This window comes from Mya arenaria, chromosome 3 (genome assembly GCF_026914265.1).
Source record: "Mya arenaria isolate MELC-2E11 chromosome 3, ASM2691426v1".
Classification (NCBI taxonomy): domain Eukaryota; kingdom Metazoa; phylum Mollusca; class Bivalvia; order Myida; family Myidae; genus Mya; species Mya arenaria.
In genome coordinates this window covers 11622557-11863716 of record NC_069124.1, presented here as the reverse complement: position 1 = coordinate 11863716, position 241160 = coordinate 11622557, and the positions used below count along the sequence as shown (strand labels likewise).

Genomic DNA, 241160 nt, shown 5'->3' with positions numbered 1-241160 from the left:
GAAACATACCCCCGCTCGGAAATTGTCAAAGTATAATCATTTGCATACTAGAGAAATATGGTGTATGATTACCACGTAGCTTCGATCGAAACTACTACTTGCGTCCATTTTATACATTCTGGAAGCTGCATATTCGCTTTCAGATGCCATGTTTGCAACAGGGAATGCGCCTAATCCCTATCAAGACCAATTGCAGAGGTTGGTGTGTGTAAAGTTGCAGGAAGGTTGTGTTCAACCGTAAGACAAATATGAAAGTGATTTTCATCTTTTGATCCTGCTGGAACATAAATTTGGTCGAGCTTGAATAATCAATAAAATAAAAGCCATTGTCATTTACAAGTGATATGACGTTTAATCGAATCGTATGGTGGCATATAACTGCCGTAAGATAAGCTGTTAACCAATTTTCGCTATAATTATCGAGCTATCTAGTCAATATTCGCGTTACCTTTTTGGTAAGATTTATATCATTAGACTAAAAACAGGCTTGAAAGTGCTCAGAACTGGTTAACATAGTAAGATTCGTGTTACCACTTACTAAGTGAAATTCGCAAATCAAAAGGTAGATAACCAGTAATAATACCATTATATGCAACCATAGAATCGATCATCATAATTACTATTATTATTTAATAAAATAATGTAATCTATTAAAGTAAAGATGCATTTGACTCTCCATGGTTAGCGTGTGACAAGTACGTCTCTCCATTTGTATAACAGTTATACATATGTATATCAATACAATATGTCAGTTTGATACAAAATCCATTCCATTGCCTCATTTTGGTACCGTCGATCACAAATAAGACCGGCTTAAGTCACACATAACCATAACACGTGACACGCTCAATGACACCATGACCATCTGGGTCCGTATGCCACCGGTACATGTTCATACTACAACATCTTTATTTTTAGCACGAACATAGCTACAGTTCTAAACGAGTGTTATGCTATTATGCACCAGTCAATTGTAACCACGACCCCCCCCCCCCCCGATCCGGGGGAATACCGAAGATAGCCGGAGAAATGGGCCGTCTTGCAACCTTCCAGGTGGCGCCGCTGTACCGGGTGATTGTCGTGGCTTTGTCAGCGGGAAATGGGATTATCTAGGGTGTCTGGGGTGCGGGGGCATTTGGCGGGGATTTTACCATCAGTTCGTAGCCGCAGGGCGGGGATTTTATCCGGGCTTGGCTGGACCGAAAGTCAAAGTCCCCGCTATTCCCTGGACATTGGGGGCTGTGGTTACAACTGATTGGTGCATTTATTAATTAAAGTATGCCTTTAAGTTATTTGTACAATATTGCAATACAGATATCATCGTTGACGTTAAATGTAATACTATATATAAAATAATAGTGTCCGGTTAGCGCAGTGATTAGCGCACGAGCTTCTCAACTAGGCGACCCGGTTCGTTTCCCGGCTTGGGCGCATGTGAGTTTGGTATGTGGTCACCAAGCCGGACAAGTGTTTTTTTTTCCGGGTTCTCCGGTTTCCCCCACAACACACGACCACACTGTCGCGTAAATTCGTGCCAACGAGAGTGATTGATATAATGTTGTAATAACTTGTTTCACAATCGTTGTGAAATATGTTTAAACTTACAATATAGTTTTCGTTACAGCTAAATGTACCCAGAGTTGCGGCATTATCATTTTATATTCCGGTAGACGACAAGCAAGATAAGGTTAAGTTAAGAAAATGTAAACTAAGATAAGAAACGATCAGTGAATATGACTTTTATTATCTATCATGAGTCATGTTAAATGACATGTGAATCATACTATTGCAATACAATTTGACCGAGCGATACTTCCTAAACCTGTTGAGTGCTGCACAAGTAAGATTTAATATTTAATTTTTTTTAGCTAAAATCACATTAACATAGACTATAATGGATATAAAGCTTAACAGTGATAGTTCAAACACAGTAACATAACCATAGTGTGTCAACTTCATTGATTAAAACATGTTTCCCATAAAAATAGTTTCATAGAAAAACTAGAGCATTACTACATTACTATATCTGACTGATAATTTTGTTTTATGTCACTTTAAAGCTACACTCTCACAGATTGAACTTTTTTAAATTTTTTGCCTTGGAACGAGCCAATTTTTGCGACAATCCATGGAAACTAGTTATATAAGACTGCTGACAAAAAATATTACAGATTTTTATATTTAAGTTCGAAAAATGATGTCTTATGCATTTTTCTTATCCCGTTATGCACCAGTCAATTGTAACCACGGACCCCCAGGTCCGGGGAATAGCGGGGACTTTGACTTTCGGTCCAGCCAACCCCGGGTAAAATCCCAGCCCTGCGGGGACGAACTGATGGTAAAACCCCGGCCAAATGCCCCCGCACCCCAGAGACTCTATATAAGGCCCAATCTCCGCTAAATTTGGCGCTAAGACAAAAAACCCGCAGTCACCCGGTCCTGCGGGGCCACCTGGAAAGTTAAAACACGGCCCATTTCCCTAGCTATCCCCGGTATACCCCCGGACCTGGGGGGCGTGGTTACAATTGACTGGTGCATTAGTAACGGTTGAAGCCATAAAACATTAATTTTCGAACGGAAATATGAAAATCTACGATCTTATTTATTGTCAACAATGTCAAATATCATTGGTTTTCAGATGTTTATGCAAAAAATGGTCAATCTGTGAGAGTGTAGCTTTAACATCGATATCAAATAAATGTAATGTACTTTAAGTATTCAAAAGTATTACAATTCAACGCATAATTTAGTTTTTAATGGGAATCATGAATAAATCGACCCTAAATCATAGTTATTTTTTTCACAAAAGCATTTTTTATTATAAAATAATCATATCAATCATCCACTGATAATTAAACAACCATATCCACTTATCCAGATCTATAATTTTCTCGTATATTCAACTACTTATTTATCAACCTATCCCGTATTGATATACTAGTATGTCACTAAAGCACATTGTCAAGTATCATACATTGTATTATGTTGAATTCATGGACAATTTCATTATTTACAGAAACTGTTTGAACGGTATTCAAATCTTATTCAAAGTCCTGCATGCAATATAATGAAAATGTGTACCAGTTTACATGTATAATGAACGTATTAACAGTAATCACAAAACGAATAAGACATAGCAAGCACAAGCCATTGAAAGGGTTTAGAATTGCATATTAGCATCATGACGTTTTTCTACATGTTTAACTTGAGTAAAACAAAAATGTCAACAGAAATGTTTCGCAATTAGTTTGCAAAAGTACTATGAAGATTTCGACCATGGTTTAGTATAAATCAATTAGTATGATTATTGTAAGTGATTTGGCAATCTTAACATGGTGAAAAGCTTGACAGTGTTATTTTACATGCATGATTTTCAATATTTGAGCACGTCCTGATATTCCGTCGGCTGAGGCAGTTGAGGGATGGGGGGTCATCCGTTTACACGGCTGTTTGTACGGACCAATGCAAGCAGAGTATGCCATCACGTGTGCGATATAGTTCTGCTCCTGAAGTACATAGAAGCGATTGTAAGTAATATTCAGTGGTGGATACGTGATCAAGTGGTAACACACTTGACTGTCAATCCAAACGTCGCAGGTTCGATTCCCCGCCGCTCCACTAAAAATACTATCCGGGAGTGACGTTAATTGGGTGTCCCGTGTGACAGCCAGTAACAGTGCTATACTCTCGTTCACGTTAAAGGATCAGGAAAGCTATAACCAGGATTGAATTAATAAGTTAATGTTATGGCGTTCAAAGCAACATAATGATCGTACCTGTACACCGTGGAATAGGTGTGACATAGGCCCTTGGGCGTAGATGGCTACATCTTCACCCCCATGGGATTCCCATGGCATTGGTACACCGCTCGGAAACGCGAAGTTATTGTCGTCTGAACAGGAAATAATTTTATTCAGATCATTAAAATCTCGAATTATGTGACGGTACACTAATAACAAGATATGTTAATACTATGAAAGGTATCATTCGTTCATTTCATAAAATAAATTGTTTTCTTGGCCTACAAATCAGAGATCGCGTATTAGAGAATGACTCAGAAAATAACATACATGTATTACCTTTAAAGGGCTAGTTTAAGGAATGTTTGGCATGACAATCCCCTACTGTGCATCTGCTAATTGCACTGGTGTCACAGTAGGGGCCAATTTCCCGTGTATTCGTTTATTGGCTCAGGGCCATTTAGGGTCCATTTCTACAATAAAACTTCTAAAACTGCACAGCGGGATACTCTGATCGGAGATTAAGCCAAGTAGATTAAGATCAATACACAGAGGTTGTGTACTATACACAGTGTTTTGGGGGTCACTTATAGAAGACTTAAACTAAGCCTTTAACTAACAAAAAGTTCAACATGACTTTACATATTTCCCAATACTCTCGCTAGAATCAACCTCCACTTACGCATGTCCTCCTTTGAAAGGTTAACACGGGGCTCCTTGTAGCTGGGTCCGTTAGCGTAGTAGAGTACGCTGTATGGCTTCCCGTCAGTCGTGTCCTCAGTGGGGTCAACAGGGGACACGAGCCCGAAAATATCCGTGCCCCTGTACTGGTACCCCGTGATGTCGAACGGGTGGGAGTGGTCTGCCGTGACGACAATCATTGTATCTTTCTGATTGGTCAATTCGAGCGCCACCTGGACTGCTTTCTCCATTTCGACTGTTTCATATAGCGCTTTCTTTGCAAGGTTGTCATGGTGGCCGTGGTCAATGCGAGCACCTGAGACAAAAGCATGTACTGCTCATAGTTTTAAAACAATATTTCATGTTAAGTATTTGTTGTTCGAATAGTTAGTCTTAGTCTAAGACTTGTTACATACATGCATCTTATGTGTTACAAATGTTACAAAGATGGCCATAGCTGTAGTTGCCAGCCCCAGGTGTTTGTGTATTCACTCATTTTTACTTATATAAATACACTTACCTTCAACGAGCAGGAAGTATCCGTCCGACCCCTTTTGTAGCACCTGTAGCGCCTTTCTCGTCATTTCCGCTAGGGATGGTTCCCCGGTGTCGTTCTTGTTCCGCTCCAATTCATACTGCATGTGATTCGGCTCAAACAGACCTGTATCAGGGAAATGGTGGGTTTAATTGGTTACCGTTCAAGTTTGAATGTTATGTCTATAAAATATACATGGGAAATGTTAACCGGAATATCCAACGAAATATTCTCTCCCGATCTTGCCGGAGATGGCCGAGTAGTTACGAGTGGGGCCGTGGTTGTGGTGGTGACAAAACTGGGCTGTAGTTGTTGCTGTATTTTTAGAAATAATGAGTGATTAGTAACGTATATGACTTGTTTAATACACGTACTATCATCAATCGAGTGTTTGGCAACTGAACTAGCTGGATGTATCTTTTAAGACTTTAGTTCAAAGAATAATGAGATGATAACTTTGACTTGGCGTGCCTCACCCATGATGGAATCGAGCTTGGAGGCGTCAAGGTTCTCAAACTGTTTCTTGTTCCACACGAATTCCGCCCGCTTCCCGTCTGCCAGTCGCCCCTTCTTCCAATCCTAACAATAGTACAATAATCATAGCATAATTTACTGGCAATATTTATAAAAGCTGCTTATTTTAGGAGAAAGTTCGGTACGGTTTAACGTTCGGTGTTGTTCACCATACAATGGATTGCGGAGTTCATGATATTGCGCTGATTGTTCAGAACTTTGTTAGAGTTTACAACATTGTAACGGACCTAGTCATATAAACAGTTGCATCCTCCTTGCGCCAAGCCCTTGAACTGTCTATTTACCATATATAAATATTGCTAAATTGCCGACCTCAATCAGGTTTCTGCCGTCCAGGCGGTGGTTTTTGTCGATGTTGCTGTATTCCGGATCCAACGTTGTGTTTGGTAGGAAGTAGCGACGTCCACCGCCAAATAGCACCTGCAACGTCAACGCTTAATTTAGTGTCAAATGAAGGCCTCGGAAAAATCATGAGCTTTACATAGTTGCCAGGATTAAGCAAAAAGACTAAGAGGAGACAATATTTTACTCGCCTGAAATATTTCATCCGATAAGTTGCTCATTACAAAACCAAGACCTGGATTGATTATGTAATACAACCTGCATTTGCAGCCAATGAAATTGCAGATAGGCAATCATTAATTACTAGATTGCTTATTCATTAAGAACGTCATCTTTCGCGGTCCGTCTACTGCCACTCAACCGAAACACACATCCTGCGTCAGATACTGCGTTGATAATTTGTTCACAAAGCTCACTCCGCCCATTCTTAATCATTAAATTGTTACCTCATGTCATCTAACTTTTACCAAAAGCGATGCAAGAGCCTTACGTATATCTAATGGAGCATTTTCGAAATGGAAAGTATGTATTTAACAATTTAAAATGCCAATATTTTTTGCCCTCTTAAGAAGAAAACATTAAATATAGCCTACAATTTCGACCAGTGCCTTTGAATCACGCTTGATATATACGACTTGCAGCTTTACAACTTTTATATAGGTTTGGTTCCCAAATTACTAAAAACACAAAAAATCAAAGGCAATTAGAACATATGACGTAAAATCTTAATGACTAAGAAAGGTCTCGCTCACTCTGCCCTTCTTATTCAATTTATATTGCATGTTACATTTTACTAAACATCTTTCAGTTTACATCAATAAACCCGTTATCGTCGACGAGCTGCTGGGCTATGTCGCGACATCCGCCAGTGATGTCCTGTGTGTCGACATCGCCTTCCCAGTAGCGGTCTGCGGAGTGGGCGTAGGCGGCCGCTGGGGTCGCGTGCGTGATGCGCGCCGTCGTTACAACACCGGTCTTCTTACCTAAGGTCATAAGGTGCACATCGGATGGTCAAAATAGTTACGTGCGTTCTGATATAATCATTAAATGCTAGCGTATATGAGTGTTTTCTTTATTCTTATATCAAAATAACTAGTAAGGCGGAGCAAGTTTTCATGCAATAAGTAGAATGTGGATAAATTACAATATGCGGATGCTATGTAAGTTTGGCTTAACAACATGCCACGACACAGTTACTACTACAACTATACATAACTATAGTGCTTTGCCCCATTGGCATTGTGAAAACGTTCCCGATTTCGGATAGTGAACGCAGTAGCTACATGACGTCATAATCGAGTCTTAGCCTCATAGACACACCATGCAACTGTTTTCATTCACCTACATGTATTTGTCCACATGGGCCATGGCCTTCTGGATGTTATGCCAATAAAACTTTGAAACTTTTTGAACTTTTTTTGTAAACCTTCATGAATAATAAATACGAATGCTCATTAAGGGCGCGATACAATAATATATTATAGGATCGTATTAACGCAACATATTGCCAATCTATAATATTTATTTGTATGCTGAAATTCTCGCTTCTTTTCAGTTCATACTAACCAGCATCATGAGCCCAGTCCAGGATGGTTTCGAGCTCGCGACCATGCTGACTTTCGCAGTCGAGGGCGGTGGTGCGGGGATCCAGACCAACCAGGAAGTAGTTCGTCTTCACTCCAGTTAGAATCGCCGTCGCTGTTCCAGCAGAGTCCGGGGTCTGACGGTCAACGTTGTATGTCTGTAAATGAGATTGGGCATACCATGAAAAGATCGTCATCGCATAATATACAACCACTGGTTTAGGGACAAGAAATGGCATGCGATCATTGTGTACATAAAACGGAGTAGTTATTTCTTTTGTTTGGAATTGTATCCTAGTCTGGATAACCTGAGGGCAACATCAATAACGGCTTATCTACCTTTGGCAGGGCAACATTAGTAACGGCATATCTACCTTTGACAGGACAGCATCAGTAACGGCTTATCTACCTTTGACAGGACAGCATCAGTAACGGCATATCTACCTTCGACAGGGCAGCATCAGTAACGGATTATCTACCTTTCACAGGGCAACATCGGAAACGGCTTATTTATAGCATCAGTAGCGGCGAATGTACATTTGACAGGGCAACATCAGTAACGGCTTATATGACTTGGACAGGGCAACATCAGTAACGGCTTATCTACCTTTGACAGGGCAACATCAGCAACGGCTTATCTACCTTTGACAGGGCAATATCAGTAACGCCTCATCTACCTTTGACAGGGCAACATCAGTAACGGCTTATCTACAGCATCAGTAGAGGCGAATCTACCTCTGACAGGGCAACATCAGTTACGGCTTGTCTACAATTAACAGGGCAGCATCAGTGACGGCTTATCTACATTTGACAGAGCAAAATCAGTAACGGCAAATCTACCTCTGACAGGGCAACACCAGTAACGGCTTATCTACCTTTGACTGGGCAGCATCAGTAACTGCTTATCTACCTTTAACAGGGCAACATCAGTAGCGGTGAATCTACTTTTGACATGGCAACATCAGTTACGGCTTGTCTACATTTGACAGGGCAGCATCAGTAACGGCTTATCTACATTTGACAGGGCAAATCAGTAACGGCTTATCTACCTTTGACAGGCCAGAATTAGTAACGGCTTATCTACCTTTGACAGGACAGCATCAGGAACGGCTTATCTACCTTTGACAAGACAGCATCAGTAACGGCTTATCTACCCTTGACAGGGCAACATCAGTAACGGCTTATCTAACTTTGACAGGCCAGCATCAGTAACGGCGTATCTACCTTTGACAGGACAGCACCAGTAACGGCTCATCTACCTTTGACAGGCCAGGCAGCATTAGTAACGGCGCATCTACCTATGACAGGGCAATATCAGTTACGGCTTATCTAACTTTGACAAGGCAATTTCAGTAACGGCTTATCTACCTTTGACAGAGCAATATCAGTTACGACTTATCTACCTTTCACAGGGCGATATCAGTTACGGCTTATCTACCATTGACAGGACAATACCAGTTATGATTTACCTACCCTTGACAGGGCAATATCACTAACGACGTATCTACCTTTGACATGGCAATATCAGCTACGGCTTATCTACCTTTGACAGGCCAGCATCAGTAACGATTTACCGACCTTTGACAGGGCAACATTGGGGAATTTCTCAAAGTTAAAGACGCTCTCCTCTCCCGGCTGGCCAGCCAGTTGACCCTTGAGAATGCGTGCAGCCGTGACTGTGGTCGGTCCCATCCCGTCTCCTGAATACGACACATGAAGTTCTGATGAGTATTTATTTTGTAAACTGACAGTGTGTAAAAACTAAAAAGTAATGTAAAGGTTTTGCTAATCAATATCCATAACGTCGATCAAAGATTCATCTTTTTGTTACAAACTTGCTCACCAGCATTATAATTCAGTAATAGTTGCCCGTAATGGTTTTATACATAGGACGTGTTTAATGGCGTGTAACGACGCAAAGGACGTACCGATGATAACGTAAAATAAACCGTTCGTTTGAAAAGCTGTTATGCAACAGTCAGTTGTAACCACGGCCCCCAGGTCCGGGGTATACCGGGGATAGCCGTGGAAATGGGCCGTGTTTTTACCTTCCATGTGGCCCCATTGCCTGGTGAATGCGGTGGTTTTGTATTCGCGCCAAAAAAGCGGGGCCGTGGTTACAACTGACTGGTGCATTACATTGAGGCCAATGTATAGGAGTTTGGTTACCAATAAATAATATGATATTCTTGGCTTTGTTGTGGTTCTCCTTCTGTTTCAGGCGTTGTTCTATCTTGTTCTGCGCTGCCCGGCGCCAGAACTCGGGGTCTGAAACAGCAAGGGTGCGTTAACGTATGCTTCAATCAGTGTACAATAGTTTACGCTAACGGAACTTATGTTGAATCTGGGAGTGAGAATGATGCCTTATTTGTCCCGGGTTGTATGTTTTCTTGAGTGACGTCACAACATGAGTTCGAATCAAATACACAACTATTCATTATTACAAATCACATCAATTCATCCAAGGCATGTATGGTACTAAACAATTTCTGTTGTATCACACTGAAGCCACAGCCGGACGCCAAATTTCATGTGTATTCTTTTTTTGGCTAATTGCAAATTAGGGCTGTGTTCATAGACAGGGGCTACACCGGCTATGCTTTGACTAATCAATATTCCGATTGATCTGAGATCTGGTCGATGAGATCAGACACCGGACGGTTATAATGATCAGGACCAGTAATCAACCGTGTGTAACGGGAGCCGGGCAAAACATCCCATGGACAAAACATCCCATGGACAAAACATCCCATGGACAAAACATCCCATACCATTTTTGACATGGTGGGCAAATTATCCCACATTATTTGGACAGGGTGGACAAAACACCCCACATCATTTTGATGTAGCTATTTCTAGTAATTGAAAACCCAATTTATAAATGTTAATACTTTTACCTGTACGCAAAGCATGTGTTTTTTGTTTGTTTTGATCATTCAAGCTTTATGAGTTTACCATTATAATGCATAAAACATTACGTTTATATCTTGCATCTACGAAGTGTAAAACCATGTAGCCCCCCCCCCCCCCTTAATGTATGTTTCATTAGAGGTTGAAAGAGCAAAAATGAATGGTTAGAAGACGTGGAGGCAATAACTTTGTATTTGTTTGCAATAAAAAAGCAATTAACATTTTTTGAGTGTAAAAACTTTAAGTGGAACGATTACCACAAGCTGAAACTACGAATTTGTTACCGAGTTAAGAGCCGTAACTCTGCTGATACTAGTCGGGGAAAAAACCTTGATGCCGTTTAACTTTAAATACATGTTGATAAAAATTCATGTAAAGTTTGGCTTCTGTATGTTTATATTATTAAAAGACCTTTAAAAACAACAGAAGAATTTTGTTTTTGTTTTGTTGTTAATTTGCTGTAGGTGAATGTATTGATATAACACAGTCAATCAGGCGCGTAGCTGCCTATACGCCAGTACGCGGCTGAATCCGCATGATTCTGACAAATAAATCAATCGATTCAGCCAAAGTTACAGTATGCGTACTTAACTATACATGCTGTTACAGACATGTGGACATTGACATTAAACATGTATTTTACATTTCAATTGCAAAAAGGATAGAAAATAACACTTCTGTTAGGAAATCAGAGTGTTATAAAGTTAACATAATCGGGACTAATTCGTTTGCTATTTGAGAAAGAAAAAGGCCGAATAAAGGGTTTATTTCTTGATATAGTATTCTTAAACTGTCAATTTCCCAGTACTTAATAAAGGCACCTCAAAACGCACAGAATGTACCAGATTGAGGCATTGTTTTCAAAAGTTGGGGGGGGGGGCATACCACCAGACCCCAACACAATTATGAATCAACGTGATTTAAGGGCACGCTACGCCCCTGACAATTTGAGACATTGTATAAGTACACCTTTGCGCAATTAATAGGTGGCTTTATCTTCCCAGACGCCAAGTAGAAAGAGGGTATTTCGTACGATTCTTCAAAACAAGCCAATTTAGACTTAATACCCGAATTTTTATACATCATTATTCGAGAGCGGATATTTCCGGAACATACACGCCCGTCTCTCTCCTCTCTCCTCTCTCAGGCGTGCAGAGCGAATGAACTTAAAACCTCCGTCAATGTAGAAAAAGGGGGCTTTTTATATATTTTGAAATACCTGTAATTGTTTAAAGGTCGTACGCATATGAAACGCCAAATCTACATTAACTCAAATACTTGAACAGCCATTCAAATAATTAGAGACTCGGCCTTCAAATAATTAGAGATCTCTTAAAGAGCTTTTCGGATACATTGAAGACCCCTTTAATTGACTGAAGAGGTCTCTGACTATTTGTTGCTATCATAATAGAACTGTTGCTAACAACAATTCATTTGTTGTCATCTCTATTTGATAGAGATAGCCCTTCGAAACAATTGACGATAGCTCAATTTAGTTTATGAAGTCAACAAACGACGTGTAGATAGCTCCAATTCTAACAAATCCGTGCTTGCCCATAGTTAACTTGAACATAGCTCTTATAGTATTTCTGACCTCTTAAATGCAGTTGTTAAGAGCATTAATTCGGCTTAATTTAAAACAACACAATATATAATAATGATTTTGAGATATCTCCATTTGAATTTGCGAGGTCTCTAGTTGAATTGGAATTATCTCTAATTCAATTGCAGAGCTCTTCCGAATTCAATTGATTTGGCGATATATCTAATTCATTTGATGCTATCATTAATTCGATTGGAGCTTTTTTTATTTGTATTAAGAGATCTATAATTAGTTGAAGAGCTCGTCAAATAGTTTATACACATCTATATAAGTTTATATAGATTCGGCGTTCCATGTACGTGAATAACTAAAAGTTCTTATTTTGCTTTTCAAAATTGTGCAGGATAGCGAGTATACCTCACTGGCTCCATCCACTCCTTATATTTAATATATCAAACTCAGGGGCGGTTCGAGAGTTTGATGTTAGAAGGGGCAATACTTAATGGCGTGACCTTTTGAAGTGCGCCCCTCCCAAAATAACCTAAATTCATGTAAAAATGAAAAAAAATGTTGACAGGGGTTTGGTGGTATTCCCCGAAGACATTTTTAACGTTTCCTAATCCGAAATGGTACATTAAGGGCTTATTTTATTCCTTGTTTCTTTCTATATTTAACTAAAGATTAAGCCTAGACGTTTGTAGGGGGCGCGCGCCGGGGGCGTGTGCCGGGGGCGGCCACCCCACCCCTCCGCTAGTGAAACTGGCAATTATACTGACAACGTAACCAGTGTCGTCTCTTATATCCGTGATAAGTTGTAGATTCTAGCTCGGGCCCGGCATTATGTGTACACAAAGGTAGCCAGTAGTTATTTCCAAAGATTCATCCATGTATTTCTCTTTTACGGACAGTCATTCACACCAAATAAAAAAAATGAATTTTTACACTAATCAATTTGAAATTTTAATGCTGATTGTTGTCTGGTTCAATTGTCAACTGGGTCAAACTATATGTTATGCCGGCTGAAACTGGTATCCTCATACAGTCCTAGCCTTTAATACAATCATTATTAAAGGCGGCAATAAATAATGGCTTTTACATTTCAATGAAAATTGACTTAATCTATATTTTTATAAACTTTATTTTGATAGTCCATATATTTCTCAAATAAAAATGACATTCACTGTAAAATTATTTGACTATGTTGAATAACGTAGTCGGAGTTCACAGTCCATGAGGGACTGTCAAATTTCTAAAGAATTTAGAATTTCTAATGATTTGCCATATCCAACGTTGTGATTATTTTTGCCTAATCTAGCGTCGTGATTACTTGCCACAATTAAATTCGTGATTATTTGCCACATAGAACGTCGTGATGATTTCCCATATCTAGCGTCGTGATGTTTTGCCTTATCTAGCTCAAAGAGTATTTGCCACATGTGTTTTTGCCATATCTAACGTCGTGATAATTTGCCACGTCTTACGTCGTGATTTTTGCTACATCTTACGTCGTGAAAATTTGGCACTTTGAACGATGTTATTATTAGCCACATCTCAATGCATGATTATTTGCCACATCTTACGTCGTCATTATTTGCCACATCTAACGTCGTCATTATTTGCCACATCTAACGTTGTGAATATTTGCCACATCTCACGTTGTGATTATTTGCCACAATCTAGCGTTGTGAATATTTGCCACATCGTACGTTGTGATTATTTGCCACATCTAACGTTGTGAATATTTGCCACATCTCACGTTGTGATTATTTTTCACATCTAACGTTGTGAATATTTGCCACATCGTACGTTGTGATAATTTCTCACATCTTACGTCGTGAATACTTGCTATATTTAACGCTGTGATTTATTTTCATCTAACGTCGTCTAGAACTTACTGAGTTCCTGTTTGGGAATGTTTTGCCCGTTGACCGCCAAACTGACTAAAATGACCATTGTGCAGGCAGCCAACAGCAGGCCACGCCCCTTCTGTCCAACCATCACGGAACCTATACGGGATGAAACATACTAGTGATGAAGCAATTATCGAGTACAATTAATAATTCGTTGCAGACAATATTATGTCGGCGACGTTGTCCAAAATCGATTTCGCTAATGTTATTTATGTTAATTACGCATTTTTGTAATGCGGTTACTTACATGTACTTGGTGCGGTGTGCATCATTTTGCAACTGATGTTCAATTTATGTTTTGATGAACATTATGTTATTTATTTAAGCTATTAAAGAAGTACAAGTTTATGGAAATTTACTCACTCTTTCGAAAAGTATGACATTATAGTATCACACTTACTGATTCCAGGTTAAACCATTTAAATATCATGAGGATACAATGTATTCACAATGTATTCCCAAATGAGATTATGAACTTTCGATTATTGTCCGATAGTAAATCGAATAACTTTGGTCCAAATCGATTCGATTATCGATAGCTAAATGAGTCCGATTTTGAAACACTAATGCAAACATTCTTGTTCAGCGCCACTTGTTCCCTTTAATATATCAAGATATCCGAAGTACAATAATGTGATTTCGGGATGCTTTGTAACCACATATTATTTTGGTATCATGTGGGATGAGCTCATGAGAAGAAAAAGTATTTGTTAAACATTATCCGACAAATATATTTAAAAATATCCATTTTTTGGAATTGAGAAATTGCAAATGGTCGTTTCACGTCTTTCTTCATTTGAACTCAAGAACAAAACTATAAAATATACAAAATAAATTGTAATGGTTACTCCTCAACTCAATTGTACGCTGTTAGCATGCATCAAAATTTACCTTTGAAGTCAATAGCATGCTTATTTGTTCATAAGATACCTTAACATAGACGTTCAAGATTTTAGTATTAACGTACATGTATATGATGGGCTCTGTCGCACTGATAGAGCGGCAATTATACCGATTGCAATGATAAAGGAATATAACAACGGTCGCACTACTTAAAGGGGAATAACTGCGGTCGCACTACTAAAAGGGTCATTACTCCAGCTGCACTACTAAAAGGGTCATAACTCCAGTTGCACTACTAAAAGGGCCATTACTCCAGTTGCACTACTAAAAGGGTCATTACTCCAGTTGCAATACTAAAAGGGTCATTACTCCACTTGCACTTCTAAAAGGATCATTACTCCACTTGCACTACTTAGAGGGGCATAACTCCGGCTGCACTACTAAAAGGGTCATTACTCCAGTTGCACTACTAAAAGGGTCATTACTTCAGTTGCACTACTAAAAGGGTCATTACTCCAGTTGCACAACTAAAAGGGTCATTACTCCACTTGCACTACTAAAAGGGCCATTACTCCACTTGCACTACTAAAAGGGTCATTACTCTAGTTGCACTACTAAAAGGGTCTTACTCCACTTGCACTACTAAAAGGGCCATTACTACAGTTGCACTACTAAAAGGGTCATTACTCCAGTTGCACTACTAAAAGGGTCATTACTCCAGTTGCACTACTAAAAGGGCCATTACTCCAGTTGCACTACTAAAAGGTTCATAACCTTAGTTGCACTACTAAAATGGTTATTACTCAAATTGCACTACTAAAATGGCCATAACTCCAGTTGCACTACTAAAAGGGCCATTACTCCAGTTGCACAACTAAAAGGGTCATTACTCCACTTGCACTACTAAAAGGGCCATTACTCCACTTGCACTACTAAAACGGCCATTACTCCACTTGCACTACTAAAAGGGTCATTATTCTAGTTGCACTACTAAAAGGGTCATTACTCTAGTTGCACTACTAAAAGGGTCATTACTACAGTTGCACTACTAAAAGGGCCATTACTCCACTTGCACTACTAAAAGGGTCATTACTACAGTTGCACTACTAAAAGGGTCATAACTCTAGTTGCACTACTAAAAGGAACAATACTACAGTTGCACTACTAAAAGGGTAATTACCCCAGTTGCATTACTAAAAGGGTCATTACTCCAGTTGCACTACTAAAAGGGTCATTACTCCAGTTGCACTACTAAAAGGGTCATAACCTTAGTTGGACTACTAAAATTGTTATTACTCCAGTTGCACTACTAAAAGGGCCATTACTCCACTTGCACTACTAAAAGGGCCATTACTCCACTTGCACTACTAAAAGGGTCATTACTCTAGTTGCACTACTAAAAGGGTCATTACTAGAGTTGCACTACTAAAAGGGTCATTACTCCAGTTGCACTACTAAAAGGGTCATAACCTTAGTTGCACTACTAAAAGGGTCATTACTCCAGTTGCACTACTAAAAGGGTCATTACTTCAGTTGCACTACTAAAAGGGTCATTACTCCAGTTGCACAACTAAAAGGGTCATTACTCCACTTGCACTACTAAAAGGGTCATTACTCTAGTTGCACTACTAAAAGGGTCATTACTCTAGTTGCACTACTAAAAGGGTCATTACTACAGTTGCACTACTAAAAGGGTCATTACTCCAGTTGCACTACTAAAAGGTTCATAACCTTAGTTGCATTACTAAAAGGGTCATTACTCCAGTTGCACTACTAAAAGGGTCATTACTCCAGTTGCACTACTAAAAGGGTCATTACTCCAGTTGCACTACTAAAAGGGTCATTACTCCACTTGCACTACTAAAAGGGCCATTACTCCACTTGCACTACTAAAAGGGTCATTACTCTAGTTGCACTACTAAAAGGGTCATTACTACAGTTGCACTACTAAAAGGGTCATTACTCCAGTTGCACTACTAAAAGGGTCATTACTCCAGTTGCACTACTAAAAGGGCCATTACTCCACTTGCACTACTAAAAGGGTCATTACTCTAGTTGCACTACTAAAAGGGCCATTACTCCACTTGCACTACTAAAACGGCCATTACTCCAGTTGCACTACTAAAAGGGTCATTACTTCAGTTGCACTACTAAAAGGGTCATTACTCCAGTTGCACTACTAAAAGGGTCATTACTCCAGTTGCACTACTAAAAGGGTTATTACTCCAGTTGCACTACTAAAAGGGTCATTACTCCAGTTGCACTACTAAAAGGGTCATAACCTTAGTTGCACTACTAATATGGTTATTACTCAAATTGCACTACTAACAAGGCCATTACTCCAGTTGAACTACTAAAAGGGCCATTACTCCAGTTGCATTACTAAAAGGGTCATTACTCCAGTTGCACTACTAAAAGGGTTATTACTCCGGCTGCACTACTAAAAGGGTCATTACTCCAGTTGCACTACTAAAAGGGTCATTACCCCAGTTGCACTACTAAAAGGGTCATTACTCTAGTTGCACTACAAAAAGGGTCATTACTCTAGTTGCACTACTAAAAGGGTCATTACCCCAGTTGCACTACTAAAAGTTTCATTACTCTAGTTGCACTACTAAAAGGGTCATTACTCCAGTTGCACTACTAAAAGAGTCATTACCCCAGTTGCACTACTAAAAGGGTAATTACTCTAGTTGCACTACTAAAAGGGTCATTACTCCAGTTGCAATACTAAAAGGGTCATTACTCTAGTTGCACTACTAAAAGGGTCATTACTACAGTTGCACTACTAAAAGGGTCATTACTACAGTTGCACTACTAAAAGGGTCATTACTACAGTTGCACTACTAAAAGGGTTATTACTCTAGTTGCACTACTAAAAGGGTCATTACTACAGTTGCACTACTAAAAGGGTCATTACTCTAGTTGAACTACTAAAAGGGTCATTACTCCACTTGCAACTAAAAGGGTCATTACTCTAGTTGTACTACTAAAAGGGTCTTACTCCACTTGCACTACTAAAAGGGCCATTACTACAGTTGCACTACTAAAAGGGTCATTACTCCAGTTGCACTACTAAAAGGGTCATTACTCCAGTTGCACTACTAAAAGGGCCATTACTCCAGTTGCACTACTAAAAGGTTCATAACCTTAGTTGCACTACTAAAATGGTTATTACTCAAATTGCACTACTAAAATGGCCATAACTCCAGTTGCACTACTAAAAGGGCCATTACTCCAGTTGCACAACTAAAAGGGTCATTACTCCACTTGCACTACTAAAAGGGCCATTACTCCACTTGCACTACTAAAACGGCCATTACTCCACTTGCACTACTAAAAGGGTCATTATTCTAGTTGCACTACTAAAAGGGTCATTACTCTAGTTGCACTATTAAAAGGGTCATTACTACAGTTGCACTACTAAAAGGGCCATTACTCCACTTGCACTACTAAAAGGGTCATTATTCTAGTTGCACTACTAAAAGGGTCATTACTCTAGTTGCACTACTAAAAAGAACAATACTACAGTTGCACTACTAAAAGGGTAATTACCCCAGTTGCATTACTAAAAGGGTCATTACTCCAGTTGCACTACTAAAAGGGTCATTACTCCAGTTGCACTACTAAAAGGGTCATAACCTTAGTTGGACTACTAAAATTGTTATTACTCCAGTTGCACTACTAAAAGGGCCATTACTCCTCTTGCACTACTAAAAGGGCCATTACTCCAGTTGCACTACTAAAAGGGTCATTACTCTAGTTGCACTACTAAAAGGGTCATTACTAGAGTTGCACTACTAAAAGGGTCATTACTCCAGTTGCACTACTAAAAGGGTCATAACCTTAGTTGCACTACTAAAAGGGTCATTACTGCAGTTGCACTACTAAAAGGGTCATTACTTCAGTTGCACTACTAAAAGGGTCATTACTCCAGTTGCACAACTAAAAGGGTCATTACTCCACTTGCACTACTAAAAGGGTCATTACTCTAGTTGCACTACTAAAAGGGTCATTACTCTAGTTGCACTACTAAAAGGGTCATTACTACAGTTGCACTACTAAAAGGGTCATTACTCCAGTTGCACTACTAAAAGGTTCATAACCTTAGTTGCACTACTAAAAGGGTCATTACTCCAGTTGCACTACTAAAAGGGTCATTATTTCAGTTGCACTACTAAAAGGGTCATTACTCCAGTTGCACAACTAAAAGGGTCATTACTCCACTTGCACTACTAAAAGGGCCATTACTCCACTTGCACTACTAAAAGGGTCATTACTCTAGTTGCACTACTAAAAGGGTCATTACTACAGTTGCACTACTAAAAGGGTCATTACTCCAGTTGCACTACTAAAAGGGCCATTACTCCAGTTGCACTACTAAAAGGGCCATTACTCCACTTGCACTACTAAAAGGGTCATTACTCTAGTTGCACTACTAAAAGGGCCATTACTCCACTTGCACTACTAAAACGGCCATTACTCCAGTTGCACTACTAAAAGGGTCATTACTACAGTTGCACTACTAAAAGGGTCATTACTCTAGTTGCACTACTAAAAGGGTCATTACTCCAGTTGCACTACTAAAAGGGTCATTACTCCAGTTGCACTACTAAAAGGGTCATTACTCCAGTTGCACTACTAAAAGGGTCATAACCTTAGTTGCACTACTAATATGGTTATTACTCAAATTGCACTACTAAAATGGCCATTACTCCAGTTGCACTACTAAAAGGGCCATTACTCCAGTTGCATTACTAAAAGGGTCATTACTCCAGTTGCACTACTAAAAGGGTTATTACTCCGGCTGCACTACTAAAAGGGTCATTACTCCAGTTGCACTACTAAAAGGGTCATTACTCTAGTTGCACTACTAAAAGGGTCATTACTCTAGTTGCACTACAAAAAGGGTCATTACTCTAGTTGCACTACTAAAAGGGTCATTACCCCAGTTGCACTACTAAAAGTTTCATTACTCTAGTTGCACTACTATAAGGTTCATTACTCTAGTTGCACTACTAAAAGGGTCATTACCCCAGTTGCACTACTAAAAGGGTAATTACTCTAGTTGCACTACTAAAAGGGTCATTACTCCAGTTGCAATACTAAAAGGGTTATTACTCTAGTTGCACTACTAAAAGGGTCATTACTACAGTTGCACTACTAAAAGGGTCATTACTACAGTTGCACTACTAAAAGGGTCATTACTACAGTTGCACTACTAAAAGGGTTATTACTCTAGTTGCACTACTAAAAGGGTCATTACTACAGTTGCACTACTAAAAGGGTCATTACTCTAGTTGAACTACTAAAAGGGTCATTACTCCACTTGCAACTAAAAGGGTCATTACTCTAGTTGCACTACTAAAAGGGTCATTACTCTAGTTGCACTACTAAAAGGGTTATTACTCTAGTTGCACTACTAAAATGGTCATTACTCCATTTGCACTACTTAAAGGGGCATAACTCTGGCTGCACTACTAAAAGGGTCATTACTCTAGTTGCACTACTAAAAGGGTCATTACTCCACTTGCACTACTAAAAAAGTCATTACTACAGTTGCACTACTAAAAGGGTCATTACTCTAGTTGCACTACTAAAAGGGTCATTACTCTAGTTGCACTACTAAATGGGTCATTACTCCACTTGCACTACTAAAAGGGTCATTACTCCACTTGCACTACTAAAAGAGCCATTACTCCACTTGCACTACTAAAAGGGTCATCACTCCACTTGCACTACTAAAAGGGTCATTACTCTAGTTGCACTACTAAAAGGGTCATTACGCTAGTTGCACTACTAAAAGGGTTATTACTCCAGTTGCACTACTAAAAGGGTCATTACTACAGTTGCACTACAAAAAGGGTCATTACTCTAGTTGCACTACTAAAATGGTCATTACTCCAGTTGCACTACTAAAAGGGTCATTACTACAGTTGCACTACTAAAAGGGTCATCACTCCAGTTGCACTACTAAAAGGGCCATTTCTCCAGTTGCTCTACTAAAAGGGTCATTACTCTAGTTGCACTACTAAAAGGGTCATTACTCCACTTGCACTACTAAAAGGGTCATTACTCTAGTTGCACTACTAAAAGGGTCATTACTCCAGTTGCACTACTAAAAGGGTCATCACTCCACTTGCACTACTAAAAGGGTCATTACTCTAGTTGCACAACTAAAAGGGTCATTACTCTAGTTGCACTACTAAAAGGGTCATTACTCCACTTGCACTACTAAAAGGGTCATTACTCCACTTGCACTACTAAAAGGGTCATTACTCTAGTTGCACTACTAAAAGGGTCATTACTCCACTTGCACTACTAAAAGGGTCATTACTCTAGTTGCACTACTAAAAGGGTCATTACTCTAGTTGCACTACTAAAAGGGTCATTACTCCACTTGCACTACTAAAAGGGTCATTACTCCACTTGCACAATTAAAAGGGTCATTACTCTAGTTGCACTACTAAAAGGGTCATTACTCCACTTACACTACTAAAAGGGTCATTACTCCACTTGCACTACTAAAAGGGTCATTACTCTAGTTGCACTACTAAAAGGGCCATTACTCCACTTGCACTACTAAAAGGGTCATCACTCCACTTGCACTACTAAAAGGGTCATTACTCCAGTTGCACTACTAAAAGGGTCATTACTACAGTTGCACTACTAAAAGGGTCATTACTCCAGTTGCACTACTAAAAGGGTCATCACTCCACTTGCACTACTAAAAGGGCCATTACTCCACTTGCACTACTAAAAGGGCCATCACTCCACTTGCACTACTAAAAGGGTCATTACTCTAGTTGCACTACTAAAAGGGTCATTACGCTAGTTGCACTACTAAAAGGGCTATTACTCCAGTTGCACTACTAAAAGGGTCATTACTACAGTTGCACTACTAAAAGGGTCATTACTCTAGTTGCACTACTAAAATGGTCATTACTCCAGTTGCACTACTAAAAGGGTCATTACTCCAGTTGCACTACTAAAAGGGTCATCACTCCAGTTGCACTACTAAAAGGGCCATTTCTCCAGTTGCACTACTAAAAGGGTCATTACTCCAGTTGCACTACTAAAAGGGTCATAACCTTAGTTGCACTACTAAAAGGGTCATTACTCCTGTTGCACAACTAAAAGGGTCTTTACTCCACTTGCACTACTAAAAGGGCCATTACTCCACTTGGACTACCTAAAGGGTCATTACTCTAGTTGCACTACTAAAAGAGTCTTTACTACAGTTGCACTACTAAAAGGGTTATTACTCTAGTTGCATTACTAAAAGGGCCATTACTCCAGTTGCACTACTAAAAGGTTAATTACTCTAGTTTCACTACTAAAAGGGCCATTTCTCCAGTTGCACTACTAAAACGGCCATTACTCCACTTGCACTACTAAAAGGGTCATTACTACAGTTGCACTACTAAAAGGGCCATTACTCCACTTGTACTACTAAAAGGGTCATTACTACAGTTGCACTACTAAAAGGTTAATTACTCTAGTTTCACTACTAAAAGGGCCATTTCTCCAGTTGCACTACTAAAAGGGCCATTACTCCACTTGCACTACTAAAAGGGTCATTACTACAGTTGCACTACTAAAAGGGCCATTACTCCACTTGTACTACTAAAAGGGTCATTACTACAGTTGCACTACTAAAAGGTTAATTACTCTAGTTTCACTACTAAAAGGGCCATTTCTCCAGTTGCACTACTAAAAGGGCCATTACTCCACTTGTACTACTAAAAGGGTCATTACTCCAGTTGCACTACTAAAAGGGCCATTACTCCACTTGTACTACTAAAAGGGCCATTTCTCCAGTTGCACTACTAAAAGGGCCATTACTCCACTTGTACTACTAAAAAGGTCATTACTACAGTTGCACAACTAAAAGGGCCATTACTCTAGTTGCACTACTAAAAGGGTCATCACTCCAGTTGCACTACTAAAAGGGCCATTACTCCACTTGCACTACTAAAAGGGTCATTACTCCACTTGCACTACTAAAAGGGTCATTACTCTAGTTGCACTACTAAAAGGGTCATTACTACAGTTGCACTACTAAAAGGGTCATTACTCCACTTGCACTACTAAAAGGGTCATTACTCCACTTGCACTACTAAAAGGGTCATTACTCCACTTGCACTACTAAAAGGGCCATTACTCCACTTGCACTACTAAAAGGGTCATTACTCTAGTTGCACTACTAAAAGGGTCATTACTCCAGTTGCACTACTAAAAGGGTCATTACTCCAGTTGCACTACTAAAAGGGTCATTACTCTAGTTGCACTACTAAAAGGGTCATTACTCTAGTTGCACTACTAAAAGGGTCATTACTACAGTTGCACTACTAAAAGGGTCATTACTCCAGTTGCACTACTAAAAGGGCCATTACTCCAGTTGCACTACTAAAAGGGTAATTACTCTAGTTGCACTACTAAAAGGGCCATTTCTCCAGTTGCACTACTAAAAGGGCCATTACTCCACTTGCACTACTAAAAGGGTAATTACTCTAGTTGCACTACTAAAAGGGTCATTACTCCACTTGCACTACTAAAAGGGTCATTACTCCAGTTGCACTACTAAAAGGGCCATTACTCCACTTGTACTACTAAAAGGGTCATAACTCCAGTTGCACAACTAAAAGGGTTATTACTCCAGTTGCACTACTAAAAGGGTCATTACTCCACTTGCACTACTAAAAGGGTCATTACTCCACTTGCACTACTAAAAGGGTCATTACTCCACTTGCACTACTAAAAGGGTCATTACTCTAGTTGCACTACTAAAAGGGTCATTACTACAGTTGCACTACTAAAAGGGTCATTACTCCAGTTGCACTACTAAAAGGGCCATTACTCCAGTTGCACTACTAAAAGGGTAATTACTCTAGTTGCACTACTAAAAGGGCCATTTCTCCAGTTGCACTACTAAAAGGGCCATTACTCCACTTGCACTACTAAAAGGGTAATTACTCTAGTTGCACTACTAAAAGGGTCATTACTCCACTTGCACTACTAAAAGGGTCATTACTCCAGTTGCACTACTAAAAGGGCCATTACTCCACTTGTACCACTAAAAGGGTCATAACTCCAGTTGCACAACTAAAAGGGTCATTACTCCACTTGCACTACTAAAAGGGTCATTACTCCACTTGCACTACTAAAAGAGTCATTACTCCACTTGCACTACTAAAAGGGTCATCACTCCACTTGCACTACTAAAGGGTCATTACTCCACTTGCACTACTAAAAGAGTCATTACTCCACTTGCACTACTAAAAGAGTCATCACTCCACTTGCACTACTAAAAGGGTCATTACTCTAGTTGCACTACTAAAAGGGTCATTACTCCACTTGCACTACTAAAAGGGTCATCACTCCACTTGCACTACTAAAAGGGTCATTACTTCACTTGTACTACTAAAAGGGTCATAACTGCAGTTGCACTACTAAAAGGGTTATTACTCCAGTTGCACTACTAAAAGGGTTATTACTCCAGTTGCACTACTAAAAGGGTTATTACTCCAGTTGCACTACTTGATTTAAAGGGCTTTAACTTATTTGTTTCACTTTAATCAAAACTAGTGGTGACAAGGATATACTCGAGATGCTGCCCATAATTAAGCCATAGAATAACAAATGACCTTGTAGGCCTCAATATAATCTTAAACTGCTTTTTCTAGCTTCATATACCCCTAATTCTGAAACACAATTTCATATAAAATGTTCTTATTTATATAGATGTTTGTATAAACTAAACAAAATGGAAGACTTCGAAAAAAAAATTATAAAATTTTGTAACGTTCTCGACTGCGAAAACATATTAAATTCCGCTGCGTAAAGTTTTATTTATGACGTTCCTTGATTCAAATGCATTACAGCCTTTCCATATTTTCTTTTATTAAACACGTTCAAATATGCAAGCGATACAAAGAGGGTAATTATAATGCGTTTTGATCCAGGAGATCATATTAAATTTCATTCTAGAAAAATCAAATCTTCCACCTTAAAGTATGTGCCGTCATTTCGCCCACCAAATCTAGCATTGCAGAAAGAAATGAATATAACTTTTCATTTCGTCCTCCTTATTGCAAACAAATGAACAAAAAAAGGCGACGAGAATCTTATGCACCAGTCAATTGTAACCACGCCTCTCACCCCAGGCCCCAATATCACGAAAATACTTAAGTCAAATCTCAAACTTAGTATCAACACATTTTATCACATAGCATTGAAATTTATAAAAAAAAATCATTATTTTTTTACAGTTTTATAAGCGCATTCTATCATAGAAAATGCTGATAAAAGCCTTTGGTGGAATTCCAAGGTAAATATATTCTACAGCCAAAAATGTATTTGAGTACAATTCTGTATTCTTTATAAAATACTCAAGTATATATTTTGCTCTATAATTAGTTTTCTTTGAAATATTAACAAAATCAACCCATTCTGAGAAAAGACGTTTTCAAAAAGTATAAAAAGATGCAAGATTTTGAAGAATATTATACTTTTATAATTATGGTGAAATGAGTTGAGACTGAGTTTGAGATTTAAATTAAGTATTTTCGTGATATTGACGCCAGGTCCGGGGAATAGCGGGAACTTTGACTTTCCGTCCAGCCAAGCCCGGGTAAAATCCCCGACCTGCGGGACGAACTTGGTAAAATCTCCGCCAAATGCCCCCGCTCCCCAGAGACCCTAGGTAAGACCCATCCCCCGCTATTTTGGGCGCGAAGACAAAAGGCCCAATCTCCGCTAAATTTGGTGCTAAGACAAAAAACCCGCATTCACCCGGCACTGCGAGGCCACCTGGAAGGCAAAAACACGGCCCATTTCCCCGGCTATCCCCGGTATACCCCCGGACCTGGGGGACCGTGGTTACAATTGACTGGTGCATTAATCATGTAGTTCGTTGTCATTTGATATAAAAGAAATGATAATATGAAACTCGTTATAGAAAGGATTATGCTCGCCATTGGCGTTCAAAAATTGGTTTTATATCATGATGAATTATTAGCTTCATGGGTGTTGGTTTAACACAAGAAAATGTAAAAATGGTGAATACATACCGTAATGAATTGCTGTTTAAAACAAACAAATCGCAAGAATATAGTTTATGAACCACGTTGTCCAGTGGTTAGTTATAAAAAGGATCTTGTTCATGTAGTTCATTGCTATTTGATAACTATAAAAAAATATGAAACTCGTTATAAAAAGGTATTATGCTCGCAATTGGCGTTCCCATTCAACTCGTTTTATAAAAAGTTGTATTAAATGGCAATTCATGTACGATCTTATATATCTACAAGTTCATGCACCGTGACACAGAATATATGATGAATTATTAACTTTGTGACAGTTATTTAAAACAAGTTAATGCAAAAATGGTGAAAACATACCTTGATGAATTGCTGCTTAACACATAAAATTGCAAGTATATAGTTCATGTACCACGTTGTCTAGTGGTCTTATTTATTGTAAACAGATGTATGTGCCTCCTCTCACAATGCATCAATCATAGCTTGAGATATGAAGCGAATCACCAATTACAGTTGCTTAGACCAAGCCTAAACAGCGTACATAAAGCAAACAGATACCTCTTTCGAAAGAATAAGTATCATTCAAAAGAAAATGAAAATGTGGTGGTTGTTTTTTTTATTTTCAGTTAAATCAGGCAAGATGAATGTTTCAGACGAGTGGGGGTCATAAGTACAGTTTTGTGTTTCATTTTTACAAATTGTCATAGGTATAGGTTGATTATTGTTTATTAGGAAGTCTGTATGCAAATTTATCGCTCATGCCGTCTCGTCAGTGTCCATGACCTTGCAAATACTACTGCTACTGCTGCTGCTGCTGCTGCTGCTGCTACTGCTGCTACTGCTGCTGCTGCTGCTGCTGCTTCTGCTACTACTACTACTACTACAACTACTACTACTACTACTACTACTACTACTACTACTACTACTACTACTACTACTACTACTACTACTACTACTACTACTACTACTACTACTACTACTACTACTACTACTACTACTACTACTACTACTACTACTATTAATAATAATAATAATAATAATAATAATAATAATAATAATAATTATAATAATAATAATAATAATAATAATAATAATAATAATAATAATAATAATAATAATAAATAAATTAAACAAACAACAGCCTTGCAACGTCAAGCTCCTCAAAGTGGCCTTCGGTCGTAGTAAAAGCGATAGCAGTTACATTTCTATCGTTGAGCTTTCACATATTAACACTAACTATCAGGATTCTAGAATCAACGAAGAGGCTGTATATCATGGGATAGGTGGCACAGACAAAAAGACCATAACTCCGGTCGCATTGGTGAAAGGGTCATAACTCCGGTCGCATTGGTAAAAGGGTCATAATTCCGGTTGCATTGGTAAAAGGGTCATAATTCCGGTGGCAATGATAAACGGATCATTATTCCGGTTGCATTGATAAAAGGGTCATAATTCCGGTCGCATTGGTAAAAGGGTCATAATTCCGGTTGCATTGGTAAAAGGGTCATAATTTCGGTCGCATTGGTAAAAGGGTCATACTCCGGTCGCATTGGTAAAAGGGTCATATTCCGGTCGCATTGGTAAAAGGGTCATAATTCCGGTGGCAATGATAAACGGGTCATAATTCCGGTCGCATTGGTAAAAGGGTCATAATTCCGGTGGCAATGATAAACGGGCCATAATTCCGGTCGCATTGGTAAAAGGGTCATACTCCAGCCGCATTGGTAAAAGGGTCATACTCCGGTCGCATTGGTAAAAGGGTCATAATTCCGGTGGCAATAATAAACTGGCCATACTTTCGGTCGCATTGGTAAAAGGGTCATACTCCGGTCGCATTGGTAAAAGGGTCATACTCCTGTCGCATTTGTAAAAGGGTCATACTCCGGTCGCATTGGTAAAAGGTCATAATTCCGGTGGCAATGATAAACGGGTCATAATTCCGGTTGCATTGGTAAAAGGGTCATAATTCCAATGGCAATGATAAACGGACCATAATTCCGGTCGCATTGGTGAAAAAGTCCTAATTCCGGTCGCATTGGTAAAAGGGTCATAATTCCGGTCGCAGTGATGAACGGGCCATAACTACGGTCGCATTGGTAAAAGGGACGTTATGCCGGTCGCAATGATGAACTGGCCATAATACGGTCGCATTGGTAAAAGGGACGTAATGCCGGTCGCAATGACGTACGGGCCATAACTCCGGTCGCATTGATAAAACGGTCTATGACTAATTTGTGATGATGACAAGAGCTCAATCCAGATGGCTTACAAAGACATACGATGATCATGAATATTCAGAATCAGAAGGCCTTGGAGTGTCTAAAATGAACTTGAACATGGTTGCATAACACTCATTTTGACTGACTATGCCATATAAAATGTTCCAATGACTGACCTTTAATCAATGCTATTTATATAAACAAATCTTAACTTTAAGAATTGTCCCCAATTACTCCATCTGTATAAAGTTTGAAGACAATATCTCAAAGGCGAGATGCTCCGGACAAAATTGCGTGGGACATTCGCACACACATGCATGCACACTATAGTTCGCTGAATGAATGTCACGTGGAAGACTTCAAAAGTGTTGATAAAAACTAGATACGACGCGTACTCAACCATGACCCAACAAGCAAGGCTAAATGGGTCCCATATGGGCTGAATCTGGGCAAAAAGCCCATATGGGGCCCATATAGGACCCATATGGTTGAGAAAGCCCAGATGGGACCCATATAGCTGCTCATCTGTATCAATTGGATACACAAAGGGAAACGAAGATCATTGTTATATGAAAATATGTAAACATCGATACTATGTGAAAAAAGTTCATTATTTCATGAATCGGCTTCGCATCTTTTGCCATGATATGCCTCAGATAGGTCCCATATGGGTCCCATATACTCGGCATTATCATTATAGTAGGGCAGTGTTAGATGGTAAGGTACGATGTTGTGGCGATGATACATAAATACACAAGGAACAGATATTTTTCCGTATTTTCATTTTTTTATTACTTCTTAAATATAAACCTTTTACAATTGTGTTTTAGTAGCACTTTAGGCACAAATAAAAAAATATGCAGAAAAAATTGTCACGTGACATTTTATCAACGCGCGGATGATGAACGTGATTGAGTAAAAAAAAACAATGGTTAAATTCACCTTTAAAGAAAAGGTAAAGGTTCTTATTTAACTTTTAAAGCAACTTGTAACTTATATTTATAGTAATTTGATTTTAAACAAGTGAATTACTGATTACTTTCGTGTAGAAGTATTGTTTGTGCTACGATTTTTTATTTTGTCATATAATTTCGCGATAATATATAAATTATAAAGTAAAGGCATTCGGGATGGCAGATGCCAAAACAAAACTAAAAAACAACGGCAAATTAATGGTTCATGTAGCTGTGAGGAACCTATTTACATATAGACCTCCAAAGAGATTTTAACATATTCTTTTCTCTTGAATGGATTCTGACAATCATTCATCTTTTATCCAATTTAAAAGTGCACCAAGGATCGAGGCTGTACGAGGATATGAGCGAGGGTGCCACTGCTGCTAATGGTGATGATTAGGATGATGGCCCTGTTACAGCCAAAACCAACACCTCCCAACATTCCAGCTACCCGTTCATTATTCGATGCTCGGCAGAGCAGAATCCAAGAAGGTAAATAGAAAATTTTAATGGAATGTCAAATGGTTTTCATAATTGAACCTTGCATCTTTTTATTATTATAAACATTAACAAACAGCCATCAATCACATTATTGGTTTAATGGTTCACTGTATATTACCTGAAGTGTCTTGTTTAAATTTTTATTTTTGACAGAATGTTATTTGTTCCAGATCGGGACACCTTGATCTTTGTGATTTTGGAAAACCAGCAGGAGCAATTGCGACAGCATACGCAGCTCCTGCGTCTCATCCTGGCGAGAGGTTCAGCACAAGATGCAGTTCCGAATGAGTTGCCAGAGGGGAAATCTTTACCCCTCAAAACTGTGGTGGATTTGGCAGCCTTCAAAGAGCGAAAGTCACAAGCGAATGCTGCAACATCCGTTGTAAGTTTCCCAAACATAGTTGACTGATTTTTTATGAGGTGTCTTTGAATTTAAAAATGCATAATTTGAGCTTTAAAATTATATTTTGAAGTGACATTATTCATTTAAGTTTGTTTTTGAAACGTGATCTGATGTTATCAATATAAGGGCAGACACACAAACTGAGCCAGTATAGGGGGCGCTGACAGTGCTTCAAATTTTAATATTTAATTGTGCCACATTGAGTGTGATATCATGGTTCTGCTTGAGGGTTTTTGTTGTTTTGCATTTATATGTGGATTTACAGGCATTTTCATACACAACTTTTTGTTCAAAGTAAAATACTTGGCAGAATATGGTGGGAGTGACACAGTGGACACGGTTTCCCGGATTATGAAGACGGTGTTGACAACAAATCTGCCCCCCCCCAATACAACTTAAAGGGAACCAAACAAAAAAGAAACTGGACAGACTCCACTTGATAAACATCTTTTTCAGTAGGTGGTTTTGTTGTTGTATATATTAAGGTGTGCTAAATGGTACCTATGCTGTGCATAAACATCAATGGATTTAAAAAAAATATATAACTGAGTATTAGTGTTAAAAAATGACAAACTTTTTAAGATACCTAAATTTATCTGTCTAGCTAAAATTACCATATATAGTTGACCATAAAATGCTGCTTATTTATTACTTAACATTTGATAATCACTTTGATGAAATAACTGTCTCAGATATTCATCTATCCACTAACACTATTTACAGGATGTCTACAATTGAACCCAGCAACACACTTTAGAACCGCAAGGAAATGGGATGGCCATATAGAAGTGGCTTTCCGAGTCTCGAGGTCGTGAGGTTAGCCGCAAAGACCGAGCAAGGGTCACCCTGATGCTTCCTGAGTAGAATGTTGACTTATTTACTTACCATAAAAATTCGGATTTACGACTCAAAAACTGTCAGAATATTTTTCAAATTGATTATGTACAATATGTATGCTTCTATTGTTTTATCATTAACCCATCAATGTCGTGTGACATGTTATGTAATTTATATGCAAAATGTATCACAATAATGTAATAATGAGATATCTCCAACTTTTTCCCTAAATTTTCATATCGTTATGGGTTTCAAGAAGAGCATTTCTTATCCAATTCATAGGCAAATCCATGTTGCTTTTACTGTTTTGTATAAACATAAAACAAACTGTCCATGACAAATAAGAGACCCATCAACAAGACAAATATGTTTAGATCACATTTGGATGATTGTTCTAAAGAAGACTCTTAATAAGCGAAACCTGTTGACATTGAATAATAATCATAATATCTCGGAATTATGTCGGTTTTTGTTTTACTATAATATTTTCTTATCCTGGGTACACCATTTTAAACTTTGATACACACATAATAAACTTATTTTAAGATGAGGTAAGAAATTTGACTGAATGAAATAAGCTACTTAAGGGTGTTACGATTAAGAACTTTCGAGAAATTGGGGCCAGATGACTTGAATTATATTAACCCCATTTATTTCCTTGGCGATAAAGGTGATCCTTGATTTGTACATGGTAGATACATATTTTAAAACTTTTTTTTACCTCCTTGACATACAACGACAGCGGTCGAAATTAGCACAAGCCCGCAAGCCCTGGTAAAATGTCTTCCGGGCTTGCTCAAATTCTGAATATTATTTAGCAGGGCTTGTTTAAAAATATGATTTCTTGCAATAGTATAAGAATTCTGGCTTGTTCATTTCAAAAGTCTAATTTTTATGCCTGCAACAATGAATCAGCTCTAAATGATATAATTTTATTATGTAAATATTTATTATAACTTATATGCTGTTTCTCTACTTTTGTTTCATATGTATTTTGTAATGTAACTCAACATACATGGAGGAAATAAGGACATATATATATGTTTTAACATTCAGTCATGTCAGTTCACTAGTCAGTAGTACAAGGTGCCTTAATTGTGTTAGTCAATAGCTCTGGTTTGTGTTTAATTTTTTCTCCTTTTAAATTCTTTTTTATTTTACATGTATGATTTTTGTGATGGAATCCAACGTGCCAATTAACTTGAAACTGTTATTTTATTTCTGGTTTGAAACGCTGCTTTATGTCTAAGCAATATTGTTATACTTGAATGTGTAAGTGTCCATGCTCTGTTTATTAGAATTGTGCGTCTTTCGATTAGTGTATTTTTTTAAACACATTCGTTAAAGCATTAGGACCTCCTCGGCCATTTTTATCGAAAACAACCTCAGAAGTATGCCGGTACATCAGTTGAAGTAGTTTGTAAATTTCTTAATTATATCATTTATTAAATGTAGGGTTTTAGAATTGTATTTATTGATCGAAGTTTAAATTGACTGCCTGTGAAGTGTATTATTGCAAACATAATTAAGATTCCCAAGAGTTAAGTCATGAAGTTTAACTGCTAAATAAAATTACCATGCGATCTACTTGCAGCGGACTTAAAGGTACCGCTTTTTGAGTATGTAAACCGTCCAAATACATCAGAGGTTGTTTTTGATAAAATGGCCGAGGAGCTCCGAATGTCGTTAAAACCTTTAAAAAGTGTGTTTTGTTACATGTAATTTTTGACACGCTTTTTCAGTTTGACAGCATTAACTGACAGATACAATCAATAAAACAAAGTCTTCAATTATTATTAAGTTATTAATCAAATTACCATATAATTGTACTAGATCTTTTTAGCTTGGTATTGTCAAACCAACCTGAAAAAATGTGTCATAATTTCAGTCACATTTTTCTTGTGTGCCACTTTTATATTGCCAGTATTACGCAAAATCTTAACATTGCCAGTATGTATTTTTTGTTGACTTTTTTAGTGTACATCTTGTTTTACATTCCTAATGTTTTCACGTTAATAAACTTAATAAGATTATTGCTATCTTTGTTGTGTAATGAAATATTATGTTGACATTATGTCATTTGTACTTCTCAACATAGCTGTTTGTCTAGATAACCATATGGGTCCCATAAGTTTTGCTGGCTGGGGAAGGCATATAAATTCCGTTAATCAGTTTTGACTGGCACATCCGAACAATCGAAGAATTTTATTATCAGTAAGTTTACTGTGATAAAAAATATTAAGCTTCAGTAGTGCATATTTAATACAAGAAAATATAAAATTGTTGATTACGTACCTTAATAATTGTCTGTTATCTTATCTCAAATATACAGTTTATGAACCTTTTAGTCCAACAAATACACCTTTAGTGATCTTCTTAATTGTAAACTGTGTATATTACTTCAATCATAAAGCAAGAGATGTGAAGCGAAACACTTAACTTAAACCCAGCCTACACCAAGTACAGAATGCATGCAGATGTTTCTTTTGAAAATGCCAGGGTCATTGCATCAGCTAGACTTTGATTTGAGAAATTTGGTAGCGATTCTACTTCCAGTTTTATCAAGCTATTGAATACTTCAAACGCATGCAGACAATAGAAGATCGATTTACTTCCAAGTATGACTAATTTCGTAACTCGGTTTAAGAGATAAATGTACACTAGCATGAACCTCCCCCTCTTAAATGTACCATATTATACTGATATTGACCAATGTGTTTTGTGTGGTACAACAACAAGTTTCGGGTATGTATTATTGTTATTGAATATTTGCATTATTTATCTTTTCGACCGCTACCAGGTGAAAATACATCCTTGAAACAACGGAATTCCTTTCCACGCCGCCATTTTATTCGGCTTCACACAATTTCCCTCACTTAAAATTCGGCGAACACATTTCACGTTGGACCCCCTGGGAGTGGGGCAATTCAAGGCTGCCGTCCATCATACTTTACACGGAGAACCCACGTGACTCATTAATCAACTTAACGACAAAAAATGAAAATAATAGGTCTCTATTTTTGTCACATAAAAACGATAAGCTACGCTTAAAACCCTGAAAAAGTTGAAATTTTCGGCAAAAAACACGGCTCCTGACAAATATATTACTAAAATTGGGGTTATGCGTAAATATAGCATACGATAATCATATGTTCAGAAAGTGTTATTCATTGGCAACTTTGGAGCTTATCAGGGTAACGACGGTCTCTATCGATTTCTCCTCTCAGTGCAATAGTAGCGTTAAGATACGCTAGTCTAGCACTTATTCATCTACTCGACACAGTGTAAGATTTAGGCAGATAAGAAAACAAAATTTATGAGGGTCATAAAGTTGATCCGTCCTTTTATTATAAGTTGCGATAGAAAATTTCAGTTTTGGACGATTTAAGATTTAGCCATAATTAGGTAGAGCTGTTCTATAGGGGAAACGTTAGTTGATGAAGAACTGAAATATCAAATCATCTCTGATAAACTTACTTCTTTTGCATATTATATTTCGTGATCATTTATCAAGACATTTAATCGGGGCCATTTCCACACCTTTATTTTAACAGTTTGGTATTTTTTCTAATAGCAGTGTGACACAAAATTGGGTGTGAAATTTCGGAAAGGAACAGCTAAAATGAAATATTATCTGCAGTTGTCATAATTTAGTACCGGTCTTTAACGATACAAGTTAAAATGTCTTTAAATTTGTATTGACAATAAGACAGGTATACCCTTTTCTTTCATAACAACACGTTGATATAATGGTATTTTGACACGTTATGAACACCTAGTGCACTCGTTACCAAAACTACGATGACAAAATTCCCTTTAGCACATTTCTTGCCTATACAAAATAATTAAATTTACGCTAAATTTATAAACATATTTGGTTGAGTGCAGAATGGTAGACCAAATGTTAACCATTAAGAATTAGAACTTAAGCATTACTAATGAACATGTTGACTCGATGTAGATATGTAAATTATTATCTTTGAATACCCTTATTTATTATGTTTTATAGCCATGTATTTCAAAAGTTGCCAATGAACCTTAAAACATTACTATTTTATAAGAAAAGTGTTACGTTTTAACTGTAATAGTGATTGCGATTAAAAATGGGAATATTTTTTGCTAAATATATTACTTTCTAACACAAAAACAATATATGACATTTCTTAACTACTGATGTAAATGAATAATCGAGTATCATATATAATTTCAATTATATAATAATGATAAAAGGGAAAAAATCCGAAATAGTCATGGAAAAATTTTATTGCTATAAATGACAAACTTCGTTGCATATGTCATACCCAGTGTCATAACCTTGTTAAAGGATTGTTTCTATCCTGCTGTGAATACGCCGCGGGGAGGGCCATAAAACCATTATCGTACAGTTGAATCCACAATTTCTGGGCATCGATTTTCTACAAATTTTACATAAATGTTCAAAAAGGACCAAGAGATATTTAAAAAAAAATATTTCGAAAAGTGCATTTGAAAGAGAAAATAATTCTGCATCGTAATCCGCTGGAAGCTAAGCGATCGGATGTCTATAATAACATTAAATAGCAAAACAAATATTAGCTCCTTCTTATTTCAATGTAACTTTTAATGACCAACAAAACCCTTAAAAAGGACCAAAATATAAAACACATACAATTAATACAAAACCATCATCTTCAAGGGCAAGAATTATTCTAACATATATGTAGGAAGTAAGATGATCTGTTGAAAGACTAATTCGTGAGAACTGTTTAGCCATATTTTCCCTATATAACTCTATAGGCACTTTCGCTTCAGCGGATTTCTCCAAAGTTGGCAATGCATTTTGTATGATTCAGAAGGTATGGTTTTATTTCCAATAGTTTATTTTTTTCAAAGGGACAAATGAGAAAGAACAAAACAGGTAAAGTACACGGACATTTTAGATTTGATCAAGTACATGTAGACGAACGTTTTCAAACCTTCAGTGAATATCATTGTTTAACTGACGGGTGCTAAAATGCGTTATTATAAATATTTACCTATTCTGTAAAACTTATTATTGGACGCTGGTCCCTGTTTGGAGCACATGCATTGTAATGGAGTCGCAATGAAAGAATGAACTCGTTTTAAATTACATTCAGATCGACGGAGTCTAGGAAACTGATGAAACTATATATTCGGCGACTTCTCCGTGCTTGGCTCGACTTCGTAGGAGGTGTTGGTACGACACATTATGTTACCAGTCACGTGGGTTCTCCACCGTGGTACTTCCTTGTGTTGCATGCATTAACTACGTGATAGTCCTGTCCTACAGGTCCACATAACAATAAAAAAAAAATTAAATCCATTAAAATGTTCCAAGACGGTCATGTTATTATGTTTTTATTTCACATATGTACGATTTTAGGAGACAAAAGGAGATATCGCCATAGACCAAAGACACAACCCTTCTCAAAGAGTGTGTAAAATGCGTGTTAAATGAGCATTATTCTGCATTAAACGCAGCGGCAATGGCACTGTTTTTACGCGTATTTTTCTAACCGAAGGAATTGAAAACTAAAAATGCACACTTTTTTGTGACTGAAGTGCATTTATTCTGCACTAAAACTGTATTTCGGACTTAAAGCGCATCAATGCACTTTTTAAAAGCGCATTTTAGATGTGTTTATAGTGCGTTTTGAGCTGCGTTGAAAACACATTTTTTCTGCATTTTACGCGCATTTTTTTCTGAATATAAAGCGCATTTTGGTAAAAAGCGTTTTTTTTGTCAGAATGGAAGTGCCTTACATGCACGAGGTTTCAGCTTTACACATGTATAAACAACGTTGCATTACAACGCCATCGAGTCTGTACACGTTTTTGCCCTATGTGGCACTCAAGAAATGGTTCAGACACGGGTTGACATCATATTGTCAAAAGTGACCTTGAAAGATAACCTTTAAACCCACATCAATAATAATGGACTTATTCAGAGTTAGGTCATATTGGGTCAATATGGGTAGGGATACTTTATGGCCTCCTGGCTTCTACCCAGGACTCGAGTGATTGATCTAGCGGTATAGGTGTCAGCCTCTTATCGAAAAGGATGTGAGTGGGGTTACTTTCTGGCCTCCTGGTTTCTACCCAGGACTCGAGTGATTGATCTAGCGGTATATGTGTCAGCCTCTTATCCAAGAGGTTGTAGGTAGGGATACTTTCTGGCCTCCGGGTTTCTACTCGAGTGATTGATCTAGCGGTATATGTGTCAGCCTCTTATCCAAGAGGTTGTGGGTAGGGATACTATTGGCCTCCCGGTTTCTACCCAGGACTCGAGTGATTGATTTAGTTGTATAGGTGTCAGCCTCTTATCCAAGAGGTTGTAGGTAGGGATACTTTCTGGCCTCCTGGCTTCTACCCAGGACTCGAGTGATTGATCTAGTGGTATAGGTGTCAGCCTCTTATCCAAGAGGTTGTAGGTAGGGATACTTTCTGGCCTCCTGGCTTCTACCCAGGACTCGATAGTGATTCGTATCAGATGTCTTCACAATTGAGCATGATAAATAATATACAATAACAGCCTTCTTCAATCCATAAAGGGTGAAAGCGACAGCAATAATATTTTTATATTTGACCTTATGATTACAAAATAAACATAGGCCTCCTACAGTTCCAAACAGTCATTTTATAATAATACTTTATGAAGTTGTCAATAAAATCTACATGCATTAAGGACATTCCTTTCAAGAAGTAATAGTCAGAAAAGATTGTGTTTAAAACTCTAAATAGTGGATGTCGTCATCCACAACAATGCCTACCATGTCTAAACATTGCTACCGCCTGACCCTTAAGCAAACTACAAAGCCATAAGCTCCCCTTCGAAGGGGACACATGACCTCGAAGGGGACACATGACCTCAAAGGGGACAGATGACCTCAAATCACCAAGTTGGTCAAAAGTAACAATATGACAAGAATGACCTATGAAATACAGTTTCAGCTGTATATCAATAGCTTAGGCTTCAATTATAAATAAAATACAACAGCTATAAAATACAGCTGCAGCTATACTGTGGGCACTTAAAGTACTACAGCTAAATAATTTACAACAAACTGTAATTGTATGGCTGCTGTTGTATTTATTTTAGAGCTACATATATGTATAAAAGTATTATAGCTGTAAATGGCAGCTTCATGTACAATGTATAGGCAAAATGCACAGCTGTAGCCTGAAGCTATGGATTGTGTCAAACTGTTGTTGATAAAACACCTTTTTTGCACCAATTGATAGCCATAATTTCTTTCACTAGTATTACCTGAAGTCATTACAGAAAATGATACCTCTGTGCACCTGAACCATTAGGTGCATGCATTTATTGCCTCAAGTGTATGCAAATATTTTGAAGGTTGAATTTCTCAAGGTGGCATACAGCGGGAATGTTATATTTACTGATTACTGATAATGTCAAAGCTCTTATAAAGTTCTAGCGCAACCTTTTAAGAATATATCCTAGCTTTAATTCAGTTACAGATTATTAGATTTGTCATGTCCATGGCAAAGAGTTATCATGTTCTTAGTTTGTAGATGGAAGAATTAAACACTAAACACAATAACTTTATAAAATTGTAGTATATTCAAATGGTATACAAATAATATCTCTTCTTACAATACTTGTAAATATGATATAACCTCTTTAGAATGTCAACATAAATTAATGTAAGGCTACAGAAATCAACAGAAGTACATGTATAAACACACAGATTTTTTACTGACAGAAACACAAGTGGCCAATATACAGTGAGATTTCAGAAAAACATTAGAAACAATTGATTTAGTCACAGACTATTATATATATATATCGCATATCAAAAGCACACAAAACAATAAAAGTGATGAACCTTTTTAAACGAGCTTAACAATACAAAATATATCAATGCTGTTAATCTAGGGCAATGCTTAATTACCTTTAACATTTTTAAGTTCTGAAAGAAACAGTTGTTGCAGTGTACAATTTTTAGCTGAATTATTTATCTATATAACTGATTTTCTTTTTCATTGGCTTCTGTAAAAAGTGCCCAAAATATCAAAGGTCACAGCAGCATTTCATACGAAAAAACAAGAACAAGACATTCATATTAAATGAATGAACGGATATATCTGCTTTATATGTTTTGATTATAAAAAGGGTACAAAACGATTTCAAAATAACAAATGCATTTACACACAGTTTATATTTTGTATTTGAAAAGACTCAAAGTTCATTCAACCTTTTGAACGTTTGAAACCAGTTGATAGTTCTGGGTTTAAAATATGCATGGGTTTATGATAATTGTATTATGTCGAATACAAATCTCTGTTAAATATACGGATATAAACGCATGATTTGTAATAAGATAACTCAATCTGCACATATCAACAAAAACAGAAGTAGCTGCTTTATGAAAAAAACATGAATGGAAATCAAAACTGTTTTAAAACCTTAAATACAATGTTTATAATGTATAATACAGATCTGAAATCAATGACAAGAATGTACAAGTGAACAGAATGTTGGAATGTGTTGGCACATGATGCAACGTTGCTGTATACAGAGTAATCAACTGGCCCCCATTCATAAAACATCTCAAGTCATTTTCCTAACTTAAATTACCCTACTAATCATACCATATAATAACTTAATAATATCAAAAATACTTTTTTTATTAATTTTATTATGTATATAATTCATTGAATATAAATACTTTTCATTATTTTTTTAAATACCTTTCATTAAATTTATTGAATATGCATACATTTATACTGACCACAATTTTTTTGATTTGACTACATGTGGCAAACCTAGGAAATCAACGTAAGTTAAGAAAATGACTTCAGATGTTTATGAAAACCAGCCCTGACATCTTTATGAAATGATTCTAGAGAGTTGAACAACAAGGAATGATTCTGACTCTATCTAAAACCTAAGAAATATCTAATCTTCTGTTTACATAATTCATAACAAATTAGGTTATACTTTCAAACTAACTAAGTCTTCAGAAGGATAATACCAATGGAATTCACAATGTAACAACAGCTTATCATAACAATATTGAAACTACACCTGTATAATAAGTCTAATCATTTCTGCTCTAAAGTTTTAAGACTTTTAAGAAGGGTGCTGAGTAATGAGGCGAGATTAGTCGCCTGTCTCATGAGATATTTCATGTGCGAGTCGGACAAAGGCTTCCCCACAGCGGCGTGGGCTGCATTCAGTGTGCTCTTGTACGCATTTGTCACCCGGATCACCTCGGAGCCCAAGTGCTGTGCCTGATGAACGGCTTCCATCATGAACATTGTCGCCTGGCCGTGAAGGAAAATCTTAGCTAGGGAGTGTATACTGGCATCCATATTACCTGCCAGTCTCTCTTTCGTCTGTGTTGCATTACAAACAAGAAGTTTAACGTCAGTGACAAACTGCCGCACCTGAGTCTGAAGCTCTTCTTTGCACATATTAAACTGAGCTGGCTGTTTGTCTATCCTTGAATATTTCAAAGACTCCATAGTGTTTTTAGGCTCATTATGCAATCGGTCGAAATCACCAGTGGTCTGAACGAAGTATTCAGACGTGTAAACAGTTTCAAGAACCTGTTTCACAATGTTGGTTTGACTTTTTCTTTCAAAAATGCAAAGCTCTTTTCTGACACTGATCCTTTTCCAGTTAGTACCTTACTACGCTTGGTTGACTTAGATGACCCTGAATCCGCAATAACCATTTATCCATGACCATTGATTTTAATGTCTTCTACCTGATCTTTTGGGCTTTCTGTTAATGGTAATTTTTCTGAATGCATGTCTCTTAGCACATCAAAGTTATTGTAAGTTTGATAATGTTCTTCCTCTTTGTCATCGGATGCACTTGTTGTCATGGACATCGGTCTCCACATCTTGCCTATTGTTGAACAAGGACTGGTTTTAACATTGACTTTTGTTGCTGACGACAACTCTATAGAGGAATCGTCTTTAATTTTTTGTTCATTAAGAGGTGACTTTGACCTTTCACTATTGACTGGCAGGTTGGAATGCTTTTTTCTTGGTGACGCAGTGGGTATTGACAGTGGCTTAGAGAGTGTCACAGATTTTGACCCATGTAATGTCACTGATGATGTCACTGATGACATCACAGACGATGCAAAGGCTTTGGAGCCTGCTGATTGACTGGAGGAGATGGCAGAGGCAGAAGATGTATTCAGTTCTACAGATGGGGCCCTAGGGGCCATACGTTTAGGGGATTTTTCCCGTTTGGATGCAGCAGGGACAATAATGGCATTGGGGTCACCCTTCGGCTTGTCAAACACGCTAGAGAGTGCCTTCAGTGGTCATGTCTTCTGTCTACGACTCTGAAAAGAGCGATTTAAAGGTTTGTTTACTTGAAGGGAAAAAATGTAGTGCATGTAGTTATTTTCTCTTTAAATTAAAAAGTTGAAGTGAGTTTTGAAATCTAAAAACTAATAGTTGTTTAAGGTGTGTTCAAACACTTAACTCAAATCACTTTAAAGTAGAAGAGTATACACAAATAGTTACTGAATATTTAAATATTCTTATGCAAACTAACATTGACCTAGTTATATTATGGCTAACAGCGTGTTTTTATGCATTTTTTATCTTAAATTTCCTACAATATTTCCTTCATGATTATGTTCAGTGTCTACTTTTTCATGCATTACGGTAAACAAAGTGTCTCCATGCGAAAACCATTTTAGTACATCTACTCTCGATATTTTTTCATCATAACCTAACTATAGTTATAATCAATCAAAGGTGTACTAGACATTTCATAAACATGCGCTTTTGTGATTCATAACAAAAATAATCTTGAAAGTGTCATTGAGAAATAGAAAATAGCATGACAGTGGTGGTTAAGGTTCACTTCAAACCAGTTTAAGCTAGAAAATAAAACCAAATCAAAGACATACTGTAGATTTATAATTTATTCAGATCACATCTTATTTTGAAAGCTATCTTTTACTTGGAACGAAAATAGTGAAAGTTTGCAATAAATTGTGACCTCAAATTTACATAAATGGTAAATTAGATGTGAAATGACTCTACAAAACAAACCTCAACGCAGAACTCAAATATCGTCTTTTAATGCATTTAAAACGAGCAAAAAATCATTCATGCACGCCTTACGTACCTCAACGGCAAATTACGCTAAAAATTATATTGAGATGTTGATAAATTATGTTAGAAGTTATGTTAGATGAGTCTTTACATTCACATTTCGTACTGTAAAGAGCATCATCAAAAATGATGAGATGGGTTCAGTCAACTCAATTTGACAACTACAGCTTAATGTCAGAGCAGGTGCATTATTGTATGCAAATATGTCATAGTTCTTGTACATGTTGAAATCTGTTTCCTTTGTTTTTGTACAAATATTTGAGGTTCTACTATCAGAATGGTAGGTAACAAGCCAAAAGAGCTCTAAACCGTGCCATAAGTGGCATGTAGATAAATAACAACAGTTACAAGCCGGCAGAGCTGTTAACCATTCAATAAGTGGCATGTTGATGGTTGAAGTATACATCACTCGCGCTAAAAATAGTTTTAACATATTTTAATTTTGAGAAAAATGTACAAAGTATGCAAGGTCATATATACACAATATCAAAATAAAGGATTGGACTAAAAGATGGTAAACAACTAATGAAAGCACTTTTTACTCGTGCATCATGCTTGTTGTGTATAATTTCAATAGCTTGTGGAGCGGAAACATTAACTTTCATTTGTTTTACAAATCAAACTAGAGCTATCACTGAAGGTGATAAATATCCCCGAAAATATCCCCGAAATATCCCCGAACGCCGCCATGATATGAAATTGCAGTCAACTATTTGGAAAGCCAACCTATTAATGCATCTTTATTTTATGTACTATCGTCATTGTAATTTGCTAAAATAGTGTAATGATTCATGTACACTGAACTCCTTCACATTGTGCTGTTCCATTGTATAAAGGTTTATTACATTCCATCCGGTAGATTTCAAGTAATGCTCTGGACAAGAAAAATGTAACAAAGGGCAATAACTCTGTAATTGGCTGAATTATAATTGTGGTTCCTGTACACTGCACTTCCTCTCAGTATGATCTATCACTGTATGAAGTTTTATTAAATTTTATACAATAGTTTTCAAGTTATGCTCGGGACAAGAAAAAAGTATTAAAGGTCATAACTATGTTTTTATTTAAAATATCAAAATTATTTAACTTCAACAAAACTCTTTTATTCTGTTATCGCTTATATATATATATATTGGTAAACTTGACATAGACAACTTCGTTTTAGAGCCAAACAAACAATTTTCGTAAATTGTATTTCAAACAAAGAAATTCTCAAAATCATGAAACTTATGATACTCCAAAAGAATATTGTTCGAAAGGCCCCTGCTTAGTAACACATCATACATGTATGTGTATTCCAACATTAGTTATATGCATGTGAATATATCTTAACCAGTTATTTTGCTCAGTAATGACCCAAGGTTAAAACATTTGTATGATGTGGTCACTAATGGCTATGATATTAAGCGAGTTTAAACTTAAGCATGGAATCATAGCATTTTTAGCTGTCTTTCTATAAAGAATATTAAGGAAACTTTTTGCCAAATAAAAAAGCATTGAGGAGTAGAGTTTACAACATCAGATCAGCACACAGTATTGATATCACTCGTGCAATTGAAAAACCACGTGAAACTCGTGCGTATGAAGCAGCAGCCACACGTAATTACCTCCCCTGTCTCCGGGGCTACCCAGAGAGTGGTTGCCGGGGGCAACGGGGGCTTGTAGCCCAGCTTCGTCTGAAATAACTCCTAGCGAGTACCAGAATGGTCGATGAATAATTGTAAATAAGAATAGAAACAATAATTGAGAATATAATTCATAAATGAAGCAATATCACCAATTTTGCTAAAACAGTAAATAAGAGAGAATATGGTGTAAAAACATTGAGTGAAATAAACGATATAAATATTTAAGAACTTCCAAAAGGTTCCCTATACCTGTAAATGAATTAAGAAACAAACTTACATCCATATTTAATTTAATATCCTTTAGTTTGTAGCCATAAATTATCTATACAAATATTCCACATTTATTATAGTATTGTAGGCAATAAAATGATATAAATCAAATGTACTAGTTCATGATATATGCCATAACGATTATTTTAAACAATGAAAACATCACTTCAAAGCGTGCATGTTCACCCAGTCATACATACAATATCGCCACAGGTATTACTTTATCAAACCAAATTAGAAGTTCGTTATGGAAGGAATATGTAAAACACTGAAAAGAACACGTTATAAGACAATTCAAAACAGACATCCTGTTAAAACCAACGTAACGTGAACATAGAGCCATGTGGGCCAAAGCTTGTCGTTTATTTTATTTCAGGTGAACAAGGAACACAGCTTGACAATTATAAAAGCCAGATATATGGAACTTGCTATATAAGTATGGATTAATGTCCCTGACAACAAGCTTACACAGGTTTGATATGAAAATAACAGGTTTTTAATTATGGCCAAGGTTTTTTTCCACAATGATGCGGATGCCTGACTAAAAACAAAACAAAAGCTTTTATATCATACCTGGACTTTATTTATTAAAAAAACTAGTTCTTCAAAAGACAGACAATTTGATTTCTTTCAAGAAACATGCCAAAGACTGTTAAATAATTCATTACTTAAGGTATTTAAAATGTACTGCACTTGACACCTTAAGGATAAGTGACAGCAAAGATCCTGAAACTGTCCACTGTTCCATTTTGAATTTCCCAAAATGTACTACACAATTAACATGTTGGGTTATACACTAATTTTGAGTGGAGAAGTTACATCATCTACAATCTCCATTATTAAATAATTTACCAGATATGTCAGCAATTGATCATTCCCATATTAAGGTTTTCTAAATCTGTTGTGTTCAAAGTCTAAAATCTATGGCCCCACTGCAATGACCACTTTTTAGACAAAAACACACAAATAAAAATAAAACATAAATGACCTTTTTAGCTAGTTTCCAACATTATTTATAACTAGTTTATACCATTATCAAGGCTCGGAAACAATTTGTGTGCATATCATCAACTTGCATTTGTGAATAACATGTTTCCCCTAAACCTAAGGGAAGTAATTCAAGCAGGGATGTAAAATTTAATGTTGACAATATATAACAATACCTTTACATACTCATTATTTTTCTAAATTTAACCAAATTTTAGGGCTTTCATATAAAAATACTTTGCATGGAAATTCCAAAACTGAAGTAACAATTTTTCCCAATTTCAAGTATGGTCCTTTTGCAACTTAGCTTGAAAATCCCTGCAATTTCTTTATACAGTTACATATTTTTATGATACTCAAGTTACTAGAAATTACTACATCTATTCATAGTCATTTTATTTTGAATTCCGCAAATCTTGAACATGTATCTGATACAAAGATAGAAATAGACAACAAACCAACCACAAATGCCTATACAGTACAAAGAGTTAAACGACAATGCATATAATGATACAGGTAACAATTAACAAGCAAAATAAGACGAAATGCATTTTCGTATGAATTCTGATAGAAAATCACAGGATGACAAAACATTGCTTAATAAGAATTATTGACGACGTAAAACATTAACTATAAATGTTGGTCAGTTCCCTGCCTTTTAAATGCAAAATAAAAACTACAATACGTGCATTTCTACTTCACGGGTTTTGCAAGACAACAAAATAAAAAATATTTCCCGTAACCATAAATAGGAAATATAATGATATACCTTTTTCTATATTTGCAAAAAAACATAAAGCAAACATATTACAATTACATTGCAAGCATTTACCTTATAATAAGTGTATTTTGTTAATTATATTTGTATGCCCTAATTTGTTCACATACCATGCAAGTACGTGAAATGTTTCAAGCGTGTACTAATGCCACACCCAACCATGTGTTACAAAAAGCCGTATAATAGAAAGATCCAAAGGACTTTGTACAATTTTACCCGAATAGTTCATTACAATCAAATCATGAATCAAACTATTCGGGCAATTGAACGTCTTCGTTTGTATTGTTTATGGTCGAAAACGGGGTAAAAACATTAACTGCAAAATGACCTACACGTATCTAAGCAAATCATCCGTTGGACCTTTCAAATGAGGCATGACTTATAAAGTGTATGTAAAACCTACCAACTGGTCGTCAATGGCAACATAGAAATCATCCTGCAGCAATACCAGGCAGTGATTATCATGTGACAAGCAGCTATGTATTCATGTACCTTCTTTCCTTTCTACTTTTAAATATATATCAAGACCAAACACAGCCTCAATGTCATCAATTTACTGGTAATACTAATTAGAGTATACGTGTCTAGTATGTATGTGTTCTTCTGAAGTTATAATGAAACATTTACTGACATATTTTGAGCGTAACTAAAAATGTGACTTGGACGATTTAGATCAGTTGCATGTAAATATAGCCAGCAATCACTGACATAAAAGCAAGCCTTAGTTATGACTGCAAATGACTACAAATACAACAATTAAATTTTGAAAATATACAATTATTGTGAATATCTAAATATAAATATATCGAGCTTTCAAAGTGATAGTGCTGTAAAATATGATAAACAAAACTATCTAAGAAATAAGTAAAAGGTACTAAATAATTAACATCTTTACATGCCTCCATAATACACACCTGTGATTGGTTGGTCCAAGTGTTTGGTCGAAAGTTTTGGCGCGGAGTTGTCAGCGTGTTAAAGTATTTCTTGTCCTTCACAGCAGCCTTCCCCTCCTCATTTGTCATCTCTTGAGATTCTTCCCGCGTTGCTGAAGAAGAACGAGCCTTAACTTCTTTCCCTGACGATCTGCCCAGAGATCTTCGAATCAGAGATGAAAATGAGTTTGATCTTGTGAGAGAACTTCTTCGTTGCATTATATCTCCATCCAATGAGGATCTGTCACCTTAGTTGTCTTCTGAAGTACTGTGTTCGGCAAGTTTTTTCTTGCGTCTTAAACTCCTGTTGAGTAAATTGTCTCTATATGACTGCAGCTTTGCCTTCAGAGAAGCAAAACTTTCACTTACTGATGCATCACTATCACTTCTGTCACTAAGTGATTTATCCTCTTTTTCTGTCGGCAACACATCAACAGACTGAGCACTTCGGATACTCGAGGCAGGTTTGGCATGGTTGGCCTGTTTTTCTGAACCACTTGCTTCCCCATTAGTCATCCTGTCAAGAGAGTTTGTTTTCAATGGCAATGCAACATGACCACTACCTGACTGGAATGGACGCTCGATGCTTAGTTTTGGCCGCACTTTAGTCTTTACTCTCACAGACCCAACAACAAGGTCGCTATTCTTTTCCTTCACCTCTGGCTTCCTCGGCTCATTAAGAAAGTCTAACGAGACACACCGGCCAAGTCGTAGTGAAGAAGTACGACGAAAATGTCCCATCGCCTCTTCTTCCTCCAGACTGTACGACGACAGAGAGTTCAACAACGCATTTAACTTTTCCAAAAGCGAAGCAGGAGAAGTATCGTTCTGAACATCTCCGTTCACATTTTCATTCTTATCTTTACCAGCATCTGTCTAACTGTTCTGTTTTGGCACTACATTATCTTTGTCCGAATCACTACCCTCCTCAGAAGACTTTAATGCTGGCCCCTTAATACCTTTCTTTCCAAAGTTTTTTTTAAATACACCTCTGAATCCCGTTTCTGGAACGTCTTTCTCTTTTCTTGCACACAATCAACAGGAGCAGGCACAATATCAATGTCCTGTAAACTAAATGACTCATCCGGTGGAGGTGGGATTACAAGACTACTGTATTCCTCATCCATTCCTAGTGACCCTTAGTCTATAGTTTTACTGAGCTGCTTATTTTCAAATTCAAACCCATCTCCCCCATTTGCCTGAACTGAACCATTCCAACTGTTTCCTAGTGCATCTTCACCATTTAGTTCGTGATCTTGCCCATTGCTACTGGGAGGGGGTTGCAAAGTCAGGTGCTCTATAATTGCATCTATGTCGTGATCTAGAAAATCGGGACAGTAACCAACACTAGCTGATTTCTGCACAGCTGGCCTCATATGACCCTGAAAGTAAAACAAACTCTTTGAAACTCATTTACTCCAATCAAAACCATCTTGGCAAAAAGTAAAATCAAACGAAACAGTGATCATAATATCAAAGTCAGACTGAAAGCGTCTCCTTTGTATTTATGTGATCTAAAGGGAGTATCATTAATCTAAATTAAAGGTTTCAGGTATACAGGGAATTGAAAGCAAAAGTTTCATGATTACTAATACAAGATTAAATATCAAAGACGTAGCACAAAGGATAGCCTTTTGCCGTTTATTTTTCATGTTTTTGACATTAATTTGCACAAAGAAGCTTTGAGATCAGCAATAATTATAGGTAAACCTCCTTTAAAAGCATTTATAGTAAAAGTAATCTAAGCAATATTTCCCAGAAGGGTAAATAGCATTTCTTGGAAATAAAAATGCCCATGTGACTAATCAATTCTTATTTCCATTAAGAATAATAAAACAAATATTTCCAGGCATCTTTTCTCTCAATTCAGAATTTAGACACACACGCTTTTGTTTCTAGTTTTCTTTTTCTTTACAATAATATCCTAGCGGCCATCTTACAAAAGCATGTATCATACAATACCTTTTCTAACCAGTATATCTGAGTAGATATATCTATTCCAAATTAAGAGCTTATTAAACAGTTTAGGCAAGGTTTATTAGATTTTTCAAGTAAAACTTTCAATTCAATATGTTATCCTCATTTAGCATTAATCTGATTGTATTATACTAGTAACAATATTTTGTTGATAAATTTGTTAACTGACATGCTGGCCTCAAAACGTATACAAAGAAGACTGTGTAATATACAATATATCTTGGTCATCCACGTACACATTTAGTTAAGTGTAACCTTAGTTTAGCTGGAATCATATCGAAGAAAACATTATTTCATATCGAAGAAAACATTAAAGAAGTACAAGATGATATTATTTTCTATTTTTGGAGCCGTACCATATCAGAGGGAGATGATTGGACAGTTGTCTGTTTCATCAGAGCAGGATGGGTCTGGGACTTGGAGCGTGTTGGTTTTGGGATCATCTGCTGTGGGTGTGTTGATGCCAGGGTCGTTTGTTCTCTCATTTCCTCCTCTGTTGGCGGGAATGGCGGTAGTAACGTCAAGTCTGAAAATACCACACATTGTTATGAAAACAGCACTTATTAGCACTTTGAACTAAAAGTGCGCTGTAAACAAAATGGCGACTAACATAACTCATTAACGTTAAGAAAACTAAGGTGCAGTTATTAAAATCTAAGTCGAGTTAGTTTAAGCATGATTTCTTTCATAAAAATACATTGAGACAACACATATATTGTACATATATCATGGTGAAGGTTGAGAAGAGAGCTAGAAGCTGATATATTTACATCTCTCTTAAGGGACTCGGGTTGAGTAAATAATTTTATTTAAGTAAAAGAAATGTTGAGGAACTTGAAGAATCCTGGCCCCTTAGTGGGTAGCTGTATGGGTCAATGAGGGCACCTAGGGGTGGAAGAACAAGGAAAAAATATATGATAGGAAACTGAATTTATTTATTTAATGAATATTTCGAGGGGAGAAAGTGAAAAAATTGAACCCATACTAATAATGAAAACAATTTTTATATGAATTCTTTTAACAATTGATTTGAAGATACACTCAAGCTCTGTGGTAAAATATATCTTATAAACATGTAAAAGTAATTAACTTCAAGGACATCTATTGTTGAACGATTTAATTTTTTCACATATACATAGTTGTTATTGCTTTTTCATAATCATTTAATTAGCTGATGACTGAATGAAAACGAAAATCTTGCGATTCACTAAGAGAACAACATCAATCATCAACAACAACAGCAACTAAAGTAGCAACTACAGTAAAGATACTGATAATACAGATACACGGTATATTAACTAATAGTTTCTATTATAACATGTTGATCAATATTGTGAACATCTTTTAGGGAACACCACTGATTTTTTTGTTTGTCAGATTTTTGCTGAGAAGAATTGGAGTGATCGAGCGAACAAAATTAAAAATACAATTTCATTTAAAAACTAGAGCCATTGAAACCATTTTTTTCTCTAAATTATTTATATTTAGAATGATAACATATCCTGAACACTTTAATCTCCCTTGAAAGTGTAACCACGGATATTTATTTCAAATATTTTTTTCTTGTTTTACTATCTGTACGGGAAACACATAACGGTATAGATACTTCTATTGGTTGTATATTTTTCTTTACAAGTGTAGCATGAGAGACATAATTCTAATGAGTCTGTTAGAAAGAGGTGCTACAGACAAATCAAGAGTGTGTTTGAGAACTAGAGCTACATGTGCACACACAACAGCTGTAATACCTGTTTTTACATTCATCACATTGCCCTCTGAACGGTAAATAGGAATTACAGTAACAAAATAAATCATAGACATTCATCAAATCCCTCCAATTTAAAACACAAAAGGCTTAATGAACCCTTCAATTAGAAGCACCGCAGAGCAAACTCTTTTCTGATCTCTGTTTTTTTTTTCCAGTTGAACAGTTACCCAATGATCATTAGTTTAGGCCCGGTACATGTTCATACTTCAACATCTTTATTTTTAGCACGAACATAGCTACAGTTCGTTTATGAATTAAAGTTTGCCTTTAAATTATTTGTACAATATTTGCAATACAGAAATCACTGTTGACGTTAAGTGTAATACTGTATGTAACAATATAGTTCTTGTTACAGCTAAATGTACCCAGAGATGCGGCGTTATCATTTTATATTCCGTTAGACGCGAACATGCATGATGAGGTCAAGTCAAGACAGTGTAAACTAAGATAAGAAACGACCAGTGAATATGAATTTTATTATTTATCATGGGTCATGTTAAATGACATGTGAATCATAATTTTGCAATACAATTTGACCGAGCGACGTTTCCTAAAATTGCTGAGTGCTGCACAAGTAAGATTAAATATTTAGAAAAAAGCTAAAATCACAGAAGCATAGACTGTTATGGATACAAAGGTTAACTTGATTGTTCAAACACACGTTACATAAACATAGTGTGTCAACTTCATTAAACATGTTTCCCATAAAAAATAGTTTCATAGAAACACTAGAGTATTACTACTTTTATCTTGATGTTTTTATTATTGTTTTGTCTTGAAACAAGCCAATTTTTGCGACAATCCATGGAAACTAGTTATAGAAGACTGCTGACAAAAATATATCGCAGATTTTTATATCTAAGTTCGAAAAATGATGTTTTATGCATTTTTCTAATCCCGTTACTATCGATTGAAGCCATAAAACATTAATTTTCAAACGGAAATATGAAAATCTACGATCTGATTTAATGTCAACAATCTTATATCATTGGTTTTCAGATATTTATCAAAAAAAAGGTTGTAAAAATGGTCAATCTGTGAGAGTGTAGCTTTAACATTGATATCATATAAATATAATGTACTTTAAGCATTTAAAAGTATTACAATTCAACGCATAATTTAGTTTTTAATGGGAATCATGAATAAATCGACCCTAAATCATAGTTATTTTATTTCCACAAAAGCATTTTTATTATGAAATAATCATATCAATCATCCACTGACAAACAAAAAAACATATCCACTTAACCAGATCTACAATTGCCTCATAAATTCAACTACTTATGCACCAGTCAATAGTAACCACGCCCCCCTCCCCCCCCCCCAAGGTCCGGGGGTATACCGGGAATAGCCGTGGAAATGGGCAGTGTTTTAACCTTTTAGGTGGCTCGCAGTGCCGGGTGAATGCGGCGGTTTTGTCTTCGCGCAAAATATAGCGGGGAATTTGCCTTACCTAGCCTCACTGGGGTGCGGGGGCATTTGGCAGGGATTTGACCATCAGTTCGTCCCCGCAGGGCGGATATTTTACCCAGGGTTGGCTGGACCGAAAGTCAATGTCCCCGCTATTCCCCGGACCTTCGAGAGCCGTGGTTACAATTGACTGGAACATTATTTATCAACCTATTCCGTATTGATATACTAGTATGTCACTAAAGCACATTGTCAAGTATCATACATTGTATTATGTTGAATTCATGGACAATTTCATTATTTACAGAAACTGTTTGAACGGTATTCAAATCTTATGTAAAGTCCTGCATGCAATATAATGAAAATGTGTAACAGTTTACATGTATAATGAACGTATTAACATTAATCACAAAACGAATAAGGCATAGCAAGCACAAGCCATTGAAAGGGTTTAGAATTGCCACATTAGCATCATGACGTTTTTCTACATGTTTAACTTTAGTAAAATTTAGAAAAATATCAACAGAAATGTTTCGCAATTAGTTTGCAAAAGTACTATAAAGATTTCGACCATGGTTTAGAATAAATCAATTAGAATCATTATTTTAAGTGATTGGGCAATCAGAACAAGGTAAAAAGCTTGACAGTGTTATTTTACATGCATGATTTACTACAGGAAAACTTCAAATACGTGCTGTTTCAAAAATAGAATAATCAAGTTCTATCGAACAATAACATTGATAATAAAATTAGTTATTAGCAACGAGGCTGTCAATATATCAGCACGTCCTGATATTCCGTCGGCTGAGGCAGTTGAGGGATAGGGGCTCATCCGTTCACACGGCTGTTTGTACGGACCAATGCAAGCAGAGTATGCCATCACGTGTGCGATATAGTTCTGCTCCTGAAGTACATAGAAGCGATTGTAAGTAATATTCAGTGGTGGATACGTGATCAAGTGGTAACACACTTGACTGTCAATCCAAACGTCGCAGGTTCGATTCCCCGCCGCTCCACTAAAAATACTATCCGGGAGTGCCGTTAATTGGATGTCCCGTGTGACAGCCAGTAACAGTGCTATACTCTGGGTCACGTTAAAGGATCAGGAAAGCTCTAACCAGGATTGCATTCTGTCTGTGCACTATGCTCCAAAAACCAAGAATGACTAACAATCTTATAGAAGCACTCGCCGAAGGGCCAAGGCCCGAGTGCGAGTATAAAAAAGCTTTCAAAACACCAAGTCATGTTCAAGATACAGTTACAGTTTTAGAAATAAAACTCCATAGTTTCAGAAAATATGGACAGGGATTCCGACCCACGTATAAGCAGGGTCGGATCCAGGATTCGACGTTAGAGGGGGCGTTACTTAGGGGCGTTTCGTGTTATATTGCGCGAAATATAGTGACAACTAAAATGTCTTTATAACTTCACAATCGTTGTGAATTAATAAGTTAATGCTATGGCGTTCAAAGCAACATAATGATCGTACCTGTACACCGTGGAATAGGTGTGACATAGGCCCTTGGGCGTAGATGGCTACATCTTCACCCCCATGGGATTCCCATGGCATTGGTATACCGCTCGGGAACGCGAAGTTATTGTCGTCTGAACAGGAAATAATTTTATTCAGATCATTAAAATCTCGAATTATGTGACGGTACACTAATATTAAGATATGTTAATACTATGAAAGGTATCATTCGTTCATTTCATAAAACAAATTGTTTTCTTGGCTTACAAATCAGAGATCGCATATTAGAGAATGACCCAGAAAATAACATACATGTATTACCTTTAAAGGGCTAGTTTAAGGAATGTTTGGCATGACAATCCCCTACTGTGCATCTCCTGCTAATTGCACTGGTGTCACAGTAGGGGCCAATTTCCAGTGTATTCGTTTATTGGCTCAGGGCCATTTAGGGTCCATTTCTACAATAAAACTTCTAAAACTGCACAACGGGATACTCTGATCAGAGATCAAGGCAAGTTGATTAAGATCAATACACAGAGGTTGTGTACTATACAAAGTGTTTTTGGGGGTCACTTATAGAAGGCTTAAACTAGGCCTTTAACTAACAAAAAGTTCAACATGACTTTACATATTTCCCAATACTCTCGCTAGAATCAACCTCCACTTACGCATGTCCTCCTTTGAAAGGTCAACACGCGGCTCCTTGTAGCTGGGTCCGTTAGCGTAGTAGAGTACGCTGTATTTCTTCCCGTCAGTCGTGTCCTCAGTGGGGTCAACAGGGGACACGAGCCCGAAAATATCCGTGCCCCTGTACTGGTACCCCGTGATGTCGAACGGGTGGGAGTGGTCTGCCGTGACGACAATCATTGTATCTTCCTGATTGGTCAATTCGAGCGCCACCTGGACTGCTTTCTCCATTTCGACCGTTTCATATAGCGCTTTCTTTGCAAGGTTGTCATGGTGGCCGTGGTCAATGCGAGCACCTGAGACAAAAGCATGTACTGCTCATAATTTTAGAACAATATTTCATGTTAAGTATTTGTTGTTCGAATAGTTAGTCTTAGTCTAAGACTTGTAATATACATGTATCTTATGTGTTACAAATGTAACAAAGATGGCCATAGCTGTACTTGCCAGCCCAAGGTGTTTGTATATTCACTCATTTTTACTTATATAAATACACTTACCTTCAACGAGCAGGAAGTATCCGTCGCACCTGTAGCGCCTTTCTCGTCATTTCCGCTAGGGATGGTTCCCCGGTGTCGTTCTTGTTCCGCTCCAATTCATACTGCATGTGATTCGGCTCAAACAGACCTGTAACAGGGAAATGGTGGGTTTAATTGGTTACCGTTCAAGTTTGAATGTTAATCTATAGAATGGACATGGGAAGTGTGTTAACCGGAATATCCAACGAAATATTCTCTCCCGATCTTGCCGGAGATGGCCGAGTAGTTACGAGTGGGGCCGTGGTTGTGGTAGTGACAAAACTGGGCTGTAGTTGTTGCTGTATTTTTAGAAATAATGAGTGATTAGTAACGTACATGACTTGTTTAATACACGTACTATCAATCGAGTGTTTGGCAACTGAACTAGCTGGATGTATCTTTTAAGACTTTAGTTCAAAGAATAATGAAATGATAACATGACTTGGCGAGCCTCACCCATGATGGAATCGAGCTTGGAGGCGTCAAGGTTCTCAAACTGTTTCTTGTTCCACACGAATTCCGCCCGCTTCACGTCTCCCAGTCGCCCCTTCTTCCAATCCTAACAGTTGTACAATAATCATACCATAATTTACTAGCATTTTTATAAAAGCTGCTTATTTTAAATAAGAAGAAAGTTCGGTACGGTTTAACGTTCGGTGTTGTTCACCATACAATGGATTGCGGAGTTCATGATATTGCGCTGATTGTTCAGAACTCTGTTAAAGTTAACAACATTGTAACGGACCTAGTCATATAAACAGTTGCACCCTTCTTGCGCCAAGCCCTTGAACTGTCTATTTACCATATATAAATATTGCTAAATTGCCGACCTCAATCAGGTTTCTGCCGTCCAGGTGGTGGTTTTTGTTGATGTTGCTGTATTCCGGATCCAACGTCGTGTTTGGTAGGAAGTAGCGACGTCCACCGCCAAATAGCACCTGCAACGTCAACGCTTAATTTAGTGTCAAATGAAGGCCTCGGACAAATCATGAGTTTTACAATGTTGCCAGGATTAAGCAAAAAGACTAAGAGGAGACAATATTTTACTCGCCTGAAATATTTCATCCGATAAGTTGCTCATTACAAAACCAAGACCTGGATTGATTATGTAATACAACCTGCATTTGCAGCCAATGAAATTGCAGATAGGCAATCATTAATTACTAGATTGCTTATTCATTAAGAACGTCATCTTTCGCGGTCCGCCTACTGCCACTCAACCGAAACACACATCCTGCGTCAGATACTGCGTTGATAATTTGTTCACAAAGCTCACTCCGCCCATTCTTAATCATTAAATTGTTACCTCATGTCATCGAACTTTTACCAAAAGCGATGCAAGAGCCTTACGTATATCTAATGGAGCATTTTCGAAATGGAAAGTATGTATTTAACAATTAACAATGCCAATATTTTTTGCCCTCTTAAGCAGAAAACAATAAATATAGCCTACAATTTCGACTAGTGCCTATGAATCACGCTTGATATATACGACTTGCAGCTTTACAACTTTTATATAGGTTTGGTTCCCAGATTATTAAAAACACAGAAAATCAAAGACAATTAGAACGATGTAAATTCTTAATGACTAAGAAAGGTCTCGCTCACTCTGCCCTTCTTATTCAATTTATATTGCATGTTACATTTTACTAAACATCTTTCAGTTTACATCAATAAACCCGTTATCGTCGACGAGCTGCTGGGCTATGTCGCGACATCCGCCAGTGATGTCCTGTGTGTCGACATCGCCTTCCCAGTAGCGGTCTGCGGAGTGGGCGTAGGCGGCCGCTGGGGTCGCGTGCGTTATCCGCGCCGTCGTAACAACACCGGTCTTCTTACCTAAGGTCATAAGGTGCACATCGGATGGTCAAAATAGTCACGTGCGTTCTGATATAATCATTAAATGCTAGCGTATATGAGTGTTTTCTTTATTCTGATATCAGAATGGTAACTAGTAAGCGGAGCAAGTTTTCATGCAATAAGTAGAATGTGGATAAACTACAATATACGGATGCTACCTATTGCAAGTTTGGCTTAACAACATGCAACGACACAGTTACTACTACAACTATACATAACTATAGTGCTTTGCCCCCATTGGCATAGTGAAAACGTTCCCGATTTCGGATAGTGATCGCAGTAGCTACATGATGTCATAATCGAGTCTTAGCCTCATAGACACACCATGCAATTGTTTTCATTCACCTACATGTATTTGTCCACATGGGCCATGGCCTTCTGGATGTTATGCCAATAAAACTTTGAAACTTTTTGAACTTTTTTTGTAAACCTTCATGAATAATAAACACGAATGCTCATTAAGGGCGCGATACAATAATATATTATAGGATCGTATTAACGCAACATATTGCCAATCTATAATATTAATTTGTATGCTGAAATTTTCGCTTCTTTTTAGTTCATACTAACCAGCATCATGAGTCCAGTCCAGGATGGTTTCGAGCTCACGACCATGCTGACTTTCGCAGTCGAGGGCGGTGGTGCGGGGATCCAGACCAACCAGGAAGTAGTTCGTCTTCACTCCAGTTAGAATCGCCGTCGCTGTTCCAGCAGAGTCCGGGGTCTGACAGTCAACGTTGTATGTCTGTAAATGAGATTGGGCATACCATGAAAAGATCGTCATCGCATAATATACAACCACTGGTTTAGGGACAAGAAATGGCATGCGATCATTGTGTACATAAAACGTAGTTATTTCTTTTATTTGGAATTGTATCCTAGTCTGGATAACCTGAGGGCAACATCAATAACGGCTTATCTACCTTTTACAGGACAGCATCAGTAACGGCTTATCTTCCTCTGACAGGGCAACATCAATAACGGCTTATCTACCTCTGACAGGGCAACATCATTAGCGGCTTATCTACCTCTGACAGGGCAACATCAGTAGCGGCTTATCTACCTTTGACATGGCAACATCAGTAGCGGTTTATCTACCTCTGACAGGGCAACATCAGTAGCGGCTTATCTACCTCTGACAGGGCAACATCAGTAGCGGCTTATCTACCTTTGACAGGGCAACATCAGTAACGGCTTATTTACAGCACCAGTAGCTGAGAATCTACTTTTGACATGGCAACCTCAGTAACGGCTAGTCTATCTTTAACATGGCAGCATCAGTAACGGCTTATCTACATTTGACAGGGCAAATCAGTAACGGCTTATCTACCTTTGACAGGCCAGAATTAGTAACGGCTTATCTATCCTTGACAGGGCAACATCAGTAACGGCGTATCTACCTTTGACAGGACAGCACCAGTAACGGCTCATCAACCTTTGACAGGCCAGGCAGCATTAGTAACGGCACATCTACCTATGACAGGGCAATATCAGTTACGGCTTATTTAACTTTGACAAGGCAATATCAGTAACGGCTTATCTACCTTTGACAGAGCAATATCAGTTACGACTTATCTACCTTTGACAGGGCGATATCAGTTACGGCTTATCTACCATTGACTGGACAATACCAGATATGATTTACCTACCCTTGACATGGGCAATATCTGTAACGACGTATCTACCTTTGACAGGGCAATATCAGTTACGGCTTATCTACCCTTGACAGGTAAATATCAGTATCGGCTTATCTACCTTTGACAGGGCAATATTAGTTACGGCTTATCTACCTTTGACAGGCCAGCATCATTAACGATTTACCGACTTTTGACAGGGCAACATTGGGGAATTTCTCAAAGTTAAAGACGCTCTCCTCTCCCGGCTGGCCAGCCAGTTACCCTTGAGAATGCGTGCAGCCGTGACTGTGGTCGGTCCCATCCCGTCTCATGAATACGACACATGAAGTTCTGATGAGTATTTATTTTGTAAACTGACAGTGTGTAAAAACTAAAAATTAAAGTTTTGCTAATCAATATCTATAACGTCGATCATAGATCCATCTTTTTGTTACAAATTTACTCACCAGCGTTATGATGCAGTAATAGTTGCCCGTAATGGTTTTATGCATAGGACGTGTTTAATGGCGTGTAACGATGCAAAGGACGTACCGATGATAACGTAAAATAAACCGTTCGCTTGAAAAGCTGTTATGCACCAGTCAGTTGTAACCACGGCCCCCAGGTCCGGGGTATACCGGGGATAGCCGGGGAAATGGGCCGTGTTTTTACCTTCCATGTGGCCCCATTGCCTGGTGAATGCGGTGGTTTTGTCTTCGCGCCAAATAAAATCGGGGCCGTGGTTACAACTGACTGGTGCATTACATTGAGGCCAATGTATAGGAGTTTGGTTACCAATAAATAATATGACATTCTTGGCTTTGTTGTGGTTCTCCTTCTGTTTCAGGCGTTGTTCTATCTTGTTCTGCGCTGCCCGGCGCCAGAACTCGGGATCTGAAACAGCAAGGGCGCGTTAACGTATGCTTCAATCAGTGTACAATAGTTTACGCTAACGGAACTTATGTTGAATCTGGGAGTGAGAATGATGCCTTATTTGTCCCGGGTTGTATGTTTTCTTGAGTGACGTCACAACTTGAGTTCGAATCAAATACACAACTATTCATTATTACAAATCACATCAAATCATCCAAGGCATGTATGGTACTAAACAATTCCTGTTGTATCACACTGAAGCCACAGCCGGACGCCAAATTTCATGTGTATTCTTTTTTTGCTAATTGCAAATTAGGGCTGTGTTCATAGACAGGGGCTACACCGGCTATGCTTTGACTAATCAATATTCCGATTGATCTGAGATCGGGTCTATGAGATCAGACACCGGACGGTTATAATGATCAGGACCAGTAATCAACCGTGTGTAACGGGAGCCGGGCAAAACATCCCATGGACAAAACATCCCATACCATTTTTGACATGGTGGGCAAATTATCCAACATTATTTGGACAGGGTGGACAAAACACCCCACATCATTTTGATGTAGCTATTTCTAGTAATTGAAAACCCAATTTATAAATGTTAATACTTTTACCTGTACGCAAAGCATGTGTTTTTTGTTTGTTTTGATCATTCAAGCTTTTTTTGAGTTTACCATTATAATGCATTAAAAAAATACGTTTATATCTTGCATCTACCAAGTGTAAAACCATGTAGTCCCCCCCCCCCATAATAATTACATGTATATTTCATTAGAGAGTGAAAGAGCAAAAATAAATGGTTAGAAGACGTGGAGGCAATAACTTTGTATTTGTTTGCAATAAAAAAGAGCAATTAACATGTTTTGAGTGTAAAAACTTTAAGTGGAACGATTACCACTAGCTGAAACTACGAATTTGTTACCGAGTCAAGAGCCATAACTCTGCTGATACTAGTCGGGGAAAAAACCTTGATGCCGTTTAACTTTAAATATATGTTGATAAAAATTCATGTTAAGTTTGGCTTCTGTATGTTTATATTGTTAAAAGACCTTTAAAAACAACAGAAGAGTTTTGTTATTGTTTTGTTGTTAATTTGCTGTAGGTAAATGTATTGATATAACACAGTCAATCAGGCGCGTAGCTGCCTATACGCCAGTACGCGGCTGAATCCACATGATTCTGACAAATAAATCAATCGATTCAGCCAAAGTTACAGTATGTGTACTTAACTATACATGCTGTTACAGACATGTGGACATTGACATTAAAAATGTATTTTACATTTCAATTGCAAAAAGGATAGAAAATAACACTTCTGTTAGGGAATCAGAGTGTTATAAAGTTAACATAATCGGGACTAATTCGTTTGCTATTTGAGAAAGAAAAAGGCCGAATAAAGGGTTAATTGTTGATATAGTATTCTTAAACTGTCAATTTCCCAGTACTTAATAAAGGCACCTCAAAACGCACAGAATGCACCAGATTGAGGCATTGTTTTCAAAAGTTGGGGGGGGGGGGCATACTACCAGACCCCAACACAATTATGAATCAACGTGATTTAAGGGCACGCTACGCCCCTGACAATTTCAGACATTGTATAAGTACACCTTTGCGCAATTAATAGGTGGCTTTATCTTCCCAGACGCAAAGCAGAAAGAGGGTATTTCGTACGATTCTTCAAAACAAGCCAATTTAGACTTAATGCCCCACTTTTTATACATCATTATTCGAGAGCGGATATTTCCGGAACATACACGCGCGTCTCTCTCCTCTCTCCTCTCTCAGGCGTGCAGAGCGAATGAACTCAAAACTTCCGTCAATGTAGAAAAAGGGGGCTTTTTATATATTTTGAAATACCTGTAATTGTTTAGAGGTCGTACGCATATGAAACGCCAAATCTACACTAACTCAAATACTTGAACAGCCATTCAAATAGTTAGAGACTCGGCCTTCAAATAATTCTAGACCTCTTAAAGAGCTTTTCGGATACATTGAAGACCCCTTTAATTGACTGAAGAGGTCTCTGACTATTTGTTGCTATCTTAATAGAACTGTTGCTAACAACAATTCACTTGTTGTCATCTCTATTTGATAGAGATAGCCCTTCGAAACAATTGACGATAGCTCAATTTAGTTTATGAAGTCAACAAACGACGTGTAGATAGCTCCAATTCTAACAAATCCGTACTTGCCCATAGTTAACTTGAACATAGCTCTTATAGTATTTCTGACCTCTTAAATGCAGTTGTTAAGAACATTAATTCGGCTTAATTTAAAACAACACAATATATAATAATGATTTTGAGATATCTCCATTTGAATTTGCGAGGTCTCTAGTTGAATTGGAATTATCTCTAATTCAATTGCAGAGCTCTTCCGAATTCAATTGATTTGGAGATATATCTAATTCAATTGATGCTATCATTAATTCGATTGGAGCTTTCTTTACTTGTGTTAAGAGATCTATAATTAGTTGAAGAGCTCGTCAAATAGTTTATACACATCTATATAAGTTTATATAGATTCGGCGTTCCATGTACGTGAATAACTAAAAGTTCTTATTTTGCTTTCAAAATTGTGCAGGATAACGAGTATACCTCACTGGCTCCACTCCTTATATCTAATATATCAAACTCAGGGACGGTTCGAGAGTTTGATGTTAGAGGCGGCATTACTTAATGGCGTGACCTTTTGAAGTGCGCCCCTCCCTAACTAACCTAAATTCATGTAAAAATGAAAAAAAATGTTGACAGGGGATTTGGTGGCATTCCCCGAAGACATTTTAACGTTTCCTAATCCGAAATGGTACATTAAGGGCGTATTTTATTCCTTGTTTATTTCTATATATAACTAAAGATTAAGACTAGACGTTTTTAGGGGGCGCGCGCCGGGGGTGTGTACCGGGGGCGGCCACCCCACCCCACCCCTCCGCTAGTGAAACTGGCAATTATACTGACAAAGTAACCAGTGACGTCTCTTATATCCGTGATAAGAATCGTATAGGAAGTAGTAGTTCGAGCTCGGACCCGGCATTACGTGTACACAAAGGTAGCCAGTAGTTATTTCCAAAGATTCATCCATGTATTTCTCTTTTACGGACAGTCATTCACACCAAATAAAAAATATGAATTTTTACATTAATCATTTGGAAATTTTAATGCTGATTTTTGTCTGGTTCAATTGTCAACTGGGTCAAACTGTATGTTATGCCGGCTGAAATTGGTATCCGCATACAGTCCTAGCCTTTAACACAATCATTATTAAATTTCAATGGAAATTGACTAAATCTATATTTTTATAAACTTTATTTTGATAGTGCATATATTTCTCAAATAAAAATGACATTCACTGTAAAATTATTTGATTATGTTGAATAACGTAGTCGGAGTTCACGGTCCATGAGGGACTGTCAAATTTCTAAAGAATTTAGAATTTCTAATGATTTGCCATATCCAACGTTGTGATTATTTTTGCCTAATCTAGCGTCGTGATTATTTGCCACAATTAAATTCGTGATTATTTGCCACATAGAACGTCGTGATTATTTCCCATATGTAGCGTCGTGATGTTTTGCCTTATCTAGCTCAAAGAGTATTTGCCACATGTGTTTTTGCCATATCTAACGTCGTGATAATTTGCCACGTCTTTCGTCATGATTTTTGCTACATCTTACGTCGTGAAAATTTGGCACTTTGAACGATGTTATTATTAGCCACATCTCAATGCATGATTATTTTCCACATCTTACGTCGTCATTATTTTCCACATCTAACGTCGTCATTATTTGCCACATCTAACGTTGTGAATATTTGCCAAATCTCACGTTGTGATTATTTGCCACATCTAACGTTGTGAATATTTGCCACATCGTGCTTTATGATAATTTCTCACATCTTACGTCGTAAATACTTGCTATATTCAACGCTGTGATTCATGTTCATCTAACGTCGTCTAGTACTTACTGAGTTCCTGATCGGGAATCTTTTGCCCGTTGACCGCCAAACTGACTAAAATGACCATTGTGCAGACAGCCAACAGCAGGCCACGCCCCTTCTGTCCAGCCATCACGGAACCTATACGGGATGAAACATACTAGTGATGAAGCGATTATCGAGTACAATTAATAAATCGTTGCAGACAATGTTATGTCGGCGACGTTGTCCAAAATCGATTTCGCTAATGTTATTTACGTTAATTACGCATTTTTGTAATGCGGTTACTTACATGTACTCGGTGCGGTGTGCATCATTTTGCAACTGATGTTCAATTTATGTTTTGATGAACAATATGTTATTTATTTAAGCTATTAAAGAAGTACAAGTTTATGGAGATTTACTCACTCTTTCGAAAAGTATGCCATTATAGTATCACACTTACTGATTCCAGGTTAAACCATTTAAATAAAATGAGGATACAATGTATTCAGAATGTATTCCCAAATGAGATTATGAACTTTCGATTATTGTCCGATAGTAAATCGAATAACTTTGGTCCGAATCGATTCGATAATCGATAGCTAAATGAGTCCGATTTTCAAACACTAATACAAACATTCCTGTTCAGCAACACTTGTTCCCTTTAATATATCAAGATATCCGGTGTACAATAATGTGATTTTTGGATGTTTTGTAACCACATATTATTTTGGTATCATGTGGAATGAGCTCATGAGAATAAAAAGTATTTGTTAAACATTATCCGACAAATATATTTAAAAATATCCCTTTTTTTGGAATTGAGAAATTGCAAATGGTCGTTTCACGTCTTTCTTCATTTGAACTCAAGAACAAAACTATAAAATATACAAAATAAATTGTAATGGTTACTCCTCAACTCTTTAGAATGCATACTAATTGTACCGTGTTAGCATGCATCAAAATGTACCTTTGAAGTCAATAGCATGCTTATTTGTTCATAAGATACCTTAACATAGACGTTCAAGATTTTAGTATTAACGTACATATGTATATGATGGGCTCTGTCGCACTGATAGAAAGGCCATTACACCGATTGCAATGATAAAGGAATATAACAATGGTCGCACTACTTAAAGGGGCATAACTCCAATTGCACTTCTAAAAGGATCATTACTCCACTTGCACTACTTAAAGGGGCATAACTCCGGCGGCACTACTAAAAGGGTAATTACTCCAGTTGCACTACTAAAAGGGTCATTACTCCAGTTGCACTACTAAAAGGGCCATTACTCCACTTGCACTACTAAAAGGGTCATTACTCCAGTTGAACTACTAAAAGGGCCATTACTCCACTTGCACTACTTAAAGGGTCATTACTCCACTTGCATTTCTAAAAGGATCATTACTCCAGTTGCACTACTTAAAGAGGCATAACTCTGGCTGCACTACTAAAAGGGTCATTACTCCAGTTAAACTACTAAAAGGGTCATTACTCCACTTGCACTACTAAAAGGGTTATTACTCCAGTTGCACTACTAAAAGGGTCATTACTCCAGTTGCACAACTAAAAGGGCCATTACTCCACTTGCGCTACTGAAAGGGTTATAACTCCACTTGCATTTCTAAAAGGATCATTACTCCAGTTGCACTACTTAAAGAGGCATATCTCCGGCTGCACTACTAAAAGGGTCATTACCCCAGTTGCACTACTAAAAGAGTCATTACTCCACTTGCACTACTAAAAGGGTTATTACTCCAGTTGCACTACTAAAAGGGTCATTACTCCAGTTGCACAACTAAAAGGGCCATTACTCCACTTGCACTACTAAAAGGGTCATTGCTCCACTTGCACTACTAAAAGGGTCATTACTCCAATTGCACTACTAAAAGGGTCATTACTACAGTTGCACTACTAAAAGAGTCATTACTCCACTTGCACTACTAAAAGGGTTATTACTCCAGTTGCACTACTAAAAGGGTCATTACTCCAGTTGCACAACTAAAAGGGCCATTACTCCACTTGCACAACTAAAAGGGCCATTACTCCACTTGCACTACTAAAAGGGTCATTACTCCACTTGCACTACTAAAAGGGTTATTACTCCAGTTGCACTACTAAAAGGGTCATTACTCCAGTTGCACAACTAAAAGGGTCATTACTCCACTTGCACTACTAAAAGGGCCATTACTCCACTTGCACTACTAAAAGGGTCATTACTACAGTTGCACTACTAAAAGGGTTATTACTCTAGTTGCACTACTTGATTAAAGGGCTTTAACTTATTTGTTTCACTTTAATCAAAACTAGTGGTGACAAGGATATACTCGAGATGCTGCTCATAATCAAGCCATAGAATAACAAATAACCTTGTAGGCCTCAATATAATCTTAAACGGCTTTTTCAGGCTTCATATACCTTTAATTCTGAAACACAATTTCATATAAAATGTTCTTATTTATATAGATGTTTGTATAAACTAAACAAAATGGAAGACTTTTTTTGTAAAGGTTTGTAACGTTCTCGACTGTGAAAACATATTAAAATTCCGCTGCGTTAAGTTTTATTTAGGACGTTCCTTGATTCAAATGCATTACAGCCTTTCCATATTTTCTTTTATTAAACACTTTCAAATCTGCAAGCGATACAAAGGGGGTAATTATAATGCGTTTTGATCCGGGAGATCATATTAAATTTCAATCTAGAAAAATCAAATATTCCACCTTAAAGTATGTGCCGTCATTTCGCCCACCAAATCTAGCATTGCAGAAAGAAATGAATATCACTTGTCATTTCGTCCTCCTTATTGCAAACAAATGAACAAAAAATGGGGACGAGAATCTTATGCACCAGTCAATTGTAACCACTCCTCTCACCCCAGACCCCAATATCACGAAAATACTTAAGTCAAATCTCAAACTCGGTATCAACACATTTTATCACATAGCATTAAAATTTATTAAAAAATCATTATTTTTTTACAGTTTTATAAGCGCATTCTATCATAGAATATGCTGATAAAGGCCTTTGGTGGAATTCCAAGGTAACTATATTCTACAGCCAAGAATGTATTTGAGTACAATTCTGTATTCTTTATAAAATATTCAAGTATATATTTTGCTCTAGAATTAGTTTTCATGTGCGGATCAGACAATGACTTCCCCACAGCGGCATGGGCTGCATTCAGTGTGCTCTTGTACGCGTTTGCCACCCGGGTCACTTCGGAGCCCAAGTGCTGTGCCTGATGAACGGCTTCCATCATGAACATTGTCGCCTGTCCGTGAAGGAAATTCTTAGCTAGGGAGTGTATACTGGCATCCATATTACCATCTCTCTTTTGTCTGTGTTGCATTACTCACAAGAAGTTTAGCGTCAGTGACAAACTGTCGCACCTGAGTCTGAAGCTCTTCTTTGCACGTATTAAACTGAGCTGGCTGTTTGTCTATCCTTGAAGAATTTAAAGACTCCATAGTGTTTTTCAGCTCAGTAAGCAATCGGTCGACATCACCAGTAGCCTGAACGAAGTCTTCAGACGTGTAAACAGTTTCAAGAACCTGTTTCACAGTGTTGGTTTGACTGGAGCTAACCTTTTCTTTCAAAAATGCAAAGCTCTTTTCTGACACTGATCCTTTTCCAGTTAGTACCTTACTACGCTTGGTTGACTTAGATGACCCTGAATCCGCAATAACCATTTGTCCATGACCATTGATTTTAATGTCTTCTACCTGATCTTTTGGGCTTGCTGTTAATGGTAATTTTTCTGAATGCATGTCTCTTAGCACATCAAAGTTATTGTAAGTTTGATAATGTTCTTCCTCTTTGTCATCAAATGCACTTGTTGTCATGGACATCGGTCTCCACATCTTGCCTATAGTTGAAAATGGAATGGTTTTAACATTGAATTTTGTTGATGAAGACATCTCTATAGAGGAATCATCTTTATTTTTTTGTTGAGTAAGAGGTGACTTGGACCTTTCACTATTGACTGGCAGGTTGGCATGCTTTTTTCTTGGTGACGCAGTGGGTATTGACAGTGGCTTAGAGAGTGTCACAGATTTTGACCTATGTGATGTCACTGATGATGTCACTGATAACATCACAGATGATGCAAAGCCTTTGGAGCCTGCTGAATGACTGGAGGAGATGGCAGAGGCAGAAGATGTCTTCAGTTCTACAGATGGGGCCCTAGGGGCCATATGTTTAGGGGATCTTTCCCGTTTGGAAGCAGCAGGGACAACAAGGACATTGGGGTCACCATTCGGCTGGTCAAACACGCTAGAGAGAGCCTTCAGTGGTCCTGTCTTCTGTCTACGACTCTGAAACGAGCGATTTAAAGGTTTGTTTACTTGAAGGGAAACAATGAAGTGCATTTAGTTATTTTCTCTTTAAAATTAGAAGTTGAAGTGAGTTTTGAAATCTAAAAACTAATGGTTGTTTAAGGTGTGTTCAAACACTTAACTCAAATCACTTTAAAGTAGAAGAGTATACACAAATAGTGACTGAATATTTAAATATTATTATGCAAACTAACATTGACCTAGTTATATAATGGCTAACAGCTTGTTTTATGCGTTTTTATCTTAAATTTCCTACATTATTTCCTTCATAATTATGTTTAGTGTCTACTTTTTCATGCATTATGGTAAACAAAGTGTCTCCATGCGAAAACCATTTTAGTACATCCACTCGACATTTTTTCATCATAACCTATCAACTATAGTTATAATCAATCAAAGGTGTACTAGACATTTCATAAACATGCGCTTTTGTGATTTATAACAAAAATAATCTTAAAAGTGTCATTGAGAAATAGAAAAAAGCATGACAGTGGTGGTTAAGATTCACTTCAAACCAGTTTAAATATAAGCCTGCAAATAAGGACATATGGGCGACAACAAGTACAATAAGCTAGAAAATAAAACCAAATCAAAAACATACTGTAACTTTATAATTTATTCAGATCACATCTTATTTTGAAAGCTATCTTGAACTTGGAACCGAAACTACAAAGTTTTGAACAAATTGTGACTTCAAATTTGCATAAATGGTCAATTAGATGTGAAATGACTCGACAAAACAAACCTCAACGCAGAACTTAAATATCGTCTTTTAATGCATTTAAAAAACGAGCAAAAAATATTCATGCAAACCTTACGTACCTCAACGGCAAATTACGATTATTGGATACCTTTCAATTATATTGAGATGTTGATAAATTATATTAGAAGTTATGTTAGATGAGTCTTTACATTCACATTCGTACTGTAAAGAGCATCATCAAAAATGATGAGATGTGTTTAGTCAAATCCATTTGACAACTACAGCTTAATGTCAGAGCAGGTGCATTATTGTATGCAAATATGTCATAGTTCTTGAAATCTGCTTCCTTTGTTTTTATACATATATTTGAGATTCTTATATCAGAATGGTAGGTAACAAGCCAGAAGAGCTCTTTACCGTGCCATAAGTGGCATGTGGATAAATAACAACAGTTACAAGCCGGCAGAGCTGTTAACCATTCAATAAGTGGCATGTTGATAAATTACAACGATAGTTCAATGTATGCATGCTACTTATTTTATGATAAGCTCGACAATGGCCTGAGTGTAAAGAACTTTATATAGGTTTACAACATGATTAACGACCTCGTTGTTAACTTTAATAAATAATAATAAAACAAGCATCCCAAATATGACAGCGGACCATTACTCCACCAAACCCCAATGGTTGAAGCATACATCACTCGCGCTAAAAATAGGTTTAACCTATTTTGATTTTGAAAAAAATAACTTTTAAATGTATTACAAATCAAACAAGAAACGCCGCAATGCAACGAAATCAGGTTTTTAATGCTTGACAGAAGAACTTCAGCCTGTGTATGTTTTTTCTATTTTAAGTAGCAGTGACCTTGACCCTAGGGACCCCAAATGCAATCCATTGAAAGGTATCGATAAACTCTTCCTTTATACAAAGTTGTGTCAGGATATGTCAATCCTAACTTAAGTTATTCGGTTTCAACCATTTTTCTATTTTTAGTAACAGTGACCTTGACCTTGAATATAGGGACCCTAACGCAATCCCATGAAAGGTATCCTTAAACTCTTCTTTTATACCTGGATTGGTCAAGATATGTAGACCCTGTCTAAAATTATTCAGTTTCAACTGTTTTTTCTATAATAAGTAACAGTGACCTTGACCTTAAATCTAGGGACCCCAAAACGCAATCCCATGAAAATATCCAAAAACTCTTACTATTGACCAAGTTTGGTCAAGATATGTCAACCCTAACTAAAGATATTCAGTTTGAACCATTTTTCTATTTTTAGTTACAGTGACCTTGACTCTAGGGACGCCAAATGCAATCCCTTGAAAGGTATCCATAAACTCTCCGTATAGACCAAGTTTGAGCAAAATATGTCAACTAACTAAAGTAATTCAGTTTCAACTGTTTTTCTATTTTTAGTAACAGTGACCTTGGCCTTGAACCTAGGGACCCCAATCGCAATCCCATAAAAGGTGCCCATAAACTCTTTCTATAGACCAAGTTTGGTCAAGATATGTCAACCCTTACTAAAGTAATTCAGTTTCAACTGTTTTTCTGTTTTTAGTAATAGTTACCTTGACCTTGACCCTAGGGACCCAAAACGCAATCCCATGAATGGTCTCCATAAACTCTTCCTGTAGACTAAGCTTAGTCAAGATATGTCATCCCTCACTAAAGGTATTCAGTTTCAACCATTGTTTCTACATACAGTAACAGTGACCTTGACCTTGACCCTAGGGACCCCAAACGCAACCACATGAAAGGTCTCCATAAACTCTTCCTATAGACCAAGTTTAGTCAAGATATGTCAACCCCTATTAAAGTTATTCAGTTTCAACCGTTTTTCTATTTTTAGTAACAGTGACCTTCACCTTGATCCTAGGGACCCCAAACGCAATCCATTGAAAGGTCTCCATAAACTCCTCCTATTGACCAAGTTAAGTCAAGATATGTCATCCCTATCTGAAGTTATTCAGTTTCTACCGTTTTTTCTATTTTTAGTAACAGTGACTTTGACCTTGACCCTAGGGACCCTAAACGCAACCCCTTGAAAGGTCTCCATAAACTCTTCCTACAGACCAAGTTTAGTCAAGATATGTCATCCTTAACTAGAGTTATTCAGTTTCAACCGTTTTTCTATTTTTAGTAACAGTGACCTTGATCTTGACCCTAGGGACCCAAAACGCAATCCCATGAAAGGTACCCATAAACTCTTTCTATAGACCAAGTTTGGTCAAGATATGTCAACCCTTACTAAAATTATTCAGTTTCATAGGTGAGTTTGACGCCGCCCGCCCGCCCGCCCGCCCGCCCGAACAACGACGCTCGCTATTCTAATAACCAGGTTTTGCTATGTGATAACCTGTTTAATAAATCGGTAAGGTATCGGAGTAGCTTCATATAATGCACTTGCTCTATATGATTCTTTTCAGCTCTAAATAACTAACACACAGTGGCCTCAAACTGGCAGATATGGATCGTCTAAAAGAGAAATTAAAGACACAGTCAAGTCAGCAAAGCACAGCTTGTCACAATATCATGCGCTGCAAATGTTCACTGAATACATACGTTTTCTGTGTAATATAGTATCAACACGTCAAATGCTTACAATGTATGCAAATACTCTACTCCTCATCAAAATATGTAGGATTATAAAAATAATATCAAAATTAATCCATTATCACTTAAATAAAAACCCTAAAAATGAGCTATGGCCGTAAATATATCATCAATGTTAAATTAAGGTTCCCTCATTGTCTAAATGACCTTAATTTAACTTTACAAAAGAAGGCTATACAAACAAAATTATTTAACTTCAACAAAACTCTTTTATTCTGTTATTGGTTATACATATTGGTAAACTTGACATGGACAACTTCGTTTTAAAGCCAAACAAACAATTTTCATAAATTGTATTTCAAACAAAGAAGTTCTCAAAATCATGAAACTTATGAATGTTTTCAAATGACTTAGGGGCATTACTCCAAAATGATATTGTTCGAAAGGCCCCTGCTACACATCATACATGTATGTGTATTCCGACATTAGTTATATGCATGTGAATATATCTTAACCAGTTATTTTGCTCAGTAATGACCCAAGGTTAAAACACTTGCATGATGTGGTCTCGAAAGCTATGATATTAAGGGAGTTTAAACTTAAGCATGGAATCATAGCATTTTTAGCTGTCTTTCTATAAAGAATATTAAGGAAACTTTTTGCCAAATAAAAAAACAAAGCATTGATAAGTAGAGTTTACAACATCAGATCAGCACACAGTATTGCCCCATCACTCGTGCAATTAAAAAACATGTGAAACTCGTGCGTATGAAGCAGCAGCCACACGTAATTACCTCCCCTGTCTCCAGGGCTACCAAGGGAGTGGTTGCCGGGGGCAACGGGGGCTTGTAGCCCAGCTTCGTCTGAAATAACTCCTAGCGAGAACCAGAATGGTCGATGAATAATTCCGGTTACTCATGCCGAGTAACCGAGGTTATCAACAAATGAAATGTTAGTTGGTATTAACCGAAGGTCCAAGTAGGGTCAATTTGCATGAGTTGTTTATCGCTCTTCTAAATTTCTATTGGTCAAGTAAATTCTCGCTTTACAAGTATTAATCCTTGTGGTAAAGCTTTCTTTCGAATCAAGCCATCGTCAATACAAGGTGTGTTAAAAGTTATGGAATTGATTGCATCGTCATTTAAAAAAACACCATACCCTCCTGCATATTTAAGGCAGCCGAGCTGTACGCTTTATACACAAACATTAGCATGAAACGCATTATATTATCATTTTTCGATGTAAATAGTTGCTCTCTTCTGTTGTGTTGTTCGAATATTTCAGTTATGCCATTACCATCGCTCTATTGAATGACGTAAAACCGGGGAAGCTGGCGACCCAGTGCAGAAAGTTCAATGTGCGCAACGGCCATTAGAAGTCGCCAGACGAATACCCCGAAGAATCCAAGTCCGGCGAGGCTCCCATATACTATAGGAAAAAATGTATTTTTGTGTCTCCTAAGCAGAATGTGTAAATTATCATGATACCTTGCTTTTGTTCAAAGGGTTTTGTACGTTGACCACCGCGTCAATGCCCGTTGTACTAAATACGCCAAACATCTATTGGTTAGCGCCCGGCAGCACCTTTTTATCCAAATTTTAAGCAAATTTATCATTATCCATTTTAAAGTGCTTTCCGAACACCGCTTTTCCGTGACGGAATTCACTTACATTTGCTTAAGAATGAATACTTGTAATTGATATTTGATACTGATTTGCATATTTGCTGAGCTGAACTAAACTGTATTGTTTAACTGCTGCAATAAGTGATTGCAGTGCAATAATTGATTGCTTATTTTCAACCCCGAGGCTTTGGGGTAGGTCGCCATGGAAGACGCCAAAGTTTGGCAGGTGACCAGTTGGCCTTTTATCGGGTCAACATTTTCGGACCATTTCTTTTCAATTCAAATTCATTTTGGGTCAAGTGGGCCCAAAATTATTTTTTGCGTTATGGCCATTTCAGCCTAAATAATTTGTTCTGTGGTCAATTTGGCCCAGATATTTATATATGTGAAAGGGGAGTCTCACCAAACATTCCAAACCTTTTAAATGTAAATGAACAAAAATTGTTTTTCTTCGTTGAAGAAATTTAATGTGTAATATGGAAATAAAGTTAAGAAACCATCGCCTTATTCAGGTTTAGGAAGAATATGGTGTCAAGATTAAATTGGTTTTGGTCAACTTTGTTGATAATTGTGAATATGAATGGAAACAACAACAACGGAAATCATCCCTTAAATGATAATTAACAGAGTAGCAACTAAATTTTGGTAAAGATAATATAGTGTTCAACAGTAAAAACATTAAGTGAAATAAAAGATAAAAGTATTTTGAAACTTCCAAAAACTTCCCAATACCTGTAAATAAATTAAGGAACAAACTTACATCCATATTTCATTTAATATCCTTTAGTTTGTAGCCATAAATTATCTATACAAATATTCAACATTTATTTAAGTATTGTTGGCAATAAAATGATATAAATCAAATGTACTATTTCACGATGTATGCCATAATGATTATTTTAAACAATGAAAACATCACTTCAAAACGTGCATGTTCAGCCAGTCATACGTACAATATCGCCACAGGTATTACTTTATAAAACCAAATTAGAAGTTCATTATGGAAGGAATATGTAATACACTGAAAAGAACACGTTATAAGACAATTCAAAACAGACATCATCCTGTTAAAACCAACATACTGTGAACAGAGAAGCATGTAGTGAACATGTACATATCTCATTTAAAAATAAAGAGAGCTTGAGCATTAGTAATACTTATAAAGAAAATATACAATTCAAACCTTGACTATATATTTTGCTGCATCGTATGTCCTAATAGGAATCTGTTTTGGAAAAAAAGTAGTGTCTAGTAGTTATGCACCGTCGTTCCCATTTAGAAAATCGAAAGAGAACATCTACGGAAAGTTTTGTGATAAAGCGAATTAAACTCATCTTTTAATGTTATATTTTTCAGCTTCATGATTTGGGCTTATGTGCGTGTTCCTGTATGGCTGACATTATAATACTCCAAAAGAAAAACGTGTTTGTGTGGATTGTTCAGGCAATGAAAATGACTCTGTTTTTTAAATTAAATATCATGCATTATGTATATGTAAAAGTATAATACTATACGAACAAATATGTACGACTTCTATTCTCCTTAAAACACAAAGCACTTTTGACAACACAAGGTATAGTATATTTTAAACAATAATAGTTAAAGGGAGGTAATCATTTTTATTAAATATATGATATGCTTGTATTGATATATGTCCGTTCATGAATTGTTTGATGTATTTGGGCTGTATAGTCCGGCAGGGGAAGTCGAGTACCTTGCAACAGAGTTTATAGAGTTTATAGAAAATGTTTAAATTAGTTCAAACCCTCTGGTTAAGGAATTCGTATGATGGCCGCGAGCCACTCTTTGGGAAATCGAGACATTCAACATGGCTTCCAAGATGGCCGCCTAATTTTACCCAAATCAGCAAGTGACTTGTAATTTTGCTTTAATACTTTAGATCATGTGCACAAATAAACCATAATGTATCTTAATTGCAAATCAATAAATTCAAAAAAAAATCATACCATATTTAGGCCATCATGGCGTTAAAAATTGCCGCCTAAATAAAAATAATTGCCAATTGAGTTAGTTAGGTTTTGTTGCAAATATCATAAGTTTTGTACATCATCATCTCGTTTTAACATAACAATTCATTATGCAATATAGGTATCACAAATAACATTTATTTTTATAAAGTCACATATCACTCAAGATGGCGTCCACAAAAGCCGCAAAATAAAAATTACTTAACACAGACGAAATAAAACGGGCACATTTGTTTATATTCTAGCATGTATGAAACCAACGGATTCAAATTATTTGCGGTGTAATATTCATTGTTATGGCATGTTTTAAATGGTTTCAACCGTTTCAACATCAGGTCTAACATAAATAGAGCAGATGCTCATTCAAAGATATGTTTTAACTGTGTTTGCTCATCGTAGCAATTTTCTGATTTTTGACATGTACAGCATATTGAACGCGACATCCGCGCATTGCTGCAAGGGCACCGGAAGGTGTTTACTCAAAGGAACATTTTAAAAGTTTATGCACATTATCTGGGGCCACTACTACATTATTTGATTGATAACATTATTGGGACTGAAGACGCGTGTCCTTCTTTTCTTAATCATATTCAAACAAGTCCACGTTTACTGCACACTTCCAAACACACGTTTGAACATGTGGTCGCTTGATATTTTCATTAATGCCTCTGTTGTTGGGGGAAGATAAACGCACACTTTCTGTCGAACCTGTGACATATCGTCGTCAACAACTGACATGCTTCTACATTGCGAAATGAAGCGAGTTGATGTTGGGTTGAATGGTGAGATGTCAGGTGTTTCATCTCAAACACTACTTGCTTAGATTTCAGCACCTTTTGTTGCTGACATCTCAAATTGCATTCACATTTTCAGCACGGATTTGAATATTGCAAGTCTCATTTAAAACATCCATGTTGGAACATGAAACAATATACCATCGGTCAGCAATCTTTCACATAAAGTAATGTGCACTCACTTGAAGGGTGGTCACTCTAGAGAATAAAATGAGCTTAAGACGCAGACTCAGAAAAACAATATTTTGATTTTTTGTGGACATGCTATAACATGAGTAAACATGGTCAAAAATGTTGTACATGTTACCAAAAATCGGTTCTACAATCAGGCCTAGATGTTTCGTTTAAATTAGTCATTTCATAAATGTTTTGATTTGTTTTAAGTAAATACAACCCCTAACCTTGCGAATTATTTGCCATTGTTATTTTCAAATTCCTTCATTTGATAGATTCCAATCAACAGCTTAATCAACATTTACAGTTTCTTGTGTTATCCGAACTGTAACTACGTTGATAGTTTCATCAGAGGTTGATTCGACGGATCCAATACAATCATTATCGCTTTCCTTAGTCGTCTACCATCATTGCAGTCACTAAATATCCTTGCATTATTCATTTGCTTTTTCGGGTTTAACGTAAGATGGCTTAACTTGTACACTATTTGCAAGACTTGAGATTTCTTCCTTCAGCCTTTTACAAATGTGTAGACCAAGCGACATCTTGAGTGTATCGGGTTTCATTGTATTATCAATAATTGAGTGTTTTCCATACCCGTATCTCAAAAATGTTGTGTCAATTTCCGAAATATTTCCCTTCATGAATCGGACAATGACTCCATAGATCTTAAGTAGGCTAAACAATCTTAAGAGGCAAAATATCTAGCGTAGTGCACATGTCCTGCTGCAAATAAGTAGAGAAACATACATTTAATAGCTACCAAATGTACCCCAGTCAGTTTCTGTATCAGCTATGATGTAAAGCATCATGATCAGCACTGGTCTTATAACACAGTTTATCCATGGCTGCATGTTTTACTTTTAGTTGACAATAATGCAAGGTCATTTCATTCCGACCATTAAGGACAAGCATGGTGTCTCACAGAAGTTCTTTAAAAGTAAATTTGAATAAAGAAAAAACGCCATTGTAAACGGTTGCGTTCGTTTTATTTAGTCTGTGTTAATTAATGCTTATTTTGGCGGCCATATGTACGCCATCTTGGTTGTTTTGTGGCCATGGATGCCTAAATGTAGTTTGCAATAAAAATGCATTATGGTATAGTTTTTCACAGAAATTAAATCATTAAAACAAACATAAAAGTAAATTGTTGTTTTAGGTAAAATGCTGCATGAGGCCACCAAACGAATTCCTTAACTAGAGGGTCCAAACTTCTTGAAAGGCTAAAAATAAAACAAAAACTGTACACTCCGATGCAAGATTCAGCCAGAATATTCCATTTATATCGTCATACCGCGTGACAAGTTTTCCTTATAATCACTCATATGACACATTTTCATTTCTTGAGGTCAAATAAACATGGATAACTATAAATACGTGTACTATTTCAAAAAGAAGAGACCCGTGCATTAATACTTATATGGACAAGGATAATCATAATTGCATTAATGTGTGCTCAAACAAAATCAAAACCAATCGTGAATGCAAAATAAGTCACATGCACACGGATAAGCATTACATATATTTGTGCTATTTTGAAAACAAATCCTCGTGCATATAGAATTAATTAAATTATGACCCCAACTATTAAGTACACTCCTTTTTATTTACAAACTATCGGAGGTCTTCCACCACTCCCATCGGTGGTCATTATCTGATACCATTTTGACTTCGGCACCTTGAGCAATTCCCTTGGTCAACACCGGACCGTCCTCGTGCAGATACATCACTGGCCACACGAAAAACTCGACATATTTCCCTCTCATAGTGTATTCTTTAAAGAGTTCTTTGTTGAAAGCCCGTCTCTCTTTAAGATCCGGTGTAATATTTTGGTTGCTGCCATTACCATCAACGTTGGAAGGAACTTGTGTATTTCCCTTATGTTTGAGTAAACCGGGGTCTTCTTCATGTTTCGACTGATAGATTGACTCTTTTTGCGATATGCATGGAACCCAGCCCGGACAGTCAATGGCCACCGGTGGATCGTTCGCGTTCATAATCAAACTCAATTTTACGCAACCTGCCACGTATGTTTTCATTTCACCACTCGTCAAAACAAACTGAAGGCTTTCGATTTTGCAAAAATCACAGAGCAAGGTATACAATTTCTGAAATGAACAATAAACATATTGCTTGTCAAATAAACGTAAACTTTTTATTTTAAAAAAGAAAAAAATGAAGGCAGAGAAATTCCTTTAACATCTACGTAAATGATACTGATGAAATAGTGATTTCATTCATGCATTCATTTAATCATTCATTCATTAAGGTATTACATTTTCCATTTCAGGAACAAGACGTGGAACCAATGACTTCCTACCATCTTTTAACGCTTTCTTCACATCTTGGTTGTTAGGTAAATTCTGAAAAAAACGTTTAGAAAACGTTACTGATTATCTATGATCCGTTAATAGTTCAATGTTACAAGTTATAAAAGCAAAACTTATGTTTTGCTCCGTTATTTAACAAGAGGGCCCCGAAGGCCCTGTATCGCTCACCTGATCCAATTCAAGTGTGAAATAAGTGTTTTCAGGGCTAGGGCAATTGATTACCCAGTTTCAAACTCTACCTAAAGATCATCAAGAATAACATTCTGGTCAAGTTCCATGAACATATGGTCATAAACGTGGCCTCTAGAGTGTTAACATGCTTTTCCTATTATTTGACCTGGTGACCTAGATTTTGACCGCATATGACCCAGATTCGAACTTTGCATAGAGGTAATCAATATAAACATTATGACTAAGTTTCATGAACATACAGTCATAAATGTGACCTCAAGAGTGCTAACAAGCTTTTCCTATGATTTGACCTTATGACCTAGTTTTTGACCACACATGACCCCGATTCAAACTTGACTTAGAAATTATTAATATAAACATTCTGACCAAATTTCATGAAGATACAGTTATAAATATGACCTCTAGAGTGTTAACAATCTTTTCCTTAAATTTGACCTGGTGACCTAGTTATTGATCGCATATAACCCATATTCCAAATTTTTCTAGAGATTATAAATAATTGCATTCTGATAAAGTTTCCTGAAGATACAGTCATAAATGTGACCTCTATAGTGCTAACAAGTTTTTCCTTTAATTTGACCTGGTGACCTAGTTTTTAACTCCAGATAACCCAATATCGAACTCGTCCAAGATTTTATTGAGGGTAACATTCTGTCTGGCCAAGTTTCATTAAGATTGTGCCTAAATGGTAACCTCTAGAGTGCTATCAGTCAAATTGTTGACGACGGACGACTACGACGGACAGAGGGCGATCACAAAAGCTCACCTTGAGCACTTCGTGCTCAGGTGAGCTAAAAATCGTATAAACTGTAAATGCCTAAACTTACTTCGTTCAAATACCATTTGGAAACTAACTGCCAGTTAGCGTCAAGTTCCGTTTTGCAAAACGTTGAACTTGTTTGTTAATGTTACCATGTAAACGTCGAGCAAGAAGTTAATTATGTGTCTGTCTTTAAACTTCGATTCTTCTAATACAGTGTAAAGAGCTGTCCATTCGTTGTGGTGCAATTCACTAAACATCTCAGCTAACTTCGTTGGTCTGTACGGATCGTTAAGATCTGCAATATTCGGATTGTTGTCTCGCAGTTTTACGGGCATTAAATCGCTCAACCTGCAATGATAGATAACATATTTGGAATGACTTGGTGAAAATTTTTGTTTGACAGATATTCACGTATATAAATAACTTATTTTAAAGGCATGGTAGAAATTATACATCAGGTTCCCTTTTTCCGGTGCTGCATCCATAATTGACATTCACGGAAAATATCCACTAACCTTGTTAAAGCTTCTTGTTTTTCCAACTCTGCATTACGTTTGTCTAGTTCTGTTGCTCGATTTATTTCTTGTAGTTCATGTATCGTATTGTCTTTATGTTCTATTTCTTCCCGCAACTGATGTATTACTTCTTCGTTGTTTTCTCGTTCAATTATAACACTTCGTAATTCTGTATATTGATGCCCGGATCCTCGTACAAACTCTCTGTTAGAATAGAAAGAAGGTCAGATTTTGCAGTCCAACATAGGATAAAAAAATATTTAGCGAGATTCATTTACACACTACTTAAAACAATATTTAAACTAACATCCACTTACAAAAGTGTTAAGCAATATAATTTATTTTAATAATCATATCTAAGATTTGAACAGTTGACATCTTTACAAGTGTTATTATATTTACCTGAGAAACTTGACACACTTGTTCTCGCGGAAAAAGGAAATGATAGTCAGGCACTCCCGGAAGTCTGTGAAGAAATATAATCATAGTTAATAGCCTTTAAAGAACGAAAACTAGATAGTAACTAGATGTGTATATGGTTAAGCCCCTAGTTTTAAAAAATGGTTTTACAGCCATAAACGCTTCATCCGAACCTGGCCGAGTTACCCGTCCGCCACGTATTTGTTTTACTTTTTTGTAGAGTGCAATGAAGATACATCGGACAACTAAAACTTTAACGAGAAAATTAAAATTTACAGCAAAAATACAAAATTTACGTTACTTAAGTAACTCATTCATACCCATTTCTCATTAAAATTGATGTGAAAAACTACAGAAACAACCTCAGTAGCCAAAGGTTTAAACATAAACCCCGGTTAAGGCACAGGGTATTCACCAAAGACATAGAACACAAAAAAAAATCACAAACAAGAAACATGGAACAACAGCAGAAAACTCCACAAAGTGCATATACTATATAAACAACTAGGTATATCTAACAAGGGATGTTAGGTACCGCCTTGGAACGGTCAGTAAAATGTTAATTTGCTGGGGGTTGAAACTATGTAATATGGTATTCAGACAATTATTAACGTAGGTTAAAATGTTGATGCCTGCGTTAAAAATTAACATGTACAAAAATGGCCATAATAACTATTTGTATAATTAGTTTGTCGTCGTTTAGTTCTTCTTTCATAACAATTAAAGTTCGTAATTGTTGACGCAGTAAATGCCCCCAATTACATTAAATTATACAAATGATAAATCGCGCTTCAACATGCACATCTTAAAAGCAGCTAGTATTCTCGACTCAAAAAATTGAAAAGAAACATTTTTTAAATAAACAGTATTCGTACTGTCATGCTAGCTACCTAACTTCAACAAACCCTCAGTAAGTATTATACAATAACATGTACCTTAAAATATGTCATCTATAAATAGAGAGAGCTTGAACATTACTTATAAAGATAATATCATTCAAACCTTGACAGTATATATCCATCTGTATCGCATGTCCCCTGTGGAATCTGTATCTGAAAGGGGAACTCTCTGGTATTTGTGCCCCGTCGTTCCCATTTAGTAAATCGAAAGAGGAAGTAAATTACAAACCCAATCGATACTGATTGTTTTCCTTTCCTAGGCAAGAATAAATAAATTGGGTTAAGATCCTCATAGTTGATAATATTTATTTTTAAAAATGGGGGGTGGGGGTGATATGATATGCATTTATTTTAAATATGTATTTACACAATTTACATCAACAATCTGTCCGTCGTATGATACAAGCTGAACTCGGAATATGGACAGCGAAATTAAATCTAAAACAGTTCACCATAACTCGTGTGGCCTTTAAACACTTATTATTTTTCTTTGACGGATTTTGGGCTCAAGAGCGAGCGGGTGAAATAAACATAAGAACATTATTTGTTTCATTTAAAGAAAAAAAGGAACGAAATAAAAAAACGCAAAATCATTTGTTTACTATATATACGGCTAACTTATATTTTGAATCAAGACCATGAACAAATTAACTTTATTCTCCTTTCTAGGAGTAACTTTCAAATATACCTTACGGAGTTCATCTTAACATGTTAATTGAATTATCAGTGACATGATAACATTTTTTACGTTGCAACAGGAATATATTCGGACTGCATTTTCACGAATATTTTGGTGAACGTTATATCTGTCGCTTTAGCAAAAAACGAAAAAGGCTTTAAATGTTGTTATCAATATTAAATAAAAATAAATTATATGATAACAAGAGCTGTCGCAGACTGACATATCCCCCACCGATGTAAGAACAATATATTGTCCGGTTTGTACAGAAGTTAGCGCACTGGCTTCTCACCTAGGCGACCCGGGTCAGATTCTCGACCTTGGAGCATGTAATTAAGGTTTGTGGTCACCAAGCCGCACAAGTGGGTCTCCTCCTCCGGGTTCTCCGGTTTCCCCAACAATACAAGACCCCACTATCGTGTAACATAGTGCCAACAAGAGTGATTTATATAACTTTGAAATAAATAACAACTCTTTCCACGCACCATAACATGTTTAATAACAACACTTTAAATGCCCCCTGTACCGGCCCAAACGCAACTCCTTCGACGCCCCCAATACAACACATTCAACGCCTAAAATACCGGCTATTTGGCGCCACTTATAAGTACCGGATGAAATACAAAACTCTTACTGTCCTTAGTACGGACTAAATTGCCACACTTTCGATGCCCCCTAGTCCCGACTAAATTGCAATACTTTAAACGCCCTAATTACCGGCTTAATTACAAATATTTCAATGAACCTATGTATCGGCCATAAAGCAACATGTTCAACGGCCCATACTACCGGCTAGATAACAAAAGTTTCAATTCCCCCTGTACGTGCCAAAATGCACAACTTTCAACGCCCTTGAGTACCGGTTCATTGCAACACTTTCAATGCCCTCCAGTACCGGCTCATTGAAACACTTTCAATGCCCTCGAGTACCGGCTCATTGTAACACTTTCAACGCCCTCGAGTACCGGCTCATTGCAACACTTTCAACGCCCTCCAGTACCGGCTCATTGCAACACTTTTAATGTCCTCTAGTACCGGCTCATTGCAACACTTTGAACGCCCTCCAGTACCGGCTCATTGCAACACTTTCAACGCCCTCGAGTACCGGCTCATTGCAATACTTTCAACGCCCTCCAGTACCGGTTCATTGCAACACTTTCAACGCCCTCCAGTACCGGCTCATTGCAACACTTTCAACGCCCTCCAGTACCGGCTCATTGCAACACTTTCAACGCCCTCCAGTACCGGCTCATTGCAACACTTTCAAAGCCCTCCAGTACCAGCTCATTGCAACACTTTTAATGCCCTCTAGTACCGGCTTATTGCAACACTTTTAACTCCCTCCAGTACCGGCTCATTGCAACACTTTCAACGCCCTCCAGTACCGGCTCATTGCAACACTTTCAACGCCCTCCAGTACCGGCAAAACGACCACTTACAATGCCCCATGTATCGGCCCAAATGCAACACTTTCAAGTCCCTCAAATAACGGCTTACTGCAACACTTTCTAAAACGCCTAGTTCTTGATAAGATACCGGCTAATTTGCAACACTTTTAACACCCCCATGTATACCGGCTCAAACACAACACTTTCAACGCCGCTAATTCTGGCTAAAAATAAAATACTTGTAAGGCTCTTCAATAAAGTTTAAATTGGAACTTATTCAATTCCCCAAATCGGCTATAGTACAACACTTTCAACGCCTCCTAGTAGCGACTAAATTGCAACTCTTTCAACTCCACCCGTATCGGTCAAAATGAACACGTTCAACGCCGCCTACTACTGGCTCAATTACAACACTTTCAGTGTCCAAAGTACCGGCTAAATTCAACACTTTTTATGCCGCCCAGTTCTGGCTAAAAACATTGTATTGAACGCCCCTTAATACTTACTAAACAATTATTTCAATGCCCCTAGTATCGGCTAAATTCAACACGTTCAATGCCGCCCAGTTCCGGCTAAAACAATGCATTGAACGCCCCTTAATACTTACTAAATTGCAACTATTTAAACCCCCCTGGTATCTGCTAACTTGACATCCGTTCAACGCCTCCAGAAGTAGGTACAATACGACACTTTCAACGCCCCCCCCCCCCCACACACACACACTACCCGTAGTACCGGCTTAATTGCAACTATTTCAACGCCACCAGTACCGGCTTAAATTTAACACTTTCAATAGCCCCATAGGACCGGCTAAATTGCAACATTCACCCCCACCCCCAACCCCAGTACCGGCTTAATATGAACACTCCCTCACTCCCGACTTAAATACAGCAAGTTCAACACCCTTCGTATCGGCTAATGTGGTCTTGTCGGGTATTATAACTGATCCCCAAAGGTATCTACACTATGGGCAAATGAAGTATAAGTCGAAAAATATAACGACAACTTTATGTTATACTTGTGATCAAATACAAACAATCCACTTACTGTGATACTTACTTAACGCGATATGGTTATATTCATGTGTGAACTTAATTATTTTTATTTCAGTTAAAAATGCCACTCTATATCATGCCACCGACATTAAGGACCTCAATGGAAATAAGGGTTCTCTGTGACCCCTTTTGAGTTATCCGTGATGCTGGTGTGCAGGCCATGGACCAGTCATATTTGCATGTATGTATTTTTTTTTTTCTTTACTGTACACGTTGTTTTGATTGTCCATGTTATGCACTCATGCACAAATAAATGTATCTATCTACTCTTATGTGTATCGTAGATTAAATATAAATTGCTATCGGTCAAAACGATAACAAATTTTAACAGTGCAGAAGAAAAGTACAACACTGAATTCTAGAAAGGATAGTTTCCTGTTGGTGTTTTCTGCTGAGTTATTGCACAGCTTCAATAAGTGTATTATTTCATGTTAAAATACACAATTGATTCCATCTAAATCGTTAGAATCGGATTCTTTATACCATTCCCAACGCTGATCACAATCAATATTCTCTTCAGTACCTTGAGCAATGCCCTTTGCTAGCAAAGGCCCTTTCTCATGCAGATATACCACTGGCCAAACATAGAACTTCACGAATTTTCCTCTCTTTGTGTACTCTTTAAATAAATCTTTGCTAAAACGTTGCGTCTCCATGGCTTCTGTCGAAGAAGCGTTGCCCTTTTCTTCTTGGGTATCCGTAGAACTTCCATCAGACTGTGCCATATTCTGATTGTCTATTCCTTCGGTTGAGTCGCTTCGTTTTTCACACGATACCCACCCGGGATAGGAAATTACCACCGGAGGGTCGTTTGCATTCATCAACAAACACAACTTTATACACGTCGCCACATATTGCATAAATGCATTGGTTGACAATGTAAGACAAAGAGTCACGTCTTTGCACTTTTCACCGATCATAACGCGGAATTTCTAAAATTTAGAAGAACAATGAATTTCGAGACATGCATTGATCTTGAGTACACGATTCTATGTAAGTACCAATATGCCATTGAAATCAGTCCAATATCCTACCTGTTCCATTTCAGGCACTAAGTTTGGAATAACGGCTTTCCGGGCATCTTTAAGACTCTTCTTCACCTTATCGTTGTTCGGTAAACTCTAAAACAATATAACACAAACATTCATGATACTATTTCAAAATGTTGCTCACAAACAGAGTGTTTACTAAATGAAGTTCCAAATTATAAAAAAATGACATATTGGCTTTTTACAGGTATAACATAAAAGACTTCAGTGACATATTCTTACATCGTCCAAATACTATTGGTTAATGAGCTGCCAGTTGTCATCAAGTTTTTGTCTACAAAATATAAACGATTCCTGGAATGGAAAACATAATATTTTCTGCAAATCCACATTTACTTTCAATCTTATATAAGCGGAAAGTAGGAATAATCCAGTGTTTTTATTTTGCTGTTTCAAATTATGCAAGGACGATATGAACAATAGACATTCTCCTTGAATTATCAAAACGTTTACCATCAAAACATCAAGAAGAAAATCAATCGTCTGCCTATCTTTAAATCCATTTTCCTCCATAACAATAAAAGCAGCGGTCCACTCATTGTCATAAAGCTCGCTAAACATTTCCGCAAGTTTCGTTGGCCTGTATGCGTCGCTTAGATCCACGATATCTGGGTTGTTGTCCCGAAGTTTTAATGATACAAGCTCACTTAATCTGAAGATTAAAGCAACAAGGAAAGATGGTAAAACTGCAAAATTGGTATGTAGAATTTTAATTAAAAATAGTTAAAATTCCAATGCAAAATTTTGTACCTTAATAGCGCTTCTTCTTTTTCACGTTCTAATTTTCTATTTTCTTGTTTTAAATCCTTTATTTCATCTTCACTGTCTTTCTTTTCATTTTCTCGCCGGAGTTGCTCTTCTTTCAGATGCCTGTCATTCAATGTTTGCTTCGAATCAATTACTCCTTCTTCTTTTGTATTAAGTTTTGGTTGCGATACCGGTTGATTCTGTGAGCGATCAAAAGGCGTTGGTCGGTCTCTGGATTAAGAACAATCACAAACTCACTACCGTTAGCAATTTACTACACAAATGATAAAAAATGAAACGCCAGTGCTTATGCTGAATTAGTAATTTCCTGATTCCTTTCAAACTTTACAGACATACTCGTGTAGCGGATATACAGTAGCGTATTAATAATACAACGTGGTAATTTTGATTAAGAAATGGCATTGAAAAAGGACAATGTAACCTTGTTTGTGTCTGGTGTCCTTCTCCTGTCGCCCCTTCCTGTTCATGTTCTTCCAATGTGTACTCTTTTTTAAAAGTTATGCGTGTTGCTTTGGGTTCGTCTTCCGCCACATCGTATGATCCCGAACGGCACCTGAATCGTGAAAAAACATGTACACGTGCATGTGCATTCGGACTTCAATGAATACACATAAGCATATCATTGTTTTTATCCTGGAATAAATATACGTAGTATTGGCATTTAAACAGGAAACATATGTGCTGTCACCCTGAGAGCACCGAATTTTTTGGGACGAGACAAAGTCGGACTGAAAGAAAATAGTTCTTACCAAAAGCGACGAAGTCTTTTAAATCCTGAAACAGTATAATTATTTTATTAACGGTCGTTAATTATTTATTATGTTCTTTTTACGTTTTTAGAGTGTGTGTGTGTGTGTTTTACTGTTTTATCAATTGCTATTTATTGTACAAAAATGTAATACATACAATTTACACACAAAGTGCAAAATGAGGTCGGTCGATAGCCTCGTTGTCAGTGTAATGTGACCTTTTACCCACCAAAGTAACTCTCGGTCGTGCGTCGTCAACAGTTTCTTCCTGGAACATCTCACAAGTGTTTACACTTAAAAAAGGTTTATAAAAGAAAACAACGTGGCCGCCATACCTGAATTAATTAATACGTTTTACACAATTTAGACAATTATTAAACAATCAGTCTTGTACATAATTTTACACTACAAAGTGTGTTCATTTTGTTTACTAAAAGTAAAGTTTGCTAAAATTATGCCCAGTGTCAGGACTGGTCCCGCAATATGTTGCTGTCGTGTCTCTGGGTCTAGACTGGTTATGCAATAGGTTGCTGTCGTGTCCCTGGGTCTAGACTGGTTATGCAATAGGTTGCTATCGTGTCCCTGGGTCTAGACTGGTTATGCAATAGGTTGCTGTCGTGTCCCTGGGTCTAGACTGGTTATGCAATATGTTTCTATCGTATTCCTGGGTCTAGACTGGTTATGCAATATTTTTCTGTCGTGTCCCTTGGTCTAGACTGGTTATACAATATGTTTCTGTCGTGTCCCTGGGTCTAGACTGGTTATGCAATATGTTGCTCTCGTGTCCTTGGGTCTAGACTGGTTATGCAATATGTTGCTGTCGTGTCCCTGGGTCTAGACTGGTTATGCAATATGTTGCTGTCGTGTTCCTGGGTCTGGACTGGTTATGCAATATGTTTCTGTCGTGTCCCTTGGTCTAGACTGGTTATACAATATGTTTCTGTCGTGTCCCTGGGTCTAGACTGGTTATGCAATATGTTTCTGTCGTGTCCCTGGGTCTGGACTGGTTATGCAATATGTTGCTGTCGTGTCCCTGGGTCTAGACTGGTTATGCAATATGTTGCTGTCGTGTCCCTTGGTCTAGACTGGTTATGCAATATGTTTCTGTCGTGTCCCTGGGTCTAGACTGGTTATGCAATATGTTGCTGTCGTGTCCCTGGGTCTGGACTGGTTATGCAATATGTTGCTGTCGTGTCCCTGGGTCTGGACTGGTTATGCAATATGTTGCTGTCGTGTTCCTGGGTCTGGACTGGTTATGCAATATGTTGCTGTCGTGTTCCTGGGTCTGGACTGGTTATGCAATATGTTGCTGTCGTGTCCCTGGGTCTAGACTGGTTATGCAATATGTTGCTGTCGTGTCCCTGGGTCTGGACTGGTTATGCAATATGTTTCTGTCGTGTCCCTTGGTCTAGACTGGTTATACAATATGTTTCTGTCGTGTCCCTGGGTCTAGACTGGTTATGCAATATGTTGCTCTCGTGTCCCTGGGTCTGGACTGGTTATGCAATATGTTACTGTCGTGTCCCTGGGTCTAGACTGGTTATGCAATATGTTGCTGCCGTGTCCCTTGGTCTAGACTGGTTATGCAATATGTTGCTGTCGTGTCCCTGGGTCTGGACTGGTTATGCAATATGTTGCTGTCGTGTCCCTGGGTCTGGACTGGTTATGCAATATGTTGCTGTCGTGTCCCTGGGTCTGGACTGGTTATGCAATATGTTGCTGTCGTGTTCCTGGGTCTGGACTGGTTATGCAATATGTTGCTGTCGTGTCCCTGGGTCTAGACTGGTTATGCAATATGTTGCTGTCGTGTTCCTGGGTCTGGACTGGTTATGCAATATGTTTCTGTCGTGTCCCTTGGTCTAGACTGGTTATACAATATGTTTCTGTCGTGTCCCTGGGTCTAGACTGGTTATGCAATATGTTGCTCTCGTGTCCCTGGGTCTGGACTGGTTATGCAATATGTTGCTGTCGTGTCCCTGGGTCTAGACTGGTTATGCAATATGTTGCTGTCGTGTCCCTTGGTCTAGACTGGTTATGCAATATGTTGCTGTCGTGTCCCTGGGTCTGGACTGGTTATGCAATATGTTGCTGTCGTGTCCCTGGGTCTGGACTGGTTATGCAATATGTTGCTGTCGTGTTCCTGGGTCTGGAGTGGTTATGCAATATGTTGCTGTCGTGTTCCTGGGTCTGGACTGGTTATGCAATATGTTGCTGTCGTGTCCCTGGGTCTAGACTGGTTATGCAATATGTTGCTGTCGTGTCCCTGGGTCTGGACTTGTTTCGTAACAGTTTGCTGTCTGGCCTATGGGTCACGACTGACCCACAATTTGTTTTTCTGCCCGTCATCAAACTTGTATTTGATAATGAATATAGTTTCTTTTTCTCTTTCCATTTTGCTCAATGTATTTAAGTTTAGCACACAAATTAAATACCTGTTTTGGGTGCCGTGATTTCGGACTCGGTGTTATTTCACGTTCGCTTACAAATATCGAGTGTTCGAAATTATATTTTGTATATTGTACGGACTTAAAAAAAAATAATCTGCCTTTCTATTATTTCAGACGTTATTGATTTTAATCAGGTAAATCGATAGATTTAAAACGAGCCTGGGTCAGTAGACAAAATATATTCTTGAACACTTAAACAGATCAAGGTTATACGTTTGTATTTACCAAGATAAATGGGTTATGTGACTTCAACCTTTAGCCATTACTAGCAATATAAATAATGCATCAAGTGATGTGCTGTATGAACTTGACTTTGGTGTGTTTGATCTGACCTTTCATCACACATGTACATTATAATATATGTATACATATAAAAGGGTTGATTGGTTATTGATTGTGAATTTCCACAGAATTATGTGATTACATAGAATGATAAAATGTTATTTCTTCGTTGTAGAGGCTGCGAGTTTTAGTCTTTCTCAAATGAAAACTTAGATTTTCATTGCCCTGCATTATACACTATTAATATGCGATAATAATTGTTGACATACTGTATATATATATATATCAAAATGGGTCAAACTATATCAACAAAAACAATAAAGATATTATTGTTATAGTAAATGTAATTCAATAATATATACCAATACCTGGCAAGCAGCTGATCATCGTTGACCTCTGTGAAAAGCAAACTCCGACCAAATCCAGCACCAGGCAGGGCTGTCGTCCAAATATGGAAAGCTAACCGAAAGAGGAAGTAAGTTAACAGTCCGGTGACCACTTGTTTGATAAACGCGGTAAAAGTATACGCCATGTATTTGTATTTAGTGTAGTGTGTAAGCGCATGTTGAAAATCATTATAAAAACTATCATACTAGGATTGTCACAAGAACGTGAAACATACCCCCGATCGGAAAATGTCAAAGTATAATCATTTGCATATTAAAAAAATGTGTTTTAATTATGATAACCTCGTAGCTTCGATCAAAACTACTACATACGTCAGTTTTATACATTCCGGAAGCTGCATATTCGTTTTCAAATGCCAAGTTTGCAACAGGTATGCGCCTTATCACTAACAAGACCAATTGCAGAGGTTGGTGCGTTTAAAGTTGCAAGAAAGGTGTGTTAAACCGTCAGACGAATGTGAAAGTGATATTCAACTTTTTATCCTGCTGCAACATTAATTTGGTCGAGCTTGAATAACCAATAAAATAAAAGCCAGTGTCATTCACAAGTGATATGACGTTTACTATTTTTATTTAAAGATACACTATTACTCCCAAATAAGATTTACCACAACAAATGCTATTGTTTTAATATTTCAAAAAGGATGAATAAATGTCGAAAGCAATGGTTCTTATGAAGAAAACCGAGAGTTCAATTTGAAAGAAATTTGCATAATAAACGGTAATTTTTACCTTATGAGACTTAAGTAGATCATAGTAAATCTTTTAGCATTCACCAATCATTTAATACGTTTGGGTTTTCTGTTATTACATTCACGGTTAGCGTGTGAGTAGTACGTCTCTCCATTTGTATAACAGTTAACCATATATATATCATAACGATATGTCAGTTTGACACAAAATCCATCCTAGGGCCTCATTTCAGTACCGTGTATCTCAAAAAAGACCGGCTGAAGTCACACATAACCATAACATGTGACACGCTCAATGACACCATGACCACCTGGGTCCGTATTAAACCGGTACATGTTTATACTATAACATCTTTATTTTTAGGACGAACATAGCTACAGTTCTATACGAGTGTTATTATGCACCAGTCAATTGTAACCACGCCCCACCCCCCCCCCCACCCCCCAGATCCGGGGGGATACCGGAGATAGCCTAGGAAATGGGCCGTCTTCTAACCTTCCAGGTGGCCCCGCAGTACCGGTTGAATGCGGTGGCTTTGTCAGCAGGGAATGGGATTACCTAGGGTCCCTGTGGTGCGGGGACATTTGGCGAGGATTTTACCATCCATTCGTCCCCGCAGGGCGGGGATTTTACCGGGGCTTGGCTGGACCGAAAGTCAAAGTCTCCGCTATTCCCTGGACCTTGGGGGCTGTGGTTACAATTGATTGGCGCATTTATAAATTAAAGTATGCCTTTAAGTTATTTGTACAATAATGCAATGCAGATATCATTGTTGACGTTAAATGTGATACTATATATAACAATAGTGTCCGGTTAACGCAGTGTTTAGCACACGAGTTTCTCAACTAGGCGACCCGGTTCGATTCCTGACATGGGCGTATGTGAGTTTGGTTTGTGGTCACCAAGCCGGACAAGTGGGGTTTTCCGGGATCTCTGGTTTCCCCCACAACACAAGACTACTCTCTCGCGTAAATTCGTGCAAACGAGAGTGATTAATATAATGTTGTAATAACTTGTTTCACAATCGTTGTAAAATATGTTTAAACTAACAATATAGTTCTCATTACAGCTAATTGTACCCAGAGATGCGGCATAATCATTTTATATTCCGGTAGACGACTTGCATGATGAGGTTAAGTTAAGACAGTGTAAACTAAGATAAGAAACGACCAGTGAATATGAATTTTATTATTTATCATGGGTCACGTTAAATGACATGTGAATCATAATTTTGCAATACAATTTGACCGAGCGACGTTTCCTAAAACTGCTGAGTGCTGCACAAGTAAGATTAAATATTTAGAAAATAGCTAAAACCACAGTAACGTAGAGTCATAGACTATAATAGGTGTAAAGCTTAACAGTGATGGTTCAAACACACGTAACATAACCATAGTGTGTCAAAGAGCATTGCTACTTATATCTGACTGATAATTTTATTAATTAGAGAGACTATGTCACTTTAAAGCTGCACTCTCACAGATTGATATTTTTTTATTTTTTGTCTTGGAACAAGCCAATTTTTGCGACAATTCATGGAAAATAGTTGTATAAGACTGCTGACAAAAAATATATCGCAGATGTTTATATTGAAGTTCGAAAAATAATGTTTTATGCATTTTTCTTATCCCGTTAGTAACGGTTGAAGCCATAAAACATTAATTTTCGAACGGAAATATGAAAATCTACGATCTGATTTATTGTCAACAATCTTATATCATTGGTTTTCAGATATTTATGCAAAAAAAGGTTGTAAAAATGGTCAATCTGTGAGAGTGCAGCTTTAACATCGATAGCATATAAATATAATGTACTTTAAGCATTCAAAAGTATTACAATTCAACGCATACATTAGTTTTTAATGGGAATCATGTATAAATCGACCCTTAATCATAGATATTTATTTTCTCAGAAGCAACCCCCACCCCCAGGTTCGGGGGTAAACCGGGGATAGCCGTGGAAATGGGCAGTGTTTTTATCATTCAGGTGGCCCCGCAGTGCCGAGTAAATGCGGTGGTTTTGTTTTGCTTTAAATATAGCGGGGAATTTGCCTTACCTAGGCTCCCTGGGTAGCGGGGGCCTTTGGCGGGGATTTGACCAACAGTTCGTCCCCGCAGGGCGGAAATTTCACCCGGGGGTGGCTGGACGGAAAGTCAAAGTCCCCGCTATTCCCCGGACCTGGGGCGTGGTTACAATTGACTCTATCCCGTATTGATTTACATACTAGTATGTCACTAAAGCACATTGTCAAGTATCATACATTGTATTATGTTGATTTCATGGACAATTTCATTATATACAGAAACTGTTTGAAACAGTATTCAAATCTTATGCAAAGTCCTGCATGCAATATAATGAAAATGTGTACCAGTTTACATGTATAATGAACGTATTAACAGTAATCACAAAACGAATAAGGCATAACAAGCACAAGACATAGAAAGGGTTTAGAATTGCATATTAGCGTCATGACTACATGTTTAACTTGAGTGAAAAATAGAAAAATGTCAACAGAAATGTTTCGCAATTAGTTTGCAAAAGTACTATGAAGATTTCGACCATGGTTTAGTATAAATCAATTAGAATCATTATTTTAAGTGATTGGGCAATCTGAACAAGGTGAAAAGCTTGACAGTGTTATTTTACATGCATGATTTTCTACAGGAAAACTTCAAATACGTGCTGTTTCACAAATAGAATAATCAAGTTCTATTGAACAATAACATTGATAATAAAATTAATTATTAACAACGAGGCTGTCAATATATGAGCATGTGCTGATAATCCGTCGGCTGAGGCAGTTGTGGGATAGGGGCTCATCCGTTCACACGGCTGTTTGTACGGACCAATGCAAGCAGAGTACGCCATCACGTGTGCGATATAGTTCTGCTCCTGAAGTATATAGAAGCGATTGTAAGTCATGTTCAGTCTGTGCAGCTCCAAAAACCAAGAATGACTAACAATCTTATAGAAGCACTTGCCGAATGGGCAAGGCGCGAGTGCGAGTATAAAAAAGCTTTCAAACCACCAAGTCCTGTTCAAGCTACAGTTACAGTTTTAGACAATATGTAACTTGGGGAAATAAAACTCCATAGTTTCAGAACATATGGACAGGGAATCCGACCCGCTTATAAGCAGGGTCGGGTCCAGGATTCGGATTTAGAGGGGGCGTTACTTAGGGGCGTTTTGTGTTATATCGCGCTTAACATAGTGGTAACTGCAATGTCTTTATAACTTCACAATCGTTGTGAATCAATAAGTGTATGTTATGGCGTTCAAGCAACATAATGATCGTACCTGTACACCGTGGAATAGGTGTGACATTGGCCCTTGGGCGTAGATGGCTACATCTTCACCCCCATGGGATTCCCAGGGCATTGGTACACCGCTCGGGAACGCGAAGTTATTGTCGTCTGAACAGAAAAGAATTTTATTCAGATCATTAAAACCTCGAATGATGTGACGGTACACTAATAACAAGATATGTTAATACTATGAAAGGTATAATTCGTTCGTTTCATAAAACAAACTTTTCTTGGCTTACAAATCAGAGATCGCATATTAGAGAATGACTCAGAAATTAACACACATGTATTACCTTTAAAGGCCTAGTTTAAGGAATGTTTGGCATGTCAATCCCCTGCTGTGCATCTCCTGCTAATTGCACTGGTGTCACAGTATGGGCCAATTTCCTGATACTCTGATCGGAGATCAAGGCAGGTACATTAAGATCAAAACACAGAGGTTGTGTACTATACACAGGATTGGTTTTTCTTGTTGTTGTTTTTTTTTTTTTTTTTTTTTTTTTTTTGGGGGGGGGGGGGGTCACTTATAGAAGGCTTGAACTAGGCCTTTAACTTACAAAAAGTTCAACATGACTTTACATATTTCCCAATACTCTCGCTAAAATCAACCTCCACTTACGCATGTCCTCCTTGGAAAGGTCAACACGCGGCTCCTTGTAGCTGGGTCCGTTAGCGTAGTAGAGAACGCTGTATGGCTTCCCGTCAGTCGTGTCCTCAGTAGGGTCAACAGGGGACACGAGCCCAAAAATGTCCGTTCCCCTGTACTGGTACCCCGTGATGTCAAAAGGATGGGAGTGGTCTGCCGTGACGACAATCATTGTATCTTCCTGATTGGTCAATTCGAGCGCCACCTGGACTGCTTTCTCCATTTCGACTGTTTCATATAGCGCTTTCTTTGCAAGGTTGTCATGGTGGCCGTGGTCAATGCGAGCACCTGAGACAAAAGCATGTATTGTTCACATAGTTTTAGAACAATATTTCATGTTAAGTTTTTTTAGCTCGACTATTCGAAGAATATGTGGGCTATACTACTCTCCCCAGCGTCGGCGTCGGCGTCGGTGTCGGCGTCGGCGTCGGCGTCCGGTTAAAGTTTTAGGTCAAGTTGGGATTTTCACATGATGAGATTAGATAACTCCATATTATTCTTTACACAGATTATGGCCCCTGATTGACTATGGAACTTGGGTTAAAGTTTTAGGGCAAGTTGGAATATTTATTAATAACTTCTATATCCTTTGTTCAATTGACTTAATACTTCACACAGTTATTCAGGACCATCCCACAATGAGGTTACATAACTCCATATTATCCTAAATACAAGTTATGGCCCCTGATTGACTTAGGTTAAAGTTTTAGGGCAGGTTAAAGTTTTAGGGCAAGTTGGGATTTTCACTTAAAACTCCAATACCATTCATTCAATTGACTTAATACTTCACACAGATGTTCAGAGCCATCACATAATGAGGTTAGATAACTCCATATTATCTTTTATACAAATTATGGCCCCTGATTGACTATGGAACTTAGGTTAAAGTTTTAGGGCAGGTTGGGATATTATTTAATACTTCTATACCCTTCATTCAATTGACCTAATACTTCACACAATCAGCCAATGAAGTTACATAACTCCATATTCTTAATACAAGTTATGGCCCCTGATTGACTTAGGTTAAAGTTTTAGGCAAGTAAAAGTTAAGGGCAAGTTGGGATTATAATAAAAAAAACTTCTATACTGTTCATTAAATGCACCTAATAAAATTCAAAATTATTTACGACCATCTTACAACAAGAAACATAACTCCGTTTTAAGCCTAAATACAAGTTATGGCCCTTTTTTATTTTTTATTTCCTATGAAAGGCATATTTGTATATTCTTAACCACATTTTCATAATGGGAAATCAAGTTATTTGAATGACTTGCGTCATTGTTTGGGCGGGCTGGTGGGAGGGCAGCATCAAAGTCACCTTATGTATCAAATAATTTTAGTTAGGTTTGACATAAAGAGACCAAACTTGGTATTATTACATCGTTATTGTATTCTAAGTCAAAGCGGCGTAGTCGAGCACGCTGTCTTACGACGGCTCTTGTTGTTCAAATAGTTAGTCTTAGTCTAAGACTTGTTACATACATGTACCTTATGTGTTACAAATGTTACAAAGATGGCCATAGCTGTAGTTGCCAACCCAAAGTGTTTGTGTATTCAATCATTTTCTACTGATATAAATACACTTACCTTCCACGAGCAGGAAGTATCCTTCCGACCCCTTCTGTAGCACCTGCAGCGCCTTTCTCGTCATTTCCGCTAGGGATGGTTCCCCGGTGTCGTTCTTATTCCGCTCCAATTCATACTGCATGTGATTCGGCTCAAACAGACCTGTGGCAGGGATACGATGGGTTGAATTGGTTACCGTTTTAAGTTTAAATGCAGGCTTTCAAGAGATCAATAACAAAAAGGTAGGGATAAAAGTTTGTTTTTGTTTTTAAAAAAGAAGGGTAAACTAGGGATATTAAGAGAAAAATGTAGGGATAGTAGGGCTCTTTAGTTACCCATTTGGATGCAAATAAATGACAACTAACTATTCATCAATTGTAATGTACATGCTTCAAGAGGGATTCAGCCACAGGATGTGGAGATGAACCTGGAATTGCTGTCTCTGACTTGTCAACATGCACCACTCATTCTCATCCTAGATCCCCTCTTGCAGCACTAGATACCTATTGCAACAAATATACTAGAAATGGCTTCCTTTAAATCAAGATTAAGACTCTTTCAATCAATGCCTTTAGTTTAAACCTTTCTATATATATCTCGACTTATTTTTACAAAACAAGTAGGGATAGTAGGGCTTTTTCAAGAAAAAGTAGGGTAAAATAGTAGCCTAACAAAAACGCAGGGAAAAGTAGGAAAAGAAGGGCCCGCTTGAAAGCCGGTTTAATGTGAAGAATGTGTTTGGGTAGTGTTAACCGGAATATCCAACGAAATGGTCTCTCCCGATCTTGCCGGAGATGGCCGAGTAGTTACGATTGAGGCCGTGTTTGTGGTAGTGATAAAACTGTGCTGTAGTTGTTGCTGTATTTGTAGAAAGAATGAGTGATTAGTAACGTACATGACTAATTTAATACACGTACTATCAATCGAGTGTGTGGCAACTGAACTAGCTGGATATATTTTTTAAGACTTTCATTCAAAGAATAATGTGCTGATAACTTTGACTTGGCGTGCCTCACCCATGATGGAATCGAGCTTGGAGGCGTCAAGGTTCTCAAATTGTTTCTTGTTCCACACGAATTCCGCCCGCTTCCCATCAGACAGCCGTCCCTTCTTCCAATCCTAACAATTTTACAATAATCATAGCATAAATTTACTGGCAATTCTTATAAAAGCTGCTTATTTTAAATAAGGAGTAATATTCTGCCGTTCACATATATACATTCGTCCTCTACGCAAGCTCGGTACGGTGGTACCTTTGGTGTTGTTCACCATACAATGGATTGCGGAGTTCATGATATTGCGCTGATTGTTCAGACCTTTGTTAAAGTTAAGAAAATTGTTATGGACCTGGTCATATAAACAGTTGCACCCTTCTTGTGCCAAGCCCTTGAACTGTCTATTTACCACATATATAAATATTGCTAAAATGCAGACCTCAATAAGATTTCTGCCGTCCAGGCGGTGGTTTTTGTCGATGTTGCTGTATTCCGGATCCAACGTCGTGTTTGGTAGGAAGTAGCGACGTCCACCGCCAAATAGCACCTGCAACGTCAACGCTTAATTTAGTGTCAAATGAAGGCCTCGGAAAAATCATGAGTTTTACATAGTTGCTAGGATTAAGCAAAAAGACTAAGAGGAGAAAATATTTTACTCGCCTGAAATACTTCACCCGATAAATTGTTCATTACAAAACCTGGACTGATTATGAAATACAACCTGCATTTGCAGCCAATAAAATTGCAGATAGGCAATCATTAATTACTAAATTACTTATTCATTAAGAAGTTCATCTTTCGCGGGTGTTTAAAGGTCCGCCTACTGCCATTCAACCGAAACACATCCTGCGTCAGATACTGCGTTGATAATTTGTTCACAAAGCTCACTCCGCCCATTCTTAATCATTAAATTGTTACCTCATGTCATCTAACTTTTACCAAAAGCGATGCAAGAGCCTTACGTATATTTAATGGAGCATTGTCGAAATGTAAATTATGTATTTAACAATTTACAATGACAATATGTTTTGCCCTCTTCAGCAGAAAACATTAAATATAGCCTTCAATTTCAACCAGTGCCTATGAATCACGCTTGATATATACGACTTGCAGCTTTACAACTTTTATATAGGTTTGGTTCCCAGATTACTAAAAACACAAAAAATCTAAGACTATTAGAACACATGATGTAAAATCTTAATGACTAAGAAAGGTCTCGCTCACTCTGCCCTTCTTATTCAAATCATATTGCATGTTCTATTACTAAACATCTTTCAGTTTACATCAATAAACCCGTTATCGTCGACGAGCTGCTGGGCTATGTCGCGACATCCACCAGTGATGTCCTGTGTGTCGACATCGCCTTCCCAGTAGCGGTCTGCGGAGTGGGCGTAGGCGGCCGCTGGGGTCGCGTGCGTGATCCGCGCCGTCGTAACAACACCGGTCTTCTTACCTAAGGTCATAAGGTGCATATCGGATGGTCAAAATAGTCACGTGCGTTCTGATATAATCACTGAATGGTAGCGTATATGAGTGTTTTCTTTATTCTTATATCAGAATGGTAACTAGTAGGCGGAGCAAGTGTTCATTCAATAAGTAGAATGCGGATAAACTACAATATACGCATGCTACCTATTGCAAATTTGGCTTAACAATATGGCACGACACTGTTACTACTACAATAACTATACTATACATAACTATAGTGCTTTACCCCCATTGGCATTGTGAAAACGTTCCCGATTTCGGATAGTGAACGCAGTAGCTACATGACGTCATAATCGAGTCTAAGCCTCATAGACACACCATGCAATGGTTTTCATTTCCTACATGTATTTATCCAAATGAGCCATGGCCTTCAGGTTGTTATGCCAATAAAACTTTGAAACTTTATGAACTTTTTTTGTAAACCTTCATGAATAATAAATACGAATGCTCATTAAGGGCGCGATACAATAATATATTATAGGATCGTTTTAACGCAACATATTGCCAATCTATAATATTTATTTGTATGCTGAAATTTTCGCTTCTTTTCAGTTCATACTAACCAGCATCATGAGCCCAGTCCAGGATGGTTTCGAGCTCGCGACCATGCTGACTTTCGCAGTCGAGGGCGGTGGTGCGGGGATCCAGACCAACCAGGAAGTAGTTCGTCTTCACTCCAGTTAGAATCGCCGTCGCTGTTCCAGCAGAGTCCGGGGTCTGACGGTCAACGTTGTATGTCTGTAAATGAGATTGGGCATACCATGAAAAGATCGTCATCGCATAATATACAACCACTTGTTTAGGGACAAGAAATGGCATGCGATCATTGTGTACATAAAACGGAGTAGTGATTTGTTTTGTTTGGAATTGTATCCTAGTCTGAATAACCTGAGGGCAACATCAATAACGGCTTATCTACCTTTGACAGGACAGCATCAGTAACGGCTTATCTTCCCCTGACAGGGCAACATCAGTAACGGCTTATCTACCTTTGACAGGGCAACATCAGTAACGGCTTATCTACAGCATCAGTAGCGGCGAATCTACCTTTGAAAGGACAGCATCAGTAACGGCTTATCTACCTTTGACAGGGCAAGATCAGTAACGGCTTATCTACCTTTGACAGGACAGCATCAGTAACGGCTTATCTACCTTTAACAGGGCAACATCAGTAACGGCTTATCTACCTTTGACAGGACAGCATCAGTAACGGCGTATCTACCTTTGACAGGGCAACATCAGTAACGGCTTATCTACCTTTGACAGGACTTTGACAGGGCAACATCAGTAACGGCTTATCTACCTTTGACAGGACAGCATCAGTAACGGCTTATCTACCTTTGACAGGGCAACACCAGTAAAGGCGTATCAACCTTTGACAGGGCAACATCAGTAACGGCTTATCTACCTTTGACAGGGCAACATCATTAACGGCTTATCTACAGCATCAGTAGCGGCGAATCTACCTTTGACAGGGCAACATCAGTCACGGCTTGTCTACCTTTAACAGGGCAGCATCAGTAACGGCTTATCTATATTTGACAGGGCAAAATCAGTAACGGCTTATCTACCTTTGACAGGTCAGCATCAGTAACGGCTTATCTACCTTTGACAGGCCAGGTAGCATTAGTAACGGCGCATCTACCTATGACAGGGCAACACCAGTAAAGGCGTATCTACCTTTGACAGGGCAATTTAGTAACGGCTTATCTACCTTTGACAGGTCAATATCAGTAACGGCTTATCTACCTTTGACAGAGCAATATCAGTTACGACTTATCTACCTTTGACAGGGCGATATCAGTTACGGCTTATCTACCTTTGACTGGACAATACCAGTTACGATTTATCTACCTTTGACAGGGCAATATCAGTAACAACGTATCTACCTTTGACAGGGCAACATCAGTCACGGCTTATCTACCTTTGACAGGGCAACATCAGTCACGGCATATCTACCTTTGACAGGACAGCATCAGTAACGGCTTATCTACCTTTGACAGGGCAACATCAGTAACGGCTTATCTACCTTTGACAGAGCAATATCAGTTACGACTTATCTACCTTTGACAGGGCGATATCAGTTACGGCTTATCTACCTTTGACTGGACAATACCAGTTACGATTTATCTACCTTTGACAGGGCAATATCAGTAACAACGTATCTACCTTTGACAGGGCAACATCAGTCACGGCTTATCTACCTTTGACAGGGCAACATCAGTCACGGCTTATCTACCTTTGACAGGACAGCATCAGTAACGGCTTATCTACAGCATCAGTAGCGGCGAATCTACCTTTGAAAGGACAGCATCAGTAACGGCTTATCTACCTTTGACAGGGCAAGATCAGTAACGGCTAATCTACCTTTGACAGGACGGCATCAGTAACGGCTTATCTACCTTTGAAAGGACAACATCAGTAACGGCTTATCTACCTTTGACAGGGCAAGATCGGTAACGGCTTATCTACCTTTGACAGGACAGCATCAGTAACGGCTTATCTACCTTTAACAGGGCAACATCAGTAACGGCTTATCTACCTTTGACAGGACAGCATCAGTAACGGCGTATCTACCTTTGACAGGGCAACATCAGTAACGGCTTATCTACCTTTGACAGGACAGCATCAGTAATGGCGTATCTACCTTTGACAGGGCAACATCAGTAACGGCTTATCTACCTTTGACAGGACAGCATCAGTAACGGCTTATCTACCTTTGACAGGGCAACACCAGTAAAGGCGTATCAACCTTTGACAGGGCAACATCAGTAACGGCTTATCTACCTTTGACAGGGCAACATCAGTAACGGCTTATCTACAGCATCAGTAGCGGCGAATCTACCTTTGACAGGGCAACATCAGTCACGGCTTGTCTACCTTTAACAGGGCAGCATCAGTAACGGCTTATCTATATTTGACAGGGCAAAATCAGTAACGGCTTATCTACCTTTGACAGGTCAGCATCAGTGACGGCTTATCTACCTTTGACAGGCCAGGTAGCATTAGTAACGGCGCATCTACCTATGACAGGGCAACACCAGTAAAGGCGTATCTACCTTTGACAGGGCAATTTCAGTAACGGCTTATCTACCTTTGACAGGTCAATATCAGTAACGGCTTATCTACCTTTGACAGAGCAATATCAGTTACGACTTATCTACCTTTGACAGGGCGATATCAGTTACGGCTTATCTACCTTTGACTGGACAATACCAGTTACGATCTATCTACCTTTGACAGGGCAATATCAGTAACAACGTTTCTACCTTTGACAGGGCAACATCAGTCACGGCTTATCTACCTTTGACAGGGCAACATCAGTCACGGCATATCTACCTTTGACAGGACAGCATCAGTAACGGCTTATCTACCTTTGACAGGGCAACATCAGTAACGGCTTATCTACCTTTGACAGAGCAAGATCAGTTACGACTTATCTACCTTTGACAGGGCGATATCAGTTACGGCTTATCTACCTTTGACTGGACAATACCAGTTACGATTTATCTACCTTTGACAGGGCAATATCAGTAACAACGTATCTACCTTTGACAGGGCAATATCAGTCACGGCTTATCTACCTTTGACAGGGCAAAATCAGTCACGGCTTATCTACCTTTGACAGGACAACATCAGTAACGGCTTATCTACCTCTGACAGGGCAACATCAGTCACGGCTTATCTACCTTTGACAGGACAGCATCAGTAACGGCTTATCTACCTCTGACAGGGCAACATCAGTCACGGCTTATCTACCTCTGACAAGACAGCATCAGTAACGGCTTATCTACCTTTGACAGGGCAACATCAGTAACGGCTTATCTACCTTTGACAGGCCAGCATCAGTAACGATTTACCGACCTTTGACAGGGCAACATTGGGGAATTTCTCAAAGTTAAACACGCTCTCCTCTCCCGGCTGGCCAGCCAGTTGACCCTTGAGAATGCGTGCAGCCGTGACTGTGGTCGGTCCCATCCCGTCTCCTGAATACGACATATGAAGTTCTGATGAGTATTTGTTTTGTAAACTGACAGTGTAAAAACTAAAAAGTAAGGTAAAAGTTTTGCTAATCAATATTCATAACGTCGATCATATATCCATCTTTTTGTTACAAACTTGCTCACCAGCGTTATGATGCAGTCATAGTTGCCCGTAATGGTTTTATACATAGGACGTGTTTAATGGCTGGTAACGACGCAAATGACGTACCGATGATACCGTATAATCAACCGTTCCTTTTAAAAGCTGTTATGCACCAGTCAGTTGTAACCACGGCCCCCAGGTCCGGGGTATACCGGGGATAGCCGGGAAAATGGGCCGTGTTTTTACCTTCCATGTGGCCCCGCAGTGCCTGGAGAATGCGGTGGTTTTGTCTTCGCGCCAAAAAAAGCGGGGAATGGGCCTTACCAAGGGTCCCTGGGGTGCGGGAGTATTTGGCGTGGATTTTACCAGCAGTGCGTCCCCGCAGGGCGGGGATTTTACCCGGGCTTGGCTGGACCGAAAGTCGAATTCCCCGCTAATCCCCGGACCTGAGGGGCGTGGTTACAATTGACTGATGCATTACATTGAGTCCAATGTATAGGAGTTTGGTTACCAATAAATAAGATGACATTCTTGGCTTTGTTGTGGTTCTCCTTCTGTTTCAGGCGTTGTTCTATCTTGTTCTGCGCTGCCCGGCGCCAGAACTCGGGGTCTGAAACAGCAAGGGTGCGTTAACGTATGCTTCAATCAGTGCAAATAGTTTACGCTAACGGAACTTGTGTTGAATCTGGGAGTGAGAATGATGCCTTATTTGTCCCGGGTTGTATGTTTTCTTGAGTGACGTCACAACATGAGTTCAAATCAAATACACAACTATTCATTATTACAAATCACATCAAATCATCCAAGGCATGTATGGTACTAAACAATTCCTGTTGTATCACACTGAAGCCACAGCCGAACGCCAAATTGCATGTGTATTCTTTTTTGGCTAATTGCAAATTAGGGCAGTGTTCATAGACAGGGGCTACACCGGCTATGCTTTGACTGATCAATATTACGATTGATCTGAGATCGGGTCGATGAGATCAGACACCGGACGGTTATAATAATCAGGACCAGTAATCAACCGTGTGTATTGGGAGCCGGACAAAACATCCCATGGACAAAACACCTTATGGACAAAACATCCCACAGACAAAACATCCGGACAAAACATCCCATACCATTTTTGACATGGTGGGCAAATTATCCCACATTATTTGGACAGGGTGAACAAAACACCCCACATCATTTTGATGTAGCTATTTCTAGTAATTGAAAACCCAACTTATAAATAATTAATACTTTTACCTGTACGCAAAGCATGTGTTTTTTGTTTGTTTTGATCATTCAAGCTTAATGAGTTTACCATTATAATGCATTAAAACTAATACGTTTATATCTTGCATCTACCAAGTGTAAAACCATGTAGCCCCCCCCCCCCCTTAATAATTACATGTATATTTCATTAGAGAGTGAAAGAGCAAAAATGAATGGTTAGAAGACGTGGAGGCAATAACTCTTTGAATTTGTTTGCAATAAAAAAAATCAATTAACATTCTTTTGAGTGTAAGTAATAAACTTTAAGTGGAACGATTACCACAAGCTGAAACTACGGATTTGTTACCGAATCAAGAGCCGTAACTCTGCTGATACTAGTCGGGGAAAAAACCTTGATGCCGTTTAAATTAAAATACATGTTGATAAAAATTCATGTAAAGTTTGGCTTCTGTATGTTTATATTGTTAAAAGACCTTTAAAAACATCAGAAGAGTTTTGTTATTGTTTTGTTGTTAATTTGCTGTAAGTGAATGTATTGATATAACACAGTCAATCAGGCGCGTAGCTGCCTATACGCCAGTACACGGCTGAATCCGCATGATTCTGACAAATAAATCAATCGATTCAGCCAAAGTTACAGTATGCGTACTTAACTATACATGCTGTTACAGACATATGGACATTGACATTAAACATGTATTTTACATTTCAATTGCATAAAGGATAGAAAATAACACTTCTGTTAGGAAATCAGAGTGTTATAAAGTTAACATAATCGGGACTAATTCGTTTGCTATATGAGAAAGAAAAAGGCCGAATAAAGGGTTTATTTGTTGATATAGTATTCTTAAACTGTCAATTTCCCAGTACTTAATAAAGCACCTCAAAACGCACAGAATGCACCAGATTGAGGCATTGTTTTCAAAAGTTGGGGGGGGGGGGGACGGGGGCATACCACCAGACCCCAACACAATTATGAATCAACGTGATTTTAGGGCACGCTACGCCCCTGACAATTTCAGACATTGTATAAGTACACCTTTGCGCAATTAATAGGTGGCTTTATCTTCCCAGACGCAAAGCAGAAAGAGGGTATTTCGTACGATTCTTCAAAACAAGCCAATTTAGACTTAATGCCCCACTTTTTATACATCATTATTCGAGAGCGGATATTTCCGGAACATACACGCGCGGCTCTCTCCTTTCTCCTCTCTCAGGCGTGCAGAGCGAATGAACTCAAAACTTCCGTCAATGTAGAAAAAGGGGGCTTTTTATATATTTTGAAATACCTGTAATTGTTTAGAGGTCGTACGCATATGAAACGCCAAATCTACATTAACTCAAATACTTGAACAGCCATTCAAATAATTAGAGACTCGGCCTTCAAATAAGTCTAGACCTCTTGACGACCCCTTTAATTGACTGAAGATGTCTCTGACTATTTGTTGCTATCATAATAGAACTGTTGCTAACAACAATTCACTTGTTGTCATCTCTATTTGATAGAGATAGCCCTTCGAAACAATTGACGATAGCTCAATTTAGTTTATGAAGTCAACAAACGACTTGTAGATAGCTCCAATTCTAACAAATCCGTACTTGCCCATAGTTAACTTGAACATAGCTCTTATAGTATTTCTGACCTCTTAAATGCAGTTGTTAAGAGCATTAATTCGGCTTAATTTAAAACAACACAATATATAATAATGATTTTGAGATATCTCCATTTGAATTTGCGAGGTCTCTAGTTAAATTGGAATTATCTCTAATTCAATTGCAGAGCTCTTCCGAATTCAATTGATTTGGAGATATATCTAATTCAATTGATGCTATCATTAATTCGATTGGAGCTTTCTTTACTTGTATTAAGAGATCTATAATTAGTTGAAGAGCTCGTCAAATAGTTTATACACATCTATATAAGTTTATATAGATTCGGCGTTCCATGTACGTGAATAACTAAAAGTTCTTATTTTGCTTTTTAAAATTGTGCAGGATAGCGTGTATACCTCACTGGCTCCATCCACTCCTTATATTTATTATATATAACTCAGGGGCGGTTCGAGAGTTGATGTTAGAGGGGGCATTACTTAATGGCGTGACCTTTTGAAGTGCGCCCCTCCCTAACTAACCTAAATTCATGTAAAAATGAAAAAAAGTTGACAGGGGGTTTGGTGGCATTCCCCGAAGACATTTTTAACGTTTCCTAATCCGAAATGGTACATTAATGGCGTATTTTATTCCTTGTTTCTTTCTATATTTAACTAAAGATTAAGCCTAGACGTTTTTAGGGGGCGCGCGCCGGGGGGCGTGTGCCGGGGGCGGCCACCCCACCCCACCCCTCCGCTAGTGAAACTGGCTGACAAAGTAACCAGTGGCGTCTCTTATATTCGTGATAAGAATCGTATAGGAAGTTGTAGATTCTAGCTCGGGCCCGGTATTACGTGTACACAAAGGTAGCCAGTAGTTATTTCCAAAGATTCATCCATGTATTTCTCTTTTACGGACAGTCATTCACACCAAATAAAAAATGATTTTTTTACACTAATCAATTTGAAATTTTAATGCTGACTGTTGTCTGGTTCAATTGTCAACTGGGTCAAACTATATGTTATGCCGGCTGAAACTGGTATCCGCATACAGTTGCCTTATCTAGCTCAAAGAGTATTTGCCACATGTGTTTTTGCCATATCTAACGTCGTGATAATTTGCCACGTCTTACGTCGTGATTTTTGTTACATCTTACGTCGTGAAAATTTGGCACTTTGAACGATGTTATTATTTGCCACATCTCAATGCATGATTATTTGCCACATCTAACGTTGTGATTATTTGCCACATCTAACGTCGTCATTATTTGCCACATCTAACGTTGTGAATATTTGCCACATCTCACGTTGTGATTATTTGCCACATCTAACGTTGTGATTATTTGCCACATCTAACGTTGTGAATATTTGCCACATCTCACGTTGTGATTATTTGCCACATCTAACGTTGTGAATATTTGCCACATCGTACGTTGTGATAATTTCTCACATCTTACATCGTGAATACTTGCTTTAATATTCAACGCTGTGATTTATTTTCATCTAACGTCGTCTAGTACTTACTGAGTTCCTGTTCGGGAACGTTTTGCCCGTTGACCGCCAAACTGACTAAAATGACCATTGTGCAGACAGCCAACAGCAGGCCACGCCCCTTCTGTCCAGCCATCACGGAACCTATACGGGATGAAACATACTAGTGATGAAGCGATTATCGGGTACAATTAATAAATCGTTGCAGACAATGTTATGTCGGCGACGTTGTCCAAAATCGATTTCGCTAATGTTATATACGTTAATTACGCAGTTACTTACATGTACTCGGTGCGGTGTGCATCATTTTGCAACTGATGTTCAATTTATGTTTTGATGAACATTATATTATTTCTTTAAGCTATTAAAGAAGTACAAGTTTATGGAAATTTACTCACTCTTTCGAAAAGTATGACATTATAGTATTACACTTACTGATTCCATTATCATGAGGATACAATGTATTTGGAATGTACTCCCAGATGAGATTATGAACTTTCGATTATTGTCCGATAGTAAATCGAATAACTTGGTCCGAATCGATTCGATTATCGATAGCTAAATGAGTCCGATTTTCAAACACTAATACAAACATTCTTGTTAATCGCCACTTGTTCCCTTTAATATATCAAGATATCCGGTGTACAATAATGTGATTTTGGGATGCTTTTTGACCACATATTATTTTAGTATCATGTGGAATGAGCTCATGAGAAGAAAAAGTATTTGTTAAACATTATCCGACAAATATATTTAAAAATATCCTTTTTTTTTGGAATTGAGAAATTGCAAATGGTAATTTCACGTCTTTCTTCATTTGAACTCAAGAACAAAACTATAAACTATACAGAACAAATTGTAATGGTTACTCCTCAACTCTTTAGAATGCATACTAATTGTACGGTGTTAGCATGCATCAATCAAATTTTACCTTTGAAGCCAAGAGCATGCTTATTTGTTCATAAGATACCTTAATATAGACGTTCAAGATTTTAGTATTAACGTACATTTTATATATGATAGAAAGGCCATTATACCGATTGCAATGATAAAGGAATATAACTACGATCGCACTACTTAAAGGGGCATAACTGCGGTCGCACGACTTAAAGGGGCATAACTCCAGTTGCACTACTAAAAGGGTTATTACTCCAGTTGCACTACTTAAAGGGGCATAACTCAAGTTGCACTACTAAAAGGGTCATTACTCCAGTTGCACTACTAAACGGGTCATTACTCCAGTTGCACTACTAAAAGGGCCATTACTCTAGTTGCACTACTAAAAGGGTCATTACTCCAGTTGCACTACTAAAAGGGCCATTACTCCAGTTGCACTACTAAAATGGTCATTACTCTAGTTGCACTACTAAAAGGGTCATTACTCTAGTTGCATTACTTAAAGGGGCATTACTCTAGTTGCACTACTAAAAGGGTCATTACTCCAGTTGCACTACTAAAAGGGCCATTACTCCACTTGCACTACTAAACAGGTCATTACTCTAGTTGCACTACGAAAAGGGTCATTACTCTAGTTGCACTACTAAAAGGGTCATTATTCCAGTTGCACTACTAAAAGGGCCATTACTCTAGTTGCACTTCTAAAAGGGCCATTACTCTAGTTGCACTACTAAAAGGGCCATTACTCCAGTTGCACTACTTAAAGGGGCATAACTTCGGCTGCACTACTAAAATGGTCATTACTCTAGTTGCACTACTAAAAGGGTCATTACTCCAGTTGCACTACTAAAAGGGTCATTACTCTAGTTGCACTACTAAAAGGGTCATTACTCCACTTGCACTACTAAAAGGGCCATAACTCCAGTTGCACTACTAAAAGGGTCATTACTCTAGTTGCACTACTAAAAGGGTCATTACTCTAGTTGCACTACTAAAAGGGTCATTACTCTAGTTGCACTACTAAAAGGGTCATTACTCTAGTTGCACTACTAAAAGGGCCATTACTCTAGTTGCACTACTAAAAGGGTCATTACTCCAGTTGCACTACTAAAAGGGCCATTACTCCAGTTGCACTACTAAAAGGGTCATTTCTCTAGTTGCACTACTAAAAGGGTCATTACTCTAGTTGCACTACTTAAAGGGGCATAACACCGGCTGCACTACTAAAAGGGCCATTACTCCACTTGCACTACTAAAAGGGCCATTACTCTAGTTGCACTACTAAAAGGGCCATTACTCTAGTTGCACTACTAAAAGGGTCATTACTCCAGTTGCACTACTAAAAGGGTCATTACTCTAGTTGCACTACTAAAAGGGTCATTACTCCAGTTGCACTACTAAAAGGGTCATTACTCCGGCTGCACTACTAAAAGGGCCATTACTCTAGTTGCACTACTAAAAGGGTCATTACTCCGGCTGCACTACTAAAAGGGTCATTACTCCGGCTGCACTACTTAAAGGGCCATTACTCTAGTTGCACTACTAAAAGGGTCATTACTCCAGTTGCACTACTAAAAGGGTCATTACTCTAGTTGCACTACTAAAAGGGTCATTACTCCGGCTGCACTACTAAAACGGCCATTACTCTAGTTGAACTACTAAAAGGGTTATTACTCCACTTGCACTACTAAAAGGGTCATTACTCTAGTTGCACTACTAAAAGGGCCATTACTCTAGTTGCACTACTAAAAGGGCCATTACTCCAGTTGCACTACTAAAAGGGTCATTACTCTAGTTGCACTACTAAAAGGGTCATTACTCTAGTTGCACTACTAAAAGGGCCATTACTCTAGTTGCACTACTAAAAGGGCCATTACTCTAGTTGCACTACTAAAAGGGCCATTACTCCAGTTGCACTACTTAAAGGGGCATAACTTCGGCTGCACTACTAAAAGGGCCATTACTCTAGTAGCACTACTAAAAGGGTCATTACTCTAGTTGCACTACTAAAAGGGCAATTACTCCACTTGCACTACTAAAAGGGTCATTACTCTAGTTGCACTACTAAAAGGGTCATTACTCCAGTTGCACTACTAAAAGGGCCATTACTCTAGTTGCACTACTAAAAGGGTCATTACTCCACTTGCACTACTAAAAGGGCCATTACTCCAGTTGCACTACTAAAAGGGTCATTACTCTAGTTGCACTACTAAAAGGGTCATTACTCCGGTCGCATTGATTAAAGGGCTTTAACTTTATTTGTTTCACTTTAATCAAAACTAGTGGTGACAAGGATATACTCGAAATGCTGCCCATAATCAAGCCATAGAATAACAAATAACATTGTAGGCCTCAATATAATCTTAAACTGCTTTTTCAGGCTTCATATACCCCTAATTCTAAAACACAATTTCATATAAAATGTTCTTATTTATATGGGTGTTTGTATAAACTAAACAAAATGGAAGACTTCGAAAGTTTTTATAAAACTTTCTGTACGTTCTCGACTGTGAAAACATATTAATTTCCGCTGCGATAAGTTTTATTTAGGACCGTGTTCCTTGATTCAAATGCAAAACAGCCATTCCACATTTTCTTTCATTAACCACGTTCAAATCTGCAAGCGATACAAAGGGGGTAATTATAATGCATTTTGATCCGGGAGATCATATTAAATTTCTATCTAGAAAAATCAAATCTTCCACCTTAAATTATGTGCCGTCATTTCGCCCACCAATCTAGCATTGCAGAAAGAAATGAATATAACTTGTCGTTGACGTCATTTCGTCCTCCTTATTTAGCGTTGCAAAAAAAATGAACAAAAAATGGGGACGAGAATCTTATGCACCAGTCAATTGTAACCACGCCTCTCACCCCAGGTCCGGGGAATAGCGGGAACTTTGACTTTCCGTCCAGCCAAGCCCGGGTAAAATCCCCGACCTGCGGGACGAACTTGGTAAAATCTCCGCCAAATGCCCTCGCTCCCCAGAGACCATAGGTAAGGCCCATCCCCCGCTATTTTGGGCGCGAAGACAAAATCACCGCATTCACCCGGCACTGCGGGGCCACCTGGAAGGCAAAAACACGGCCCATTTCCCCGGCTATCCCCGGTATACCCCCGGACCTGGGGGACCGTGGTTACAATTGACTGGTGCATTAATCATGTAGTTCTTTGCCATTTGATATAAAAAAATAATAATATGAAACTCGTTATAGAAGGGATTATGCTCGCCATTGGCATTCAAAATCTGGTTTTATATCATGATGAATTATTAGCTTCATGGGTATTGGTTTAAAACAAGAAAATGTAAAAATGGTGAATACATACCGTAATGAATTGCTGCTTAAAACAAGCAAATCGCAAGTATATAGTTTATGAACCACGTTGTCCAGTGGTTAGTGATAAAAAGGATCTTATTCATGTAGTTCATTACCATTTGATAATTATATAAAAAATATGAAACTCGTTATAAAAAGGTATTATGCTCGCAATTGGCGTTCCCATTCAACTCGTTTTATAAAGTGTTGTATAAATGGCAATTCATGTACGATCTTATATATCCACAAGTTCACCGTGACACAGAATATATGATGAATTATTAACTTTGTACCAGTTATTTAAAACAAGAAAATGTAAAAATGGTGAAAACATACCTTGATAAATTGCTGCTTAACACAAACAAATCGCAAGTATATAGTTTATGTACACGTTGTCCAGTGGTCTTATTTATTGTAAACAGATGTATGTGCCTCGTCGCACAATGCATCAATCATAGCTTGAGATATGAAGCGAATCACCAATTACAGTTGCTTAGACCAAGCCTAAACAGCGTACATAAAGCAAACAGGTACCTCTTTCGAAAGAATAAGTAGTATTGCATGAGAAGAAAATGAAAATGTGGTGGGTTTTTTTCATATTTCAGTTAAATCAGGCAATATGAATGTTTCAGACGAGTGGGGGTCATAGAGTACAGTTTTGTGTTTCATTTATACAAATTGTCATAAGTATAGGTTAATTATTGTTTATTAGGAAGTCTGTATGCAAATTTATCGCTCATGCCGTCTCGTCAGTGTCGATGACCTTGCAAATACTACTACTACTACTACTACTACTACTACTACTACTACTACTACTACTACTACAACCACTACCACTACCACTACCACTACTACCACTACTACTACCTACTACTACATGTACCTACTACTGCTACTGCTGCTGCTGCTGCTGCTGCTGCTGCTGCTACTACTACTACTACTACTACTAATAATAATAATAATAAATAAATTAATACAAACAACAGCCTTGCAACGTCAAGCTCCTCAAAGTGGCCTTCGGTCGTAGTAAAAGAGATAACAGTTACATTTCTATCGTTGAGCTTTCACATATTAACACTAACTATCAGGATTCTAGAATCAACGTAGATGCTGTATATCATGGGATAGGTGGCACAGACAAAAATACCATAACTCCGGTCGCATTGGTGAAAAAGGTTCTAATTCCGGTCGCATTGGTAAAAGGGTCATAATTCCGGTCGCATTGGTAAAAGGGTCATAATTCCGATGGCAATGATAAACGGGTCATAATTCGGGTCGCATTGGTAAAAGGGTCATAATTCCGGTGGCAATGATAAACGGGCCATAACTCCGGTCGCATTGGTGAAAAAGTCCTAATTCCGGTCGCATTGGTAAAAGGGTCATAATTCCGGTCGCAATGATGAACGGGCCATAACTACGGTCGCATTGGTAAAAGGGTCATAATTCCGGTCGCAATGATGAACGGGCCATAACTACGGTCGCGTTGGTAAAAGGGTCATAATTCCGGTCGCAATGATGAACGGGCCAGAACTACGGTCGCATTGATAAAAGGGTCATAATTCCGGTCGCAATGATGAACGGGCCATAACTACGGTCGCATTGGTAAAAGGGTCATAATTCCGGTCGCAATGATGAACGGGCCATAATACGGTCGCATTGGTAAAAGGGTCATAATTCCGGTCGCAATGATGAACGGGCCATAACTACGGTCGCATTGGTAAAAGGGTCATAATTCCGGTCGCAATGATGAACGGGCCATAATACGGTCGCATTGGTAAAAGGGACGTAATGCCGGTCGCAATGATAAACGGGCCATAACTCCGGTCGCATTGAAAAAACGGTCTATGACTAATTTGTGATGATGACAAGAGCTCAATCCAGATGGCTTACAAAGACATACGATGATCATGAATATTCAGAATCAGAAGGCCTTGGAGTGTCTAAAATGAACTTGAACTTGGTTGCATAACACTCATTTTGACTGACTATGCCATGTAAAATGTTCAAATGACTGACCTTTAATCATTGCTATTTATATAAACAAAACTTAACTTATAATAAGAATTGTCCCCAATTACTCCATCTGTATAAAGTTTGAAGTCAATATCTCAAAGGCGATATGCTCCGGACAAAATTGCGTGGGACATTCGCACACACATGCATGCACAATATAGTTTGCTGAATGAATGTCACGTGGAAGACTTCAAAAGTGTAGATAAAAACTAGATACGACGCGTATTCAACCATGAAGGCATATAAATTCCGTTAATCAGTTTTGACTGGCACATCCGAATAAGTGAAATATTTTATCATCCGCAAATTTACTGTAATAATAATATTAAGCTTTAGTAGTGCATATTTAATACAAGAAAATATAAAATTGTTATTTACGTACCTTAATAAGTGTATGTTTTCTTATCTCAAATATACAGTTTATGAACCTTTTAGTCCAACAAATACACCTTTAGTGATCTTCTTAATTGTAAACAGATGTATATTCCTCCAATCATAAAGCATGAGATGTGAAGCGAAACACTTAACTTAGACCCAGCCTACACCAAGTACAGAATGCATGCAGATATTTCTTTTGAAAATGCCAGGGTCATCATCTAGACTTTGATTTGAGAAATTTGATAGCGATTCTACTTCCAGTTTTATCAAGCTATTGAATACTTCAAACGCATGCAGACAATAGAAGATCGAATTTCGTAACTCGATTTAGGAGATAAATGTACACTAGCATGAACCTCCCCCTCTTGAATGCACCATATTATACTGAAATTGACCAATGTGTTTTGTGTGGTACCGCCAACAACAAGTTTCGGGTATGTATTATTTTCTACTTGGTGGAGGGGACCCACGTTCTGCTCCCTCTAACGCCAAGCCCTGAATCCGCCCCTGATGTACACAGTCAGGATTATACATCATTTTACACAAATTGATTGATCTCTGATTGGTCTATCTCGTGTTACCCGTATGTTAAGGAGTGGGGCAATTCAAGGCTGCCGTCCATCATATTTTACGCGGAGAACCCACGTGACTCATTAATCAACTTAACGACAAAAAATTAAAATAAAAGGTCTCTATTTTTGTCACATAAAGACGATAAACTACGCTTAAAAACGCTGAAAAAGTTGAAATTTTCGGCAAAGTACACGGCTCCTGACAAATATATTACTAAAATTGGGGTTATGCGTAAATATAACATACGATAATCATATGTTCAGAAAGTGTTATTCATTTTGTATGTTTCAGAAGGTATGGTTTTATTTCCAATAGTTTTTTATCGAAGGGACAAATGAGCAAAAACAAAATAGGTAAAGTACACGGACATTTTAGATTTGATCAAGTACATGTACACGAACGTTTTCAAGCCTTCAGTGAATATCATTGTTTAACTGACGGGTGCTAAAATGCCTTATTATAAATATATACCTATTCTGTAAAACTCATTATTGGACGCTGGTCCCTGTTTGGAGCACACGCATTGAAATGGAGTCGCAATGAAAGAATGAACTCGTTTTAAATTACATTCAGACCGACGGAGTCTAGGGAAACTGATGAAACTATATATTCGGCGACTTCTCCGTGCTTGGCTCGACTTCGTAGAGGTGTTGGTACGACACATTATGTTACCAGTCACGTGGGTTCTCCACCGTGGTACTTCCTTGTGTAGCATGCATTAACTACGTGATAGTCCTGTCCTACAGGTCCACATAACAATAAAAAAAAAAATTAAATCCATTAAAATGTTGCAAGACGGTCAGGTTTTTTTTTTTATTTCACACATGTACGATTTTAGGAGACAAAAGGAGATATCGCCATAGGCCAAAGACACAACCCTTCTCAAAAAGTGTGTAAAATGCGTGTTAAATGAGCATTATTCTGCATTAAACGCAGCGGCAATGGCACTGTTTTCTACGCGTATTTTTCTAACCGAAGGAATTGAAAACTAAAAATGTACACTTTTTGTGACTGAAGTGCATTTATTCTGCACTAATACTGTATTTCGGACTTAAAGCGCATCAATGCATTTTTTAAAAGCGCATTTTAGATGTGTTTATAGTGCATTTTGAGCTGCGTTGAAAACACCTTTTTCTGCATTTTACGCGCATTTTTTTCTGAATATAAAGCGCATTTTGGTAAAAAGCGTTTTTTTCAGAATGAAAATGCCTTACTTACACGAGGTGTCAGCTTTACACATGTATAAACAACGTTGCATTTCAACGCCATCGAGTCAGTACACGTTTTTGCCCTATGTGGCACTCAAGAAATGGTTCAGACAAGGGTTGACATCATATTGTCAAATGTGACCTTAAAGATAACCTTTAAACCCTCATCAATAATAATGGACTTTTTCAGAGTTAGGTCATATTGGGTCAATATATCTGTTGGTAACAATTTGGAATTGCACTGACTTTCAATAGTGTTCCTCTACAGTAGCCAACATTAGAATGATTGTGGTCTAGGTTTCCACCTCTTAACCAAGATGTTTTCTACCCAGGACTCGAGTGATTGATCTAGCGGTATATGTGTCAGCCTCTTATCCAAGAGGTTGTAAGTAGGGATACTACTGGCATCCCGGTTTCTACCCAGGACTCGAGTGATTGATCTAGCGGTATAGGTGTCAGCCTCTTATCCAAAAGGATGTGAGTAGGGTTACTTTCTGGCCTCCTGGTTTCTACCCAGGGCTCGAGTGATTGATCTAGCGGTATAGGTGTCAGCCTCTTATCCAAAAGGTTGTAGGTAGGGATACTTTCTGGCCTCCTAGCTTCTACCCAGGACTCGAGTGATTGATCTAGCGGTATAGGTGTCAACCTCTTATCCAAAAGGTTGTAGGTAGGGATACTTTCTGGCCTCCTAGCTTCTACCCAGGACTCGAGTGATTGATCTAGCAGTATAGGTGTCAGCCTCTTATCCAAAAGGTTGTAGGTAGGGATACTTTCTGGCCTCCTGGCTTCTACCCAGGACTCGAGTGATTGATCTAGCGGTATAGGTGTCAGCCTCTTATCCAAGAGGTTGTAGGTAGGGATACTTTCTGGCCTCCTGGCTTCTACCCAGGACTCGAGTGATTGATCTAGCGGTATAGGTGTCAGCCTCTTATCCAAGAGGTTGTAGGTAGGGATACTTTCTGGCCTCCTGGCTTCTACCCAGGACTCGAGTGATTGATCTAGCAGTATAGGTGTCAGCCTCTTATCCAAGAGGTTGTAGGTAGGGATACTTTCTGGCCTCCTGGCTTCTACCCAGGACTCGAGTGATTGATCTAGCGGTATAGGTGTCAGCCTCTTATCCAAGAGGTTGTAGGTAGGGATACTTTCTGGCCTCCTGGCTTCTACCCAGGACTCGAGTGATTGATCTAGCGGTATAGGTGTCAGCCTCTTATCCAAGAGGTTGTAGGTAGGGATACTTTCTGGCCTCCTGGCATCTATCCAGGACTCGAGTGATTGATCTAGTGGTATAGGTGTCAGCCTCTTATCCAAGAGGTTGTAGGTAGGGATACTTTCTGGCCTCCTGGCTTCTATCCAGGACTCGAGTGATTGATCTACATGTAGTGGTATAGGTGTCAGCCTCTTATCCAAGAGGTTGTAGGTAGGGATACTTTCTGGCCTCCTGGCTTCTACCCAGGACTCGAGTGATTGATCTAGCGGTATAGGTGTCAGCCTCTTATCCAAGAGGTTGTAGGTAGGGATACTTTCTGGCCTCCTGGCTTCTACCCAGGACTCGAGTGATTGATCTAGCAGTATAGGTGTCAGCCTCGTATCCAAGAGGTTGTAGGTAGGGATACTTTCTGGCCTCCTGGCTTCTACCCAGGACTCGAGTGATTGATCTAGCAGTATAGGTGTCAGCCTCGTATCCAAGAGGTTGTAGGTAGGGATACTTTCTGGCCTCCTGGCTTCTACCCAGGACTCGAGTGATTGATCTAGCGGTATAGGTGTCAGCCTCTTATCCAAGAGGTTGTAGGTAGGGATACTTTCTGGCCTCCTGGCTTCTACCCAGGACTCGAGTGATTGATCTAGCAGTATAGGTGTCAGCCTCTTATCCAAGAGGTTGTAGGTAGAGATACTTTCTGGCCTCCTGGCTTCTACCCAGGACTCGAGTGATTGATCTAGTGGTATAGGTGTCAGCCTCTTATCCAAGAGGTTGTAGGTAGGGATACTTTCTGGCCTCCTGGCTTCTACCCAGGACTCGAGTGATTGATCTAGCGGTATAGGTGTCAGCCTCTTATCCAAGAGGTTGTAGGTAGGGATACTTTCTGGCCTCCTGGCTTCTACCCAGGACTCGAGTGATTGATCTAGCGGTATAGGTGTCAGCCTCTTATCCAAGTGGTTGTAGGAAGGGATACTTTCTGGCCTCCTGGCTTCTACCCAGGACTCGATAGTGATTCGTATCAGATGTCTTCACAATTGAGCATGATAAATAATATACAATAACAGCCTTCTTCAATCCCTAAAGGGTGAAAGCGACAGCAATAATATTTTTATATTTGACCTTCTGATAACAAAAGAAACATAGGCCTACAGTTCCAAACAGTCATTTTATAATAATACTTTATGAAGTTGTCAATAAAAACTACATGCATTAATGACATTCCTATCAAGAAGTAATAGTCAGAAAAGAGTGTGTTTAAAACTCTAAATAGTGGATGTCGTCATCCACAACAATGCCAACCATGTCTAAACATTGCTACCGCCTGACCCTTAAGCAAACTACAAAGCCATAAGCTCCCCTTCGAAGGGGACACATGACCTCGAAGGGGACACATGACCTCGAAGGGGACACATGATCTCGAAGAGGACAGATGACCTCAAATCCCCAAGTTGGTCAAAAGTAACAATATGACAAGAATGACCTATGAAATACAGTTTCAGCTGTATATCAATAGCTTAGGCTTCAATTATAAAGAAAATACAACAGCTATAAAATACAGCTGCAGCTATACTGTGGGCACCAAAAGTACTACAGCTAAATAATTTACAACAAACTGTAATTGTATGGCTGCTGTTGTATTTATTTTAGAGCTACATATATGTATAAAACTATTATAGCTGTAAATGGCAGCTTCATGTACAATGTATAGGCAAAATGCACAGCTGTAGCCTGAAGCTATAGATTGTGTCAAACTGTTGTTGATAGAACACCTTTTTGCACCAATTGATAGCCATAATTTCACTAGTATTACCTGGTCATTACAGAAAATGATATCTCTGTGCACCTGAACCATTAGGTGCATGCATTTATTGCCTCAAGTGTATGCAAATATTTTGAAGGTTGAATTTCTCAAGGTGGCATACAGCGGGAATGTCATATTTACTTTATACTTATAATGCCAATGCTCTTATAAAGTTCTTGTGCAACCTTTTAAGAATATATCCTAGCTTTAATTCAGTTACAGATTATTAGATTTGTCATGTCCATGGCAGAGAAAAACATCTAAGCTTTAATGCAGCAGCGGATTATTAGATTTGCCATGTCTATGGCAAAGAGTTATCATGTTCTTAGTTTGTAGATGGAAGAATTAAACACTAAACACAATAACTTTATAAAATTGTAATATATTCAAATGGTATACAAATAATATCTCTTCATACAATACTTGTAAATATGATATAACCTCTTTAGAATGTCAACATAAATTAATGTAAGGATACAAAAATCAACAGAAGTACATGTATAGAAACACAGATTTTTTACTGACAGAAACACAAGTGGCCAATATACAGTGAGATTTCAGAAAAACATTAGAAACAATTGATTTAGTCACAGACTATTATATATATCGCATATCAAAAGCACATAAAACAATAAAAAAGATGAAACTTTTTAAACGAGCTTAACAATACAAAATATATCAATGCTGTTAATCTAGGGCAATGCTTCATGTAAATTGTTTTTTTCCTAAATTGAGAAAAATATGCCAGCGCCATCTTTATCCGACAAGATGCAAGAAAATAGTAACTAGATTAATTTTGTTCGGTCTTTATTTGAGTATATCTGTTATTTCAACATATATTTTGTGCAACATTTATGTATAGCACATGATATTCAAGTGTTGTTCATATGATTATTGTTCAAGAAGAGTCGTATTTAATGACAGAAGAAAATGGGGGAATATACATATTCCCCCCCCCCCCTAATATGATACATGTATGATAATTTCAGCGATCTCAAATCTACATTTCTATGAATAGATCTCATTATAAAGTCTTAAAATATTCCTAGAAAAAATGTGAATTATTTTAAATTAATTAAGTCTGGGGCAATTAAATCAAGAATCCAGGGAAGGAATTTGGAGGTAGGAGTTATGTTCAACCGGGAAATACTTTGAAATATATTCTTAAGGATTCTTGATGTACCGCTCTTTAGATCTCAATACTTCTAGCAGATAAAAATTATATATCAGTGCAATACCAAGAATATGAGTTACCAAGGATATGAGTTGTAGGAGAAGCACTTTTGATTATAAACAAAACGTAATATAAACATAATCTTGTATCACAGCCTATAGTGTCATGGTTATTTCACAATGACGGTTAATCTGATACAATAAAAACTCAACACTGAAATTAAGTTTGAGGTTAATTGATATAATTTATACATGAGGTTTAATTGATGTACCATTAAGTATTGGTGATTAAGTATTGGTGTTTTAACAGAGTGAAGAGAAGTAACATATAAAATCATTTAAGTATACTCACAAACTCTTTGTTGTCTAAAATAATTGTTTTTGTTTATAAATAATCTGAGCAAATGCATTCATAGGGACTAGATTCTACATTTGAAGCAATTATATTATTTTTCCTTTTTTATTTGGAATATATTATAATAGATTACAGATTATTGGTATTATTGATACTTTCTGTATAAATTATTAAACATTTATAAAAACTTTGTAAGAGCAAATAGTTTGATGTTGAGTTACCACAATATAATATGGAAAAAAAAAGTTTTTTTTCAATCAAATATTGCAATATCATTTTTAATAATAACACAAAACTACATGTTCTTTTGAAAAAACTTGAAATGAAACTGAATTTGTTCCTGCTATCTATGCATATAGTAAATTATATCAGTAATTAATGTTCTGTGAATAACGGTATTTAGCCTATGTTTTGTTCATGCAGCTTTACAATGAACAACTTGAGGTGCTAACCGAAACCTATTGAATGCTATATGTATACTAATACTTTTAAATAACTACATGTATAATGTATAAAAATCTACAAACTGTACGAAAGTTAGCAAAGTTTAACAAGAAACAACATCACAGGAAGACGAAAACAACTGGCTCTATATTATATAGTTACATGTAACAACTTTGAATTTTTGTACTTTACATTACACCAAACCCCCTGATATTATAATTATTAATTAGTATTAAAGCTGCACTCTCACAGATAGACAGTTTTGATCGTTTTGTCTTGGAATAACGTTGATATAAGATTGCTGATGCAAGTACAGCTCACAGTTTCTAATATTAACAAAATGGATGTTTTATAGCCAGAAGTGTTACTAACACTTTAAGGAAAATGAATTTTTCGGCAGTTTTCTTATGAATTGAGTTCAATTCTATTGTGAATAATCATGTATGGCTGAATTAAAGGTATTGATGACAAAATCAGCTGATTCTTAGACAAAAAATAAAAAAGATGTCAAATCAGTCAATCTATGAGAGTGCAGCTTTAAACGAATGGTGAAATTTACTGATCATGTGATTACCCTGAACAAACAAATCCACATAAATCTAAATTCCAGATATGTTTATTTTAAACAGTAGGTAGTTTATATACCTGGGTTGTCTTAATCTGATTCAGCATCATGCCACATGTATATTGAATAGTTTAATTACCTTTAACATTTTTAAGTTCTGAAATAAACAGTTGTTGCAGTGTACAATTTTTAGCTGAATTATTTATCTATATAACTGATTTTCTTTTTCATTGGCTTCTGTAAAAAATGCCCAAAGCTTCAAAGGTCACAGCATCATTTCATACGAAAAAAACAAGAACAAGAAATTCATACTACAGGAATGAACGGATATATCTGCTTTATATGTTTTGACTATAAAAAGAGTACAAAACGATTTCAAAATAACAAATGCATTTACACACAGTTTATATTTTGTATTTGAAAAGACTCAAAGTTCATTCAACATTTTGAACGTTTGAAACCAGTTGATACCTGGGTTTAAAATATGCATGGGTTTATGATAATTTTATTATGTCGAATACAAATCTCTGTTAAATATAGGGATGTAAACGCATGATTTGTAATAAAATAACTCTGCACATATCAACAAAAACAGAAGTAGCTGCTTTATGAAAAAAACATGAATGAAAATCAAAACTGTTTTAAAACCCTAAATACAATGTTTATAATGTATAATACAGATCTGAAATCAATGACAAGAATGTACAAGTGAACAGAATGTTGGAATGTGTTGGCACATGATGCAACGTTGCTGTATACAGAGTAATCAACTGGCCCCCATTCATAAAACATCTCAAGTCATTTTCCTAACTTAAATTACCCGACTAATCATACCATATAATAACTTAATAATATCAAAAATACTTTTTTTTATTAATTTTATTATGTATATAATTTTATTGAATATGCATACTTTTCATTATTTTATTAAATACATATACCTTTCATTAAATTGTTTGAATATGCATACTTTTATACTGACCACAATTTATTTGATTTGACTACATGTGGCAAACCTAGGAAATCAACGTAAGTTAAGAAAACGACTTCAGATGTTTATGAAAACCAGCCCTGACATCTTTATGAAATGATTCTAGAGAGTTAGACAACAAGGAATGATTCTGACTCTATCTAAAACCTAAGAAATAACTAATCTTCTGTTTACATAATTCATAACAAATTAGGTTATGCTTTCAAACTAACTAAGTCTTCAGAAGGATAATACCAATGGAATTCACAATGTAACAACAGCTTATCATAACAATATTGAAACTACACCTGTATAATAAGTCTAATCATTTCTGCTCTAAAGTTTTAAGACTTTTGAGAAGGGTGCTGAGTAATGAGGCGAGATTAGTCGCCTGTCTCATGAGATATTTCATGTGCGGGTCTGACAAAGGCTTCCCCACAGCAGCATGGGCTGCATTCAGTGTGCTCTTGTACGCGTTTGCCACCCGGATCACCTCGGAGCCCAAGTGCTGTGCCTGATGAACAGCTTCCATCATGAACATTGTCGCCTGGCCGTGAAGGAAAATCTTAGCTAGGGAGTGTATACTGGCATCCATATTACCTGCCAGTCTCTCTTTCGTCTGTGTTGCATTACTAACAAGAAGTTTAGCGTCAGTGACAAACTGTCGCACCTGAGTCTGAAGCTCTTCTTTGCACATATTAAACTGAGCTGGCTGTTTGTCTATCCTTGAAGATTTCAAAGACTCCATAGTGTTTTTCAGCTCATTAAGCAATCGGTCGACATCACCAGTGGCCTGAACGAAGTCTTCAGACGTGTAAACAGTTTCAAGAACCTGTTTCACAGTGTTGGTTTGACTGGAGCTAACCTTTTCTTTCAAAAATGCAAAGCTCTTTTCTGACACTGATCCTTTTCCAGTTAGTACCTTACTACGCTTGGTTGACTTAGATGACCCTGAATCCGCAATAACCATTTGTCCATGACCATTGATTTTAATGTCTTCTACCTGATCTTTTGGGCTTGCTGTTAATGGTAATTTTTCTGAATGCATGTCTCTTAGCACATCAAAGTTATTGTAAGTTTGATAATGTTCTTCCTCTTTGTCATCGGATGCACTTGTTGTCATGGACATCGGTCTCCACATCTTGCCTATTGTTGAAAATGGACTGGTTTTAACATTGACTTTTGTTGCTGACGACATCTCTATAGAGGAATCGTCTTTACTTTTTTGTTCATTAAGAGGTGACTTTGACCTTTCACTATTGACTGGCAGGTTGGCATGCTTTTTTCTTGGTGGCGCAGTGGGTATTGACAGTGGCTTAGAGAGTGTCACAGATTTTGACCCATGTGATGTCACTGATGATGTCACTGATGACATCACAGATGATGCAAAGCCTTTGGAGCCTGCTGATTGACTGGAGGAGATGGCAGAGGCAGAAGATGTCTTCAGTTCTACAGATGGGGCCCTAGGGGCCATACGTTTAGGGGATTTTTCCCGTTTGGATGCAGCAGGGACAAGAAGGGCATTGGGGTCACCATTCGGCTGGTCAAACACGCTAGAGAGAGCCTTCAGTGGTCCTGTCTTCTGTCTACGACTCTGAAAAGAGCGATTTAAAGGTTTGTTTACTTGAAGGGAAAAAATGTAGTGCATGTAGTTATTTTCTCTTTAAATTAAAAAGTTGAAGTGAGTTTTGAAATCTAAAAACTAATGGTTGTTTAAGGTGTGTTCAAACACTTAACTCAAATCATTCAAAGTAGAAGAGTATACACAAATAGTTACTGAATATTTAAATATTCTTATACAAACTAACATTGACCTAGTTATATCATGGCTAACAGGGTGTTTTTATGCATTTTTTATCTTAAGTTTCCTACAATATTTCCTTCATGATTATGTTTAATGTCTACTTTTTCATGCATTACGGTAAACAAAGTGTCTCCATGCAAAAACCATTTTAGTACATCTACTCGATATTTTTTTCATCATAACCTAACTATAGTTATAATCAATCAAAGGTGTACTAGACATTTCATAAACATGCGCTTTTGTGATTCATAACATAAAATAATCTTAAAAGTGTCATTGAGAAATAGAAAATAGCATGACAGTGGTGGTTAAGATTCACTTCAAACCAGTTTAAATATAAGCCTGCAAATAACGACATATGGGCGACAACAAGTACAATAAGCTAGAAAATAAAACCAAATTGAAGACATATTGTAGCTTTATAATTTATTCAAATCACATCTTATTTTGAAAGCTATCTTTAACTTGGATCCGAAACTGCAAAGTTTTGAACAAATTGTGACCTCAAATTTGCATAAATGGTCAATTGGATGTGAAATGAATCTACAAAACAAACCTCAACGCAGAACTTAAATATCGTCTTTAAATGCATTTAAAAAACGAGCAAAAAAACATTCATGCACGCCTTACGTACCTCAACGGCAAATTACGCTAAAAAATTATATTGAGATGTTGATAAATTATGTTAGAAGATATGTTAGATGAGTCTTTACATTCACATTTTGTACAGTAAGTCAACTCCATTTGACAACTACAGCTTAATGTCAGAGCAAGTGCATTATTGTATGCAAACATGTCATAGTTCTTGTACATGTTGAAATCTGTTTCCTTTGTTTTTGATATTTGAGATTCTCATATCAGAATGGTAGGTAACAAGCCAGAAGAGCTCTTAACCGTTCCATAAGTGGCATGTGGATAAATAACAACAGTTACAAGCCGGCAAAGCTGTTAACTATTCAATAAGTGGCATGTTGATAAATTACAACGATAATTCAATGTATGCATGCTACTTATTTTATGATAAGCTCGACAATGGCCTGAGTGTTAAGAACTTTGTTAAAGTTAACAACATGATTAAACAAACATCCCAATATTACACAGGACCATTACTCCACCAAACCCTAATGGTTGAAGTACACATTACTCGTGCTAAAAATAGTTTTAACATATTTTAATTTTGAAAGAAATGTACAAAGTATGCAAGGTCATATACACAATATTAAAATATAGGATTGGACTAGAAGATGGTAAACAAATTATGAAAGCACTTTTAACTCGTGCTTCACGCTTAATTGTTGTGTATAATTTCAATAACTTGTAGAGCAGAAACATTAACTTTCATATGTATTACAAATCAAACTAGAGCTATCACTGAAGGTGATAAATACCCCCGAACGCCGCCCTGATATGAAAATGCAGTCAACTATTTGGAAAGCCAACCTATTAATGACAACTTCATTTTATGGACTATCGTCATTGAAATTTGCTAAAATAGTGTAATGATTCATGTACACTGAACTCCTTCTCATTGTGCTGTACCATTGTATAAAGTTTTATTACATTCCATCTGATAGTTATCAAGTTATGCTCCGGATAAGAAAAAGTAACAAAGGGCATTAACTCTATAATTAGCTGAAATAGAATTGCGGTTCCTGTACACTGCACTTCCTCTCATTATGATCTATCACTGTATGAAGCTTTATTAAATTCCATCCAATAGTTTGCAAGTTATGCTCGGGACAAGAAAAAATATTAAAGGCCATAACTCTCTCATTAGCTAAAATAGAGTTATGGTTCTTGTGCACTGCACTTCCTCTCATTGTGCTTTACCATTGTATGAAGTTTCAATAAATTCCATCTAGTAGTTTGCAAGTAAATGTCTGGAAAAAAATTGACAGAAAAAACAAATAAAGGGCCATAACTCAGTAATTAGCTAAACTAGAGTTATGGTTCTTGAACACTGCACTTCCTCTCATTGTGCTTTACCATTGTATGAAGTTTCAATGAATTCCATCCAGTACTTTTCAAGTTATACTCCGACAAAAAAAGTAACAAAGGGCAATTACTCAGTAATAAGCAAGAATAGAGTTATGGTTATTGCAAACTGCACTTCCTCTCATTATGCTCTACCATTGTATGAAGTTTAATCAAATTCCATCCAGTAGTTTTTAAGTTATGCTCCGGACAAGGTAAATTGCAAGAAAAAAGTAACAAAGGGCAATAACTCTGTATTTGGCTGAAATAGAATTGCAGTTCCTGTACTCTGCACTTCCTCTCATTATGATCTATCACTGTATGAAGTTTTATTAAATTCCATCCCATAATTTTCAAGTTATGCTCCAGACAAGAAAAAGTAACAAAGGGCAGTTACTCTTAATTTGCTGAAATAGAATTGCAGTTCCTGCACACTGCACTTCCTCTCATTATGATCTATCACTGTATGAAGCTTTATTAAATTCCATCCAATAGTTTTCAAGTTATGCTCAGGGCAAGAAAAAAGTATTAAAGGTCATAACTCAGTAAATAGCTAAAATAGAGTTATGGTTCTTGTGCACTGCACTTCCTCTCATTGTGCTATACCATTGTATGAAGTTTCAATAAATTCCATCTAGTAGTTTGCAAGTTAATATCTGGAAAAAAAATTGACAGCAAAAAACAAATAAAGGGCAATAACTCAGTATTTAACTAAAAAAGAGTTATGATTCTTGAACACTGCACTTCCTCTTATTATGCTCTACCATTGTATGAAGTTTAATCCAATTCCATCCAGTAGTTTTTAAGTTATGCTCCGGACAAGGTAAATTGCAACGGACTGACCGACAAACCGACAAACCGACTGACCGACCGACTGACCAACCACAGGGTGACTCCAATATACCCCCTTCAAACTTTGTTTGTCGGGGGTATAATAAATCAGTAAGGTATTGGAGTAGCTTCATATAATGCACTTGCTCTATATAAAAAAATTCAGCTCTAAATAACTGACAAACAGTTCAAAAGTGGCCTCAAACTGGCAGATAAGGATCATCTGAAAGAGAAATTATAGACACAGTCAAGTCAGCAAAACACAGCTTGTCACAATATCATGCTGCAAATGTTCACTGAATACATACGTTTTCTGTATAATATAGTGTCAACACGTCAAATGCTTACATTGTAGGCAAATACTCTACTCCTCATCAAAATATGTAGGATTATAAAAAAATTTATCAAAATTAATCCATTATCACTTAAATATAAACCCTAAAAATGAGCTATGGCCGTAAATATATAATAATCAATGTTAAATTAAGGTTCTCTTATAGTCTTAATGACCTTAATTTAACTTTACAAAAGAAGGCTTTACAAACAAAATTATTTAACTTCAACAAAACTCTTTTATTCTGTTATTGGTTATACATATTGGTAAACTTGACATAGACAACTTCGTTTTAGAGCCAAACAAACAATTTTCGTTAATTGTATTTCAAACAAAGAAGTTCTCAAAATCATGAAACTTATGAATGTTCTCAAATGACTTAGGCGCATTACTCCAAAATAATATTGTTCGAAAGGCCCCTGCTTAGTAACACATCATACATGTATGTGTATTCCAACATTAGTTATATGCATGTGAATATATCTTAACCAGTTATTTTGCTCAGTAATGACCCAAGGTTAAAACATTTGTATGATGTGGTCACTAATGGCTATGATATTAAGCGAGTTTAAACTTAAGCATGGAATCATAGCATTTTTAGCTGTCTTTCTATAAAGAATATTAAGGAAACTTTTTGCCAAATAAAAAAAACAAAGCATTGAGGAGTAGAGTTTACAACATCAGATCAGCACACAGTATTGATATCACTCGTGCAATTGAAAAACCACGTGAAACTCGTGCGTATGAAGCAGCAGCCACACGTAATTACCTCCCCTGTCTCCAGGGCTACCAAGGGAGTGGTTGCCGGGGGCAACGGGGGCTTGTAGCCCAGCTTCGTCTGAAATAACTCCTAGCGAGTACCAGAATGGTCGATGAATAATTGTAAATAAGAATAGAAACAATAATTGAGAATATAATTCATAAATGAAGCAATATCACCAATTTTGGTAAAATAAGAGATAATATGGTGTAAAAACATTTAGTGAAATAAATGATATAAGTATTTAGGAACTTCCAAAAACTTCCCTATACCTGTAAATGAATTAAGAAACAAACTTACATCCATATTTAATTTAATATCCTTTAGTTTGTAGCCATAAATTATCTATACAAATATTCCACATTTATTATAGTATTGTAGGCAATAAAATGATATAAATCAAATGTACTAGTTCATGATATATGCCATAATGATTATTTTAAACAATGAAAACATCACTTCAAAGCGTGCATGTTCACCCAGTCATACATACAATATCGCCACAGGTATTATTTTATAAAACCAAATTAGAAGTTCATTATGGAAGGAATATGTAAAACACTGAAAAGAACACGTTATAAGACAATTCAAAACAGACATCATCCTGTTAAAACCAACATAACGTGCACAGAGAACCATGTAGTGAGGGCCAAAGCTTGTCGTTTATTTTATTTCAGGTGAACAAGGAACACAGCTTGACAATTATAAAAGCCAGAGTTATGGAACTTGCTATATACATATGGATTGTCCCTGACAACATGCTTTATACACAGGTATCATATGAATATAACAGGTTTTTAATTATGGCCAAGGTTCATGTTTTTTCCACAATGATGCGGATGCCTGACTAAAAACAAAACAAAAGCTTTTATATCATACCTGGACTTTATTTATTCAAAAAACTATTTCTTCAAAAGACAGATGATTAAAATATAAAGGCTTGATTTCTTTCAAGAAACATGCCAAAGACTGTTAAATAATTCATTACTTAGGTATTTAAAATGTATTGCACTTGACGCCTTAAGGGTAAGTGACAGCAAAGATCCTGAAACTGTCCACTGTTCCATTTTGAATTCCCAAAAATGTACTACACAATTAACATGTTGGGTTATACACTAATATTGAGTGGAGAAGTTACGTCATCTACGACCTCCATTATTAAATAATTTACCAGATATGTCAGCAATTGATCATTCCCATATTAAGGTTTTCTAAATCTGTTGTGTTCAAAGTCTAAAATCTATGGCCACACTGCAATGACTACTTTTTAGACAAAAACACACAAATAAAAACAAAACATAAATGACCTTTTTAGCTAGTTTCCAACATAAATTATAACTAGTTTATACCATTATCAAGGCTCAGAAACAATTTGTGTGCATATCATCTACTTGCATTTGTGAATAACATGTTTCTCCTAAACCTAAGGGAAGTAATTCAAGTTCAGTTGAGCTTGCAAAGAACAATTTTTATAGACCATTTCTTATTAAATATATATCTCTATGTTAAACCCTTTTTAAGTCATTTACAATATCTAACATCAAGTATCTAAATGCCAACATTTGTCGACTAGGAAAACCCATATAAGCTATAAAAACATATAAAGAGTGTGGTTTTTAAAACTTGTCAAGCTACTTAGCAACAATGTAGTAGCCATTTATTTTAATAACAATTTAGTTATGAATAATACATCAGGAACTATGTATGGATGAAGGGATGTTTTTGATATGTTACAATTTACGGGATCTATACGGAATAAATATGCACACAGTGAGTTTGCACGCCTGAACGTTAGCTACACAATCATGTTCTAGACCAACCAAAACAGACCTTTAGCTTCAGCGGATAGGTATAACGCTGAAAATGAAATGTCACAGAATAACAAAAGTTCAGAATGCAAGACCACACCAGAGGAATCATGCAGATTAGATGGTAAATACATGTTCAACTTTTAAACACTGAACAAACACAGTGCCATCTCACATCTGTATTAATTCAGGGAACTTCACTTCAGGCCCTTTGTAGAGGCCAAATAACAACCCAATTCCCAAAGCAATATTAAGTCTATAATTTTCCTAATGCAAAAAAAAATAAATAAAAAAAAATCATACAAAAACATTTTTTATATTTTCTTACCAGCTTCAAAGCAGGGATGTAAATGTTGACTTGTATTATAACTATTATGAAGCAATTTTGTGTCAAATTGTCTTTGTAGTATTTGTTATCTTTTATTTAATAGTTCTTAATGTTTTTGTCCCATAAGTGACTGATGTACATATTGTCTCTTTTGCTGTTCAGATGTAAATCTTTATTCATATGAAATATATGATATTTGGTATGAAAATTAATGTTATCTTATGAGGAATTCATTTATATTCTTTATAACATAGAAGTTTTATATTATATGCAATATTTCATACATTTTCTTTATTTCCTTTTATATCTGAAGGGTTTCATAATGGTTTTTAATTCTCCAACAAACTGTTATTTCTTGTGTCTACATGTTTCCTTTAATTTTAGCACCTTCATTATTTTATGTTCTAACTAATCTTTATGCAACAGGCTTAGCTAGACAAGTTTTGATAGCTAAGCCTGAGTGAGACATTTCAGACATTCTTGTTACTTCTTAACCTTTTAAAACAACAATATGTTTCACATAAAAGCCTAAGGATCACTTTTATTAAGGACTTCGAATTGTATGGTGTTCCATGACATACTTTATACTTTGTGTGTTACCAAAGTCAGGACATTGTGTTACAAATATTATTTTCTAGGAACAGTTTAATAAGTGTGTTTAATAATTTGTGTTACAAATTTAAAATACTTAAACACTTGTGTTACAAGAATCAGTGATGATACTGTATAAATTACTTCTACTGGTGTTCCATAGAACTGTATACATGTGATTATATTCTGGACGTTATTAAAACTTTAAAACATTCATTGTGAGTTGTGTCAGGATTTGAACCCACACATTCACGTCATTATATAACAATACCTTCACATACTCATTATTTTTCTAAATTTTACCAAATTTTAGGGCTTTCATATAAAAATGACTTTGCATGGAAATTCCAAAACTGAAGTTACAATTTTTCCCAATTTCGAGTATGGTCCTTTTGCAACTTAGCTTGAAAATCCCTGCAATTTCTTTATACAGTTACATATTTTTATGATACTCAAGTTACTAGAAATTACTACATCTATTCATAGTCATTTTATTTTGAATTCCGCAAATCTTGTTCAAGTTCACAAGTTGAACATGTATCTGATACAAAGATAGAAATAGACAACAAACCAGCCACAAATGCTTATACAGTACAAAGACTTAAGTTAAACGACAATGCATATAATGGTATAGGTAACAATTAACAAGCAAAATAAGACGAAATGCATTTTCGTATGAATTCTGATAGAAAATCACAGGATGACAAAACATTGCTTAATAAAAATTATTGACGACGTAAAACATACTCACAATTAACTATAAATGTTGGTTAGTTCCCTGCCTTTTAAATGCAAAATAAAAACTACAATACGTGCATTTCTACTTCACGGGTTTTGCAAGACAACAAAATCAAAAATATTTCCCTTAACCATAAATAGTAAATAGAATGATATACCTTTTTCTATATTTGCAAAAAAACATAAAGCAAACATATTACAATTACATTGCAAGCATTTACCTTATAATAAGTGTATTTTGTTAATTATATTTGTATGCCCTAATTTGTTCACATACCATGCAAGTACGTGAAATGTTTCAAGCGTGTACTAATGCCACACCCAACCATGTGTTACAAAAAGCCGTATAATAGAAAGATCCAAAGGACTTTGTACAATTTTACCCGAATAGTTCATAACAATCAAATCATGATTCAAACTATTCGGGCAATTGAACGTCTTCGTTTGTATTGTTTTTGGTCGAAAACTGGGTAAAAACATTAACTGCAAAATGACCTACACGTATCTAAGCAAATCATCCGTTGGACCTTTCAAATGAGGCATGACTTATAAAGTGTATGTAAAACCTACCAACTGGTCGTCAATGGCAACATAGAAATCATCCTGCAGCAATACCAGGCAATGATTATCATGTGACAAGCAGATATGTATACATGTACCTTCTTTCCTTTCTACTTTTAGATTTATATCAAGACCAAACACAGCCTCAATGTCATCAATTTTCTGGTAATACTAATTAGAGTATACGTGGCTAGTATGTATGTGTTCTTCAGAAGTTATAATGAAACATTTACTGACATATTTTGAGCGTAACTAAAAATGTGACTTGGGCGATTTAGATCAGTTGCATGTAAATATAGCCAGCAATCACCGACATAAAAGCAAGCCTTAGTTATGACTGCAAATGACTACAAATACAAAAATTAAATTTTGAAAATATACAATTATTGTGAATATTTAAATATAAATATATCAAGCTTTTAAAGTGATAGTGCTGTAAAATATGATAAACAAAACTATCTAAGGAATAAGTAAAAGGTACTTAATAATTAACATCTTTACATGCCTCCATAATACACACCTGTGATTGGTTGGTCCCAGTGTTTGGTCGAAAGTTTTGGCGCGGAGTTGTCAGCGTGTTAAAGTATTTCTTGTCCTTCACAGCAGCCTTCCCCTCCTCATTTGTCATCTCTTGAGATTCTTCCCGCGTTGCTGAAGAAGAACGAGCCTTAACTTCTTTCCCTGACGATCTGCCCAGAGATCTTCGAATCAGAGATGAAAATGAGTTTGATCTTGTGAGAGAACTTCTTCGTTGCATTATATCTCCATCCAATGAGGTTCTGTCACCTTCGTTGTCTTCTGAAGTACTGTGTTCGGCAAGTTTTTTCTTGCGTCTTAAACTCCTGTTGAGTAGACTGTCTCTATATGACTGCAGCTTTGCCTTCAGAGAAGCAAAACTTTCACTTACTGATGCATCACTATCACTTCTGTCACTAAGTGATTTATCCTCTTTTTCTGTCGGCAACACATCAACAGACTGAGCTCTTTGGATACTCGAGGCAGGTTTGGCATGGTTGGCCTGTTTTTCTGAACCACTTGCTTCCCCATTAGTCATCCTGTCAAGAGAGTTTGTTTTCAATGGCAATGCAACATGACCACTACCTGACTGGAATGGACGCTCGATGCTTAGTTTTGGCCGCACTTTAGTCTTTACTCTCACAGACCCAACAACAAGGTCGCTATTCTTTTCTTTCACCTCTGGCTTCCTCGGCTCATTAAGAAAGTCTAACGAGACACACCGGCCAAGTCGTAGTGAAGAAGTACGACGAAAATGTCCCATCGACTCTTCTTCCTCCTGACTGTACGACGACAGAGAGTTCAACAACGCATTTAACTTCTCCGAAACCGAAGCGGGAGAAGTATCGTTCTGAACATCTCCGTTCACATTTTCATTCTTATCTTTACCAGCATCTGTCTTACTGTCCTGTTTTGGCACTACATCATCTTTGTCCAAATCACTACCCTCCTCAGAAGACTTTAATGCTGGCCCCTTAATACCTTTCTTCCCAAAGTTTTTCAAATACACCTCTGAATCCCGTTTCTGGAACATCTTTCTCTTTTCTTGCACACAATCAACAGGAGCAGGCACAATATCAATGTCCTGTAAACTAAATGACTCATCCGGTGGAGGTGGGATTACAAGACTACTGTATTCCTCATCCATTCCTAGTGACCCTAAGTCTATAGTTTTACTGAGCTGCTTATTTTCAAATTCAAACCCATCTCCCCCATTTGCCTGAAGTGAACCATTCCAACTGTTTCCTAGTGCATCTTCACCATTTAGTTCCTGATCTTGCCCATTGCTACTGGGAGGGGGTTGCAAAGTCAGGTGCTCTATAATTGCATCTATGTCGTGATCTAGAAAATCGGGACAGTAACCAACACTAGCTGATTTCTGTACAGCTGGCCTCATATGACCCTGAAAGTAAAACAAACTCTTTGAAACTCATTTACTCCAATCAAAACCATCTTGGCAAAAAGTAAAATCAAACGAAACAGTGATCATAATATCAAAGTCAGACTGAAAGCGTCTCCTTTGTATTTATGTGGTCTAAAGGGAGTATCATTAATCTAAATTAAAGGTTTCAGGTATACAGGGAATTTAAAGCAAAAGTTTCATGATTATTAATACAAGATTAAATATTAAAGACGTAGCACAAAGGATAGCCTTTTGCTGTTTATTTTTCATGTTTTTGACATTAATTTGCACAAAGAAGCTTTGAGATCAGCAATAATTATAGGTGAACCTCCTTTAAAAGCTATTATAGTAAAAGTAATCTAAGCAATATTTCCCAGAAGGGTAAATAGCATTTCTTGGAAATAAAAATGCCCATGTGACTAATCAATTCTTATTTCCATTAAGAATAATAAAACAAATATTTCCAGGCATCTTTTCTCTCAATGCAGAATTTAGACACGCACGCTTTTGTTTCTAGTTTTCTTTACAATACTATCATAGCGGCCATCTTACAAAAGCATGTATCATACAATACCTTTTCTAACCAGTATATCTGAGTAGATATATCTATTCCAAATTAAGAGCTTATTAAACAGTTTAGGCAAGGTTTATTAGATTTTTCAAGTAAAACTTTCAATTCAATATGTTATCCTCATTTAGCATTAATCTACCGTATTATATCATGCATAGGACGCACTTTTTTACCCCCAATTCTCGTCTTAAAAAGTGCCTGCGTCCTTTCTATGCTATTAGAATTGCATCTGTTTTTTCCAAGTCCATTTCGGGTCGAAAATATTGGACCGGGGAAGAACGCGGTAATAGTAAGTATCTGTACTGCGTCACCGAAGAGAACAACTGACATAGGTAAAATCACGCAAGTTAACACACGCAGAAATATATTGAATGTTTACTTTAAAATGATTTATTGAGAAATAAATTGAAAAAAAAATAGAGTGTTTACTTTTTTATAAAAGGGACGCTACTCACAAAAACTCGATGTGAGTCAGCATTTTAACTGGATTGAGTTATAACGGCAACGGAAAATCGGGAAAGGAGGTTAATATCAATTAATCGTTGTTCATGATTTTAATGTTTCGATATTATACAAAACATTTTGTTGCATGTTACTGTTTTAAAAAAATAATAAAGGAATGTGCATAACGCAAAGTAGCATAATTGTCAATATCAAATCTTTTCAAATGTGCGAAGGTGTGAAAAACACCCGCTGTCTGTCATTAGAAAAATGGTTGTTTGTTCGCACTTTACCTGACGTGCCTTCCGCTGGCAAGACTAATTACCGACACGCATTAATTATGCCTACATGCTTTAATCCGCGCAGCTACAAGCCTTATCAAAACAATCCTCAGTTTTGACAATACAGTTTTGTTGCGATTGCAACGGTTGCAACTGTTGACTGTCATTCAGAAGGCATGTCGGGACTATTGCAACGGTTGCAACGGTTGACTCTCAGTCGGGACTATTACGGCATTTGTACAAGTCTTATAATATGCGTGAATGTTCTCAAAATGTCAAGACATATATCTTTGTTATGTACGCTAAATTACCAAAATACGACGATAATTATCGAAATACACAAGACAGTTATCGAAATATGCCTAATATACAATTTTTTGTTTGTTTTTTACTTCAATATATGTTATAAATACTTTACCAACCTCAATTTTTCGGCTCCGATTTTAACATTTTTCCGCTGCGTCCTATCTTATATATTAAGGGGTTTTACCCGTTTTCTCAACTATTTTTTTGCCTGCGTCCTATCTATGCTAGCGTCCTATACATGATATAATACGGTAATTGTATTATACTAGTAACAATATTTTGTTGATAAATTTGTTAACTGACCTGCTGGCCTTAAAACGTATACAAAGAAGACTGTGTAATATACAATATATCTTGGTCATCCACGTACACATTTAGTTAAGTGTAACCTTAGTTTAACTGGACTTTAAGTGCCTTACCATCATAGGTTTAATACCATATGGAACCAAACCATTCAATGTCACTTGGTACGTTTTTGCATTAGCCACACAAGTTGTTTTTAGCTCTTTTTTCATATCGAAGAAAACATTATTTCATATCGAAGAAAACATTAAAGAAGTACAAGATGATATTATTTTCTATGTTTGGAGCCGTACCATATCAGAGGGAGATGATTGGACAGTTGTCTGTTTCATCAGAGCAGGATGGGTCTGGGACTTGGGGCGTGTTGTTTTTGTGATCATCTGCTGTGGGCGTGTTGATGCCAGGGTCGTTTGTTCTCTCATTTCCTCCTCTGTTGGCGGGAATGGCGGTAGTAACGTCAAGTCTGAAAATACCACACATTGTTATGAAAACAGCACTTATTAGCACTAGTAAGTTTTGAACTAAAAGTGCACTGTAAACAAAATGGCGACTAACATAACTCATTAACGTTAAGAGAACTAAGGTGCAGTAAATCTGAGTCGGGTTAGTTTAAGCATGATTTCTTTCATAAAAATACATTGAGACAACACATATATTGTACATATATCATGGTGAAGGTTGAGAAGAGAGCTAGAAGCTGATATATTTACATCTCTCTTAAGGGACTCGGGTTGAGTAAATAATTTTATTAAAGTAAAAGAATTAGATCAAGTATTTGCGTCAGATGCCACTGCACATCTATGCACCTATAAAGAAATAAACTGTACATTGGGTGCTCTGTCTGTTCATGAATCATTACTCACCTATAATGTCAGGGTCAAAGTACACCTCACTTGAGGCGAACATCCGAGGGTCGTACACCGCATCCTGAATCTCTACTGGTAATTCTTCAGGGTCAAACGGCCCCACAAAGCTGGCATTATCTGGGTCCAGAGATGTTGAGGAACTTGAAGAATCCTGGCCCCTTGGTGGGTAGCTGTATGGGTCAATGAGGGCACCTTGGGGTGGAAGAACAAGGAAAAAAAATTATGATAGGAAACTGAATTTATTTATTTAATGAATATTTCGAGGGGAGAAATGAAAAAATTGAACCCATATTAATAAGAAAACAATTTTTATATGAATTCTTTTAACAATTGATTTGAAGATACACTCAAGCTCTGTGGTAAGTTATATCTTATAAACATGGAAAAGTAATTAACTTCAAGGACATCTATTGTTGAACGATTTAATTTTACAGAAAGTTCACAGATATGACTATTGATAGATGGCTATTTTTAAGCAAAGTTACAAGTTTTATATACTATTTTTGACTTTTTCACATATACATAGTTGTTATTGCTTTTTCATAATCATTTAATAAGCTGACGACTGAATGAAAACGAAAATCTTGCGATTCACTAAGAGAACAACATCAATCATCAACAACAACAGCAACTAAAGTAGCAACTACAGTAAAGATACTGATAATACAGATACACGGTATATTAACTAATAGTTTCTATTATAACATGTTGATCAATATTGTGAACATCTTTTAGGGCACACCACTGAATTTTTTGTTTGTCAGATTTTTGCTGAGAAGAATTGGAGTGTGTGAGCGAACAAAAATAAAAAATACAATTTCATTTAAAAACTAGAGCCATTGAAACCATTTTCTCTAAATTATTTATATTTAGAATGATAACATATCCTGAACACTTTAATCTCCCTTAAAAGTGTAACCACTGATATTTATTTCAAATATTTTTTTCTTGTTTTACTATCTGTACCGGAAACACATAACGGTATAGATACTTCTATTGGTTGTATATTTTTCTTTACAAGTGTAGCATGAGAGACATAATTCTAATGAGTTTGTTAGAAAGAGGTGCTACAGACAAATCAAGAGCGTGTTTGAGAACTAGAGCTACATGTGCACACACAACAGCTGTAATACCTGTTTTTACATTCATCACATTGCCCTCTGAACGGTAAATGGGAATTACAGTAACAAAATAAATCATAGACATTCATCAAATCCCTCCAATTTAAAACACAAAAGGCTTAATGAACCCTTCAATTAGAAGCACTGCAGAGCAAACCCTTTTCTGATCTCTGTTTTTTTGCCAGTTGAACAGTTACTCAATGATCATAATTTAGGCCCCTTGCTATATATATATATGTAAATATTGTTTCTGGCAATATGTATACCAAGTTTCATTTGAATACCTAAAACATTTTTTGATTATGGCCAAAGTCTTTGGACTCAAATGAAGACACCAATATTATCACTACAAAAAATAAGCTAAAAATAATCTTCTTAGGTACAATATTTACCTAAATTGCTGAACAATTTACCAATAATTTGCATTCTAGATGTTAAACATTATTTTAAATTTGGACGAAGCAGAAGTGTTCATAATAAAGTGTTTAAGAGTGTGGGAGTTAGTGTTGTTAGTACTTACTGAGGTCTATATGGAGTTGAGAGTGCAGGTTGCTACCTGTATCCCTCTTGTGTCCCCAGCTGTCTGCTAGTCCCTCCCCCTCCATCTGTCCACGCCCCCTTCCCATCCCACTGTTCAACAGACCATAACCATGACGCTCTGAGTCGCCGACACCGCTGTCAGTGTCTGAACTGTTCCCGCCATTTCCAACCCCATCTTGTTGTCTTTTCCGAGAAATGTTCATATATTCCACTTGGCCGTGAAACTCGTGTCTACTGGTCCCTGAGATATCACCAAGTCTCCCCGACCCCTCCCGCTGTCCCCCTCTAGAACTATTCACATATTCCACCTCCTCACTGCCTAAGTGTCGTTTACGTGACTTTAACACTGGAGACTGATATTTCCTCTTAGGTGCAGATGGTGACATATCCTGGTCAGAGCCACCAGATGTTTGTGACATGCTACTGTTTGACATACTCGACACTGAATCAGTTTCAGCACGATCACCATTTGACTGTATCCCTGAATCTTCCTTCACCTCACTGGAGGACCGAGGGGACTCCACCTTTATCACAGTTTTCTGGGGGACTTTCGGTTTACTGACCTTTATATCTAATTTTGCACTGTTTTCTTTGGTATGAGCTTCAGCTGAGGTATTAAAACTATCATCACTAGAGGGTATTGGTTTCACAAGATTACCAGGAGTGGAAACTGTTACTGTCACTGCAGGGGACTGACTTGTCTCCCCTGATTCTGTAGTCAATTGTATGGAACCAGTCGATGAACTTGTCACATCCACACTAGCTTCACCATTTTCAGCCTGAAATGAAATGTAAATTGACAATTTTGAGCTAGATATTAAACATCTTGATAAGCTGAAGACAAGGAAATTAATAAAGAAATAGAAATATGTATATCAGTAAAATGTTAATTACGCAGATACTCACAAAGAAATGACAGTATTTTTTTCTTATTTATTTTTCTAAAGAAAATCAATGGTATCAGTTTAAAATTAGATATGCACAAGTTTTTATAATAACATACCTTAATTCCTAAATCTTTTTTCAACTGCATTATGAACTGTGCATTCCCTTCGTACGCTGGTGAACCCCGGGACAGGTCGACAACATGTTGGGACTCTCCCTCCTCCACCCCTTCCTCTATTACCATGGAAACAATGTCCTCCGGGTAACTCCAGGGGGCTGCAACCACAGTGTGCTTGCTGTCATAGGAAGGCACTGGAAATAGGAACAACTGTATTATTGATTTGCCTGCTTTATTTGAAAAGTACCCTTTAAATTTCTATAATAAGGCTTCTTTAAAAACATTTGGCGACAGACCATTGTTTCAATCTTCAAGCTTAAACTAGAGTGCTGTTGAATGAAAGCCAATGCTCCCCCCCCCCCGACAAATAAGGGGCATAACTCGACAGCAACATAAACAAGAATTGTTGGCCTTGCTAAAACAATCATATGCACATGGTGGTAATATGTGTACACTGTTTCGATATAAAAAATATTCAAACCAGGGTATTTAATTGGTCTTGCTTCACATGTGCATATTTTCACTAGTAATATGTGTAATAAGTTTCATGCAATTATTTTGAATCTCTTTTATATATTCACCAAGGTTAAAGTTTTTACACTATGACAACTCCCCGATACAAAGACCGTGATGACATTTTTTTCCCCCAAAAACAGACACCCTTAGAAATTATTGGTTCAAACTAAATTCAACTTTCATTACGATCTTTATTTAGAATAAAGAAAGCTAAGTTGTTACTTTTCAGCTAAAACTGAAATTATTATAAAACATCAAAACAAGCAATAACCCAAGAAAATCCTTAAAAACCGTCAACTGTAAGTCAACCTACAACTCTTAAAGACATTAGTGACCTTAAAACAAACATGAAAAAACATAACAACTCTACTGACCATCAGGGTCTTCGCTCTGCCTGCTGGCGTTCCTCTGTATCAGGTTCCCGTTGGGGTCAACAAAGATTCGGAAGTATCCGTTCACCATGCTAACAAAGTTCGTTGCATCCTCCTTCAACAAGCCTAGATTTAGCGTCTGAAATTGCAAAACAGACATTGGCTTTAAGTCCTGCATTTAAATAAAACAACTCCTATTTTTAAAACATTGAATTTGCTATAAAACTGTGTTACGATCAATATTCTTTAAATAGATCATAAATAACTTAATCTATCCCAATATTATGAAATATTGCCATTCTTTTTTTATCAATTTATTTAATATTCTCTATTATAACAGATTGAGCCTTTTTTAAAAGATAAGTACATATCAATACTTAAGAATTAATTCTAACACATTGCATACTGTATTAGCTTAAAGTTAACAGTCACAATTAAATAGTAACAGAATATTTAGTAGCTTAATGATTTTCAAAGCAAAAGCTAAAATGTTTGGATGAATACAAGTGCTATCCTGTAAACAATGCTTCAAATGGCTTAAAAATATATAGCTTAACACTGAGACTGTGAGATTTAGTAGACTGTGAGTAATATTAACTGTTTGTTCGCTTTATCTAACCATTCAATCAGCATTAGCTGAGCAAAGCCCAGTTGCCAATGATCTTGTTTAGTAAGTAGTAAATTATTAATTTCTTAGTGTTTGGCGCCAATGTCTCTCTTCCAGCCAGTGCTCATGTGCAAAATACGGAATAACCTACTTAACAAAGAGCTGTCTTATGACAGCTGCTTGACTATACACAGCTTTATTTTTGAAATGAATACAGTAATGATGTAATATGTGCCTGTCAAAAGATTTTTTTTTTTAAATCAAATTAAAAAGTAAACAAGAAACACTGCAATGCCAAGTTTTGTTTGACAAAATGATGAAAATGCCAACTTGCCCTAAAACCATAACCCGACGCCGACACAGACGCTGGGGCGAGTAGTAAAACCTCCTTATTCTTCAAATAGTCAAGCTAAGAAACTAATAAATAAACAAATAGAACTTTGGCAGCCGTTTTTGTTCCAATGGTTGAATCAGAATCCATTCAGCAATCCTAATGGCTGAGACATGAACGTTAACACTAATATAAATATTATGAATATATGTTTAGAGATAAATAAATTGTGAGTTAGTATATGACTTAAGTTTTGTAGGATTAAAACTATCTTGTTTGACATTTTCAACTTCACACAATCACATGATATACATCTGAAATTCATACCACATGACATGACATTTTTATGCAAAATTCTGGTTTGAACATTTTTCTAAGCATGCAAACTCTGATATCCCCACACATCATGTAAAAACAAAACTAAGTACACATTTAACTAATAACCAAAACCATAAATTATTTTTAAATCACATACACAATTAAGCACCAAACCGCTGTTTATTTTGAGACATTACCGTGTAAATAAAAATCACGAACATTTCATTACATTATTATTTGTTCTTGCTTTTCATCTGTGTGCTAACATTCAGCATTTAATTTACTTTTCTGTTAATTTATTAACATGGCAATCTGCCTCCCACCTAAGTCTTGTTAGCAATTAACAACCTTTCTCCTTAATTTCGGAACCCAAATACAAACCCAGGAGTTTTCTTGTTCGGTGTACTAGTAAAACGAATAGACAAATTCATAAATTTATTTCTCTTTGATTATATATAATTGTGGACTGAGCAGTCTGGCTTCATCCGAAATGTAAATAAATTGTTTATATCATGGCAGCTAATATCCTTTCAACACAGGATCAGTCATTACAGTGAATGCCTATAACATAATAAAACGTACCGTAAATATCTTATTAGATGCACATGCCCAAATAGACGCACAGGTGTCATTTCTTAGGACTATTTTCTAATTCTGTGACTTGAACAACGCTAAACCATAACTCTAAACTAAGAATAACATCACCGCCACGTGTTTATAGCGCACCTGCTCAGGCCACTGAAGTCTTGCATATTTACCAATACCCTATCGTATAATGTAGGTTACACACCACCTACATTCATAACAGAGTGAAACATTTCTCATTTTTGCAAAACTTGGGCATTGATATATTAAAGCCAGTGTTCAGGGGACCATTTTGTTGATTTACACACTGGGGTGTGTATTCTAATCACTTACTGGTCAGTTGCAAGCTTTCGACACAGCCAAATGTCTAGGTGCTGGGTTATTGAAAGAAGCATAGTCAGTATTCAATATTCATAACTCTTTACATGACTGAATATCGAATTTAGCGAAATTTGCTTATACGATAAATTGGTTCTTAAGTAGCATGCAGGGTTCTTAAAAAGACATGTGCCCATCACGTGCAATTGGACATTGACAGTATACAATTTTAATCTTATATGGTAAATATAAATCAGACTAGAAAATAATTTTTATCTATATACATTTTCGCAAGACTATTTTTGCCAAGTATATAGCAATAGCAAGTTCGAGTTTAATGTGTAGCAAAAGTCAATATCAAGTACATGTACCAGTAGCTAAGTCACTTCAAAAACACCAAATTTATGCCAATTATATATTCTTTTTTTTCAAAAAGTTAAAAAACAGAAACTGAAGGCATTTTAACTTATTTCTGTTAAAAGAGAAAATTACTGTGTCATTAATTCTGAAACACTATTTATTAGTTCACAATATTATGTGAAAGCATTAGACTAAAGACTAGTCTTTGATTTAAGATGTTGTTGCTGTTTTGTGGCACAGCAGATACATTAAACTAGCTAAATAATCCACAGTATATCAAAGGTGAATAAACAAAACTATAATCAATATCAAATTGCATCAAAATGACAACGTAACGAAATCTAAAATAGTCTTCACGTGCTGACAATTCACTAAAATAGTTTTACTAACTATTATGGAACTGTAATTAGTTCAACTGGAAAAACATATTATTATACTCTTATGAAATAAGACTTATAAATGCTTGTACAATACATTCGCTTATGAAATAAGACGTATAAAGGCTTGTACAATACATTCGCTTATGAAATAAGACTTATAAATGCTTGTACAATACATTCGCTTATGAAATAAGACGTATAAAGGCTTGTGCCATGCATTCGCTTAGGAAATACAACTAATAAATGTTTGTAAAATGCATTCGCTTATGAAATAATACTTACAAAGGTTTGTACAATGCATTCCCTTAAGAAATAAGACTTATAAAGGGTTGTACAATGCATTCCCTTAAGAAATAAGACTTATAAAGGATTGTATAAATTGCATTCGCTTATGAAATAAGACTTACAAAGGATTGTACAATGCATTCGCTTATGAAATAAGACTTATAAAGGGTTGTACAATGCATTTGCTTATGAAATAAGACTTATAAAGGCTTGTGCCATGCATTCGCTTAGGAAATACAACTAATAAATGTTTGTAAAATGCATTCGCTTATGAAATAATACTTATAAAGGATTGTATAAATTGCATTCGCTTATGAAATAAGACTTATAAAGGATTGTACAGTGTATTTTATTATGACAAGCCTTTCACAGGCTTATGAACCGATCTTGATGCAATATGATACAAATGGTCTACATTATTATAGCCGTATTATAGCTGTATAAAATGTCTATGGTTAGCATCAGTGTGGAATCGTTTTGTTTATATCTTCTTGGTACCTTAATCTTCGCATCTCTCGTCTGAGGGGAGGCAATTTTCTTGACAAGATATGACAACTGCAGACATAACACAATCTTATCAAATATTTTTATATATCTATATAATATTTGGCTACAATTTTTAATTGAGTATATAACCCATTACCAATTCACATGTAGAACTAAAGAAATGACAAAAATATTCTGCCTGCATAACTGTATTCCTGTGAAAATGTGCAAAACATGAACACTTTGATATATACTGGGAATGTATTCAATACAAACTGCACCTTGAATGCCGCAGAGCATTACTTGACAATTATTTCAACCAGAGTCATGGGCTTTGCTATGGATGTGCCTACTGTATACCAAGTTTCATTTGAATACTTTAAATGTTTATTAGTTACAGCCAAGGTTACAGATTTTGCACAACAACAATGCCACTGACATCTTCACGTAGGCTATGACAATATCTTGACCTTTTTTCTTGAGAAAACAGACAGTCTTGTAATATAAACTAATACCCACTATCCAAAATAAAGTATTTCTTAAAAAGGAGACGTTAAACCTGACTTGATGAATGCTTCCACAGTAGAACAAGCCTATATCAACTAAAATAATGTTTACATGACGTCACAACATATCAGTAATCACTATATAACCCTTCCATGTGCTTTTAGGGGAATGGGGAGGAAAATGTGCAAATGAAAAATTAATAATAAAGGGAGGTAACACCTACCCCAGGGTCATCTCCCTTGATGGCAATCTCAACACGGTGCATGTTGTCTTTTTCTTTCGTCACCTTGATACTGTGAACCTCACTGAAGTCTGCTAACATGGAAAGCTGTAAACAAACAATTGAATATGCTTTAAAGTCCTGTACATAGTGCTTCTAATATTAACATTGATCACTAAGAAAAGGAGGTACTTCATAAGAATATATAAATGACCCTCAAACGCAGAGCAGGAAGATTAATCTGTATTTTAACCCTTCCATCTGAAACAGGCCTGGAAATGAAACTTAAAACTGTCTTTCAAAAGATGTTTTTTTTTTTTAATTTATCTAAATACCATGGTGTTTAAAATACAATGGTGTTTATCATAGTAACTATGTTGATAGATTTGTTTATCTTAAGTTTCACTCAAACTCATCACTGCACTACAGCTGAAATCAAATCATGCATTCTGAATAAGTGTTATAAAGCTATAAATTACAATTATTATATGTTAGATGCAATAAATAATACCAAGATAAAAATGTACTAAAAATGTTATTATAAAAACAAAACACACTCGAAAATCCTACAATGGAGATTAAATTCAAAATAAACTGATTTTTTAATCCACTAATATATTTTTTTGTCGCATATAGATATAAAACGAAAGTGATTTATCTTTTTCTAAATTAATACATTTTTTCTATCTTTACATTTCCCATTACAGATACCGTACTAAAGAAAGAAAAATTATTGAGATTGTATCTACAAGAATTCAGAAATAGATCCCAAGAGTATATATCTTATTTCCCAAAACTCTTCTATACAGAAAGTTGTGTGATGAGACAAATAAATCTGTTTCCCTAAGTGAAGGAATAAATCTGTTCCTTAAGTGAAGGGGTAAAATGACCTCTAGGCTTCTCTACAAGTGGAATCAAGAGGGCGTATATATATCCTCTGGTACTGCTTCAATTAGGAAAACGAAATGAGTAGATTTCAATCAAAACCTCTTTCTCAAACTTAAAGCCTGTCAAGTTATTTGTAGATTGTGTTTAATTAGAGACAGTGGCAGTGGTCATATTTTTCAACATGTGTCATCAACATGATAATATTTTCGAATAAAACATTTTGATTAATAAATATATGTTTCAATTTTGGAATTAAAATGTCCAATTTTATTTGTAAAATAGTGATACAATTTATCTTACAATATTTATCTCACTATATTTTGTTGTTGTACACTTGTTGAAAAAATGACCCCAAAGTCCATATCATACGTATCACAATCAGGCATAGGGCTACATGTTCAGGCAGCATTAAGGTTGATACATTTACATTCAAAAGTCTAACTTCAAGTTTGCCATATACATGTATTGTAAATTTATTTTAAATAACAACATAATTTATGGTAAATTACTGAATATATTCTACATGTATGAAAATTGACGATTTTGATGAAATGACTAAAGCACCTACAGACTCATTCCTTTGAAACAAGAACTGTAATCAATGTGAGGCTAACATTCAAATAAGTTGACAGGCAAGTGTATCTAATAAAGTTGGCATCTGAAATATATCTGGTAATTATTATTATTGCTAATATTTAAGAAGCCAACGCAAGCTTACCTCTGACTTTTCACCCTTATAAACATTAAGTTTTTTTTATATTAACAAACAATGATCAAGAAAACAACTCCTTTATATTCATCTATTTTCATGTTGTTGAATGTTTAATTTTTATAACATTATGTTTAACGAAGAGCGATATGTTTACCAATAAGCTAAATCCTTTGGCCCTAAAAAAGCAACTGGGTTCAACGCCTGGCCCAAGATTTCTAAAAAAAATCTTAAGAGTAACAAGCTCACCTCAATAGCCAAATTACTTATGTAAACTTATTTTTACACAAAAATAGATTATTGTGTTTTCATCATCAAGATTATGTTCTTTAAATGTAGCAACTCTTCAATATGAGGATGAGCTTAGGCTGATCCTGTCATAAGGGACTCAAGATTGTTCAGAATTTGGGGCCTGGTAATTAGGCGCCCACAGGTTTGCTCGCCATCATAAATAAAAAAATTAAGGATGTCTTTCTTCTTTATCTTGTTTTAACATATTCATAAAGGAATAAGACAAATTATCCTAAAAAACCCAGCCTCAGCCACATTTCAATAAGAAAACAGAAAAGAAAAAAAGCTTAAGCTGGTAAATTTCCAGGCATATTCCTGTTTTGGGCAATAACTGCATTTCCATAAATATACTACCAGAACATTTATACTTAATGTTTCTGCCCCTTATCTTAACAGTAGTCCCCGAAAACCCTTAAGCAGCTTAAGGTTAACAACTTAGATATCTCATTGAAACAGGCCTTGAACCTTAAGATACAGTATATAGAATGCAACAAAACTTACTGTGTAGAATCTAACATTGGTGACAAGACTGATGCCGGACTTGGGGCCGACCAGAACCATGGCTTCTGTCTTCTTGTCCTGAAAGTAATCAAAGCAGAAAATGTGAAATGTTTGGATAACGTTAACCTTCAATGATGAGACTGGATCTAGGATTGGGCTTCCAAAAGCAATATTTTGTCCTTTGCAAGGCCTATGTATTTCAATTATTCAATTACAAAATTTGGATGCTCAACTAGGTACAAAACAGAATATAATCACTTTCACTTGAAACAGGAGTATCTAATTTATATCAGAGTGTCAATTACTTACATGTAATTGACAAGCGAAATAAGGACAACTAATGGTAACAATCCCCTGGGGAAATTCCAATTAACATTACATTCAATCATTCGATTAGCTCCCTATCATCAAAAGGAGTAGAGAGAACTTTAAAGCCATTTTAAATAACGAGTGCATGGCATCAATGTCAATAAAAGCAATTTGACATTTGTAAATCGATAACTCATCCATGACACAATGGGATGAATGTTCAGAATTTTTATAAAGTTAACAACATTGTTAAAGTTGACTTTTAAATCGTTACTGCTCTGGAAGTGGAAACGCTATTCTAACAAGATTTGAGATAGCTTTTTCAGCATGACTTGTTTGTATTACTTGCTTATACTTAAGTATGTGAGAACATACTCCAATATTTCATGTATAAAAGTTAAGAATTATGTTGTAAATGACATTGTTGATTTTAACAAAGTTCTGAACAATCAGGCCCATGTCAGAGATTGGTTATGCTTAACAAATTCCTTCAATACTCTAACCTCTATCCCTTTTTTGGTCCAAAAGTAAACCTACCAATAGCGTGACCATAAACACCCGACTACCAAATGTTTTCATCTCGCTGATAATCTTCATATAGTGGAGTTTGGCCTGCAATGCAGTTAGTTGTTTCTGACCCGGAGCAGTCAGGTTAGCGTTCATCTTGAGACACTGAGCCAGCATTTTACGCAGGTCCTTCACTTTAAACGCCTCTCTGATGGACCCAGGAACAAACTTCTCGAGACCGAATTCTTTCCTGCAGGAAACAAGACAAAACTAAGTCAGGTACTTAATCAACACATATAGTGTTACAGTGCCCTGACATTAAGTAGGGTAGTTAATTAAAATATAAGCTTCAGCCTTTGTGCGGAGTTCACTGTGATTATTTTTAGGAACATCTGATAACAACAATAGTGTTTTGCCTATTTGACAGTTTGTTGTTGATTTTAGTGATGCTGTGCATGCTATATAGACAATAGTGTTACAAAAGCAACAGATGCCATCTTTTGTAATTTCTCCTTCGGTAAATTGTCATTGCTCAATAAGAATTTTTTTTAGCCAGAGTTAGGGAGTTTGCCACATGTGTAATTGATTATAGTGAACCAGATTACTACATACTCTGTCAATTCATTAAACAGCATCCAAGCCTTGGCTAATTTTTTGTTTTACATGACAGCTATCACAATGACCCTGCTAATGCAGCTTACAATATTACTTGATCTTCTTATAAAAAGCATGATTGATTTAATAAAAAGATTTCCCTTACTCCACAGTTTTGATGTTGATTTTGGTGATATTGTTGCTCATTGCATGCTGCTGTATGTGAAGTGCAGCCAGGCGTAACAACATGTCCTGTTTCAGCTCCGAGCTCAACCTCTCCTGTAGAACGTCATTCACACACTGAAATACAACAAGAAATGTATAAGCCAGGATCATAGGACTTGCTTACCGTAGACCCAAGTCAACTGGTGTCCCAGTGAACTTCTGTTTCACTGATCGTTTCAAGACGGTTATCCCATCATTTCCAGTTTAATGTATTTCAATGCTGTGTGGTCTGTTTGTGGTGTTTATATTTGTGTATATGTGGTGTTCATACGTTTGTGTCTCTAGTTCACTTTTGCCCTTACCATGTACCTCTAAACAGGATTTATTGTTGAATTTTCGACTACTGGGCTTGTCCGTTTAGTTTTCACAGTATCATTGCCGTTCTTTATAGCCCAAATGTGCCATGTTTCTTGTTAATATCCTTGCCGTTCGTTATAGCCCAAATGTGCCATGTTTCTTGTTAATATCCTTGCCGTTCGTTATAGCCCAAATGTGCCATGTTTCTTGTTAATATCCTTGCCGTTCGTTATAGCCCAAATGTGCCATGTTTCTTGTTAATATCCTTAACGCTTTTAAATAAGGCCAATAGTAATTACTATGGCTCAGCCATCATCTATAGTTGGTTATGACAATACCAAGGCTATGACAACACCACCATTTTTAGCAAAACAAAAATGAAAGTAAAATAGGAGAATAATATCCGGGCTTGTAAGCTTCTTATATAGATATTAATTTATAGATAGAAGCCTTGACAAGCTTAAGCACATGTCCGTCATTTCCACCATTAATAAGGTGTAGAAAGAACACCATAAATACTGATTCAATACGAGGACAAAATAAGACAATAGGAACACAAACAGATGCAAACATTTTAACAAACTTATTTATTCCTCTCAGCTATCCTAAAACACAAAATTAGATTACAAAACAAAATTACAAAACAGAGTGTAGAAGAGGTAAAACATTGAGAACACAGTAACAAGATGGAGATACATCACATGATGTGTTCATTTCGAGCTCTCCTAATGTCAAACCGAGACGTGTTTTCTGAGTGAAATTAAATTCTAAAAACATTCATTTTAATTTGCTTCCAAATCTTTTCAGAAATGGAGATCACTGGCATCCACAGATCAATGGCAGCTAAATAGATGTCAAGTTCACATTGACATATTTATATTTGTATCTTACTAGTGAATCTGATCTTGGAAGTTATGTGATGATGACAGATATGCTGTCAAGACCTAGAGATTTTTAAATCAATGGACTGAACCCTATTTAACATTCTAGATGGAGATCTGCAAATCAGTTGTGGTTTCCAGTAAATGATTGTAGTTCATCATAGTTGTATTAACAGATATGAGCATTTGACAAGGATTAAGTTCAGCTTACACATTTTTTCAGTGCTGTACTGTATTGCACCAATGGACCAAAGCCGATCCACTTAATGGGAAGGACCTAGTACACATTAGTTTTGTCCTTAAGAAATATTACACACAGCCCGAGAAAGTGTATATGGACTGAGGCCTAAGCTGAGGTTCCTTCACCTTTGAGGCTGACTGGCTGGTCCTTATTATGCCATATGGCTCGAAGTTGTGTGTTATGTTTCTTATATCATACCAATTTTTGATATTTTAAAATCACTTTTGACATCTTTTATTGAACCTTCATTTTACTTAGGACACTTTTCCCACTGTTGTGAAAATTGCAAAGCAGCATTCAACAGTTTTATAAAGTCAGCAGTCCATTTTTTTTGGACAGGTCCAGTTAGGCAAAAAAACCTGTATGGATCGCTCTGTCATGAAACTGGGTTTTTATTTAAATTCATTGATATATGGACTGATCATACTGTTCACTACAGGGCGGTAGTGGTCTAGAGTGGTATAGATATCTGCCTCTCACCCAAGAGGTCATAGATTTAAGTCAGCAGTCCATTTTTTTTGGACAGGTCCAGTTAGGCAAAAAAACCTGTATGGATCGCTCTGTCATGAAACTGGGTTTTTATTTAAATTCATTGATATATGGACTGATCATACTGTTCACTACAGGGCGGTAGTGGTCTAGAGTGGTATAGATATCTGCCTCTCACCCAAGAGGTCATAGATTTAAGTCGGATCTCTCCTAGTCTCTCTCAGTACTAGTACTGGTTTCTTCATACCAGCTTACAGCCAAGCAAAGGTAAATCAAAATATAAGTTGAGACTGTCCTTACAAAGGGGTTCTTATTGTTCCATTGTGTTGTGTTTCCCATTCTTACCTGCATATAGAAGTACTCAAAGGCGATGGGATCCTGTTTAAGGAGATCGTAAGAGTCTTTCGGGACAAACACCACCCGGAACATACATCGGAAATGACGAGCACCTGGGCGGCTGGCAATCTGAAACAGGAATAGTGGTTCTTTTAGCATATATTTCCTTTGGGAGTTGGGGGATGGGGGTGGGGTGGGCTCGGGGGACAGTTACAGTCATTTAAATGATAGGAGACCACACTTGATTTTTTCAGAGGTCTTCTTAAGACACAGTGATGAAAAAAGCCAATCTCAGAACTTCGTCTAGGCTCCAAATTAGTAGATTAATGATAATCTTAAAATCAGTGGAAAGGACAACACATGGCTGCTCTTCTTCTTTCAGAACAAATATCAGCATACATACATCAGTCAAAAATTGGCAAAGAAAAACTGCACTCAACTGCCCTGAGATTATGAAATTCAGCAAAATATTCATGTGTAATGATTTCCCATACAGACAGACAGCCCCAAAATTCACCAAGCAATATTTAACTAACATTTCACCATAACTCAATGAAGCAGCTGAAAATAACATCCATCAACCAACTTCTTCTCTTAAATTAATGTCATAAAGTCAGGAACAAAATATCCTGTGATATCAGTCTGTCATTTACATGAACAGCAGTACAAATTGAATTATCAATCTAATCTTTGATTTTCTGCATTAAAATCTTCAGAAATGTGCTTGATTTATTTACTCCAGAACCCAAATGCCAATCCACCATCCTATTACCATAATTGTCAGGGAAAAAATAAGATTTCCCACCAAATATAATCAAAGCTTTCATCCAATATTAGCTGCCATCATTCTGTATATATCAAAAACGGAAATATCTTACACATGGCTGACAAGACAGCTTTTATAAATAGATCTCTAACAATAGAACACGAAGAATGCTGTATTCTCCAAGATAGGCTTTGATTAAGAGGCAAAAATCCTACATCATCAGGACCGGTACAAGGATTTGAGGTTAGAGGGGCGTAACTTAAGGGCTAATCTATTTGACCAGGCCCCTCCCTCAGAATCAAAATTTATTCTGTTAAAAGTGTTGGCAATTCAACAATTTCTCATCAGAAATGGTCAATTTGGGCGTATTTTATTACTTTTTTCTCCTTTATTGAAATAAAAAGTAAACTTGGATGATTTTAGGGGGGTGCGCACCAGTTGCCACAAGCACCCCCACCCCAACCCCTGGATCCACGAGTGATCATAGCTTAATAATGCCATTTATACAACAGACATAACCTCAAGGACAGGCCTTCCTAACGTATTGTTACAGCCATTATATATATATATCTTTTTAATGGAAGTATCTGGAAACAGATTTAAGTAGCAGCCATAAAAGTGATGAAGAGTCTCAAGACAACACACAATTCACCAGAGAGAATGTTTGCATGATTATTATCAGAACACTTACAAAGGCATCGCCCCATTACCCTGAAACCTATATAGAGTAATCAGTTAATGGGTGTCATAAAAATGCCCTGTTGGTCTGAAACAGGTTGTTGTTTCAGGATGTAACCACTGTAGTATCTTCTAATGTGGTCTTCATATCACAATCTATCTTCATGTAGGTGTAACCAGATATAAGATCAATGCACTGTCGAGAGGAAAGGATTGTAAATTTTTGTGTCACCACTAAGTTTGTGAAGTTATAAAAGTGACTGACCAAAGACAAACGAAGCAAAAATGCTAAAAAAAAATAATTGGGGCTGGCACATGGATGAAATCTATACACAAATCTGCTATGCAAAACAGTATCTCTTAGCAACAGTTACTATGGTGATTGCCTTTACTCTCTTTGAAGGCCCATTCTGGGTGCCTTTGGTGTCCATTTCTCATGAGAATGGACTGTTTATGTATGAAAATATGTAAAACAATAATTGAAGGGCAAAATAATACAGTTTCCCATAGCAACAGTAACCTTGACAACCATCACATGCTCCTCCAGAAGGGTCATCAATGCACACATTTGGAGTTCAACTTGTAAAGGATAACTCTTCTTAATGTTTAATCATTTCAACTGTATACTCATAGCAACAGTTTCTCGGCAATGGTATCATGTTACTGTAGCAGGACTGTGGGATGATATGTTGTAAAGAACACTACCATATTTCAATTATTACCAACTTTAATAATATTTTATGCAAGATGGGAACAACACAACCATATTACATTATTGCCATATTCTGTATGTTGTAAAGAACACTACCATATTTCAGTTATTACCAACTTTAATAATATTTTATGCAAGATGGGAACAACACAACCATATTACATTTTTGCCATATTCTGTAACGTTTTAACAACAATAATTCCCTTAGCAACAGTTACCTCGGCAACAGTTTCATGCTCCTGTAGTAAGGTCATACGAGCAGGCATATGGGATTTCATGTTGTGAAGAACAAGGCTGAAATGGTGGATGTCCTTGATGTTCAGTTTCTCCTGCAGAGAGTTCACAACATCCTGGAAATATAACATGTTACCATGGAAATATCATACTTAAATATTATTTTATCATTGGCAATAGTCTGTCATAACAAATGTTACATGACAAAATAGAGGAAATTATTGTTGTTGGAAACAAGACATGGTGCCACTGTTTCTGGGACACATTGTTACAGACAAGTTATATTTTGATGAAAACATCATTTTTTTTATGTAATATTTGTATAACATGCTAACCATGGAAACAATAGCGGATAGTACAGAAACAATTTGATTAAATAAAACACTGTTTGAAATTTCACACAAGTTAAGGAAACATAATAACACGCTGTCATGCACTAGATTTTACACAAAATTTCCTGAATTTTTCATTTTGGAGATGACTTCATTAATCAATCACATAATTGATTACCAATTCGGCAATTGAATAAATTTAAAATAATTTCGTTAGGAAATATTGTATGTTCCGGAAAACAGATGTCATTGAATAGTAAGTTTATAATGTAAAAAAACCTTCAATAAACATTGAAGTGTGTAAAAGGTACCAAACTACACATGCTACTTTCCCGATACCGGTTTAGAAAATGACAGTAAAGCAATATGGATTTTTCAATACAATGTGCTGGCAGGGGTGTACCTGAAGCTTTTTGAATTGTACGCATGTATACTTGAATGACCCTTGAAAACATGAAGGTCATTTATTGGAGATGTATGAAAATGTTATATAGTTGGGAGCTGTAGGGTGTCCCCTTTAGTAGGAAAACTTTGAGAAATACATAAATGAAAGAACCATTTTCAAGCATTATGAATAAACTGTAACATGTAAAGTGTATCATTTATGTACATTCCCTTTTCCTCAATTTTTATTCCTGATTTCGAAATTAAAGCATTGGTCTTTTCTGGGGGGGGGGGGGGGGGGGGGGGCAAAAAATAATTTGTACACCTGGGAGTAGTGGCGTATGCGTAGGTGGGCCCGTGCCTATATACACACTTTTGGACATGGTCAAGGAAATTGGTAGGCATAAAATAACATCATTTTGAAAGGATCTTTCTGTTGACTCAATTCTGAAGACAGCTATACAAGATGTTTGGAATCATGATAGGCTTCCTCGGAATGAAGCATTACAATGGTTTATTTTGAGATGTATTGAGAAAAAGCCACTAGTGGCTCTAGCCGCCAACCATTTGGGTGAGAGGAGAATACCAATACCACTACATCGTACTTGAAGGACTTAGTCTGTACATTCTCCATGAACACTTTCAGAACGTTCGGCATGAATGGCAAATACAATAAAGACCAAGTTTTGGGTTGTGAGCTTCATTCTCACTTACCTTGACCGTGGTTTTGGTGTCATACTTGAAGGACTTGGTCTGACCATTCTCCATAAACACTTTCAGAACGTTCGGCATGAATGGCACATACATGTTGTTGTCCTCCGGTGAGTTCTGAAATTATCAGGAGAAGAATTTCAAGCTGATGTCTCTTGTAGACCATTGTAGGAAAAGTGTGATCTCAACATATAGAGAAGAATAAAAGCTTATTGCTAAGCTCTTACATTTTTAATCAGTTAGGTCAAGAGGGATTACTCAATAATTATTTTAGCCAGAATAATGGGACTTGCTTAATATACAAAGTGACATGATTTTCATGTTACATTTTATGTTATATTAATACTTATAAGGTACGGATGTTAGCATCTTCCAACGTTTGACCAACATTGTCAGTTTTACACAACAACCGCTGCCGACAACAACATTATACAACCAAGGCAATGATAATATATACTTTACTTTTATTTTTGTCTTTAACCAAAAAACAGAATAAAAATAATGTGAACTCCAAGCTATTTTTCATTTTGTGAGATCTTAAATTAGAATCTTATTTCAATGCTTTTGAAAAGATGGAGTTTTTTTTGCTGACAGACATGCATCATTCTTGAATCATAAGTCTTCCACCACCTGCTAACCAGATTTGTCTAAGACTCATAATTTTATTTGCGAAATTGTCTTGCTCTTTAAGATAATTGTTTTTCTTTTTTTTAGCCAGCTTACTCTCTAGAAAACTTCATTTCTTTTATATCAGATTTTCAAAAATAGATTTCAATTATTTTTTTAGACACTTGGACATTCTATAAGTATTATTACCATAATTCATGAAAATTGACATAAATGTTCTTTTGATATTCCCAAAAAGTCATAAATAAGGACGTCTACATGGTACTGCGGTATTGTTGACGATCCCTTACAAAATAGATTTAATAAATTAAACTTATTGGCATTATAACAAAGTGCCATAAATACTTTTTTACATTCTATAACAGCAGTATATAAGAACCTACAGATGGCACTGAGGCACCGTTGACAATCACTTCCTCAGCAAACCGCACTCGTGATGGGTTTTTCTTCAGCCGATCCTTCTTCGCAGCCGTTAGCAACGCCGACTTCCTTGACGACTGAAACAACCAAATTTAACAGAATCTTTTCAATGCACAATGCTGAATAATTTATATCCACTCCTGGCATACCAGACTACTAGTTATTATGGTTGCATGGTGTTCACTGTTTGTCTTAATTGAATCTAGTAGCCAGTTCAATTTGGTTCTACAAAGAACAGGAGGCAGAGGTTCGAAGATGGCAGGGAAAACTACTTTCTATTCAATGTAATGATATGTTCAGCCATTTTATAAAAAACACACTAGTTATTAATTGTTTTTTTCCAAAGTATAATTACATATACTAGTAGCAAATGGAATTCCACCCTTGTCTTTCTTTTTTAAATAGAGTATTTATTTATTTGAAAGTTTATTTTGTTTTGTCATTTTGGTCTACTATTAAACAAGAAACACCACAATGGGACAAAACCAGGTTTTCACTCTCTGTTGTGAGAGTCATATACACGCCGATTTAATTGTTGTGTTTGTTAACCCAATCTTATGAAAGGTCTCCAAAAACTCTTCCTACTTACCAAGCTTGGTGACAATACGTCAACCGTAACTGAAGATATTGAGTTTCAACCATTTCTCTATTTTATAAGTAACAGTAACCTTGTCCTAAGGGTCTCTATAAACTTTTCCAATGAACAAAGTTTGGTCAAAATATGTCAACCAAAACTAAAGATATTCAGTGCCCACCATTTTTGAATTTTCTGAAAGCAGTGACCTTGATCTTGACCCCTCAAGGCCTCAAACACAATCCAACAAAATTTCTACATAAACTACATACCAAGTTTGGTTGCAATATGTCAATCCAAAATAAGGTTATTCAGTACCAACCATTTTTCTATTTTTAATTAAAGTGACCTTAACCTTGAACATAGGGGCCACAATCCCATTTAAGTTCTCAATAAACTCTTCCTATATACCAAGTTTGTTCACAATAAGTCAACACTACCTCAAGTTATTCAGTATATTCTTATAACTAAGATGTTGTTTTTTGAAAACCTGGTAAATTTAATGATATTGCACTGCACATATTCTGCCATTTTATACTTTATTGTCTCTGCTGCCTCTTCCATTCAATATTTCAAAGAGATTGCAGAGCTTCTAAAAAAAGAAGACCACCAAACAAACAGTTTTAGAAGACCTACCATTTTTGTAACTTTTATGTTGTCCCAAATCAAACTGGCTATAAGATTGATGCTACTAAGCAGGTTGCATGGTAAAAGTAATCAACCTATACAGAAAATGTAATCAATGATTTATGACCATAAGATTCGATTAATTTCCATATTAAATACCACACAAGATCTTGAAACACCATAAAAAAATATTTTTTCCTGAAATATAAAAATAAAATAATTAACCGAAAAGACCCATGGTATTTTCATGAACAAAATTTTAAATAAAACTCTGTTCAGTTTGTATTTAAAGATATGTTGGTTTACATTACTGGTAGTTATTCTATGCAGTTGTACATTATGTATAAGTTTTTACAGTTTGTTTTTATTATGATAGTTCCATAACAGTACAAATATATAACTTAGCACATTATAAGTCAGGCTAACTGTTTAATGAAGTTAAAAGACTAGAATGTAACATAAGATATTAATAATTAATATAGTTTGTTTTTCTAGAATATTTTTTACTTGATAATAATTTGTACAACAATCGGCATGCCCAGTTTTCCATTTCAAAAACAAGAAATAAATTTAAGAACAATTATTTTTTTATAGCAAAGTGACTAATGCAAAACCATAAAAAACACAATAACCTGAAATGTTCATGTGTAGTCTTAAAAATAGTTAGTGCTAGAAAAAAGATTTATACGAGTGACAAAAAAGAAATTATGACCCATGACAGCATAGAAAAAGTAGATCTAAAATGTCATTGTAAATTGTAAAAACATGTTAGTATTCTAAGCAAATGATAAATGTGTTTTAAAGTCAGCAGTTAATCAAGTTCCATTCTTCATGCTAAACAAGAGCGCTAACGCACATCTGTTTTAATAAGGGACATAACTGGAAACTGTTAAAGCCAGAGTTATGGGCCTTTGTCGTACATGTGCGTTATGTTGAGGAGCAAATGCCAATGCTGGTCTGTTTTTCCTTTCAAATGAGAGGAATATCTCAACAATTGTTAAAGCCAGAGTAATGGGCCTTTGTCGTTGGGCAACGTGTGCTCTAAGTTTAAGTTAGAGATCTTGAACGGTGTTTTGGTCAAGGCTACTACTGTTTTTGCACAACGACACTAAGGCTATAAAAATACACCAACTATCATTCTTAAAAAAAAGCAAGACAACCATAAAAAAGCACCTGACATTAATAACATTTAAGCAAATACACATTAACATTAATAATATTTTAAATATTCTCTCTGCAAACAAAGAACAATGATCAAGTTGCTGGCATGTAGTATCTGTATCTGTAGTAACACACTCAGCAATGTGCACGGGGGGCCCCCAGCTTACAAAAGATTTCTACCTCACACCCACCCCTTGACAACAAGGGCTCCCAGCTTACAAAAGATTCATACCAACACCCACCCCTTGGCAATGAGGGCTCCCAGCTTACAAAAGTTTCATACCTCACACCCACCCCTTGGCAACAAGGGCTCCCAGCTTACAAAAGATTCATACCCCACACCCACGCCTTGGCAATGAGGGCTCCCAGCTTACAAAAGATTCATACCTCACACCCACCCCTTGGCAACAAGGGCTCCCAGCTTACAAAAGATTCATACCCCACACCCACGCCTTGGCAATGAGGGCTCCCAGCTTACAAAAGATTCATACCCCACACCCACACCTTGGCAACGAGGGCTCCCAGATTACAAAAGATTCATACCCCACACCCACGCCTTGGCAACGAGGGCTCCCAGCTTACAAAAGATTCATACCCCACACCCACACCTTGGCAACGAGGGCTCCCAGCTTACAAAAGATTCATACCCCACACCCACGCCTTGGCAACGAGGGCTCCCAGATTACAAAAGATTCATACCTCACACCCACTCCTTCCCAACGAGGGCTCCCAGCTAACAAAAGTTTCTTACCTCACACCCACTCCTTGGCAGTGAGGGCTCCCAGCTTCCAAAAGATTCATACCCCACACCCACACCTTGGCAACGAGGGCTCCCAGATTACAAAAGATTCATACCTCACACCCACTCCTTCCCAACGAGGGCTCCCAGCTAACAAAAGTTTCTTACCTCACACCCACTCCTTGGCAGTGAGGGCTCCCAGCTTCCAAAAGATTCATACCTCACCCCCACTCCTTCTCAATGAGGGCTCCCAGCTTACAAAAGATTCATACTCCACACCCATGCCTTGGCAAGGAGGGCTCCAAGCTTACAAAAGATTCATACCCAACACCCACCCCTTGGCAACGAAGGCTCCCAGCTTACAAAAGATTCATACCTCACACCTACTCCTTCCCAACGAGGGCTCCCAGCTTCCAGCTTCCAAAAGATTCATACCCCACACCCACCCCGTGTCAATGAGGGCTCCCAGCTTACAAAAGATTCATACCCCACAGCCACGACTTGGCAAGGAGGGCTCCCACCTCATAAATGATTTATTCCCTACACCCACCCCTTGGCAATGAGGGCTCCCAGCTTACAAAAGATTCATTCCCCATACACACCCCTTGGCATTTGGAGATGAATTACATTAAAACCAATTTCCTTGCACATGCAAAACTAAAATATTAAGTATGGACTGTTCCCATGCTAGCTGAAAGTGCAAATACGTTGTTGCATTAATAGAAATATTTTAACTGCAACATAAATGCCAATACCAGTCTATAATTGCAACCACTTAGAAAGATCTGTGATGGTGCCAACATTCAATGAGAATTTAATCATTTACAAAGACTACAAGAAACAAGTATTTTTTTTGAATTCTGAAAGTGGAATAAGCAGAACATTGTTGAAACTCCCGGGGGTGCCAATGACTGAAAAGAAAGTCCAAGGGGCCAATGTAATTAACTGTGGGTCAAAGGCAGTGCCTGTGTTAGGGTCACAAGATGCTTTTCTCCTTGAGCCTAAGATTGCATTAAAGCATAGCTGTACTTGTTTTTTATATATAATGGCTAAAAAAATAAAGCCTAAGAGACATATCACTTTGTGATGATGCTCACCCCTGGACTTAAAGCTTTATAGCTCATTGATACAGTTTTAGCAAGTTTTTAATCAACAATTAACCATACCCAATATAAAGGTCACAGAATGTTTTAGATAGATGTTATTGGCACAATATGGTGCAGTTTAATACATTTCCCAGAATACACTGCCCTACCTCCTCCATGGTAACATCAGGCAGGTCTGCCATTATGTCTCGTAACATACACAACCAACCGCTCTTCAAGCATTACAAAATACAAACATCAAAACATATGGCACTCAGAACACAGGGTTTAAATGTTACAGGTGCATCCAATCAGTCAGAATACAATTGTCTATAAGCTACCAATAATTGGGTTTATTTCCTGAATTGTTCAGTTTACTAGGCCTAATGCAACTATCAATGTTTTGCTGTGCATTGGCGACAGTAGGCATATCGAAGACTTTAGACAGTGGGTGATTTCCAACAAACCAGACTTTGACATGCCTGGTGATATCAGCCACGCGTGTCATGGCCAGATTGTTTTCCCCGTGTCTGGCTATAAACATTTTGAGCAATTACAATTTCATCTGAATGATGAGATGCCCCTATAACAAGAATACAAGATAGATACAATCAAGCATCCTCGGCACCCAAGCGTATCATAACCTATATGATACCCTGGGCAAATTGGCTACGGAAACTTCGTAAATCTTGAATATTCATAAGCATTTCCAGACCAATGAAATAGCCGAAAACAAAAAGAAAAGAATCTCCTTTGTGAAGAGCTATCAGCATATTTGACAATATCCTGCCTTAAACGATTCATAAGCCATGATATCATTGGATTATTTCGACCCGAGATTACATTCGTAACTTCTTGGCCATTTCCGCATGCATGAAGTGTGTCTCGTGCGACCAATCAAGCAGCAGGGTATCATATAGGTTATGATTCACTGGGTGCCAAGGATGCAATCAAGGGTATCACAAACTTTTTTCATAACATTAACCTTTCTGTTAACAATAGGTCTAACCATAACATACATAGCAGAAGAACAATGCAACCAAACAGACACACAAAAAGGTCATAGAATCTGGTAAAAACATCCTGTTATTTAAGTTTGAAGAGGGGTGTTAAAAAACAAGTGGAAAAGTGCTCTCTTTATTCAAACATAAACGAAACTCATTAAAACTTTTAAGATATGTAGATCGGAGTATAGCGTATAATAGATGCCATACAAATAATAGTCGTACATCTGTTTATAATTGAATGACATGTTACATCAAGTAAATCCACATTTTTACCCATATTTTTTTAACACCCCTTGTACAAATACGGTAGTCTAGAATTGACATAATTATTCCCATATTTATCTACTGAGAAAATGAATGAGACATAAATGAGAACAAAAGGATTGTTGTTATACAGATTATGACAAATGGTATACGAACAAACACAAAGTAGTCTACAGGTATTAGGGACATCGAACATTCATTATTGTTTGGTTCTGAATTACTTTGGTTACAACAATCGACCAAAACATAAACCAACCAATGTAACCGGTGGGGAGGTACACAAATCTTACCAAAATCAACTGTAATGACAAAATGTAGGATGATGAAATTGTTGAGTAGTTATATTACTGAAGGTGCCTCATGTACAAAAATCAATTTTATATCATTTAAAAGGATATTTCTTGCTGAATAACCAAAACGTGAAATAAATAATTGATAATAAATTATATAATTTTTTATGAATTTCCTATTGCAGTTAGTATTTAGTTCTCTATTTCAACTGGGGCTGAAGTGATCGATTTTCAAATATTTCACGTCTGTTTGTAATACTTTTCCCATAATGTTATGTTTACTTAAAATTCCTCTAAATGAAACCCTTTTAACCGTTATCAAAATAATATGCCCCCCTCCCCCAAAAATGGAATTTGAATATAATGAAAAGTAAAGTTGTTTCGAACCAGTGAATTGCTTTAATTACAACCCTTTGCTACAATTTTTTACAAAGAGAACACTGCCACATTAGCAGATGACAAAGATCATCCTTTTCCTCAGTTGACCATTAAGGGCCATAACTCAAATACTTTAGCTAGAGTGATAGGCTTTGCTGCAAATAGTCGTTGGTAAATGTGTACCCTTGTAAATACACTTCTTTGCAGAAAAGTACTGCAATCATATTGCTGATCTATTTGACATTTTATTTTTAACAACAGATTGCATCAGACCAATAATTAACTTATTATAGCGTGAAGGTATTACTACACAGAGTGCCAAGCACTTCATTAATTTCCAAGACAAGCCTACTAACTTTGGCTAGATCTTTTAAGTATTTATAGCCTCATCTTCTATTTTCATTCATTAGTGTCTGCTAGGAACATCCCCTAGCCCGGTGCCCAAGAAAGTAACTAATGAAAAGTTGTACTCTTAACTAACCACCATTAACAGAGGTTTAACAGCTTAACAGCCATACAAATGGTAGTCGTAGGTAGAAAGGTCTATTTTCAAGAACACATAGACGCTGATATGGCTTTATAGTCATGACAAATTCTTCCATAATGTGAATGACATTTAAGTTTATGACCAAACGTGTCTTTGATATTAAGCAGAACATTATTATAGACATATACATTTCCGAGAAATTTCTTCATAATGTCATAGAGAGGTTGCTATAAACACTACTTGGACCTGTCTGTCCAGTTTCAAGCTGGCCCTTCACGTTGTTTGCAAAATCTTTTCACATGAACAGGGAGGCTGACAGACATATGCATGGCAAACTTTTCGGGTGATTTTGTCAATGTCATTTCCTTGCTTGAGTCTACGACATACAGCTTGGGGTTGTTTTTTTTACATTTGAGACCAACTACACCTTTTAACTTGTACAAAGTACACATCTTGGATGACGTAGCAATCAAATTGTCAAGATCACAAGAATATGTACATGTTGCGTTCCACAACCTCTCTTATATCTCTTCCAATACACAGGTGCCCATTTCAATAACATTTGTAAGGCTAACGATCGTAACTCCGTGTCGGGCGTAAGATGCATTTCAATAAAAATATATAAGGAAATTTATCACATAGATTCTGCTCATAACTTAAAGGTTGAACCCTAGCACTCTTGAACAGCTGTAAGGTTTATTACTTATATTATTGAAGTGGGCCCCAGCCTCACAAGGACATTATAACGTAAAAGTCGAACTACATAATGATTGTGAATGCCTTTGCCCCTATGAGTACAGAGTACTTGATTGGAGGTAATAGACCAGCACCCGTAACTATATATAGTGAGTACAGAATACAGAGTACTGAGGACCTACATTGTCACTGTACGGCTGGCACACTGTCAGGCTGATTGTCTGCTTACACGACCTGAAAATATATAATGGACACAGTTATGAAACATATACTGTACAAATTATGCACTTATCAATGGGGCAGTGGGGACATACATTTGATAATGGTTGATTCTGAAAGGACAGAGTTTGGGCAAAACAGTTGAGAAAGCTGCATGGGATATTGACGTTGCCTGATTTGTAGATCTTTAGCAAATTCATTGAGTTGCAAACCAGTCATGTGACCTGAAATTCACAAACTTGTTAAGAACAAAACCTACTTTATCCTGGCAAAAGATCAAACAATATGTTGGAATTGTTTATAAAATGATTTAAGAGACTGGCTCTAACCCAACTTCTTGTTCCAAATTTTTTTTCAAAAAGATTTCTTCCCTATGGGGGAAATATAATCGCAGCTAAGTTTGCCAATGCATTTTTAAAATATATAAGCCCTAGAATGTAATGGCTTCCTTTTTGGTAAAATAAATGTAACCTTTTCACTAACAAAATTATGTTTCTGTAAATTACCAGTGAACTGACTAAAAAAAGCAGTAGGTGGCCCAGGGTGACACGATAGTGACAGTGTGACAGCCTGAATGTAAGTTGCAAAAACACATTGTTAAAGAAATCGTGCTAAGCTGTAACAGTAGAGATTTTAAAAAATAAAGTGAATAATTGACTTCTCTATGCTGTTGTTGTTATTTTACTAATGTTGTTTTTGTTTGTTTTATGGTGAGTGTTTTTGTTTCTGAATGCCTGTCCATTTAACAACAACTGATGTGGAATATTAAGATATTGTGAATAACAGCACTTTCAAATATCAGAGATTATACACACTACTTCTATACCATAAAGTTATATTAAAACAAATTCATTTTTGAGGACTTCATCAAGTTTTGTTAGCCAATGCAGCGCTTTACAATGTTGTGATTGGGACTGGTTTGTTCACAAAATTTCTTCAGTAGCAAAACATCAAGGAAATACTACTTCATGAGCAAAATTATCATAAGAAGTAAGAAATAATTAAGAAATCACTTTACATTATTTCTGGAGCAATTTGTTTTTCCCTAGAGATAAGAAAAGACAGATTTGATTTCCAATTTGTCCTTTAACAGGCAAGATCTCCAAGAAAATGTGTGAGCAATTGGATCTTCTTCAGTGTAAGAAGGTCACTTATTAACATGGAAATCTTTCTATTAACAGAAGAGGGTTTTGTGAGCATTTCCATCAAATATCTATTAATGGGAATTTGTTGTGCCACAAGATTTGAATGAAAAATCGCTTTGTCTGCAGCATACACACTTGTTTATTGCATATCCTTATTTTTCTCAGAAAACTTCTGGTTGTGCTTTTAATTTCACATGCGATAAACAGAACATAGAGGCCTTCATCACTGTTATGAAAAATAATATTTCATTATGGTAAATGACACATAATGGGCAAAATAATTAATACATAAAACATTATATCATTAAGTACAGTTAAAAGTGCAGCCGAGCTGAAAACAGACATCAATAAAAAAAGCTTGACATTGGACAAAAAGCTATGTTGAACTTGTATATTAATTTTTCATTTGACTTTCGATAAAACATCAGTCAAATTTAGAACATAGCTCCCACATCTTTAAGTTCCAAATTCACTGTGCACAAATTTGAGGTTGTTCATCAAAAAGTCTAATTATATTTACTGAAAGGCAGAATATGGCTTTAACAAGCAAATTCGTTGAATTGATATCCCCCGCCTGATTGGGCTTAGTCAAGGAATGGAAATCAATTCTTGACGAAATATATATATATGAGTTTGAGTTTGATTGCAACTGTTTGAAATAAAAAAATATATTGTATATAATGTAACATTTAGAATTGACCAAGAAACCTAGTTTATGACTCGATGCTACCCAGTTCCAAACTAATCTAAGATTTCATCAAGGCAAACATTCTGAGCAAGTTTGATGAAGATTGGTCCAGATATATGCATAAAAATATAGCCTTTAGAGTATCCATAAGGTTTTTTGAAGATTTGACTCAGTGACCTCATTTTTGACCCCACATTACCAACTAGTTTCAAACTATTCCAAGATTTCATCGAGGCATTCTGATTAAGTTTCATGGAAATTAGAGCAGATGTATTGCCTCTAGAGTGTTCCCAAGATTTCTGTAAGATATGATCTAGTGACCTAGTTTTTTACCCATATGACCCACTTTTAAAACGCAGTCGAAATTCAACCGAAGAGAACATTCTGACCATGTTTGAACTTAATCAGACCAATCACCACCATAAAATAGTTTCTGACAAGATTTTTGAAAGATTTGACCTAGTGACCTAATTTCTTATCACATGTGACCCAGATTCAAACATGTCCAAGAGTTCATCAAGGAAAACATTCTGATCAAGTTTCATGAATATAAGACCATACATATTGTCTCTAATGTGTTTCAATTTTTTTTCTAAATTTGACCTAGTGACCTAATTTTTGACCCCATATGCCCCACTTTTACAAGCGGTCCATATTTCATCAAGGGGTACATCATGACCAAGTTTGAACATAATCCAACCAAGGCCTGTTGGTTAGGGTTACATCCTTTTCAAAAATAGGTAGGGTAGGTAGGCTTTTTATTTTATCTTTTTTTATTAGGCTTTATATCATTTTCATCATTGGAGAATGGTGTTAAAATTATCTTCTGTATAAGCATTAAGGTTTAAACTAAATATTAAGAAGCAAAAAAAAAAAAGGGTTGGGTAACCCGAACCAAATGTATTTTTTTTTTAGGCCCAATCATTTCAATTCCAGACAAAACATTTCTAAGATTTGACCTAGTGACCTAATTTTCGATCATATGTGACCCAGTTTTATTTACAACCAAGAGTTCATCAAGTAAAACATTCTGATAAAGTTTCATGAATATTTGACTATGTATAATGCCTCTAGTATGTTCCAAAGATTTTTCTAAGATTTGACCTAGTGACCTAGTTTTTGACCCCATGTGACCCACTTTTAAAAGTGGTCGAGATATGATCAAGGGGAACATTCTGAATACCGTAAATGACTGGGTATTAGACGCACTTTTTTCCCTCAGATTTTGATGCAAAAAAATGCCTGCGTAGAATACCCAGTAACAATTTTTTGAACTTTTTTTCTGAGGTCAATTTCACAGACGAAGATTATTGATTTTTATCTTTACAATGCCTGGCTAGATTACCTAACCGTATACACCACTGTGACAATTTAATTAGTTACTACCCATCCTAAACGATGTATTGCCTGTTGAAAAGGAAGTGTGATATATTAATTTGAGGATTTAACAAACAACAAGGGCAATCAAGGGATTAAGAAAACATCGACATGGCATGTTTGTAAAACGATCTGCCAATAAGCTTTCAAACTTGTACCACACTTATAGACTCTATGAAGCAATAATCGTACAGTTATACATTAATCCTGCATAGCAATGTCCAATTGCTCTCCACGAGATCCTCGTGGGTATAACTGTAAGTTATGTGACGTCACACAGTGTGACTCTTTGATCTGAAGCCGATAGAATGTGATGATTCAGTTCAGTGCATGTATAAAATGGTGTTTTAATTAACTTCATGAAGGATTTACACTTATAGGCGTAATAAATAAGTTTATGACCATTGATTACTACGGATAAATTAATAAGTGGTAAAAAGCAAACATGAAGAAAAAAGGCAGGTTAAACAAACATGGAAATAAAGTGTGAAAATGATAATTTTCTATGTATTCGGAGAGCGAAAAAAATAATAATTTATGGTGTCAGAACTCTTGTGAATTACGGTATTCAATATTATTTTGAATAATAAATTGAATTAAACAATAATCAAACTTACATATAAAAAAGTAAAGATGGGCACTGTCAAAATATTTTTTGCATAACATAACTTTTCATTCTCGACAGTATGGTTGTATGGTTTTAAAGATAACCATCGCCATTTTCACGAAAAAAAAATGTTTTGTCACTGTCAACAAACATGGTGGCTGAAAATGCCGGAAGATTTTGACATTTTTTCTATGCGTCTTTTAACCAAAAACATAGATTAAAAGTTTTTTTCTCGGATTTTTCACAGATTTTTTTCCCTGCGTCTAATACCCCCTATCGTCTTATACCCAGTCATTTACGGTATGCAATGCAAAGATAATTGAGACCAAGATCAAATTATTTTTTTGTTTATTCAACGTCCTATTCTATCCCGAAAAAGATTGCACAAGGTCAAGATAGTGTCACTCCAAACATAGCGATAAAATTAATAAAATATTGAATATTGGGGAGCCATAGCTGGCTCCATAAACAATTCACTACTTGGAGATAAGATGTTAATATGGAATTAAGGTGCCTGACAGCTCACAAAACTGTTATGAAGAGACAGCCTGACAACATGAAAATTCATTTCCCCAGATATGTTTTGATCAATCAAAAGATATTTCATTATGCTGTTTGAAGCATGGAAATGAACCTGTATGCTTATATGGCAGATATCATTTGTATGGTTCTGAAGCTTTAGTCAAAGATTTTCAAACAAAATCAAGGTCATCAATAATTTTGGAAATGGCTTCACTGGTTATTCCATAGCGATTTTTTCAAAATTTAATATCCAAATCTTGAGTTTTTTATTTTCAGTCTTGAGTTTTCAAAAGTTGCTTATACTTTCTTCAAGCATGAAATAATAACCAATACGACTTTTCAACATCATATTCGAAAAATAAGACACTGGGCCACAAGGGGATGCTAATATAACCAGACAAAAAGAAACTAGAACTAGAGATTGCTTTTTTGAAAAAGCGCTTGTCTCCCCTATTGTGTGGTCGTAGCTGAGAAAAAATAAATGATGGACATGAAATTTGTAACTTTGGACTGGAGACAAACCAACAGTGAAGTTTGGTTTATTCGATTATATTAAATAGTGAAGAGAAGAAAGTGTTGTTGATTAATCATGGAAAATGTAAACGAAGTTTGCATTGTATGAAGTTCCTGGGCGCAAGCGTTATTCAATTATTGATCGGAAACCATTTTTCAGCTCACAGTCATCGTGACCATGACCTTTTACCTACTGATCACAACATCAATAGGGATCATCTACATAACCAACTTGCATACCAAGTATGAAGTTCTTGGGTGCAAGTGTTCTTTAGTTACTGAGCGGTAACCATTTCTTCAACTCAAGGTCATGGCAACCTTGACCTTTGACCTACTGATCTCAAAATCAATAGGGGTCATCTACTAGTCATGACCGACTAGCGTACCAAGAATGAAGTTCCTGGGTACAAGCGTTCTTAAGTTATTGAGCAGAAACCATTTTTAAGCTTAAGGTCACCGCCAACGTATCATTTTTTACCTGAAGGTAACCTTGACCTTTGACCTTTTGATCTGAAAATCAATAGGGGTCATCTTCTAGTCATGAACAACTAGCTTACCAAGTATGAAGTTCCTGAAACCAAAGGATCTTTAGTTATTGAGCGGAAACTTTTTCTTCACTTCAAGGTCATGGCAACCTTGACCTTTGACCTAGTGATCTCAAAATCAATATGGGTCATCTTCTAGTCATGACCAACTAGCATACCAAGTATGAAATTCCTGGTTGCAAGCGTTCTCTAGTTATTGAGCGGAAACAGTTTCTTCACCTCAAGGTCACGGTGACCTTGACCATTGACCTACTGATCTCAAAATCAATAGGAGTCATCTACTAGTCATGAACAACTATGAAGTTCCTGGGTACAAGCTTTCTTTAGTTATTGAGCAGAAACCATTTTTAAGCTTAAGGTCACTGCCAACATAACATTTTTTACCTGAAGGTAACCTTGACCTTTGACCTTTTGATCTCAAAATCAATAGGAGTCATCTAATAGTCATGAACAACTAGCATACCAAGTATGAAGTTCCTGGACCCAAAGGATCTTTAGTTATTGAGTGGAAACCGTTTCTTCACCTCAAGGTCACGTTGACCCTGATCTTTGACCTAGTGACCCCAAATTCAATAGGGGTCATCTACTAGTCATGACCAACTAGCATACCAAGTATGAAGTTCCTGGGTCTAAGAGTTCTATAGTTATTGGGCGGAAACGAAGTGTGACGTACTGACTGACTGACTGACTGACAGACTGATGGACTGACTGACGGACAGGGCAAAAACAATATGTCTCCCCATGAATGGGGGAGACATAAAGATATTACACGCAAATGATTTTTACATGGAAGGTCACCACGACCTTGACTATTGACCTTGTTACCCCCAAAACAATTGGGATCATCTAGACATCATGACCAACCTCACTTCAAAGTTTGGTGAACCTAGATCAAAGCATTCTCCTGATATTGCACGGAAATATTTTTTTACATTAGAGGTCACAGCGACGTTGACCTTTGACCTTGTGACCCCCCAAAATATAGGAGTTTTCTAAACCTCATGATCAACCTCCCTACCAAGTTTGGTGAACCTAGGTCAAACCATCCTCAAGATATTGAGCGGAAATGTTTTTTACATTGGGGGTTGCCGCGACCTTGACCTTTGACCTAGTGACCCCAAAAACAATAGGGATCTTCTACACCTCATGACCAACCTCCCTACCAAGTTTGGTGAACCTAGGTCAAACCGTTCTCAAGATTTTGAGCAGAAATGTTTTTTATATTGGGGGTCGCCGCGACCTTGACCTTTGACCTAGTGATCCCAAAAACAATAGGGATCCTCTACACCTCACGACCAACCTCCCTACCAAGTTTGGTGATCCTAGGTCATGCGGTTTTCCAGTTATCGATCGGAAACGAAGTGTGACGTACGGACGGACTGACGGACTGACAAACTACCGGACTGACGGACAGGGCAAAAACAATATGTCTCCCCCAGAGAGGGGGAGACATAACTACTGTCCCTCAGACAATGGCTGGTTGCTAAAGGAAATTGCGTAATTCCCTCTTGCATTGCCATAGTTCACTTAAATAAATAGAAAGAAAATAAATAATATATAATTGACAAGTATTGTGGGTAAATGAAAATAACATTTGACTGATAAGTCAATTATAAGCCTTGGCTTGAGGTTAGGAAGACATAATTCAGGACAGCCTTTTCTTTTCACAGTTTCCCAGTATAGGATATGGGGCTGGTGCCTTTTTGGTCACTGCAAGATGGAGTGGATGTCAACTCTAGTCTGTTGTACTTTTAAATGAGCTTGTTGGGCATTATTGAACATATATGGTTTATATAAAGTTGAACACTTCACATTATGTGCGTGCGTGTGTGGGTGCGTCCATGTTTACATGTGTGTGTGTGTGTCTGTATGTCTGTATGTATGGAGAAAATGCCCCATTATAGTAATGCACTTTACAAGCATGCCATTTTTATTTATGAATAAATAACATCAATTTTTTTTACTCATGAATGCAAACTAAGTTATTCTATTGTCTCATGAAATTGCTTATATGTTACAATAATTTTGGACCAATCTATTATCAATCTGGGACCAAGTATCCTTAAGTGTCTATAACTTACAATGCACACTAATCTTACTGATGCAACTGTATCGTGGGGTTTTCTTAAGATATTCACTAGCTCCATGTTTACACTGAAGGCAAGAACCTGCACATGAATTTTTACAATAATACGGTGTTCTTAGTCTGAGATATGCCAGGAAATTTTGCAAATCATCTGACAAGATAAATGACAAACTCGCTTATTTACCTGACGAGATCGATGACAAACTCTCGTGGTGCTTTCTTCACATCCTGCCCATTGATCTTGATGATCTGGTCGCCTGGCAACAGTCTCCCCACACTCGGACCTCCTGAAATATCCATATAAGCTTTCATTATGTCCTTCTTTTGGGAAGAATTTTGAAATCTAGGGACAGGTGTTATTGGCAAAAACATATCACGATATACCACGTTATTTAATAGGTATATTGAGATACCTTTCGCAACAAAATTATCATTTAGAAATTAAAGTTTATATCAGTATTTTTGTAATATCATCATTATTACACTTTCTGTTTAAATAAACATGTATACATGAATTATCATATTAGTTAAAATTTTATTGTTCGTCACTGGCATTGAATCTTTGTAGTGAGACAGGTTTGTCTACAGCAATGTCTTAATAGCGAGCATTATTATTGATAATCTTAATGTTTTTGTAATCTTCTACTGTTTAACAAAATAATTACTTTGTTCATCATAGCAAACCTGTCAATAAATAAAGTCATCAAGAAAAATTAACACAAGCACCAACTATCTCAAAATATGCCTGTTCTCTTTTTAGGACACAACGTTTGGTGATTGTATATTAAGCTATCAGAGAGGCACTGTTAATACAGTTTTTACCAATTCAAGGGTCATAACTCTGGAGTGACAGCGGTAACATAGCCAGTGATCAACATGACGGAGATATTCTGCCGGAACACATTCTGACCATATTTGGCGATGATTAGACAAAGGCTTCTAAAGTTATTGATAAAAATAAAAAAAACTCGGGTTAAGGTAATTTCTATAGTTAAACAGCAATAACTCTCGAGTAACTTAAGCGATATAGCTGATTAAAGATATTGTCCAAGATGTTATGCCTATACACATTCTGACAAATTTTGGTGATGATTGGACAAAGGCTTCTAAGGTTATTGATTGAACAAGACCAATTTAAGGTAATTTCTATAATTAAAGGGCAATAACTTAAATGGCGATAACTTTTGAGTATTTGGTAATGTTTCTTGTCCGAGATATTATGCCCATACACATTCTGACTAAATTTGGTGGTGACTGGTAATTCCTATATTTAAAAGGTCATAACTTCTCTAGTAACTAAAGTGATATGGCTGGTTATCAAACTTATCCAAACATCTTCTGATCAAACTTGGTGACGATTGGACAAAAACTTATAAAGTTATTGATTGCGCTGCAGGTGACCAACATGTTATATAATTATATATTTAAATATCTGCACCGCAACAATGATGATCAATTTTCTTCTTCAACTTTCATGCCTACCTTCAGTGACAAATCTGACCACAACAGGTTTCTCACTTCCTGCGACAAACCCAAACCCCTTCTGTGGGTCACGATTAAGCTCAACTTCGCGCGGTTTGGGGGGCTCCTCATAATCCGGGTCATCCCTCGGGTCATCTCGTGTAGTGAAGTTCTCTATATGGCTGTAAAACAACAGATTAAGTATATTAAAGGGAGAACTTTTCATGTACAGGTTACTATTTTCTCCATAGTTGTTGAGTACATCAGCAATAGTTTAGCAGCTCTCATTGAGTATATCAACATGTAAACAAAGTTTGCTTTACATTTAAAGGGACCGGACACCAGATGAAAGAACTGCTATAAAAAAAGAAAATTGTCAAAAACTTACATAAATTCATAATATTCTGTACAACCCATTGCATCACAATAAATGATGTATCACATTGCTTACAACAAATGCAACTTTCAAAATTTTAGGTATTTTCCAATGGGAAATTTACAGGGTTTGTCTACTGTTGTGTGGAAATAATGAATTTACCAATTTTGGGACCATCTGGTGGCTCGTCCTTGGTTTGCATGCATTGTTTTCATTTTTACCCTGGAGCAAGTAAACCCCATTCCTTCATTGAGGGGATAAAGACATGACAACAATGACTACCATGTCAGACGACTATGTCTTATGGTAGTTTTTCAGGAAAGAACAACACATTAGATAATGTTGTTTTTGTAGGATAGGAGAAATAAACATGTTGATCCTGGAGCACAATGACAGTAAATGCTGCATTGTTATTTTCACTTAATACTCTTTTCTCATTAAAGCAAGATCAGCTTTCATACTTCCATGAGACCTCCATCTGAACAAAGGATGCATGTTATTCACTTTTTCTATTATTAATAATAAATCTGGAAAGAGTTGACATTATATAAGATTTAAAATCTTGATGTTTTTTTTGTTCAGTCAATCACTGGAATCAACTCAACATAAAAAATTAAAGCCAAAGTTTTGGACTTTTGCATGAATTTTCATTTTGTATGACATGAAGTAAATTCTTAATGATTAAGAATGGACCAAGTGAGCGAAGCAAATAAGCCTTTCTTAATCATTAAGATATTTCTTCAGGTCATCGGACTTAATATAAAACAGCATTGACTGATACATTGTCAACGCAAAATCTGATGTAGCGACTGGCAGAATTAAGACGAACCCTTAAAAAAAATACTCACGTGGGATTGATTAATGATTATGTCTACAACTTAATGATTGCCTTTCTGCAATTTCATTGGCTGAAAATGTAGGTTGTATTTTATGTTATTTAAACTAATATTTATGTTAATATCTTTATCAGTTTAATTTTAGCTCAGGCAGAAGTTAATGTGTTTGCATTATAACTACGCTGGCAATGACACCAACGCTATGATGACAGCCAGACTTTTCTCTAAAAGACAAACAAGCTTAATATAGATGTATAAATAAATGGGAAACTACGTATGCTGAAGAGCCCATGTGCACTTACTTGATGAAGTATTGTCTTTTGTTTTTGTCGACCGCAGCCTCCCAACCGTATGGTAGCGCGAGGGTTCCTGGATCCCAGTTTTCCCGAGGTGGGAGCCACGATGACGCCTGGTTCTTGTGACTGAAAATTGGAACATACTTAAATTCAATTCGACTGTTTGTAAATCATTGATTTTGTTTATCAAAACTATTTTTGTTGACTTTTTGTCACATTCCCCAGGGAAGTAAAAATCCCTCCGAATTTTGATCTGTTACCTGGTCAACATGGTCACCTGATGAACATTCCCTGAGAATGTTTTTTTAAATAACAAGAGCTGTCACAGAGACAGCGCGCTCGACTATTCTGCCGCTTTTCAATGTAAGGATTGAAACGTTTCTAGGCGAAACATGCATGGATCACTGTTAGATTAGATTTCAATGCAATACATGGTGTGCTGAGATATTAACATAAATGTGGTTCCATGCAAAATTTTAACGAGAATCTCTAAGTCTAATAATAAAGGGCCATTATTTGCAAAATACAGTAATCTTACTTGGTTAATCAATTAAGTTGGGTGGTTGAATACCATTGTATAAAGTCTCAATGCAATACATCAAATAGTTGCTGAGATATTATCCTATGTGTGCTAACATGCAAGACCTTAACCAGAATTTCTAAGTCGCATAATAAAGGGGCAAAAAATTATATATTATAAAAGATAGAGTTATCTTACTTGATTAAATAATAAGGTTAAATAGATGGGAGCCTGTGTGTAAAGTTTTAATGCAATACATGATGTATTCGCTATGGTATTGACTGAAAAGTGGTTACATGCAAAACCTTAACCAGAATTTCTATGTCAAATAAAAAAGGGGCCATTATTTTAATTTAATGCAAACTGGAGTTATCTTACTTGGTTATTTACATATATTGGATGGTTGAGTACCATTGTATAAAGTCTCAATGCAATCCATCAAGTAATTGCTGAGATATTAACCTATGTGTGCTTACATGCAAAACCTTAACCAGAATGTCTAAGTCAAATAATAAAGGCCCATAGTTTGCATTATATTCAAAAAAGTGTTATCTGGGAATACATATCTAATGTTTTAATGCAATACATGATATATATGCTGTGATATTGACTTAAATGTGGTAACATGCAAAACCTTAACCAGAATTTCTAAGTCGAATAATAAAGGGCAATTATTTTGCATTAAATGCAAACTAGAGTTATCTAACTTGGTTAATTAAGTAGGTTGGATGGCTGACTACCATTGTATAAAGTCTCAATGCAATACCTCAAGTAGTTGCTGAGATATTAACCTATATGTGCTTACACGCAAAACCTTAACCAGAATTTCTAAGTCAAATAATAAAGGGCAATTATTTGCATTAAATGCAAACTAGAGTTATCTAACTTGGTTAATTTAGTAGGTTGGATGGTTGAGTACCATTGTATCAAGTATCAATGCAATACCTCAAGTAGCTGCTGAGATATTAACCTATGTGTGCTTACACGCAAAACCTTAACCAGAATGTCTAAGTCGAATAATAAAGGCCTATTATTTGCATTATATATATTCAAATAATTGTTATCTAACTTCATTAATTTAGTATGTAATATAGTTGGGAATACATATCCAAAGTTTCAATGCAATAACTGATGTATTTATTGAGATAATGACTTAAAGGTGCTTACATGCAAAACCTTAACCAAGTTGTGACGCCAACGCCGACGCCAGGGTGAGTAGTATAGCTCTCCTTATTCTTCGAATAGTTGAGCTAAAAATTGTGTGTGATCCAGGAAAAAAATGTGGAATTGATAACTTTGTACAATATGTTCCCTTACAACAAACATAGTAAATAGATGAATGATGATCTATAAAAATCCCCCTAATTTAGGGCAAAATCCCCTTGTTTTCTGAGCAGATACCCCTGGGAAGCCTTCTTGAAATATGGCATGACTGATCCCATTGTGTTGCGATGATAAATTATGACTAAATGTACCAAACAAAAACAAAATAAAAAAATAGACCATTTCCTTGCCAGGGTTTGGCACTTGAACAAAAACATACAAAATAAGTTGTTGTGACATTTACAGACATATTCGTACAATAATATTCTTATCTGCACTCGGTCCCTGAAAACTATTAGTTTGTTGACTGTGCCAGATCTAAATAACCATCTTGTGTTCCACATCAATTAAACAACTTCTGTTTTGACTTGTCAATGTTCTATTTCGAGAGTCATTATAGACGTAATTAGAAAGTCGATGAAACTTCAGGGAACAAAAGCATTTTTTACTTGAATATGTTTTTTTGTTGAGGTAGTTTAATTACATAACAATTCGAAAAACAAAAACCTCATAATGAATGAATACAAAAAAAATACACAGAATATAAATGAAACTGACAGAAATTCGGGACTTTCATCTTGCAAAGTGAAAACTAGCAATAAATGTTATACCAGTGGCTCGACCCATTAAACTTTTGGAACCGATTTTTCATCCTCACCTACAGTGGTTGAAATTTGCACAAGCCTGCAAGCCCTGCACTGGTTAAATCCCTTCCGGGCTTGAACAAAATCTCGATATGGTTTAGCAACATTTATCCAAAAATTTCATACCAAGCAATAGTATAATAAGAACTTGGCATGTTCATCGAAAAATCTAATTTCATGATTAAGTCTAAATTGGGCTTAGTTACTGAACCAGAAAACCTTCTCGTCCAGTTGAGCCAGTAAAAATTACTAAGGAAACATCTAAGTCTAATACACTTTGGGATGGCCAAAAAATAAATTAAATCAAGAATAGATGGTTATTCAAGTATAGATGGTTTCAGTTCTTGATTAGAATATATATAATGAAAATAGTAACTTGTAAAATAACACCAAAACAACAACAATACGACTACCTTGTGTCCAAGCAGCTGGGCTGGGTCTGGTGCTTACTGACAAACGGACAAACAAGAGTACTCCCCATCACAAAACACAAGTTATATCCAAAAGGGGAGATCCCATTGAATTGCTCATCTATCAATCAGACACTTCAAAGACCACTTCATAAACTAATTATTTATCCATTACTTCCAGGAGTTTTATCAAATTGCAAAATTATCAGGGACACTTAATTACATTTCAAACAGATTAAATCAGATATCCTGCACAACAAACTGATGCCAATTTTCAATTTAGTGAATTCCATTATACAGCAACAAATATACCATCAGCAAAAAATCCTTGAAATTTGCAACACCGTTTTTTTGTGTAATCCTCAAGTGAAGGCTCCAATTGTTCAATATCACACATTGGAAATGTTGTGCATTTCAGTGAGGTCTACAAACAAATAACAAAAAATGTTATCCCAGTGTAAAGGTCCAAGGTGGGAGGCGAGACATCCAATGTCAGAAAATAAAAAAAAGCAACAGTCGGAAGTTATTAAAGGCGTGAGAACTTGAGATTGTGGGATGGAACCTTGTTTCTTCAAGTGCACGGTTTTCTCTTACAAAAATGATTCCATGTATAAGAGATCTATAGTTGCAAATGAGGAAAATGCATAATTGATCTCTTAATGTAAGGCTGGTGTCAAAAGTTGTGGACAAAGTAATTTCAAGAAAGATTTTTTCTATCTTTGACAATGTGCGCAAGAGAGAAACTCATCTATTTGTGGCAAGCGGAAATTGATTTGATCTGAAGTCGATAAAATAGTTAAGCAGATCAAAGTTTACACAAAGGCATCATATATTACCATGGAATTTTGACAGCCTGCGGGATACTAGGAAAACAATCTGAAACTTAATCTAGTATTCTTCATCAACACAATTAATGTACACCATTTTAAATGCAATCCTATGCAATGCAGGGAAAGTCCCAAACATAAAAATTAAGCAATCATGTTATAAATTCATAATGCTGCTCCAACACAGTCCAGGATATCAGTGTGATTATGAAAACATCATACTTTGAAAAAAAGAGATGAATGGACAGGAAAAATAATGAACATTAGAAGCCTTTATAATCCCTAAAAAAAAAAACATTTGGTTCAGGTTACCCGGCCCTACCTACAATATAAGCGTCAAATTTTTTTTGCCTTACAAATCTTTTCGAATTATAGTTGCGAGTGCATGTGCTTGCAAATTTCTGCTAATCATTGCAAATGTATACAAATCCCTTACAATAATTTCTTGCGAATATCTTACGAGAGCGGCCATGCAAGTGCTTGCCAACACCTCATGAGTGAAGCGATTGGGCAGTTGATTGCTATTTGGACTGAGTCTCTGCGTCAGTTCATCTCCAGCCACTGGACAGTACACACATGTCAAGTTAATCATTGCTAATTTCTTACCAATGGTTGCAAATGCCTTGCAAGCGCTATAAATACATTGCGATAATTAAGAATGGCTTTTAAATATACTGTGAGTATAATTATATGTTGCGAAAAAGTAAAGAAATTGTTTCTTTGCGAATTTTAGGAGCATGATGTTAATATTCCCAACCATCAAGGAATAGTTGCTAGTGAATAAGAACATTAATGAATGTCTTGCGACCATATCCCGATCATAATTATGATTAATTGGTGAGTGCCTCTCTCTGACAAGGGCAATCGCAAGATTCGGAACTGTGTGAGACAGCAGCATCAGGCGTGTAAAGTATAGTCCATATTTAATCTGAACAGGGTAGTTTTTCATGCAAAATAGATCCACAATTATTACATAATTATGCCTCTTTACTATTTTTTATTTGCGTAATTGAAATATGAAGTTTTACAGAGATTTAATTATATGAGTGTTTTTGAAGCTAGAGTCAGAACATTTCTGAATTTATTTCAATAAATAAATCTAACATCAACAGTGCTGTTGCCAATTATTTTTCATCTTTCAATAGGGTAGATTTTTTATGTGCACTTCACTTGTATTCAACAGTGAGCGCTTAACACTCGAGTTCGCTGCCAAAATAAAAGCAATAATTTTGAAACATAATTCTTATAACTTGATCAGTTATACATTTCAGAAATATCTCATTAAATTATTATTTTTTTTTCTATTAAGTAAATTATATCAATGAAATTCTGTTATATGTCGAAAGATAGAATTTTACCTTTTTCATATATATATATATAAAAAATCTTGAAGTAAAGTTGTTTCAAAGCTAAAGATACAAGGGAGACAATACTTATTTTACATTGGAAATGTTTCAGAAAAATTATGTCCCTTGCATACATTGTAACTTGTACTTGGTATCATGCCATTTAAAACATTTCACAGTCATGCATCATGAAAGATAAGACACATATAGGACTAATGAACCATATCAATATCATTTAGTGTGCATAACTTTATAGTATGCCAGACACCTCAGCTGGTTGAATGCTTGGATCAAAAGGCCAGTAGAAATTCCCATGATACGTTTAAAACATATCTCATTTCAACATTTTATTTAATACCAGGAAGTTTATGTTTACTGATATGTCAATTCAAGCTAACATAATTTTACCATTAGGATAACAGATATATCATAATTGACATAAAAAAAATGATGATTGAAAAGCTCGGGGATGCAACAATTTTGAAATTTTCAAAAAATCCAACCCAACTTTTAGATAAATTGATTTTGCAATTTCCAATATCATGAAACTTGAAAACTTTACTGTAAATCCAGGTTATCCCAAAAGGTAAACTTCAAAAATCCATGACATCATAATCAGTATACAAAGTTGTTTCATGGAAGCTAGGAGGACACTTGGAGGGACCAGTGTTCACAGATTTTATGTAAATGTCAAACTTTGTTTTGTTTAAATTTGTTCAATTCTGTCAGTCTACATACTTTGATGAACAATCACCGAACAAAAGCTCATTTGAACCCAAGACTTATGTTATTAAATTTCTCATTAACAATTTTTGGCAAAATAGACCATTTTCTGTCATATTTTTAAACAGTTGTTAATCTTTTTGATAATGTTTTATCATTGTTACAAGCATCATATAACTGAGTTCACATTCGTTTCACATGATTGTTTCTCGATGTATGACCTCATAAAATGTGAACATATATATACATGAGCCCATTTTAAGGAGCTGCACCATAAAGAAAAATTTAACATTAAAGTTACAAGACCATAGAAGTGGAAAGATGGGTTAAGGTCAACTGATACAACACGTATAACAAGAATGAAATCATCCAGGGTAAGCTATTACTTTCCCCGCCAAATCTGACAAGAGTCCAGTGACATATGACCCCCTGTTAACAAGGAGTGCAGTGTGACTCACATGAGTGCAACCAGCCAGAGGGGACAGTCGCATATAAAACACCTTTTGAGGTGACACCAGTGTCCAGTGAACATTTTGAATACTAACCAAGTCTTTTTGAAAGATTTCTGAAATTTTCTTTGTTAGTTTTTTTCTTGATTCTACAATTTTTCATGTTGCTTCAAACTTTAAGAATGAAACAGAGTACAGTACATAGACATTTGAAAAGCAGTGGCACTGAGTCTGAGACTACAAGACAATTAATGACTGGAAATATTTTCCAGTGGACTATTAATTGCCTTTAAAAAGCAAGGTAGATATCTAACTTTACAAGCATTGTAGGGAGTCCATTATGACTTCTTTATTGAAAAAAAGTAATTTTTTAGCTTGCCAGTTTGTAATATTTGTATCATTTAATGAATTCCTAATCTTAAATGTTTCATCTGAAGCTTACTCTTATTTTTTCTGCCAGCCTTGCAAAATGAGCTTGCTAAAGTCATGGTAAGTCTTGTGCACAAAGACATATTAGTACTGACGATGACCAGCAGCTTCATCGATTTGTACCGTCTCTGTTAGCTATAGTATAATTGCCCTTATGCTCTGTGATTCCTGGGCTAATTGGCAATTGTTCGAAATGTTGTTTCTTTAAAGGCCTAGAGTGACCTAACATCAAATGCTGGAACACCTACACATGTTCTTGAAGTAATGTTTTATGTAAACATTCGTGTGGGACAAAGGTACAGCCTGTTGACTTTATATATTATTGCTTCTACAATTTGTAGCTTCTTACCTTGTTATTTTTTCCCTTTTATACAGCGGTAACATGGCACTGTTATTGTTTGTGAAGTACCATTTGCCATCAATATTCAATACCGTAAGTCCATTAATCTTCTACCACTAAGGACAAGGAAAAACACCCGTTGGATCCAGGACTTAATATTAGATACGAGACAAGTTTGGCAGCATGTTTGGACATACATCCCCCTACCCCACCCTCAAACAATACACTGGTTCTAAATGTTGTATGGTCAGGCTTTGGGAGACAATTTTGGTCAGAGCCACTGATCTGCTAGTGAACAACGCTTCTAAAAATTAAAAAAGTCTCTTAAATGTAGAAAGTCTTCATAAACTTTAATGCAATATGTAAACAATATCAGTTTTAATATTATATAAGCATGTCAATATGCATTAGCGTATTATATCAATAATATCATGTTCAATCTAGGAACATAATCTGCAGAAACTCACATGTTTTCGACAATAACCGCAATACAAAAACAGTAGTTTTCTTAAACGTTTAGGTATAAGTATTAAGTAGTCATTTATTTATTTAACCTGAACAACAAAAAGAAGACAATTAGTAATCTGTCACCAAACGTCTGAAGTGTACACCTAGCCTTCCAATGGTTTTGCAAGTTTGTTATTAGTTTTTCCACCAGTCTGTGCTATATTGATATCTATGTTTACAGAGATGATAAGGCAAAATGTAAACATTCTACAAATGTTTGTTACAAGCCAATATTGCAGTAATTTATCACCAAAAGATTTTAAGTACTTATATATTTCATTCATAAATTTAACTAAACCTTGGGAACATTCCCTTTGCATTATATTAGAAATTTCCTTATAAAGTAAAAATATGTCTTTACTAAATTAATCGTTAAAACCAAGTGTATGATATAGCATACATAAGATGTTAATAAAATTGCCAACATGGCCACTTTCATGACATACAATCGATATGGTCATACAGCCAGACTGAGAAAAAAATCAAGGAGTTTTCAGGGGGATTTCAAGGACCTTATTAGACTTTTAAAGGACTATCTTAAATAACAAATATAAACAAATATTAACACAACAGGGATAAGCAAAAAAAAACACATTTTGTTGAAAACTTATGACATGCAAAGCAAAAATGAAAGCGGAAACAGAAAGAGATTGCTCATGTAAGGTGTAACACTCTGGTCTAAAATCTTATATAGGTCTACCCAGTCCTTTTTTTCATCAAAACAGAGCCTCATTACATATGCATGTCCATACAGTGTATTAACGTAAATTACAGAAGCTGCCACAGTCTTTCAAGTTCACCTTCCAGATAACGGGGTGAATCAGAATGCCATTTTGGTAACCTGAGGTAAACAAAATTGAAATTTAACAACCTGGATCTGTTGACTTAACCAGACTGAATAGCCCTATATTCTGGCTTATCTTGTCGCCTGTCAGGATGGATTGGATCTGGAATGTTTCACTTTAAAATCAGTGCTTCTCTTGAGAGTGTACAAAATGTACACACAAAAAGTGAAACAATTTTGATCTAAACCTTGGACACACACCTTCAAAAGCAATTCTAAGCTAGCTATTTATATAAGCTACCTACACACCAACTTTAATTACTATCCATCAATGCTACCTTAATTAAGTTAATGGGCATAAATGAATGTTTCTGCCATTTTTATATTTTTAGTAAGAGTGACCTTGACCTTCAGCCCCCTTCCCTTAAAAGCAATCCCAAGCTAGTTCTTCACACATTCCACCTCCACACCAATTTTCATCACTATATATCAATTCTTATTTCAGTTATTGGTGGAAACCATTTTACTATTTTTAAAAACAGTGACCTTGACCTTGACCCCATCCAAATCATAAGCAATCCCATGCTAGCTACACACCAACTTTGGTTACTATCCCATTAATGCTAGCTTAAGTGATCGGGTGGAAACCAATTATTGACGCCCGCCCTCCTGCCTGTCCACCCACCTGCCCAACGACATCACCATTTTAACAAGCAAATTCGTTGAATTGATATCCCCCGCCTGATTGGGCTAAGTCAAGGAATGGAAATCAATTGTTGATGAAATATATATATATGAGATTGAGTTTGATTGCAACTGTTTGAAATAAAAAAAATATTGTATATAATGTAACATTTAGAATTGACCAAGAAACCTAGTTTATGATCCATGTTACACAGTTCCAAACTAATCTAAGATTTCATCAAGGCAAACATTCTGATCAAGTTTCATGAAGATTGGTCCAGACATATTGCAAAAATATAGCCTCTAGAGTGTCCACAAGTTTTTTTTTAAGATTTGACTCAGTGACCTCATTTTTGACCCCACATGACCTACTAGTTTCAAACTACCGGTATTTCAAGATTTCATTAAGGCATTCTGATTAAGTTTCATGGAAATGAGAGCAGATGTATTGCCTCTAGAGTGTTCCCAAGATTTCTGTAAGATATGACCTAGTGACCTAGTTTTTGGACCCATATGACAAACTTTTAAAACGCAGTCGAAATATAATCCAAAAGAACATTCTGACCATGTTTGAACTTCGAAGATTTTTGAAAGATTTGACCTTGTAACCTAATTTTCAATCATATGTGACCCATTTTCAAAAAAGTTCAAGATTTCATCAAGGAAAACATTCTGATTTTATGAATATTTGACCATGTATAAAGCCTCTAGTATGTTCCAAAGATTTTTCTAAGATTTGACCTACTGACCTAGTTTTTGACCCCATGCGACCCACTTTTTTAAGTCTATATTTCATTAAGGGGTACATCATGACCAATTTTGAACATAACTTCACCAATCATTACCATGATATGGTTCTGGACAAGATCTTCCTAAGATTTGACCTAGTGACCTAATTTTTCATCATATGTGACCCAGTTTTAGTTACAACCAAGAGTTCACCAAGGAAAACATTCTGATTAAGTTTCATGAATATTTGACCATGTATAATGCCTCTAGTATGTTCCAAAGAGTTTTCTAAGATTTGACCAAGTGACCTAGTTTTTGACCCCATGTGACCCACTTTTTTAAGTGATCAATATTTCTTCAAGGGGTACATCATGACCAATTTTGAACATAACTTGACCAATAATTACCATGATATGGTTCTGGACAAGATTTTTCTAAGATCTGACCTAGTGACCTAATTTTTGATCATATCTGACCCAGTTTTATTAATGACCAAGAGTTCATCAAGGAAAACATTTTGATTAAGTTTAATGAATATTTGACCATGTATAATGCCTCTAGTACGTTCCAAAGATTTTTCTAAGATTTGACGTAGTGACCTATTTTTTAAAGGTGGTCGAGATTTGATCAAGGGGAACATTCTGACCAAGTTTGAACATTTTCTGATCAATGCCTACCAAGATATGGTACCGGATAGACGGACTGACAGACAGAAGGACGGACGGATAACGCCAAAACAATATCCCCCTCCAAAAATCTTCGATTCAGCGGGGGATAATAACCTGGCTTTCGTTGAAAACCAGGTTAAAAATTGCCTTGCTTAATTATTCTGCAGGATTTTATTCAGTTTATTTAACATTGTAATTATTGGCATATCCAATACATTTATGTTCAACAAATTTCTGCATAATTGTATAATTTCTTTATCTATTCTTTTCAGCTATAAAATCCTAAAACTGAACCAATTAAATACAAATTAAAATACTTTCTTTATTTCCGTGTCAATAATCTACCGTCGATCCCAAAAATGCATTTTATTCAAAAAGACATATTTTACAAGTAGTGAGCAAGTGAAAATTCACAGCATGAGACATTCCTATCTTGAATGCAACATTAATTCTGTTTGAATCAATAAAATATCTACCTATTAATATACTACCGAATTCCTAACTTAATGCATTTGTAATGAATGAAATTTCAAATAACAAAATTCATTCATCTTAGTACTTTGGAATGAGCTTGTACCATTTCATGACAGGGTACAGAAAAAATATTACAAAGCTTTGCAGCTCAATAATTGACACTTAGCACACATACCACAAATATTGACATTTATAACAGAACATGTATTTAAAATTATACTTTCAACTTTAATAAACTTCTTAAGGTATCCAGTGTTCTCAATAAGAACCGGCTGCCGGCCAAAATGGATGGTTCAAATGGCAATTGGGCCGGTTAAAATTTGGAAAACTAAATGAATTTTAAATAGAATAAGTAGAAGCTGGTCGGTTACTTTACTCTTTGAGACGGTTCAACTGAAACTTATTGAGAACCCTGGGTATCGTGTAGAGACGGGCAGAAACAAAAAATACAATTTTGGAAGGATGCCCTGATTAAACTGATGTGTAAAAAATCACAAAACAGAGAGCGAGAAACAGTGACACGACAGTGACTTCACGGATTACATGAGAGTGCTTAAAAGATATATGGAAAAGTGCTCTCATTTCTAGAAACACAAACAAAACACACTGCAACTTTAATGAAATGCAGAAAAAATATAGGGAATTGATGCAACGTAATTCGTTAATAAGTTGAAGGCCATCTCTATGGCAACATCACACACTGTCACCTGTCGAAATTTTCTTTTTTTCTTAATATGAATGATGTCATGAGAATCTTTAAAGGATCTATCTGGCACGTATCTCCTTATATTTAGTTCATCTAAATAATATTATATACAGCTCGCCAATTGTGATGAGAGATACAAGTCCTTGTCAAGCAGTTCCTTGATTTGTGTGACATGATTTGACATAACTGTGGCCAGTTGCTCCATGGTTTGTCACGAACACTCTGCTGTTTATCTTGGAACCAATGCATACCACTTATACATCACTGTTTTCTTCATTTCTGTACCGCCTCCACAGGTCTTTTACAACATGTTCATGGCTGCTTTTACTTCAATTTCCATTTAGCACTTAAAATTTTAATACTGATCGCTGGTCAATGATAATTTTCAGACGACACACTAAATTGAATTGCTGCCAAATGTTTTTATGGTGTCAGAATTTGAATTGACATCATAAACATTACGTTAAGGTTTGGTGCTTTGTTTATGGCGAGTTTGATAAGTCAATTGCTACACGCAATCAGACATTAGAAAAATTGAGAATTTGTGCTCAGTTACATTGAGTGATGTTGCCAAAGAGATAAAATGACCTCAACTTATTAACAGACCAATGACTATTAGCTTTGTTGCATTAATACACTATACCAGTACCCTGATCTACATATCAGATTCAGCGCATTTTGTTTATGTTTGAAGAAATGGGGGTTAATTTCTGCATATTTCATTAGATGCCCTTACATATATATATCTACACTGACAGTGTAACGAAAGACAGACATGAAGAGCAAATGTTAGAAAATAAGACTCATATCTCCCAACATTGAAACTGTTTGAGTACTATAGAGTCCATTATGAGAGGTCATAAAATAGTGATCCATTAAAGCAGAACTTCAAACCTATGTCAAGACTTCTTTAAAGAGACGGAGATACAACTGTTTGCAAATGAACTTGGTATTTCAAGGTTTTGCTGCGTTACTAGATATTCAGTCCAATTCCCCAAATTTTTATATTAGTTGACTATATACCCACATAAAAAAACAGAATGCCAACATCAGCGATGGGGCCATTAGTTTTAAAAATCATGTGGAACTAACTACTGATGAGGCTGACCCATAACTCCAGAGAGGATCCATACATGTACAGTATAACTCCAGAGAGGATCCATACATGTACAGTATAACTCCAGAGAGGATCCATACATGTACAGTATAACTCCAGAGAGGATCCATACATGTACAGTATAACTCCAGAGAGGATCCATACATGTACAGTATAACTCCAGAGAGGATCCATACATGTACAGTATAACTCCAGAGAGGATCCATACATGTACAGTATAACTCCAGAGAGGATCCATACATGTACAGTATAACTCCAGAGAGGATCCATACATGTACAGTTTGCATGGGTTTTACTTCAGCTGACAAATCAAGTCATATCACCACGCGCAGTGACAAACAATACTCTTTGAAGTGTTGAAACTGACTGTTTGAAGTCGTCCTTAGGGCATTACAAATTGAGTGTCCCTTTAGTGCAAAAATGAATTGCAATTATGCTTAATTGTTTAGCTGATCGACAAGCATGTTTTGCCATGTTTATTTGCAAACAGTTAAGTTTTACTTTGAAATCCAATTGATACAGCATCCAGCCAAATATATAAAAACATGAGAATGCATTCCTCTCAATGTAACATTTCTGCAACATCATTTATTGACAGAAAATTTTAAGACAGCTATGAAGGCACCAAGAAATGCAAAATCGGAAACAGCATCGGATCCTATCTGATAAAGTGTGGTTTAATCCAAATATTATCTTTAAGAATGACAGAAATACATTAAAATGCTAGACATGTCACTATTTATAAAGTTCTTCCAGCATTCAGGATGGGGTATGAAACAGCTCAGACTCCCAAGAGTAAATAAATCACAGTTATGAATTCCTTGGTAGTTTACAAATAACCAGAATAATTGAGAACTATGACTACTGTCTAAGCTAAGACAGCATTGCTGGAAAAGGTGGATGGCACATTTGAAGACACTTTAATTGAATTAGTAGAAATATTCATGATACCCAGAAAAGCACTCAAACCATAAGGCCATACCAAACTGATTCTATGTGTAATGTCATCGGGCAGATAATATTATGTTTTTACCTTCAGAATGGTTTCTCAAAATCTAAATTAAGCAAAGGAATATGATTTTCTAGAGCTTTATGCTTAAAAGAATGCACCAGTCAATTGTAACCACTGCCCCCCAGGTCTGGGGGTATACCTGAGATAGATGGGGAAATGGGTCTTGTTTTGTAGTGGTTTTGTTTTCACACCGGAAATAGCATGAAATGGGCGTTACCTCGGATGTCCCCAGCAAGTGGCAGGGATTTTACCAGCAGTTTAACACCACAGGCGAGGGTTTTACATCGGATTGGCTGGATCTAAAGTCAAAGTCCCCGCTATTCCCCAGACCTAGGGGGGTGGTGGTTACAATTGAATAACAGTGATCGGAATAGAAATATATAATATACAGGGAAAAGTGTTCAATCAAGGGAATGTATGGACATGCAAACGTATATGATGCTTTCTTTATGATTTTCATTGCTTAAAATAATGCAGGATAATTTTTGAAAAGCGAATTAAGAGATTTAGAATCATTTTTTTTTATGTCACATTTTTCCAGACAGGCAAGTAGGTTTTAGAAAACTGAGCACGACGGTTAAAATTAAAATAATTTGTTATGGCCTGATTGAAACTTATGCACTGGTCAATTGTAACCACGGCCACCCCAGGTCTAGGGAATAGCGGGGATTTTAACTTTCGGTCCAGCCAATCCTGGGTCAAAACACTGTCCTCCGGTGACCAACTGCTGGTAAAATTCCCCCCAAATGCCCCTGCAACCCAGGGACCCTAGGTTAAGCCCAATCCCTGCTATATTTGGTGCTAAGACAAAACCACCACATTCACCCTGGACAGCGGGGCCACCCGGAAGGTAAGAACACGGCCCATTTCCTCGGCCATCCCCGGTATATCCCAAAACCTAAGGGGGGGGGCATGGTTACAATTGACTGGTGCATTATTATGAGAAAGGGAGACTACTGGGTTGTCAGACTTTTTAGAGAACAAGTGTTTCTCAGCTGAGCCATTTAAAGAAAACCAACATCAGATTGTAAAAAAAACATATCTCATGATTGGGTTATATCATATTTATAAATATATAATTAAACCTGTTTTAAAAGGTCTTGCTTAATTGATCCTCTAACTCAAAATTAAGTGCCGCTATCTTAATATAACTTGCAATGGTTATAAACAAATTGATTATAATAATCAAATCATTATAAACTTCATGCAGGGGAAACATAACTTTTGGAAAGTGAAAAATAAACCATGAATGTCTTGGACATGATTCAAATCTTGCTCATGAAGTGAAAAAAATTCAATAGCTTTAAATAAGCCACTGAAATTCTCTGTTAAATTCTGCAGCAGCTGTAACAACAAACATATAGACCTACAATGATGATTATTGTGTGACATTTTCCAGAGATAAAAGTTAATGATGCGTTTGTGAGGAAAACATGATACTCTCATCAAATTAATTACCCAGTTCATTGCACCAAGTAATAATTGCTTTGATATCGATCAGTTGTATTTTTTCATATACAATGTATGCCATCAGAGGCTCACTACATGTAGGTAATCTGATTACTATTCATTAAAAAGTCTGTAAACGGAGCACTCAGATTACTGAGCCCCAAGATAAAATCTTTCAGTAGATCTTCCATGTAAATACTTCAGTATTTTTAAGTTGTAAAATCAGTTCTGGTTGTTTGCGCCATTATATAGAGAGGTCAATCAATAGTTTACACGTCCATTGTAAAGATCTATCACCATTCAGCGGTGACAATTAATGGGTTCAACTTCTATTAGTAGAGTCTGTATTTCAAGAAGCCAATGGTCAATATAAGGTATTTACAGTCAAATTACTGGAATAATTATAAAATAACAAGTATTCTTAAGCTTGCATTACAGCAGAATAATTTATAGATATACAATAATAAATTGATAGCAAGAAAAGTGTGACATTTATTAGGAATTTAGGCCATAAAAAATAATATTGTGGTGCGAGGTTCCCTACCAACCTTATTTTTAAATCATAACCCTCTTTATATTTTTATACAGATTTTTTTTTTAGTGCAAACCACGAGGCACATGGTTATACAGATTATACATATTGTGTTAATTTCTTGGCAAAATTTAAAATAAATGTCAGAATTTTGACAAAGCATGGAGATCTTAGCATTTGATACTTCTGAAATTCATTGAGTGATTTATAAATATAACATGCTGAAGTTGCAACTGAAACCATTTTCTGAAAAAGCTGCTGATAATACAAAAAATACTGTAGCACTGTGACCACAACCGCCAAGTCAACGAGGGGAATGTCAAGCCATCTTGATTTCCTATCATCACAAATGTTCAAAATAAAATGTTTTCCTTACTGTTGACTGTTTTTTGTCAACATGACCAAAACCTTTTTTTTTTTTTGGCCTAATAATAAACTGACCAGGAGTGTCTTGACAAAGGTTTTGGGAGAAAAATGAATTCATGAAATATTGTAAGTTCATTCAAAAAACTGCTTGCCTGAATATTCAAACATCTCAAGTTTAAGTATGCTACTTAAATTATTCAGTGTGATAAAGTATAGCCATGCAAGGTTTCTATGAATATGTGATGTCGTTTATCATTCCATAGGAGTTCGATCACATCACACTGTCACACAGAAAACCGTTTTCTCATGATAACATAAATGAAATATAAAACCAGTTGGTTTAGTCTCATCAATAATTATCAATATGAAATTCTCTGAAAACAATCTATAAAAGGAAAAAAGCCCTTAAAATTGTCCTTAATTATACTTAATGTTTTAAAAGTAAACTAGACAAGTAATCCACTTAAAATTTTAAGTTTGACAGACATTTATATCTTATCTTATAGAGATCTTTAATGTTCAAATGTTTCAATTCAAAATACTTTTGCCAATAGCAGATGAAAATATTACAATCCGGAATGTGCCCTAAGGCCATCTGATGTATTTTTCAATCAGCAACATGTTAATTATAAAAAAAGCAATTTACCTTGAAAAAATAATTACATGAAATGAAAAACACAACAATAACAGCAATTACCTCATGATGTTCTTACATCTAGGTAATTCCCAGCTTATAATAAATTAAACAAGCTCGGCAGACCGCCTGTCGTGTGATACTTACTCAACATAGTAAATCCTTCCTTCATCTGAGAAGAGTTTCGCTTCAACATTATCCGGCAGTGCAGCGTTCATACATTTCAGGCCGTTTCTCTCCAGGGCCGACGTCATGACTTTTCCTTGCGATGCTTGAATAAAATCCAAGCACGTGCAAAGGTGGTTACTAGCGCTCTGCTTGGAGGAACACTAGCACGTAAAATTGCGAGGCACTTCCCATGTCACTTCAACACACATTCTGATAAACCAGTCAAAAGCACAGACTGGTTCGATATTTGAATTTAATATGCCCAATGCTTTCACTCTGGATACAAACTCTTCCCAGAAAATGTTCTTCCACCAATATCACACAATAAAGTGATCTATAGATATTTCATTGCCAGATAATTACATTAAATTACAGCAGGGCACAAAACTGCCGACTCTGATACACATTCTAACTCCTTGATAGGAACGAGGCAATTAAATTCCTGGCAATGACTTTTTTCTCAATTTTCATTTATCTATTTTCTGTTCCTCTCAGGTTACAGTCACATGGTGTGAATAGATTTTCTTCATCGTCACAATTCCAGCGTGAAGCTCAAAACTACCTCATCTCCTGTCAATGAGAAAAGGAACATGTCAATTAGTTCCGGAGAAAACCTAATTATGGCCAAAATCGGACGTTGTTATGTGACAAAAGATAAAGTCTGTCTTTCAAGAAAAAAAGTTGTTCACAACATTATGGTATATCATACAGACACTGTCTCAGCTAAGTGTGTCTTTGTGGAGTTCAAATGGTCATGTCTGCTAGACATATATATCAGATTCATGGTGAAAAATGGTTATCTATGAATAAAGGAAGAGCACTTACATTCTCTTATAATACAATTAGTTACTTAACAATATCTGGACAATTGTACAGAAAGTGGATTTATATTAATATAAAATGAAAAAAAAATAACATTGAGCTAGATATTTTATTTCTTAGGACTCGTTCAGATTTCATACGGACAAACTTTCTTGAAATTGATTTTTTTACCTACTTTTAATAATAAATTTTAGTCTAAAATAATTCACTTTCAATTCTCCAATCTCCTCTACTAATGCTTTTTGGCAATGTAGGGCATTTTATATCATATTTTTCAATATGGCCTTTAAAAAATATATCTGAATTTAGGGCAATGTTCTAAAAATGCTATGTAGTGAAGGGACAAAGTTGTGTTGTTGTTTTTTATGTCCAGTCAAAACAGTAAAGCAAGTTGTGACATTCTGATTTGTTGCTTTTTTATCTAGGGTTGAAAAAACTCTAGGGTCTACGGTCTTGCCCAGTAGGGTTCGGGTGCACTAAACACAGGCCTATCTGCAAACACAGGCCTATCTGCAAACACAGGCCTATCTGCAAACACAGGCCTATCTGCAAACACAGGCCTATCTGCAAACACAGGCCTATCTGCAAACATTTAATAGAGCTCTTATTTGATCTGGTGAATATGATTTATCAGGGTTACAAGGATTTTGTTCACATCTCCCATGAAATAAAACAAAATCAATGTCTGACCCTATAAAACATAAACAAGGCCCCTTAGCACTTATCTTTCACTGTAATGTGTTCTAGTCTTTATCAAACCATGAGATTATGTAAGACCTAAGCAGAGCACTTGATTTTCCCCAAAATGAATGCTATGTTTTACTTTAGGTCATTGCTGAATTATTGAATTTAAAGCTAAATATAAGACTTTCATTGTTTGCAATTAATTAATAGATTGTTCAGGTATGTTGTGATTCTTTTTCATTCAAAATGGAAGCATTAAATCTTCTTTACAGTGCAAATAAAAGGCATGAAGAAGAATGCGATGTGAATGCCAACTCAACTAGTTATTTTCTTTCAGTTGATCAAAGGGCACAGCTCCACAAATAAAAATTGCCAATGTTGTGTAACTTGCTACAAATATATACTAGGCATTATTTTCCTTGATAACAATATTATTTCATGTTGAATGCCATATATATGTGACATAAGTCATAGACAACATTTAAACTAGTTGCACAGCAAGGACAACAAGGTTAAAATGAATTTCTTAAATAACCAGACAAGCAAATTTAAGGATGCAACTTCCATGAAGTAGTTCAACAAAGGTTAAAACAATTGTCTCCAAAGCCGTCTATTTTCAGCGCAAATTGAACCAGCAAGTTGACTGGGATGTAACCAACATTTATATTGGATTGCAAGGAGAAATTTTAAATGGCTTTCTAGAAAAACTATCAATTACATCAGTAGCATCAACGGGAGAAAATCTAATTATGCTGAGCTGGCATTTCTAGGTAACTCGTTTTACATCCAATTAGTCTCCTAGTGGTCTAAAATTTCGATGAGAAATAAGAAAGACATACACTGGAAGAAGAATTTGGCAAATAGCAATCCTTAATGCACTCCTAAAAAAACAGCATTTCCAGCTTCATGCTCTGTTATATGTATTAATTTACATGGTTTATTTCTGCAAACTGTTTTGCAATGCAAGTTTAATATATGCAAATGAAGCCAAATTAACCTGTCAAATAAAGAACCTAATTTTAGATGTTTCACTATAAATAGTACTGTATATTACATACTTTAACACATGAAGGAAGACAGCCACAAAAAGTTTACACTTAAAAGTGTTGTCATACAAAAAAATACATGTTAATATTTCATTTATACTAAGTGCTTGTTCATAATTTCCTGTCAGTGGTATTGTTTGCTAATATTGATGATTATGGCACTTTGGAGTCTGATTGTTATACTTTTGAGAGCAGTTAATTAATATATTATGTTCAATACAAGTACATCTTTAGTCAACAATGTCAAATATAAACTCACTTTCAATATATGTGTTGTTTCTCATCACTTGCTATCCAGCCAAGAAGTGTCTATGGATTCAAGTCCTTAGTCTATTTAGCTTAATAGCCAATATGACTTAGTCAATAATTGATAATCTACTTACTTGAACATCATCGATAAACAAAGAAGCTGGTTAATTATTTAATATTACAAATACGCTAACTTATACAAGGGTTTTCTGTCACTCCATATTAGTATATGTGTTTAATTTGCAATACTTCAACTATAACCTATATCCTTCTAGGCTACTACCTGGTAATGCAATTGTAAAGTAAAGCCTCTTACGTGCCTACTGCCCCCAACCACGGGCCAAAGAGTTTACATAAGCCCAAATGCAAAATACAATTTAGAAATCCATTACCATACTTATAAACAACTAAAAATTTGATTTTTATTGCTTGGTCTAGAAGATATTTCATTCCAATATTTGAACAGACTAGTACAGGACAGAACTATTTATAAAAGTTGGTTGTTTCAATGGAAAGAACACAAGGCAATGTGCAAACATTTTTAAGATTTGAGCATTTGATTTGTTTCCCGCAATGCAATAAACTCTGCCAAGAGTCTGCCAAGAAATGACTGGCCCCTGTTTATATCGACTAATACCAAAAACTCTTTTTCCATGCAGCACATTTAGCAAAAACGTTGACACAGACATGAAGACTGAAAAGCATGTGTAAGAACGAGTTAGTAAAGTAAACCTATACTGTATACAGCCTAATAAGAAATTTAACAGAACACCTTGCACAGAGAACAATAATGTTGTAGAGCTCTAACATAACAATTGGCATCTCCTGTCGTGTTAGGAATAAAATGAAAACAAAAACATGTCTAAAAGCACCAAACAATGTCATAACTAAAATAGTCTTATTACCTGGATAGGGTTACCTGTAAAAATATGCAGATTATTTTCAAAATATTTCTATTTTTATACCATTCAAAGCATTTTTCGCACGCAGAATAAAACAAAACGCATGTAATGTTTTAATTTATTTTCAATACAATATACTCACACAAGTATTGGTCACATTTTTTAAGTATTTTTAATAAAACTAAACTCGAAAAAGTTTTGTCAACACTTCTCACTTGACAGCTCCAGTGCACATGTTTGTGACGTCGAATCACGTGATACACAAATTCAAAATGGAGGTTCTAGGCAGCAAGTGCTCTGTCAATTAAGAATAATTAGCATTTTGAACGTGTTTTTACATAAAATCATAATATTTGTAGGCTTTCTTAATTCTTTTTAAGCACCGTTGACGCTGTAGAAACCGTTTCACTCTCGAAAGAAATTAAAAACAAAAAAAATCGGGAAATCCAAATACGTACAGTACATGACTCAAAATAACTGATTACTCAACAGTTTATCCAATCATTTCAGTATTTTTTTTGTAAACTAGCTGATTGTTTAACTGCCTTTCTTGTGATTAAGGCTTTACAAAGTAAAAATGACATCACAGCAAGGAGAACTGTACAATGTACCATTGTCTAGCGACAGCGAAGCAGGTAAATCTGTCAAAAAACTTAATTTTAATCAAATTAATGTTTATTTTATTTCTTACTAATGCAGGTTTCGCTTAGCCAGATGGTAAGACCTGCTCCACTGTTTATTTCTGACTCTCCCGTTGAGACAAAACACTTTCAAATTGTTTATTATAAAAATAACATTCTCACATTCAGTGTTTTCAAAACGTTTGAACGTTAAAAGCATGTCTTTGGTGATGCTTCATATTCCTAATTTATTTTCATAAAAATATTTAGCATGTCTTTGGTGATGCTTCATATTCCTAATTTATTTTCATAAAAATATTTAAGATGATAGCAGGTATTCTTACATTTTAAAACTGTCTCAAGTGGTTGTAAATGCGAAAGACAACCTAATTGATCTGCAAGAATGCCCTTTTAACACATACAATTACATGTTATATGTTCAAAAGATAATGATTTAAAGACAAATCTGAAAATAGGAATTATATTGAATCAATATTTAGTTTATATGAATCATTTATTTTCAGGGGAACTGTCACTTCGTGGAAATGTGTTCACCAATCCAGCTGATACGCAAAACACAATTGTTGGATCCAGCAGTAAGAATGATTTTTTTTAAGTTATCTCTCCTAAAAATGAATACATGCCATTGATAATGGTCTTAAATAGGAAATTATTAACAAAACCTTTGCTTTTGAAAAATATGAAGTTGTTGTTTCGGCAACAATGGGTCTATATTCTTCAGTCTTAACAAACTGTTTTTGTATGTCTTGCTGCAGGTGTAGAGTCTGACCTAAATGGCGATGAGGAAGAGGAGAAACAGCGCCTGATTACTCAAGTCCTGGAGCTGCAGAATACACTTGATGGTAAATAGGGGGCTTCTCTTAATGACAAATGAGATTAAAACTTTAAAAAAATTCATAGCGGCATATAGTCCTTGGTAGAGGTTTATTAAGCCCAATAATTTTATGTGTAAAGGTAAATTTGATTAAATATTCTTCAGGTTAATTTAACTTTGTGTGGTTATCCAGATATTCTTTCAAAAATAAAATTCATACTTAAACACATTATATACATGTATGTCTTGTATCAGATTATGTGTCTGAATAATTTAAATATAAACTATATAGTACAATCTGACTAAGAACTTCAACAATTCAATGTCGGAAAGTTTGATTCTTCAAGCTAAAAAGCAAGGGCAAACACTAAATTTATGTTACCCAGATTTCACATTTTCCCCAAGGCGATCAAAAAATGTTATATTTAGGCTATTGAAACTCATATTAAAGATCTATGATTCCATTATTTATGAAGTAGTGTGTCTTTTAAAACTGTACAATGTGGTTTGTACCAGAGGTTGGCTGGGGAAAACAAGAATATTTATAATTCTGGTCTTACTTTTACCTTACCTTTTTGAACTTTGTTGATGTTGTTTTTTCAGACCTGTCGAGTCGTGTGGACAATGTGAAGGAAGAGAATTTGAAGCTGAAGTCGGAAAACCAGGTCCTTGGACAGTATATTGAGAACTTGATGACCGCAAGCTCCGTGTTCCAGTCAACCTCGCCAAAGGCCAAGAAAAAGTAACGTGGATGTGTTACTTAAAAATATTTTCATATTTTCTAAGTTTTGTGCACATGCAAAAACATTTATGTTGACCAAAATGTAGAAATTTGTTATTACAATCATACAAGTCATGTTTACATTAAAAACAAAAAATGCAATTATGTAACAAATTCCATCTATCTGGATGAATTTTTTTTTAATTTCTCCTTGATGATCCTGGAAAATAAAGGAGCGTTGGCAGACTCAAATGGTTCTCCTGGTATTTATTTAGCATGATGTTATGACTCGGTAATATTTGAGATATGCGGTCCTATATAAATAGTTAAACTGCAGTCGTTGGAAAAGGCACTCGTTCCAAAACTGGTGTTGAGTCAAGGTCAAAGCCTAGTTCTGACCATTATTCCTTCTATTTTCATATAAAATATACTGATGCTGGATCAAAACCTAAATAAGTCCAGGATTCGAGCACGATTGCCAGTCCCAAATACACAAGGCATGTGAAAAACCTTATGATTACCTCGAGGTCATAATTTCAAACATTTTCCCGAAAGCAAAAAAAAAATAAAAATAGGTGTTAAATTTGTCGTAAGTTGTATAAATTTACAACGACAGATGAAAGGGATTTGAAAAGGTGTCGGAACCTGATTATCACTTTACGCATGACCGCTAATACTTGATAAGGGCATCTAAGAAAATAAATGTGAAAAGCTTATGACAAGAATTTAATCATGTTCTCATGTTGTTGTTTTTAAAGATGTTGTTTTTGGGCAAAAATAGAGTAATTTCCAAAAGGCAGTGCATAATCGGTGCCAAAAAAAACTGATGACTTCAAACTTTGAAAGTACAGTGTAAGACATTTCATTACAGACTAAAATGAAAAATTAGGTCATCTGATCATTCTAGGTTTAAGCTCGGTCCCCGGCGTCCTCAAGCATTCACAGTTTTATTGTATTCCCATTTAAATTATTTGAAGTCATATTGACTTCAGTGTGTAAAGTTACAAGATTTTGTTTAACTTGGTTATCAATGGGCTGATTGTTCAGAACTCTGTTGGTATAGAGAACGCCTTTTTAACAGCATCATTGTTTAATATTAAAGGTTTACTATTTTTGATATGTTCATATATTTAAGAGAACAGTTGAAAGAGATGTCTCGAATCTTGTTAGAAATACTGCAGATCACAAGTGTTTCCAAGTAACTTCCAGAGCAGTAAAGATTTCAAGGTTAACAATGGGACATTGACAACGGGACTTTAACAACTTTGTTAACTTAAAGAAAATTCTGTACAATCAGCCTATTGTCTATTACTATTAATCATTATACCATTGGTGAGCTGCATCGCGCGATTTTGGGCCTTCGGACATAAATATTACAAATGAAATAATCATTAATAAAAAATGCCAAAAATAATGATTTTTCTATGTTAATCAATTTCTTCCAAACTTCTTTCTTTTTAAGGTTTGTCATTGGTGCGTCATTTTCTCCACAATTTATGACCATTGGTTTACTCATGTTTCCATAGCAACCATGAATTTCGTCCCGACATATTTTGCCTGCATTAATAGTCTGTGATTAAAACTGCCAAATGTATTAAAAATACAAAACTGATTCATTATTTTTATCTTAATTTATGGTCTTTGAAGATTCTATGATAAGAAAAGAATTTAAATTATAAGCTAAATGTGATATTGATACGTTAATTTTGCACGTTTTGAACAATGTGCTTTCGTAACGACGTCATTTGAATGACGTCAAATTTAGTATTCAAAATGTGCAATACATAGTCTTACTTGTAAGCAATTTAAGTGATATCATCATGAAATTTTCAGAATATCTTCCTGAAATATAATTTCATTCAAATACCTTAAAATATTGTAATAGTAAATATATGTCCGAAGGCCCAAAATCACGTGACGCGGCTCATATGTGATTGGTGTTACAATGTTGTTGTTTTTCAACAGGTCGAGCAAGAAGAAGGAGAAGCAGTAGTCTGGTTGCCATGGAAACTGTTTGAAGCTGCTTTCTGGACCAAGTGCAATATCTCCACAGTCTTAAGTCTATATATTTGTAGGCTAAGCTATATTTACTTCACTTCCTTTCATGATTAAACTTTTTCATTTTCAATTTATTAAAAACATGAATACTTATTTTGTTGAGTTAAACTGGAAGCCAACAGGGTGTTTGTTATACGAGTACATTGGATGTATTTTTTAAAATTGTATAATCATAATAAATGGAATATTTGATCTATTAAATATGAAAATGATACTCTTACATGTTACACAGATTATTCTTTCCCTGAAATTTGAAAGCTAAATATTTATATAAAACAAGTTTCTATTTATTTGTAATAAAAGTTTGTATCTTTTCAGTAGATCTGAAGTTTACATTTTATGAACATATATTTTGACAGTTCGTTTTTTATAATGATTATTTCAAAATTATTTTATGGCTGAAGTATTTTGAAAGTTGGAAAAAGCTTTCTCTTACTGAATACCTTGATATATAGCTGTAGATCATGTAAAAAGTTGTACAAATGTTGTGTTTTTTGTTTAAATAATAATGTTGTGTAATTTCATTATTTTATACCTTAAAGATTTGCTTTACTAGCTTTATAGTTATGTTGTAATAAAGTCTTTCACTTAAGAAACTTTGACGTGTTATGTTTTTCATAAATTCAATATAATGATTGGCAATTTGGTTTGGTGGCTACAAGTGATTTTGAGAATAGGACATGCCAAGTCAATTCCTGAAGGTGTTTGTAGATTGAGAACATAGTAGGAACTGGGGGCTTGCGTGCGAGGTGCGTCAGGTTGGATTATTTTGATCTGGCAAGGAAACACATGATTTTTTGCATACCTTGTGTAAAGATTGACATAGGAAGTGTATTTTTTTTGTCACCAAATACCATTTGTAACATTTACTGAGGCCTGCATGGCAATTTTTGTTCAATGTTGATGTCAAATGCTTACTCTAAAACAAAAGACTGCATTTTTAAAGACAAGTCTGTCAGTATCTTCCATGGCCGCTCGTGTAAGATAGGTTCATCCAAAACCGAGCATAGGTTGTTTGCGAAAACAAGGTTAACCACATCAGTTAAACAAAATAAAGTTAAAATTGTATTTTTTCGCTGGAACACTTGGAAAGGGTGAAGTGAAATAACTTGCTTATACATAGATATGTGATAATTCGTGGTTGTCATGGAGGAGTTCTGAGGAGAGTGCAGCATTATTTCTTGAATGAAGGGTGAAACAGTTCCAGTGTCAGTTGACGCGAGAAATGATTAATTTTGATTCTAAACGTCGTCACAAGACGAGGTTTCCATGGTGCTACCTACACTAAGGTCTTCAAAAAGGGAGGTAGTTGTGTGATGACGATAAACGGAGTTCCATATGGATACTTGTTTTAACTTTGCCTGTGGGCAAGACAAGGATTTCCCGCACATTTTTGGATCTAATTATTTGAGGCGGGAGAAATTTTTTATAACATGTTTGAGGCAGGATTTAATTTGTTTTATTACCAGTTGCATGTAGTAGTCATTCACTTAAACCATCCTATCTAGAAGAGTGCAGGGCCCTCTTTGGAGCATTCAAATTCTTGGTAATATGTAAAAGGTGACGGTGAGGCAAAATTGATGTGCGCCTAGTGATGCAGGCTGAGCCTGTTCCTAAAGACCTGGGTCTGGGCTCAAGTAACTAGCTGGTCATCCAAGTGTATGCCAGATGGGAGGAAAGATTGTAGACAGGTGTGTGCCATAACTACAGGAATAACCTCAGAGTATGACCTCTAGTTGTCGGGGCTTCGGACCAGGGCTGGTATTCAATATTGGTCTAAATTGGATCTAGGAACGATGTAGCTAATTTGATTACTTGTTATTGATAATTGACTACTAGTAATACAGTAATTGGTCAATGATGTATGACCATAAGATTAACTTGAGTAGAATATAAAATTCCAGCCCTGAAGTATGCACTCAATTGTTATGTTGACACGGCCATGACTGAAGATGTACAGAAGAACCAGTTTTGCATCTGATCATTGCTGTTGCAGTGTTGGCCAACATAGGGTGGCTATCAACTGGCTTGTGCTCCATACTCCAGTAGTCACCTTTCACAAAGCAGGCTGCTCTTGTTTGCACTGTGTCCAGTTTGCTTTCAATCTAGGCAATATGTGGATACCAGGCATGGGAGGATGGGCCTCACTAACCACTTCGGGATTTTATGGCCTGAAGGCAGCTAGCAACGTATCTTCGCAGGATTGCCACGGTGTTGATGGCTTTCCTTGTCACCAAGTCAACATTATCATAAAGTAGTAGCTTCTTTTGAATTGTGGTACTAAGATATCTGCTGCTATCCTATCTTTCACCAAACTTGGTTACAATATTCATGGACACTATATCTCACTATATATGAGTAAGATACCAGACTGATGGCTTTAGTAGGACCAGGCCCCTTGAAAAAAACTTTTGGCTCAAACATTATATATCAGCATCTGAACCGAACAAATTTGACATCTATCCCAATCATTTACGACTACCTAAAAGTATGCCCTTTTGTCACAATTTGACCAAACATGACCTTGGACTACTTTAATCTCTACCAAACTTGCTAACAATGTTTATAGGCATGTAACAAACATGGGCAACAGGAGTGAAGACTTTTGTTTCATGGTTTGTATGCTATGCATGGATATCATGAAATAAGGAATCCAGATCACTTTATCTTGTTGTTTAAAGACTCCCAAGATTGTGCCATCCAGTTACAAGATTTTAATAACTCTTTTTGAAAGACATTACACTACAAAAACTTCATACAAGTCCCATAAACCTGGAGAGATACCAGTGACTAAATATGCCTCTTATTATAAGAAGAGTCATGAATATCCGATGTTCTAGTCATGTGCAGCACATTGAAATGATGAGATTGGTATTAAGTTGTCCTTTTTGTTTAAAAATATAATGATGTCATTTGAAAACGAATTCCATTTTCTATTATGGTTTCCATTGTATTTCTTGAGTTAGAAATTTATATTTAAACGAGCGAATAGGAATCTGCTACATATCATTAAATCTGTTTGACAAAGTGATGTCGGTGTACGAAAGAAAAAATATTGCAATATACATTTACAACACTTTTATTATTCATAAACAGTTCTTGGATGGCATGTGAATAAATACTGAAAGATGTGTGGCACAAGGGTAATAGAACCCATGTGCCAGAGGACAGGCCGTATTGCTGTTGGAGCAAGCCTATTGTAACTTTGCTTTGCTTTACTTGACCAGTTTATCAATCATAATTTTGATGCATCTGTGGTTGATATTTGATTTGAGAGCTGAATGAATATTGAAATGCATGGTACATCGACTGGAGAAACCATGTGGTGTGGTTGTGACATACAGCTGGCATACCTAGCCAATGGTGGCATTGGATTACTTGACAAGATATTGATAGATTGTCTCCACTGTAAATACACATTATTCATATGTTTGCTAACAATTATATTCATATGCATATTAAAATATGCCGAATATAACTGCAAAACCTTTGTCACCACTATTGTTTGATGATCTGATAATTGTATTTTGAGACGGAGGTCTTGTATAACAATAAACTATATGTTATGTTATTGGACAAGTTTGATAGCTAACCGAATTGTCTTAATAACTCACCAGTTCTGGCCCAATAGCAAATCAGGCCCCCTTAAATGCACTGATGAAAGTGCTTCAATTTGCATTACATTATTATCCTGAATCGTGAAACCCAAATAACAAAGCTGATATGTATGGCCGATGTTTATTGAAGACCATGATAGTTTTCTGATTTGCAATAATTTACTTCAGTAACAGCAAAAGTACAATTTTTATAAGTGCAGAAAACACAAAACAAAACTTAACATTGCCTTAAATATTCATACGGTATCTGTAAATAAGTTAAAAAGTTGTTGTTGTTTTTTAATTTTTATTTCGAGCTTTTTGGTGGTTTATTGAAAAATAACTTGATTATATTTTGACAAGTTCACTGTTTGAAAATATCTTTTTACTGTTACACTCATTTCAGCCCATTTTACTTAAAAAAAACAACAGTGATAGCACTTAGTGCATGAAAAAAATCGATGAAATCAAATCTTTTCAATTAAATATCGATTAATTATTGATTTTGATGCATTATAAGCATGAACATAAATTGTACAATTACAAAGTGATAAATTAAACAATTACCTAAACAGAGCTTAAAATAAAAACACATACAAATTTCGGCATTGAAATTGAATAATAATTGCCATGTTACTTGTATATTTGACGACTGCCACACCTAAATATATTACATCAGTCTTAGGTCTTAGGAATGTTGCAATCAAGGTAAATAATGGGAGTCATCCAGATCATCACCAGTGATAATACTAACCATATGTGTTTGAGTTAATAAAAACATTACCTTTTCAAATCATATGACTACATCTACATGTTAACCTGTTCGCAGAATTAACTACAATTCATATGTGTCTCTTTGCACTATATATGCAATAAATGATGGACACTGTCAATACAATATCAACTACACAATTATTTCATTGATTATACCGTATTTGTCTTGATAGACAAGTTGAGACGCATATGCCCAATAGACGAAGGGAAGGCGGAGATTGGGTAGTTGTCACAATTTTAGATTGTGAACAATGCTGCTTTAGCAGTTCTTAACACCTACATATCTTTCATGTTACCTTAACCAGCGCAAAGGGAGGTTAACTAGACTGGTCTGTGCATATTTTAAGACAAATACGGTATAGTAATTACTTCAAAGTACTATGAGCACTTAAAGCATAATTTACTCTTGTACAACTTTGATTTGTTTTTCCAAAATAAAAAAGAACACATGCTAACAAAATATGATATACGCAGAACAAGATCAATACACAGCTCATCAACACTTACAGCACATGAATACAATATAAACACAGTTGTTATTATAAACCCTAGAACTGAACAATTATTAATCAACGTCCATGTCCGCCGGGCCGTTAGCCTGTTCGGCCTTGGCATCACCAGCGGGGTTGGCATTCTTGTTAGGGGAGGCTGTCTTGTTTCCCTGCTCGTCTGTCTTAGCGTCCTTGGCTGCGTCTTTTTTGTCGTCCTTAGGTGGTTCCTCTTTAGGCTTTGGTTTTGGTTTGTTGATGACTGGATTACAGGTTGACATCAAACTCTGGTGAAGACAAACATACAATTATCATTAGCAAAGGGACATAACCCTTGGGGGGGAATTATTTCAACCTGCTTTATTAGTCTTAATTCACATGTTAGGCTTGGTCACAGATGTACAAAGTTAAAAGAAAGTACATGGAACCTTTTGAGAACTCGGCAGCTTCCAAATACCTCAGCACTATGACAATACATTACCTTTTGACCTTCAAAATACAGACAAACTACCAGTAATCATTAAAAATTTATCTCATCGTATAACAATCATCATCAACTGAGATGATATCTGGAATGAAAGAAACCTTGGCAAATACATATTCAAGAATATTCACAAACAATTAATCATTATTAACAGACAAATATTAAACAACCATGAAGACCTCATACCTGTTCAGTTTGCCTAATCTGTGAAGCTAACACTGCAGGATTTTCATGTTTCTTCAACTTGTTCTGAGCATTCAATTGTTTATCAAACCATTCTTGCTTCTCTTTTAAGCATTTTGTTACTTTTTCAATGTCTTCTTTCTCCAAGTGACTGAATTTCTCATCCTTAGCTGCAACAGCATCAAGGAATTTTCTCACAAGCTGTAACTGGTGTCCCAAACTGTTGAACGCATCGGGTCTCTCCATGGATTCCCGGTACCGGCTCTGGATTGGATCTCCAATTTTCTGTAATAATGATCAAAGGGATTGTGATAAATGATATGGGTATTTGTTAACAGAAGATATAAATGTAGATTAAAATGAGTACATCAGAATCTGCCCTGAAGGATCGTCACATTGATCTCAGATATCAGAATCATCACCTGTAAAGTTGCTGGTATTTAATAATATACATTTGTATATGTACATGCAAACGAAGTCCAAAACTTTTACTGTCCAACTCATCACTGATTTCAAGATGGCTATCAAGAGAATGGAAGGTACCTGTGTCAGACAAGTAAATTACAAGCTTTACTAAGAGCAAGTTCATGCCAAAGTAAAACAAAGCAGAAGTTTTTAATATGCAAATAAACATCAGAATCTGCCCTGAATGATCGTCACTTTGATATCAGACATCAGAATCATCACTTGTAGATATTGATGTTTATTAATATACATTTGTTTATGAACATGCAAACAAAGTCCAAGAATTTACTTTTGAACTCAATGATATCAAAAAGGCCATCAATAGAATCAAAGGCATCTGTGTGACAGACATATAAAATACAAACTTAACTTAGAGCAAGTCCATGCCAAAATAAAACTATGCAGAAGTTTTGAATACATGAAAGTAAACATCAGAATCTGCCCTGAAGGATCGTCATTATGATCTCAGACATCAGAATCATCACTTGTTAAGTAGTTGGCTCAATATGACCTTAAATTTGGTAAAGTTACATCTTGCTTTTACATGTAACTTGATTGTATGCTATCAGTGAAAGCTAGCTTTCTGTTTTATATACTGAAAAAGTACAATTCAAATAGCACTTAACTTGAATAAAGCCTGAGGTAAGAATGTTACATTGCATTTGACTTCCAATGTGGAACTTCAATAAGACTTAGTAGATGGATTAATGAGAGGTATGATTATCTTATACTGTAAACATCAGAATCTGCCCTGAAGACTCGTCAAATTATCTCCGATATCAGAATCATCATGTGTTGATGTGCATAGACAAGGGAGCCCCGGCAGTTTAGTAGCTGGGACTGTTATCATGTTGCAAAATAGACAAAGTATTGACAGTTCTAAACTTATGAACTTATGCCTGTTAACTTAAACACTTTCAGTATCCGATCTTCAGCCAACATTTAAGAATTCAAAATCATCACTTATCAGTAATCATATACCGTATACAAAAAAGTAGATAGGCAGGTAGCATATCCTTTAGAATTAATCTTGATCTTAACTGAAGATATACATATTTGTAGAATTTAGAATATCCTATTACCTTACTACAGCAACATTACATTTTGAAACATATCAGTAGCAAGTGAAGATGTAAGCCTCGAAATGCAGACAGTATCTATATAGTGTACAAGAATCAATTGCAGACAAAGATGGATATATGCATCAAAATGCCGATAATGTAACATATAAGCATCTCAATACAGACCATGATGTTTACAAACATTCAAATGCAAACAATGTTGTATATAATGAGTCAAAAGAGAAATGAGTATACAAAGAACATACAACACAATAAACATCAGAATCTGCCCTGAAGGATCGTCATTATGATCTCAGACATCAGAATCATCACTTGTTAGCTGTCGACAATGAAATGAAAGGCCTTGAGCCATCACTTTTTTCAACAATTTTGACATAAATGTACAAAGTGATTATCAGAATCTGCCCTGAAAGATCGTCAAAGTGACCTCAGATTTCAGAAATCATCACTTGCATCAATTGACTAAATACCTTTTGGGTTTATTTTCAATAAAACTTGAGCAATATGCAAATGAACTAGACACTACCTGCTTTGAAAATGTACATGACAAGAAATTGATTTTAAGACAAATAAAAGACATCGTTAAACTATTCATGTACTAAACACTTACAAATATCAGTTTGTTGTAGTGAGACCACGGAAACCTTGTTTGTTTTATGATTAACAAGAGCTGTCACAGTATGTGACGAATGCCCCCGAATGTGACATTGACCTACGAACAAGGTCAGTACATGAAAAGTTGATCTTGCCTTTATGTGTCAAATACATATGGCAAGTTATTTTAAATTTCCTCTGAACATAAAAAAATATTACCCATACTTGACAACCTACACTGTTATGTCCTTATATTCAGAATTCCCTTGTGAATAAACACTTAGTGTATCTTTCACCTTAGAGGTAGGGACATGGGTCTTGCACAGGACACGTCGTCTTCGTATGTGGAACACATGTAGCAAGTTATTTTAAAATCTGTCCTTACAAGGGAAAGTTACAGCCCGGACACGACAACCTATACTCTATGTCCTTGTATGCAGCACTCCACTGTGAATAAACACTAAGTGTGACCTTAACCTTTGAGGTAGGGACACGGGTCTTGCACGCGACACGTCGTCTTGGTATGTGGAACACATGGGGCAAGTAATTTTAAAATCTGTCCATACAAGAGAAAGTAACAGCCCGGACACGACAACCTATACTCTATGTCCTTATATGCAGCACTCTATGGTGAATAAACACTAAGTGTGACCTTGACCTTTGAGGTAGGAACACGGGTCTTGCACGCAACACGTCGTCTTGGTATGTGGTACACATGTGGCAAGTTATATTTTAAAATCTGTCCATACAAGAGAAAGTTACAGCCCGGACACGACAACCTATACTCTATGTCCTTATATGCAGCACTCCATTGTAAATAAACACTAAGTGTGACCTTGACCTTTGAGGTAGGGACACGAGTCTTGCACGCCACACGTCGTCTTGGTATGTGGAACACATGTGGCAAGTTATTTTAAAATCTGTCCATACAAGGGAAAGTTACAGAGCCGGACGGACGGACGGACGGTGCGATTTTAATATGCCCACCTTCGGGGGCATAAAAAGGTTTCAGCAATAAATGACAAAGCTCAAAACACTTATTTTAATTAATTAGGTTTAAACTACTTTTCAACCAAATTTATAGCAGTACGGCAGAATCTGCCCTGAAAGATCGTCATAGAAATCTCAGGTATCAGAATCATCACTAGCATCAAGCCTGTTACCAGAAATATTTCTGTTAAATAGTACTTTATTTAATGGCTTTAAGCAACATTTCTCAAGCTAAAAATTGTCACAGTCACTTCTGAGTTCAAATTCATCATTTTACTTATAAAGGATTCTTCAAGATTCCATACACAATGATTTTTCTTGATATGCATATCTACAAATAAGAATCAGAATCTGCCCTGAAAAATCCTCATTATTTATTTTCAGCATTCAGAATCATCATTTGCTACATTTGCTACTTTTAATATGTATACTACTGAATCTGCCCTAAAATATTGTCATAGTGATTTGTGTCCAGAACCATCATTTTCTCTTAAATGATTCTGTGAATAATAATCCATGAAGAGTTTTTGCAATACAAAAATCAGAATCTGCCCTGAAAGATCGTCATTTTAATTCAGAGTTCAGAATCATCATTTAAATGAGTATACATGCATGTATTCTTTAGTTAAATTGCATTAAGGACTCTGTAAACAACAGTTGAATTTCAGAATCTGCCCTGAAGAAATCTTCATTGTTTTCTGACAACAGAATCATCATTTGGTACTGTTCTACACTTGTGTTTTTCATCTGTACATGTACTGGTTGCAATTGATTTGTAATAATAATAATTATTATAACAATAGTGACAAATCCTTCAAGAGCTACAAGGTCTAATCTGAGGGTTTTAACAGTGTCTGACAGATAAACCACAACTTCCTACATGTTCATTTTCCTTCCGTTTGGCTTTTAAATTAAACTATATTCAGAAAAATGGCTGGATATTTATCCTTGAATGTACAATGGTAAACTCCACTCCAACTGGCACTTACCCTTAATTCTGCTAGTTTGTCAATGTAGACTTGTTTGTTCTGGTCTTCGCCCTCATCGTAAAGCCATTCCTCAGTGTCGCCCAGGAGTTTACTGAAGTTCTCACGATCCTGTGAAAATAGATTTTTTGGAAATATGCATTGCTACAGATTGTAAGAAATATTGAATACTAAATACGTGGCAATACCATTTCATTCATTCGGCCAAGGGCCATAACAAAAAAAACAACAACATATTTTAGCCAGATTTCTACACATTATGTGCAGTCATTAGAAACATGTGTACTAAGTTTCATGTGAAATTATTCAACAGCTTTTCAGTGATATCTAAAGTAAAGCTTCTGGACAGCTCTGCCAGCACTAACTACACAAAGGTAGGGAAAACATATGAACTCTGATTTTTTTCTTAAAACAGACAAGCTAAAAAGGCCGAGAAAAAAGTTGCAAGGCTGTGAACCGACAATCAGGCAGAAACCCAGTACAGCCCATACCTCCTCCATGCTGTATGTCTCAAGTGGCCCACATAGCTTGTCCCTCATATCATACACATACTCCTCCACAGCGTTTTTCGCGTCACATCGCTCCTTCTCCAGTCGGTCCTGCATGATCATGGCGTTCTGAAACAAAGAATTGGTGATTTCAATTTTCTATTATTTTATGGTATGTGGCTGACCACTGTCACCACTGTTTAATCTTTTCCATAAGCATTAGATCATTCACATGCACATTGCTATCAGATTTTACCACTGTCAATTGCTCTCAAGCAATGATTATACTTGCTATCTGTCGCAGATAGTTTTTAAATTCTGTTTAAAATTTTACAGACCTACATTGTAACATATTGTCATGATTTCCTTGTGCAGCAGTTCTAGAGCCTGTATAACAATTTCCCTTCCAACATTACATTAGCCCCTTAGAAAATGGACAAAACTCAATAACTCTTCACATACCTCCCGCTCTACCAGTAGATTGATAGCTTCTTTACTGTATGAAGCCACCATCGCCTCCACAGGAAGGTCAATGCTCTTCACCTTGGCCTTCTTCTTCTCTGACTTTTTGTCTTCTTCCTGCATGTCAAGGAGAAAGCAATATAACCTTTTCAATCCCCGAAATTCGTCTTGGAAAACATGTACCAGAATTTTTCCTCTTTAGAAAAGAAATAATTCAATTTAATGTATGTTTCTGCTCAAACTGGCTTGTGTATTAATCTTTTCACAACACAGGACACACTAATACACAAATAATTAATGAATAAACAGAGAAAATTTGCGTTTCAGTACACAAAATATTACATTCACCAGATACTCCAAACCAATTCACACACATTGAAATCCATCTATCTGTTTTGTTACAGATTTTAAAAGTCATTTCTGACTAGTAAGTACCACGCCTGAAATTGCCAAATGTAAACGTTATTGAAATATTCTCTATATAAATTCCAAAAAATCCAAGACAAAATATTTAAAATGCACTTTTCTGTAAGTGATTATATTTAAATCAAATAACAATCTATACCTCACTAGACAAACATTTCTCTATTAAAAAACACAAAGAAACAACGCCTTAATATGTGGCGTGCCTCTTCCACATACCTTTTTCTCCTCCTTCATTTCTGCATCCTTGCTTTCCGCGTCCTTGCTATCCCCATCCTTGCTATCTGCTTTCTGCTCTGCATCAGGAGTTGGACCCTGCTCTGTATCCATCGAAGCTTCAGTCTTGACCGCCTCACTGTTGCTATCATTGTTCTCCTTTCCGGCATCTGTTTCCATGGATTCAGGGCCCTGTTCCTCCTGGGTTTCCTCTATTTTCTCCACCATGCTTGCTGATTGGACAGTGAACATCCCATTGTTGTTGATACGTACTTTCACCTTCACCTTAGAACTGTCGCCGTTGGCCTGGGGTTGAACATTGGTGATGTTGAACTTGCCTAAAACATATGCGATCACTTGTAGGTAAGCCTTCTTAATCAGTTAAATAGATATGAATTTTTAAACCAAATTGAATGAAAGCAAACATTTCATTTTTGGCAAATTCTCAAATTGAAGATAATCATATGTATACTTAATCCAGTATTGGACCTGATTTCTTAAACAATCTGAAGTCCCCTTTTATAACTTAAGTCCCTTATTAATATTTACTAATGTCTAGATTCTCCGCCTCAGGAAAGCAAATTTTAAATTTCTTGCTTAAAATGCTTTTATCCTAGCAAATGAGGTCAAAATTGCTGTGTCTGTTACAATTATTCTGTTCTACAATCAGGCACACATCTTTTGTCAAAATAAGATATTATAGAAATTTTGAAACTTTTTAAGATTTTAGCTGTTAGGCCCGAGTCTCAAGCTGAGACAGAGTCATTTGTGAGTATGGGGACTGGACAATGCTAAGCACTATTTCTATTTCGGTCTACACTTTGTGTAAAATTCTTGTGTGACAGAATTAGAGACTTTTGAAGGAAATTTATCTCAATGATTATCATAATAAACTCTTTTTGTATTTTGAAAAATCAGGATTAAGAATTTTGCTTAATGAACTTTTCATTTCAGATACTTAAGACTGTTACACATAAAAAAATAAGAAATCAGGGCTGGCTGTTAACTGTATCAATTTCATTTATGCCAATTAAAGTCAGTTACTCAATTAATCTAAAACTCTTATTTAAAGAGCATGCAAGGCCATCATTGTATGCTATTATATGACCTATAAATAGACACTCTCATTGGTCTAGACAGCCATCTAAGCAAAATATATAACATATTCTCTGGGGTTTTCTCATAATCCTTATAAAAAAAATTGGTTCTTTTAAGATATTTTCTTTATATTCTTATTAGTTTGCAAATTAAATGGGAACCACTCAATTTAAAGTTTGTTTGATTACAAATTAAAATCGCGCATTAAAATTGGAACCAATCTATTACATTTATTTAAGTTGACATCTTGAAAAAAAGATTGCCATATAATAAAAACACTTCTTTAATAGTGAGCTATTGAATATCAGAGCATATTTAAAGACACACAAGTCAATAATTGCATAATGTTCTACACATAAGAGATTGTGTATTTACCAATGAACGGATCTGGTATAGGTAGCTCGCTTGGTTTGGAATATCGGGCCTCCAGGTAGAAGGGATCCTTGCGGTAGAATGTGAGCATCTTGGAGAATGGAATTGTGTGGAACTCTGGGAACACCTCCATAGAACTGAATAGAAATACAATGCATATATACATAAACACAATGCTAAATACGGTAAATATAATCAAGATGATCCACCTTATTTTCTATATAGATGATGTTATAAGGTTTATGTTTATTCATAAAGCATGTAAAGCTATTTGAACAAACTTTAAAGTTTAAGGTTAATTTGTCATGTTGGCCAACTACCACCAACTTTTACAATTTCAACTTCACACAGTTTCTCAAAGAGTCTGTGTGACTTTTAGGTGAGAAATTTGGCCTCAAAAGAACAAATACAGATAGGTTTAAATGCAATCTAAGGCTCTTAAAATGCTTTAAACATAGGGTCTTCAGGAGGCTTTGACCCCACAGCCGTGGACATGACAAGGGGCCTTGTGAAGCATCCTGGACCCCAAAAAGTGGTAACAACTATACAATACCCAGGGGAACCCTGTGAAAGCAGGAGTAAACAAGAGATGTTTGTCAAACATTATGCCCCCCCTGAGCGCCATGTTGTCAGGATTATATGGACAATTGAATGAAATATGCATGGACCGAAATGACAGCTGATTTGTTGCTGTTTTAAGATTATGACCATTAAAGTGTGAGGATAAAGTGTGTTATGACCGTCATGACCTTTGACTCTATGAACTCAAAATCCAGAGTCATCAGCTGGTCACCAGAAACCTAAATGTCAAGTTTGAGGGCCATGGGTGCAGGCATTGTCAAGTTATCACAAGACAAGTTTTTTTCGTTCAAGGTCACTGTGACCTTGACCTTTGACCCGATGACCACTTAAATCATAAGGGGTCATCTACAAGTCAGATACAACTCCAAGTTAAGTTTGAAGGCCATGGGTTCAGGCATTGTTGAGTTATCACTCCGACAACCTTTTACCATTCAAGATCACTGTGACCTTGACCTTTGGCTCTATGAATCCTAAATCAATAAGGGTGATCTACTGGTCAGGCTTAACATCAATGTCAAGTTTAATGATCATAGGTTCAGGCATTGTTGAGATATCAGTGGGGGAAGATTTGTTAACTCTTTTGCGTTAAAGGTTACTGTGACATTGACCTTGGCCTGATGACCCCCAAAGTCAATTGGGGTCATCTACTGGGCAGGCCCAACCTTCATGTCAAGTTTGATGACCATAGGTCCAAGAATTGTCGAGTTTGCTTTCAAGGTCACTGTGACCTTGACCTTTGACCCCTAAAATCAATAGGGGCCATCTACTGGTCAGGCCCAACATCCATGTCAAGTTTGAGGGCCATGGGTGCAGGCATTGTTGAGTTATCACTTGGACAACCTTTTATCATTCAAGGTCACTGTGACCTTGACCTTTGGCCCAATGACCCCTAAAATTAATAGGGACAATCTTCTTGCCGGGCTCAACCTCCAAATCAAGTTTGAGGGCCATGGGTGCAGCCATTGTCAAGTTATCACTCGGACAACCTTTTACCATTCCAGGTCACTGTGACCTTGACCTTTGGCCCAATGACCCCTTAAATCAATAGGAACCATCTTCTGGCCAGGCCCAATCTCCAAGTCAAGTTTGAGGACCATGGGTGCAGGCATTGTCGAGTTATCACTCGGACAACCTTTTACCATTACAGGTCACTGTGACCTTGACCTTTGGCCAGATGACCCCCAAAAACCATAGGGGTCATCTCCTGGTCAGGCCAATTCTCCGAGTCAAGTTTGAGGGCCATGGGTGCAGGCATTGTTGAGTTATCAATCGGACAACCTTTTACCATTCAAGGTCACTGTGACCTTGACCTTTGGCCCAATGACCCCCAAAAACAATAGGGGTCATCTACTGGTCAGGCCCAACCTCCAAGTCAAGTTTGAGGGCCATGGGCGTAGGCATTGTCAAGTTATCACTCGGACAACCTTTTACCATTCAAGGTCACTGTGACCTTGACCTTTGGTCTGATGACCCCCAAAATCAATAGGGGTCATGTACTGGTCAGGCCCAACCTTCATGTGAAGTTTGATGACCATACGTCTAGGAATTGTTGAGTTATCACTCGGACAAGCTTTGGTCTACCGACGGACTGACCCACCGACCGACCGACCGACCGACATACCGACATGCCTGTGCAAAGCAATATACCCCTCTTCTTCGAAGGGGGGCATAATAACAGTTATAGGCCTTGCTGTACATGTGCATATTGCCACTGGCACCATGGTTACCAAGTAACACATCTTGAATGATTTTTGAGTAATTGCCCAGGTTTAAGTTTTAACACGCAAACAAAGATGCTAACAAAGATGCTAACCCCCACAATGATTCTAGGGACTTTACAATTCATTGACCTTTTATGAGGGCTTTTACAAAACACTTTATTTTTTATCGAGGGCTTTTACAAAACATTGACATTTTTTTCCAAGGCTTTTACAATAGATTGATCTTTTCGAGCGCTTTAACAAATCATTGAACTTTTTTCCATGGCTTTTACAATACATTGACTTTTTTTCTTCTCCAAACATGCAAGTTAAAAAATACTCATCCTTGTAAGTTTAAACTCTTGATTTATTCTTTCTCAAATTGACATGAAGATGTCAGCAAATTATTTTTTAGTCAAATTAAAGACATAGATTCTAAAATCTTAACTCCCAATTACATGCAGTAACCAACAGATCCTTACCTGTCCTCATCCAGGCCTCCTCCCTGCCAGGAAAGCGTGATAGGGAACTGCTGACAGTCCTGGATGGCAAAGTCTCGAACCCGGAACGTCGGTGACAAGATCGCGCACTGGAGAGCACAACCCTTTGCCACTGCTTCGTCAGCATTCAGGGTGGTACTAGGCTCCTTTTGGAACACTTTCGTCACTAACTCCTTTATGCAGGGGACACGGCTGGATCCACCCACTATCTCAACTGAGTAGATGTCATCTGTACTCAACTCTGAAGTTAGGACATTTAAACCATTAACCTAAGGTCAATGTTCTAAACAAAAACATATTAACAAAATGGTCCAATATTTATAACTTTTTCATTCAATACAGCTTTTTACAAAGTAAAGTGTAATTTTTAAAAATAAAGATTGCTTGAACAGTCAGTTGGTGAGTCCTGGACAATTCTCTAATTATTCTAATATCTAAAGCCATTTAAAATTTAACAATAAAGATTGGAAAGTAGTGGATGAGCTATTTATGTATAACACTTACTTGTTACTTCTAAAATTTTCTTGAACACCTTCTCTACTCTCAGTAAAAGTGGAGCTACCATTTCCTCGAACTGAGCCCTGTAATAATTGAAGTAAAATCTGAACTATACAAGTTATTTCTGTCTTGTTGGTCAGGTACAACTGTGAGTGACCCTTTGTTCTTGAACTTAATTAACCTTATACTGTAGATAACACCAACCTGGAAACTGGATTGTATTACATTCAATGTGTCATATTAGGCAGTGCTCAATTGCCGTAAACATGAAGAGATTGCTTATTTGTCGGTATACCATAGTTTTGTATTTATTGTTGATTTTTAGTTGAGCCAATATTAAATTAGTGTTGGATAAGTGTTTTAATCTGGTTACCAGGCAATTTTCCTAGCTGATTGGCTGTGGTTATCCAGTCAGAAAATTTGGTGTCTCAAGTCATCAGGTTATTGTTAGTGTCATGCACTGGTTATTGTGTTAATAATCGTCAGGGATCAAATTTGAGTGAGATATGAGAGAAGAAGTCTCCCTTTACTATCACAGTTCTCCTTTTTTGAGCCATGGGAGGCATTTTTCTTTCAATCGTTTATTGCCTAACAGTGGTTTACCTTTAATTCAAATAACGTTTAAAATTCCTTTTAGTTTTAAAACTTTGACTCCTTACCTTTATTCATTAAATTGTTTTGTGCAGTAAATCTGAATAGGAATTTCTTTATATAGTATTCTTTTAAAAAGAATATACATGTCCGCCTCTCACCCAAGAGAGCCCCCTCAGGGACACATTTCATGCACTTCTTTGATGGACACCAGTACAGATTTATACCCAGGAAACAAATCCTACGGTTATACTTGAATATACTTTGTTTTTCGAGTAGGTGATCCTGCTAGACACTAGATAAAACAGTTAGTGTTGAGCCCTGACAACTAAGCTGAACAAAATCATACCTATCTAACTTCCCCTGAACGTCTTTATCGTCCATGAAACACTCGATGCCTATAGGAATGGGCTGTGTGTTTGCACTCATTAGTTTCTTCAGTTTTTCGCAATCTGAGGCCAATCGAATCATGGCCTTGGGTTTAGAGAAGGCATCCACCTTGTATTTTGTCTTCCATTCCTCCGCAAAGTGATGAACTAAGAGTCTGTCAAAGTCCCGTCCCCCTAGACAAGAGTCGGTTTGAACAGCTAGGACCTAAAACAGAGAAACTTAGTCACTTTCAACAGCTAAAATTGTTTTAAATGAGGTATGTTTTCAAATGATAATTTTCAAGACTAAATTAAGTATATGTATGCGCTGAAAAGATGATTTCATACTCATTTAATCAGTGAGAAAATGTTAAAATACCGTAAATGACTGGGTATTAGACGCACTTTTTCCCTCAGATTTTGATGCAAAAAAATGCCTGCGTATAATACCCAGTAACAATTTTTTGAACTTTTTTTCTGAGGTCAATTTCAAGCCGAGAGTTTGTTTAGATTTATGTAGAAAGGGATGTTACTCGCGTCATATTGATCGAGTATATACGGGTTATAACGGCAGTTGAAGATCGGGATACGGTATATCGTAAGACGTTTATAATTTCAACAAAAATATTTTTTGATTAAAGTTATCGTAATTCACCTAAGAGTTCAGACACTCTAAATATTTGGACACCCATAATTATTTCCCCCAAAAAATTATTTTGCGTACCTAATTTACGGACACCCAAAGGACATCAATCATAACTTTCATAGTTACCAAGTTTCACAGACGAAGATTATTGATTTTTATCTTTACAATGCCTGGCTAGATTACCTAACCGTATACACCACTGTGACAATTTAATTAGTAACTACCCATCCTAAACGATTTATTGCCTGTTGAAAAGGAAGTGTGATATATTTATTTGAGGATTAAACAAACAACAAGGGCAATCAAGGGATTAAGAAAACATCGACATGACATGTTTGTAAAACGATCTGCCAATAAGCTTTCAAACTTGTACCACACTTATAGACTATATGAAGCAATAACCGTACAGTTATACATTAATCTGCATAGCAATGTCCATGCTCTTCACGAGATCCTCGTGGGTATAACTGTAAGTTATGTGACGTCACACAGTGTGACTCTTTGATCTGAAGCCGATAGAATGTGTTTATTCAGTTCAGTGCATGTATAAAATGGTGTTTTAATTAACTTGATGAAGGATTTACACTTATAGGCGTAATAAATAAATTTATGACCATTGATTACTATGGATAAATTAATAAGTGGTAAAAAGCAAACAAGTTTCAAGTTTATTCAGTAAGCTCATGTCATACAACATGAAGAAAAAAGGCAGGTTAAACAAACATGTAAATAAAATGTAAAAATGATAATTTTCTATGTATTCGGAGAGCGAAAAAAATGATTAATTTATGGTGTCCGAACTCTTGTGAATTACGGTATTCAATATTATTTTGAATAATAAATTGAATTAAACAATAATCAAACTTACATATAAAAAAGCAAAGTTGGGCACTGTCAATTTTTTTTTTGCATAACATAACTTCATTCTCGACACTATGGTTGTATGGTTTTAAAGATAACCATCGCCATTTTCACGAAAAAAAAATTTTTTGTCACTGTCAACAAACATGGTGGCTGAAAATGCCGGACGATTTTTTCTATGCGTCTTTTAACCAAAAACATAGATTAAGTTTTTTTCTCGGATTTTTCACGATTTTTTTCCCTGCGTCTAATACCCCCTATCGTCTTATACCCAGTCATTTACGGTACTTAAGAATTTGAATACAAAGGTTGGTTAGATGATTTTCATTGATTATTTTTGTATATACGTTTGGTCAGGAATAGTATCATAGGCCCTAGTGCCTTGTATTATAGGTGCTAGTGCCTGACAAATGCGTACTTTTAGTTTGCCCTTGTTGAAGGCTGTGGCGCAGACTTGTAAGGCGCTGTAGCCAACATCTACGAAGATCACATTTCGCGGCTTCTCATTTTCTGCCGGCAGATCCTGCTTGTAGATACCATAGGATAGAGATACTGGAATGAAACACAACACATATATTGGAACAATCAAAATACCAAATCATTAAAACCTTTAACTGAAAGGCCATACATAACAATATTAACATGTATCAATAGGTAACATGTTTTGCATTTTTTTTTGTATTCACAGTCTAAAGACATATTTATGTGTAAGCCTTTAAGCATTGTGCATCTAATTAACCCCATAAATCTTATATGTATTATTAAAACACTTCCAGCAATAGACATGCAAATTCATCAGCAAATTGAACACAATGAGCATGACTAATACTGAGCATTAATTTCCTGAGAAATTGTCATTGTTTCTTGCTCGAATATATATGAGTTTAGATTGCAACACTTCATACATATAACACATATACAGTGTTCCGCTCAATTAATCAATTATTGATAGAACAATTGGTTTTTGACAAGTAATAGTTTTATTCTTGTGAAGTAAGTCGTAATCCTTAACAATGGTTATGGTATGTGTTTGTTCAAAGTTATTTAGTGTTGTTGTTGCTTTTGGCCATATTGTTAACAGTAACAATTGAACACTTCCAAATGTATAAATGAACTCAGAGGAGAAAATTGGAGACATCAACTCAACGCAAAAAACGAGAAGAAAACAACTCCCTGTTTGAATCGATGATCGATTATGACCAAATGCAATCGATTGTCACTGATTAAAGGCCCAACCAATCAATTTTTAATCATAATTGAACATCAATAGAATAATCATTTTGCTAAATTGTTACAATTACTTTAACCATTACACAATATAAATTTGAAACTAAGGTCATGCTGTTAACAGGACGCTAGATGTCATTCAACCATCTTATTGACCAAAAAAGGCATTATATTACATCAATAGATAATTTGTATAAACCAATGGAGTATTTTGACTATATCTCTTACAGACAACCTCAGACAACTGACAGCGACCAGGCCGAGTCAGGGTCCTTTTCATGTCATGTCAATTATTCTTTAATATCATCATTTATCAAGCTGATATTTATAACTTGTCATGTTCATCAATTTAATTATCAGGTCTTGTTGGGGTTTTTTGTTGTTCGTTCAGCAATAATAAAATAATGCAAATAAGATATTATCAAACAACAAAGACTTGTTTACATTTCAACCTGTCAGTTTTAAAAATCGCAAATCACAGGTACTTTTACCCTGGCAAGATCCCAGGTATGACAAACGTACCTGCGGTTGTGTCGTTCATGATCTTGAGGCAGTTCAGACTGGCCATCTGACAACTGGCAATCATTGCTCGTCTCTCAACGTCTGTGTAGAAGCAGGGAACCTGGTGTAAACAGTAGACAGTGGTTACATCAATCTTCAGTGTTTACAAAGATCAAGATTAATGACTCGCGCCTGCAGGTAGCATGAGACAAACACAATAATAGCAACATAACTTTACATATGTTTACTGTTCAGCATAACTCTGTTACATCTTAATATCAATTGTATTAAGTAAAAATTCTTAAATGAATAAATTTCTGACACCTGTATAAATTCATTAAACATTATTTGTCTATTCAGTGACTTCGATATATAATTGATATTAATAGTACATGCTATACATTGTTTCCAATTAAATAAAGGCATCACATATTTTTCTATTTAACACATGTGTAATATAAGGTTGCTCTATTTCTATTGGTCAGAAAATTATATCACTCCACATCAGTGATTTTTTTGGTGCAATTTACTGCCTTCTAAAGGCTGTTTCCCCTTACGAAAAACTGTCCATTTCCCCGAAAATTTTATCATTTTTCTAAATTTGATGAATGCAGATTACATTAATGAATAAAAAGCAATGAATTCCTTGAAATATAAACAAAATCTTGACAAGACTGACTCTTTCACAGCATAATGTATGCATAAAAAAGTTAAAACATGTATATTTGCCATTATAAATTAGCTATTTTGGCCCGTTTTGTATTTTTCCAAGTCGACCTTTTTCCCCAATTTGCATGCCACAGGCGGTAAAAATAATTCCCCAAAAGATCACTGCACATGGATGTAAACAAATCAACTGGCAACAATTGTATTAGTTTAATTATCAATATTGTAGCAAGTCATACATTCATTTCTCACATTGCATTAATTTATAATGAAGATTCATTTAAAAACAGTAGTGCATTTTGCAACTTGAGAGAAAAGCATGGTATATTGTCTTGATTTCATGAGTAACAGTTCTAAAGGAGGTCTGTACTTTGTGTATTTAAACTGGGAATGATGTCATGAACAAAGCACAAAACTATGACATCATCCTTACAGATACGATGCCACAATTTAAAATAAACAATTCTTGTTAAAAGTAGTGGTTTGTTGTTATTCTTACAGGATATCATATAAGTTTAAACATATTTCAACGGTCAGATGTATCTGTGGTTTTAAATAAGTCCGGGTAGGACATTTCTGCAATGCATGCAGGTGAAATGAAGGTCGATATTCCTATAATGTACTGGAAAAAGAATGTGATAAAAAGAATCACTTGTCATCATATTATACACAATTTCATTCAACTTTTGATGGAAATATGTAAGTAAGCTCGCCAAAAGCTCGCATTAGATTGCATATATACATGTATATATGTGTGTAGAAGAGGAATTACTTACAGAAACTACTACATCAACAACTTTTGTTTTAAGTCCCTTTTCACCAGTATCTCTCAATTTCGTCAAAAGCATGGCAATCAATTGTTCTGGTGTAAACTGCTGCATTTCACCCATGTACTCTGCCTGTAATGAATACATTGACTTACATTTCACTGTGTTGAACTAAAGTACAAGACCTATATTGGCAAAATGAACTCGTATGAATTTTATATTACATGTAATACAAGACTTAAATGAATGAATGGGTACATAATATATAAGTATCAAATTACCCAAAACTGTGACATAAAGTTTTAAGACATCCATGCATATGCTTTATTAAATGACCACTATTTAAAGACATATTATAAAAAAAATAGGCATGACTCTTAAAGCAGTATAATTATGCTTCACAAGGGGAAATCACTCTATAGCAGCCATTTTTTGGTCAAAATGATAATTCCCGAAATGGAAGAAAATCAATCATAATATTGGAATGCCTAATAAAATTTTTATTTGTACGATAAGAAAAACTGTTTGACTTAATCAAGTCATTGGCGGATATTAGTGTATTAAGACTAATTACAACCCCTATCTGTAGCTCTGCTTAATTATGAAGAAAAATTAAACTTAATCAAAATTACTTGTATCAAGGTTTCTCCTGACTGGCCTCCGACAATCTTGTAGGGAGTAAAGTAGTGGTTTATTTCTCGCTGAACTTGAGGGTCGTCAAATTTTCTTCCCAGTAACCTCTTAAAGCAGGATATAGTGTTCTTCACGTTTGTTGTCGCTTGATTTTTTGCTGACATCCCCATATAACGATTCTTTTCATTCAGAGAGACATAGGACCTGAAGAAAACAGATTTACAGAGGCGTTAAACTTGAATCCTTAGAACATATTTAAATTGGAACTGGAATCATTAATCATTTATCTTGTACCTCCTACAGAACACTGAGTAACCCTGATCACTTAAAAAATACATTTGAATTTGTAAACCAAATCAAATCACAAATAATTTCATTTTAACATATTTGATTTAATTATGCAGCAAGGTCCCCACACTGACACCTTTAAACAGCTTGTCGTTTTTCAGCAGTCACTAGTTTAACATTTGCAGACTGTACCATTTAGCCATTTGATTGAGATCCCTGTGCTACATACAGTAAGCAGGTGCTGATTCACACTTACTTACAACACACGATACTGAGAATCTCAGCATTTCATGATAACTTCTTGTTCTGTTTTGATGAAGTTGTACACCAGAACATGTCAGGTGCATCAAGGGTTGCCCACAGTTTTGTATGAATGACTTGATTATGCAGTAATGCCCCCTCAATTCTAAGGCTATTGCATGTCATAAATGGCATCATTTCTATTATCATGTCCTGTGTACCCTTTTACAGAAATGTAAACATGGGATCCTTTTTATTCTTTTTTTTAGAAGTTATTTTGTCATTTACACTCAATTTAGACATTAAAATCAGAATTGGATTAACAAGCATGAGCAATTGCATTAGAGCTTGGTAAATTTTGGTTAAAATATGTTTAGCTAAAAAGAAATCAGAAATTTGAGAAAGACCAGAGAGCATTTCCTGGGTTTAAGTTTATCCTGTAGGCACCCGCCCTTGATTTTTCATCACCGTGACATTTTAGCGAATCAACTGACAATACAGCCAAAATTTAATGTAGCATTTTAGATATTTGAAAGACTATCACAGGGCTTGACGCTTATTCTTATACTTCGGGCAACCACCTAGACATTTTCACTTGCCCGAATGGATTTTTTACTTGCCCAATTTTTCGGGGACTCATTTTGTTGTTTTACTCCACATATAAACACATTTTGTGATTCAACCTGCACATCAGGGCTTGATGTATTTGAAATAAAGATGAACAAACAAATGCGTAAAAATATCTTTTTGATTTATTTAAAAGGTAAACAGTCAATGAAATATAAGAAATGGAAATGAGATCCTGACGAAGGCTTTTTGACACAAGAAGAATTGACTAGAACATAGTTTTACAATGATAAAATATTTTCATGAAAAACAACACAAATAAACCGCCTAACCTTCAGTTACATAATTCATAACTTTTATCATCTTTAGCACAAAGTAAACTAAAAATTAAAATATTATATAAAGTAAAATAAATTAAATTATCAATTTGAAATCATCTTTCAAAGTCACTAATATAATACAATACAATTCTGGAATCCTACATTCATACAAGGTCTAGCATTCAATAACATAGATGGCACATAACTTTTATGACATCTATCATCATCTTGAGCACAAAGTAAAATAAAACTTAAATAGAATGAGTAAAATATATGAAATTGCAAATTTGAGATCATCTTTTAAAAGTAAATTAATCATATTGCAAAATAAAGCATTGCACATAACATACAACATTTGGTCCTTGAGTAATTCGATGCCAGAACATAATAAAAAAACACCTATGAACTTCAATGAGATCATCATGAGGCTAATGAAGAGTAATTGAAATCATATTTTTAAAGTAAATGAAAAATATTAAAACAAAAATCACATATTAAAGCACTAGTATAAAGCACATGTTAACATGCAATGACATAATTGTCAACAACAAGTACAGTTAGTACTGAATAACTAATTATAAATCATCATCATCATCAGTGTCACTCTCATTTCCAAACTTTAGACGACGCTGCCGTTGGCCCCGGGTCCACCACAGGTGTGCAGCTCTTGTGGCATTGAAACGCTCAAGACTTGGACCTTCAAGTGATACACACAGTAAATTGTCCAAAGTTTCTGTGTTAAGGCAGGCTCTCCAGTCTGACTTGATTCTCTTTACAGCAGAGAACCCCCTTTCACAGACAGCAGATGACATTGGCAATGTCAGGTTGACCTCAGTGAGGTGGGCAATGTTGTCTGGACCAGCAGAGTGAAGGACCTCCTGTATTGTTGGCAACACAGCTGCGTTCCTAAATCTCCTGGAAAGGCTGGCTTTGATTGTAGTCCAGTCTTGAGGGATCATATTAACATCACACCCACGTCTCACCAATACATGACTGAAGTGAGCTACCAGCTGGGTAATTTCTGCATTACCGTAGAGTGCCAATGCTTGCCTGTCTCGTGGCCAGTCTTTGCAGTCAAAGACTCTCGCCGCCTGAATAACAGGGTCTTGGTGGTCAAACCGGGCGTTCATTTTGTCCATGACGCTTTCTGCCACATTACGGAAGTCGTACAGCCTGTCTGGGTCAAAGTGTTTAATTGGTTGTCCCTTAAAATGCCAACAGCCGTCCTGATTTTGATGGATGTGACTGGTGAACTCTTCGAATTTTTCTCCAGGTTCTGCCTAAAGTTGCACCAGCAACAGGTTTGCGGTCTCCATAGCGTCGAGGTACTCTACAGCTGTGATAGAGCTTGTCTGCAATGTAAGACTAAGCTGTGCAACCACCTGAAGTAAGTCCTGAAGGAAGGCCATGAAACGTAGCACTCGCCAGTCTTGAAGTTTGGTTGCCAGATGTTTTGCCCTTCCCTTCACTGCATCCGTAGCTTGATTTGGTCCAGCCTGTGATACATGCTCAAAATGAGTACGTATTGCAGAGTACCCCTTCATCAGAGCATCTGATGCTTTCATCACATATGGAAGCCATCTTGTCCCCTGAAGCCGCTGTGGCTTAATGAAGCGATCTTCCATGGTCTCAGCTATGGTCTTCAATTCTCTTAATGCCTTCGGGGAGTAGTTGTAGTGCTTGTGCATTTGGTAAAGCATCTCCTGCACTGTAACAAGCATGGGATGGTCTTTGATTCCTGAAAGAACCCCAAGCTCCAGTCGATGTGCAACACAGTGTGTGAATACAACATGCTGTCGCCCATCCATCATTCAGGTTTTGACGCTGTGGTTTCTTCCAATATTTACAGATGCACCATCTGACCCTGCACCCACCAACTTATCTAACCAGTCATGGCATCCAAACTTAATCATGGCCTCATTGATTGCGCTGAATACACCATTACTGTGGGCATGCTCAAGTTCCTGTAGACCAACAAAGTACCCCCTTGGAACTCCATCCTTTACTAGTCAGCAATAGATGATCTACAGTCAGTGGCACCATCAAACATGACTGAAATGCTTTTTGCCTCTTGAAGTGCTGCTTGAATGGGCTCCCGGACTGCTTGCGCTATATATCCTCCGAATCTTAAAATACAATAACAACAAAAATTACACTTCAAATAAGTAGGTCACGTCTTCTGTTACAAGTCCTCATACTGATACTTTATTTTATCATTGTAAATTTAAGGCTTTTAGTTTACGGTTTAGTAAGCTACATAAATGATAGATAACACAAGACCCTTATACCTTGAGCATGCTTTGTCAGACTGGTAAGACTTCAAGAAGTTGATGTTGGATCCATTCTTCACTTGGAGTTTTAGAAGATTTGGATAGACAGTCCATGGCATTTCATGGTGCATGACAAAGTATGCAGTGTTGAACTTTTGCTTCAATAACGCTGCCTCCTCATCGCTAAGCCTATGAAAGCAACAAAACAATCATAATGCATTAAGAAGTGGAACTTGTATGAGCTCAGAATAAGGCTGCAATAAGCAGGATGTGTCATTTATGGCTACGGAGATCCGACACCCTGTTTTTGACAGAAACATCAACATCAAACAGATGGGTATTCCGCCAGGTCACCACAAAATATGCATAATCTTTCAACATTAATTCCAACACGATGATAAATGTATCAATGATATTGTAATATTATTTAAAGCTGGTATCTTTACATACTTTACTATAATAAATTATTATTGAATGTGAGTGTGATAACTGAAATCAACAAACCTGTTTAAAACTGCATCCATGGGACCTGGCACATTTCCCTCATGTTGGCGCTCAGCAACCATATCAGCTTCTCTACATCGAATATGTGAAGCTGTAGCGAAGTGCGCCTGAATCGTAGTGATACGGTAGCTGGTGCACCCTGTCAAGAATGAGGAACTTCCAGCTAAGTTCCTGTGCCTTTCACAAGTCCCACATATCAAACCTGCAATGAATAAATCACTTTCAGATCAAAAAAACTTCCATAAGAAGTACCTTCACAAGATTCAAGATTGTCATGAAATTTGATACTTAGCATAGGGTCTTCAACATGCAAATGATTAAGGACCAGGGAACTAAAATTTAATTATAAGAACGAACAGTCAACCTCTTATTATCTTAGCTTTGTAATCTTACATTTATTTTGAAGTAAATCACAACTTATCTCAATGTAAAGTGAAATCGTAAAGTTAAAAAACCGAGCATCCGAAAATTGGTGCAGTCCGAAAAAATAGCCATAATTACCATTCTCGCTGTCTCTGAGTCCAGGAAAAGCATTTCCCCAAGCCTCGACCCAGCAACGTTTTCGTTTCTTTTCATAGCTGGTCTTTTTCTCGGATGACTTAGCCGTTCTTACATTTGAGACATTAAAAAAACTTGACAGTGTCGATTGTCGAGACGCCATTTCTGTTGTGAGGGCAACTGAACGCTAGCTATATGTATTTGGTACAGCTCACGCGATAGGCCAACGGATTTGGACGGAATTACTCGAGCTCTATCCGAAAATATTCGGCAGTCTTCACCATCTCAGTTTCAAACGAAAATGTCCGAGGTGCTCCGTTTGACCCGTATTTTCGAGTTAACAACCAATGAGTGCATTTGTTTCTGTTTAATAAATACTCTTCAGGAAAAAGAGTTCAGAGTACTATTTTTTTTACCGGAAAAGTCGCCAATATGACGACTTTTTTTGTTACTGCCCGATCGGGCAGGTAGATTCTAAAAACTACTGCCCGCCTGCAAATATTACTTGCCCCGGGCAATCGGGCAGTGGTTAATGTCGAGCCCTGTATCAGGGATTAAATTTAATGCTCACTAACTCACAAAATGCTAGTAAGAATTAAAAAATGCGAGTATAAAATCCTGGCACTTGAATATTCATGCGACCACTTATAAAATCGATGAATTCGCTCAAACTGTCCTTTGAGCTTTAAAAACTCCTTTGAGGAAGTATATGAACAGATAATCATGTGACCCCGTATGGACTCTTGTCGCTGTATACAGATGTAATTATCAAATATTTAAGTAAGCCCCTAGAAATTTATTATTTTCATTTTGGTTTATTTACAACTGCAAAAAATGGAGAAGAAAAAAACCAGTCTCTTCACGCGAAAAAGACCTGCAGAAAAGATTGATGATGGCGTGGGCATTGACCCAAAGAACCCCAAGAGGCCAAATTCTAGAGAAAAAGCGAGGAAATCCATCATCAGTACTTCGAAACCAGAGTTTGTAAAAAAATTGCTAATGGCAAAAGTTTAATTTAATCCCTGACTATGTGCTCTGTTATTGCATCATTCTATTTCCATCTAAAGGAAGAAGTAGTCATGAAATTACCATTTGAAATATTTAGACTACTTCTGACATCCCATACAAGTGGACCTAATGCACCAGTCAATTGTAACCACGGCCTCCCACAGGTCCGGGGAATAGCCGGGACTTTGACTTTCAGTCCATTCAACCCCGGCTAAAATCCCTGCCCTGCGGGAATGAACTGATGGTAAATTCCCAGCCAAATGCCCCCGCACCCAAGGGACCTTAAGTTAGGCCCATTCCCCGCTTTATTCTGAGCGAAGGCAAAACCTTTGCATTCAACCGGCCCTGCGGGGCCACCTGAAAGGTAAAAACCCGTCCGATTTCCCCGGCTATCCCCGGCATACCCCCGGACCTGGGGGGGGGGGCCGTGGATACAATTGACTGGTGCATAACGGGACAGATCAACTTACCTGAAACTGCCGCTTGGACCACAGAAATACAAAATTCTCCAGTATATGTTAATGTAAAAAACAAACATTAGCTCAGTGAGCTATGTTCTGACATGAACAGCACACATCCATAACACTGAACTAGAGCCTTATAAAAATAGTCTGAATCTGAGCCTTCAAACCATGATGGACATATCGTTCAATCTGGGCTTTATGGTCTACTATATGGGTTAAGCCTTAAACTGTTTGGCAAAGTCATTTTATTGTTATTCCTTTTCTCTGGTTACCTGAAACACTCCTCTTGCAAATTGCAAATGCAAGACGTTGGCTGAAAGTTTGAGGTCACAAATTTTGTGACAAAGAAACAAATTTGGTAACAAAAAATCAAACTTACGGTGTACATCTATCACTGTATTCATTGGCAACAGTATCAATTCCACCTCCTGCTGCCACGGCAACATATGAGGAAAAGTTGCCTATATCTAAACCGACAACAGCCATCCTGGCGAGTTACTGATAATTTTTCTATTCAGACAAAAATTAAGATGAGGAAAACACGCCGGTTCACTGTTTTCTTTTTCACAACGTTTCACACAGTCAAAATGGCAATGATATGTTTTTTAGTAGTTCTCAATAACGTAGATTCCAGAAATTATTTGTTGACAAACACTTAATATATAAAAAAAAAAATGATCAAGAAATTTCTAGAAATTCTTCGAAGTCCACACGTGAAAGTACGACGCCTTCCGAGTATTATTGGCTCGGCGTTAATTTTAATAAAGCCAGCGATTGGTTGAAAATAATGTGATGGTAGGGCCAGTTCGAAAAGCACTACCGCATAAACCATATTTGTTCACGCAAAGTGCCTGCTTTAGGTTGTCATACTCGTTATTTTTTCAGTTACATTATTAAACGGTTTACTGGTTCTTCATGCCATGATGCCTAGAAGTAGCATTGCCCCACACGATATTTGCCTCACCCATCCCATTGCACAACAGTCTCATATGCTATATGTGCCTCACTATGTACATTTGCGGATGTTTAAAAGATGTTTTTCTTAAAGAAATATCATGATGATTGCATCAGGGGTTTGAAAAATGGCCCTGCTTCGAGAGTGTTACATGTGTATGTATACAACATAATGTAATTTTGTCTACATCCCCTTGATGTGTCATCACATTGCACCTACTGCTCCGATTTATACTTTACCACCAAACAATTTTTGTATTCACTATCGCGGCAATTGAAGAGACGGGGGGAATTATTTTTATGATATTAAATCAAATCTCTAACAGTAATAAAGCTATCTAGCAATTGGTTTAGTTTTACATTGTACGTCACTTTGTCATATGAACCCTTATGTCAATCAAAGTCTAGCCCCCCCCCCCCCCCCCCCCCACATTCACAGCCATTCTTCGGTTTAACGTGTCACAACAATGTCCCTTCACTTTTTAGGTTCCCTGTTAGTTCCCTATTCATTACAGTATTACTTTGTACAAGCACCCACGCCTACAGGCGCATTTGAGTGCACAATTTAAACCATCATTTATTTGAAGCAGAATTTGTTGTCAGAAAAATTGAACGGTCATAATTCAGTACAAATCGGCAAATTGACAAAATCGATTGTTTCATGACCTCGAAATTTCAACTTAAATGTATAGCGTCGGTCATTTTTCGGTACACTGACTTCACTTTATTTTAAGACTTATATATTATACCAAAAAAGAAAAATATTTTGTGGGGCACTGTAGACCTTTATTGACAGAACATTATATTTTTAACATTTTCCTGAACTGAAACTAGATCGTTGAACGTGCTGACAGTAAATACGTGGTCTTGTCCCGATGGTATGTGAGTTAGTTCAGAGTGTTTCATGTCAGGGCCTACACCGATCAAAAAGGTTTCAATGCCATGTCTGAAATGGAAAATGTATTTAATATAATTATGATATATAGTCATTATATACTACAACTCATTTAATACACTATTCTATCAATTACATGTGTGCAATTAAACGACTTATGATAATGCATGATTATAAACATGCTTCAAGAGCATGGGACTTTCTCTTCAATCTTGCGCATGGGACCTTTTCTTTTTGTTTGAGCATGGAACCATTGCTAAATAATAAAATGCGTGAGCATGGTACCATTTCTTTATGTTTGAGCATGTGACCTTTCTCTTTATCCTTGAGCATCGGACCTTTTCTTGATGCTGGAGCAAGGTACCTTTCCTAATGCTTGAGCATTCGGACCTTTTATTTATGCGTAAATATGGTACCTTTCCTTATGCTTGAGCATCAGACCATGTATTTATGCGTGAACATGGTACCTTTCCTTATGCTTGAGCATCAGACCATGTATTTATGCGTGAACATGGTACCTTTCCTTATGCTTGAGCATCAGACCATGTATTTATGCGTAAACATGGTACCTTTCCTTATGCTTGAGCATTCGGACCTTTTATTTATGCGTAAACATGGTACCTTTCCTTATGCTTGAGCATCAGACCATGTATTTATGCGTGAACATGGTACCTTTCCTTATGCTTGAGCATCAGACCATGTATTTATGCGTGAACATGGTACCTTTCCTTATGCTTGAGCATCGGACCTTTTATTTATGCGTAAACATGGTACCTTTCCTTATGCTTGAGCATTCGGACCTTTTATTTATGCGTAAACATGGTACCTTTCCTTATGCTTGAGCATCAGACCATGTATTTATGCGTGAACATGGTACCTTTCCTTATGCTTGAGCATCAGACCATGTATTTATGCGTGAACATGGTACCTTTCCTTATGCTTGAGCATCAGACCATGTATTTATGCGTGAACATGGTACCTTTCCTTATGCTTGAGCATTCGGACCATGTATTTATGCGTGAACATGGTACCTTTCCTTATGCTTGAGCATCGGACCTTTTATTTATGCGTAAACATGGTACCTTTCCATATCATTGAGCATCGGACCTTTCATTTATGCGTGAACATGGTACCTTTCCTTATGCTTGAGCATCGGACCTTTTATTTATGCGTGAACATGGTACCTTTCCTTATGCTTGAGCATCTGACCTTTTATTTATGCGTGAACATGGTACCTTTCCTTATGCTTGAGCATGAAACTTTTTCTTTTTCTTGTACATGCAACACAACACCTCAGATTATGTCAAACGTTCTTCTCGCGTAAATCTTTTGACGAATCCCGAATTTGATATAAGAGGGAGCGCAACAGTAAGTGCGCCCCCTCTCACCATTATACCGACATATATAGGCTTTAAATGCAATACATGTATGTGTGTATGTGTGGGAAGGGGAAAAATGTCTGATATTAAACTAAATTTTGTATTTTGTTGTCTAAACATGACCCCCCCCCCCCCCCCCCCCCCCACACACACACACACAACTGGTACATACTCGACAACAAGAAGTAGTATTGAGTGTTTCAGACTAAAAACACGAGGGTAGAGAGCGGGGTTTCATTTCGTATAAACCTCATATTTATTTGTGGTATTTATTTTCGCAAAATAGTAAATTATTCATAAACCAACATCTTCATAATATATACATGTACACGTATACATTAAGAGCATTTTAAACGTTATACAACTAATTCAAATTTGATATGCTTGCCAGGAACATTCCTTTGTCTAATAAAATATATTTTCCAATGTTATTTTAAAAAATGATTCCAAATAGGTATCAAGTCCACTTATTGTTTCGAGAGCTATTTAAGAACATTTCAACATCAACATCAAGTGTACATGTACTGCAAGTATGCAAATACAGTTTTGTTTAAACTTTAAACCCTTTATACATTCATGGACATTTTTCGTACCCTTCATAATTCGCTACAGTAAAGCATTGCTATGGTAATAAGGTAATAACAAAAGAATTTGTAGATTATTTATTTTTACTTATGCAGAATGATGCATACATCGGAAGGTAGAACTTTTTTGATAACTGCCTAAAATATGGCAATTAAAATAATTTTAATGAAGTATTCTTCCAGAACCAAACTCTGGAAAAAATGTGTATCAATGTTAGTTTTGCATTGTTATTTGATTATATGACCATCTCCAGGGATTCAAGCATTGGACAAACTTGTGGTGATGCTGGTCTTCGGACTCTCGTTTTCGTGTTAATTTGTCACTGTTGTTGTTATTGTTGTTTTCATTATTGTTGTTGTTGTTGTTGTTGTTGTTTTTGTTCAGTTAAAAGGTCTGCCCGCGCCCTACAATGGCTGCACTATGGCTTGACACCGTCACTCGTTGAAGCCAAAGAAATTTTACGCCCACCGGTTGATGGGATATTCGCCAAAAGAGAGTAATTTTGTCTTGTTTCCATACCATCACCAATTTTTTTTTATCGGAATCATGTTTTTGTCATTTTAGTGAGCGCGGAATACTTCATTATTTCAATAAGCATTGTTCTTTATTTTATTTTCAAAATCGGCAATTATGAAATGAATCATGATGTTTTTCGGATGCAAAGCAAACGTCAATTCGACTGTCTAAACAATACATGCACATGCATTATTGACTGCTGGATAATTCTAACAGTCTAAAAATATAACTTTCAAGAAATATTTCTTCGAATATGAAATGATTGTTTTTATATTTTAAAATGATGCTATCACAGACACATGTACACTGAATACCTATGAGCCGCTGCCGCCGCATTGGTGGTTCTCCCCGGATCATTTGAGTGTCCGTCCATCACAATAACTAGGATCTTTCTGGCGTCAGGGCGCGGGCTGTTGCCGTCTGACAGTTCAAAAGTTCCAAGGCTGATTCCCTTTTCCGCCATTGACTCACCCGGTCTGCAAAAGACATTATTGACAGTGATAAATATTGAATTAAAATTTCATAGTATTGGTTACTTAATACATGTGAGTATGTACTGAATTTCTGTAAATAATTCGCGAAACCTTGAAGCTTTGTATCCCAGTCAGACGAATAAACGTGCACATAGCGGCCCAGCGGCCTTGTGGCCTGAAGTTGGCGACCTAGCGGCCTTGTGGCCTGAAGTTGGCGGTCTAGCGGCGTGAAATAAGTAATCTGGATGAATTCTTACCGGTAAGTAATTCGTAACACGTCGTTCTTAAGAGCGTTAGTGTCCGTCTGAGCACCCAAAGCAATTTCCAGGTTGGCATTTGTGGAGAACGTCACAACACAAAACTGGGCGCCTGTGTCCTTCCCCAGCGGAAAGCCCGAGACCACCATGTTGGTAAACTGAAGCTGCTTCAGGAAGTTCAAGCTGTCAACACTGCCAGAAGAGTCGAGCACGAAACAGATGTCAGCTTTCGTGTTGCAAGCTGAAATTGTAAAGTGAAAACATGTGTGTCACAATTTCTTTTTGCAGTTAAATTGGGCGAAAGATGGACACGGTGAACTTACAATCATCCTGACCCTTCCATGTCAATTTCACCAAAGAGAAGTGAACAATTTATAATGTGTATCGCACTAACGGTTTTAGCTGGGGTCCATTTATAAGGAAACGAGCTAGTTCGAGCACAAACTCAGGCCGAGCTAATTGAAACTTCCCTATATCACATGCAGGTGCCCAAAAAAATGCACGCACGAACACCCATTCACACATGTACACATCGTCACCTTAGCGCAAGAACTCAATATCTGCTTCTATTTCTATATGCAGTTATCGAGATATTGCACTAAGGTGACGACATGTTCACTAACGTATTTTCCTTATGAAGAAAAAATAACCTGCCATCGCAAGTTTTATGCAGTATGACGTCATCTAGTGACTTCAGTGCGTCAAAGTCGGCGACGGCAAATGAATGGTTGGCATCACTGGAAATGTTGCGCAACTCGGCGTCGTATACGTTGTCTCCTATTCCAACTGTTATGATCTTCACCAACGAGTTGGCCTGCAAATAACATGCCATGGAAAGTGTATTTGTTGAAAAAGGCATGCTAAATAAATTGTTTGCAATTTATATGTATAATCAATGTTCACTGCCGTATAACATATATATATTTTTATGTGCAGCTCGTCATACAATTTTGAGATCGCAAAGCTTATACCACCATAGATTTCTCGCGGGGCGAACAGTCTCAAGTCTGAGTTCAGAATCAAATGGAAAAACTGAAAATCTTCATTTCATATCACTTTCTTTCAATATAGTTGAGTTTTGGTGGGAACTATTCGAAATTTTACAATTATTCGCATTTATTTTTTGTTAATGGAATGGTTTAAAGAGTAGTCTTTGTAATTTTGTAAAAGTGCTTTTCTGAGTCAGAATCTAGACTTAGACTTGAGACTGTTCGCAATCATGGTCCATATATTAACATCCTTTTCAATCAAAACACTATTTTGGGACTACACTTCAGACACAACTTAAAGTAAAATGCCCGTCTCGCTCTCTTAATCACATTTGTAATCACGCAGTTGTGCTAATGGACACACTCTAGCCTTTCCCCGAATACTATTTCGATTCCCTTACTTTTCAACAACCAATAACAAGAAAGGGTAATAACCTTACTATTTAGATAATTATTTCATCCTTACAATATTTTCTTTGCAATTTACTTGATACACTTTGTATGTTGAATAATAATATATGAATAATGTTAATAAAATGAATTATGCTTAATTCAAACCAACAAAAACGCGAACCTTTAGCTGTGCAGCCGTGAGAACAGAGGCGGTGTGGTTGTTTGACTGCCCGTCCGTGAGTAATATGATCACCTTCGGAACGCTCCGGTCACCACCGCCAGCTGCAGTTAACACGTGGTCTTTTACGTATTGAAGAGCTGCAGTTAAGAGTATACATATCAAAATTGCATTCTTGAAAAGCATCGAACGATAAGCCAAGGGCGTAACCAGCGTTATGCATTTATGCATGTGCGTAACATCAATTTGATAAATAAAAAAATGGAATCAAAGTCGAGGGCTGAAATAAAAAAAAAAATGAAATCAGAATGAAAGAAAGATCAGCATAAGTTCGCGTTGCTTCTCTGTGCTAGATAGCTTACTGAGCCTAAAGCAATCACTTGATAACTACAAAGTCGGGGACCTCGAACCTATAAATCCCTCCAAATACACCTCAAAGCTTAACATGGTAGGTCCTTTTTCCATTTTTCCCTGGGAAGCCCCCCCCCCCCCCCGAACCCCCAACCGGCTACATGGATATTCCCCCTCCCTTTTGTGCGTAACTTTCCGTAAAGCCTGGCTACGCCCCTGTTACGGACCAGCAATTAGTAATAATACAGTTACAATAAGCATTTATATGGACATTTACAGCTGTATTATTTTATTTATTGATGAAATTCGATCGGACAGGTCCCACCATACAGCAGGTAAAATATCAATAGTTGAACTGTAATGTTATATATTACGGCTTGTCTGTAATTTATAAAAACGTTATATATCAGTCACCATTGGCAACTCTAGGGAAGTTACTACATAACATAACCTTGAATAATAAAGGATAAATGCGCATTGTGAGAAGATTGTGTTGCGGGAGTATTATTCACCTTCTATGATGATTTTAGTTGTTCGACCACCTAAGCTATACAGTCAAAGATTGGACCACGTTTTCCAATTATAATGCATTCTTACTGAAAAACGGGTTAAAATAACATAACAGAGCCTGGAGACCGTAGATACTTATGTCCACTTATTGGTCATGGTCAGTAACTGATTTATATAAGGTCAAGATCGCATAGACCTTAAGTTTTAAAAGTTTCAGCCCAATAATCATTTCAACTTCTTTGTTTCTTGTTAGATATTTGTGAAATTTGATGCTTATGTTGGCCAAACGTGCATTAAGGTAGTTATGTCAATACTAATGTTTCATAAAAAAAACTTGTATAAAGCAGGGGAAATCTTAATTGAGAAAGGAGGTAAAACAGCAAAATCCATTGTGTTTTGACATTTGATATAAAATTTGTTGACTTTCGGAAAGGAAATTAATACACGTCTTATTTCCCTAAATTTTATTTTTAAAAAGATACCTTTCCTGTAACAAAATTCTTATGTTACTTAGAAATGATATATTTTAAAGTTTTCGACAATAAATTATTTCTACCTGAATCATACATTTAATTAATTAATAATAATGAACTAAATTAACATTATACTTGCTTTTATTGCTATGTTTTACCATCCCTTTTTAACTGTTTGTTAAGAATCACTATTGTATTGGTATCGTCTGCTTTTGCGTACTTGCGGAGGGTCCATACTGAGGAGTCACGTGACACTGTAAGCGTAGCATTATCGCTATAATCGTAATGTCGCGGGCAATACTCAGACCTACGATCCTGAGGCATATCGGTTACAGTCAGTGCCCGACTTCAGTCATTAAACTTACTAGGTAAATGATGAAGATAGATACGTTAAATGTCAAGGTCATCATCAGTGATGGATGCTTCTTTCTTTTTCCTTTAAATGTTTCAAATTCTATTCTGTTCTATTCTGTTCTGTTTTCGCAGTTTTTAAATAAAATTGCACATTGTTGTATCCTTATTGTGTATGACTCACCTGGATATCAAATGGACGTCAAAATCATGCTACATTTTAGAAATACGTATATGCATGCAGATTCTGTATAAAGCAAGACAAACCTATATGGGTGTTTGACTCCCCGTTTGGATATGGTATACCCTGTATCAAGTTCAAGGTGCACATGGCCGAATTGTCATGGCACTGGTTTAGGAGGAAACCATTCGTCACATTAGTAGAGAACGGAACAACGGATACTCTGGTCTGGTTGAAACCAACGTTGAAGCGCTGGACGACGTTCTGAACGAATGTGAGCTGTTTCTGGTAGTTGGCACCTCCCTCACTTCCGGAGCCGTCCAGTACAAAGATAACGTCACGCGGGCCTTTCGAACACACTGATTAAAGCAAAAGAAGGATTTAAGGTGTATTATATCAGACATTTGGGCTGTTAAATTTGAAAATGGAAAATTATGTAATTAACGAATATAGTGGAATGTCAATTGCAACTTAAGGCTATTTACAAGTAAAACCGTTAAGTAAGTAAATAAGCCTATGGTTATCCAATGTCTATCGAACTAAGTCGAATGAACTGGAGAGGAATCAATTTGCGAAGAAGGCTTGGGCACATAGCCCGTGGACGAGGATGATGGATTGATCAAGTAGTTTGATGGAAGTATATAGTATCCATCAGAGGAGGATGAGTCAGTTGTCGGTGAACTTACAGAGGCTGACATTAAAGGATCGCGTGAAGATGTCATTGCGAAAAAGGATTGCGTCGAATCTGGCTTCGTGATATCACCAGTTGACGTGGTCATTGAAATCATAGATGGTTCTATAACCTCCGAGGTTTTATGGTAAACAAATGCCTCTGTGGATTGTGGAAAAACATATGGTTTCGTTATATAATTAGTAGCTCCTAAACTACTGCTGGATATCAATATAACCGGCTCAGTAGTTTGTTCTGTGAACGTTTTCGTTGAAGTCGGTTGAATAAGGGATGAATCCATACCCACACTTGCCGTGTGTAACGCCGTTGGTTGTGTATATGTAGGGGCTGATGACTGTAAAGCTAATGATGGATGAGTTGTATCGGCATTGCTGTATCTTTCTGTCGAAAGTGATAGGAGCATTTCTGTCCTCGGGGATGGGAAATTTTCTGTCGATGGAGACGGGACAATGCTGGTGGCAGACGAGGTAACTTGCGCCTGGGTGTGTGTGGTTGTGTGGGAGCCGTTACGAGGTACACACTTGTTATTGCAGAAGTCTTCGTAACAACACATCGGACAACCGAGCTCAGACTTCAACATATTGAGAACGGGGCAGGTCTGAGAAATGAAAAAAGGCGAGCGCTTTAGCATGCGTGTACAGTTTCATGAACTTTAACTTAAGAACTCTATGATCCTTTACATGACTCAGTTTATTGGACGCGGTCCAAAGACTGCGTCTATAGGAATACATGTTTGCAATTTCAATGAAGAAGTAACCATAGATACATTTTATCTTTGTAAGAAAAACTCAATTAAGTAGCACTTCTCATTCAACTTAAATTACTTAAAATTAGTGACGTGCAGAGTAGTTTTCTTTGTGGTGTGTATGTACGTATATCTTCCCGTTTCAATATGTGATGCGATGAGCTTCGACATTTTGCTAATGGATATTTTAAGTGTTTCTCTCTGATAATATCTGTGTACTTTTCTCTTTCGAATGTGTGTTTTAATATCGCATAACTTTTCAATTCAGAAGAATTATTAATGTCCGCGCCATTTTTGGAAATGATTAACAAAAATCATAGTTCGTATTTGCTCAAGACATGAACTATCTATTTCTTCTGTTACCCACACATTTCCAAATAATTTAAGATCAGTTTAACTTGTGAAGCCCAATTGAACACACTGACATTGTAAGGAAGTGTTAAACTGCTGCGAAACTACGTAGACATGGAACCCGACATATCAACATCGATGATAAAATTGATCGATTGAACTTTTGAAAGAGGCTTATTCTGCTGAAAATGACAGCATCTTTGTAAAACGCTTTTTGACATTTGACTGGGTTTAGTGTGTGAAACGATCACATGACCTGCAAGGTGTTCGGAAAAAAACCCATTAATGCGCAATTTGTTAACGGAGGAACTCAGCTGAGACAGCGACATGATTGTTGCGTTTATTCCTTTAATCATGTAAAATGATGTATTATTTGAGCGCGTGGAACCGAAACGACTAGGCTAAGAAGGCGGTATGAAGGCATTTGGAACCACCTCCATGAACGTTTTGGCTAATTTGAGTAAAATGGTGGATCACCTGGTGTAACTCATGCAAGTTATCTACAATAACTTCATGAACAATTTTAAAAGGTCCATTTAAGTCCCTCCCCAATTTTTCTTCTGGATCTGCTCACAAAGTTAAATAGGGCAAAACATGCATCATAGAACGAGGAAAACTACTTACATCTGGAGCAACGCACTTGGACATGTAATGGCCTGGTCGCAGTTGGGGCTCTATTAAAGCACACACCTATACATGCACATAAATTAAAGTCTATTTCAAACATTAAAAACATACATAGACAAGTCTAACCAACGCAACTGACACATCCTTGAACAGAAATTGCATATATTGTTAAGAAATAATTTAGGTTCTTTATTCTCTTACTCTTATATACCATTTTCTATTTTATTAACGGTAGTGTCCAGAATATATGTTTCAGGATATACATTACCTGTCCTTCCGAGCACTGCGTGAGATCCCTGCACGAGTCGGGAGCATTCTGCACACCGCACGAGAAACAGAATGGGCCCCGATCACCAAGTTTTTTAACTGAAATAATAATTTGTTCTTACTAAATGTTTAATAGTAATGCATCTATTCCGGTGATTTGTTAAAGGGACTAGACACCAGATGGTCTAAAAAATCGGCAAATTCAGTATTTCCTCAAAACATGCCATCAATTGTCAATGCGAGCTAGAAGTTAGCCGATAATACATCATTTTACTTAATTAATAGAATAAAGTTCAATAAACGCAACAATCATGTTGCTGTCTCATGTGAGTTTCTCCGTTTAAAAATAAAGCATAATGGTTTCCCAGTTTAAATCATATCTGTTTATGAGAACAGATAGATATACCGATGCTATTTTTAAACTTACTGTGATTTACGTGGTAGACACCCCCAGTAAATTTTTTAATTTGAAAATGCGCAAAAACCTGCATGTGTGGAAAGCGATTTGATGCATCAGTAAGTAAGACTCATTGCGTTGTACACAACGATACCAATTTTATGTAAGTTTTTATTCTTGCAATTGTATCATTTGGTGTCTAGTTTCATGAATATGGACGGTGTCTAACCAAACACCAGTTATGGCAATATCCCATCAATTATAACAAAATTCTTTTTTTATTTTACTTGAATGACTATATATTTCAAAATTAATCCAACTAAAACAGAGAAAAAATAGCCTTTAAGGGTGAATTCATATTGTTCTTTAACTTCCCCAAGAAGCGCTTTCGCACTCCAAAGATTGGAAGGATAGCGCCCGCGAGCTCATACAGCCCGAAAGCAAGAATAATGGAAACAGCCATGCGTTCAGTAAACATGTTTGCGGCGAACGTTTGATTACTGAACGCACTGCAGGTGCCGTTCGAAACGACTGCTAGGAGCAAATTTGCAGTACTTTTAAAATGCCATATCCTATATACGAATCCGCTCCTATCGAGTATTGTTGATTTGAACTGGCACCCAGTCCTCAACTCGTAACAGAACACTCACTGGAGGAGCCACAGCCCTGTACATTGCAGAAGTCGCCCTCACAACATTCCGTGCACACTATGACGTCCTGACCAACCTGTCGACGCTTGCTAACAGCTTCTCCAGCCTTGCATGTCTACAACAAGAACATGTTATAACGACACAACAGCAAAAACAGTCATTACTAAAAATCAATTGTACATTACTTGCAGAAATATACAGTTACCTATTACTAGTGTTGACAGCCGAGTCAGGCTTACAAAACCGTCGGGGGACAAGCGAACATTTAAATCCGCATCATTGCAACAACACCGTCAAAATTAACAAGAACAGCATCAGCAAGAATAACAAAAACAACAACAACATTTACAACTTCAAAAGCAGCTGGAACTTTATAAACCACAGCACTAACACAACATCAACGAACAAGCATGATCCGCAGCAACAACATCTAATGCATTACTTACCGATGCCACATCTACAAATATTTAACGTCCCGGGGCTAGCTTGTTTTCAACTTTATATAACCAATGATTGAGAAAAGGATTTGAAAGAAGAAATAATAGTAATAATGTAATAGTGCAATAGTGATGAACATATAGATTTAATGTGTCAGCTGTTAAATATTATTCTGGAATTATCCCTAAAGTGTGGCGTAAAGGTATTGTTTTACCAAATTTTAAAAATAAAGACAATATAAATGAGCCTGGTCACTATCGTGACATTACCCTGGTACCATTTTGAACTGCTTTAATAAAATTATTTACTTCTTTCGTAAAACAATAGACTGAACTGGGGGGTTTTAAGACAATAATATGCTTTGTGAAGAACAAGCTGGTGTTCGTAAAGGATATGGTACAATTGCCCATATATTTTCATTATAGTTAAGAAATACTTCAGATGAAATGTGTCTGCATGAAACAGGTCTAGAAATGAACAACGCTGTTAATTTTAACAAAGTTCTTAACAGTCGGTCCTATTCCATAACTTTCTTCAGCGATATTAGTGTTTTTTATCGGCACTGTTACGTCATGCTGTCTTTTGTTCTAACTCTACGAATATCTTACTTCCGCCGAGCGGCATCCCATTGAATACAGAAGATCGCCTCCGCTCGTGACATACTGGCTCACGAAACATTTCTCGTGCTCGTTGCACGTGGTTGCGTAGCGACACACATCCGGGGATGAACGGTCAGAACAGTCCAGACACTGGATATTGCAATTGACTGTAAATAACAATAGTGTCTTTTTAGTTTTTGTTGCTAGTTGGACATCCAGATTCTATACAGGTAATAGTAATTGGATAAGGGCTTTTTGTTGGTAATAAACTAGTTTTTCACGGTTTAGCATCGGTGTCAAGAACTGTGTATCTAATATTTAGTGCGTCTTTCTACCAAACTAGTTTCAGTTTTTGGTTTTAAGGGTTTGGGCGGTTTGGAAAACTGTTTCGAAAGCTTTTCTTGAAGTAGCAAATGCATGTGTACAGTTTTAACAACGTGATGGAGCTTCTGCGTGTCGCCATTATTTCTAAATTTCTTCTAAACAATGATACTGCAGATGGTCGTTTGCCGGTTTAAACTAATTGGTGTTTCAACTGACGTGTTGGCTTATTTTCCGCCATGTGAGTTTGTTAGTTTTCGGACAGATCCTACGAAACCGTATCCGGAGGGGGCTTCGATAGTTTCATTTTAATTGAAACTGTCGCAACAAATACACTGTTCGTGAAACCAATATAAAACCAAAACTAGTGTAATACCAACAAAAACGCCATTGGTGTAACATGTATTAATGATATTAATCTGTTTATTTTGTCCACGAGTGACATAGGTTGAGGGCAATATTGAGATACATCAATAAAAACAGGGAATAAATAGTATGTGAGTGATTCGGTCCGCAGGAATTTTGCGCGGGGATCCTGTCATCGCAGGAAGACACCTTAAATATTAACTTTATTAACATGTCCAGTGCATTTTATGGGAGGCATTAGGTGTGGCGGGCACAGAGCATACCTTGGTAGTAAATTAAATACGACTAGCCACGATTGAAGTGTAGAGAAGATTTTTTAAAAAAATACGCTATCCGTGGTGGCACATTATTTATGAAACCAAAGTTCCAGTTACAAGTTTGTGATTATTTGGGCATCCCACTTATTAAAAGAGTATATCAAGTGACTGCTAATGCATGCTTTTGATTTAAATAATTATTAGCGTAAAAATCTAAAAGTTTTTTCGAAGGAATTCATGAGCAAACATATACTATCTTTAGATGTCTATGTTAATTTGTTTTAATATTGCATAACTATACTCACGTAGCAGGCCGCTTTAAGCGCTTTGAATATTAATATTGGCAGCAGTAGAAGTAGCCTAGTATTAGTAGCCGTACAGCAATAGACACATAGTAGATGCTTTGGAGCTAGACAACTATCCTACCTTGTTTCTCAGCCAAACAAACTAGCAGGAGAAATCCAAATACATACATTGTAAGTCGTCTATCTTGAGGAAATAGAATTTCATAGACATATAACCTGTAATTACATCGAACTGATAAGGTTAGGCCAGTGCTATGTTACGGTTTGAAATTTATGATAACTTGACCACATGACCAGTAATATGACTTTCTCATTAACCATTTCAGTGCCATATTGTTTGATGCACTTTTACGAATAAAACAGTCCGCAAAATGTGGGCAATTACAGACTGATGGCGCTGCTCCCACACACCCGCCATGAAGGTCAAGCACTCAAAAACCGTACTAGTTCTATGATATGATAAGAGTTCAAGTTAAATTTTGCCATACTTATTGCAGCTCTTAGGTGCGTCAAAAACACGTGATAACAGGAGCTGGCGTTGGTGTGCTAGGTGCGTTCCAAAGGTGATCACACTACTCAAGGACGGAGAATCTAACATATTGTATTTAGTGTTAGAAAAGTATTTAAGCATTGATAATCAGGTTATAGAGATACTGACACAATACAAATACTTCGGTGTCTATTTTTTCTTCTACTGGTAGTTCTTTAAATTGCCGTAAATATTTAACTAGTCAGGCAAACACATGAGTGCAAACGTTTTTTTTTTTTTTTTTCATTAGGCCTAAAAAAAATTATGTCTGTTTCGGGTAACCCGACCCTACCTAAAAATGCGCCGACCCTGACTATTTTTTCCGTTTCTGAGCAAAAAAAATATTCGTTAGCGAATAGAGAGTTACGAAGGGCGGATAAATGCAGATTTTAATCAGAATTACTGTTTATATGATAAAACAAAGTCAGGCAATGACAGTAATGTAGGTAAGACTGCCATGTGCAAGAAAACACTCTGAACTTACGACATATTTTGAAAAAAAATCCCTATCTACCCTACCTAGAAATTTTGGGAAGGTTACCCTAAACAAACAAATTTTTTTGGCCTTAATACCGTGGACTTGGCCTTTGATCTCCAACTCTATTCGATGTGCCTATCATGACTTGTTGTAGAAAATTAACTGGACTTTTTGTGAAGGATAGATTACTTATACTAGTAAAAACACAAACTAGAAGTAATATGTTGTTGTTGTTGTTGTTGTTGTTGTTGTTGATGTTGTTTTAAAATTGGGTAGATATTTCTTGAGTGTCACAGTAAAAGCTAGAATGATAGGCTTCTGAAGTAAGCTAGGCTCAAGACTCGAAAATAAGTTTAATCTTCTTGTGAAATATTTTTTTATTTAAGTTATATGTACCACGGCGGGGAATCCACGTGACCAAATGGTAGGTTTCAGTGCAAGATGGCGTCACCAAAACGCTCGACTCGAGCCGAAAATCAAGGCAATACATATAATTATAAAAGTTTCTTTATTTTTTA

General features: G+C 36.6%; 10 protein-coding genes, 1 long non-coding RNA gene and 1 pseudogene across 18 annotated transcripts; 1 reads left to right on the top strand and 11 right to left on the bottom strand.

The window, feature by feature from the left end:
- Positions 1–1728: 1728 nt before the first annotated feature.
- LOC128225829 (alkaline phosphatase-like) lies at positions 1729–32965 on the bottom strand. Of its 2 annotated transcripts, none has more exons than XM_052935726.1 (12): positions 32875–32965; positions 13764–13874; positions 9585–9683; positions 8994–9115; positions 7399–7573; positions 6646–6815; positions 5803–5910; positions 5433–5535; positions 4942–5082; positions 4423–4737; positions 3777–3892; positions 1729–3506 (listed from the first exon to the last, which is right to left on the bottom strand). In XM_052935726.1, the coding sequence occupies exons 2-12, from the start codon at positions 13864–13866 to the stop codon at positions 3354–3356; spliced, it is 1605 nt and encodes a 534-aa protein (XP_052791686.1). In that variant the 5' UTR covers positions 13867–13874; positions 32875–32965; the 3' UTR covers positions 1729–3353. The 2 variants fall into 2 exon arrangements, with proteins under 2 accessions (XP_052791686.1, XP_052791687.1); XM_052935727.1 differs by lacking the exon at positions 32875–32965 and adding an exon at positions 26024–26054.
- Positions 32966–45719: 12754 nt separating this feature from the next.
- Positions 45720–47413, bottom strand: LOC128225668 (uncharacterized). Its single transcript, XM_052935577.1, has 3 exons — positions 47246–47413; positions 46269–47081; positions 45720–45790 (listed from the first exon to the last, which is right to left on the bottom strand). Exons 1-2 carry the CDS (start codon positions 47411–47413, stop codon positions 46536–46538), a joined length of 714 nt encoding a protein of 237 aa, XP_052791537.1. The 3' UTR covers positions 45720–45790; positions 46269–46535.
- On the bottom strand, positions 47129–48709 carry LOC128225832 (uncharacterized). The gene is made up of 2 exons (XM_052935732.1): positions 48620–48709; positions 47129–47668 (listed from the first exon to the last, which is right to left on the bottom strand). The coding sequence occupies exons 1-2, from the start codon at positions 48704–48706 to the stop codon at positions 47426–47428; spliced, it is 330 nt and encodes a 109-aa protein (XP_052791692.1). The 5' UTR covers positions 48707–48709; the 3' UTR covers positions 47129–47425.
- Positions 48710–52073: 3364 nt separating this feature from the next.
- LOC128225667 (alkaline phosphatase-like) lies at positions 52074–62534 on the bottom strand (annotated as a pseudogene).
- Positions 62535–72464: 9930 nt separating this feature from the next.
- On the bottom strand, positions 72465–79934 carry LOC128225833 (uncharacterized). Its single transcript, XR_008259668.1, has 6 exons — positions 79790–79934; positions 78770–78833; positions 78368–78571; positions 77917–78200; positions 76844–76930; positions 72465–76675 (listed from the first exon to the last, which is right to left on the bottom strand). It is a non-coding gene; the product is annotated as an uncharacterized LOC128225833 (long non-coding RNA).
- Positions 79935–82747: 2813 nt separating this feature from the next.
- On the bottom strand, positions 82748–88852 carry LOC128226815 (uncharacterized). The gene is made up of 9 exons (XM_052936882.1): positions 88823–88852; positions 88472–88562; positions 85375–85399; positions 85047–85178; positions 84608–84835; positions 84311–84509; positions 84080–84151; positions 83843–83929; positions 82748–83740 (listed from the first exon to the last, which is right to left on the bottom strand). Exons 1-7 carry the CDS (start codon positions 88835–88837, stop codon positions 84092–84094), a joined length of 750 nt encoding a protein of 249 aa, XP_052792842.1. The 5' UTR covers positions 88838–88852; the 3' UTR covers positions 82748–83740; positions 83843–83929; positions 84080–84091.
- A 1523-nt stretch (positions 88853–90375) lies between these two features.
- Positions 90376–112358, bottom strand: LOC128228576 (alkaline phosphatase-like). Of its 2 annotated transcripts, none has more exons than XM_052939975.1 (12): positions 112202–112358; positions 105625–105735; positions 101802–101900; positions 101069–101190; positions 97768–97942; positions 97000–97169; positions 96156–96263; positions 95738–95840; positions 94743–94883; positions 93128–93442; positions 92501–92616; positions 90376–92095 (listed from the first exon to the last, which is right to left on the bottom strand). In XM_052939975.1, exons 2-12 carry the CDS (start codon positions 105725–105727, stop codon positions 91913–91915), a joined length of 1635 nt encoding a protein of 544 aa, XP_052795935.1. In that variant the 5' UTR covers positions 105728–105735; positions 112202–112358; the 3' UTR covers positions 90376–91912. The 2 variants fall into 2 exon arrangements, with proteins under 2 accessions (XP_052795935.1, XP_052795936.1); XM_052939976.1 differs by lacking the exon at positions 112202–112358 and adding an exon at positions 110143–110289.
- Positions 112359–117339: 4981 nt separating this feature from the next.
- LOC128229029 (uncharacterized) lies at positions 117340–192742 on the bottom strand. 6 transcript variants are annotated; one of them, XM_052940666.1, is made up of 26 exons: positions 192645–192742; positions 188779–189369; positions 171965–172084; positions 170472–170632; positions 169174–169276; positions 161470–161521; positions 158336–158398; positions 153943–154056; positions 152936–153049; positions 151490–151621; positions 149125–149244; positions 146813–146946; positions 146083–146302; positions 145237–145314; positions 142851–142955; positions 142133–142189; positions 138454–138589; positions 137564–137757; positions 136541–137339; positions 136033–136059; positions 134897–135091; positions 134327–134496; positions 130734–132131; positions 130223–130255; positions 126197–126277; positions 117340–122078 (listed from the first exon to the last, which is right to left on the bottom strand). In XM_052940666.1, the coding sequence occupies exons 2-26, from the start codon at positions 188883–188885 to the stop codon at positions 120810–120812; spliced, it is 5982 nt and encodes a 1993-aa protein (XP_052796626.1). In that variant the 5' UTR covers positions 188886–189369; positions 192645–192742; the 3' UTR covers positions 117340–120809. The 6 variants fall into 6 exon arrangements, with proteins under 6 accessions (XP_052796626.1, XP_052796627.1, XP_052796628.1 ...); XM_052940667.1 differs by lacking the exon at positions 142133–142189 and adding an exon at positions 128018–128044; XM_052940668.1 differs by lacking the exon at positions 158336–158398 and adding an exon at positions 128018–128044.
- A 26-nt stretch (positions 192743–192768) lies between these two features.
- LOC128229028 (short coiled-coil protein B-like) lies at positions 192769–197335 on the top strand. The gene is made up of 5 exons (XM_052940665.1): positions 192769–193137; positions 193647–193718; positions 193899–193985; positions 194561–194699; positions 196644–197335. Exons 1-5 carry the CDS (start codon positions 193080–193082, stop codon positions 196669–196671), a joined length of 384 nt encoding a protein of 127 aa, XP_052796625.1. The 5' UTR covers positions 192769–193079; the 3' UTR covers positions 196672–197335.
- Positions 197336–200460: 3125 nt separating this feature from the next.
- On the bottom strand, positions 200461–225888 carry LOC128227370 (97 kDa heat shock protein-like). The gene is made up of 15 exons (XM_052937830.1): positions 225516–225888; positions 218977–219181; positions 218354–218476; positions 216933–217032; positions 215602–215735; positions 213658–213902; positions 212724–212800; positions 212202–212460; positions 209441–209574; positions 207971–208305; positions 207329–207445; positions 206870–206995; positions 206382–206489; positions 202265–202546; positions 200461–201881 (listed from the first exon to the last, which is right to left on the bottom strand). Exons 1-15 carry the CDS (start codon positions 225620–225622, stop codon positions 201672–201674), a joined length of 2562 nt encoding a protein of 853 aa, XP_052793790.1. The 5' UTR covers positions 225623–225888; the 3' UTR covers positions 200461–201671.
- LOC128227371 (uncharacterized) lies at positions 221557–223661 on the bottom strand. The gene is made up of 3 exons (XM_052937831.1): positions 223167–223661; positions 222681–222851; positions 221557–222518 (listed from the first exon to the last, which is right to left on the bottom strand). The coding sequence occupies exons 1-3, from the start codon at positions 223226–223228 to the stop codon at positions 222398–222400; spliced, it is 354 nt and encodes a 117-aa protein (XP_052793791.1). The 5' UTR covers positions 223229–223661; the 3' UTR covers positions 221557–222397.
- Positions 225889–226876: 988 nt separating the features above from the next.
- Positions 226877–239840, bottom strand: LOC128225666 (collagen alpha-1(XII) chain-like). Its single transcript, XM_052935576.1, has 12 exons — positions 239757–239840; positions 238396–238553; positions 237350–237464; positions 236304–236401; positions 236033–236098; positions 234595–234910; positions 233708–233980; positions 231759–231895; positions 230850–231009; positions 230196–230436; positions 229780–229941; positions 226877–227036 (listed from the first exon to the last, which is right to left on the bottom strand). The coding sequence occupies exons 1-12, from the start codon at positions 239803–239805 to the stop codon at positions 226877–226879; spliced, it is 1935 nt and encodes a 644-aa protein (XP_052791536.1). The 5' UTR covers positions 239806–239840.
- Positions 239841–241160: the final 1320 nt, after the last annotated feature.

Coding starts and splice junctions, on each gene's coding strand:
- LOC128225829 (XM_052935726.1), bottom strand. CDS start 13,866: ATGGTTGGACAGAAGGGGCGTGGCCTGCTGTTGGCTGCCTGCACAATG. Junction 7,574..8,993: donor CCAATGTTGCCCTGTCAAAG/GTCGGTAAATCG, acceptor TCTCATTTACAG/ACATACAACGTTGACCGTCA. Junction 3,893..4,422: donor CCTTTCAAAGGAGGACATGC/GTAAGTGGAGGT, acceptor TTTCCTGTTCAG/ACGACAATAACTTCGCGTTT.
- LOC128225668 (XM_052935577.1), bottom strand. CDS start 47,413: ATGGATGAGGAATACAGTAGTCTTGTAATCCCACCTCCACCGGATGAG. Junction 47,082..47,245: donor AAAAAACTTTGGAAAGAAAG/GTATTAAGGGGC, acceptor CTTTTGGAAAAG/TTAAATGCGTTGTTGAACTC.
- LOC128225832 (XM_052935732.1), bottom strand. CDS start 48,706: ATGATCCCAAAACCAACACGCTCCAAGTCCCAGACCCATCCTGCTCTG. Junction 47,669..48,619: donor AATCATCTCCCTCTGATATG/GTACGGCTCCAA, acceptor TTTTACTTTCAG/GGTCATATGAGGCCAGCTGT.
- LOC128226815 (XM_052936882.1), bottom strand. Junction 85,400..88,471: donor GATGATCAGCTGCTTGCCAG/GTATTGGTATAT, acceptor ATACTGTTTCAG/GATTTAAAAGACTTCGTCGC. Junction 85,179..85,374: donor AAAAGACTTCGTCGCTTTTG/GTAAGAACTATT, acceptor TTCACGATTCAG/GTGCCGTTCGGGATCATACG.
- LOC128228576 (XM_052939975.1), bottom strand. CDS start 105,727: ATGGCTGGACAGAAGGGGCGTGGCCTGCTGTTGGCTGTCTGCACAATG. Junction 101,191..101,801: donor GAATGTCATCTTATTTATTG/GTAACCAAACTC, acceptor TGTCGTATTCAG/GAGACGGGATGGGACCGACC. Junction 96,264..96,999: donor ACGATAACGGGTTTATTGAT/GTAAACTGAAAG, acceptor TTGACGTTGCAG/GTGCTATTTGGCGGTGGACG.
- LOC128229029 (XM_052940666.1), bottom strand. CDS start 188,885: ATGACGTCGGCCCTGGAGAGAAACGGCCTGAAATGTATGAACGCTGCA. Junction 146,947..149,124: donor TTGAGTACTTCTATATGCAG/GTAAGAATGGGA, acceptor GTTGTATTTCAG/TGTGTGAATGACGTTCTACA. Junction 135,092..136,032: donor TGTGATGAATGTAAAAACAG/GTATTACAGCTG, acceptor TTCCACCCCAAG/GTGCCCTCATTGACCCATAC.
- LOC128229028 (XM_052940665.1), top strand. CDS start 193,080: ATGACATCACAGCAAGGAGAACTGTACAATGTACCATTGTCTAGCGAC. Junction 193,138..193,646: donor GTCTAGCGACAGCGAAGCAG/GTAAATCTGTCA, acceptor ATTTATTTTCAG/GGGAACTGTCACTTCGTGGA. Junction 193,986..194,560: donor GCTGCAGAATACACTTGATG/GTAAATAGGGGG, acceptor TTGTTTTTTCAG/ACCTGTCGAGTCGTGTGGAC.
- LOC128227371 (XM_052937831.1), bottom strand. CDS start 223,228: ATGGTTGCTGAGCGCCAACATGAGGGAAATGTGCCAGGTCCCATGGAT. Junction 222,852..223,166: donor ATGGATGCAGTTTTAAACAG/GTTTGTTGATTT, acceptor TTGCTTTCATAG/GCTTAGCGATGAGGAGGCAG. Junction 222,519..222,680: donor TCTGACAAAGCATGCTCAAG/GTATAAGGGTCT, acceptor TTGTATTTTAAG/ATTCGGAGGATATATAGCGC.
- LOC128227370 (XM_052937830.1), bottom strand. CDS start 225,622: ATGGCTGTTGTCGGTTTAGATATAGGCAACTTTTCCTCATATGTTGCC. Junction 218,477..218,976: donor CAGGAGAAACCTTGATACAA/GTAATTTTGATT, acceptor TATTCATTACAG/GCAGAGTACATGGGTGAAAT. Junction 213,903..215,601: donor TCAACAAGGGCAAACTAAAA/GTACGCATTTGT, acceptor TCTCTGTTTTAG/GTCCTAGCTGTTCAAACCGA.
- LOC128225666 (XM_052935576.1), bottom strand. CDS start 239,805: ATGTATGTATTTGGATTTCTCCTGCTAGTTTGTTTGGCTGAGAAACAA. Junction 238,554..239,756: donor TTGTTTGGCTGAGAAACAAG/GTAGGATAGTTG, acceptor TGTTATTTACAG/TCAATTGCAATATCCAGTGT. Junction 231,896..233,707: donor GGAGTCAAACACCCATATAG/GTTTGTCTTGCT, acceptor TCTTAACTGCAG/CTCTTCAATACGTAAAAGAC.